The 288358-nt window shown below is 44.5% G+C and overlaps 3 protein-coding genes across 8 annotated transcripts in view; 1 reads left to right on the top strand and 2 right to left on the bottom strand.

Annotated features, from left to right (window-relative positions):
• Nucleotides 1–12523: 12523 nt before the first annotated feature.
• Nucleotides 12524–70886, top strand: LOC139049153 (uncharacterized). 2 transcript variants are annotated; one of them, XM_070524398.1, is made up of 8 exons: nt 12524–12714; nt 28730–28925; nt 29062–29252; nt 29741–29861; nt 33639–33784; nt 33864–33998; nt 44223–44417; nt 64220–70886. In XM_070524398.1, exons 1-8 carry the CDS (start codon nt 12685–12687, stop codon nt 64658–64660), a joined length of 1455 nt encoding a protein of 484 aa, XP_070380499.1. In that variant the 5' UTR covers nt 12524–12684; the 3' UTR covers nt 64661–70886. The 2 variants fall into 2 exon arrangements, with proteins under 2 accessions (XP_070380499.1, XP_070380504.1); XM_070524403.1 differs by lacking the exon at nt 12524–12714 and adding an exon at nt 28258–28414.
• LOC139049149 (histidine ammonia-lyase-like) lies at nt 64190–133925 on the bottom strand. 2 transcript variants are annotated; one of them, XM_070524391.1, is made up of 18 exons: nt 133656–133925; nt 126119–126436; nt 122622–122688; nt 120809–120836; nt 120558–120632; nt 120377–120449; nt 119635–119701; nt 119504–119541; nt 115023–115148; nt 112955–113094; nt 112323–112370; nt 112159–112210; nt 107987–108082; nt 99484–99579; nt 95213–95352; nt 94019–94494; nt 76691–76931; nt 64190–64399 (listed from the first exon to the last, which is right to left on the bottom strand). In XM_070524391.1, exons 2-17 carry the CDS (start codon nt 126357–126359, stop codon nt 76721–76723), a joined length of 1974 nt encoding a protein of 657 aa, XP_070380492.1. In that variant the 5' UTR covers nt 126360–126436; nt 133656–133925; the 3' UTR covers nt 64190–64399; nt 76691–76720. The 2 variants fall into 2 exon arrangements, with proteins under 2 accessions (XP_070380492.1, XP_070380490.1); XM_070524389.1 differs by having other exon boundaries at nt 126119–126465; nt 133656–133924.
• A 61929-nt stretch (nt 133926–195854) lies between these two features.
• garz (Sec7 domain-containing protein garz) overlaps nt 195855–288358 on the bottom strand; it is a 108398-nt gene continuing 15894 nt past the window's right edge. For 3 of the 4 annotated variants that reach the window (XM_070524406.1, XM_070524410.1, XM_070524413.1), the window contains exons 7-34: nt 284919–285120; nt 282586–282830; nt 281812–281910; nt 277828–278022; nt 277591–277732; nt 277121–277374; nt 273687–273889; nt 272229–272352; nt 265720–265845; nt 265550–265632; nt 265407–265470; nt 263381–263653; nt 259677–259853; nt 259060–259184; nt 253257–253392; nt 242063–242178; nt 235486–235645; nt 224938–225196; nt 223503–223696; nt 219748–219973; nt 212334–212515; nt 211013–211193; nt 210013–210143; nt 207795–207896; nt 199894–200007; nt 199266–199587; nt 198412–198722; nt 195855–196018 (exon numbers count right to left, since the gene is read on the bottom strand). In XM_070524406.1, the coding sequence (XP_070380507.1) occupies nt 195992–196018; nt 198412–198722; nt 199266–199587; nt 199894–200007; nt 207795–207896; nt 210013–210143; nt 211013–211193; nt 212334–212515; nt 219748–219973; nt 223503–223696; nt 224938–225196; nt 235486–235645; nt 242063–242178; nt 253257–253392; nt 259060–259184; nt 259677–259853; nt 263381–263653; nt 265407–265470; nt 265550–265632; nt 265720–265845; nt 272229–272352; nt 273687–273889; nt 277121–277374; nt 277591–277732; nt 277828–278022; nt 281812–281910; nt 282586–282830; nt 284919–285120 (4773 nt within the window). In that variant the 3' untranslated portion in view covers nt 195855–195991. The remainder of the gene's footprint in view (nt 196019–198411; nt 198723–199265; nt 199588–199893; nt 200008–207794; nt 207897–210012; nt 210144–211012; nt 211194–212333; nt 212516–219747; nt 219974–223502; nt 223697–224937; nt 225197–235485; nt 235646–242062; nt 242179–253256; nt 253393–259059; nt 259185–259676; nt 259854–263380; nt 263654–265406; nt 265471–265549; nt 265633–265719; nt 265846–272228; nt 272353–273686; nt 273890–277120; nt 277375–277590; nt 277733–277827; nt 278023–281811; nt 281911–282585; nt 282831–284918; nt 285121–288358) is intronic. The other variant, XM_070524414.1, reaches the window with a different exon arrangement.

A 288358-nucleotide genomic window follows, 5' to 3' on the forward strand; every position in this document is an offset into this window, starting at 1 on the left:
TGAGCATTCGAGGAATTCTGGCCCCAGAGTGTAGTTGCGAGGTCGACAGCTATCTAATAGACAAAAATAAGCACGACACTAAAATTATGTGTCCGTACTCCAGTTAAGTTGCTCGCGCTCGTTGTCCACATTTTCCTGTAAAAAGGAATCTAATTCATGTAACGCTTAACTACTTCATCTAACGCTTAACTAACTATAAAATTAAATGCAGCTTTTTCCCACGTACTATCGAATTCTGGAACTTAATTCCCGGAACAATTAGGTCACTGCCATTAAACGATTTCCTGTTAAAAGTTAACTACACCTGATTTTATGTATTTTCTTGTTGTTACAGTGTATTGACTCATTCTCGTTTTTGTACTGACTCTCAATGTTGCTGTTATTTTGAGTTTCATTTGTGTTATCTACCTTATTTCTTGTGAATGTTTAATATGTTATTGCTTACTTGTTTTTGTATGACTTCTTTTTGTCTAACCCACTCCTGCAATAGCCCCATAAAAAGGCTGCAGTATGTATAAATAAATAAACAAATAAATAAATAAATAAATAAATAAATAAATAAACTGACCATGCATTACACGTTCGTTTTCGCAAAACTAAAAGAAGGCGCCTAGTTCAAAGAGAACGCATAATACCCCTTCGGAAAAGTGAGCAGTCGCAACTAACGCAACATTATAAATACTTCCTGGCATATAAATTTATAGCTAAAATACTTAGAGGAGCGAAATAAGTGACGTAGTGAAAACACTCAACAAATATGTAATATTTTAACTAATAAGGTGCGTGGCCATCGAAATATTCAACGGATAACAAATCATCTGGTATACTGAATCATCTAAAGTTCTTGATGCCAGTAGCAACAACAACAAAAAAATTGTACGGCTTTGCAGAATCAGAGCGCAATTTCCAGCAGGGTTGTTTATTTGAAGCAGTTGCATTAACAACTTCAGCTTCCCCTATACCTAAAACTGCAGGCTTTAAAACCGGATACGTCGCTTTCGAGCTTGGGGAATTTTAAGCAAAGACGCTACTTCACCCTCACAACTTTAACGTCACATGCGCATCAGCCACAATGTTCGTCCATTTTCACCAATTTCAATCTTGGTGGCTCTTGTTGTTCTTCCAGTACAGCTTGCTAAATTCTACGCCGATCCTTAAAACGCACTTACAACGCTCCAGGGTTCTTGTATGCGTAATTTATTGTATACGCCATAATCTGCGCTCCTTGTGAATTGTGTGTTCCTTCCGCCTGTCCTCTTTTTTTCGCGCGCTTCTAACCTTCTTTAAATCAACCCAAACGCGTTAAATTTTTCATGCGCATCACCCGTAACGTTCCCTCTGTGTCTGCGAAATATAAAGAGGGCGACTCATATTGTTCACCGAGGACACCGCGAGCGTTTCGCATAACATATGAAAATGGGGAGAAAAGTAGGGTTCAGTAATTATTCGCAAACCTAATTTAATTAAAAATTAATTCACAAACAGTAAGGTTTCGTCACAGGGTACACTTAACATGACCCTTACTTTGGACAAATTCAAACTCAGTGTGACGTAAACTTCTTTTGTAACTCTAGTAAACAAAGCGCTTAACGTCCGCTTAGCGCTTTCGAGCACTTGCTGAAGAAATGTTTTTAGAGGAGCCAAAGTTATCCACATATAATTAACTTCGGACGCGTATAAGCCATAAATTTCTCCACATTTAGCAAAAAATTTTAGCTCGGTGGCATTTATATGCAGGGTTTCCCAGCTAACTTTACTCAGAGTTTAAACATACGCGAATCCCACGTAGCTGGAAAGAACCAAGGTAATGTTGTTTGCTGTCGCCTGGAGATATTCGAATTATTTTTTTCATCCCGCCTAATTAGGCAATTAGCCTTAAAAATAATTAATTTCTCAAGTATTATAATTATATGAAAAGTGTCAATGAGAAAATTGTGGAGTGGCATGAAAAACTCCCGATACAGCTTTCTTTTGCTCAATAGGTGCTACATAGAAGTGTTTTTCCGAGCGTGAAAGAATCCCGCAAATGCACGCAAAATTGCCGCGCGACTGGCTGCTCGATGCACTTTTTTGACGCGTCTTGTTCACTGTAGCATCTTTTATGCGAAGCATATTACTAGAGCTCAACCCAGCTCCTAAGGCGCGGCGGTGCCGCCTTCAATACCACGTGACACCGTGACGTCACGACAGAGGAGAAACGGGGCTCCAACTCGCGCCGCCGCTCGCGGTGTCGCCTTCAAGGCTGACCACGTGACACCGTGACGTCACGACAGAGGAGAAACGGGGCTCCAACTAGCGCCGTCGCTCGCGGCGTCGCGGCGGTATATAAGCAGCTGCGCTTGCCTCTGCTAGACACTCACGAGGTGAGATGCCTCCTGGAGACAGAGCTGCTCGTTGGAATGAGAAGCGAAGGTTGCGGCGTGCTACAGAGACTGATAAAGAGCGGGAAGAACGTCTGGCCAAGCAACGTGCTCAGTATGCGGCTGGGCGACAAGTGACTTACCAAGTTTAGCCACCAATATGCTTCGCATCTGACTAGGCTTAACCAAGCTAAGCCTCAGCCAATTTTTTTTTACTGTTTAGCGATAAAGTTTTCTATTTAGCAGTTGACGACTTTTTTAGCGACTTGAATGAACAATTGCCGACATTTTAGTGACTTTGAAGTTAGGAAAGTTACTTCAAAAGTAGCCTTCTAGAACGCAGTGTAAAATTCAAAAGCTATTTGTTAGCGGCCGAAACACGGCTGTACGATGCACAGGCTCCGTGACTATGATGGAGCAACGGTTGCCTTCAGATTGGTAGTCTTCGCACTGTGATAGTGCTTCCCAGCGTCATCACACACTTCACATGGTTGCGCGACAACAGGAAATGCACATGTATTTCCTGTTGTATAATGTATGTATAATAATACATTATTGTTACCTAATATATCGCCATCGTTACAAGTGTGTATCACTCCGACGAAAGCCGGTCCCGCTGCAGAAATGTCAGGAAAGTCGCGTTATTTTTTCCGCACATGCTTCTATATATGCATATATATATATATATATATATATATATATATATATATATATATATATATATATATATATATATATACACGCACACACACACACACACTTATATATATATATATATAAGTGTGTGTGTGTGTGTGTGTGTGTGTGTGTGTGTGTGTGTGTGTGTGTGTGTGTGTGTGTGTGTGTGTGTGTGTGCGTGCGCCACATGGCACCAAAACCATGTGGCAATGCCTCACCGTTCTGTCGCTGCATGTGCCCATGCACAGATCTTGAGATTCGTGTCCAAGAACACGCGGAGTGTTTTTATCCCCAAATTTTCTCTTTAGTTAATCCTTACTTTTCGAATCATCTTCTAGAATTTTCGTGTCGTAAAAAAAATAACCCGCAACCACGAGCACGCACGGACCCCGTAAATACGTCGCAGTGGCGCTACCCTTTATTCGGACAAGCTTTTTACTTTGTATAGTGCCGAACCAAAAGAAAGCATGCAACATATTTCTTCCAGATTACGTGAATTCAGGTCAATAGACTTAATTTAGGAAATTTTAAAGAAAATCGATGGCGGCCTTTTGTTTAGAAAATATGCTTAAAATAGCGCTAACTTAACGATATAGGCCTAAACTTGAGCGCTTCTCGTGAATTCTTGTGCCGACATTGGCAAAGATATTTGCCTGAAATTTTAACGACTTCCATGGCAACAGCCTGACAAAATTTTAAAACAGTGGTTTTCGCAGATGCGGGGGGAAAAATTTGAACTTTGTCCGATATTGTGCATTGTTCTGTTCTCGCGATTTCATTTTTCTTTTCATTTATAGAGGTGATACTCTAATAATTCGTTAGTATCACCGCTATTGGCCCGCATTCTATCACTAAATATCTTTGGACTGTAGCCACAACACTTTTTCTTTGGGAGCTAACCAAAATCTGTATTCACAAAAAAAAGAAAAAGGAATTATTCTGAGATTTAACGTGCCAAAACAAAGACCTGATTATGAGGCACGCCGCAGTGGGGAACTCCGGATTAATTCTGACGATCCGGGGTTCTTTAACGTGCCCCAAATTCATGATACACTTTTTGCATTTCGCCCCCATCTGAATACGGCTGCCGTGGCCGGGATTTGATCCTGTGACGTCGGGCTTAACAGTGCAACATCAAAGTCACTGTGCCAGGTCGCCGAAATTCGCAAAATGCGTTTCTGACTGACCGGGCGCTTCTATATAGTGTGTGTGTGTGTGTGTGCGTGTGTGTGTGTGTGTAGGTGTGCGCGCGCGCGTGTGTGTGTGTGTGAAGACAGATTTTTTTTTATTGCGAAACTAATATTTTTCTCGCTACTCGGACAGAAAGTTATGTATTCCGACCATAACTGGTTACAGGACATGCCCGGCCGAACACATCCTGTTCATTCATTGAGAGAAGCGTGCACGTAGTCAAGGCCTTACGCACATGCCGGCCGTGTTCACGCGTCGCACGTTTCAGAGTGCTGTAATCGCGGCGTGCGAGCGTGCATGTCACGGGTTTTCTAGTTGTTCTCGTTTTTCATATTTCGCGGACTTTCTTTAGGACGCAGAAAAGGATGATTACATCACAAGTAGAAGGTTAGAAGCTGATGAATTAGATGTTTCCCAGAACGCTCTACTGCTTGCGCATTGAAAGTTTTGCCCTGAACTTAATACTTTCGAAGTTAGTCAAGTGATCCTTAATTATATTATGTTATTAAGCAGAGGAAAAAAAAGAAGTGTGGCTCGCTTCATACAATAGCTAACAACGTGTATTTGGTCGCGTCCTCCTAAAGTGAGTCGGCATATTTTTTAAACCTTAGCTAAAGTTAGCTGGGACACCCTGTACAGCGTAAATTGGCATCGCTACTTCACACATTCTAAAGCATGCTGTGTAATTTTGCCTTCAGCCGAGACGCTGTTCCGAACAAGGATGTTTTTTTAATGCCTTACACCAGTAAAATGTGACAAAGTCATTAAAAGTGACGACAAAGAAATGGAGAGAAGCACAACGCAGCAAAGCGGAAGGAGCAGTATGATGAAAGTGCGGTGTTCGGCGGAATCAACACGACCAACAGGAGTGGGCGTAGAGGGGTTAAAGTAAGCAGGAAACCTCCACCAGACAACATCACATACAAAATCACTTAACGGAGCAAAAATAAGTGCTGTCATTGCGACAGAGGTCTCACAAGCCGAAGAAAACTGACTGGTCGTTTTCGCTATCGACTTCCTGACTTCATACTAAAGCATTGCAGCTAGGGGTCGCTATTTCAGGCTAGGGCCCGGCCCGAGTCCGAAAGTGCCATGCGCTGGCTCGCCCGAGCCCAGCCCGGTTCGGTTTGATTAATTATCCCTTGAACCTATACGAAGCTAGGTCGAGTTCTGGGTTACTGTGAAGATACTGTCATGCGATTAACGGGCGGCGGACGCTCTTCAATCTGCATGATGCAGCTTTCTGCTCTGCATCCTCTCTTCCTGGCTACTGTGTTACTTTTAGAGAAATAAACATGTCATTACTAGCCGAAACCTCACAGATTGGTATTCGATATGTAAACACACGTATAGATGTGGACAGTGAAGACAATATGGATGAGTCAGGCTGGCAACTGCCACCGAGAGTGGCACAACGCCTGCTTACTCTTTAGGAAAAATGATATATAAAAAGAGGTTGACTATTTGCAAGAAGGAAATTCCAGTGCGTCAGGCTGTCCGCTAAAGTTGCTGTGTACCCTTTAATCACCAAGCATGCTCGTGCTTTAAAGGGGATATGAACAACCATGCTAGACCTTCCAACTAAGCGTGCAGCAATATACGTATAGCAAAGGCATAGGTGAACACTCCCATGCCCGCTGCTAGCCATTTCATCTTACTTTTGAATTTCATATGATCATTGCAACGTACATTGATGGAACTCTAGCCAATAGACTTGTCTCGAATGCAAATTTATATACGCTTGTCTATTGGCTCTCAAAAATGTTATAATACACGGACACTAGACGCTTTTTGAAGCGAAGCTTTGGTGTAAATTTCTCAGCCCACAATTTAGGTATCCTTGTTTCACAATATGAGCTCATTTAGACTCTGTATACTGCTGTCTTATCACGTAGTATGTTAAGCAGAGTGCATGTACAGCGTAGGCAACGTAGTTTGTTTTTTTTCTCGTCAGATTGGGATATGATATTATTCTCTTTTTCACGTGAATTCTCAGGGAACCCGCCTAGTGCTAGAAAAACATATACAATGCTGTGAACACGAGGATTGAGCCACTTAACGCGTGGAAATAACATTTCGAAATTGCACTGAGAGAATAAAATTTTGTGCGTTCTTTTTTCTTTTTCACATCCCTCTCACCGATGTTGCAACCTTCTGCAGCATCCGCGCAGGCTTAAAGTATTTATCTAAAAACATTGAAGACTTGAAAGTGCAAATTTATTTAGTTGGACTAAGTGTGCCAATAGACAACGGCAGAATATTGAACTTGTTTGAACAGATAGCGAATAAAAATACTGGGCACCAGTATCGATTCGCACTATGAACATACAAATTATTTTGTAGATGAATATTCCAGAATTTCCTTGCTGCCCCTTTCTTTCAATACACTAAGAACTTGTTTAAAATTGATTTCATTTTTGATTTCTACTAAAATGATTAGGCACAAGGCAGTGCCAAGCGGCACATCACTGACTCCAGCCGAAAATTTACTTTTTTTTTTGTGCAGCAACAAAATATTGTAAACGACTCCACCTTAAGACACGTCTTCAGCTCTGGAAGAATGTAGCTAGCTGTACTAAAACTGCTTTATTATTTCTCTTGTGGCTGCTATACGAAGCATATTTTGGACAACTGAAGACAGTCTAGGAATGTTTATGCAATAAGTCTCCCACCATTCAAGTTGTTTTCAATATCGTGAACACCATTTCAATGCAAATATCCTTCTGATCAACGAGAAGAAAGTAAGGGATATTCGAAATTATAACATGGGAAAGATTGAGGAAGCAGCAAAAAATGGCCGCAGCATGAAATCAGTGAGAACAAAACTTGGCATAGGACAAGGTAGAATTTATGTACTGAAGGATAAACAGAGTAATGACATCAGCAATTTCGATGATACAGCAAAAACATCGGAAGGATTGTACAATACCTGTACCTGTACAATACCCAGAGCAACCACGCTACCTTCATTCGACCTAGTGATGAGCAGCATACAGAGGCTCCTTCTATAGCTAGCGATGGAGTTGGAAGGGCCTTTCAAGACATGAGCCAGGAAAAAGTGGCAGAAGATGAAATAACAGTAGATTTAATCAAATGTGGAGGAGATATCGTGCTTGAGAAGCTTGCGCCCCTTATACGCAATGCCTCACGACTACAAGTGTGCCAGAGAAATGAAAGAATGCCACTATTATACCAATCCATAAGAAAAGAGGCGTTAAATAATTGAAGAATTTGAGGTGCATTATCTTTTTTTAGTATTGTATCAAATATTCACCAAGGTGATTTCCAATAGTATCATGGCAACACTTGAATTCGATAAACAAAGAGACATGCAGGCTGGCTTTAGGAAGGGATATTCTACAATGGATGACATCCATGTCATCAATCAGCTGGTAATCGAGAAATCTGCGGAGTACAATCAACCTCTCTCTATGGCTTTCATGGATGATGAAAATGCATTTGATTCAGTAGAGATACCAGCAGTCATAAAGGCGTTGCGTAATCAAGGAGTACAGCAGGCATGCGTGAATATCTTGCGAAATATCTACAAAGATTACACAGCTATCATGGTTCTCCACAAGGAGAAAGTTACCTATCAAGAAAGGGGTCAGGCAAGACAACACAATCTCTCCAATGCTATCCAATGCATGCTTCAAAGAAGTATTCAAACTATTAGACCGAGGAGACTTAGGAGTGAGAACCAACGCCCGATATCTCAGCAACCTTCGGTTTGCAGATGACATTGTCCTATTCAGCAACACTGGGGACGAGTTACAACAAATTATTAAGGACCTTAACCGAGGAAATGTAAGAGTTGGGTTCAACATTAATGTACACAAAACAAAGATAAGGTTCAATAACCTGGCAAGAGAACAAGGCTTCAGGATCGCCATTCAATTTCAAGAGTCTGTGCAGGAGGAGCTTTACCTAGGTCAATTAGTCACAGGGGACCCTGATATAATGAGAAGGAAATTTATTGAAAAATAAAAACGGGTTGGAGTGCTTACGGCAGACATTACAAAATCCTGACTGGGAGCTTATCACTGTCGTTGAAAAAGTGTACAATCATTACATTCTACCGGTACTAACATACGGGACAGAACTTGGAGGTTACCAAAAAGCTCGAGAACAAGTTAAGGACTGCGCAAATAGCGATGGAACGACAAATTTTAGGTATAACGTACGTTAAGAGACAGAAAGAGAGTGGTGTGAATCAGAGAGCAAACGGAGATAGCCGATATTCTAATTGACATTAAAAGAAAAATAGGGGCTACAGAATGAGTGCCGAGGAAAGGGAAGCGCAGTCGAGGATGGCAGAAAACTAGATTCGGTGATCAAATTAGGAAATTTGCAGGTACAAGTTGGAATCCGCGAGCGCAAGACAGGGGTACTTGGAGATCGCAGGGAGAGCCCTTCGTCCGGCAGTGGACATAAAAAATAGGTTGAAGATGATATTTCTAGCTCTCCGTCATTTTAATGCGACTCTGTGATGCCTTGCCCCTCTTGAAATTCATCCTTTGCCGCTCCTCCCAACAATCCTACTGCGCTTCAAGTTGTTGAGAGGCGGGGCCGCTGTCAAACTCACAACGCTACCTCCATTCGGACGTCGGGATTAGAACCCGTGACAAACGTCTTTCTGGGCCGGTCGCTCTACCATATGAGCTAATCAGAAGGCTAGCAGATCGTGTAGCGAGGACGAATTAATTGATAACTCGAACCACAGGGACACTGAATATGGCAAAAGAAAAATCATTTATGCGGAATTCCACGAGGTGTAGGAAGGTTCATGAAACGAAAAATTGTCGTCCATTCCAATGTAGGACGAAGCTACGAAGTAAATCCATGCGGGTTTCTCTGAAAGAAAGCTTCGCAATTGAGGAAACATTAGTCCTCGTTCACCATACGATGCAAATAGCATACCCAGGCCTAATTCGGGCCCCACTGTTGCTCATGCCCGACCCAAGCCCGAAGCTCTTAAACCCGAGCCCGGCCCACGGGCCGTGCCCGGCCAAACTTTCGGGCCAGCTAGGGCCCGTGCAGTGCTCAACTTCATACCTGTATTTTTATCAGAGTTTCTGGCAATAATTTCGACCCTAAGAAAAAGGAAATCATCAGTCTCAACAGTTGTTATTGGAAACGAATGCCTTATCATATGTTGAACTCTCACTGCAAATAGTGATCCACATATTCCACCCACATTTCATTCTCTGGTACCCTCTCACTTAACTCTAATTAGATTGGTCTGGATACCTGACCACGAAAAACATGCTACGAATTAAATAGCGGATAGCTTGGCGAGAGTGGCCCCTGCGGTCCCATTCTGTCGATACTTCCTGTGTCAGCTTTAGGAACTTCTGCTAGCTTCAGGAGACGTGCAGTTATGCAAGACTTTTGGAACATATCATTAACAAATCTTACTAACACCTCCTATTTCCTTGGAGCAGAAATTCCGTGACTTTAAGAGAAACGGTTATACCATTACATTCATACGCCCTGCTCTCCGCCGACGGAACGAGAATGAAAGGAAGGCGGCGGCTGCCGACCTACCCCGACAGCACCGCCGTGTCTCGGTACCTTACGTTCGAGGGGTAAGGTAGCCCGTGTGCTGCGCGGGCTAGAGGTTGACGTCGCTCACAAGCCTCTCTCTACTTCGTTGTCGAAGTAGAGAGAGGCTTCTAGAGTACATTCTTCTGGAGTATATATCTCTCTACTGTCGAAAGCCTCCTTCCTCTCCCGAAAGACAACCGTCCTGTGGAAAACACGCAGGGCATTGGGAACACGGCTACTTGCACCGAATGCCCCGCGTCGTGTAGTGGCGAGACTAAAAACTACACTGAAAGAATTCGTCAATACAGGAATGACATTCGCCACCGAAAAAGAGAACGCAGTGCTGTGGCAGAACACTGCGAGCTTTTTCACCACCACATTATCCCCGGTGGCGCCATCGTCTTGAAGAGAGAAAACAATTACCGGCAGCGGCTTCTTTTGGAATCCTGGCACATCCAAGAAAACATCGGGAAACATCAATCGTTCGTCTAGAACACTTCCCGCTAAATTCATTAATTTTTCTAGAGCTCATTAAACGTTTGTCCTCCTCCTCCTCCTCCAGCTGTTTACTCTCAAGGACTGCAAAAAATCGAAGTTTCGTCCGAAAGGCGAAGAATCGATTGCGTTAGCAATTAATAGACAGCTATACGAAGTAAGGATGGTAGCTGTATCGGCCGTATAAGCTCGTAAACACTCACTTGCTAAGTAGATTAACAAGCATGGTGTCACACGAGCACAGGCAAACATAAGCACATATCACTCGATGACCATGGAGACTTGCTGTCAAAACACTGGAGTGAGGAAGCGCGGCAGCAGCAGCGAGCAAAATGAACTTCGTGCTGCATCTCACTTCAACGCAAACTAAGTGGCCAGAACATAGCACCCACGAAGCTATGAGCCCGCGGCGCACCTAGATTTTGTACTAATCGCAGATAGCTTTCTAGACGGGGCCCGCGCGGGCGTGCGCGACCGCACCATACGCAGTGGCCGCCGAAGTATTGCGCCCTCTCCTCCCCCCGGAGTTTTGCGCACGACAGAAGACGGCGTGCTTCCTCCCCGCTTTACTCACTTGGTTAAGCCGCCATCTTTGGCTCACCCTCGCACGTTTTCACTCGCAAATACATCATTGGCGCGCGGCGACGATGTTATCGCCCTCGGACTTTATGCTTAACATCACGGCGGCGCCGACGCCGACTGCAGAAATGCGCCTGGAGTGTCCATATAATTGCGTTCACAATGAAAAAAGTGTCCATGCTCCTCTCAAAGCGTTAGAAAACGTATAAGCACTGCTACGCCTCACGCCATCTTGCCCCTGAAGAAGGAGCCTAAACGTCGGGTTTGTAAAGTAAATTTTGATTGCAGTTTCTTCATTCTTTAATTCCACAGAATTGAAGTCCTGTTTACTAAATTCAGATGTCGAGTACCCATCCTAAACTATTCTCTCCATAGTTCCGGTCTGGCGCCCTTCCCCATTGTGCTCAATTTGTGGTGATGATGAAACCATAGACCACTTCTTATCCTGCCGTGATGTCTCGCCATTAAAGGGCCTCTCACCAGGCCACATGGAAAAGTTCGGTTATACACTAGAGGTTCTTACGTGCCCTGTAGAAAGCGTTCTACCGCAATAATTTTTAATTGGTTTATTAATAGCCGAAATTGAAATATTTCAGTGCCGCGAACCCATGATTTCAGGCGGCGAGCGTCACTGCCAATATAGACACTCTCTCCACTTGCACCGTCTAGCCTCCGAAAGCGAAATTCCTTCCCTGCGTTTGCACATACCGGAGTTCGAGGATCGCGTGACGCATACGTCACAGGCCCCGCCTTTAAGTAGCCCTTTAAGAAAAGAAAAACATTTTAGAAGGGGCGTTTCACTGCATTGTATTGTACCTTGCCATTTCCGATATGTTGTCTTTAGGAGCCTCCTGCCTAGGGCATATATTCATAGTGATGTCTGTGCAGCTGTTCAGAAGTTCCTAACTCGATAAGGACGACTTCCTTGTTAAATTATTAATCTTTGTCCTATTTTACTTTTCTTTTGATCTGTGCAAAAATCTCTCCTTAGTGTTTCTTTTTACACATTTGACTAATTGTTTTGCTAACTCATCCGATTCTTGGTTAATCCTTCATAGTGGGTATGATCCACTCATAAAGGCAAATAAACCAACCAATCACAGACTGTGCAACGGCATAGACACGTCCAACATTACAGAATCCCTGGCAATGCATGTGTGAACACAGGGGGCTGTAGTTTTGTCTTGGATAATTTTGCGTTGTCAGAGTACGGCCAATGCGGCTGCAACTGATTCTGTGCCTGCATGATGGGTGGCGAATACGTTCTCTTTGGTTCCGATGTCATCATTGAGACGCTATATTGCCTTCCTCTCCTTTGCTGCTATCCCAAAAAAACCGCAGAATTACAAACACTAATTACTATATGCTTCCTTGGTTCTATTGTTCGTTGACCATCCTGCTTAATTCTTTCAGCCATATAACAAGCCTCTCATTTAGCCTGATTCAGCTCGTTGCCCTCGTGTTCTTGCTTTTCATTGCCCTTTGCCATAAAGCATTGCAAGTTAAATGTTAACTCGCGCTGTACATGTCGCAAGATGACGCCTACGTTAGCGACTAGCTGAACGAGCGTCGTAAACGTGCAAAGATGTGAGCATCGGAGGTACAAACAGAGGGTACATAGCAGAGGTTAGCTGAGCGGCAGCTGTAGAGGAAAAAGACGTATCAGATAGCTCATCCATGATCGTGAGCTCATTCCCGGCCGCTAAGAGTATGAGCCATTCTGGTTGGTAAAGGATGTGCAACTGAACTTGCCAAAGACTCACTCAACACCACATCAACGGCTGCAAGTGTCCGAGTCTCAACCTATCCACTCGGGCTTTTTTTTTTTTTCATTATGCTTGGAAACAACGGCGGCGCTGCCCAGGTAATGTCCGTGCACGTGGAACGATATTGCTTGAAACGAATGCCAGTACTTCGGATACAAGACAAGACTGGCATCCGTTTTCACTCCGGCGCCGAGTAGCTGATCGTAGAGTCTCATAATACGCATTACACCAACGCAACGTTTGTGTCATGTGAGCTCACTGAAGGACTATTGCTAGGCCACCTATGTTCATCTCGTTATTTCCATGGTTACCTCGCGCCAGAAGGTAAGGGGTGAAGTTGTGACCGTCTTTTAAAGTTTTTGTCTGGAGCACTATCCCCATTCGGTTTCCAAAGCACATACTATGTTTTCTCTGCCAGCTTTGGGGGTAATCATGTATCCTTGCAGTCTTGCGGGAGATCCCCACTTAATTCAAAAGTTTTCATTGCCACAGGCTCTATTTATGTTTCTTTAAGGGGACACTAAACGAAAACATTAAGTAGCGCTACAGTGATAGATTATTCGTCTACAATTCTATAATTGTTTTTTGTGTGCCAATATATCACTTTGTTGCGTCGATAATTGCTGCACCGTAATTTTAACCGCCCTCACCAAAACGGACGAGTTGTGGTAATCGCCACGTGATCTCCCTTCATGTCGCTCTCTCTGAATCAGCCAGTGCTGAGGTCACATGATAGTTACCATGGCTTACAACAGGGGGCGCCGCTTAGATTTTCCATGTTTGTCATTTTCTTTCTTATAAAAGCTCCATTATCGCTACGAATGATGAATTCGTTATTACAGAAGCCTAGTCTATCAAATATAGCTCTACTTCATTTTTTTTTATTTAATGTCCTTATAACCCTGTTATCCACCATACGGTTCTTCGTTGCGCATTATGACTTTCTCATTGTGACCTGTGCTCGTGCGCTTAGTTCGCCTTCTTTGGGTTGTAGGTCTTAATGGAGCACTTACTAGTTATTAAATGACTGATTGTACTATTCCCAGTGAGAAATACTCCTGTTGTTGATGTTCTTCGCTATTAACGATAACAACACTTGTAAGACTTCGATGCTATCGTTTTAAACATTTGCTTTCCGGCGACATGTTAGTTTCTGCACATGCGCCATCATTGTCAAAACACAGTTATTGTCAGAACAAACCCAGTTCGTCCATCCACGTATGATTGATAGAAATCCGGTCACCAAAAGCGGCTGCCGATTATCGCAAGGTGTGTGTGTCATACCTGTACGTAACTGATTACTCGTAATTAATTAATCATAATAAATTATATTTTTCGTTATCTCGTAATTTAAGATTACTTTGTTTACTCGGTAACGCACACTGTAATTTAATTACATCCTTCAGTAACCAATTACATGTAACCAGTTACTTTGTTGTCGCGATACAAGCTGTACCACGCGACTCAGACTTGAGAACCTGAATTTGGTGGGAACTGCAGTAGAATGCCCGAGATAGGCCCACGCAGCAGCCTCGCTGCGCATGCTCAGACAAGCAAACCCGGGGACTCAGTATTCGATTCCTCGACTTGATGCTCCATTATAGATGTTCGCGGATAAACTGAGCAAGTGCTAATAGTTCTCTATTAGCGGCGAGAATTAGGAGTGGCGCCCTCTCGCGAGTGACGTCACGGCCAGGACGCCGCTCGCTCCGACTCGCTCGGCTACCGCGCGCGCTCGTTCCCTTCGTGTATGCTTGGGGTATAGGTGGCTCGAGCAGCAGAGGCGTAGCTAGGTCGCCTGGCACCCGGGGCCGCTTAGCTCTTCTGTCACCTCCCCCCCCCCCCCCCGCCCCCGGGTGTAGTCCATGCAGGAAGGCGAGGATATCGACAATTTTCGGGTGTCTTCAGACGTATATGACACACCCCCCCCCCCCTACTGGCCCCGTGCACCCGGGGCCCACGGCCCCCCGCCCCCCCCCCCCCCTGTTGCTACGCCACTGCGAGCAGTACGTATTGAAGGATACGTCGTCTTCTTTCAGCTGTCATACCTTAACCACAGTTTCTTCTTCAAAAGCGTGTGAGTCGAGAAACTTTGCGGCTTGGATATCGCAAGCTAAGTAGCGTTAAAGGGGTCTACTAGGTTTTGCAATGCATATATGTGCCGTGTCTATCGGTAAATTTTGACTAAAAAATGAATATCTGCAAATTCAACGCGCGAAGTTGTGTATGATGCTTCGCTAAACACTTGACATTCCTTCAGTATTTAGCTATGAGAGGCATTGCATTTTACGTGGAAGAAAAATTTGGTAATTGGCGTCAACATGTTATCCGATGTTAGAAAGACACTGCCCAGCGAAGCCGTCATCATGATTCCTATTACTCTGGTGTGTTCTATTCAAATATGGCCATTCATTAATGCGTAAAAAATTGTTAGGCGCGCATTTCTTATGAAAAAAGTTTGCTGCTACTTTCATCCCCCTCTGAAACAGGCCTCCAAAAAACGAATTGCTCATGGCTGTTAACACGACGGCGCGTCATGTACAGTATTTACATAGTTAATTCACAAACACCATAGTAGCAATCACCTGAGAGAAAAGTTTCGTTGTTAAGATCGAGAGCCACTCAACTGAAAGTGATGAAACGTTTCATAGTGGCCCTCAGTAGCCTTTATCGACAATATGGCACACCCCTGATCACGTAACGGTAGCAATCGACTGTCCCTATGGCGAGGCACGCTATGTTCGCAAAACCCATCAGTTCACTACAACTTCGAATTAAAACCATAAAGAATTTTTTTACAGCGCCAACTGGAATGGCTAAAGTATTCTCGAGCTACTACACCGCAGCTTAGATTGCCTACAAAAGGAAAATTCAAGAACCTTCTGTCTCACCATGTCTCAATCCAGCGTTATTTAATTATACAAATGGATAACTATTCGCTTCGTCGGTACATAAAAGAGAACCTTGCAGGCTAAATTAAGTTTGCTCCAATCCAATCGCAAACATTCATAAAGAAAGCACCACAAGCCTTGCATATACTTTCACTTGATTTCTGACCCTCCACCGGGGGAATTTCGATATCTTCAATATGTCCCATACTACTAGTCATTGACGCTTCGAATTCTTTCTGGCTATAGCTATGCGGTCCAGCAGGCATACTTCACTAAAAAAATTGGGCCGAGCAGCCTGTGTCAGTTCGCCAAACAGATTCGTCATGTATACTCCTCAAGCAACAACCACCAGTAAATTTCCCAAGTGAGTTTGATTTAATTTGCTTTATTAATTTCCATTCACACACACACATGTACAGAGGAGTGGTAAATGGAGGTGGATGAGGGAAAAAAGCCGCACAGACGCGGCTTGAGGTAACCTCACCCCGTTAGGTACAATATGGCTGCATGAAGTAACACATCAAGCGCCATATAAATTACATTTATATAGTGGCCATAAAACATTGCAGTTATACAATACATGAAAGGACAGTAAAATATTTCCACAATAACAATGCAAAACACACTGCGGCATTGAAATAAATAAATGATATACACTTGGTAACATGACAAAAAAAGAGGAACATAACATACATTATTAATCATTAACAAACGCGCTCTAAAGAGGTGAGTTGAACGTGTAGCACGGAAAAGGGAATATATATTGGTACATTCCTATTTGTACTCTGTAAATAGCTGTAAGCCTTCATTACCTTTACTTCAAATTTCCGCCGCTTAAAAAAAATAAACACGTGAAGAACCGCCTAATGTTGACAAGCAGTTAAAGAAGCAAGTGAGGCGTGTAGAATCTAAGCTCCAGTATTAGTTAAGTCCCCGTGCTACTGCCGAGCGTTTCTGTGAGGAAATGCAAAAATTCGATATTATACCATGAACTATTCGTCGTGAGCAAACCTGTTTTAGCGGAATAATATCAACGTAACTGCTGTAGAAGTCATATATAGCCAGCTTTCTGACATACTTGTTGCACCGCGGCAGGTATGGTATCATAACTGGATTCTTATAGGCTATGCTTTTGCGATTGTCTATCCGCGTATGAAAAACCCGCAATGGGCTGCTCTGCGTCGCTTCGGCTGGCACTGTAGCGTTGCCTTCTAGAGCTGCATTGTTGTCTAAGAAATTAGCTCTTTGAATAAATGTTCGCAAAGGAAGACGTCGTAAAAATATATTTGAGACGGCCACCATAAGTATACAAGCAGAGAGAACGAGGGCGAACAAACGAAAACACCGCAGAAAGCGCCCGGACAACGCCCAAACTGTAGCAGACGACAGGCGCGAGTCCGTGCCCTGACGTCACGCGAGCGGCGCTCGCAGCGCCGCTCGCGTTCGTTCTCGGGGCTAATAGAGAAGGCCACTTAGGACATAAATGCCACGAAATCACATACGGTCAATTTTTCAGCTTTCCATTGACCCAGCCGGGACCGTCTTCTCCAAGTTCCGGCTGAATTGCATCGCTGCGCTTCATAGCTAAAGGACCCAGATGCTGAGTAACCACAATTATGTGCACAAAATGAGTATGCGTTACAACATCACCCTACACCCCAGCGCGCACATCGATTGAACTGCTTAGCATTCCTGTCTTTCCCTCTCTTTTTCCTCGTCAAGCAAGTTTCCAATTTCACTGCTGATGTCTTCGCAACAAAAAATGAGGAAGGATATCAACGAAAAATTTTAGTGCAGTTTTTAGTACAATTAAGCAATGAAAGCTACGAAAGACACACTGTGTGGGCCGGGCCAGCTCCTTCAGTTTAGTGTGTCCGAAGAATGTTAATAAAAGTTCAGAAGAAGGTAACGCAGAAGTAATCGATTACTATTGAGGAATTCTTCAATTACTTTCGTGGGGCAGTAATTCATAAGTCGAATCAATTACATTTTTGAATGAAATAATTGTGATAGCTTACTTTCTAGTAACGTGTTATATATATTGTTAGAATTGGGGTCGGGCATGAAGTAAGTGCTAGCTGGCCCATGCCGTCGTCGGACTCATCCACGCCGAGGACGTTGTTGAAGGGAGGGACTTGTTCTCAACGAGAACGAGGAATATGGAATTTATCTACAATATCTGCATGAAGAGTGGACAACGTTACATTTCATCAGTCTAGCATGACTGAAAGGGAATGCACCCCGAACAGCTGACAACGGCTGCTTAAAACACTCTGTCCTCCCAAGATCCCTAGGTGAGGGAAAACTGCCGTTCAGCCTTCGACCAATGGGAGCGCCCAAAGTCATCGTAGTCGACCCGCCTTTGAGGGGGAGGATCCACACACTCACTTCCGCACTTTGGTTTCACTGAACACACCGAGGTGAGAGGGTTCTCGTAGACAGAAGTTTTGACCCAAGCAGGCGCCTCTTGATCCCAGAGCTGACCCCGCCGTCAGTAACCGCCGCGTCTGTCCGTTGACTGTGACGACTTCTGGGGCCCATGAGAAAGCACCGCAAAACATCCTTTCTCAGGAGTTATCTTCTCCAAGTAGACCGTGAAGGCGACAGCGAATCAACTAACAATACTCGGTCCGCCAAACGTGGCTCGACATGCCGGCGCCGTTGGGCTGTTGAAGAGGCGCATTGTTGTCTTTACAAAGCCAGTCGTCGCAGCAGGCTGGGAACGGTTGGGAGGTCACTTCTTCGAAGATCGCCAGCCCCCGCAGGCCGATCGTAACAATATCGTTGAAAAACGTTGGTCCATCGACCGAAACTGTTGGACAAATAAACTAAAGATAACCGCAAACACACACACACACACACACACACACACACACACACACACACACACACACACATATATATATATATATATATATATATATATATAATATCTTGACTGGATATTTCAATGGGCCATATGTATTAAGAAGGCTAGGAAGCTCAACTTCGCGTTATCTTCGGTGCGAGAATTCTTTGGGCAAATAAACCTAAGATAACCGCGTAGTTGTGCTTCTCATCCTTAAATTATGGAGTTTTACGTGCAAAAACACGATGTGATTATGAGGCACGCCGTAGTGGGGCTCTACCGAAAGTTGAAACACGTGGAGTTCTTTAACGTTGTCAGGATTGGGGGCTCAATACCATCGCTCGTGATCCGTTGTCAAGATTAAAGTCCGGCATGAATTAGAAGGTAGCTGGCCCATGCCGTCGTCCAACTTATCCACGCTGAGGACGTTGATGAAGGGAAGGACTGCTTCTCATCGAGAACGAATAATAAGGGTTTATTTACAATATTTACATGCAGTTCATCAGTCTAGCATGACTTCGAGACAAAGTACGTCAGTCTAACACGACTGCTTGAGAGAGTGTCTCAGTCCAACATGACTGCTTAAGAAGAGTGTGTCGAGCATACGCACAACAGCGGTTTCTAAACACTCGGTCCCCCCCTTGATTCCAAGGGGACGGAAACGTTCGTCCAGTCATTGTAAACACGCCGCCTCTCTCGGGGACGGCTTACACACTCACAAGCACACAAACACACACACACATACAGGTGCACGGTCCGGAGCCGACGTCAGAGGGGCTTCGTAGAACTCGGAGCTGACCCGGGTAGCGCGCCCGGGTAGCCATTGTCCTGCGTCTTGGTCGGCGCGTGGGAAGGGGTCCCCGACGACGTTCCCTCGGCAACTCCCCCGCTCGCGGCCAACTCGGTTGGTGGTGTCGTGTTGCGGCACAAAGCCTGCTTCGTCGAACCCATTCAGTCCCAATCATGACGAGGCCGTTTAGTTACAATGGCGACGAGGTGACGCCGTGGCTAGAGGTTTGCAGCGGCGCTCCAGGAAAAGATGACGCCCATTGGCGCAACTGGCAGGCAAAACTTGCACGTCATCGGGCCGTTCTTAACAACGTGCACCTAAATCTAAGTACACGGGTGTTCGCACATTTCGCCCCCATCTAAATGCATTTATATATATATATATATATATATATATATATATATATATATATATATATATATATAATTTCTGATCCAGCTTTCTGTTGCTCTGCACGTGCTACGTAATAGTAGGTTTTTTTTTCTTTGCAACCCGCCGTGGTTGCTCAGTGGCTATGCTGTTGGGCTGCTGAGCACGAGGTTGCGAGATCGAATCCCTGCCACGGCGGCCGCATTTCCATGGGGGCGAAGACACCAGATTTAGGTGCACGTTAAGGAACCCCAGGTGGTCGAAATTTCTTGAGTCCTCCGCTACGGCGTGTCTCATAATCAGAAAGTGGTTTTGGCACGTAAAACCCCATAATTTAATTTTAAGTTTTTTGTTGCAAGCCCGAAAGAAGCCCGCGAAAAGTGGCACGCGGCACTTTTTTGTGTTTTGCGGGCTGCTTGGAAAAACCTTTTATCTAAGACATTGAGCAACAGAAAGCTGGATCGGGATTTTTTGTTTCAGGTTGGTCTACAATTTTCTCATTGACACGTTTGCTCTGAATGTAATATTTAATTAGGGTGATTAATAATAACTAATTATGTAATCAGACGAAATGCAAGAAAAGATGTCTGACTTGCTCCAAGGAACGGCAAAAAACATTACCTTGTTTCTGCCCAGCTGCATGGCATTCGCATATTTTTTTTTAAATTTTCGGCACAAGTTATGTGCACCGGACACCCTGTATATTATTCTGTGGTATTACGTCCCAAAACAACAACCTGATTGTCGTGGCTGAGAATCGAATCCGCGACCTTCGCGTGCTTAGCAGCACAACTCCCTAGCCACTGGGCCACCATGACCGGAGTACCATTTCACAACTAAGGAGCCGCGTTTTGTAACGACCCACATCACTGACTCCCCTCTTTTCTTATCATGCGTTGCGCCGACTTGCCGCGATTTCTGAAATAACGGCAGCGCGGCGGCGTCCGATCGCATTACAAAAGGCGAAAAGAATAGAAAATTAAACTTTGTGGTTCTATACGTGCCATAAACCACAACCTGGTTATGAGGCACGCCGTACTGGGGGACTCCGGATTAAGTTTGACCACCTGGGCACCACCTTTAATATGCACACAATGCACGCTATGCGGGCGTTCTGATCCCATCGGAATGCAGTCACCGCGGCCGGGATCGAACCCGCGACCTCGAGCTCAGCAGCGCAACGCCATAGCCACCGGGCTAGCGCGGCGGGTTACAATCATGTGAAGAAAACAGTGAAGCCAGAAAGAACATAGAAGAAATTAATTGTCACGTTTAATTGAAGTGCATAAACAATAAGGAAAATGGGAACGCTAGCGAGCGAAAAGACAGCGTGCCCTGCTTTGGAACCGAACACACATCTTCCGCATTACGTGTGCCGTGCTTTAGTTGCCAATTAAACTACTCAGCAGCGGCCCGGCCATCCCACCGTCCACTTTCTTGGGTATCTGTGAAAAAATTACCCCTGGGAATGTTAGCCAGCGCCCTTCTCGACCATAGCGAAGGATGTGGCACACACAAACATATATATATATATATATATATATATATATATATATATATATATATATATATATATATATATATATATATATTCACATGAATGACGTACATCCACCATTTCACAACGAGTAATCGCTGTCATGCAAGCGAAATTTGCGTCACCAAGTGGTGACAGTGGCTCGGAACAAATTGGTTCGATGGTTGACTTTTTTTGGACTAATGAAAAAAGTCGCAGTTTCGCCCGAAAGGCGAAGCATCGATTGCGATAGCAAATTAGCAGACAGCCATACGAAGTAAGGATAGTACTTTTATCGGCTGTATCAACCGCTTGATAACTCAATTAACAAGCACAGTGTCAGCGCGCACAGCAAACACGAACACGCCACACTCTTTGACCGCGAGGACTCGTCAAAACGCTGGCGTGAGGAAACCCGGCAGCAGCAGCAAGCGAAGTGATCTTCGGGCTGTCTATTACTTGAAAGCAAAGTGAGAGCCGAGAACACTGCAGAGCACGCACGAAGCTATGAGCCGTCGATGCAACTATACTCGCGGACAACTATCTATGGCTATGAAGAGAAAGCTGCGGGCGCGTGGATGCTGCAAATGTGTTACGGCGCAAGTAGTCCGGCGGCGTTTGACAGTGCTTATGATTGCTATGAACAGACGCTGAATTGACGCAGCTTCCATGTGCGACGGTTTTACGTTTCCCCAGACGCGGAAAGAAAAGGCCGCAAAATAAGTAAACCTGTGGAGTCAGTGGTGTGTTATATCTTATTTAACTGATGCTAATAAGGTGTTTATATGTTTTGTCTTCCCCAGCCTAAACTAACGTGTAGTAAAACGCGGGACTCGTTTCAGAAGCACTTTCACTTGTGCGAGCTTTGCCTACGTAGCTTTCCCGTCATAGCCACATAAGGTTGTCCGCAACGCAGATCGCTCTTAAGATACGGTCGCGCGACCGCACGCAGCCGCACATGCTCAGCCGGAGTAGAACGCCACCCCCCATCCTCCCCTCCCCTCGGCGCCTCGCGCGCTATGGCGTTGTGCTGCCAAGCGCGAAGTCGCGCGTGTTCGATTCCCTGCCACGGCGGCCTCATTTCGATAGCGGTGAAATGCGAAAATTCGTGCTCGTGTGTGCAGATTTATGTGCACTTTAAAGAACCCTAGGTGGTCAAAAGTAATCCGGAGCCCCCTCTACGGCATGCCTCGTAATCATAGCACAATTGGTTTCCAGCAGAACGTTCTTACACGGACAGGAACAGGCGACGACACACGCTGGACTAGCAACTGAATGTTTATTATTGATTTCCTACACTTCTTATAGCACAAGGGAAGGTGTCCTGACCACTTTCCATGAAGCATGTCCGGATTTAAACTTCACCTTTGAAATGCCAGAAAGAAAAAGAATTACGTTTCTTGATTTGGTCATCACCTTCGAAAAGCAGCCCACATGCTGGAAGTACGAAACCCGCTCTTGCAACGGGTTCCTGCCATACGTTTCCGACCATTACAAGAATGTAAAACGAGCCATCGTGACCACAGTACTACAGGCCGCCCTAAAGAAGTCGTGTCATCACGTAATGGAAGAGAGTCTAACAGGCACGAACCCAGGATTTTTTTTCGGGGGGGGGGGGGGGCACCACCTCCACCACCACCACCACAATCATCATCATCAGCATCATCATCCTGTTTTATGTCCACTGCAGGACGAAGGCCTCTCCCTGCGATCTCCATTTACCCCTGTCCTGCGCCAACCGATTCCAACTAGCGCCCGCGAATTTCCTAATTTCATCGCTCCACTTAGTGTTTTGTCGTCCTCGATTGCGTTTTCCTTCTCTTGGTACCCATTCTGTAACCCTAATGGTCCAACGGTTATCTAACCGGCGCATTACATGACCTGCCCAGCTCCATTTTTTCCTCTTGATGTCAATTAGAATATCGTCTATACCCGTTCGCTCTCTGATCCCAACCGCTCTCTTTCTCTCTCTTAACGTTATGTCTAGCAATCTTCGTTCGATTGCTCGTTGCGCGGTCCTTAACTCATTCTCAAGTCTCTGCCCCATATGTCAGCACTGGCAAAATGCACTGATTGCACACCTTACTTTTCAATAATAATGGTAAGCTTCCAGTCAGGAGCTGGCAATGTCTGCCGTATGCGATCCAACCTATTTTTATTCTTCTGTGAATTTCCTTCGCATGATCAGGGTTCCCTGTTATTAATTGGCCTAGGTAAACATACTCCTTCACAGTCTCTAGTGGCCGACTGGCGATCCTGATCTCTTGTTCCTTTGCCCGGCTATTTATCATTATCGTCATCTTCTGCATATTAATATTCGACCCCACTCTTACACTCTCTCTGTTAAGGTCTCCAATCATTTGTTCTAACTCGTCTGCATTGTTGTTGAATAGAACAAAGTCATCGGCAAACCGAAGGTTGCTGAGATATTTGCCGTCGATCTTTACTCCTAAGCCTTCCCAGTTTAATAGCTTGAATTCTTCTAAGCACGCAGTGAATAGCTTTGGAGAAATTGTCTCCCTGTCTGACCCATTTCCCTATAGGTATCTCCTTGCTTTTCTTGTATAGAATTAAGGTAGCTGTAGAAGCTCTGTATATATTCTTACGCGAAGGACGAGCCAGTAAGACGAGAAACTATTTACAGATTATATTTACAACAACGGTTGCAGCGCTGACCGGTTAGATTCACAGCGCGAGCCCAGTTCGTTCTTCCTTCTCTTTTCTGGAGTGATGGCGCCCACGCATCTCGTTCAAACAAACAAATACCACATGCATGTAGCAATATTTTTCGAGCTTTTTACGTAAGCGTTCTGCAGTCCTTGATTACGTAGTGCCTCTAGACTGCTGGTATCTCTACTGAATCAAATGCATTTTCGTAATCTATATAAGCCACATAGAGAGGCTTATTGTACTCTGCAGATTTCGCGATAACCTGATTGATGACATGGATGTGATCCATTGTAAGGTATCTCTTCCTGAAGCCAGCCTGTTCCCTTGGTTGACAAAATCCAGTGTTGCCCTTATTCTATTGGAGATTATTTTGGTACATATATAATACTGGGAGCAAGCTGATGGTGCTATATTTTTCAATTCTTTAACGTCTCCTTTTTCGTGGATTAGTATAATGTCTGCATTCTTCCAGTTTTCTGGGACCCTTGCAGTCAATATACACTTCGTATGAAGAGCCGCCAGTTTTCCAAGCATTATGTCTCCTCCATCTTTGATTAAATGGACTGTTATTCCACCTTCTCCTCCCGCTCTTCATCGTTTCATGTCTTGCAGGGCCCTTCTGACCTCATCGCTAGTTATAGGAGAGTTTCTGTATGCTGTTCATTACTGTTTCGAAGTGAGGTATCGTGACTCCTCTGGGTACTGTATACAGGTCAGCTTAGAATTTTTCCGCTGCTTTTACTTTATCGTCGAGATTGCTTATGGTATTATCCCTCTTATCTTTTAGTGCATACATCATGGTTTGTCCTATGCCAGGTTTCTTTTTTACTGATTTCAGGCTGCGTTCATTTTTTTACGGCTTCTTCAGTCTTTCTCATATTATAGTTTCGAATATCAGTTATTTTCGCCTTGTGGATCAGTTTTTACAGTTCCGCGAATTGCGTAACGCTGTGCGGCCGCCAGTCCCATACAACCACGTAGAGCGCAGGACACTGCGATTCTAGACGTACTGCGCTCACCGAGAAAGGTTAGAAAAACACCCACATAAGCACAGCAGAGAAGTGGCTACGTGAGGCGGTTCGACCGATAGCTGTAGAAGCGTCATTCAAAGCAAGTAATTATTCTCCACTTCCGGCGGCGTTTTCTCTACTTCCTTTTTAAATAAAAAGATGTTGATCCATAAATATTCTCATAAACAACGGTTAACATTTTTATTATTCGCTTTTGCTTGCAGTTTGGTTGTTGCGTTGGCTCTCTCCCTTAGTAGATCGTTTAATTTCTCAACTCCTTGCGATTTTTGTTTCCAGTTCTCAATTTTGCACGAAACGTGCTATACAATTAAGGAAAAACAGACGAGGTAACGGGCGACAGTCATCTTGCTTATGGGTTTAAGGGTTATTGCAGGGTTTCATGATGGACGCTCTTTCACATCATTTTATTTCCCACCTTATCTAACCCATATCACGTGTATATGGTTCCGGGCATCTGCCAGCGTCGCGGCGAGCCGTAACTCAAGGAAATAATGAAGCAAAGGGAAAAGTTAAACGCAATTGGCGTTTTCTCCGGCCGCAACTTGTTCCATGAGAGTACAGACCAGCTGAGTAACAGCCGCATCCCTCTCCTGGTCCCAGGATCAGCCTAAACAAAGAAGGTTGAACTAACAAAAGCAACAGCTATGCGCGTGACGGTTGAATAGATGGTGACAACTGAACGCATCTCGAGTTAATCGCGCGGCTGCGGAATCTATGAGAAAACTGTCCTGAATTCACATTACAAGAGATGCCGATAACTACCGCCATCTAAAAGGAGTAAAAAAGGCAGCATAAGGCTGACCGATGAACAGCTGCCGAGTCTCAACATTAATCTGGCGGCGCTTTAGGAATGTGTAAGAAGGAGATTCTTGATGGGAAGGAAAGGTTGGGGTAAAGTGCAGCGCAGTAACTGTCTCTCAGCAGAGGACACCTCAACCGCGCTGCACAAGGGGAAGGGAATGAAAGTAGGGGGAGAGAAAGAGCACCAGAAACAGCACGCCGCGGATAGGAATGTGTGAGGAGTGGTGGCGTGAGTGGGGAGGGGGGGGGAGTATGCCACTTGATTGCGGGGGGGGGGGGGGGGGGGCCCTGGGTACGTGCCTGGAGTCTAATGCACCAGGTAACCAGGCTCAACAAAGCTGGCTATCCCAAAGGCCTGCTTACAGCGGTCGCCGAAGGGTTGCTAAAGAATACGAGACTCTTGAACAGCAAGGTTCAGCAAGAAGCAAACATATTCTACAGAAAAGGAGAACATTAATTAAATTATGGGGTTTTACGTGCCAAAACCACTTTCTGATTCTGAGGCACGCCGTAGTGGGGGACTCCGGAAATTTGGACCACTGGGGTTCTTTGACGTGCATTAAAATCTAAGTACATGGGTGTTTTTGCCCCCATCGAAATGCGGCCGCCGTGGCCGGGATTTGATCCCGCCACATCGTGCTTAGCAAACAGAAAAGGAAGAAGGTCGTCGTTGTTCCTTATATACATGGCCTAACCCACAAGCTAAAGAAGATATATAGCTGGAAAGGAAGCTATGCTCAGCACGAAACAAGGCATATTCAATGTGTGCACGAGTCAATAAGTGCCAGCAAAATAAGTAATGAACAATAAGCCACAGGAATAAGCACACTACCTGCAAAACAGGGGTAATTTATGATATACCCTTATCATGTGGCCGACGATATATAGGACAACCAGGCAGGTGCATCCATGGCAGAACAGTAGAGCATGCAGCACCTTTGGAAAGAATCTCCGCTAGGCATCTCGCTTTTCATTATCACCAGCACCAGTGTACCGTTCAATTTCACGACATCGAAGTTTTAGGAAAAAGTAAAGACAAGCTGACGCGCGAAATTTTAGAAGTCATGGCAATTGACAGAAGTGGGCAATCTTGCATCAGTATATGCATCAATACTTGCATCAATACTGCTAACAGAAAAAGAAAAGGGCTACTTGCGCAAAGACGACATTTCAACCTAAGGAGTCGGACAATCAGCATGACACAAAAAAGAAGGATTGGCTGTCTTGTGCTATAAGAAGTGTAGGAAATCAATAATAAACATTCATTTGCTAGTCCAGCGTATGCCGTCGTCTCTTCCTGTCCGTGTCATTCTGCTGGAAACCAACTATGCTATGTGTAACCAACGAGCTCAGGCAAACACTATTTTGCAGTCTCGTGATCATACCGTGGCTTTGGCACGTAGAACCCTAGAATTTAGTTTTTAATATTGTTGGCCGTCGGTGGAGTCGAAAGCGCTTGGCGGCAGGCGGTCACTTGCACGCCGTGAGCTTCATGGCCTAGTATCTGCGGGATGCGTACCGAACTAGGGGGCCTGGAGAGGGAAAGGAGGATGGGCGCGCGACATCCTTTCATGCGCGTTACCTAGTCGCCGTGCAGAAGGCACGAAGCAGTGGCGTAGCCTGGGGGTAGCACACCGGGCACGTGACCCCTCCGCCGCTCGAAACTTCTATGTTAGTATGTCGCCTCTGCCCCCCCCCCTTTCCTCCCCCTTCCCGGTCAAAGGAAGGTGTCCCCACCCCGAATAAATTTCTGGTTTCGCCATTGGCTCTCAATCAGGGATAATAGGAATGACGCAAATTCTACACGAAAGGAGCGGTCTCTTCCGAGTAGCACAACCAAGTTAGCGCTACGCTCCGTTCATATAAGGCTTTGTGTTATGACCGAATCCCAAAGCAGATGCTCCAACACTGTACCCATGCATGTCCGTCGACGACGGTTGGCGATCACTTACCCACGACCGGCTTTATAATAAAGTAATAAAGCCAGTCGTGCATTTACCATACAGTAGGTCGTGACATTTACGCAGGCACCGCTAGTTTCGGTTTCGCCTACCCTCGCAGTCAGGCGTGGCGGTGGCCTCACACTTGGGTCCAATGTAATTCGCATGTTTTAACACCTTTATTTCTTGGATTGGCCTTGTTATCAAATTCTTCTTTAAAATGGCAGCCTTTAGCTACCCATAAATGGGCAGTTAGCTTGCTGTAGCGTGGTCATTTAGACCAATGAGAGGGCTACTATTCCCCGTTTGTCGAACACTGGTTGATATCGTATGCATGTGTGAATTAAATAGAATTCCTGATCATCAGTAAAGGTGGCCACTGTTATACGCCAAACATTCATTCCTTAGGGAAAACAGTAAGACAGTCCACATATTAGTTTTGCCCACTGATCTCCACTATGTATTTGCCCCTCAACCTCCTTTTCCCTGAACGGAGCGCCACCCTGTTCTGTTCGCCTCACCTCATTCAAGGATATAGTTCAATTGTGTAGCGTAGTTCACTTAATTTAACCTAATAACAAAAAAAGGGGGACAACTATGCTACTTCTAATTTTTTTTTTTTTTTGCTTTCTTGCCTTGCCTTTAACTTCTTAACATGGTGCCAAGAGCATCAGACAGCTTATCTAGGCTTGGTGTCTATTGCTCTAGCAGTCACGCTAACACCTACGAATATTTTTCGTCCAATCATATTTCCCTTGACGTCGTTCTTGGGCGCAAAGAAAGGAGACGTACTTGGGGCGGGCAGGGCGGGTTTGAAGTCGTCACTACACTATGTGCATCGAATCATAATTACGTTTACAGTCTCTGGTGTCAACAGCCGCGTACAAGAAACGTGGGCAGGAACTCTTTCAAAACAAACGAATGGATACCGGAAAGCTCATTGTGAGTTTCCCCTCGTAGCATCATGAGAGATATATCTACACGTTCAGGCTTAATACGGCCAATAACCACATTTCACCAGTGCCTAATAAGCTAGCTGCTCTATTAATACTATTCAAAAAGAAAAATGTTCCGTTACCGTTTGTCCAGAACGCGCCTTGCCGCGAAATATGCGTTGACAAGCTTCGGTGATCCGCATGACATATATTACCAATATCTGTTTAAAGGAAAGCTTGTCAAACCTGTTGATGAAGATGCTTTTGTTGCATCTGGTCACGCAAAAACAGTAGATAAATTCATCGTCGGTACTTGTTTCAGGCCCACCCAAGTGTTCGAGTCAGAGGATCCGAACACAGTTTCGAACCTGTCGAATGCGCCAGCGAAAAGTGCGTGGCTCAGCCGGTGCCTCATCTGCACTGTCCGTTCTGCAGCAAGAATTCCGTATTTAAGGATGCACGTATTGTCAAAGCGCACTACAGGGTCAAGCATGTCGACAAAGGATTGTACTTTGCTGGTGAGCAATAACTTTCATTTTTGTCTTGCTTATTATAGGCAGCACTAATATGCACAGGGACCGTTACCCTGTGGATGGTCCAAATATCTTGCAGCTGAAATGCGTCCCCCCCCCTTTCTTTTTCTCCTCGCTACAGGGTTAAAAATGCTGCGGTGCTCTGCTACTTGCAGAATATCGGGGAGCATTAAGGGTGAAAAAAAATTCAGAGGGCCCCACTGGCACTGCTATAAATGCAGGAATGGTTTTTGCAGACGTGATGAAGCAATGAAGCATTTCGAGACGCATTTCAAGTTGCCACAGACAACATTTCAGATTAACATAGTTCAGGTAAGTTCAGGTTGTGCATTGTAATAAGTGAAGTCACCTGTGAAACAATGATCAGGGAATGGCACGAGAAATGCTGACACTTGCATGTGGTCAGCAGCAAAACAAAAGCGCAATATATGCACACACTAGTTTGAGCTAAATAAACTATGGGTGGTAAAGACAATAAAATGCTGTCACACTTAAGTGAGCTGAACTGATTATTTATTGTTTTTCTAAAATGACCACATACAAAGTTCTTTATCAAAGAACCCATTGTTTTGCCTTTTGTTTAAGGTGTGCTGTTCACAATCTTTGTAATCATTTTAGCAGTTATATGCCATTACAATGAAGCATTTTATTACTTATTCCTGTAGAAAATACATAGCAGACAACTGGTTCAATATGCGAGACCTTCACTGTCAGTTATGCTCCACCAGAATTTAGCTGTATGTGCAGTCGTACAAGACACTACATACTGTATTACGTTTAACAGTGGCATCATATTGCAGGATGTTAACGAAGGAATGGGACTTCAGTCACGTTTAGACACCAGTTCGGTTGAACATTCAGAATGTCAGATGTCATCTGCTTCTGATATTAGTACAGATATGGACTCAAATACAGCAGTTGGTAAGTCTACTTGCATTTTCAGTCACTCTTTACACACACATTACAGGTAGAGCAATTTTACGCATACAGGCAGCGGCGTGAACAGAAATGTAGGTTTTCTGATGTCTTACATTTTTTATGAGTGCCCCCAACGACCGATTGTGATGTCCTGAGTATTTTGAATGTGCTACAACTCAAGCAAGAGTCTTCTTAGAATGACGGAAAACTGAGCTAGTTGGTAAGGATTCGTTATGCAAAAAGGTGAGGTGTGCAGACAGGACACAAGAGAAGAGAAGTGGACAACATGAACGCCGACTATCAACTCATAGTCGACGTTCGTGTTGTCCATTTCTCTTGTGTCCTGTCTGCACGCCTCGCCTTTTTGCACAAGAGTCTTCTCATCGCGATGGTCCTGCTGTCAATTATGAAGGTGCCGCTGACTGCGTTTTTTGTTTTTTTAGCTCGTTAGTATTCTTAGGGTACTTCATGTACTTCCTGGGGGCTAGCTATCTGTCTATATGTATGCTTGTATCTAACATTGTATCTAACCATTTTTCCACCCGCCTGGGTCACTGCATAGTCTATGGTCGAATGGGTAGCGCATCGGGCTGCTGTTTTGAGGGAACAGAGTTCGAAACCAACCATTGTGAACCAGCTTGGGTCACTGAGCATGTGGCACTGCCATACATATGTGCTGCTTTTCAACAAACCTCTTTCACGCCGACATGGGTCACTTTTGGTGTAGGACTGGGGTGGTACCACTGTTCAATGAAACTTGAGGCTTTTATTTTTATTAATTTACATGCCTCAAAATAAAAAAGAATGTTCAATGAAGCTAGCCTGTTATACATAGTGGTACGGGCTGGGGTAATTTGGTTTGAATTTTTCTTTTTAACCCCAACGTAATATATGTTCAATCGAACTGACACCAACTTAGAGTATGTGTCATTCGGTCTGTGCTGGTCTTCAGTGAACCTCTTTGGTGCACACTTGGAGTACTGGGTATGTCCCACAGAGAATGTGCCACTCTACAATGACAAAAGCCTCCTTTAAATTTCTCCCAAGCTTGTCCGAATAAAATCCATGCCGAGCACAACCTTTACAGCCGCGCCACCAGATGGCACAGCATGTGCAGTGGAAAGCACCAAAGAGGAGACCAGCTGCATTTTGACCAACCAATTTCGCTTTGGGGAATATTGACCAGCGGAATGTAGGATTAGAAAACATTTAAATTTCTCCTGTGCTGGGTGGAATCTAACCCGATTCACACTGGTTACTCAAGGACAACAGCCCAGCACTTTAACATTTTAGCAAGCTGCGCCACAAATGCACTGGGTATGTGACACTTTTCAATAAACCTCTTGCCAACTTGGGTCACTGAGTATATGTCATGGGGGCACGTGGCCAGCAAGGGAACAGTTCTCAGCATTTGCAACTGCCAGTGTGCCGTGCATCTCATCTCGGAGGCCGTGCACGGGCTTCTCAACAGCACTGCTAAATGGTGCAACTTGTCCAGAAAAAAAGCGCGTAAAAGAAACCCAGCTGCCGTATAAGGCATTTCACAGCATTTACACGTACCAGCGCATTATACATTTCGGAGGCCAAGTGCAGGCATGGCAGCGACCCTGAATGGTGCTGAGTGTTCATAGGGATGTGCGATTGTAGGATCCCTCTGCAGTACATGCCTCATAGGTAACGAGTTTCATTAGTGGCAATGTGTTGTGTTGCTATATTGCTTCAATGCTAAACACATTTCTGTCGACAGTCATCGTGAGATGGGTTCTCCCGAAGTTTTTTTTTTCTAATTCTTTTAAAAGCTGTCTGAGGCAGAAAGCTCTTTTTGACCTTCAAAATAAATTTCATGAAAAGGTGGAGATTACCTGCATTAGAAATTGCAGTGTCCAGGTGGCTAATTAAAAACATTCTCTACTTAATGTATAGTTATTCATCTTGGGACACATGCTGCAATTGCACAACTGAAGCCAAACAGTTGTCAAGTCTCAGCTGCTTGATAGAAATCCTAAGGCTGGCACCATTGCTTTGGGACAATCCTAACCGGAATGTCAATGCATCATTGGCACGACAGTTTGTACCAAATAGTTAAAGGGAAGCTCTTCGGAAACTGGTAACTGGAATGCCAATGTATTTCGTAGTACATTTTATGGACAGATATTTGAAAAGAGGTGCTTTTAAAGTTTCTCCTAAGGAGACATGACTTCACTACTGCTTGGCTTCTATTCTGCGAATTCAACTCTATCCTCAAGTGAATAATTATAGACTTAATTAGTGAGTCTCATTAATCAGCTACCCAGTGGTTGTTATTTTTTGTGCAAATAATGTCTGCCTCTTCAGGTAGTCCATTCGCACAGGCTGAATTGTGTTGTAGGCTCAACGTAATTTTTTAAAGATTGTTTTGAAGCAAACTTTCGAAACCAGAGTTGCATCAGCAGTAGGAGCTATCACGACTACACACTATTGTCATGTAAAAGCTCCCTTCACAGCTTATTCTCCTCTGTTCAGTGAAAAAAAGGTTATGCTGCGGTGTCCCAAAGTATTGCACAAGTGAATAACACAAACGAGGGCGCAAAGTTTTCTTCTGGCTGTGGATAGCATAGAGGATGACATGTTCTGGCCCAGAACAGTATCAAAGATATTTCTCAAGGTTGTGATTACGACCTTCAGGGTCAAGAATATCACTCTCCTCCTGTGTAGGCAAGGTCTGCATATTTTTTCTTTTTGCAAAAAAAGAATTGCTTGTTTTGGCTCCTAGCTGCATACCCTTGACATTCTGAAAGGATTGTCAAGGGTATGACAGCCAAGTTTTTTAGAATAGCAGAACACTATAATGCAAGCATAAACCTTTACAGTGCTGTCTAGATGTAATTGTGTAAAGTTCAAGCAAATCAATCCAGTGCTGTATCCATATCACTACATGAGTGTATCACTAAATGGATTAGTGAGTGTTTTCACTTGTTGGATGCATACATTCAAAAAGGTTTGAAAAAATTAGATCCCCAAGGAGATTCATGCATCTTCAGCTGCAAGTCACGTACACATTGCATGTACAGCATCAACCACACTTTGCTTTTCTACATACTCTAAACAAAAGTTTGTACCCTGGGGAGCTTATCTTGTCCCTAAACAGTAATCGTTGTCTATCTTGCGTACCTCTTTTTTTTAACACTGGGCACCCACTACTTCCAAGTCACAAATGGCATGTACATTACCAACGTTACATAGCATTCTTGACAGGATAGTAGCAAGGGCAGCGTTTTCAAGATGACGATTATTGTTTGGGGACAAAATACACTCCAGAGGGCATAAACTTTTCTTAGAGGGCAGCCATTCCAAAGTTTGATAGCACACTAAGTGGCAATTTGCACTAGAATTTCATCAGATACACACTGGGGTGCCATCTCAGTGAAAAAATACAGAGTACCAGTAAACATATGCTGCCCCTGAAATTAATCCATAACACCAGGAGTTTTCACTAGTAATTTGCTGTAAAATCATCATGACACAAATCTAAAACATACAAGCATCAGTTATGAATGAAAAGGCCAAGCAGAGCAGGAACGATGACTCAATAAGTATGGCTCTTCCTGTGAAGAGTGGTGCCATCTTCCCCTTTACAAGGCATATCTTTTGTGCATTAACGTTGAACGCTAAACCCCAAAGTTTGCATAACCACACAAGAACCGGAGCACAACTTATGTACAGCACATTTGCATGCAGTGCTGACTCAAAAGTCCTCGCATTTGCTGCTGTACACTATACTGAAGCCTTCTGTTGTTGCAGCTGTTACAGTCGATATGACTGAAGAGCCATCAGAAAATCCAGGATCCCCAAATACTGAAGAAGAACCAACAACAGTCATGATCATTCAGGAGGATGACACCAGGTCACTATCATCAGATCCAGGCTGTATTATGAAGACCCGTGAAGTAAGACAGTGTCACTGCGCATATGTGCTACATTACTGCTTTGAATGGTCTGTCTGTACATCCTTTTTCAATTTTTCAGGAAGACCTTTCAGAAAAAAATATCTTCCTTGAAAAACTCTTGGCTGAATTTAAGCAGCAAATGGACAACCTGAAAGCAAAGTATACACGCACTGAGAACATGCTCCAGCTAGAAATCATTTCTTTACGCCGCCAGGTAACATTGTGTTTTTCATGATTTTTGTTTACCTTGTAAAATGTACAAAATGCAAGTAGTAGTAGAGTGTGCACCAGTTGATGGTCTAGTTTGTTGAACATACTAAGGCAGCGGCGCAAGAAACACAAGGGCACAAGAAATGTAAATCTGATGCCACGAGTGCTGTTTTACATTTCTTGTGCCCTTATCTTTCCTGCACTGCTGCCCTTGTAATATAGGATGTTTGTTGAGTATAAGAGAATAGTGTTCTGTTGTTGAAATATACTTTAGGCAATCCATCAGTAAATTTATTGTCAAATGTGCTGTGTGTACTGTAATTAGAAAGTGTTGGGCCGAAAATACTTTTGTTAAGTATAAGTTCATTTACATAGCTGGTTGTAGCTACCTAGGTTGTTTACACAGCTCTCATAGCATCTTACGTTCTCATCAGCTGCGAGCAGGGTTTCACCCAAATGCACATCTTCATTGCTATTGTTGAACATTATGTTTTGGCAAATCTTGCCATGCCAGAATAATTTCTCACGAGTAATACAAATTGTGGAATTTCTTTTCTTGTTTGTATATACTAATAAAAGTTTGAGACTTGTAAACTGTAATCTAGAAGGACAATACCTCAGAAACATAACACAATGTTGAATGTTTATATTTTAACTTGAGTTATTCCTAATGGAGTTGTTAGGATTTAAAGGGCCCCTGAAATGGTTAGGACAAATTTTGTAGGGTACAGCTAAAGTTAATCATTCACACCACAATTTGCGTGAAACGTCTCATATTAAGAAAGCTACGGACGGTTACAAATTACATTCCTCCACAGTCATGCATTTTCTCCTCAACTCGTTCGCCGAGTGATCAGGGCTTAGCTCCGCCTTCACTGGCTCTGCGTCATGATGGCATGTGGTGTCGTCGACTTCCGGTTCTCTAGGAGCGCGCGCGAAGCTTCTCCAAACTTTCTGCCAGCTGCTTGGCAGTCGACCCCAAGCGAGAGCTATCAAAGTAGCGTGCATTGCGAGCATTCTGTCAAAGCTCCGAACGTGTCTGGTATTCCGGTAACCACAGGCAAGCTGGGCATTTTGGAAGATGTCTGTAGGCATAAACTCAAGCTGACGAAGGAACTTTAGCGTAGACGTACGTAAGCGGCCTGATCGGTCTTCACGGTCCAGCAACTTGTTGGCGCAGAGCTTAACCAGCCAAACAAAGCGCTAATATTGCTCTAACCAAGTGTAAAACATTTTAAACATTTACAAAAACAGCGTTTTGATGATTACACTCCTGCGAAAAATTTACACCAGCACCAAAGACGAATACATTTCGTTACTGCTACTGTGTATGGTTGAGCTCTGTGCCACCAGGTGGCTGCACTGTGCAGACCATTCATATTTGCGCTTCTGCTCATCCTGTTAAACGGTACAGTCAAGCGGCTAGGCCCTGTCCCCTTGCGCTTGCGTTTGCCCTGATACCGGACTCGCGAAACGCTATTGCATTAGTAATCTTCTAGTGTAAAGTGACGGCCGCAAACACGCAAATCCTGGCGCCGATCGGATAGCGGCAGTCCGATAAGCTGCAGCCACGGCGCTCGTCTGCTGCCTAGTAAAGGGACATGATGTCGCAGCTTGACATATTGCCAGTCACTACGTTTGCAGTCCACAACGCAACAAAGTCGAATCATAGTGCTCGCGAAATGACTGAGACTGACTGACCGCGGAGCTATCGTCAAAATGTAGTATGTCGTAACACAAGCAGATGACGCTTGCTGTGTGCCGGAAGTGCTTAAGTGTAGTGAGAAATTGTTCTTGTGCGTTCTATTTCTGTTACTTTCTTTTTATAGAAACAAATGAACTAACATTCCAACTATTACAAACATCATTTGTTCACCATAAAGGTGGAAAAATTATCGATGACGCGCTGGACAGCCAATCGGATAGCTCACCCTAAGGACGTCATATGGGTGATTTACGTCATATCTGTAGGGGCGGCTGAAAATTCCGCCGAGGAGTGTGCTGCAATCGGCAGCGATGTACATTTTTAAAACCTTGTTATAAATTACACGCTTTACGCGGAGCACTTAGATGCATCAATTAATGATCAGAAGGACCTGCTCTAATGACCCATTACATTTGTACAAGATCGTAAAAATCGTTTCAGGGTCCCTTTAATGAGTGGTGAAGTGCCCTTGTGCCCATTTGAGATAAAACCCTTTAAAAGCTTTATATTCAACAATGCAGGAGAACCATGTCTCATGAAAAAGTTTACTGTGCATACTCTGCTTCTTTCTTTCTTGCAAAAATTTGACACTGCCTCAGCATAGACAAGCAACACAGTACAGTTGGGCATGCCCAGCCAGCAAGGCTAGCAGAGCACTAACAGGTGGTGCTGATACTTAGAAGAAAAGTTACTGTGCACACGCACACATTAAGCACGAACTGATGAGCAAAGCCTGAGAACACATGCTGAGATACACTGCCGGAACTGTGTAAGCACTTAGCACTGGGTAGGTTATAAAAACACGCACACAGACGCATACATAGTGACAGCATGTCCCAGTCAGTAGGCCGCATGTCTCGAAAGTGGTGCAGCTCTTACCAGACAGTATGCTGCAGATACGTGCCTGCAGAGAAAAATGGCAATGAGTCAGCATAGTGACAAATGCATGCACACACTAGTAGGCAGAAGATGAGTGACGATGATTGCTCAGCTCATGACAGACACAAGTGCATGCAGGCACAGTAAGAGGATGAATGAGCAATGATGAATTCTCTGGCAAGTGAATGCAGTACTATCGCCCTGGAAGACACATTCCTTTTTCCACATTCTTTAGTGTGTATAACACTGGCATGATGCAATCACATGTGCCTTGTGGTGGTCAAGTGTTCATTTAGCACCTGGCTGCAACCTGGCTGCAGCACCATCACCCATGATTGTTTTAACTAATTTATTAAGTGGGGTGCTGTCCATTGTTTCTTTTCATTCGTATTTCATTCCGCCATGGTAGTACACAAATAACAAAATGAGGGAAGATCTAAATAGCAGAGCAAGAGGGAAAACATTTTCTAGTTAGAGAAACTTTTTCGAATAACTTCATTCATTTCTGTTTTCTACCAATGGTCATATTCTTGTACACTGTGCAGCATGTAAAACATAGCTCTTTAATGGGAAGGGTATTTGCAAAATGTTGGCATATAAATGCTCTGCTTTGTTTTAACGCCATGGTTTGTCTAAACCTGAAGTTGTAAGAAATGATTTTGTAATTGAATGCAAGCAGGGAAATGTTTGTTGTTAACATCTTTCTAAATTAGTAAAAAATACTCTTTTCTTTGAGAAAGGTGCTCTTGAAATGTACTTGCATATATGTTCATGCACATGCACTAATGTCTAAGAGTGTGCATAAGAATGTTGATGTGAAAAGGTGTGGGTTGCAGAATAGTGCAGTTGGATAACATTTACTTTTTGGTGGCAAGTCTAGTGACATATAAACTAGGGGTCTCAAAACTTGCAGTCAGTCACATTTCAGGCCTATTGCACATTCATTGGAGGGATACACATAAATATAAACCCATATAAAATTGGAATACAACCTCCAACTCTGACACATAAATGAATATGTTGAATTTATATAGTTTGATTCTACATGGATAAATGAAAATAGAACACGCAGCCGAATATAAATCACAGTGCATAGGAATTCAGGAATTCATATACATTTGGAGGAAGAAGGCAAGCAGTATCACTAATGTGAATGAATGAATGAGGTTTTATTATTAATAGACAAGATATAATACAAGGCAATAATATACAGGAGGAGTTCCCGAGGTCAAAGACTGTAATGGGACCTCCTCCTGTGTAGTGTAGTGAAGATATAAATTTTGCATGCCCATCTTTAAAGGAAGCTGCAAGTCTGGAGAACTCTTACATAGAATGTAAGCCAAATTATGCACTTATATTTATGGGGCAGCTGTGTTAGCTAAAACTGAAAAGCACAGAAAGTGCATCATGCCATGTTTCTTTACGAATTCAGGTCTTACTGAAAAATATCAGTACTTGAGGACAATAGTGCAAAGGATAGAAGACATATTCATGTAGTTTTGCCAAATAATTATTATTTGCAATTTCACTGAAAGAAAGCAGTACAGACTCAGCATGAAACTAGGAAACATGAATGAGTGAAGCTTTAGAAGCATATTTATCTTTTTTGTAATGAAGAAGCTCCAGTTAGCCTGGCGCATCTCCAGTGTATGAAATGTAACGAAGAAGTGCAGGTCAGTCAGGCGCATCACCAGTGCTTTACGCACGGGGCTGGTTTTGACTGCTCGCAGGGTTTGACTACTGCACCAAGTTCGACCTCTCACTCCTTGCGTAAGCTGTCAATGAGCACCTTGACATTTTTATTATTGTAAATAATTGCTGACCAGGAGAAAAAGAAGTGAAACTGACGTTTTCTTTTTTTTTTCATCTAGAATAGCACTTTAGCGGCTGACTCAGAACTGACTCAGAATTATTTGAGAATGTCTGACCATATGTGCAGGTGAATTCATTAAATTGCTTGGTCAATATATATTGGTGGTTGCATATACCTCATGATTTCACCACCCCAGCCTTGCTGTCTGCACTGTTCATATTTACACACAGACATGCACAGTGATTGTCCTGTAGTAAAATGAGCCTAACAAAGGCTGACTGAAAATATTGCATATTTTAATGAAGAAATGGGGAAGTATTTATGCATACTATATTTGTCAAAAAAACATCAGTGAGAGTTCCTGTAAATGAAGCACAGATTACTTCCTGTAAATCAAGGTTTCATAGTTCAAAATTCCGTTTAATCGAACAAATCTCAAACATTTAGTTGGCCCCGTGTTTTTCATGTGTTCTGATCCCACCTAATTCAAATAAATGTTTCGTTAACTTAAAGGTGCCTTGAAACACTATTTATTGAAGTCAAGAAATGCATTTAAAGTTAAACTAGACTCAGAAATACTTTGCAGCAAGAAGTACGTCAGTGCATTCAGCAGAAGCGCACTTATTGACAGTCAAAGATAGCTCTTGATCTCCTTTGTGGTGCTCTCACTCATTCTTCAATGCCTTGCACTGCGAAAGCTATGGCAAAGCAGGGTATGCCCACAACGCTCTCTGCCTACTGAACGTCACCGTGACGCACAGTGCAAATTTGATTTTGGATGTTCATGCACATGCCACTATTTATGATTTTGGAGCCTACGATGTGCCACACACAATTGTTCCCAGCAAGTGAGCTTGTCGCAGCGACTGTGGTATCTATGCTATGTAGCAGACCGCAGCTACATGCAACTGTAGTGCATACCTGCAGCATTTACTTTGTGCACGACAGGGCTGAAGTGCACACTTGTGCTTATATGCTCCAGTCTGGTCATGCTAACATGGTGTGGACTGGCCTTGTCCTGGGACACCAGCTTGACCGACGGATAGGAGCCACATCCAACTTGCACATTTTGAAGCGCCGTCATTAGCACAATATGGAGCGAGGTCTGCCAAGAAGTCTAGCCAGGATTGGCCAGGAGTGAGTGCATGGTGGCAAGCGTACATGAGGATTGACGTTGTGTTTCCCATGGTTCAAGGCTAGTTGAATGTTCAAGACTAATCAAAATTAGCGAGAGCCAGTGGCTATGGCAGCAATAAGCGGGATGCGCCACAGTTGAATTCCTACGCGGGCGGCTGCGGCCGAGCGTGAGCAGATGATAGTTGGCTTCTTCTGGAAGTATGTTATTCTTATCAAAATTTGAAAGCAGATTTTTGCTTACTTCAGCCTGTTTATGCAACTGTGTCAATAAATATACCCAGTAACAGCAGGAAGAAGCAAACATCCTTCTTAATTGATGTCGGCTATCAGCCAATAGCAGCCCCCTCTATGGAAATCTTGCATATGATGACATATGCAAGACACCGAAAGCTTTGAAGCTAGTGAGGAGAAGGCCTCATTTGAAAAGAGAGTGTTTGAGAAATATGCGACTTCGTGCTGTGCTTGTGAGCTCAATGTGCCATGCACAACTGCAAAATTTGGCTGAGCTATAAGCTGCATTTTTTCACCAAGCTCAACGGTTGGTTCAGCACCCCTTTAAACGTCTTGGCCTACTAGGGCAAAGAAACATGGCCAAAAGTGGCTGATGGCAAAAACATCCATAAGGCATAGATAGTGAGAACATGCCCATACTAGATATTCAGGCTGCTGTGTGTGCTGATGGGTCACACTATAAGATAGCAGCGCTGACCGGTTTGCATGTTCTTGCCACCCTCATTCCCCCATTTTTTATGCACAGTTCCTATGATAATGGCAAGTTTAGGGCAGGTCTTTAAGGTGGTCTCTGTTCTATTTTGTGATGGTTTAATAAACAACTTTGTGTATAACATTGCTAAGTTCATTTCATACCATATCTTAATTAGTTCCAGGTAATTTGAACTTCATAATTCATAAATATCTGTTGTTTTGCAAGTTTGAAATGCGAGTCTACTTTTGTGACTATAGAAAGTATTTGTCTTACAGCTGATGCAAGAAAGCTCAGAATTTGCCGGAAATGAAATTCAGAAAGGGAGTGGAGGGGGAGGCTGTATGCAGCTCGTACACATTTAACTCTATTGCCAGACTATTTCTTTCTGAATACTACCAGGCTTATGGGGCACGAAAAGACCGAGACCAAGTCTTTCAAGTTGTTGTATCACTAAATATATTATATTTAGTAATATATTTATATATTATTAGTAATATATTTATATATTATTATGGGGCCCATAACACTTGTCTAGAGCATGTAAATTATGTTCTCTGGTAACATTCCCCTCATTCTTCTGGCATTATGGGTCACACTCTGTAATGACAGGAGCAACCTGCACTTTGTGTGGCAGTGCATGTTCACTTTGAAACTGATCCCACCCAATGCTGTGCCTGCCAATAACTAGGACAGGCACCCTTGTGGTGGATATGGCCAGTCTTGAGCAGGTACTAGGGCCAGACCTGATCTGGCCAGGCCATAGTTTAGCGACCCCTCGTCTAAATCATTGGGAGTGTTCAAATGACATAATAAACATGTATGTGCATTTTGGCTTGTCATACAAAGGGTCTTCAGACCTACACTCCATTTAACAATAATAAGGTACTAGAAAGGAAGCTATAGCTGTCATGACTCGATTAAAGCTGCGATCATATGAATAACACTGTGCCCCTACACAATGGACATTGTTTACCTCTGTAACTGAGTTATGTCTGCCTACAGGAAGCATAGTGTGGTTGTGCAGTGTAATCGCGAAGTATTCCATCAGGTTTACATGTGATCTGTCACGTCCCATTTGAAACTAAAAGTTGGTGAGCATAATGCATTAGTGTTACCACCTTTTTGACTTATTAATGCACCATCAGTTGTGTCAGTGCAAGGTGGATATAAATAAATATAAAGACAGTAGGAGAAAGACCTTCCTCGGTCCTTGGTAAAGCAAGTTGTAGCATTAATAGTTATGCAGTTTTTCAACTTCATGCCTGGTAACGGTGTATAATTGCATTGTTTAGGCTTCCAGTAAACACAGTCTACTGATTGCTGTTGCAGTCAACTGAGATGTAATAGCATGCAGATTTTTAGTGGTGCCAACCATTTCGGAATAGGTATCATTGCCTTTTGTTTTGATTTTTTGCCTACAGTATAACTATTACTGAAGACATGAAAGTCCTGACAAAAATAAATAATAAATTCCATTTTTCATTGTGTCAAATAAAGAAATAGGTAACAAGATATAATTTATTGCATCTTGTTGTTTTTATTATGGTGGTATTAAGGCACACAATTGACAGTCGAAGGTCTTGCTTGTTCTGGCATAATGTTTCCATCACAGCACATCCTTTTTAGAGTCATGGATGCTTGAAAGCATAACATAATCTTTAAGAACACACACACACACATTTTGATGCTGAGACTGCAACTAAAGGGAATTGGTGATGATTGTCAAGCTAGAAAAAGGTATATAAATAAGTGATCTTAGTTATTGTGATGGGCTGAGATTGCTGCACATCAATAAATTTTATGCACTGCTAAACTTCGAGTTAATGAGAAAAGTTTATATTTGCTATTTGTTTCACGCGCAGTCTCTGGCATATGAATATACCTCACAACTTATGTTCCAGTGTCTAATTATTCTGAAATGGTATACTATATGTACATTTTATCATCGCTGTACCCTTGGTGGACATGCAATTTTTTTCCTTGGGTAGTGAAATAGCTGGAGGGTGGTCTTGTACAGCTTCAACATTAATGATTACTAGCAGATATCTAGTGCTTGTAATGTCCTATTGATAAGTAGTATAAGGGCTTGCTGAATGGCTTCGCAGTTCTCATTCATCTGTCATATGTGTGAAGTTGTAGGATATTTTCAAAATTTTTTCCATCGAAGAATTCAAACTTTTTATGTGAGCATGCATGTGTTCCCACTATATTATAAGCAAATTCCTTTTGTACGAAATGTATGGACAAATGCAAAGTCGATGGGTGCCACAGTAATTTACTATTCTGGCTTTCTGTTACTGGCTTTCTGTTACTGCACATAGGAACTTATGGCGGCATGATATATAGCTAAAATATGAGTTTTGTTGACAATTTTCATGCAAAATTGTTAAACCTTTTTACAACAGTTGATATGATGTGTTGTTTCAACAAAAAGAAAGAAACAGACTACAGTCGAACGCGCTTATAACAATATTGAAGTGCCACGAAAACTCCTTTGTTAATTGGTATAACAATATTATTGTTATATAATAACATTGTTATTGTTATAATTGTTATAACCATTGTTATAACTGGGTTGCATGAAAAAAGAAATCAAAATGGAGGATGGCATAGCTGTTCTAAGAAAACTATAATTGCGGGGTGGCCAGTTCTCCTCCCCACCACCTTCCTTCATCCGGCTTCCAACTGTGTTGACTCATTTAACTGTTTAACTCTGCTTCCTGCGCGCTGCGATTGTGTGTTTTCAACAAGCCGCGGCTGTCACCATTCAAGAAGGGCACTGCTTTAACGACTGCAAACAGGGGTCACGGGCAGCAAGTGACATGTGAGCTCTGCCGAGGCATCGCTTTGGTGGCCCCAAAAAGGGCTTTTTAAAGAATGTGAGGGGATTGCCGCTGTAGCATCTCAGCTTGAGAAATCCAGAAGAAATGCTGGGACGAGATCGCCACAAGCATCTCGCCACGTACTTCCCGCTGGCTTGCACGAGAAAACCGCATGTCCGTCGGCCTTGTTTGCTTTACGCGAAGCTTGCCGACATCCCTCTCCAAGGCATCCAGGTGCTCCATGTATTTAAGTGGAAAGTTCCTCGTGAAAACAAGACCATGAGGAACTGAATCATATACCGGACCTCCCGTGGGGACAGTGTTGAGGCCGCCTGCCCTACCGCGTCAGGGCTGCTGTCGTTGTCGTCACTGTCGCTATCCGATGCAAGCATGTTCGCGATGATCGCCTTATCGGTTAAAAGCATTTCGTTTCCAAATCCATAGCAGTGCACTTTCTTTTCACTGGCAACGTCATGCATTGCCGATGATCAGCGGGCTGATCAGCCATGTTCCGTTTCGGCAGCGAGTCAAACGAGGCTGAGAAACTACGTGGTCAGGAACGACTTCGATGCAACAAAGACAAGCATGAGCGACTTAATCCATTAGTATAATTGCTCAGAATGAGGGCCCAGCGATAGGCCCAGCTAGCAATCTAGGAGCAGTGCCGGCAGCGTTGTCAGTCCAGTTGGGGCGGTCCGTTCGTGTTTCAGAGGATGGCGTGGCACAGAGCTATAAGCACAACCCATTCGTGTTCGGAGGGGTGGAAGGGCGACGGCAGAAATGGCGCGAGGCTGGCTTGCATCTGTCATGGAGAGAAGTGCGCAGCAATAATTGGGGTGGTGGGAAATCATGCAGCAGCTCGCGTTCACTTTTTCTTTTTTCTTTTCAAGGATTTTGCATTCCATTACCTTTTGGCATGGATACCCAGCAGCCAGACTTCATCATTGTTACCGATAATGCGGCATGGGTACATTGTAGTAAGCGGGTTATTTCTCATAGAAACGATACAAAAGTTGATGGTGCAGCAGCTTTTTATTGTTATAACCAAAATATATTGTTAAAACTGGTATCACTATAAGTGGGTTTGACTGTAGTAGGTTCACTGCATCTAGGCTTCCTATATTTTGATGTCATTTATGTGTACAATGATTTTATATTTATTCTAGCTGGAAAAGAAGAACGCTGAACTTGAGAATTTGAAGAAGCAGCAGACAGAATTGCTCTCTACCAAGACACCCCAGTTGAACAGCTCTCTTCAGAAGCTGCTCAAAGCCATGCAGAATCAACATTCTGAACTACTCATGCAGCATATAGCCCAAGCACGAAATGAAGCCTTTCAGAGCGCACTGAATGAGCTTCAGGTAAGTGGCGTAGTTTATGATTTTGCATTCTTGTCACTTCGTTATTTGACTAGTGTCAGTATCTTTGCGGTTTTGTGTTTTTCCGTTTTCTTTTATTTATTTAATTTGGCATACTTCTTTTTGGTGGCTATCGAAAGAGCATTTTCGGTGGCTGTATTTTCCTAATAAAAGTCTTTTTAGTGCTTTTCCTATGTTCTTTTTTACCCACTCCTCGCACAAACGCATAGATTTATTGTGCGATCATTTAAGTATTCACATTACTGCCGAATACTGCACCAGGTAGGCCAACTCCTCTCTCACCAGAACAGGAATTGGCCTCCCTGGCGCAGTATTCGGCCACCCCCTCCCTCATGATTCCTACAATTAACCCATGGGCCTCAGTCCCCAGCAGCTGCGGAACACCTGACCAACGCGGCGGTCAGACCTGTAATGCAGCAGAGGGTGCTAAGAATCTCCTGACCTGGACAGGCCGCCAGTGAAAACTGACCCTGGCAATCTTTAACATCCGAACACTATCAAGTGAGGCTAGCTTAGCAGGACTTTTTAAGGAATTATCAGGTATTGTTTGGTATATCATTGGCCTTAGCGAGATTACAAGAACTGGTGATGCTTATACAGTGCGGACTAATGGCCATGACCTCTGCTATAGAGGTCTCCCAGGTAAGAAGCAATACGGGGTAGAATTCCTAATCTATAAGGACGTAACGGGCAACATTGACGAATTCTACAGCATTAATCAGAGGGTAGCAGTAGTCGTAATTAAATTTCATCATTATTGTCATCATCAGCCTATTTTATGTTCACTGCAGGACGAAGGCCTCTCCCTGCGATCTCCAATTACCCCTCTCCTGCACCAACTGATTCCAACTAGTGCCCACGAATTTCCTAATTTGATCACTCCACCCAGTCTTCTGCCGTCCTCGACTAGATTTCCCTTCTCTTGGTACCCATTCTGTAACCATAATGGTCCTACGGTTATCTAACCGGCGCATTACATGACCTGCCCAGCTCTATTTTTTTCTCTTCGTGTCAATTAGAATATCGTCTGTACCCGTTTGCTCTCTAATCCAAGCCGCTCTCTTTCTGTCTCTTAAAGCTATGCCTAGCAATCTTCGTTCCATCGCTCTTTGCATGGTCCTTAACTTGTTCTCAAGCCTCTTTGTCAGTCTCCAAGTCTCTGCCCGAATCCCGGCCACGGCGGCCGCATTTCGATGGGGGCGAAATGCGAAAACACCCGTGTGCTTAGATTTAGGTGCACGTTAAAGAACCCCAGGTGGTCGAAATTTCCGGAGTCCTCCACTACGGCGTGCCTCATAATCAGAAAGTGGTTTTGGCACGTAAAACCCCATAATTTATTTTATTATTTTTTTAAGTCTCTGCCCATATGTCAGCACCGGTAAAATGCACTGATTGTGTACTTTCCTTTTCAATGATAACGGTAAGCTCCCAGTCAGGAGCTGACAATGACTGCCGTATGCGATCCAACCGATTTTGATTCTTCCATGAATTTCCTTCTGGTGATCACAGTTCCCTGTGATTAATTGACCTAGGCAAACCTACTCCTCCACAGACTCTAGAGGCTGACTGGCGATCCTGAACTCTTGTTCCTTTGCCTGGCTATTCATCATTATCTTTGCCTTCTACGTATTAATATTCAACCCCACTCTTATACACTCTGTGTTAAGGTCCTCAATCATTTGTTGTAACTCGTCTGCATTGTTGCTGAATAGAAGAATGCCATCGGCAAACCGAAGGTTGCTGAGGTATTCGCCATCGATCCTTGCTCCTAAACCTTCCCAGTTTAATAGCTTGAGTACTTCTTGAGCATGCAGTGAATAGCATTCAAGAGATTGTGTCTCCTTGTCTGACTTTTTTCTATATATGTATCTTCCTACTTTTCTTGTGTAGAATTAAGGTGGCTGTGGAATCTCTGTAGATATTTTCCAGGGTGTTTACGTAAGCGTTCTGTACTCCGCGATTACATAATGCCTGTGTGACTGCTGGTATCTCTACTGAATCAATTGCCTTTTTGTAATCTATGAAAGCCGTATAGAGAGGCTCATTGTACTCTGCTGATTTCTCGATTACCTGATTAATGGCATGGATGTGATCAATTTTATAGAGTATCCCTTCCTGAAGCCAGCCTGTTCCTTTAGTTGAATAAAGTCCAGTGTTGCCCTTATTCTATTCGAGACTATTTTGGTAAATATTTTATATAATACTGGGAGTAAGCTAATGGGCCTATGATTTTTCAATTCAACGTGTCCCTTTTTGTGGATTAGTATATTGTTTGCATTCTTCCAGTTTTCTGGCACCCTTGCAGTCAATAGATACTTCGTATAAAGAGCTGCCAGTTTTCCAAGCATTATGTCTCCTCCATCTTTGATTGAATTGATGGTTATTCCATCCTCTCCTGCCGCTCTTCCTCATTTCATGTCTTGCAAGCCCCTTCTGACGTCATCGCCAGTTATAGGAGGAGTTTATGTATCCTGTTCATTACTGCTTGGAATGGAGACATTCTGAGTCCTCTGGGTACTGTACAGGCCAGTACAGAATTCTTCCGCTGCTGTTACTATACCTTCGAGATTGCTGATGATATTACCCTGCTTATGTTTCAGTGCATAAATCTTGGTTTGTCCTATGCCAAGTTTCTTTCTCACTGATTTCAGGCTGTGTCCATTTCTTACGGCTTCTTCAGTCATTCTCACATTATAGTTTCGAATATCACTTATTTTCACCTTGTTGATCAGTTTTGAAAGTTCTGCGAATTGTATCTTATCTCTTGAGTTGGACACTTTCACTCTTTGTCGTTTCTTTATTGGGTCCTTTGTTAATTGGGAGAGCTTGCCTACTGGTTGCCTTGGTGCCTTGCCTCCCACTTCAATTGCTGCCTCTGAAGTCAGCCTAGTTACGGTTTCATTCGTTATCTCTCTGTCATCTTCATCTCTCTGTTCTAAGGCTGCATATTCGTTTGCAAGCACCAGCCTGAATTTGTCTGCTTTTACCCTTACTGCCTCTAGGTTGACCTGTTTTTTCTTGACCAATTTTACTCTTTCTCACTTCAAATTGAGTTGAATCCTAGCCCTCACTAACCTATGATCACTACACTTTATCCTGCCTATCAGTTCCACATCCTGCACTAGGCTGGGATCAGCAGAAAGTATGAAGTCAGTTTCATTTATTGTTTCACCATTAGGGCTTTTCCAGGTTCACTTTCTGTTGCTACGCTTCTTGAAAAAGGTGTTCAATATTCTCAGCTTATTCCTTTCTGCGAATTCTACCAGCATCTCTCCTCTAGCATTCCTAGAATTGACACCATAGTTGCCAATTGCCAGCATTGCTGGAGCACATGAAGTTTTGCACTTTAATGTGGTACTTTTTTACGTTTAGCATACAAAACTAGAAGAAAGCCTGCATGCGTCTCTATATTAGCACTTCAATTTTAATATTATGCGACGATACAACATATCTTTATTGAATTATGGTGTTCGTGTAAAGCTTTTAAGTGATCCTCTCGAACCCAGGCATGCGGTAACCATTCCTTACGCGAGGACGGGCGAAGGGAGCTTTCAGAGTACGCTTGCTTCCTCCATCAGTCCTTCGCTGTAAGGAGGCCTCACGTAAGGTTAGGAAGCGGTCAAAGGAAAAAAACATTTCATTGTTTAGGTCTAGAATCGACGCCATAGTTGCCAATTGCTTGTTCACCAGCCTGTTTTTTCCCCCACTTTTGCATTGAAGTAGCCTATCACTACACCATTCTGAGTTTGCACTTTTCTCATCGCTAATTCAACATCTTCATAAAGCTGATCTACTGCCCAATCATCGTGACTGGATGTTGGAGCGTAGGCTTTTACTACCTTTAATCTATACCTCTTATTAAATTTGATTATGACTACAGCTACCCTCTCGTTAATGCTGTAGAATTCGTCAATGGTCACCCGCTATATCCTTATGGATTCGGAATCCTACCCCATATTGCTCCTTATCTGGCAGACCTGTATGGCAGTGGACATGGCCGTTATTCAGCAATGTATAAGCCTCGCCAGTTCTAATCTCACTAAGGCCGATGATATCCCAAACAATGTCTTCTAGTTCCTCAGAGTCCTGCTAAGCTAGCCTCACTCGGCAGAGTTCGGCAATTAAAGGTTGACAGGGTCACTTTCCATTGGCGGCCTGTCTGGACCTAGAGCTCCTTAGCACCCTCTGCTGCGTTACAGGTATGACTGCTGCCTTGGTCAGATGCTCCACAGCTGCTGGGGACTGAGGGCCATGGGTTTATTGAAGGAATCATTTGGGAGGTAGTGGCCGAATACTGCACCAAGGAGACCAATTCCTGTTCTGGTGAGGGAGTCTCTTTGTTGAAGCTTAGTGGGCCTTCCTAATTTAGTTGTACCTGGATTAGTATAGCCCCACTTGCTCTCGGCATCTTTTGCCAGTGTCAGGCATCACTCCAAGCCTGCAGATGTAGTGCACTAGAGGAGGTGAATTTCAAGCTCACCATCGTCAAATTAAAAAATAATAATAATTTGGATGGTTGGATTCGAACTTCCGATTACGGCAATTCAGCATTCCACATAGCTCATTCAGATAATCCCATAGGCAGTAAGGCTACCTTATCGCCGACAAGTACAGCCCAGAAGGCCCTACGTCCCTAAAAACTTGTTTGCTGTATTTGCGATAGATGTGGTTTCCTGATCGCGATAGGTAACTCAATATAGAATGATTTCTAAACAGTTCTGGCCTCGTAGATCCGGAATCACATGTGCGTAGAGGGCTGTGAACTCAGCTAGGCAAACCCTACAGGCGTACCGACAATCCTTCACAGTTGCGAATGTATGCTCGTGATCTACAGGAGTACAAACAGAAACCCACGAAAACGAATATAAGTACAAACGTAGAAATGACTGGACACAAACTGTGACTTTTTTCTTTACTTGATGAAAATCTGTCTGTGAACTTTGCAACTGTTGTTACGTTATTTTTTTTTCTTATTGTTTACATGCTACTGCAAACCTTCTTATCACTTTTTCTCTTCCTTTAACGCTACAATTTTTGGGGGGGTCTCACAGGAAGTCGGCACGAGGAATGTCGGTATTCAGTTGAAGTCCATTTTGTAGATCTCAAATGCCTGAAAGCATTCTTGAACTATCCACGGAATATGGGTTTTGATGATCGCATCAGATGGCACAGCATAGTATTTCTCAGTGGTTCCAACATCATGGTTTCGGAGACTCCTGTACGCAAGCGGCCATGAATGTGGCTAGATACAGGATATATTCTCGGCGGAATTGAACAGCGCTTAAAGGTAGTGTGGAAAAAAAGAAAATAAGAAAATGAAAAAGCTTTCAGTGCCTACCGCGGATTCACTAGTCGTGTCTAGAGGGAGGTACACCAAACAGTTCACGGTTTCGGCTGCCTGTCTCATGCATTGGAGAAGTCTTTCCGAACAAGACGGAACTGGTACTGATGCGCCACGCAAGGCTGAGACGTTGGACGTGAGGAAGGTGCATTGACAGAGACTTTTGCTCAAAGGCAAATCCTCAGTGGTGAAACGGGCTGCCAAACAATAGTTCTCAGCCGCGCGTAAAATAGGCAACCTTGGAAGTGGCCTTGCTCTATGGTTGGAAAGCGCTTATACAACACCTCCTTTAAGCTACAGCATAAGCATCTGCCTGCAATCAGTTAGACATTGTTTGTACACTTTGCACGGGAAACCTATAGACGTCCCATTTGCTGCCAAACTTGCAATGCGTGCAATTTAGCAGTTGCGGATACATGTTCGTGGTCTACAGGAGTACAAACGGAAACCGGCGAAAACAAATATACGTGCATATATATGCGGCATATATATACGTATATATATACACATACGTATATATACGTGGAAACTTCTGCTCCTAAACGAATCGGAAGACTCTGCCACTGGGTTCTCTGCAACACAGAGCTCATACCGCTACGCATGTTTAAAATTATAATAACATGCACGATGCGCTCGCTTCAATCACAAAAAGGGGGGCATCTCAAATGTTTTTGCATTCCACATACACTAGAACCAGGTTGGTGCCGCCGAGTTGCAATACCACAAATACCAGAATCTGACAGGCACTATACTACTGTGGTGGGGGGAATACTTATGACAAATTTTGCTCTCTAACATTTAAATTAAACAAACTGCATGTACTGTTCTGATTATCATTTTGAACAAAATAGGCACACATATGTTGTGAAAAAGCAAAGAAGTGTAAGATTGCATTGGCATAATTCAATTAGGCCTTGAGTTAAAGAACTTCTGCCTTACAAAACCTGCAATTTGTTTTGTTCTCTCTATATTTGCAGTACTTAAAGGACTACTCTTTTCTCAACTTAGTAAAGTATTCTTAATAGCAGGTATAAACTAAAGGTAGTACGAGCCTACGCTCTAACATCCAGTCACGATGATGATAAAGTAGATCAGTTTTATGAAGACGTGGAATTAGCCATGAGAAAAGTGCAAACTCAGTGTACTGTAGTAATGGGTGACTTCAATGCAAAAGTGGGGGGAAAAGCAGGCTAGTGAACAAGCAATTGGCAACTATGGCATCAATTCTAGGAACGCTAGAGGAGAGATGGTGGTAGAATTCGCAGAAAGAAATAAGCTGAGAATATGGAACACCTTTCTCGAGAAGCGTAGCAACAGAAAGTGGACCTGGAAAAGCCCTAATGGTGAAACAAGAAATGAAATTGATTTCATACTTTCTGCCAATCCCAGTATAGTGCAGGATGTAGAAGTGATAGGTAGGGTAAAGTGCAGTGATCATAGGTTAGTGAGGGCTAGGATTCACCTCAATTTGAAGAGAGAAAGAGTAAAATTCGTCAAGAAGAAACAGGTCAACTTAGAGGCAGTAAGGGTAAAAGCAGACAAATTCAGGCTGGTGCTTGCAAACAAATGTGCAGCCTTAGAACAGAGAGATGAAGATGACAGAGAGGTGATGAATGAAACCGTGACTAGGCTGGCTTCAGAGGCAACAACTGAAGCAGGAGGCAAGGCACCAAGGCAACCAGTAGGCGAGCTCTCCCAAGTAACACTGGACCTAATAAAAAAAACGACAAAGAATGAAAGTGTTCAACTTGAGAGATAAGATAGAATTCGTGCAGCTATTGGTTAAACTGATCAACAAGGCGAAAATGAGTGATATTTGATATTATAACTTGAGAAAGACTGAAGAAGCCGTAAGAAATGGACGCAGCCTGAAATCAGTGTGAAGGAAACTTGGCATAGGACAAATTAAGATGTATACACTGAAAGATAAGCAAGGTAATATCAGCAATCTTGAAGGTATAATAAAAGCAGCGGAAGAATTCTATACTGACCTGTACAGTACCCAGAGGACTCGGGATAACTCCATTCGAAACAGTAATGAACAAGATACAAAAACTCCTCCTATAAATAGCAATGAGGTCAGAAGGGTGTTGCGAGACATGAAACGGGGCAGAGCGGCAGGAGAAGATGGAATAACAGTCGATTTAATCAAAGATGGAGAAGATATAATACTTGGAAATCTGGCGGCTCTGTATATGAACTGCCTCTCGACTGCAAGGGTCTAAGAAAACTGAAACAATGCCAACATTATACTAATCCACAAAAAGGGAGATGTTAAAGAATTGAAAAATAATTGGCCCATTAGCTTACTCCCAGTATTATATAAAATATTCATCAAGATAATCTCCAAGAATAAGGGCAACTTTGGACTTTAGTCAACCAAAGGAACAGGCAGGTTTCAGGAAGGGATAATTTACAATGGATCACATCCATGTCATCAATCAGATAATCGAAAAATTCGCAGAGTACAGTTTGCCTTTATATATGGCTTTCATAGATTATGAAAAGGCATTTGATTCAGTAGAGATACCAGCAGTCATAAAAGCATTACATAATCAAGGAGTACAGACCGCTTATGTAAATATCCTGGAAAATATCTACAGAGATTGCACAGCTACCCTAATTCTCCACAAGCAAAGTAGGAAGATACATATAAAGAAAGAGGTCAGACAAGGAGACACAATCTCTCCAATGATATTCACTGCGTGCTTGGAAGAAGTATTCAAGCTCTTAAACTGGGAAAGCTTAGGAGTAAGGATCAACAGTGAATACCTCAGCAACCTTCGGTTTGCCGATGACGTTGTTCTATTCAGAAACAATGCAGACGAGTTACAACAAATGATTGAAGACCTTAACAAAGAGAGTCTAAGAGTGGGGTTGAAAAATAATATACAGAAGACAAAGATCTTGATTATTAATAACAGGGCAAGGGCACAATAGTTCGGGATGGCCAGTCAGCCTCTAGAGTCTGAAGGAGTATGATTACCTAGGTCCATTAATCACAGGGAACCCTGATCATGCAAAGGAAATTCATAGAAGAATAAAAATGGGTTGGATCACATATGGCAGACATTGTCAGCTCCTTACTCGAAGCTTACCATTATAATTGAAAAGGAAGGTGTATAATCCATGCGTTATACCGGTGCTGCCATATGGGGCAGAGACTTGGAGACTGACAAAGAAGCTTGAGAACAAGTTAAGGACTGCACAAAGAGCGATGGAACAAAGAATGCTAGGCATATTCTTGAGAGAAAGAAAGAGAGTGGTTTCGATCAGAGAGCAAATGGGGATAGCCGATATTTTAATTGACATTAAGAGAAAAATACGGCACTGGGCAGGTCATGTAATGCACAGTTTAGATAACCGTTGGACCATTAGGAATACAGAATTGGTACCAAGAGAAGGGAAGTGCAGTAGAGGATGGCAGAAGACTTGGTGGTGCGATGAAATGAGGAAATTCGCAGGTGCTAGTTGGAATTGGTTGATGAAAGCGAGGGGTAATTGGAGATCGCAGGGAGAGGCCTTTGTTCTGCACTGGCCATAAGATATGATGATGTTGATGATGATGATGATGATTACTTCATTATGGGCTGCTACCTCAGCTTGTGAGGTTAAGGGGATATGTTGTAGCCTCTGTTTGTGTTCTTTACCAGTGTGTGATTGCTGTAATGGTAAATTGATACAAATGCATTATTACGTATATCAGCTGCTAGAAGCAGTGATTACACAAAAAGTGAATGTTTACAGAGTGAAAAATTAAATTTGTGGTGGGTATTTGCACTGTGTGACATAGAAAGGCTGGTGCAAGCCATTAATTTCATGTATTTCGGTTGTAGCCAACTATAGTTGTGGTAATTTTAACCTTGATATAAGAAACAGGAATATAACTTATTATCGGATGAAGTAGATCTTAAATGTTTATCGCTGATATCAGCCTGCAACAAATGTGTGTTTGTAACGAATATCGGCTATAGTGAAGGTATTTTTGGGTCAGACATTACTTTGTTATGATGAGGTCCAGCTGTAAGCAGAAATTTACTTTTTGCCACTATACATTGAAATTATAAATTTCTTTAATATAATTCTCTACTTTCCTTCTTTTTTTTGCATTTGGTCACGTTGGGGTGCTGATCTTTTTTGGTTAAAAGTTAATCTTCATAAATGACTTCACACACTATATGATAAATATATAGGATAAAATAGGATAGGGATAACTTTAATTAAGTGCCGGCAAACGACGATTTAACGTGTCGTGACGCTGACCAAGCGTCGACCTGGGGTTATACCCTACTCTGCACTAGCCCAGTTGGGCCCGTTTGTAGTGGGTCATGAGGCTTGTGCTTTTCGAGCGCACCCCGGGCCTGCTGGGCGGCCCATAGTTGTGATTCCTTGTCTGCAGACTGCAGTGCACCTTGAAGTTCTGGCGGGTAAGTCCTGGAGGTAGCTGCCGTCGGGAACCTGGCACAGTCCCACATAAAATGCCATTGGTCCGCCGGACCCGCTGCACAAACACCGCACAGTCCACTCGGATAGAGCTCTGGGTGAAGCACGTGCAGCATTGCGGGGGCGAGGAGTGACGCGATCTGTATTTGTCTTAGGATTACGGCCTCCTCCCGACTGAGTGCCGGGTGGGGAGGCGGCATTGTCCGTCGAGCTAAGCGGTAACACTTGGTTACTTCGGCATAACTAGTCAATCTGTCCTTGGTTTCGAACCACCACACGGAACGGTCACTCTTGGGGGCACGGAAAGTAAGCGCTCGTGCCGCCGAATGAGCCGTCTCGTTGTGGTTCGGTGAGGATGCACACTCGCCGGCGTGCACTTGATACAGACGGTGCTGCCGCGGTCTTGAAGTTGGAGCTTGCCGATGATGGCGGCCGCCGGCGCGCATATTCGCCCCTTGGCAAAGTTGCGCACGGCATTCCTCGAGTCGCTGAGCACGGTGCGACACTCGGCCTCGGTAATCGCCGGAGCGATGGCAACCTCCTCAGCGTCTGTGGCGTTCGTGCGCCGCACGCTCGCCGCCATTGTCTTGGTGCCGGTAGCCGCCGCAACGACCACTGCCGCGAAGCCTTCCCGCTTGTATTCCGCGGCGTCCACATACCGGGCGTGCGGGTCTTGGGCGTGTTGTTCAGTGAGGGCCTTGGCCCGCGCCTGTCGCCATTCTTGGTTGTATTCTGGGTGCATGTTCTTCGGGATGGGGTCCACGTAAATGTGGGCCCGCACCTCATCTGTGATCTCGCACGGTTGCCGGCTGGGAGCTTGGGGGCTGTAACCCAGGGACGTCAGTATACTGCGGCCCGTCTTGGTGGTAGAGAGGCGCTCGAATTGCGCGCTGAGCTGCGCCTCGGCTATTTCTTCTAGGGTGTTATGGACGCCGTCTTGTAAGCCCGTCTGATCAGCGTGTTGATCTTGGTCCTGTCAGTGACGTGCCAGTTAAGGTAGGCCGCAGCGTAGGCGATGTGACTGATCACGAATGACTGGACAAGGCGCACGAGACTGTCTTCACGCATGCCCGCCCGTCGTGCAGAGACTCGATGTATGAGCCGGATGGCGTCCATTGCCTTGGTGGTAAGCTTGTTGATGGTCCCGTCGTTGCGGCCGCTCTTGTTGAGCAGCAGGCCCAGGACCCTGATCTTGGGAACTTCGGGGATGCGTTGCCCCGATACAGTCACAATTTTGATGTGATCACACTCGCGAAGAGGAGCGCGCTTCCGTCCCGGTCGAAGCGGTGTGAGGACGAACAGCTCGGATTTGGCGGGCGAGCACATGAGGCCTGTGCCATCAAGGTGCTGCTCGATGGCGGTAACCACCGCTTGCAGCTGTTGCTCGATGCTGGCGTCGGTGCCGCCGGCCGCCCACAGGGTAATGTCGTCGGCGTAGATCGTATGCCGGACGCCGGTCCCCGCTACTGCCCTCACTACCCCGATCATGACGAGGTTGAAGAGCAACGGCGATATAACTGAACCCTGTGGAGTACCCGTACTGCCGAGCTTGTGTTCGGGGAGCTTGAGGTCTGCGGCGTGCAGTTCCACCGTGCGGTTGGTCAAGAAGTCTTGAATGTAATTGTAGCTCGTTACCCCCATGTTGAGCCTTGATACTTGTCCTAATATGGCTGAGTGTAAATATATGAAGATCGAACATATTTCTTCAGCTATTTTTTTTAGTTATTCTTTTTCATATTGTACCATGGAAAACAACTTTCAGCACACTGACCTTGCCCCTGAGTTTCCTGTGCCATGTTTCATATGACGCACTACCAATGATGAGCACAGGCTTGCAGTTTTGTTTTTCAAAACTTCATCATTGAAATTTTAGTGGAGCGAGAGAAAAGTGACAATGCTGTTCAAACATGGTTCTGGAAGTTACATGCACTTGCTTTCACTGATTGGCACTAAAAACTAACATTCATGTTGTTTGTTCATTAGGCCCGCATTGGTGTGCTGCAGTATTTTCATCTCATTTGAATAGCCGCTTACTTTCGCATCTTCTGATTAATATTTATCTCACTAAATGTATAGACTAGCAATGTTTATAGTAGTGTGACACAAACATTTTGTGTCTGTTTTTTATGTAGTAGGTAGCTACTGACTACATAGTTATGGTTCTACGGGGCCTTAATTTCTTGAACATGCAACATATAAGTAAATATATTATCTTTTATTGTGCCAGGTTTAAAATGCACACCAAGTTGAAAACACATGCCAACACAGTATGCTGTGGTGTAGGGTGTGTTGTGCAGGGCTCCTCTTTGCATCATGGAAGTCAGAGGTCGGGGTCACATTATACCACAAACCGCTGATGTGTATGTCAGTCAGCCGTGTAGTGTGGTCGCAGTCGACAGCGTGACTGGGTCACCGAAAGCTGGGCACAGCTACACTGGCCATTCGTTTCTCCTAAATGATGCAGTTCTCCACATTCTGCACAGGATAAGTTTCACCTTCTAGGGTCACACCAATGAATCGCAGAGAACACCTCTCAACCTGTCTTCCCTATTTTATTGTTGAGCTTTCGGTAAGGTTGTCAAAGTGTAGTCTATGACCACTGCATCAGGCTGACTGGCTTGCGTGCCAGTGGTTAGGGATATCGTGTGACTACCACCTGTGATTTCCATGATGTAACGAGAAAGCCTGCTCAACATGCCCAACGCCATGCTCTACATTGAACAGGTAACAGTCAAGTTTAACATAGTTAATATGTTCAAGGAATTGAGGCTCTGTACTGTGATTATGGTAGCTATATAATGGTGCAAAAAAAGGCTTTAAAAATATAGTGCGAGTATTCCTTAATGTGCATTTTATAAATTGTGTGTAATGTAACAGTGAATACAGCATTATTTTTTTCTGAGTATATTTTAAATAGTTTCTTGGGATATGTAGTTGAATTCAGCATTTTCCGATGGGTCACTTGATGAAACCGACATTACCTGTGTGGAAAGTCAGGATGTCCAATTAGCTAATCAACCAGTCTTGATTATTTTCTAACTATTTACCTAAAAGCACATTTTGCAATTGTGGAATTGAACTGATCATTACATCACACCAATTTTGCAGATATCCTGAGGCTAGCTCAAGTTTTAAGATATTTCCCAAAATGTGTTACTAAATACATATTCATCGAAAGCCTGTCAATATTTTTTCAAAAGTATCTCTTGCACAATACAGGACAAAATGTGGGACAGATGGTGGTCATTGTAGTTTTGTCCTTTTCTGTTGTGAAGTGTGAACACTATGTTCCTCTTTGCTGGTGTCACCGTACAATTTTAGTCAAATGTGCTTCAACACCCATGGTGCTGTGGTGAATGAGCAATTGGGATGTTGCTGTGCAGTCATTGGCTGCAAAAGTGCTGAAAGTGATATGACGGCTCTACTGAAAGCTAGCAAACACTGAGCTCACATGTCATTTCCTTCATTGTTTGCGACGTGGAAGAAGGATTGAGAGCACTGCAGTGGGAGCTGAAGGGCAGGCTTTACTTGCTCACATGCTGTAGATTCAAATATTTCTTGCTGCAGAAGTTGCCCTGAAAGTGGCAATTCTAAATGCCAAATCTCACTCGAAGAAGTAAAGGTAAGCAGAATAGGCAATCCTTGGGCAGTGGCATCATGCTGGTGTTGTTTGTGCACTGTATTGGCACTTTTCGCTACTTGTACTTACAAAAAGGTTTAAAAAATAATGTCGGTATTTCTTAATATGCAATTTATAAATTGTGTGTAACATAACAGTGAATACACCATTCTTTTGGATATTTTTAAGGATAGAGAGTTTGAGAATAGGGGCCCCAATAGTTTGGGGGCTCCAAAGAGCTTTGCGGCTGTTAGCGTTGGGGCACGCAGGAGTGAAGAGTTTTAGTATAGGGCTTTGCGATTGCAGATAGCGTCTTGCGCTGACAGCGCCACTACGGCATCAAAGAAAAGCTATTATAAATAATTAAATAAAATATACTATTTTTGTGATAGGAATAGTAATTTTGACTTCCATGTATTCATGTTTAATTACAATTTAGAGGTTATTCTGTAAGCAGCAAACAATTAGTTGCGCTTAGTTTTGAGCAAACCAACTTTACATGCCTTCGCCAGCCAAGCTTAGCATGTTAGGCCTACGAGCCATAAAATTCACAATTGAATTCAGAATCAGCGGCGTCTAATGAATCAATCTTCATAACACATGCTAGTTGAGAGAGAGCGATAACCGCAGGCACTTCTCCTAGCTTGCAAACTTCACGCATTACCACCAATCGAACCCGGTTTGGTGCTAGGTTAGAGCCGTCACTTCGATGGATGCCGCCATGTTTGCTGATGCAAAGCTTTTGGGGCCGCTATTTGGGCTTCCGCTAAATCGGTGAAATAGCGTTCCCAACGCAAAACCCAAACGCAGTTTGCGTCTCGCGCATGTGCAGTGGCTTTGACGCTATTTCTTTGGGGCCCCGAAACATTTGGGGCCCATATTCTAAAACTCTCTAATGACAAGGCAATTCTTAAATGTGTTGCAAGTTTTATTAACCCCTTAGCTGCCATGAAAAATTGAGAAAAAAAATGGCATGAGTGCGGATTTTTTTTTAGACCTGCATATTTTACCCCAATCTTTTTTTTTTTTTAAATATGATGTCAGGAACGCCTATTGCATTTTCGCTGGCCTTGTCAAAAAAAGTAGCAAATGTCATTTTTTATTATTTATTTGGCAAAATTACAAGAAACTGCACATATACACGTGCAAAAATTTCGAAAAGTTTACCATGCATTAACTCATTGGCACCAGAGGACACTCATTGTGGTGATGAGTTGCCTCATCATTGGCAGTGAACTCTTTTCCTATCATGGAGAAAATAAGTGTTTTTAGTAAATTACACCAGATTTCTTTTTTCTGAAGGAACTACTGCACTCAATATTGTATGTAATACATTCACTAAAAGCAGAATGAATGCACTTTTCCCGCATAAAAGTTCATTAATAAGATGTATGTCATAAAAAAGATATAAATTACCAGAATCAAGATTGTGGGATAAAATTGAACAAAGTTTGTAAAGCCACGCTTGTATCTACTAAGAAAAATATGTAATAAAAATTATGAGATACACAAAATAAATTGCCATCTAATAGACACCATTTCCAAAAAAGTCAAAATTTTTCATTGAACAGGTAGTATTCCACTAGGAAAATTTAACAGCAAGCACTACAGTTGGGCATGCTGGGCTGCGGCCGCTGATGTTCTGGGCTGGTTTGCGTCGTCGCTCTCAAAGTCAAAGTCCAACAAAAAGCCAGCATCCTCAGACTTGCTGCTGCTCATTTGATCGATAAAATCAGTCGCAGATGCAGCGAAATCATGAAATCTGTGATCTTCCGAAGCGCGCGCACTGCTTCCGGAGGTGGCCGTTTTTACTTTTTACTTTGACCATCGCAAAACTTCGTAGCGCGTTCAAAAATTACCGCCTGGCGAGAAAAAAATTAGACGGCTTAAAAAACAAAAATGTAGTTCCCCTCCTTCACGTCCGCTGGCGCAGTGTGTCCTTGACCGGTGCGGGAAGCGTTTTTAGAATTGCTAGTAGGTATAGCGGGGCGTGGCACTTTTGACGGAGCTCGACGTTTCTGCGCAGGCACGAGTAAGAGTGGGGGCGAGAGAGAAAATTTGGGGGCTTTTGCTCCTTGAATATATGACTCAGCCTAGGCACTATGCCAGAGGTTTCTTGAGCGCGTTGTATTCGTTTGTCCCCTAGACATGCCGGCATTGCGGTCGAGTTGGTTTATACGCTCCGCCGCTGGCTGCCCGCGCGGTTAAGCAGTGGGCACGGACACCGCTTCGTGATCGCTGTGTCTGAAGGGACAATGTTCTGACTGGTGCTGTATAAGTCGCGGGTCGCTTTTTTCGTCGCGACGATAGATCTGATTTTTTACAAGCACTGCTCCAGGAGGGCACATGTAACCAGCAAACGAAGGCCTAGGGAGAGCACCTGAGGTTATACTAAAGCAGGCGGCGCAGGATCTCCGGGGCACCCAAGCGGTAGCGGGGGTATTAAAGCTGGAAGCAGGGCGGCCCGTGGGTGGGGGCCTCTGCGAGCCCCAACCCACGGACCAGTCCGGCTTCTAGCTTTGATGTCCCCGTTGCTGCTTGGGTGTCCTGGAGGCGCCGCCAATAATGTGAAATAATGACACGTTGTTTTCATTAGTAAAAACATGATCCAATAAATATAATTGCGTCAAGCCGCCAACTTGCGATGCTAAGTTCAGCACTGCCACGCCCCGCGACTTCCGCCGGCACACCTAGGGACAAGCGCATACAACGCGTGCCAAGAAACTCCTCCGTAGTACCTAGGCAGAATCGTATTTTCTAGGAGCAAAACTCCCCACATTTCCTCTCTCGCACCCGCTCTTACTGGCGCATGCACGCATACGGCCGTCGTCTACGCAAGTGCCACGCCCCGCTGTACCTACAAGCAGTTGGAAATATGCGTGCGGGAAGTCTCAAATGCAGTGTTTCAAACCATTAATAGCAGGTGGCCATTTTTGCTTTTTACTTTGGCGGTCACGAAACTTCAAAGCGCATTCAAAAATTGCCGCCTGTCTGGGAAAAATCGAACTGCATAGAAAACAAAAATATAGCTCTCCTCTTTCATGTCTGACAGTGCAGTGTGTCCGTGAGCGGCATTGAAGGTATCGAAAGCAGCATTTCAAACCATCATTAGCGGGCTAACAATGCCCAATGGGCACGATATGGAAAGAGTTAAGGGGTTAGAGGGCCTCTAGTCCATCTTCATTATTTCAAATAAACATGGAATGAATGTGTGCATCATTCTGTTGTGATTGATCTTTTTTCATTAAGGCTGCAACACTATGCACAGTGGGGAGGCCACAAATTTAAAAGACACTCCTGCGCCCCCTCCTGAGTCCTTTCCAATGCCTCTCCATGCGTGATGACACCAGCACGGCCAGATGTGGCATCAAGGCGATGGGAGTTGTCAATTGGTTGACCTATGCACGACATCAGTTCCGCTGCTTTTATGCACGCTGTTTGATAGTTGTCATGAGGCCCAGCGATGCCACAGCACAGCGACTCGCCATTTGCATACACTGATGCCAATGAGGTGCAAGCACCAACTATTGTGTTTAGACCATGACGGTTTTAAATCAACTGCTCTTTGCAGTGTGGGTTGTCTCTACAAGTAGCGACAAGTGCTAGTGCGGTGCACTGTCAACACCAGCATGTTGCCATTGCCAAAGGCTGCTGATTTTGCTTGCCTTTGCTTCTCTGAGTGAAATGTTACACAGATGAGTAGGTTCGTACACATTGTTGTGTCAACGCATCATTACATTTCCAAGACACACTATTTGTCTCCCATGCCAACAGGCATTACGTCATTGCCCCTTCAATACAGCTATGAAATAACTGGCTTGCTTGGGTATCAGCAGTGTTGGTACAGGTGTTATTGTTTTCACAAGAAAACTACATGCTTTATAAATGAGCAACTATGCACACTGCTGTCTAACATCACACAACACACAAATTGTATGCATGATGACGAGTATAAAGTAAAAACTAGCTAAGTTACCGTCCATAGAGTGGTCTTTCAATTGCCACTGTATAAGGGGCCTGGTTGCTAATACTGGGGTGTTTCTGAGTGATGCAAAACTGGTTATATACATAAAATTGTGTGTTTTGTTAAATTTCAACATTAGTTCACATAAAGCAGTGCGGTGTTTATAATATGTCAAGCAAGCAACGAACAGTGGCTGTACGTGCCAATGTAAACAAAAGCACTGCTTGGAGCTACAGCCATCACGCACACCCTGTAAATTAGTATTCAAATGTAGAAAGGTGTGCTCTAAGATTTCTTGTAGCATATACTATGTCAAATGTCCTTCTGAGAATTGGCAAAACGTTAAGGAGCAAGCAGCACTGTATCAGTACCGCCAAGGGCAGAGTGAAGGACAAGCTGGAGTGTGATGAATAGGGCTATCATGTCATTGTTTGTGTGACAACAAAATTGTCAGAGTCTCCGAACGTTGTGCCACAAACAGTCATCGGCAGCCCACAGACCAAAATCTGCAGACTCTCCCCTACTGTGACTGCTCCTTTATCTTGGTGAGCATTTCGGATGGTTACACAACACATGGTCAATTGCAGCACATACTTCACAAGAGCACAAAGCTCAGCAATAATGGCAGGCAAGTGAAGATTGTGGATCCATATCAACCAAAGTAGACTGTGACATTGTGTCTGTGTATCTGTGAGAGTCAGAAGCGATGCAGAGAAGGAAACTCCAAAAGGGGAGGGCAGCGAGGGCGAGTGATTAATTGTGGCAATCGCATACAAGTTTATCAGAGATCTGTAACTTTGTTATTACAGCACTCTTGAAAAATTCTTGCGGCAGCACGCCTGTTGCAGATTAGTACCTATACCATGGCCACTATATCTCTCTCAGGTGCTGTGTGCACAACTGTGCACTTCAAGCTACTGCATCCAAAGCTATAGCCACCATGAAAATAATGATATTTAAAATGCTTTGCATACATCTGTAAACACTTCTGATTGTACCTGTTCCTAAAGTTTGAATAGTATGTGTAAAATGTTTTAGTAAAATGAGTTAGAAAGTAGACAGCTGGTTGTTTACTCTCGGTGCCACTATATGTCATGATATAATGAACGAGAAGAAAGGGGGTTAATCGAGGTGCCCGATTTTTATTAATCATATCATAAAAAGCCAACAAACAAAGATACCAAGGACAACACAGGGAAATTACTTGTACTTACTAATTGAAAATAAAGAAATTATAAATGTAATTGAAAGTGGGCGAAAAAGCAACTTGTTGCAGGTAGGAAACGATCCCACGTCTCCGCATTACACGTGCGATGCTCTACCAATTGAGCTACCGCGGCACCGTCTTCCCCTCCACTTTCTGGGGTATTTACGTGTTACTACTAGAACTAACCCTGGGAGTGTTAGCCAGGTTTGTGGTGGCGCTGGCTTTCTTTTTTTTTTCTTTCTTTTTTTTTGTCACAAAAAACAGGTGCGTGTTACAATCGAGGGCACGTTAGAATCGAGTAAACATGGTAATATGCTGGCGTGTATGCTATCTTTGTGTGTATCAGTGTGTAGCATAGGTTTGTATATGTTAAAGGGCTATCTTGGCAATGCCTAATAATAGACAGAATCTAACAATAACTGTGGCTTGACGTATATGCATGCAATTTCAGAACATTCACAAGATGTGAAATGCTAGCATTGTTCTTGTGCACCACTTTCATGAAAGAGCATGTAAACAATGGGGACATGCCTGAGACACCATTTGTCAAACAGTGAACTCCTCACCTCAAAGTGATGCTTCACCCTATAGTTCACTAGTGCAGGCTAGACTCTCAATGCTTCTTTCTCTGTGCCCTCACTGCATCTAGCCTCCATAGAAGGTGATAAAAGAGCATGTCAGAGCCCTATGTCACAAAGGTGTAAATCAACACTCCACACACCTCAACTTGTGCAAACTCCTACAGATTTTCTGCTACCATTGGAAGCTGATGCACCTTGTTTCACAGCAGTGTAGGGACATGTGCAGGTAGCAAACAGAGGGCATTGATTCTGCAGCTAAAGAAAAAATGCAGTCTGGAAGCAACTCAAACTGGCTAAACCTGTTGAGGGCCCTTTTAACCACTGCTGCTCTTTACCACATTGGGGAATATGGAACACCCTTCAAAACTTGGCTACCATGTGGTATCTGTTTGTGCACTACTTCAGTTCTGTTAACCTCTGGAGGCACATTTGCAGTGCAGTGAACAATCTGTAGCAGTTTATTGACAGCTGAATTGTATACTGTGTGCCAGGAGCTATTTGTTTCATTTTAGTGTTGCCTCCCATTTACCTGCCCTAATCACTTTTCCTCAAGATATTGTTAAGAGACGTTTTTTGCATGAACAACACAATTTCAACGCTACATTTTTTAATCATTTATTTTCTTCTAGAATGGCACCACAATATTAACAACAGTGGAGAACAGTAGCACCACCTTTCTCCAACAAGAAAACAACTCAATGGTTGCCATGGTCCTCAACAGCTCTGGTACTCTTGGAATCCCCGTGTCCCTGGCCACGAACAGCAGTCCTTCAGTTGTGTGCCCTCCAGCAAAGGCTCTGCTGCACAAACTGGGAACAACAGGAATGCCAGTAATGATTTCTGGTCAGCAAGCGTTTGTTCATCCTCAGCCTAGAACTGTTCAGCAAACAGTTGGCAGTCAGAACCTTGTGCTCACTCTAGCTGACACCAGTGAAGTGTCTCAAGATCTTATCTCCAGTGCACAGCAAGGGAGCACTGTAGTTGCTTGCACGGATCTGCAATATCAGTTGCCTGCGGTAACATCTGATAGCAAAGATGAACAAGAAGCTCCTGAAGAATGTACATCTTGATGCACAGACTGTGTGCAGCCTCCATCACTTTAGGAAGCCTGATCTGTATTTGTTTTACATGCAGCCTGCTCATTTTTGTGGTACCTAAGCTTGTACTGATGCTGTAGACACAGCTTTAGGATGTCTCATGTTTTTTTTTTTTTTTCCAAGCTTCTTGGTCTTTTACGGGGCACACATCATCAATCTTTTATGTGAACTGAACTGCCACACCTCTGAGCTGTGACTATGCAGTCTTAAATATACAGGGTGTTTCACATAACTAGATCCAACTGTTACGCAATATCTGAAGATTGCAGCTGGATGATACCGATAGCATAGTATTGGCTGCAGTTACTGAAAATGTTTAATTATTCATTAGAGGGTGCTATAATGATTGCAAAAGTTGTAGAGTACATTTAAAAATACCCGATCCAGCTGTTTTCAGCAAATTACTGGCCATGTAACTCATTTTTTCAGGCTCTAAGCAAAGCCCATAAAATGTAGGAAAAAAAATAAGAACTGCACATGTGCTCCTGCACCAAAGAAGTGCCCTCAGGCATGTCTCTAACAAATGAAAGTGGTGTATATTTATGCAGCATAACAAAATACCCAGAGATGACCTAGTTAGACCTTTTCTTGTGGGGCTGCATCAAGGATCATGTGTACAATACAAAACCAACAACACCAGGTGCTCTAAAGGCAAAGATTGCTCAGGTTTCCTGCGACATTCCAGAAATTGTGCCAAGGAAAGTGACCAAAAATGTTATTACACAGTCAGTAGTGCATAGTTGTGGATGGAGGTTTATTTGAGCATCTATTCTGAAAGGGAGGGTGTGGCCACAAGCACTTGTGGAACTTTTCCAATTCATTATTGTTTCAAGACAGAATAAAACTGTAAAAGTCACCTTTGCCATTTCAATTTTTTCGCACCATTTTTGATATTACACGGTACATTCCAGCTTTCGATCTTTGGAATGACTTTGGCAGCCCGACATGCCCTTTTCTGATAAGATATACGGGCTACCGAGCGAAAAGTGCAAGCGTCAGCTTTTCGCTTGCTTCCTACACAAAACACCAGTTTAGTTTGTTAGAAACACACCTGAGAGCACTTCAGTCCAAGTTCGCAAGTGCATGGTCTCATTGGCGTAGCCCGGGGGGGGGGGGAGGAATGGTTTGGAGGGGTTGAACCCCCCCCCCCCCCCAAAAAAAAATTTTTTTTCTGACAAAACCTTTTTTCCACGGAACCGAAAGTTTTGGGAGGTGGGCTCTGAAAAAGCGACATGAATGAAAGGGAAAGCTTGAATGTGAAAGTAAGGCGAGGGCTAGTGGCTGTCCGAAGGGGGAGGAGGGAATTGTCATGTCACCGTACCTAGAACTTAAGTTTACCCAGTTTTCCCGCTACTGGTGTCGTGTCTATAGTAGTAGCGTTTCCTTGCCTTCTCACGTCACCTTTTCCCTATCCTATTCAGAGTTTCGACGAGCTCTGCAGACAGCGTCTTGTCACGCGGCACCCCCCTGCGTCCGACGAATCCCTTGCGAGCATGACTGCGGCTCCCGAGATGGACTTCCTGCTTTACCAGATGAAAGAGTTCGTCCGTGCTGAGGTTGCTCGTCAGCGTTTACTGCTGTCCTCAGTCACACCACCACCTTCTCTTTTGCCGGCCAGCCTTCACCAGGTCATCCACGAGCAAGTTTGCGCAGCTCTCCCTTCTGCCCCCGAGACTCCACTGGTGCCGACTCCCGTTGCTTTTCCCGAGGTGACTGCACCTCTCAGCTATGCCGAGGCTCTAGCGCGGCCACCACCTCCGACTTTTGCGCCATCCCCATCAGTCGTGCCACTGCGGCCAGCTCCTCACTTCGTTCTGCCACGGTACCCACACAGCAGTGGACAATGGCACACTCCTGACAACCGGCCAATATGTTTTGCGTGTGGTCTACCAGGCCACGTTGGACGATTTTGTCGTCGCCGCGCAACATCCTACTGCCGCAGCTTTGACACCGAACCATACGTTTCCCCATACCCGTCATCCTCCACATCTCAGAACCACAGCCAGATGTCTTCCTACTCGGACCACCGCCCTCTTGTTGACTGCCGTTTGCCATCGCCTCGATGCCGCTCGCTTTCGCCAATGCGTTGTCGTCCTTCTATGCCGGAACGGGAAAACTAATCGTTGCAGTTCCAGAGGCAAGAACAGCATCACCCACGAACAGACCAAGGCCTCTCCCTTCTCCAACTAATGTTATTGATATATATGTGGACGGCGTCGCTGCACTCGCCCTCGTTGACACTAATGCCGCAGTTTCAGTTATTAGTGCCAAACTTTGTTTGCTCAGAAAAGTTACGACGCCACTGTCAAACGTGTCACTTCGTACTGCCAGCGCAGACCACATCACGCTTGCAGCTGTGTGTACTGCTCGCGTTGTGATCAACGGCCTCCTCTACATCGTTGAATTTTTGGGGCTGTATTCTTGTTCCCACGATTTTATTTTGGGCAGGAACTTCCTTTCCACTAATAAGGCTGTCACCGACTGTTCTCGTGCTGAAGTGGAATTTCAAATGCTGTGTCATGCCCCACTCCTTGACGCTCGTGAACCTGAAGCTGAAGTATTTGTTGCCGAAGACGTTACAATTCCACCACACTCATCTGCCCTTGCCACAGTGTCATGCAACATTGTTGCTGATGTCAGCGCACTTTTTACACCATCTGCAATTTTCGCTCATCGCAAATGTTCCCCGCTGCCTTTTGCTCTTTTGGACGTTCATGCCGGCGTCAGCACTCTGCTCATCGCCAACCGATTGTCCTGTCCTCTCACTTTGCTTTGTGGGGAGTGCATTGGCCGTGCCCAGTGTGTCGACCCTGCTGCCATCATTGACATGCCAAATAGTTCCATCGCCACTCATGAGGTCACCGGAGTGACCTGTAACCCCGCGCAAGAATCGACTTTGCCTAATGTTTTAAATAGCTCCATCGCCAACACATTGACTGTTTCTCAACGCGGCCAACTTCTATGCCTTCTTGACAAGTTCCGTTTGTCTTTCAACTGCCAGCATGTTCCCTTGGGCTGCACGTCAACTGTTTGTTATCGCATCGGCACGGGTACCAGTGCACCACTGCGACAAAGACCATATTGTGTATCCGCGACAGAGTGCCATTTTATCGATGACCAAGTAGCTGACACGCTCAAGCGCGGCGTCATTCAGCCTTCGGATAGCCCCTGGGCATCTCCTGTTGTCCTTGTTAAGAAGAAGGATGGATCGATTCAATTCTGTGTCGATTACTGTCGTCGTAACAAAGTGACTCGTAAAGATGTTTACCCTCTTCCGAGAATTGACGACGCCCTTGACTGTCTCCAAGGCGCGGAGTTCTTCTCTTCTATCGACTTACGCAGCGGCTATTAGCAAGTCCCCATGGCACCCGAAGACCAACCTAAAACGGCCTTTGTAACACCAGATGGCCTATATGAATTTCGTGTCATGCCTTTCAGGCATTGCAACGCCCCCGCAACATTTGAGCATATGATAGACAACCTTTTGCATGGTCCCATGCCACTTTGGCGCAAATTAGCTCACCATCCTTGGCCATGTAGTATCTAAACACTGTATTCTTCCTGATGCCGCCAAGCTCCGTGCAGTTGCTGATTTTCCCAAACCTTCCTCCATAACAAAACTTCGCAGCTTCCTTGGCCTGTGTACGTACTTTTGCTGCTTCATTCGGAATTTTGCGTCCATCACCGCTCCCTTGAATCGGCTTCTACGGAGCAACTCGAACGATTACGCCTGGTTGTCCAGTTGTGACGATGCCTTCCAAGAGTTGCGTCGTCTACTGACCTCGCTGTCTATACTGCGTCACTTCGACCCGACAGCTCCAACTGAAGTACACACCGACGCCAGCGGTGTTGGACTCGGTGCTGTGCTCGCGCAGCACGAATCTTGATCCGACGAGTACGTCGTTGCATACGCTAGCCGCACCCTCACCAAAACCGAGAAGAATTATTCCAGTGCGGAGAAGGAATGGCACTTTGTAAGTTTCAACCCTACCTCTATGGCCGCCCCTTCGACGTGATTACAGACCACCATGCACTTTGTTCGCTGTCCACGTTGAAGGACCCCTCAAGTCGATTAGCTCGCTGAGCTTTGCGGTTGCAAGATTTCAATGTGCGCATTCTCTACAGGTCTGGCTGTCAACCGTTGACCAACTACTTTCGTTCCCAGCAGGCTGCGACATGGCTTCGGAGCAACGCAAGGACGCCTGGATTAGTGCTCTTATCCGCTTCTTTTCAAATTCGTCGACTGTTCCTCCACCTTCTCGAGCTTTGCACCGTCTAGCATCTCACTTCAAAATTCGGGATGGACTTCTCTATCGCCGGAATTACGTCTGATGTCCGCAAGTGGTTGCTGGCCATACCTTGACATCTTTGTGGTGAAATATGTTCTACATTCCATACTGACCCGCAGTGTTCACATGCGGGTGTCTTCAAGACATACACCCGGTTTCGCTCCAGGTTTTATTGGCATGGCATGTACACCTTTGTGTGCAAGTGCATTCGGACGTGCCCTCAGTGCCAATGCCGCAAGGTTCCTGATCAGCATGTCTCTGGTCCACTCCAGCCCATCCCGTGTCTTGCCAGGCCCTTCGATCATATTGACATTGACCTGTATGGACCTCTTTCGAGCACGGCTTCCGGAAACCGCTGGATAGTTGTCACCATCGGCCATTTGACGCTATACCCAGAAACTGGCGCTCTGCCTGCTGCCACCACTCGTGATATAGCATCCTTCCCCCTGAAAAACTTTATTCTCTGTCACGGTGCACCTCGCAAACTTTTGAGTGATAGAGAATGTGTCTTCCTCTTTGAAGTCGTAAACATGCTCCTTGCTGAATGTCACATCATTCATTGCACCACCACTGCCTACCATCCTTAAACTAATGTCTGACGGAAAGATTTAACCACACCCTTGGTGACATGTTCTCCAAATAGGTCGCCTCTGATCACACTGATTGGGACCTCATTTTGCCATTCATCACGTTTGCCTACAACACTGCACCACAGGCGACCATAAAACTTATCCCCATTCTTCCTCTTGTATGGCCGCGAACCTTTGACTACCCTTGACACCATTCTTCCATACAGACCCGACTCATCCGAATGTACACCCATCTCTGAAGCTGCCCGCCACGCAGAGGAATGCCATCAGCTCGCCCGTTCTTTTACAGCCGTCGACCAATGGCAGCAAAAATCTCGACGTGACGATGATCCCCCGCATTGTCACTTTCTTCCAGACTCCCTTGTGTGGCTTTGGGTTCCTGCTATTCCTGCCATTCCTGCTGGACTCTCATCGAAGCTTGTCTCCAAATATCAAGTACCCTACCGTGTTGTAGCACAGACATCGCCTGTGAACTATATTGTCGAGCCTGTCACGCCACCTATGGACCAACGCTGTCGTGGTCGTGAAACCGTCCACGTACAACGCCGGAAGCCGTATTACCACCTTATGATTCTGTGTTCACCATGAGTCGCCAGGATGGCTCCTTTTCCTATGGGAGGCGATTGTAGTGAAGAGGAATGCCCGGCGCTGCAGGCCACATCGCCAGTCATCCGGGAGGCGCGAGCTCAAGCTTGACTAAGCTGCTCTAATTGAGACACGCTGCCTGCTGCTCTCTTGTACTGTATTCTTATTAGTGTGTGTGTGTGTGTGTGTGTGTGTGTGTGTGTGTGTGTGTGTGTGTGTGTGTGTGTGTGTGTGTATATATATATAGTGAGAGAGAGGCGCACACAGACAGAGAGAGAGAGAGAGGAAGGTGAAGGAGGTGGGAAGAAGTGGTAGTTGTTGGTGGAGCCCCCTCCCCCCCCCCAAATAAATTTCTGGCTATGCCACTGCATGGTATCATTATATTTTCTATTATATTTCACATGATTTTACAATCATTATAGTGCCTTTAAATTTAAAAAAACATTGTAATTGTTGTAACTAATCAAAAGACTCACTTGATAACAATTATTTTTAGCGTGTCAGGATGACCGCCATTAATGTGTAGACAGTGTTATCCATCTGCAATCTTCCCATTATTAACTTTTTTTTCTAGTTACATGAAACTCTCTATATGTGACTGCTTACTACAAGGTGTTTTCTATTTGTTACTTGCGTGCTGTAAGTTCTCTTGCGGGTCTTGCTCAGTCACCTGTGCCCATGTACCACTTCGGTGGGGTATGCACTCCATAAATAAATGCTACCATGATCACTGTACCTCTTCATCTTGCTCTGTGGGTTTTACATATGCAATTGTATATCTCAAAAGGGCCTTGAAAAAGACATTTTATGAAACCTCAGGAACATGTCATAATGAGTGCTGTGCCTCTCAAGAAATATATTTCAGAAGAAAATTTTGAAAAGCACCTAACATGAACATAAATACAGTCAAACACCTTTATATTTAAATGCTTGGGGTATGGAAAACGCTCCATTATACAGGTCACTTCATTGTAAAGATTGCGCACCATGCTGCTCACACCAGAGCAGGCTAAGCACGTTCCGCAAAAGGAAACATTTGTTTTACATAAATTCTAGAGAGACAATGAAATAAATCACTAAATTTTTATGCGCACTTCGTTGGACAAGATGTGCGACTGCAGCCGACCATATTGCACAAAGTCCACGGCCTGCTCTGTGCAGAAACGGGAAAGCGATGCAAGTTAAAGCTGTGAAATGTCAAATGCTACCATTCCATCCCTTGTCGTCCAAAGTCTTAATTTGTTTGTAGCCTCCTGTGTTACCTTTGTTGACATTTCGCATCTTTTCCACGCTATAGATGGCTTTGAAGTCATATGGCGTCTCTTACGATCACATCATTAAGTCGTCGTTATGGCGTCGTAGTCATCAGCCGTCATGCCCACTGCCGCGTTACAACAAGCAGCATACGACTTCATCACTTCCTGGTGCAGTGCAGCATGACTGTGACACTCGACGTCGGCTAGCTCATCTGCAATGGGCAGTAGCAGCATCGCTATACATCGAGTTTGTTGTAAAGCAACAAATGATCCACCAGGATGGCTAAATTCCTTCATTGTACCAGCAAATTTGTTGTAGTGGTTGTCGTAGAGGCGTTCACAATGCACATGAAAGATAGGAATTTGGCTAGGACATAAGTGGTCCTTCGTTACGAGGTCATTTTGTTGTAAAGGCATTCTGCTCAGCAAGGGTGACACTGAAAGCAACGCCCTGCATATTGCACTTTTCTTTTTTCTATTACATGGAGCTTTAGGTGGGCCTCTGACATAGCTGCCCGAGAACAACAAATGAGCAGTGACAGGACAGGTTGGCAGGTGGGATGTGTTAACAGCCAGCATTTCCCATTTTCTAGTAATCACTGGCTCAGCTGAAAGGTTGCTGCATGCACAACCTTGTGCACAAGAGTAATTCGTAGTAAAAAATTACTAATGGCTGGCATCTATCAGCTGGTATCACCAGACTTCAACTAACAGCCGGCCACCAATTCCAAAAATGGTAAGCAGGCGCCCTATCTTAAAGAGAGGGGGAAAGATGTTTATGTGTTGAATGTTGGCTGAGACTAAAACTTGGCCGAGATGTTTCCAGCTTCGTTCTCTACCTGTGAAATGTGCTTACTTGCCAAGTTTGATGCTTTGCTGTTAAACAGGCTAGTTGGTTGCTAGAATCTTTATTCATGTTACCAGTGCAGTAACAAAGGGACACAAGAGATGCAGACAGCACAAATGCTGGACTACAACTGAAGTTTACTTAACACAAGGCTACAAAAAGCCAAAACTGTAAAACACAACAAAATCGGAACCTAACTGGTTAGTATTTGAGGCTCTGAGCATCAAAAATGGTGATAACTTAATTAGCACAGCTTCTGTTGGCATCACATAGAAAGAAATGGAGTACCTCAGTCAGAGGATGAGTGGATGCATACATGGTAACAATTCTGTGTTTAGAGTTCTTGCTTTGTGTAGCCTTCTGTTAAGTAAATTTCAGTTGTAGTCCAGCATTTGTGGTGTCTGCGTGTGTTCTTTGTGTTGATTAATACTGTGCTCGTAACACAAATCAAGAAGCCTAGCTTCATGCGTGGTTCAGGACTCATTTAAGGGGCTCCTTGAAATAATTTTTGTTGCATCTTTAAGACAATTATTTAGCATAAAACCTGTCGTAGAATGCATTGTCGCAAAAATTGTATCATGGCACACTATATTGAAAGAGCTACAAGTAATGAATTTGCCCTTTTCTCAAGTCACATCACTCCCCCACAATGTAGTTAATGTGACAATGGCTGTATCCCACGTCCCTGAGCACATTATTTGGTGGCGCGAGTGTTTTCTACCTGCGATTGGTTTGAACCGAATGTGTTCCCACATCTATTTTCAATGTATTTTCTCATCACTTTGGTAGTGGTGACCTTAAAATGAAGTTTCCATCATGTACTTGCTGCAGTGCACTCCCTACACATGCCTCTAATGCAAACAGGTGAGCACTGCTTCACGCATGTATTTGAGGGGGAAAATAAAGTACCACTCTGACAAGCCACGGCACAGCAGGTGCATGCATTGACCAGCTGTGTTACTTTATCACGCCAGTAAAAAACGTCACCGCACCTAATTCTTTTCTGAAGGACCTGAGCACAAATTCGTCTGAGATGACCCCCTCCCCCCATATTCTGCTGACAGCCACCACCACTGTACTGTTTTAACATTTAAAACATTCTTTCTCACCCCTCCTTTGCTTTGTACAGTTCATAGGTCACGCAGAAAGCCCAGCTCTTTGGAATAACCACTTACTCCACTTCTTTCCTGGCATGTATTCACGGCATACATACAACAACCAATGGTCCACATTCTCAGGTGGAAGCATACCAAAAGAATTCACTCACGCGCTAGTTGGTGCATTGTTCTTGAAAACTATGATTGTTCAGCACAAATGGACTGGACATAAAGGAACACAAACAATGTAAACCCTAAAATTAGGAGAAGGAACAATTCTGGCAGACATCTGGCAGATCACTGCAATCAATGTACATTGGGTGCACACCATTAGTTAAGACTACCCTTCTAAAACAGGCAAAAACTGAAACAGAATGCGAGGTAGTTGAAGCAGCCAACATTGGGAAAGCTGGTGACCTCCACGTGAGTGCACCGAGCATAAATATTTACATTAAACAACTGCAGTTTCTAAATGGTCATCTCTGATGTGTTTTCCTTGTTTGATAACATGTCTGCTTGTACAAAAGTTGGTTTGACAATTCCGAAATAAAATAGTTGGAAATCGGCACCCATCTATAGAGTTTGTGTTTATGCCCTGTCCATTGTTGCTACACTATGCCAGTTTTCAGGAAGCATGCCATTGATGTGACTAATAGTCTATTTTTATTACATTTGTGTTTTTATTTTTTACAGCTAAACGGAGTACATATACATATACTATTAAAAAAACACAATTAGTAGAACACCATCCTTAATGTAATGATGACACCAGATGGTAAACTAATGAGATTGCTCACCTGAAAGGCATCTTGCCCATCCCCATTCTATACATAGAATGGGAATGGTTGAGAGAAAGCATTCAGAGTGGCATTGCTTTGATTGGTAGGAAATTTAAATCTCTCATGTTCATATATATATATTGTATGGTTTACATAGGGCAGGTAAAGTTGACCCTTAGTGTTCACAAGGGTCTCCCTTACAAAATGAATGTGTTCACGTGCAACTATGACAATGGTTTCAGGGTCCCTTTAAAATGTACTTTCCTGCACTATATTTTTGGCACAAAGCTGCATTTACTTTGGGAATGCTATGGCATTGTACAAACATGAAAAGCAGTATGGCCCAAGTATGAAGATTCACAACAAAAGCATCCCCCCCCCCCCCCACCTTTAGTGGGAATTTCAAATCAAACCATATAATGAGAAAATAAGTTAAATATTGTAAGAAAATGCACATTTAGCCAGAACCTTTGGCAGTTGTGCTGTGTAAAATGCTGTGCAAATTTCTTTTTGGTTATGTTGTTCAAAGTATACTTTAAAAATGTGTTGATAAAATTTCCAGTATGTAATCAGTTTTCTTGTGCACAAAGAGCTGAAGCGGCACAGCAGCCATGCAAACATTGACCAAGATGGAGTGCTCACATTGCCGAAGTGGCACCTTTGTGTGATCTAAGCAGTCTGTCTGCTATTTCTCTTGTTTTACAGCAAAGCTGTTAAGGGAGTTCAACAGCAGTTTTCGTGCAATGATGGTGAAAGTTTTGAACAACAGAAAGCCAAACCAGTTGGTAAGGATTCATACTGCAAGTAAGAGGTAAGGCGTGTAGCCGCAGACACAAGGAAGAGAAATGGACAAATTCACAATTCGTGTTGTCCACTTCTCTTCTCTTGTGTCTGTGTCTGTGCGCCTTACCCCTTCTTTGCATTAAGGATGGTGAAAGCCGACGTCGGTGAATGCTGGCGTGCGGCGGCATGGTCAGTATCAAATGTCAAAGAAAAACCAGTTGCGTATGTGCATCAGATTCCCTAATTTGCTTAGAAATGTAACTATCAATGGTCATAAGGTAAAAATCAGCTTGCGTGTACCTCACTTGAATAGAGAGCTTTTTTGTGTGGCTTATTTTAGCCACTAATTCGCAATTCTTCGCTTCTCACATCACATTTTACTGGCTCCATGTTGAAGGTCAGCTAGGAGGGGCCCAAACTGACACACACTTTGTGGGTGTTGCGTCTGGGCCTTATGATGGCTAAGATCAATCTTACAATCAGTTCTTATGAGTATGTTTTTGTACCGTATTTTTCATGATTGTAAACGGAAACGCAAGTCTCCACACAAAGCTTGAATATACAAGCACATAAAAAGCCTCAGGGATAGTGAAGGAATTGCACCAGATATAGTATAAAGCATTTGCACAGTACTTAGTAGATTTCGGACACTGGCAAAACACCCCCTAGGACTTCCAAAAAGTGAAAGAACTCCCTTATACAGCTTCGCTGTCTTATATGCGTGTTGCTCGGGGCATACATCTGCAAAGGATTACGTTTTTTTTTTACCAGAATATTTAGCATAGCATATAAAGCTCAATGCGTGTTTTCTGGTGCCAAAATGGTGATATGAGGCAGTTAGTCAGCAGGGTTACCTAGCAGAGGCAACACTGGAAATTGGCTTTTGAACTGTAGAGCACATTTAATTTATGAAATCAGAAGCCAATGTTCGGTACTATATTAAAAAGCTGGCAGGCATACGCAGCCATGTCCATTCAGTGCCAGTTTCACCTGATGAACACTAGTATCATCAGCTTGATGCCTGATACTAAGAGCAAGAACAAAGTTAGGTTGGGAGGAGGGGGTAAAATTAAGGTCTTTTTATGGCAACATATTAACTTCAAGCAGTTCCTTCGGACCCTTGCAGCTCTGAAGGCACACTTGGACATTTGTCTTTGAAAACATTCCGAGACACTATCTCTTGCTACATACAGACTAGATGATATACATCATTGACAGCCTCTCATTACCTTTTTGTTGTCAGCTGTATAGACTTCAACTTGGAGCGTAAACTTTAATACTTTCTACATAAAGAAATGCTATTCCGTGCATCATTCCATTTTTTTTTTAGAGGGCGAGGGGGGATCTCGTGTGTGAAGTATGGAAGTAAGTTACATGGCTCCAGTGCAAATTTCATAAATGAAAGGATGTAATCGTCACCATTTTACTAAGTAAGTGTTCATGGTCATTTTGGTCCAAGTGCTTGTTAACATAACCAAGTGACAATTTATTCTGTATTCATACTGCCAAAAATGGGCTTTGCTTATGTCATCTGTGGAGGCCCGATGGTTGGAAAACGGAGTTAATGAAAGGCCATGCATGCGTGGGCTAGGTGTAATCACATGTTTCTGCACTGTAACATGTTTGCAGGAACTTTTGTCATAATGCATTGTGTTCTATTATGTCATGAACTTTATTTATTACTGGCTCATACCTTCATGAAATAATTTCCTCATTTGAATACATCTGCAACCATCTCTTGTGACACTAAGTGAAAGCAACAAGATTTGCTAATTACCATAGAATTTGCCAGAATGCCTGCCTTCAGTCAGTAGTCATGGTTGTCCACCCTGCGTTTCTTGCTTGAGCTTGCCACACTGATCTCTGATGTCGTTGGTGAAGGCATTCGTGTCTCCTCCTCCTGTACTGTGAAGTAGTGGTCCATGTGTGGCTTGACAATGTCCCAAACACGCGACTGTTTCAGCAGGTCCGTGGCCGCGTCAATGTCAGGCGCCATCACTCGGTCTTTGTCCCAGGATCTTGAAACAAAGTAGCATCACTATGCAACTATTCTGGGACAAGAACTGCAGTTGTCTAATCCTGATGTGGGCACCTCTATGCAAAGCCTCTACAACTTCAGGTCTCGAGTAAACAATGATAACTGCCACGGTAGAAAAATATTTATTGATTTACAAAGTTCCCTTACAACGAATGCTGTAGTGAAAATGACAAAACTTGCCACTTGTAAGAAAGTGCAATTTTTTTCTTTGTTTATAGATTATATGCTTCTCAAACTATTGTTTCTGTCATTACCCAAGAATTGTCAAGCTTACTATTGCTCAGATCACCCACTGCCCCCAACCACCAGTCCTTCGTTTGATTTGTTCATTGATTTTCAGCAGAATGGCATATGGAGAAGGGGGGCTCACTTAAGGTCCACATAGTGTATTCTAAGAATGGGCATAATGTATTGAGCGCAATAAAAAGTCAGTTCTACAATCACTGTCTCTTTAGATTTCACATCAAGTTCTTACTCCTTGCGCCACCTGCTCATGTGTCTCATACATATATGCAACCTGGAATGCACGTAACAACACTGTTTATGCATCATCGATGGTCGCTAACACGGTGCATGTTGCTATGCAGTGGCAATATTTTGCACTGGAAGTTGTCAGACATCAGTATATATGTGTGTATTAGAGTGTGCTAGCATATGGTATATTCTAGTACACTATAGTGTGCATGTGTGCACATGCAAATACACAAATCACACCACATGTAGTTATTTAAATGTTAACAGAATTTTAAAAAATCACCTGTAGAATATAGCACAAATCTACTAATAGCTGGATTACTCAAAGAGGCAGACATTACTTGCACTGGAAATCAAAATGCATAATTGACAAAATTTCACTAATGAACTTAACTAATTACGTTAGCGCACATATAGCAACACACAGATTGTAGCCATTGATTTCAGAAGGCTCATTTACTTGGAAATTAGTTTTGAGCTAAGCGTAGTCAAATTTGAGGTAAAAATGCATGGTTCCACTTCTTTAACATATGCATTTTTATGCAATGGACCTCAAAAAATACTGGAACACCAATGTATTTTGTTGCAAATTTTGGCGATCAATATCTCGAAACTGGTGTGGCTTCGTTATATCGAAATTTCGTTGTATTGAAATTCGGCCTTTTATGCAAATAAGTACAGTCGCCAATACGGTTCTTCTTTTACGGAAAGTGACCGCAGAATTTTCGAATTATTGGACAATCGAAGAAAGCAAAATTGAAGGAGAAAATTTATTATGATGAATTTGGGAGCCGGCGACGAATGATATGGTTTCAAGCCACATCGACGACATCTTCACAATGCGGTACGAATTAAGCGAAATCAGCCACGCTTTCGCGTGCATTCCGCCCCCGTGGCTGATAGCGTAGCCCGCACTGAGATGACGCTATCATGAAAAACGGCGGCTGTGGAGAGCAAGTGCCTCGGCTGCCTCTCGCTCCAACGGGTCAGCGAAACTCGAGATTACGCAATCTGTAATACTAAATGCGCGGGAAGACAGCTTGCATGATGCCCCGCTGTCTCGGCACGCCCACTCTTTGCACACGCGGCAGATTACCTCTAAAGCAAGCTGCGCGGCTGCATATGTGCACAGCCGTGCTTAAAGGCATGCACAGCCACGGCCGAGACCAAGCGCCCCTTGCGCGCTTGATCGCGTTACCGCGAGCTCGCTCCCCTCCCCCTCTCGTGAAGCCACCATCTTTCTTGTCTCACCCTCGCACACTTTCACTCGCACCTAAAGCACAAAGCGCGCGGGGCGCGATATTATCGCACTTGGACTTAATAGGGAACATGATACGGCTCCACTTCGACGGTCGCTCTTGTCGCGCCGCGCGCCATTTCAGAGGTGCCGTTTGCAAGCAGCCGCTTGTAGTTCATTCATTTGACCGTCTGCGTCCGCGGAAGTTTCCATCTATTGTCTCGGCATTCCTTTGCGACGGAAGCGAAATTTCGTTATACTGAAATCGCATACAAACACATTTCGTTATATTGAGGTTATGTATATATATGTACAGAGAGAGGGGGGGAGGGAGAGAGAGAGAGAAATCGTACGCGAAATGCGCGAAATGCGAAATAGATGCGCACTCGCACGCCGCTACTCAAGCGCCTACAAGGTACCATTGAAAGATATACGGCTGCATTCTCTTATCGCCGCATCGTAAAAGGCTCCGCTACGCTTATCAATGCGTCAGCGGCGTGTCCTCTCGATGCCGCGACCATCACGTTGCGTGAAATATCCGTGGCTATTCCCGTGGGAGCGCTTGAGTAGCGGCGCGCGAGCGCCTATCTATTTCGTATTCTGGATGTTTCGCGCGCTTTTGGTTTTTCTCGGAAAAACCAACGAGGCAAAGCTGTGTACTATACAAATGCTCGATTCGGAGGTTATTTGAGGTGCCCTACAACTTTGTAATTGATATATTTGCGATTCAAGCAATAATTGAAAAGTTCACTAATTAAACGTAATTAAGTAATTAATCGTGATGAAAAAAATACTGGCCGTAAGTACATACGACTACGGCTACTATGCAGTCGGTACGATTTCTCTAGAGCTCTTGAATATTTTAAAAATATTGGTCCAAGTTAACTGGGACACCCTATATATATATATAGTGACGAAGAAGATCGGCACGCTATTAAGCCCTGTTGCCATCGCGTGGCTCATACCCAGTTCGCTCTCTGGCTGCGCCCTAGCTGCTGGTGCTGCGTTTGTCGCTGCTGCTCTCTGCGACCCGAATAAACCCCTTTGCAGTTGGTGGAGCTGCTGGGTGCTACAAAAATTCTGGAACTTCGCAATCGGACACTGCAGCTCGTCTTCATTATGCCGGAAGAAGGACCACCGTAACCACAACCCGCTGCCCCCGTGACTGCCGTGGTCTGCCGCCCCGGCCCGTTGCACCAACGCGACCCACCCATCTTCAGTGGTACCGAAGACCATGACGTAGAAGACTGTCTCGCTGACTACGACCAGGTGAGCATCCACAACCACTGGGACGACACCAAAAAATTCAATTACGTGTCGTTTTATTTGAGCGGTGTCGCCAGCGTGTGGCACCGCAACCACGAACGTGATCCCACGACGTGGACGGCCTTCAAAACGAACGTGACGGCGGTATTCGGGCGCCCCGCCGTTCGCAAGCTTCGCGCCGAGCAACGTTTGCGTGGTCGTGCGCAACAGTGCGGGGAGACATTTACCAGTTATATAGAAGATGTTGTCGACCTTTGTAACCGCGTTGACGTCACAATGGCTGATGCCGAGAAGGTCCGCCATATCTTAAAAGGCATTGAAGACGACGCCTTCCAGATGCTGTTGGCGAAAAATCCGGCGATAGTTTCTGAACTCGTCAGTCTCTGTCAAAGCTTCGACGAACTACGCAAGCAGCGCAAACACACCCGCCAATCTCCTCCTCAGGCGTCTTCAATGTCGAGCTTGGTTGTTGCCGCGGATAACACTTCGCTGCTACTACAGATCAAGGAGTTCGTCCGTGAAGAGGTGGTGCGTCAGCTTTCTCTCATTCCACTTACGGCCAGTCGAGTTCTCCGCTGGAGCCCGCTCTCCAATCTGTCATCAAGGAGCAGGTAGCCGACCACATTTCGCCTTCTCTCCAGCAGGCTCCGACTGCCGCTCCCCTGACGTACGCCGAAGTCGCTGCGAAGCATGCACCACATACCTACGGTCCCCTTCGCCCGCCTTTGCGCCCGCTAGTATCTCCTCCAGTCCGGCCACTGGTGCAGTATGCACGACCTCAAGACCATTGGCGCACAGAAGACAATCGTCCGATTTGTTTTTATTGTGGCCGTGCTGGACACGTGGCACGTCACTGTCGCCTCCTCACACGGAACGTCCCCAATGTGCGTCCATATGCGCCACGTTTCCAACAACGCCGTAACTATTCGGACAGCGTTGAATCCTCCTGCCGTCGAAACCGCATTCTGCGCTCGCCGTTCATCTTCTCCTCGCCGCCGCTCCCAATCCCCCACGCTCCGTCGGCGGAGCCGCCAGGAAAACTAAAAGTCGCAGTTCAGGAGACGAGAACTGCGGTGTCAGCGAAATGTACAAGGCCTCGCACTTCCCCGAAAAACGTTATTAAAGTCGCAATAGAAGGATCATTGACGCTAGCACTTGTCGATACTGGCGCTGCACTTTCAGCCATAGATGCGCGTATTTGCCGCAAGATCGGAAAAGTGACGACGCCGCTTTCTGGACCGTCTCTTCGCACTGCCAACGCGCAGCACGTCGAGCCATCCGGCGCCTGCACCGCTCGTGTCGTCATTCAGGAGGCCCTCTATATCATAGAATTCATCGTGTTGCCATCTTGTTCACATGACGTCATATTAGATTGGGACTTTCTCTCCACACATCATGCGATCATTGACTGCGCCCGCGCCGAAATCGAGCTGTTTCAGTTTTCGGGCGTTATTATCACTGACCAGAGGGACCCTTGTCACAAAATCACCGTTTCTGAAGACACCGTTATACCTGCCTGATCTTCCGCCCTTGTCAGTATCTCTTGTGACTCTGTACATGACCGAACAGCACTCTTCGCTCCATCTGAACATTTAGTTCGCCGCCGTTCACTACCACTGCCGTTCGCCATCCTCGAGTTAAAAACTGGCGCCTCTCACGTGCGTGTCAAGTCCATCGGCTGAACCAATTAGTTTACGCCGCCGTGAAAGCCTTGGCAGAGCAGAGCCACTGGCCTCATCTTCAATATTTGACACGATGGACGACTCCAATTATCTTGCCGCTCTCGAGGCATCGCCTCCTCAGTCACTGCCGCGTTCTTTTACGCCAGCTATTTCCAGTGAACTTACGACGACGCAGCGCGACGAACTTCTTCACTTGCTCCTTCTCTTCCTCTTTTGACTGCCAAGCAACATCACTCGGCCGCACAACGTCTGTTTCGCACACTATCGACACTGGGAGCCATGCACCCATTCGACAGCGTCCCTACCGAGCATCGGCGACTGAAAGAGGCGTTATCAATGACCGGGTGAACGATATGCTGAAACGCGGTGTCATCCAGCCTTCTAGTAGTCCTTGGGCATCACCAGTCGTCCTTGTTAAAAAAAAAGGACGGCACCGTACGATTTTGCGTGGATTATCGAAGGCTTAACAAGATTACCCGAAAGGATGTATACCCGTTGCCACGTATCGACGACGCCCTTGACTGTTTGCAAGGTGCGGAGTTTTTTTCCTCCTTAGATCTCCGCTCTGGCTACTGGCCGGTGCCCATGGCTGACGCTGACTGTTCTGAAACCGCGTTTGTAACACAAGACGGCTTGTATGATTTCACTGTAATGCCGTTCGGTCTGTGCAACGCGCCCGCCACCTTTGAACGCATGATGGACGGCATCCTGCGCGGCCTGAAGTGGCATATACTTGTCTCTGCTACCTCGACGAGGTTGTCGTCTTCTCCTCTGATTTTTCGACCCATCTTCGCCGTTAACATCAAGTTTTGACCTGTCTCCGGAATGCTAGTCTCTCCAGCTCAACCTAAAAAAGTGCCTATTTGCATCTCGAAAACTGACTATATTAGGCCACGTTGTCTCCCAAGAAGGCATTCTTCCTGATCCTGCTAAACTTCGCGCCGTATCCGAATTCCCGAAGCCCACTAACTTGAAAGCAATACGCAGCTTCATTGGCCTATGCTCCTATTTTCGACGTTTCGTACGAAATTTCGCTACTGTGATCGCACCACTAAACCAACTTCCCCAAGACGACAATGAACTTTCTACTTAGTCGGAAGCCTCTGAGGATGCCTTTACGACTCTTCGTCGCCTACTCACGTCTCCGCCAATATTGCGCTATTTTGATCCAAGTGCACCTACATAACTTCACACCAAGGCCGACGCCAGTGGCGTCGGCCTTGGTGCCGTGCTTGCACAACGTCAGAACAATAATGCCGAATACGTGGTCGCTTATGCCAGTCGTGCCCTGACAAAACCTGAGGCCAATTACTCAGTAACAGAAAAATAGTGCCTGGCTATCATATGGGCTCTTCAGAAATTTCGCCCATATATATCTCTACAGTCGACCCTTTGACGTGGTGACAGATCATCACACTCTTTGCTGGTTGTCTAACCTCAAAGACCCGTCGGGCCGCCTCGCTCGGTGGGCTCTCCGCATCTAGGAATATGATATCCGTGTGGTTTATCGCTCTGGACGCAGACACTCTGACGCCGATGCCCTCTCGCGCTTCCCAGTTACTTCAGACAGCAGTACTTCTACCTACAGACATATATCTCACCACTTGACATCCTGGACATGACCTCGGAGCAACGAAAAAACGCATGGATCGTCATGATATTCGAATTTTTGTCAAATCCTCCGGCAGCTTCGGCACCTCGAGCGTTACGCCGACAGGCGCAGCATTTCACCATCCGCAACGGACTTTTGACAGCGGAAACTACCACAATGACGGCCGCACATGGCTCTTAGTAGTGCCCCGCCACCTTCGACAAGATTTATGCTCCGCTTTTCACTCTGACCCGCAGTGTGGCCACGGCGGACTGTCAAAAACCTACATACGGCTTCGCCTACGATATTATTGGCGAGGAATGTACGACTTCGTCCACAAATACGTACGCTCCTGCATTGCCTGCCAACGACGCAAATGTGTCCCGCATATCTCCACCGCACCTCTCCAGCCACTTCCCCTCCCAGCTTAGCCATTTGACCGTGTCGGCATTGATTTATACGGGCCTCTTTCATCTACTGGCGCAAGCAACCGATGGATTGTTGTCGCCGTAGATCATCTGACACGATATGCTGAAACTGCCGCCTTGCCCGCCGCATCAGCAAAAGACGTCGCCTCGTTCATTCTAAACAACTCTGTTCTCCGAACTGCTGAGCGATGGGGGTCGCGTATTCCTCTCCAACGTCCTGCAGTCACTCCTGTCGGAATGCCAAATTATTCACCGCACTGCTACTGCTTATCATCCACAGACCAATGGCTTAACAGAACTCTTGGTGACATGCTATCGATGTATGTTGCGTCTGACCACTCCAACTGGGATCTTCTACTTCCATTCGTCACATACGCGTATAACACTGCCTCACAAGCCACTACCGGATTCTCACCATTCTTTCTGCTTTACGGCCGCCATCCCTCCAGCACCATTGATACGGTTCTCCCGTACCGGCCCTACCCTGCTGAATGCTTGCCTGTTTCTACGGTCGCTCAGTACGCCGAGAAATGCCGACAATTGGCCCGTTCTTTGAGGTCTGCTCAACAGTGCCGCCAAAAAGAGCGGCATGACCTCAGCCCACCCTCTTACCCTTTTCCCATCCACTCACTTGTGTGGCTTTGAGTCCCGCCTGTTGCTGCTCCTGGCCTTTCGTCCAAGCTGCTCCCGAAGTACCACGGGCCCTACCGCTTGGTTGCGCAACCATCACCAGTTAATTACGTGGTCTTACCCGCATCGCCATCTCCTGATCTGCGTCGTCGGGGGCGAGAGACTGTGCACATTGACCGGCTGAAGCAGTATTACGATCCGCTCACCTCTTCCTAGGTCGCCAGGATGGCTACTCTTCAATTCCGGGTGTGATTGTGACGAAGAAGATCGGCACGCTGAAAAGCCCCGTTGCCATATCATGGCTCGTACCCAGTTCATTCTCTGGCTGCGCCCTAGCTGCTGGTGCTGCGTTTGTCGCTGCTGCTCTGCGACCCGAATATACCCCTTTACATTATATATATATATATATATATATATATATATATATATATATATATATATATGGCGAACGGGCTCGTCGCGGAATCAACGGAGCGCATGGATGTCAATTCCGAAACTTCATGGGTACAAAGTTCTCAAACTTTTTCGTCAGTTCGTCAAGAGAGCCCTCGGGCTGCCCGTCAGAACGCATACCGAAGACCTCCTTCGGCTCGGCATACACAACACTATGGAGGAAATAGCCGAGGCTCAGGAACGGGCCCAGCTAACTCGGCTGTCCACCACGCCGGCCGGCAGGCGTATCCTCGAGGAGATCGGACTCGCACCCACTAAGAACTTGGCTGAAAACACCCAAATCCCCAAGACATAAGGGAGAAGATCGTGGTCGCCCCTTTGCCCCGCAACGTTCATCCCGTTCACAACGCAGGTCGTCGCAAGGCAAGAGCATTAAATATACTGAGGCAAATAAACAAAGACAAGATCGAAGCAAGCTTCGTGGATGCAGCTGCATATTGAGACGGCAAGGCTTTTGCGGTTTCCGTCGTGGACACGCTGGGCAAAGTCATCAACTGTGCTTCCGTCCGGACGACGAACCCCGAGGTGGCCGAGCAAGTGGCCATTGCATTCGCCATGCAAGACGGTCGGAGAGAAAGGGTGTATTGCGATTCGAAAGTGGCCGTCAGGGCATTCCAGAAAGGCCGGGTAGCCCGGCAGGCAATTCAAATTCTGAAAGGCGCCAAACACGGCGACACCTCCATACACTCCATCCTTTGGTTCCCTGCCCACGTCGGGGCGATTAAGGGGGTTCCTCTGAACCTCAACGAGTCTGCCCACGAGGCTGCGCGTGGTTTGCCGACCGCGCTTCCCTCGGATCGGGCGACTCTCTCTCCGCACGCAGAGACGCTCCTATCACGCACAATGAACTTACTAAATTCTTTTACTTAGAGAGAAGGGTTTTCCCGCCGCCTCACTCCAAGCTAAGCAGGCCGCAGGCGGTCACGCTCAGACTCTTGCAAACGAACTCCTACCCAAATCCGGCGTCCGTTAACAGCATATATCCCGATATTTATATATTTATATATTCTTGCGTGGCCTGTGGTGAGGTTGCTACTTTGCCTCATATGCTCTGGGAGCATCCGGGTCGCTAGGCCCGAAGTTCGCCAAGGAAGAGTGGGACGCGCTCCTGCGAAGTCCCGTCTTTGAGGACCAAATCCTGGCCACCCAGCGCGCCCGCGATTGGGCCGGCAGACTAGACCTGTCAGTCCCGTCGTGGGATTAGCCGGGTGCGCGTTTTATAGCGTTTTGCTGGACCCAATAAAAGTTTATTCACTCACTCATAAACTTTTTATGTGAAAGGTGCACTGACATTTCCAAAGTTGTGCTTTAGATCTTCAATTCCGGAACTTCGTGCGTTTAATGTTGTTATAAACATTTGACGCCAAAGGTGCACTGACTTCTAAAGTCGTACATCAGAACATAAAAGGAGACAAGCCAAATTGACATACTATTAGACAAGTTGACAAGGCATGCAGCGAGGTCCGATGAGACGAAGCGTTATGGTGGTTCATTTGTGCCGTCATGTCGCATAAAAAAAAATATCAACATTTTTTTTTACCTACGCTAAAGCATCCATGTCAAGACACTAAAACCAGCAAAGGTAAATACGTTCTTATTTATTTTTTTCTGTTTTGACTTTTATTCACAAGGACACATTGAGCCTCTTCAAGTTTTTTTTTTTTTTTTTCACGCTGTCTTACCCGCGGGCTGCCAGGGCCAGCCAGAGCGCATGCGTTTTTCTCGTGTTGCCCCGACCACCGCGCAGCGCACTTCGGTGCGCGTTTGGTTTTCTCTGGCCGAGTGGATTTTCGCCTGGCAGAGTTTTGGACGCTTTCTGGCGAGCAGACGAGAAAAAGAAACAATGGTCGCTCGCCGCCATCGCTGTGGGGACTCGGCGGATTACACCGCGTTCTCTTGAGCGCAACCTCTCCGGAAAGTCTTGTCTCGCCGGTGTAGGATGCAGAGCAGTATGCGTATGCTTCTCGGTGGACGAGGCGTCTCACGTTTTCATCGATATTCATTTGGTAGTCACATTAGGTGCCCAAAGTAGGCATTAGATTGTGGCCAACATGCTTTCCTTTGCGTCTTCTTTTTTTTTCATTTCGGTGCCCCCACCCCACAAAAGGAAATAAGAGAAAGACATTGTTTGGGCGCAGCGAATTGTCACATTGTAAAAGTTCGATATTGTTACTTCTTTTGTTGCGGAAAGTAATGGACCGCCAGACGCTTCAGTTGCCGGATACTCTTATTATATTATTACGATAGCAAGTATACGGCCACTCCAGGGGCATTCCTGCCGTCGCCCTCGCCCTCATGTTCCGTATAAAGTCCAAGGGCGATACAATCGTGACCGCGCGCCGCATGCTGTATGTGCGAGTGAAAGCGTAGGGGGAGTGGCATGGGTGATTCGACGATGGTGGCTCAGTCTTGTGTGCGCAAGGGAGAAAAGCGGGGAGGAAGCGCACCGCCTTCCGTAGCGCGCGATACATCGGGGGGAGTGGATGGAATGGGGGCGGGATCTAGGATTCTGTGATCTGCAAATCATTGATTGCGCAACATGTTTATCTGCCTTGTCTGACGCATTATATACATTGACTTTTTCTTAGATACGTAGATTTATTGGAGACTTATACGTATATTTATATATCTTGTTGCGAGGTTTTGTCTATACCTGCAGTGAACGTTGTTTCCAATGACACTTTCTTGCCCTTTATCAACTGTATCTTCGCATTTGTATATTCCCTTGTATCTTCGCATTTCTAACGTACGAGGGCGAGTCAAATGAAAGTGAGCCTACTCACCCCGCGCAATAATAGTTCGGTTCATTATCTGCGAGGCATGAGCATAGCACACAGGCAGCAGGTGAGGATAACTGTTCTTTAATGCTCTCATACACTGGGTTAAACATGGTTGTGTGACATAATGGACTCTCCACAAGTTTAACAGCGTGATGCCGTGAGGTTTTTGACAGCTGAAGGTGTTTCCCAAAAAAGAAATTTGTCGCCGTATGGCTGCCGTATACGTTGAACATTGGATTTCATTGGCCACTGTGAAGCGTTGGGGCAAACGGTTCAAAAAAGGCCGTGAAACTTGCAAAGACGATCCAAGACCGGGCCAAAGCCACCGTGCAATCACCCCCAACACAATTGCAAAAGGTTGATGAGCTGATTAGACAAGAACGGAGGACAAGCATCGATGAACCGGCAGAGCGTGTGAACATCTGTCACGGCTCAGTTCATGCCATACTTCATGAATATCTCGGTTATCGGCTCTTGTATGCGCATTGGATGCCCAAGATTTTGAACCATTGCCAGAAGACGGACAACTTCGGCGCTGCGTTGACTCATCTGATCCGGTATCACAATGAGGGTGACGACGTCTTGTCTGCAATTGTGATCGGGGACAAAACATGGTGCCACTATTGCGAGCCACGGCAAAGCTTGCAGTGGAAACATTCGAATTCACCACCCCCAAAGAAAGCAAAGTCCGTCATTTCCGCCAGAAAGCTGTTGACTTTTTTTTTTATCGTCAGGGGCCATTACTGATAGAATTTGCTAAATCTTGAGAGACTATCAATTGTTTCCGATATTGTGAAACGCCGGATCGGCTGCGTGTCGCAATCAAGAACAAACGTCGTGGAAAATTGACGAATGCGGTCATCTTGCTGCACGACAGTGCCCGTGTCCACGTCGCTGATGTGGTTAATGCAAAAATGGCAAAGTTCAAGTGGGAAACGCTGCAACATCCGCCATACAGCTCAGACCTGTTGCCTTGCGACTTCCACATTTTGGGGCAACCGAAAAAAAACTGTTCAAGGGAACCAGATTCGCGTCGGACGATGACGTGAAAGAGTCGGTTATATACTTTTTGAAGCAGCAACCCAAGGAGTTTTATGAGACTGGAATCACCCGACTCGTTACTCAATGGGACAAATGTCTAAATGCTGATGGAGGCTACTTTTAAATAAAGTACTCCGTTTGTCATATATTCGCATTGGCTCACTTTCATTTGACTCGCCCTCGTATATTTTGCAGAACGGCTTTATATACATGCTCTCTGTTGGGACAATAATTTCGGTGCAATTGCTCACGATACAGGACCGGTGACAGCTGCTCATGCGCAATACATTGGAACAAATGACAGCGTCATTGAGATTTTTCACTGGCCGTTGCATATGTACAAGAATGTAAACAAGGTTCTTGAATGGCAGTTTCATTAACATATTTGTCCTCAATTTGTTCATTTCGTGGCCTTTACATTCTTTGTATGAGCGGCATGCACTGCTTTGCTGGTTTCGAACTGATATAGTTCTGAAGTTCGTGTGATATTACCTTATTAAATAGACAAAAAACATGGAAGCACTGATATCAGTTATATTGGGCACAATGTTTAGGTCATATGAGTATATTCTTTTATGAAAAAATACCTATTTTACTTTTTTTGTTAGAGCGTGGCGTTCAAGAATTCGTGTATTGGATTCCTCGACAAATTGTTGAAGGAGGAGGCCGAGCTGCAACGTGAGCTCGCCCCCGAACGAAATTTCTGGCTACGCCACTGACATTATATATATATATATATATATATATATATATATATATATATATATATATATATATATATATATATATATATATATATATATATATATATATATATATATATATATATATATATATGTAGCGCGATTTGACTCCACGTGTCTTTGCAATAATAATTAGGTGCTGTCTAAAACAGCGCAGTTATGTTGTACAGTCTTTTTAATTAGGACATATTAGGACGTTTTGTCCCATTTTTATCTCCATTGCTCTTTCTGTTCTCCAATAGTAGACGGCCCACACGTATACGGAAGTCAATGGCTGTCCGAAGCTGTTATCGTCTGCACTGATTTCCGTATTGCGCACCAACTTCCTCTGCGTGTCTGCAGATGTAGAGTGACCCAGAAGTATTACGATCATTGGGAGAGTAGCCAAAAGGGCGCCCAAATACATGGACGAGCCTGATAGCGTGATGCTCCTGCTGTAAGCGGGTAATGAGCAGCCTCTAGAAGCGGTGTACCTTCCCGTTAAGACAAAGCAAGGTAAGGGCAGACCGTTATATATATTAGCGATGCCTACAACTACGTAAACACGGAACTATTGCGGAACATTGTTCAAAATAAAGATTGTGGAACATTGTTCAAAATGAAGATCTGGGCGAAGACAACAATGTTAATAAAGGAAATGCATCATAATAATAAACTGCTGACACCATGGGAAGGGAAACTCGCGGGGCGACATAACAAGAAACCTTCAGAATGGCTTGTGGGAAGGTTCCGTCATAGCCTCCTATGGTTCCGTTATCGCTATTGCCGCTGTTCACGATGTAAAGGAGGCTGGAGGCGAACAAGTTGGTGGTAGTAAGGCCGAGGGCTAGAACACATTTAGAGCCGTTTGTAAATAAAGTTGACCTCTCTCCGTTTCTGATATAAACGAGATGGTGTGGGGGTGGTGGTGGAGCAAATTCTTGTGGGTTTAATGTGTGCGAATAGTAGACAGTGGTAGATAGATATTCAACGTCTGGCAGATATACTTGTGGAAAGTAGGACGAAGCTGTTAGGTTACTGGTTCAGTGGAAAAACCTGTCTACATGGTGGGACACTAAAAATACTCGTTCAGTTTAGACTAATAAAGAAGTCCTTCAAAGCAATATTTTCGTTAATTTCACTCAATGAATTTATTATTACAAGATAAAATGAAGGTCAAAATTTCATATTTTAAATTTTGCGCCAAAACGCCAGTGTGACGTCACAGATTTCAATTCATTTCTTTCTTCCCCTATTTGGGCTGTTGTGGCTCCGTAACAGTTCTCGAAACTTCCAAAGTTCAGTCTGTGGTTCCTTTGTATTACATAGTAGTCCATCGATACTTTTCGATAAAAAAATTAACCGTGCCCAAGCAGATGCCGTCGATATTCGTGACGGCATGGCAAGCTAGTGCGCGAACTTCACGGCAGCGCCGCCTCCAGTCTTTCGTGTCTTTCCTGGCTTACCAAGCCCCTCGGTAAGAGTCGCTTTGTGGTATTGTAAAAGGATCATTTCTTGATATAACTCACATTTTCTGTTCACTGCGCCTCTAATGATTTCATTTATCAGGCAGTCGCCATACACGAAAAATAAATACCGAACGTTGAAGAATACAAATACCTAAGAATATCCAATGAAGAGGAAGAATTGCATGAGAAAAGATTATGCGGATCCCACGCACTGTGGAATCGTAAGCGAAGCTTTCTGTTCTGTTTGCTTTGATTCACCATAATTAGCGGTGGCCTTGACTTCAAATGTTTAATTTCTTTAGGATTTGGTACAATACTAGAGGAGTGAGTTGATGGTAAACATCACGTTGAGTGCACCAATGCTGTCTGTCTGAGTAGTACGCATAACACACAGCGAGACGTGTTTGCTTGAGTAGTTCTTGTCCGCCATTGTTCATAACCTCCGAGAAAGTTCGCATTATCATTACCTCACAAGGCACATTGGATAGTGTCAGGAGTGTTAAAGATTAATTGAATTATAGGGCTGTACGTGCCAAAACCACATTATGCATTATGAGGCACGCCGTAGTGGCGGACTGTGGATGAATTTTGGCCCCCTGGGGATCTTTAACGAGCACCCAAATCTAAGTACACGAGCGTTCTTGTTTTTTGGCCCCGTCTAAATGTGCCTGCCGTGGTTGGGATCGAACCCGCTACCTCGAGCAAATCCATAGCCGCAAAGCTACCACGGCAGGCACCGAAGTGTTGATTTCACGCGCGACTGCTTCCGTAGCGCCACTTAGACGCTACGGTGCTTTAATGCGATTATGCGTCTCCACGCCGTGCGTCAGTTGACCGCTTGACAAATTGTCATGGTGTTTATTTTTCAGAAATAGCAGTAAGGTACTGCACCGTACTTTAAATTTAAGTGTATCCAGCTTGTCCGCAAACGCTGTCGTATCTAGTAGTAGCGCTAATGGCGTTTCGTAGCCTTCTGACGCCGCCTTTTCCCTCTCCCGCCCTCCCCACATATATGAGAACTGCGAGCGAAGAGTAGCAATGCTGTCATTCACTCGTTTCGTGGCTGCGTTGGTTCTAACCATTATCTTCCTCCTCTTCCTACCTCGTCTCTACTATTCTAACTCCCCTCTGAACTATTGCACGTTAGTAGAAAGGTAAGCGCTGCCGTTTATGCAATTCTTTTGCGGAGTCACGGATAATTACAGCTGTCAAGATGCTATTGTGGCGACACCTAGGGAACTCCAGAGGGCATTGTGACGACCATCGATGGAAAGCTCCAAACGAGTTCCGCGCGTTGCCCTTCGTCTCTGCGATGCTCCTGCTATTTATATGCACGCTCGGAACCACCTTCCGACGTGGCGTGCAAGACAGCAGCAGCAGCATTGGAAAGGTGGAAGAAAAAGGCAAAGAAAGCTTCACTTTACAAACACACGAATAAGTGATCAAGATGAACGGAAAGAGAAATTTGGTCATAATGCAACAGCTATATGCGGATGCGATAAGTATGAGATAGTGCGAGAGGTGTGGAAGGGATGTTTCCAGACTCACTTTTGGAAACATTTTGTAGTGTAGTGTAGTAGGGTAGGAACCAGACGAACCTCCCATTGTAACAGCTAATCTTATTTTCATCTCTATCACGCATGTTACTCTAGAGTTACTTTGCACCTGCAAAAAACACCGGCCGCTCGATACCAACATATGCATACTTCAGGCGTCATCTACAATGTAGCTAAACATGATGTAATGATCATGATTCATTGTCAATGTCACGACAAGTAGCACAATGTCCTGAACCCCTATCGTCATATACGTCAAAATGGCATCCGATAACTCTGATCACGCAGCCCTCGTCAGCGAACTTGTATCTTTCGCTTTATGTGCTTTCTCACACAGTGCACACAGCGTCAAAATAGACGACTGTGTCTGCCCTCCACAAACTCTTACTCAGGGCGTCCCCCCAACGCTTTATTCTTTCCTTCTTTCTGTTCGGATACTTCCAGAGCAGCTCGATGCGATTTCCCACCTTAAACATAAAGTTTATGCGCACGGTATTACTTCATGTTGCACCCGCAGCTCACGCAAGCGTAACAGAGGTAACTTATTTAGTTTTCTCGACATAGTGCCAAGAGAGAAGTGGTGTGCAGAGTGCTGGACCAATTGGACAATCGTCCACTATCAGAACTAAAAGCTTTAGGTCAGTGCTCCCAAAGAACGTCCGCGTTGAAGGCCTTATACCCCTGACACACGGGCAAAAGTAAGGTCCTTTGCAGTGAACCCCTTTTGTTACTCTGAAGGACCCTTTACAGAAAGGAGTTGCGTTGATGACACACGGCACCGCACCAAAATAATTTAGGTGGTTCCTCAGATGAACGCTGAAAAAAAAAGTAAAAGAATATAGCGCTGCTTGTTAGAGCAGCAAGAGAGAAAACGCTTTAAAAAGCTGCGTATGTAGATTACATTTAAGGATTGTAGAACCTAAAAACATCTTTTTTCCATCGTTCATGGCTTATAATGCGCATATTCGTATATTTTCTTTATGTTTTTGCGTTCTTAGCAGCAACTTGCATTGGCCCAGGAACTATGGACATGTTTCGCTGTGCATGCTGTTTATTATCGTGCTGTCATGGTACTGCCCACGTTTCTGCCGTCCTTTTTTCATGTTTGCGTTGTGATACGAGTGACGTGATGCGAGCGTTTGAGAATACAGCTAGAGTAAATATTCACTGTTCGACAAATCGCATTACCGCTAAATATTAAAACATTTCCGCAAGGTAAAAAAAAATACTTATGGGGTACCGTAGTTTTGTGACAGGTTTCCTTCTATTGACGAGTTGTTCACGCTGTATGCGACAGTAACGCCCTTTCTGCTCGAAACGTAGATGCGCGACGAGGACTCGCAAAAAACCAGTGCCTCTCCTGACTGTGGCGCGTACTAGTCGATTGAACACGCTGTTCCATGGCCTCAGGGCAGTTAAGAGGTCCAGTGAAAAGTGAGACAGGTACGATGCCTGTGGTTTTCTTTTTCTATTTCTCTTCCGATTTGCAGTCAATCGCCACTACTGGCAAATGGGATGCATGGATTTTATATCCAAACGTCCCTAATTAATATCATGCATGTCATCAACCGAATAGCTCAGCCTCGGAATGATCTTTATAAAGGACAATCTTCGCATTATAGAATCATTAGTTCAGAGCAAGATCGTCTATCCTTATGTCAGCCTGACCTATACACGAGAGAGTTGACTTATGTAGTAGCGTATTATTTGTAAGTTCACCCAGTTAGTGACCACTCACTTAACGAACATGCGGACAAGCTTGTAGACGGCCTCCAGGGGAGCAGTGGTCTTGAGCGGCCGCAGGAACTCAATGGCCTGGCACGCGCACAGCAGCTCGATGGCGATGATGCGTTCCACGTTCTGCACCACCTGGAGCGCCTTGCGCGCCGCGAAACCACCCATGGACACGTGGTCCTCGGTGCCAGCGCTCGTTGGCACCGAGTCGACTGAAGCGGGGTGGCAAAGCGCCTTGTTCTCGGAGACCAGCGCAGCCGCCGTGCAGTGGGCGATCATGAAGCCCGAGTTGAGGCCGCCGTCCGCGACCAGGAAGGCCGGCAGCTCGCTGTACGCCGGGTTGATGAGCCGCTCGGTGCGCCGCTCGCTCATGCTGCCCAGTTCGTGCACGCCAATGGCCAGGTAGTCCAGCGCCTTGGCCGGGTACTCGCCATGAAAGTTGCCGCCGGAGATGATCTCTCCTCGCTCGCAGAACACCAGCTGACAGCGCGCAGTTCAGGATCGATATTGTTGCGTGACCGCTTTGCCGCAGCCGCCCCAGTCAAGCCGTAAATTCGGATTAGTGTATGCCAAGCGCACATGGTGTTTTTTGGCTGGGACGGTTGCGCTAGAGCAGGGGTCTCAGACACGCAGGCCGCATTAGGCCGCCCGCCGAGCTTTTGCGCGCGTCCCGCGGGGCCCTCATCCGCATTACCTCGCAACACATCTGCATTGGTTGTGCAGCCCACCCGATGCTTCATACGAGTGCTTGAGGACCTAGAAGAGTCGACAGCGATTCAGCCTTTCGGCGTACCGTTTTCAATCCTCACCACCTCGGCGAATCCTCGCCTCTCCGTTCCCCTCCCATGTCATCTTCATCCACTGTCATTTTTCTTTAAGATACAGCTACCATGCAGTGTTATAACTTGCGCGGTGCGGTCGATTTCGATGGGGGAGTGATGGAGAAGCTTCTGACGCCTATGGCTTCGAGTTCCGGTGCAGCATATTCCGTTCACCCTCCCTTTTACGCCCTTCTTTCTTGCATCCGCCGCCCCGAACCCGTACTCCTCGTCATTTCCATGATGTCTCCTGACGAGAGTGCAGAAATATTGAGATAATGTTTTTTTCTCTTTCTCTCTAACTCATGTATTGAAAACAGCAAGCAGGCTATCTAGACCCAGTTTACTCGCCACTAAGCGAGCAACCTGCAAGAGGATACGGGGTTGTCCGTGGCGCTGTTCATTTCAGTAGTGATGATGCCACGGACAAAGTCGATGGTGTCATGAACAATGCCATGTACCTGCGGACAACACCGCAGCGTGTAGGCATCCTGCACACGATGACAGAACCGGTGGCTCTCTGCAAGGCAACCACACAGGCCAGTGTACTAAGCCCGTTCACGCGTATGACGCGATCACTGCAGCGTGTAGCGCCATTAATTAAATCAGGGGCAGGTGTGGGTTTGGCGGAAGGGGGGAGATTAAAAGGACAGGAATGAAAGCAATGCAGCAGCAAGCAGCAGGAAAGGGATGGGTTACTGAGAGTGCAGCGCTTAAGCGATTTTATTTTCGCGGATATGAAGACATTGCACCTCTAGAGCCACCCATGATGGGAATGTACGGCTGTAATCCACGGTAACGGTGATGCAGCCTCAAACAGCGACAGCCTCCGCGCGCGCTGGGAGTCTGCGTTGCTCAGCTCGGACCTACAGCACCAACTCTGGGCCGTCCAGCGAGCCGAGGAAGCTGCCAAGGGCGAACAACCATTGGCTGAAACCTAGGCGGGGTCCAGGCCCACCCCAGCAAATCGCAGGGCACTGAATAAAGTTATTTGAATGAATGAATATGAAGTGTGCCAAAACAGCAAGAACTATTTTAAAGTGAAGCTCAATTTGGATTTGCTTCTTCCCCCTGCTTTGTGGGTGCTGTATTACCGAGTTGACCAACTAGGACCACTGGGTATGTGCTACCGGGTAAGTTCCCAAATTGATATCTCGGGGCTCTGCGTACCTGGCACTGGGTGTATATTTGCCCGTGCAGAACAAGAGGCAGGAAGTAAAGAAGTCGGTAATCGAAAATTGAAGTCGGCTACAGAAGCAGCTGAGAGTAAAGAAGTGAACAAAATGGGACCAGAGAATTTATTGAGCTTGGAGCGTTGAGCTACAGAGAAGTGAAAAAGTCCGCTACAAAGAAGCGAAGTATGAAGAAGTGAACAAAAGGGGGCTAAAGCTGCACTGAGCGAGGAGCGTTGAGAAACAGAACAAACAGAGAATTGAAGACATCGAGAATAGAAAATTCAAGTCGGCTATATACAGAGAACTTCGTAAAATTACATTCCATTTGTGCCATGTTGTACAAATATTTCCGTCATTAGCCTTACGTCTGTACAAGATTTGCTTTAACATTTGCAAGAACATCATATATAGCTTCGCCTAACGCCGATTCCTACATAAGTGATCCGCCGGATTTTCTGCCTGTTCGGTTGTTTTGGCTCAGCGCATGAAGACAGGACACAGGAAACGAAACACAGTGCAGTTTTATGTCAGCATTGTGTGTGCTTCGCCTCTTATGTCTCCTTGCGATGCTTAATCATGTGCTGTTACCGACTACCAAAACAGATCAAGATTGCTTTCGCTGCGCGAGCAAACATTTCGGCAATTCATTTTATATAGTCAATTTTATTGCAGGAACTCCGCCACTCTGCGTGGGTTTCAACTGTCACGGGGCAGTGTAGCAGATACTCTGTAGCAGCGATGACACGTATACCTTGCTTCTATCTATCCACATTCTGAGGGTCTGCAGTGCTATCGAAAGCCCGCGACAGGGCCCGACAACACTTGCAGTTACGCGCGAATTGTCCTTCAAAGGGGCCCAGCAACACTTTCCCCACACTTTTTTGATGCAACAGGGAACTTTGTTGCTCTAATGGTAACTTCTTTTCTCGACCTTTTCTAATACCCGCTATAGTTTTTGCTTCGGCGACATTATGGGTGACTAACGCGTATTGGCCAAATTCCTTTAGACCTCATGATCAATCAGTGCTTGCTCGCGAACAGAAGCCAATTCCAGTGCGCACAGTGCTGAAGAAAGAAAACACTGTAAAACAAAGGCGACCCACAGCAATAACGGCCGTGCTTGGATGAGCACCTGAACACGATAGATCGAGGGCGTCCTCGTGAAAAACCTGCAGCATTGCGAATGCTACGAAGCATGCTGTGGCAATCAGCAGAATGTGCAGTGAATGTCGCCGCGGATCGTTAAGAAAGAAGATTTAGGTCGGACCCAACTCCGATGCCGCTGGGCCGATTTTAATGAAACATGCCGCATTAAGATAGTTGAATTCTAGTGACTGTAGGGGTGGAGGGGGGGGGGGGAGCGGAACTTTGATTGAAGGCCTGAAATGTTTAAAGGGAATTTTCGAAAACAGGAAAGCTTGAAAAAGATAGAAACACGTAGTTTACAAATTCGTAGCCCTGCACCAAGAACAGATATTGCAGTTCTGTCAATTGAATCCGTTAGACCATCCAAAGCGGACAAGCTTATTGCATAAAATTATATCTTACGTGAATTTGTGACATTGTTTACAAGGGCTTTGCAAGCAAAAGTCCTATTCACATATTATTTGTCCACTTGAGAGCCATTTATTGTCTGCTTTACATGTACTACTATTATGTTCAATTTACAGAATCGTGATATCGTTTTTTATTCTGGAGTCGCAGGGTTGTAAACTTGATAGCTTCGTTTTCTGTAAATTTGTGATTTTCAACACTTCTTAATAAAAAATTGACGACCTAAATCGGAAATTTGCTACCAACAGCCACAAGATTTTAACCTTTTCTTTTAAATGCAACGGACCTCATCAAAGTTGGTGCAATGGTTGCCAAGAAGAACGATTTCTCATTTGCCATGTATTTAGAACCCCCGAGCTAAAGCGTAACTGTGGATGTCCAACTCACTTTTCATTACACTTTAATATAACTATTCGCGGTTTGTATGAAATTCATTCGTTCAAATAACTTTATTCAGCGCCCTGCGATTTGGTGGGGTGGGCCTGGACCCCGCCTAGGTTTGGGCCAAGGGTTGTTGGCCCTTGGCGACTTCCTCGGCTCGCTGGACGACCCAGAGTTGGTGCTGAATGTTGTGATATTATTCCAATATCGGCGAGCAGAGGACGTGGCTACAGTTGTGTACGTTTGCTACTATTCGTTAGCGCGAAATCCTTGTTACATTTCAGCGCGTCCAGCCTTAGCTTCTACAAAGGTGAGGATTTTAGCAAAAATGCGGCGGCGAAAGCGACCTGCGAAGCACGAAGGAAAAGGGCGAAATGTCTTTTCCGTGTCGCTTCGAAAAAGGCGAACAAGACAGCGAAAATGCAGCACGGCCACCTATCACTAAAATGAGCGTTGTCCTCGATGTGGGGAACCGCGTCTTTGACGCAGTTAAAGGAAACCAGGAGAAAGTTCCAACCTTTCGCTCTTCGCAGCTATGGTTGCACAAAGCGCGGCATTTACTTCGTTTTTATTTTCTTCTTTTTTTTGCGAGATGAATTTTCTGAAGCATTTCCCCTTCATGCTAAGCGTATTTTGTTTGACCTGCCGCGGTGGCTCAATGGCTACGGCGTCCCGCAGCACGAGGTTGTGGGCGCGATTTTCGGCCGCGTTCAAATATCGGAGGCGGGGGTGGGGGGTCGCAAGAACGCCCGTGTATACATGTACCCACACGGAGTGCAGGTTAGAGAACCCCAGGTGGTTAATACAGTTAATAGTTAATAATAAGTTAATACAGAGCCCCCACTACGATGTCTCTCATGTCATAACACATTTGTTGTTCGTTAGAAACTTAACGCGCCCCTTTAGATTTGACTGAGACCGGACGGCACTTACTCTTGAGCAAGCGAAACGTCTGTCCGATTCTGTCTTCGTGTAATCTACATGCTGTGTCGAAGACATGCATGAGTCGCGGCGAATAGAAGCATGGCAGGCACCGATACTTTCGAAGCAGCTGAGCTGAAACTTCTGAATGCTTGTGGCTACCGACGAGCACATGCCACTACTATGCGGTATCCATGTACGCCGTTCCAAGAAGAGTTGTAGAGTCGAAGGCACAAAATGCATTTCATATTTACTGTTGTACGACGTGTGAATTCACTGACTCGATAACGTGAAGCGGGAGGCTAGCCTCTCGTATGACTGTGTCTTAAGAGAGGTCTATAAGGCGAAAAAAATCGCTCCATTTATGCAGAGAATATCGAAGAGGATGAGAGGAGCGGTTACTGCCCGGTTATATCTCCTCTTCGATCTACCATCTTTTCCCCTGGTTGGTGTGAGGTCATGTGTTGAAAACAGTGCAGAGACGAGAGGATGGCATCACTCGACTTGAAAGCAACCTAGCATATGCCTTAGCGGGAACCATCGCACCGTAAACGGCTTCTGCTAGCATGCTAAATTGCCCAAACAATGTGCGTTTGCAAAGCTTGCAGTTATGTTCTCACCGGCAATTTCCGATGGAAAAGTGTCGGAGTGGAGAAGGGCGCGCAGCCTCTTGGCGACGAGGCCTTGGCCCCAATGTGGCCGAATCTTCTGGATGTCTGCAAGGGAAGGAAGTTTGCTCTATTAGATAAACTAGAGAAAGAGCAATAGACTGCTAGGCCTGAAAAAGACTCCTACTTCTGTTGGTGTGCGGCCACATAGGTCATGGTCTGAAGTTGATGTAACATCACATCACATGCCACATCCATGTAACAATGAAAAGTGCCAAGTGGAAGTAAACATCATGTTATATGTACAAGAGGTGCACATATTAACTACAACTATGAAGAAACAATTACGAGAATCAAATGAGCCGAGAAACAACGTTAAATGTAAAAAAAAAATGTGTTTTATGCAATTTGAACAATTAGGACGTGGGAAACAACATAAAATATTCACATAATATTGCAGTCAGAACATACAACTTCAACAATTATACCCATAGTAAACAGCTGCTAAAGAAGACATCATCCATATTCTATGTCATGTTCTATCACATGCACAGTATTCACATATTTTTCTGGTGCATTCGCTAAAGTGAGACAAGAAAATCGCTGAATTTCCGCTAAATTTTGCTTCAACGTTGTTAAAATTATCGCTAGGACTGTCGAGTAAATTATAATGTAGGCGTTTTGGAAAACTATAACATATGCTAACGTGGCATAAATCATCTACCGAAGCGTTTCACATTTGTCTAGTGTTCGTGCATGTGAGGAGTAAACAGTACATTTAATGTTAGGGTGTACAGGGCTTTTAATTTACTGATATGGCTACATAACAACGGATGAGACAAGTTGAACTTTAACTTTTACCTTCATATTGCAGGGCTACAAATCCGGGACGATTAAAAAACACTGATAACCTCATTTTCTACGACGAACATTAAGACACTTGAACTACTATATTCCTGCGAATTTTGTACTTCTCGGCGTCATAAAAGGAGAACAATATTCTTTGGCACGCGCTTGGTTGTATGTTGTTAACACGGCGATGACAACTGTGTGATCTTTATGTTAGTCAACGGCTGGTCTGGAGGGCACGTCCATACTGTTCCAGACGCCACACACGCTCCAGACCGGCCATGGTGGGTCTACCCTTCCTCCCCTTGATCCACCTGGAAGCATTGTGCAGTATTGATTTGTCCGAAAGCCGTGAGAAACATGAGCAGCGTGTTCAGATTCACGTGAACGAGCCCAGCCACTCCAATATTTAAGCTTTTCTACAGACAATTTGTCCGATTATGCACCTGCTGCGTCATAAATCTCACCATACACTTTATTGCAATAAGTTTTGATACTGTCAATGCTTGCCAACGTTCACCAGTCACAAGCATTTAGTGAAACTGCAGAACATGCAGTGTTAAGACCCATTAAAATCAGTTTTGTACAAAAATCAGAAAGAAAACACGCATTTTTTTGTTAGAAAAAAAATTGTGTTGTGTTGGAACCTCAGTGCTGACACCCGTTATTGCAATCGGACCGCTGGCGCCCGTTGTTGCAAATGGGTCGCAAGCCCCAAGGGTAGCGTTGGCCTGGCGGCCTGGGGCACACTGGAAGCATCCGAAGGTCCCGGCAAAGCATGAGTCGACTGCTAACAGAACAACTTGTTTATTCTAGCATCGCAAAGAGCGGGCGGTCAGGTCGACCGAAGTGGAGAGACCGTTACTCAACAGAAGAAATCGGAGCCTCTCTCTTGGCGTCCGGGGGCAGCTGCTCTTATACTCTCGGAGCTGAGGGCAAGAGGGAAGGTCACGGGACTACGTCACGTGACGGTGGGGCACGGACACGCTGAGAGACACGTTGGGACAAGGAGGTGACGCATCAGCCGGGCCGGCGCCGGTCAGACCTCCTCGCTTCACACTGGGGGAGCTCCTCTCCCCGGCTGCCGCGCTTTGACAAGCGTGGGCACACACACATACACACACACGCACACACAAAGACACGTGGCACTGAACATGCCGGGACGCGCTCGGCGGGGATGCGTCGCGGCCGCTCCGAACGGGCCAAAATGTCCGCCGCTTTGAACGAAGCCCCGACGTCCGTTGCATCCGCGCCGGCCATATCGCGCGTCGTAGGCGAAACGTAACAGACCGCCCCGCCGGGGGAAGGAGATCCCGATGGTCAGGGGACTGCATCCGCTGTCCGGAGGGATGTCGCTCGATGATGCTCATAACCGAAGTCGGTCGTCCCTCGGCGTTTCTTGAGCGCAGCGCACCGAGAAGGCCTCGTTCTCACGTTCAGGTTCACACAGGACACTGCAAAGTGACTTCGGGAGAGTTCTCATTTTTTTCTCGTTCCCAGCAAGCGTTAGAACTGCGCCGAAACTCAGCCGCTCAGTCAGCAAGCACGGCACAACCCTCACTAAGCCATGCCAGGCTCTTTCCCCTTTTACACTACTGCCTAGTTCCTTACAGTAGTCTAGCAGCACTCAGAACGCGTCCACAAATTGGAAAATTGCACTATAAAGCACATCATCACTTTGAAACACTACACAAAAGCAATATGTTAAAAATCCTGCCTCAGGAAGAAAAACATCAATAACAAACAATTTTGAGGCTGATTCCCATGTTAGGGGCTTCGACTTAAGCCATCGGCGTTACCGTTGAGACTCCCCTTTTTGTAACGCACCTCAAAGGAATATTGTTGCAAAGCGAGGCTCCAGCGCAGGAGGCGGCCATTTGTGAAAGAGATGGTCTGCAGCCATTGGAGAGGGCAGTGATCCGTCTCGAAGCATGCGAAGGGGAGATCGCAGCGAGCGACCGTACACTAGCTCAGCTGGCGAAAACCCTGTAGCCGCATGCGGCGCGGTCCTCAATGCAAACATCACCCCAGGCAGAAACAGCTCCCAGTCAGTTTGTTGTTCAAACCACAATGCTCTCAACACGCGCTTCATGATGGAGAGGAGCTTCTCAAGGGAATTCGACTGTGGGTGGTACACTGAGCTGTGTAACAGCTTTACCCCACACCTTTCAAGAAAACTTGTCGCCAAAGCGCTAGTAAACACTGTGCCCTGATCGGATTGGATTTCCGCAGGAAAGCCAACTCGCGCAAATATGGACAGTAGTGCATTGACTATCTCAACTGAGCTGAGTTCTTTAAGCGGCACTGCTTCAGGGAACTTTGTCGCTGGGCAGATCACAGTCAAAATGTGTCTGTACCCCGTGGCTGTTACCGGCAGAGGTCCCACTGTATCAATAACGAGCCGTCTAAAAGGCTCCGTAATGATAGGTACCAACTTCAACGGCGCCCTCGATTTGTCCCCTGGTTTGCCCACCCGCTGACAGGTGTCACATGTCTTCACAAAGTGCTCTGCGTCCCGAAAACACCCTGGCCAATAGTACTCCTGCAAGAGACGGTCCTTAGTTTTCTTAACTCCTAGGTGTCCGGGCCACGAACCCCCATGCGACAAGCGCAACAGATCCTGACGGTAGCACTGAGGCACGATCAGCTGATCGAACTCCACTCCCCTGCGGTCTATATACTTCCGGTACAGAACCACACCTCTTTCCACAAAGCGAGCATTTTTCTTGGCGATACCTTCCTTGACAATGCAGCGTATGTTTTCTAGGCTGCCATCCTTCTTTTGCTCGGCTATCAAAGCCGACCGGCTGACTTTTAGTAACCTATTAAGTCCGTCTGACGTAGGCGCGATGAGCAAATCTGCAGATAGCTCTTCTAACTTTCCCACATCGGGAATTTCCTCTCCAGTATCTGGTGCCTTTAACGCTACAGGCTCAATTTTATTCAGTTCGGGCGTGCTCTGAATATCAGCTTGCTGCGCCTCTGACCCTTTCTCATTGTTCGACAACATCGGCCCCGCAACTACCGCCTTTGCAGCGAGCTCCCGAACCTTCGATCTGGTTAAGGCCTGAACGCTAGCCTCACCAAACAAAAGCCCCTTCTCGCGCAGGAGGTGATCGGACCTGTTCGAAAATAGGTACGGGTACTGGGGGGGGGGGGGCAGCATAGATGACACTGCCGCCTCCGTCTCAAGTGCTCCGAAAGGACCTTCAATAAGCACTTTTGCTACGGGCAGACACACGCTATGAGCTTCCACGGCTTGCTTGATCCATGCGCACTCGCCCGTGAACATATCGGGTTCTACGTAAGAGGGGTGAACTACATCCATCGTAGCTGCGGAATCGCGAAGCACTCGGCACTCTTTCCCGTTCACGAGGAGGTCTCGCATGTAAGGCTCGAGAAGCTTCATGTTCTCGTCAGTGCTGCATAATGACAAAAACACGACTTTTGTTTTTGTTTCTGGACACTGCGCCAAAAAGTGACCCGGCTTCTGACACGTATAACACACGCGCACTTGCCTCGTCTCGAATCGCTTTCTGCGTTCGGCTTCGGCTGCCGCCGTCTCCTTACGTTCGGTCGGACTGCTTTCACTCGCATCCGCACTACGTGTGTCCCCCTTTGCTCTCATGGGCGTGAACTTCGGCCTCTCAAACTTGGAGCCAAATTCACCCTTTTGACCGTCCTTAGCTCCGCGAGCCCGACGCGTCACAAACTCTTCGGCTAGCTCAGCGGCTCTAGCCACCGTACTAACGTCTGGCCTATCCAAGACCCAGTACCGCACGTTCTCAGGTAACCGACTATAAAACTGTTCTAGCCCGAAACACTGCAGAACTTTCTCGTGGTCACCAAACGCTTTCTCTTCTTTGAGCCACTCCTGCATGTTTGACATTAGCCTGTAGGCAAACTCTGTATATGACTCACTTTTGCCTTTCTCATTTTCTCGAAACTTCCGACGGAACGCCTCCGCTGACAGCCTGTACTTTTTTAGCAGACTCGATTTCACTTGGTCGAAATCCTCTGCCTCCTCTCTATTCAAGCGAGCGACTACGTCGGCCGCCTCGCCGGGTAACAAAGTGAGCAAGCGCTGTGGCCACGTTTCCCGAGAGAACCCCTGCTTCTCGCACGTTCGCTCAAAGTTAACCAGGAACAAACCAATGTCCTCTCCAAGCTTAAACGGCCGCATCAGGTCAGTAATTTTAAACAATACTCGTTCTCCTGCACCGTGTGCCTGACTTCCATTACGAGCGCGTTCCATCTCCACCTCGAGACGCTTCATTTCCAAAGCGTGTTGACGGTCACGCTCTTTTTCTTTCTCTTGATGCTCTCGCTCTTTCTCTTGTTGCTCTCGCTCTTTCTGTTCTTTAAGTTCGCGCTCCTGTCTTTTTGCCCTCTCCTCAATGGTCTCAAGGCATTCCGACAGCTCGTCATCCTCAGCTTCTAACTCAAGAATAGCCCTTAGCAGTTCTGGTTTTCTGAGTTTGTCTGAGACATCCAGACCCAACTCTCTTGCAAGCTCCAGCAATTTCGGTTTGCGCAACGACTTCAAATCCATGGCTGCTCTGAATGCTGCTTTCTCTACTGCCTACTATTGTCTTGCCGCAAACTAGCCCGGCAGCAACGACAACCACAATTACCAGCTCTGTTTCTGACACTAACAAAAAGCCTGGCAAAACTCAGAAGAAGAAAGTCCCGCACTCACCAAACCTCGCAGCCAAGAATTCAGCGCAGTCGTTCCGCTGCAGGCAACCAGTCATCACACAGGGCTCGTTGCACTGCTCCCGGATGGTCGTTGTGCTGCTCAGCATACAGTCAACCACATATCTTCGCTGCTGGCCTCCGTTGTCGCGATCTCACCGCTGGCAACCAGCTGTTGGAATCCTACCGATGGCACCGGCTGTTAGAATCCCACCGCTGCCACCAGCTGTTGGAACATCAGTGCTGACACCCGTTATTGCAATCGGACCGCTGGCGCCCGTTGTTGCAAATGGGTCGCAAGCCCCAAGGGTAGCGTTGGCCTGGCGGCCTGGGGCACACTGGAAGCATCCGAAGGTCCCGGCAAAGCATGAGTCGACTGCTAACAGAACAACTTGTTTATTCTAGCATCGCAAAGAGCGGGCGGTCAGGTCGACCGAAGTGGAGAGACGGGAGAGCACGTTACTCAACAGAAGAAATCGGAGCCTCTCTCTTGGCGTCCGGGGGCAGCTGCTCTTATACTCTCGGAGTTGAGGGCAAGAGGGAAGGTCACGGGACTACGTCACGTGACGGTGGGGCACGGACACGCTGAGAGACACGTTGGGACAAGGAGGTGACGCATCAGCCGGGCCGGCGCCGGTCAGACCTCCTCGCTTCACACTGGGGGAGCTCCTCTCCCCGGCTGCCGCGCTTTGACAAGCGTGGGCACACACACATACACACACACGCACACACAAAGACACGTGGCACTGAACATGCCGGGACGCGCTCGGCGGGGATGCGTCGCGGCCGCTCCGAACGGGCCAAAATGTCCGCCGCTTTGAACGAAGCCCCGACGTCCGTTGCATCCGCGCCGGCCATATCGCGCGTCGTAGGCGAAACGTAACAGTTGTTGTAAAAGCCACCGCGCTTTGCTTGAAGCACAAGCACGGCGTGAGCACCACATATGTGGGGAAAAAACATTGTTTTATCACAGTCATAGAGATCACGGGCCGTACAGCCACTTCTGACCACTTTATTGCAGCGGTTAAATAATAACATGCGCCCTAGAATGTCGTTTTCAAAGTAAGTATGTCCTAAACTCGCGACAACTTCCTGTGGCTATGAAGGGAAAGCTGCGCGCGCGTGGCTGCTGTGTTACAGCGCCAAGTAGTCCGGCAGCGCGTGACAGTGCTTTTTGTGAATGACGCTGAATCGACGCAACTTCCACGCGACACGCGTCTGCCCAGACGAGGAAGGGAAAAGCCGCAAAATAAGTAAACTTTTACACTCAGTGGTGTGTTTAAAGAAAAAAATTAAATTATGGGGTTTTACGTGCCAAAACCACTTTCTGATTATAAGGCACTCCGTAGTGGGGGACTCCGAAATTTCGGCCACCTGGGGTTCTTTAACGTGCACCTAAATCTAAGTACACGGGTGTTTTCGCATTTCGCCCCCATCGAAATGTGGCCGCCGTGGCCGGGATTCGATCCCACGCTCAGCAGCCCAACACCATAGCCACTGAGCAACCACGGCGGGTTTCTCTTCCCAGCCTAAACTAACGTGGATTACAAAACGTGGGACTTTTTTCAGAAGCGCTCACACTTGTGCGCGCTTTGCCTCCGTAGCTTTCCCTTGATAGCCACAGCAAGTTATCCGCAAGCATAACTTATAAGTCGCTAAAATGATGCCAGTTGTTGTGTCATGGCGCTAAAATATCGCTGGTCGCTAAACAGACAAGGAAGTCGCTAATCCTAGCTACAAAATCGCTAAAATGGCAACACTGTAGGTGCATTCTAACGATTCTTCGGGAAATTTAGTCCAACCAGTTAAATTTATGCGATTTAATTGGAATTCTATAGCTTAAATGCTGTCTGCCATAAGTTCAGAAGTGGAAGTGTTGGTACTCGAACTCGTATAGTATAACATTTTAGTGCCAGAAGGAAAGAACAGGGATACGTGGACACCACGAGCGCATCGTGCATTTACGTCACCCTCTTGTCTACTGGCGCTAAAATATTATCCAGGCCGGGATAACGTTGAATTATTCCACTTTGTTTTCCAGTCTATCACGAAGGGCTAATGGCGGATTTGGAATGAAGACAGGTTAGGATAGTTTTACGTTATCCCGGCCCAAATGCCATACGTTGTCCTTGTTTTTTTTGTTTTTTTAGATTGTTGCAGTTTCTTTGCGTGGACAATAGTGAGATTTTGACTCGGATAATTTTACTGCACATTGTTAGTCATTATATGTTGCATTAACTTATAACCGTATATCCGGCTGTCATTGAGAATTATGTGTTTAATGAATAGATTATACGTTCTTAAATCTTGTGACCTACCTCTAGAGTTCTCGAAATACCTCAGGACTCTTTTTTACAGGGCTATCAGCTGTCCATAATTCTGTGAATATGTTGTAACCCACACAAGCAAGTAACATGTAAGTCGCGAATAAAATAGCGAGTAATATAGATCTTCTTTGTTAGCCAAAGTGGAATCGGATCGCTGATTTTATCGAAACATCTCGCAATTTTGCTTAGTTCATCAGACAATTTCTCCTCGTGTGTTTTCTAGGGCAGATCACCTCTAAACCAGACCCCGAAATACTTGTAAATTTCTACCTGTTCTGTTTGTGCACCTCGGAATCATATATTGTTAGCTTAAAACCCATCGGCTTGTTAATTTGCGCAAATAATATTTAGTTTTATGGAAAGGTAATTGTAACTTGTTCGTAGTTAACCAAAACGGGCGTAAAAGAGATGCACTTGAATCTTCAGTGCATTATCTACAATGTGACTTGTAAGCACAGGTGCGAAGCTGGCGCTACCTGCAACCTTAGTGGGCGTCGCTGTCCCGCATATGTTTGTCGTCAGCGCTTGACTGATCGCATACACTTGAACAGTTACGAAATACTTGACGACTCGCGGGTGTTTTTCTTGGAGGTAATCGCGCACCGTGTACTAGAACAAATGTTTCAAGCCGAGGTAACGCTTACCGCTCTCAAATGCTCGGGTGGTTCCTTTGAGGACTTCCAACGTGAGCGCCGCCACCACGTCCGCTTGCTGGCTCAATGTGATGGCGCGCTGCACGGCTGTAAGTGCGGAAGGACCAACAGAAGACAAATGACTACGATTCATATTGAACGCCACTGTACGTCATATTGAATGCCACTGTACATATGGCAGTGACTGGCGACTGCGTCTTTGAAGATGGACCTTTTATACAACAAAGCAAGACTTTCCTACCCCCATTATAACGCTGTGTAATGATGTTTACTTTTCTTCCTTTCCCAGAGAGACCACGATTGTGTCGGCAGCCCTTCAGTGGGTCTCTCTTGAAAAGAAGTTAGATATCTTTCCTCAGCATCGTAATAGGTGATAGCGTGGTGGGTGCCTGATGAGTCATCGTAATAAGTGATAAGAAAGCTTGGTCGAAACGTTTGATAAAAGAGTCATTGTATCTAAAGCCGATCTTCGAATAAATATTCAGTCGCCAACAGTCACGGTATGCACGTTTGTGTCTCTGTCCCGTTGTCGTGCGATGCAAGATATACATCATGAACCAACTAGCCCGACAGTGCGTTCTTGCGAACAAGCACACAAGGCTATTTAACCTTTTTATATCTGCTTTTCCGCAAGTGAGAGAGCTTGATATCTAATTATTGTATGTCAAAATATAAGCCGCTTTAGAGTCACGCACTAAGCAATTCAGAGCGCTGAACCGAAATATACAAGGGTTCGGTTTGGGTTCACGCGTTTCTATTCGGTTCAAATTCCGCTCTGGAGCGAAAATAGTAATGGTTAGAACCGGTTTGGCGTCATCGTGAGCAGGTTCATTCAGGTTCAAACGCGTTCGAAGAAAATAAGAAAAGAAAAGTCGCGTGCCTCCAGTTAAAAAACGTACATTGCCCTCTTAGAGAAACGTACAAGCACCTTGCGTACTAAATATGCAAAATTGCTGCAGATCGTTTTATTTTGCGCGGGCATTAACTTGAAGAAAAAAAATCACGAAAATGATGCGCCATGTATAGTTGCATCTAGGGGTCGGAATTTGTACATTCAGTAGGCGTCGTGCCTCTTTCATTGGATTCTCAAAGTTGCCCATGCTCGTTGTCCATTCTGTACAAAATACAGGAAGATATCTAATCTATTGTTAATTACCCGTGTATTATATATTCATATAGTTTTAATGAACGAAGGCACCTAGTTCTAAGAGAACATGTAAAATAGTAAAAACGGACTGCTGGGCTACTTGGAATACGCTGATAGCTAAAAACCGAGCACGCAAATAGCTAAAAACCGAGCACGAGAGAGGTGACTGGACAGGTGCTCGACTCACAACTATATGTAGTACACTCCGTACGTGCTGTGCGGGACGCACCTCTGATGGTGAGTAGGATATGGCGTTGTATGGAGGTGGATTTGGAAGCGACTGAGAGGTAGGAAATGTTGGCCACCAAACGGGTGGAGCAGATGATATAAAAGGCGCATGTCAACTGGGGATACAGAGTAGTGCATTTTGAAAACTGTGAGTGAACGGGAGCAAATAGTTTCTGCTTTCGTCGTCCGGATGTAGTTTGGATGCTCACTGAGTTTGTCATTTGAAGGTGACACCATTTGAACACACGATGGGGTTGCGAATTGGTGTGGCTATCGGGAATGTACGTAGGCAACATGACTTCCCTGTGCTGATGGTGACTTTTGCACGACGTGCCCAACCTCGGGTGCCTCGCGTGCCCTTGCTCCTAGATCCGAGCGATTGGTCGCAGAAATGACCACCACCGGCCATGTCGTCGGCGTATGCCTGTGCTGACAGTCGGAGATTTAAAAGCTTATAGACAATAATAGGGGACTTCCAATTTAAAGTGTGACTGACGCCTCGCCGGTGCTATAGAGCGGTAACTGACAGCTCGGTGTTCAGCAAAACTGGTAAAGGTCTTTAGGGCACTTATAAAATATGATCAAGGGTAATGCGATGAGATGTCGAAACGCTATATTGAAAGCTCCTTTGAAATCAAGACATGTGACTAAAACGTGTGGCTTTTTATCTTTAATTTGACAGAGTGTTTTACGGAGCGTGTATAAGGCGAAGGGCGCACTCTTCCCGTGCATGCGCATAACTAGAATATTTAGGATAAAATAAATTAGTTAGAATACAGGAAATAATATTGACGGTTGGATATAGGTCGTCCTAAATTTTTTCCGAAAATCGGATTCATTGAAATAGCTCGGTATGATAAGACTGTATTGGGCGGTCGGTTAGATGTTGCAATAAATATAATTTGAGCTTTCCGCCAACAAATATGGAAGTGCGTTAGTTTTAAACAAAAATTAATTATGAAAACAAAAAATGTCGAGTCTTTCGAAAAACAGTTTTTAACATCGGGAGAGCGAATCCCTGCCCTTAGCAGAGCGCGTGTTACCTAAGGTTATAGCATGTTCAATTTCTCGAATGGTGAAAGGCACGTCGTAAGTCAGATTGTGGCAAGGTGTACGCATCAGTTGTCGAAGCCGAGGTGATAATCATCGTCAGTGGAGAGGTTATATATATATATATATATATATATATATATATATATATATATATATATATATATATATATATATATATATATATATATATATATATATATATATATATATATATATTGGGGGGGTTAACAACACATCGGATTGTAAAACACTGGTTGTGTAACTATACCGTCCGGAATTCGAAGCGTTGATACCCAATGAGATTTGAAATGGGAGGCCTAATATTCTTCCCTTGGTAAAGATGCGCAAAGAGGATTGAAAGAGGTTGTTCTAGCAAAACCAATGCGCATTTTATAGGTGGCAAAAACGCTGTACTATTGTTAGTAGTAGAAGTCCAAGTCGGGTTTCTGTTGTTTTTAGAAATCGCTTACGTGTTGCCCAGATGCGTCTACGTTTAATCGTGAAATCTGACGTCAACCAGGAGTTGCTCCCGCCTATAGTAGCAGAACAACTGGTCGTAAATGAGCTTTACGTATACGCGTTTGAAAATTATATGGTATTAATAATCGCCAATTCTAGAGCTTCTGTTGAATGAAAAGGAAATTGTTGAACCAATTGAAGACAATTTGGTAGCGATTCCAGAATTTCTTGAGTTCCAACTTTTGTTCTCGTTCAGGCTTTTTTTTTTTTGACCGGAAAAGGATAACTTAATGTTTTGACGGCCAGAGTTTCGGAATCGCTAACCAGTTGTAGCCGTAGGAGGCGAGAGGAAGAGATGCTAACGTGCCATCAATCCAGCTGTAAGCGCCATGCCATTGAAATTCAGGTTGAGATCGAGGGTCATTGAGTACTGCGATATCACTGGCGGACGCGAATTGTGATAACAATGCGCCGCGCGCATCTCCGGCAATCGGTCCCCAAAGCGAGTGATTCGCATTGAAGTCATCGGCAGTGATTACGAATGAGTGCGTGATGTGAGGGATGCAAAATTTAGTTTAATTGAGCGATGGTGCGAGTGGAGCATGAGGCGGTGCATAAACCGCGATGATTGCAAATGTAATACCGGGAGCAGGGCAGTTCGCGGCAACTACTTATTTCGAGGTGTGAATATATAAGTATGCGTGCGCAATAGTGTGTGCTAATAGGCTTAGACAGTACGTGCAGACAATGCGTACAGTTGAGTGACCTGTGGCGAGTCATACGACTGTTCCCGAGGTAACTGACGCGAGAGACGTCGCCGGCTCAGCTGCCTGCATGGTCATAGAAATTCTGCAAGAACGACTCAGGTCTGTAGCTGTGGTCGAACTGGTCCGTAATGGTTCCTCCAAAATGTTCCGGCTCGGATTCGGCTCCAAGATGACGGAAACCATGTCGGTTCCGTTCAGTTCCGGATCGTCTGAGAATAGCGATTCAACGCGATTTTCGGTTCAGTTCCGGTTCGGTTCCGCACCCTCTTAAGTATGGTCATTGATGAAAACATACGAGTACGGTACATAGCGTTCTTGTCCTTCTTTGTATGACCTGCCTTCCGTGCGATTCTTATGTTTTTCTCGCCATTTAGTATAACGTGCAATGTATCTTGTATTGTAAAGCCGCGCTCGGAAATAACTGAGTGACTCCCATAAAGGTATTGACTAGTAATGGTTTAATTGTGAGATGCCATACCTCGCAAAGTGGAAAACCTTTGTTATCTTACCTTCAGCACCAATGGATGTAATTAGCTGTGTTCCATTCAGGAGACAAAGACCCTGCACAACGCATGTCGACGTCTTTAGCTTTCATAATATCCAGGTCATCCTATTATTATAATATCATCATCATCACAATAACTCCAACCCTCATGAAAATAGTCACACGTACCTCCTTCGGCTTTAGTGTAATGGGCTTTAGCTTGTGCGATTCTAGTACCTGCAATAAAAAATGGGGATATCGAGTATTACTGAACACTGCGAGCAATACAGAACTTTACCTACATCTCTCAACGTTGCTGTTACACGAAGAAACATTGCCTCATTATTTTGCACAATAGTGCATTTTGCGTTACAGCAAATATAGTTACAATGAAAAGGATGATTGGCCACAACCGTACATCAGACTTTAGCTATAGTAATGCACCAGAAGGGTTGAGACAAGCTACATATCATATATACTTCGATGGAAGTGCGCAGCCAGGAGGCAGTCGCATTGAGCGTAACACATGTGCGCTCCTAAAATAAAAAAAAAGTGTTTTTGATGCAATCCTTCTTGGGCGCCGCTGCAGGCGATAAAAATTCGTCAAAGAACGTTGAAACCCATTTTTAACCCCCCTCACCTCACCCCAACCCATTCCCCCCTCTCCACTGCACCACTGTACGTGTACCGTTCAGCGAGCTTTCGCGTCTTTTAACTCTGTGAACGTGTGGCCCACTATGCATGAATATCGCAAGCGCACGGAATCGATAGCCGGACACGAACAAGAGGGAAAGTGATGCTTGGGAACGCCTTATACTCACGTATTGGGCGTCGCCCCAGCCAGTCTCGGGGCTCCACATCTTGCCCTCGCCGATCAAGCCGAGCGCCAGGTGAGCTAGGGGTGCCAGGTCACCGCTGGCTCCAACGGTGCCTTGCTCCGGCACCCACGAAAGGCAAGACGCTGCAACGCACATCAACACGACCGTTACAAGCACTTCGCGGTTGGCATTGCAGTTCCAAAGTACACGCGCTGCGGTACATCTGTATTATGATTGATGTCGTCGGGTCATGCACGTTAGGGTGTGAGTTGTTCTCTCTGAATGCAGCTTTAAAAAAAGATACATAAAAAAAGCTGAATTGATGCTGAATCGGAACTGAAACGCATGTAGTCTTCAACTAAGCACTGTTAGCATCGACGTGTCTAGCATACATTATCAATTTTAACACCTGTAGGTGGCATAATAGCGCCTAAGACAAAATCGTGGTAGTTGCAAACATAAGACCATTTTACTGTGTCATCGGTCATGAGGTAAGAAGCCGCGGCGTCGTTTCCGCGACGCGCTGAATCGTTACGCTCGGAGGACTTCTTACGCTGTGGCGCTGATGTGAGGAAAGCAGGCTGACGGGCAGGGTTGCGCGCAGGTGTTGGTATGCGGCGGCACTGACGCCAACGCCGAGCGGGGTGTCGTCAAACTCGCGTCCTCGTCCAGCTCATTCACTCCTGTCTAAGCTCCAATAGCACAACGTTTTATGAAGCTGAGACGGTTTCTTCGCATCGGCTTACCGATGCTGAAAAAGCCGAAGCGCGCGGCGCCGTGCTGCTGTGATGGAACGAATGAGGGCGTATCGATGGCGCCGCTGCTGCAGCTAACCTATATAAGCACCTCGCCGAGGCCTGCCCGAGGAGTCCGTCGAGTGAGAATTTTCGTTTTATTGGGTATAAGTAGAAGTGTAATTCCTGAGGTACTATGTAATGCGTGGGGGAGGGATGGAGGTCGTACAAGAGTCGTCTAAGGCATGTGCTTGATGTGTGGGACCAAAAATTACATTGCCTGACTCAAAACCTTTTCTCGAGGTTGCCATAAGCCTGACGCTCTTTAGTTATATGTCCAACTTGACGTCACTTCTTTTCTGTGCAGTGCTTTACCTTAAAATAACAAGTACTAAATGGTCGTCTGAATAACATCTGAACGGGTCATGTTCCTGACTGCTAAGCGTTTTGTGACACTTTCCTATTTGAGGCGGGCAGATAAGTTTCTTAGGTGCATGTCGGGTTTTAGGTAGGTCAACGTACTGTGGACTGCATCCTGAACATGTTCTTCTTTCTTTCTTTCTTTCTTTCTTTCTTTCTTTCTTTCTTTCTTTCTTTCTTTCTTTCTTTCTTTCTTTCTTTCTTTCTTTCTTTCTTTCTTTCTTTCTTTCTTTCTTTCTTTCTTTCTTTCTTTCTTTCTTTAAAGATCCCACACGGGGGTATTACGTAAAGTGGGGGGTAATGCATGCTTAATGTAGCCTAATTCTTAAATGTTCTTTTGCGTCGTTTCGCGCTGTTTAACAAGATGGAACACTAACTAACCCTGTCTGATACCCTGCTGCAGTTTTTAATTGTGCCGTCAACCTCATCATTTATAAGTATTTCTTTCTCTGATAACCTTCAAGGGGCAATGACAGAATTTAAGAGGTCATATGTCGCATGCTGGTAACTGTTGCGAAAGCGAAGTTGTGCAGTAGCTTGAGCAGTTTTGAAAACCGAGCTATTGGCAAAACATTCGCTGAAATAGATCTATTCTTTGGGCTATCTTTCTGAATTTAAAAACGATAACTGCTCAATTTCAGCAACCCTTATGAAACCGTAGACGCAAGTACGCCATCGGCTCTTCGGGATCGTCAGTTTGCGGCATCAATGCGTTCACATGCGCTGGCAGAGTCTTGCAGGCGTAATTTACGCCTTCTCAATGACCGATATATTCAGGTAGATTCAAAATGTACAACCCCACATTAACATCTGCTGTGCATTTCATGACTCGTGAGTCACCGGACCCGAGGCGGCATGCCCGCGGCTGACTCGTGGACTGTACCAGATGAGGGGGAAAACAGTAAAGCTGCAGTCACCGTTAAAAGCTTCCACAAGTTGCTGCAGGCAGTCCAAGGATATGCCGCTGTAGCCCTTGGAGAGCACGTTGATGCGAAGAGCGAGCAGCATGCGCGTTTTTTCCGGAGACAAAGGGTTGCCAACTCCTGATGAAGGAAAAGAAAACTTCGTTAAAACACGTTGGCGGGCTAGTTGGTTAGAATCCATGGTAGAGTGTATAAGCGCGACTGGACGAGGACGTAGAAAGAAACAGATACACAGACACAGCGCTTCACTTTCAACTATAGATTTTGTTTTCGCACGCATCGATAAATATGTACCGTACGAGCGGAAACAAACGTAACAGTAAAAAAGAACATTGAGTGGTGCATTTTGTTGAACCGAACACGTGTGCAAGGCAAGGGAAAACATGTACTACAATGGTCACTAAGATAAACCGAGGAATCGTATCTCCTTTTCCGATAGTGACACCGAAGGCTTGCTTACGCACTTTTGCTCTAATTTTGCAATCTCGTAGGCCTCTACAATCTCCCTCGTCATCCTGCTATGAACCTTATATAGAATGGAAGTGCGTTCAAACATGGGCTTGCAGGAACAATCTCGGCAGTGAATACCCAAATGACCCGAGATTACCTTAGTGACGTTATATCGATGCCCCTTTTATTTCTCGTTGATGCATCTGCCGGTTTGACCAATATACGTTCTTCCGCATGAAAGTGAGATGGCATAGACAACGTTTTGAGTACAGGTTACAAATTGTTTGCGATGTTGGGTAGAACATGCGTGCCTTTTGTTATTCTCTGTGTTAACCTGTTTGCATAGCTTCTGTAGACGCTCAGGGGCAGAGAAAACCACGTCTACCCCCGATTTCACCGCTATTCTTCTGAGATTATGTGAAATGCAATGAATGTATGGTACCACAACAACGTTCTTTGCTCTAGCATTGGCACTGCTTCCATTCGACGCGTTTTTGCACTTCTTGCTTAAGCCCGCCGCGACAGAAGTTAGCATACGCATCGGGTAACCAGAATCTGCCAGGCGCTTGGCCTGCTCTCTGAAACTGGCTTCCATTTTGTGGTCACACGACTTCGTCAGATAATTGCTGAAACACAATGTTACTACTGCGCGTTTTACAAGTTTTGAATGAGCGGAATGAAATGAGGTTTTTAGACTTGGCATTGTATTTTTATCCACAAATTACATGCTGGAGTTATCAGCCGAGAGGCAATAAGCCAGTCCTACCATTTCATTCCGCTCATACAAAACTTGTAAAACGCGCAGTAGTAACATCATGTTTCAACAATTCTCTGACGAAGTCGTGTGAACACAAAATGGAAGCCAGTTTCAGAGAGCAGGCCAAGCGCCTGGCAGATTCTGTTTAGCCGATGCGTATGCTAACTTCTGTCGCGGAGGGCTTAAGCAAGAAGTGCAAAAACGCGTCGAATGGAAGCAGTGCCAATGCTAGAGCAAAGAAAGTTGCTGCGGTATCATACATTCGTTGCATTTCACGTAATCTCAGAGGAATAGCGGCGAAATCGGGGGTAGACGTGGTTTTCTCTGCCCCTGAGCGTCTACAGAAGCTATGCAAACAGGTTAACACAGAGAATAACAAAAGGCACGCATGTTCTACCCAACATCGCAAAAAATTTGTAACCTGTACTCATAACGTTGTCTATGCCATCCCACTTTCATGCGGAAAAACGTATATTGGTCAAACCGGCAGATGCATCAACGAGAGATAAAAAGAGCATCGATATAACGTCACTAAGGTAATCTCGGGTCATTTGGGTATTCACTGCCGAGATTGTTCCTGCAAGCCCATGTTTGAACGTACTTCCATTCTGTATAAGGCTCATAGCAGGATGACGAGGGAGATTGTAGAGGCCTACGAGATTGCAAAATTAGAGCAAAAGTGCGTAAGCAAGCCTTCGGTGTCACTATCGGAAAAGGAGATACGATTCCTTGGTTTATCTTTGTGACCATTGCAGTACATGTTTTCCCTTGCCTTGCACACGTGTTCGGTTCAACGAAATGCCCCACTCAATGTTCTTTTTTACTGTTACGTTTGTTTCCGCTCGTACGGTATATATTTATCGATGCGTGCGAAAATAAAATCTATAGTTGAAAGTGAAGCGCCGTGTCTGTGTATCTGTTTCTTTCTACGTCCTCGTCCAGTCGCGCTTATACACTCTACCATGGAAAACTTCGTGTTGCCGCTGCGGCTGGACGCACACGGGCGATGCCAGGTGCCAATCCAGACACGATGACTGCAAATCGCAGCATAACAGCACGCGACAATCCGTAGGGAGGACTCGTTTTGGATCGTATACACATGGGGATAGTCGCATCTATAGGTATAAGAGCCAAATGTTTGTAATTTATGGAGAAACTGCCAGCGTCGTTTACCTCTAGATCGATGTTCAAGACACGTTAAAGGCCTGCATTAAATGTTTAAGGGCCGCTACGCTTTTGTAATCGTCCCATACGACGTCGTCCTGGTTGTGATGGGAATACATGCCCTGACTATACTCTCTGCATCAGGCGCTATGAGTAAGGGAAGCAGCATAAGCAGTCGTATTACAGCACGAACAGTTTTCGCCTGCCATTTGGCATGCAGGATTGCTGACGACCGGAGCCGGGTTTTGGCATACGCTTTTACGCCATTTTTTACACGTTTTTAAGCGAGACGACTGCTTTTTCAGCAAACATATTGCGCTAAATGCATCCCCTTTTCAGTGCCGGCGACCTCGTCTCGCGTGCTTTTGGAAGGCGCACTGACGTTTTCAGCATGTCAGCATGCCATCAGTTTAGCTATTGTGGTGAAATCCTGAGCTCATGGCACTAGAACACATGTTAGACCTGCCTCTGTGAATTCACGGGCAGGAGGAGGCTAAACTACCAGTTGATGACAATAAGTCCGCCACGTATAGGTGAGGAGGCTTTCGCCTTTACTATTATTATTATTATTATTATTATTATTATTATTATTATTATTATTATTATTATTATTATTATTATTATTATTATTATTATTGTCACTGCCGAGTCCTTGACTCAGGTACAACAGCGAAAAGCCGATGTGAGCTGGTGCAATAGGCTCAGCCTTTCACAATATGAATTTGCTAACTTCGCGCGTGAAAAGGGCCGACGAATTTTTCCTTGAAGTGGCGGTTTGAGCTAATGTGCATTGCTAAGCATACTGAAATAGGGGAAGAAAAAGAGCAAAAAAACACATGGACTAAAAGGTTCGAACAGTGTACGTGGGAACCTTCTAGTACGTGCTTCTTTACTCGCTGTTTCTTTCCCTGTTTGAGTTTTCTGGTCTCTTGTTGTACGAGTATAGTCTGGAAAAGAAAGAAAATTGAGGACGATATGATTATGAAGCAACAACTAGTCTTAGCTACGCTCGGTGCAAGAGAGAGAGAGCACTACGTGCTGCTAAAAATATTTTCAGCTCCATACGGTATGACAGTTGATTCTTTATGCTGAAAGTTTTCCATAATTTACGCAGTATGTTAGTCTGTTTCTTATATTAGCCTATATATTAGCACACTTCGTGCTTACCCCAGCAGTAAGCTCGTTTTTCAGGTGTGCTGGACAACGATTTAAATCTTGGCCATAGTTAGAACTGCGTTGACCGCCTCGCAACTGTCCAGAGGATGACAAAAGGTCAGCTCCATCTAGACCGCCTCAACTTGCAGTACGTAGTCGCATCCCACTGCCCATCCTCATCATCACTCCTCACAGCCATCCTATTCCTCTTCTACCGTCTGAGAAGAGCAGCAAGCTAAGGAGCCTCAGGTTGACCTCTCTACATTTCAGCAAATAAATTATCCTCTCTCTCTCTCTCTCTCCAGATGCGCGAGTCAAGAGCACAGCACGCGCGCGTGTCTCCACGTGGTGCGACTACCTCCAGTATTTAATAAATGGCCGTGGCGCATACTGCGATTTGAATTGTGTAAATATATTTTGATCGACCACGGCCGTGCTGATACATGAGAACTCGTTCGGCGCAAACATCTCGCCGTCCCTGGTGCCGAGCATTGGAGGAAAACGTTGTGGGTGCTCAAGGCTCGGCGATTGCGTGCGTGCCTATGAAATTTCGTGGTGCACCCAACGCGTCATGCGAGAATATGGAGCTGGACTGCGATGATATAGTAAAGAAGAGAGTAAAAAAAAATTACAGAAATAAGCGATTGTTCATTCATGTTCATTCAGTTCTTTCTTTTTCTTTTGTTATGTTGAGTCCATTGTCTTCAGCGTAAACGTGAACGCGCCTTCCAGTCTGACTATTCACAGCTAAATTTCATCAGTATAAGGGGAGTTTGAAAGAATAGTGTAGCCAAGTAATGCAGCACGAGTGGGATTTAAAAATGTTTAATAAACCGGTCTATCTCAACTACTATTAATGTGTTCTAATAAAGCTATGGGCCTGCTTGTCCTTAACTCAGAATAATAGTGAAGCCACTTAAACTGGAATAAAGAGTTTCGATGACCTTACCTGCCGCATGCGACCGAACTAGATTTTCTTGCAGCTCCCTAGATTGGAAGAAACGGAATTGCTTGTAAGAATTTTTTATTGCGGCTCACACTTTAAGGGGCAAAGAAAACGTAATCGTGTCTCCTACTTACTTGAGCTTGTCGTCGGGAATAACTACTCGGGCAAATTTGCCAAAGCCCGTATTTATGCCGTATGCCACTGAAAAAAGAAAGAAAATTAATATCTTGAGTTTTCTGACATACACTGTTTATGCATCATGGCTTGTTCTTGCAAAATTTCGATAAACTGACGTTTTCTCAAAGCATGAAGGGCAACTTAACCGGCTTCCCTTCTCTCTCTCTTTTTAATAGTTATTAATGTTACGACTTCTTAATTTTCGGGTTTAAACAGGCGTCGCGCGATACTCATGCATGACTGTGCGCACTGCGTGAGATGGAGAAAAAAATTGCACGAACTCCAGCGTTTGAAGACATTCTCTGCAACACAGTAATTCGACCTCCATGGGCTCCTACGCAATATGACAGTTCTGTCGCTTCTGTACCAGCTGCGCTTGGATAATACGAAAGGCTTATTTTCCTCTGCAGAAAACGTAATACCGAGCGTGACTAAATGCTTTTGTTTTTTTTTAGCAATTGCATTTGGTAAACCATGAGAAGCAAACTCTTTATAACCAATGATGTACATTTCTTCTGCAATTACGCGTCATTTACGACTTTCCGCAAGCAATTCTTGTGTATTCGTGGAAATGCGCATACTATATGAGGCACGCGACGCCATATTATAGTCTAAAAAACGTGGTCAGTAATTTATTTACTACAAATGGTGCCATTTGTCGCGCATCGCACACAATATGGCAGCAGCTATCGAGCATACCTTTATTTTCCTTCAGAATTGCCTCCAGCATTTCTCTGGCCATTCTGACTCTTTCGATAGAGTCGCTGCTCAGCTGCAAGTTAAAAATGACAGCAAAATGAAAAAAAAACGACACCGTGATTTTATAAAAATACTGCGCTTCCAAGTCCACATGAATGCACAAAAACACATATGTACGCACCTGAATTTTGTAATTCCCCCTGCCTAGCTCGAGGAGGACATCCGGAGTAAGATTGTTCCCGTCTATAGTTACAATCTAAAAAGACACAAGAGGAACGCAACTTATAGAAGGTGTTAATCACAGGCACACTCAGACAGCATGGCGCTAAAATATGCACGAATTAATCCATGCGAACTTCGCTCGTTTTGCTTGTTCGCAGTTGTATACAATTGAGGAAATTGTCAGAAACTCATTTAAAATGGATCGCATACCTGTGTGGGTGGCTTGAACTTTCCTGGGCTGCGGGTGTTTGTGAAGGAATTTTAGCAGCAGTCGTCCATACGCACCGTTTCATACTGATTTATAGTATGTCTCAGCAAATGTTTAATATCGCAAGAATAATATGCACTACCTAAATACAACCTTCCTCAAAAAAGTCTCCGGACTGAGCTCATAAAAAAAAAACGCTGTTGAAACGAATGACTCTCGCTCTTGTCGAAGTAGTCCCGTCGGCTATCTACACAAAGCTGCCACCGTTTCTGGATGTCATGGGTGCAAACAAAGAAAGCTTCATCCGGGATGCTCTTCAGCACATTACGCAGAGAAATTGGGATTGCTGCAATATGCTCATGACGCTCCCCTTTCAGCGGCAGTTTCACATGGGAAAACAAACAAATCACATGGCGACAGGTTTGGTGAATATGAGGAGTTGTGTTTATAGCAGGAATATGGGCGTTTGGCCTGATATTCCTGCATTGACTCAGCTGTGTGGAACATCTCATGTATTGCAACAATAGCAAATGTCCAGATGAAAACTGATCAGGATGGCGGCGCCAAATCGCTTCTCGCAAAAGTTTTACCACGTTCGTCTATTTGTCCTTCAGGCAGGTAATTGTGGTGCATCAAGCCTCTAGCAACAAAAATCCGATCAACATTGTCCTTCTTTTCAATGATTGTCGCTTCACAGAGAGACGTAAACCGTGATCTCGACGGCGTTTTGTCGCTTCCTTTGAGGGTCATACTGGGAGCACGAACTTTATTATCCGGCAATGTTGCTTAACACATATGTGGGATCACTTCTGGCCCTTTCCCAAAGTCCAGCAGCAAAGGTTCGTCTGGTTTCTTTCTGTTCGTCTGTCAGTGTGTGGGGGACAATTTAGTATTCAGTTTCCGCTTCCCTAAATCGTTGCGTAAGACCTGGTGACACACATGCCTGTTAAATTTCCGCTGTTTTGATATCATACGCGCAGTAAACGCCAATTTTCATTCAGTATAACTGGCTCACACGTTTCATATATAACGTGGTGCGTGAGCGCTGCCTCTCTTTCCTACGATTAAAAAGGTAATAACAACCGAAAGCCAAAAACATATTACAAAACGTGACGTTGACGCCGACTTTGGTATCGTCTCGCACCGAATCTATTCCCTCCTGAAACCTTTTGTTCTATTCAAAGACACGGCTTCTCGATGCTTGGTCCCTATATATTTGCTGAATCATGTTCCATGTCTCGCTAGAGGTCCTCCCTGGCCTAACCCAAAACTTAATGTTAACTCTGCTCGGATTTTGTATCCACACGTCACTCGTGTAGCGTCCAACTAAATGAGCCAACAAGTCAGATAATGGGTTGTGAAACACAGTTCTGCCGCCGAATGAGTTTACATGGAAACCATTCCAAGGCTATGTCTTTCCACTCTGAGCACATAGGGATTCAATAACACCCATTTCTTGAGTTTGAATATCATTAAAAAGAATCACTCCAGGAACATTTCTGACAAAATGTACATATACATGCATTCAGGGCACAGAGAATTAGCCAAACGTGTCGGAGATATTAGAGCGCCGAACTGTCATGTGCGCAACGCTGTTTAACGGCTTGAAATGCCGCCAAATTAAGTTAACTATATGTTGCACTCGTTCGATAGTCAAGCGTAATTCGCTTATTCGTTGATTTAATGCGGATCGCGATTTATCACTGAAGGAAAAAAGACACCTGCAGCTACAAGTGCCCGGAAGAGCGCCAGTTGTAAGTACAACTAAACCACTTCCGGTTTTGGGGTGCGTAAATAATTTTATGTAAAGGATACACTTGCTCCGGGACGTAAGTTATTTCAGCAGGGCCGGTAACCGGTGAAGGCCGATCCGTCTCGAGAACTGCGTCGAAAGCATAAATGAAATGAGGCACCAGCTTTCACATTCAAATGTGCACCGTGTCTTCTTGCGAACAGTGTGCTACACGATGTTGCAGACGAACGCAAGACGTTTAGGGTTGCGCGAATATTCGTCATTTTCGAATATTCGATAGAACGTTATGCTATTTCATATTCACTTTGACACCAATTACAGTATTCGACGCAGTGGCGTAGCCAGGGGATAGCACACCGAGCACGTGCCCCCCCACCGAAGTACTTGTTAGTATGCGCCCTACCAACTACCCTCTCTCCTCCCCCACACACACTACCCGTCCCCTGCCAACTGGGTACACATCCGAAAAATATTTCTGGCTACGCCACTGTTTCAAAACGAATGCATATACGTATTTTTCTGCGCCACACCTGAAGTCGAAATTCGCATATAACCCGCACCCGGATTTTACTGTTACATTTTTTCCAATATCTGGTGCCTGTTATAGGCACAGAAATGTAAATTTTAAAACGTCATCGACAGCTTCGGTTTTGGTGAGCAAGTCGCATCGGATAGCTCATAGCCAAAACAAGGCGAAAAACTAATTCGTTTACAATTGCCTGTTGATTTCTGCACTTGCTCATTATGCAAACATATTATTCGCAGCTGCTGTACGGCTTCCCGAGAGCCGTGCGGCCGCTGTGAACAGACTTTGGTAGCCGACACCATGCGAAACAGCGCTGGCTATGCCTAGTGTTCCTGTATATGCACCCGCACATACAGGCACACTAGCTATGCCTAGCAACCAAAGTAGGCACGGCGTTGAACGGCACACTGTCGTGGAAAGTTTGCCGCTCATTGGTGATCGGGCCCCAGATCATTTGCGCGGCCTGGATTAAGGACCGCAAAAGCGGCGAGCGTGCCTATCAAGTTCATCTGTGCGCTTGCAGAAGCTGAACTTGCGCAACACGGCATAAACAACCAGCGTCGCGCAGTCACGGTCGCACTTCACAGCATCGCGACGACGCACGATGTAGACTGAAGCAAAACAGTGAGCAAGGGCCTGTAAACACATTTTCGGTGGTGCTGTAGTTGCAAGAAATGTTGAACTTGCATTTTTGCATGAAAATATCTGAATAACGGCATTCTTGGAAACAAGCTGACTCCAGAAATTAACCTGTTTCCTCTTTTGCAAGCAAAGAACCAACTTTTTTTAGATTTGTCAACATCTGACATTTGAGTCAAGGTTTTATGCAAATCCCACAGCTATTTGAACTATCCGCTTGGAAATTATTTGATACTAATTACTATTCGCTTGGAGTTTGCTTCGAATCAAAAATTGATATTCGCACAAGCCTAACTACATCTACACCTACAACTACATACTATATCTTTTCCACTGCATTTCAATCTAAGTTACCATTGCGTGATGTTGTCAAAGTAAAAGAAAAGACATATAGGCAACATGTACAAAGGTACCAATATCTTTTAAACGCACCTCTGATAATTAAAAAAAAAATTAGCGTAAAAGTAGATGAAATGACTGAACAGATGAAGTTGGGCAAATTTAACTTTTTTAGTGGACAACATAAACGCCCACATGAAATTAACTTGAAAGCGATGCATGCTAAGTTTTGAACTTCATCCTCAAGAAATTCAAGACTCGCTTTAGCACGTCGATACTGGGAAACAAAAAAGAAGGCACATAAAAACAGAAGTAAGGGCTTTCTTGGGAGGTTAGATGGCAAAGCCACTTAAACCCACCAGTGCTTTCATGAGGGTAGCTACAAGGGCTTACTGGTTTGGCATTTTCTACTTTGATGAAGCGCAGGCAGAGCGACAGAGACACAGAAAGGCACATTAGAGCTGTGTGTTTGTCTAATGTACCGTTCTCTGGCCCTACCGTGCTGCCTTCGCTACCACAAAGTAGAAGGTGCTTTCATTCTAATAATTATTTTCAGTCCTCGATGCCTGGGGTTCCCATTATACTTCCATGTTGAATCTGTCTCTTGCAGGAGGGGGAAGGGGAAGCGGGGCTAAATGTCATGCACCAGTAACCCCACGGCGTCATCAGTACTAGGCACTAACCCTCACAAGTCTAAGCACAACCAGTTGTTCTGATATTCTCTTGACAAAGTGGTGGCATGTTGACTGTTGCGTCGGATATTGCTGTACAATATAAACAACTCTTCTTGTTACTAGAAGTTATGATGTACCCATCACTTTCATACGTGCGCGCCCGCCATCTTCGAAGCATTTGAGGCTTTAACAACTTCCAAGGTGGCAGTCGCTTTGGAAACACACTATCAAAAAAGAAGAAAAAAGAGGGAGGGGGTTAATAGAGGTACTGGTTTGGGTTCAAGGATAGACGCCTCAGAGAAGTGAAAAAGCCATGAAGCAGCGACCACATGTATGATTGTCCGTCAGCTTACCATGTTTGTCAGCTAACCACATGTTATAAAGTTTAGCAGCAGACTGGTTAAGGTGTTTCAGACACGCGGCGCATGAGACTCGTAAAAATGGATTCCCCACACAACAAAAATTATTTTCCTATCGGAACAGAGAAGTTACACACTAGCGCGAGTGCATGCACTTTTGGGGGGATAAAATGAAGTACATATGAAAGGTAGTTCATCAATGTTGATATTGATGATACTCCGTAAATTCACACACACACACTCACGCACATTGAGGGTATGAGCGCCCCGCTTATCTCACCCTTCTTTTTGCTCTTCACTGAATCTTTGACTCTTCTTTGAATCGTGTGTAACGATGCAGTGTCAGAGCTGAGCGCTTACTGGGGAGGTATTCTGTAAGAATCCACCTAGTGGACATATTCATTTCGTTGCGTTCTGACGTTCTGATTTGCTGCGCTGGACTGCGCGTCCACAGCAGCCAGGCGTCACAACCAATCAGAACTTAAACAGCAGACCAAATGGACATGTCCACTAGCTGGACTCGTACAGAATACCTCCTATTCCCAGCGCTCAGCCATTAAGCGAGAACCCTACTGCGCGTGTGTAAGAACGATAAGCATAATGCTGCTGGCAAGTCAGTAGGACAAAACCACTTCCGCTTTCGATCAGACCAACGATTTGCGGAACGGTGACCTCTGACGTCTCTGTCCTTTCGTAGACTGAGCAAGATCATCAGGTCATCTTACACAGAGCTTCATTGCAGCTAAGCGTGTCACCTGTAAGCGTTGAAAATTCTGGGGTATTATGTGCCAAAACTAGGATCTGTAAGCGTTGCGAATTGCGACATGCATTAGGCGAAATCTCTTTATTTACACCTTTGGTTCATCGGAATTCTTGTGTGACGTCAAGTACCGTGCTCCGTGGCGTTTCCTTAATTTTTTTTTTCTTTGCAAACAGCAGATGTTCGTCAGCGAACCTTTTATCTAAGGGATCCGCTAGCGCGAGTTACGACACTCGAAGTGTGGCGTGCGCCTTGTGCTCACCCACTGAGAGGAACTCATTGTCGTCGAGGACGTTCCTGATGACGTCTTCGCCGTCAATAATAGCACCGCCGCGGGTCTTGCGGACCTGGTAGACCTTCTCGGTGCGGCCGTCCAGGAAGGAGGATGGCTTGAGCTTCATGTAGCGCCGCAGCGCCTCCTCGCCCAGCCAGCGCACAGTTTGGCGGCCGTCGCGGCAGGGCACGGCGAGCCACTCGCCGCGTACCCGCACCGACACCTTCATCGACGCCCGTGCGTGTCAGCTGGGTCGAACCAGATCCGTCAGCGCTGGCGCCTGTTCCGATCAGCTGGCGCGCACACCTACGAGCACGACGGCGCTGCGGATCACCCTGCGCCAAGGAAAGCCTCCACCGTCGATTCCCATGTATATTAAGCCAGATGGCTCATGGGACGAAAATTTGTCCGTCAGGCGCTATGGCACCAAAATTGGCGATTTAACCCTCGATCTTTGGTGCTAATTACGCCAAAGTGAACTAAAGGACAGGTAGTTACGATAGCGTTAATTAAGGCACTCGAACCCACGACCTTTGGTGGATGTCCAACCCACTTGGAGATACGAGCGAAGCGGCCATATTTCCAAGCTGCATTCCAACTGATATCGGGAAGGTCGGGAGTTGAACCCACTGCCTTTGGTGTTAATTATGCCAAAGTTTATTAAGGCACAGCTAAGATAATGTAAATTAAAGCATTCGAACCCACGATCTTTGGTATTAATTAGTGTGAAGTAAATTAAGGTAGAGTTAATTATAGCACTCGAATCCACGACATTTGGTGGGAGAAAACAGGTATTAGGAAGTAACAACGCATTCGAATGCGAACGTCAAGTAATTTAATGGATGTCTCGCGAGCGCGCAGGCTTTCGCCTTCCTCCTCTGTAGCGCATGCTAAAGTTACTGCTAACTTTTTACATGTATATTTACACTACATTATATTTACATTACTACAAGACAACGGTCTGATTGGAATTTCCTTGTCAGATGATGTGGAAGATTTGTTTTATTCCGTGCCCTAGAAAGAAATGTGCGCTCCCGTTAAGGAGTGCATAGAGTAGAATGGTGCGGCGGCATTCCAGAACTCAGTGGGTATGTCTATCGATAATTTCCTGGCATTACTGTAGTTTTATCTTCAATACACTTTTATATGTTTTGACAATGAATTGTATTTGCAAAAAAAAAAGGCATTTGTATTTGATCGCGCGTAGCCCCTGTGCTCTGCAACATTTTCCTGTCTTCTATTGTCCACGAATTACTATCTGTTTCTGACGAACGAACTTTGATGAAAGATTTCAGATATGTCGATGAATTTTTAATTATTTTATAGAAGAACTGTGTAGTTGGTCTTAATCGTTCTATTGAACACACTTTAGCCACTTTTCGGCAACATAGGAAGGGCATGCTAGTTACACATGAAACCCCTCCCCATGTTTCAATCCAGTTGTCAGACATTCTAATACCTTTCAAGCAACATAATGTTTACGGCCATATAGCCCACGGTCGCAGGTAGCTCTTTTGCCTTACGATTCTGCTCATTCAAAGCTCATTAAGAGAGGAATTTCCACCCTATGCCTAGAATCCGCGCTCATGAAATTCCTGTTCACATATGATGCAGGGCAGTTTTGAGAAACAACTGACAAAGCTTACTGCAGCAAACTATCCGTGCTCGGTGTTGAAAGCTGTTTCGGAAACTCTCCTGAAAAAGGTAAAGGGCTCCAGACGTATAGCCAGCACGTCAGCCCGAAAAAGAGTTAACGTTCGAAGTAGTCCCCTACGTGCATGAGATGTCCCAAAACATCAAGAAGGTCGCTAGTAAGTATGGTGTACCAGTGGTTTTTTTCGGCGCCGTGCAAACTAGCAGGCCTGTGCCCACGCATTCTTTGCGAACAACGAAAGCTTGATTGCAAGAAGAAGCACGCCAAGCTGTTTGTTAAATGCGCAACTGGTGTCGTCTATATGATAGCACTGTAGTGTAGGAAGGCTTACATAGGTCAAACCGGGACATGCATTAACGACCGAGCACGGAAGCCCGAACTGTCGATCATTAATAGTGGCAATGCGCATCCGCCTGTGCATCTGCCTGGCAGGCAAGTGTGAACCACGGTTGCGCAAGCTTAAGATTCTGTGCAGAAGCAAGGATACTAATCCTATAGAACTAGTGGAAACTTATCATATTAGAAAAAGAGACACTGATTGCGTGAGCGACAAGTCGATCTCCCTATTTGGTAGCGAGATACGCCTTTTTGAATTTTGTTATTCTTTGCCACGAAGAATGTATGCTCATGCGCTATACTGTGTATGTCTATTCTTTCCCATTTTTCTGGGGTCGACCCGATAAACCAGTTGTGAGATAGCGCCCGTGATGTCCTGTCCTCTTCTTTGTCCGTGTTTCTTTGCGCTACAATGGCTTCAATGCGTGTCAGCCAACTCGCCCATTGCCCGAGAAGTTTTACTATATTTAGAGCACAGGAGTACTGAAAATTTACTGTCTAGACAAAATCGCACTCCAAATTGAAGGGTGGAAAAAAGGAAGGACAAGAAGGGTTCCGTTAAAAAAAGAAAAGATGCACCGTCACAAGTAGTGTCGTGTTCATGCAAATACGATTGCCTTGATTCTCATACGCATTTGATAACTTAGTCGAAGTTTTACCCCAACACATGGAACATTAAAGTGAGTTTGTGAGCTGCGTCTCATTGAAATGGGAGAAGATTTCGGTTTCTGAATATCGGAGAGCTTGACTGATAAGCTTTTTTTTTTTTTTGTGGAGACGCCCCGAACCCTTAGTTGAGAAGGGTCGACAAGCTGACGCCAAATTTTTAGTGTGCACTCTCAAAGCTTAAGGGAAGGGCAAGACACTAAGCCCAGGATGCGTGATCACGTGAGCATGAAAAATATACGTGTCTTAAGCTTAACTAAAGAAAAGGCAAAAAGAAACACTTGGTGTTGACAATGGAGTAAGCCTCAGCTATATCTTTCGGATATAGTCAACAAACAAAATGTCAGCCAAAAGCACGTGAATGCCTCGGTGGACTCGGCCGAGCAACAAGCAAGCGCACTCGGCGGTCTCGGCCCAGCGCGTTTGGTTCCCGGCAGGTTTTAATCGATGCGCACTTGTTCGGCTGCTTTCTCAACAGCTATGTGCAAATTTTTCTCCCTCGATATGGTTGTGCAGCTTCGGTCATCGTTTATTGCGACGTTTACACTTATCGACTTCGTTGCCACGCGCGAGTGCGGCAGCCGCTTGTCGATCGCACCCGTTCTCTTTTCGGAAGAGCGTGCGCTGATGAGATGGCTTAGAGATGCGGTGGGAAACATTACCGGCGACATGATCACGCGTCGGGCTGACCATTACCGCGTCACGCTCATTCCTGCTGTTTCCTTCCGCCATGCTTGTTTTACCAAACCGCCGTCACAGCGCCACTCGCGTCGCCGCCGCATGCTGTTCGAACAGCTCGCGCAGCTGTTCGTTACCGTGTGGTGCCGTGTGGTATCTGTAAGCAGCACGGCCGCTTGCTAGTCTCAAAGAATGCGATCGTTGAAAAAATCGCTTCGGTTATGGAAACGTTGAAACATCACTTTAGAGAACATTCCGCGCAGGTATTCGCGCAAGACCGAAACCATGTGACTATTCTTTCCCTTCTAATCATTTCCTTATTCGCCGCGCCTTAGGCGCTACTTCTGTAAACAGTACGCACCATTCCTCAAGATAGATGTTTTGTGTGCATGAACCACAATCGAGCTGCCTGCCTTACGCCATTCGAAACGTGACGCCTAGGTCGATCTATCACTGCTATCACTTTCCCGGGCACTGTCACTTTCGCACGGTGTAACGTCCAGCAGGTGCAGACTGGAGCGACGAGCATCCTTCCTATCGACTCGCGAAATAGGAAAAGTCAAAATATAGTTCATCGGTGTTGTACAATTCCCTTGATAATATCCACTTCCGTTGGCTTAGCCGATCAACGCGCGCTGAAAGTGACATTCCTAAAAGTGGTTGATCGAGAACGTGGTCTCATGTCCAACTCAGTGTCGCGTCATACGGCGTATAAACTCCGCACCTGATAAGGCTCGCACCACAGATGCCAGTGAAGACCGCTCAGAGCCGAACAGGGAACTGTGAGTTGCTTGAATAGGAACCGGGGTTTCAAGTCTCGCTAAACTCTGGGGCATAGCCAGAGACACAATACTGCGCTGTGTCTTACCAAAGAAGTGTTTTCCCTGCTCTTGGGTATCTTTCTTTTGTAATGTGCGTTCAGAAAGCTTCGCAAACAGAGGCACTTCGCCTACGCTTAATACGCTCGTTCCCAAGGTTATACTCGTGACTTAGGTGATGGCCTTGACATTGAAATACCAGGATAGCTTGTCTGTAAAGCACTGGGGGCAGCTGGTCGTTTCCTCGAAAGCTGGCATGAACGCTTGAAGTAGCGCGAGACCCTCAGTGATAGTGTTTCCTTGGACATATTTTGGAGAAGCCACCGTAAAGAAACAAAGGCCCACATTTCATTCGCTAGGAAAGAGACCCTGCAACGCCCGCCATGGTCTACGCTCCGCATGCTTTCTACCATAGTGTCTATGTTTTCTTCTGCTCGATCCCACCACACGTGCTCCGACGTCGTCAAAAAGTGATTGCGTCTAGCTACCCATGGTGTCCCAATACAGACACGGCGTTTATCCGAATAGTTTACGTCCTGCGTACGCTTTTGACGACACGTGCGAGCTGATTGAGTTGAAATAAGAATTATCGGTCGTTGGCAGGGTATTAAAAAAGGAAGCGTCTTCGAGGCCTTTGATACGGCCGTTTTTCTTTTAAACACGTGACTGTCTGTACGTTATGCAGCCATGAAAGTTAAATCAGAAGTGGCGTTTTCGATGGACGATTTGGGATAGTGATTCAGGTTCCACTATCACGCCAATCGTTGGTGAAGTAGTGTGCGAAAAATGATACCGCAGAAGTCGCAGTTACTGCTGTGCTTCAACGCATAAAAATACATTTTGTTAAGAAAGTAAGTGGAACGCCAATGCATTTCTCCGCAAAGTTCGGGAATTAAGATCTTGAAACTGGTGTCATCCTGAGAATTCGTTCCGAGTGGATCCGCCTAGCGAACTCCTCAGCCAGAATTTGTAAGTTGCAATATGTGCCATAAGGTAATTAGATAAAAGTTAATTAGTGAGTTTATATTAATTAGTCGATTATGCATTTCAATTTATTGTGCAAGTAATGTCCGCCTCTTCGAGTAGACCAGCTCATGGACTAGAATTGTGCTATCTGCCACAGGCAATTTAAAAAATAAATTTGAAAATGTTCGCTGAAACACCCTGTATATACGCCTGAAAGTCCGTTCTCGTCAGATGAGAAAACCGCGAGCTTTAGATGTCGTGACCCCGGCATGGGCTTTGGCAAACTCATCTTTGTAAAACGTTATCTTTTCATTGCTACCGGGCCTTGTTGTGAGGTATCTGTATAGCGCAACAAAACAAAGACATAATTAGAAATGTCCTTATTTTGTTGCACTATACAGATACCTTTCAATGATGACGGACCAACAAGCCAGCCCATATCGCCACCCTTGTTGTGAGGATCATGTGCTGCTCCAAAGGTGCGGAGAGCGGGTATGCGAAATTTCTCCTCGCCCTCCATAACTTTGGCTCAAGCACTGGGTGCCCACCGTGAACTCGAGTACACGGTCTGCAGTCGGCTGCGCTCAATGGCTACTTTTCACAAAGCCGACACTTGCACAAAACTTATTTGCTTCAAGGCTGTGCTGTGTTGCACATATACAATATAATTTTGCATGTGCTTATCAGATAAGCTCACTGTCACATGGCTATGAGCGTAACGTCAAGAAATGAATCGGAGAGCCTGCAGAACAGCACAAGTAAAAAAAAAAATAACTCTCGCTTGAACACTACCATGATCGAATGTCTACGAGTGACTGCATACTGTGCGTTTCGTTGCAAGTTATTTCGGTATTTGATAAGTGTTCGCGCCCGTAATAGACGCTTGACTCTGCGTGTCTTGACACGCAAATACGCACGCTGCGACAACTTCTTGCGTGAATACCTGGCATTTGATACAAACTGTTGCATTTACACAGAAAGTAGTTTTAGCATAGCCCATTTAATTAGGTTCCATGGGCACCGTAAATTTGGACTGTAAGATTTTTTTTTTAATTCTTATGCCCGGCTCAGTCAGCCTAATACGTAGTACATACCTGCATAACTATTTGTGTCTACGAAACAGTCGTAATACCGCTTTTGGTTTATTCAATTGGCAAGGAAAAAAAAATAACCTGTTAACAGGTCACGATGTATGGTGGCAGTACATCACATCTTCTAAATTGTTTATATACCAGCATTTTCTTTACGTTAACACAATTTTTTTTTTGCGTGTGGCATATAGCTCAAATGTACTTACTGAACTGGATTACTCGAGCAGTTGTATATTACTTGCATAAAAAATGAAAATGTGTTATTCAATAATTAACAAGATTTCACTTCTAACTTTTCTGACTAATCACTTTAGAGCACATTGCAATTTTCGCATTGTAGCCAGTCAGTTCTCACGGCACATCCACTTGGAACAAATTTTGAAACTAGCGCCAGCTTAGAGATCAGCGCCGTCAAGCTTAGGTTAAAAAAATGTGTCGTTACTCCACTTAGTTAACGAAACGCCTTTTTCTGTACTGAAGATCAAAAATAACTGGAACACCGAAGTATTTCGTCGCACATTTTGGGAAGTCATATTTCGAAATTGGTGTCATCCTCTGGATTTGTTGCAAGTGCATATGCCTGGAGAACTCACCGGCTGCAATTCGTGAATCGCAATATGTACTGTAATTAATTTGGATGTTAATTAGCGAAATTTTTGTAAATAGCCGATTGTGCATTTCGATTTCTCGTGCAAATAATGTACACCATTTAGAGTAAACCAGATCGTGCAGTAGGATTGGGCTATACGTGCCACAGGCGATATTCAAAAATTGGAACACGGAATATATAACGGATAGCGGATCTGTAGCATACGCGGATGTACAACTCCGTCACGCACGCACTCTATCGAGCATGCGTGCTCTCCTGAGCGCACGTGCACGAAAGGCAATGTGCCCAATAGTGTTCTGTGCATGCGCACTCCAGGAGTCGCTTACACGAATAATTTTACTCGTTGGTAAATTTGCTTATAGTGTACAGAAAGCTTAACGCAAATGACATAAGTTGTCGCACATGAAGTTTTCATGTACGTAGAAATAACACTTGTGCGAAGATTCCTCGTTGCTCGACAGCTGAATGTGCCGCGGCTAGATGCACCTCCGGGTAAAATGCACGGATCGCACAATGCAGGCGGTTCTCCTAACCACACTGTACTAAAAACTGTCTGGCGAGTGTGCATCGTGAGCATAATACCGGGTTCACTGGTTCGTTAGACGCAGAAAGCTTGGGCGATCGGCGGAGGAGAAAAAAAAAAAAGGTTTGTGAAGGCGGCCTCGTCATGTCGTACGGCAAAACGAGCGCCAGTTGGTCTACGTACCTGGCCGAAGGAGCACTTGACAAGCACGCGCACAGCAGAGCACACTCCGTCCGCGTAGAGCAGCCCTGTGACGGAGGACAGCGCTGCACAGCAAGACAACCGACCCGCGCAGCCCTAGATTGGGCCAATGAGAGTTGCGGCCACGGCCAAGGTGCCGCCCATTCGTCCGATAAGCACGCGACGCCGCACGCGTCCACACAGCGTGCCGAGGGCAATCTGCCAGCAAAGGTGTTGATCGGTCGCGAAGACGTCACGGCTGCCGTAACGGCTCGCCCGACGACGGAGGTTCTCGCGTGGTCGTCTCTACTTATCTCTCGATTATTCTTGAGAGGCACTCCGAATAACGACTGGCAAGATAAACTAGCATCTATACCTATTATCATTTCGGTCTGTTCGCGCTTTCTTTCTCTTACCAGATATGGTAGGTGAGTCGGTGACGAACGGATTTAAAGGGGTGTTACAATAGGGATTGTGTGCAGACACGCCTATGAACCGAGTAAAAACAGCGCTGCATGAGCAGAAGTGGCGCCAGAGTAGCATGCCGTTGTCCGTTCGCCGATAACTTAATCGGTAAGGTGGGCGGTGAGCGCGTCTGCCAATACCATAATTGGAAATAAACAGTGCCGTCGAGTATAAAGAAATTTCCCCGGATCTAGGGAACTTGGGCATTGTTTAGGGAAACAAGGAAACTTATTCAAATCTAGGGAAATTTTGCGCTAGGGCATTGAAGTGAAAAACTGCTGATGTGGCGGCGTTATTTTTTAAAATTTCCAGCCGCCGTAAATTATCTTGGCGTTAGCATGCGAACTATGACTTGATTGTACAATAGTGTATTGAACACATATCTCGCCCAGTACACGAGAGGGTGTGGCTGCCTTGAATCCTTTAAAGAAGTACTGCTTCTGTGATTTTGCAGTTCATACCTCTAGTTGGGCTGTCGATGTCTGTGCATTCTGAATGAAAAAATTCACCGACAATTACTATAGTCCCTAATGCAAAATTTGAGCGCAGCTCTATGCGTGTTTTCATCTCGCGATATATTGGCTGGTGCAGACAATCTGTATCGTGCGGCACGTCGCAAACGGAGCGAGTGTGGCGCAACAGCAGCCGCTTCAGATAGACCTCTCAGACGATGGATGGATGTTATTAGCGTCCCCTTTAGAACGGGGCGGTGGGTAGCGCCACCGCGCTACTCTGGCGCCATCTAGTAGCCATCGTCGTGCGTGTGTGTGTGTGTGTGTGTGTGTGTGTGTGTGTGTGTGTGTGTGTGTGTGTGTGTGTGTGTGTGTGTGTGTGTGTGTGTGTGGCGTCGCAGAGCCTGTCTTGCGCGGCACTACGCTTTTTTTCGCACGATTTCGCCATACCCTTCTCACTCACTTTGCGCCTCATGGTTCGGCTGCACCCTCCTCCTCTCGCTGTCTTCGCTATCGCCGTATTTCATCTGCCACTGCGCTCCGTGCTCGCTTTCATCCTTCGCTGCGTTCGTTCGGTTACGCCGACCCCGATGCTTGCCGCAGGAACGGGCGCCTAATGGCTGCGCTCTAATATTTGTCTGTAAGGGCCGATTTACGCTCGAGCCGCCCGTCGCCGCAAGCCGCACCGCACGCTTGCGGTCGCGCGAAAAATTGCACGTATCTAGCACTTGTGCACAAATTACCATTTACACTGTATGCACAGTGTATACCTTACACATTGTAAACCGAAATTTGTGCACAAGTGTTTGATACGTGCAAGCTTTCGCGCGACCGCACGCGTGCGGTGCGGCTTGCGGCGATGGGCGGCTCGAGCGTAAATCCGCCCTAACCGGCGAAACAAACGTATGCTGCAACACTAAACGAAGCAGGACGAGCAAACCTAGTAAACAGCCGATTACGCACGCGTATACTAAAATCTGAAATTTACCGGGAATCGCCCACACACAGAGCAGCCTTGGACACAGTCCCGGTGGCCATGTGTTTGGGCGAGCTTTGCTTTGAAGGAAAGCTAAAAATTAGTCGCGCATCTTCGTGCTTGGCTGCAATGGACACATAAGAATGCCACGTACGGCAGTACGCTGCATTCAGAAAAACGTATTCACATATTTTACGTCGTTTTTGTAAAGTGGTGCACTGTTTTTGTAGAGAGATAGAGAGAGAGAGAGAGAGATGCAAATGAGGGAAAGGCATGGAGGTTAACCAGAGTTAAAACCTCCGGTATGCTACCCTGCACTAGGGGAAGGGAAAGGGGAAGTAAAGACGGAAAGAAGAGCGTGACAAAAATAAAAGCGTGAGAAAAAAATATGTAAAGGGATGCAAGGGGGTCGTTATAGCCTTTTTAATAGGCCACTGTCACGTGAAAAGGTCAACAAAGCCTTGACCGACTTTCGCTGCGACGACAGTTCATGTCGGCATTCCAAAACTGACTGTTCTGCACTGTTTTTGTACTGTTACATACTGTAAGAAAGGTCAGGCGCCGATATTCCTTACAATTTGAATATGGTTCTGTGTAATCTTGACACTTTGTTCTAGAGAAAGAGAGAGAAAAGAGGGGAAGACTTTGTTCTAGGTGCACAACAAATTATATACGGGTTGACGTGTTCTCCTGTGAATATGGCTTCAAGCAGGAGGCTATGTTAGCATAAGCCGCAAAACAACTTTGGATGGCAACAAAGTATATGCGTGCTGACGTCTTCTCCTGTACCTATGGCTTCAAGCAGATGGCTGTGTTAGCATAAGAACTTGCACAGCGACATCATTTGCACTTGAGTCCAGTGACTTCATAATGTTAATATCGTAAGACGAGCTTAGAGATAGATTTAAATTATAAAATTAGCAGTTATGACGAGGTTTATTGGACTCGTCAAGCGTCAACCAAAAACACAGCGGCAGCAACGACCACTCAGCCAGATCGGCGAACTGGCCGCGCGACACGCGATGGCGACGGAACTTTCCAGTGCTACTTTCCTTCCTTACAATCGCCCTCCGGCTGAAGAAGGAGCCATCCTGGCAACCTACGGCGACGACAAAACTGGCTCAAAATAAGGCTTGAGCCTGTCTACGTGGACAATTTCACGTCCCCTGCCACGGTGGTCACTTGGGGACGTCAGTGGCTCGACGACGTAGTTGACGGACGAAGTTTGGGCAATGACGCGATAGGGGCCATCAAATTTCGGTAGTTTTGAAGAGAGGCCAATGCTCGTATGTAGGACGCACAGCCATGCAAGGGATTCAGTCTGGAAGGTAGGAGCAGATCGGCCGTCGTTATGTCGAATCTTTTGGTGGGATTGAGCTGCGGCAGTGAGCGAGCGGGCCAGCTGCCGACATTCCTCGGCATGCTTAGCGGCGGTGGAAACCGGAGTGCATTCTGAAGCATCATAATGATATGGAAAATTTGTGTCCGTGCTAAAGGAAGGTTCACGGCCGTAGAGAAGGAAAAACGGAAAGATAATCCGGTCGTGGCTTGTTTGGTGGTGTTGTAGGTGTATGTTACGAACGGCAGAACAAGGTCCCAGTTGGAATGATCCGAGGTGGCATACATCGCCAGCATGTCGCCGAGAGTACGGTTGAACCGTTCCGTCAGTTCATTTGTCTGGGAGGAGGAGGAGACAAGGAGAGGAAAGACAGGGAGGTTAGCCAGTGTAAGTACCGGCTGGCTACCCTGTGCTGGGTTCAGCGTTTAACCATTTGTCTGGGGGTGATAGGCTGTGGTAGTGCGATGTATAATGTTGCATTGATGAAGGAGAGACTTCACTACTTCAGAAAGGAACACGCGCCCTCGGTCACTCAAGAGTTGACGAGGAGCGCCGTGGCGTAGTACGAGGTGATGAAGAATGAAGGAAGCGACGTCGTGAATTATGGCCGCTGGGAGGGCAGCGGTTTCCGTGTGTCACGTCAGGTTAGACGAACTACAAAAATTATCTGAGTATCTCCAAGCGACGGCAAACAACATTACCTTGGTTCTGTCGAGATACGTGGCATCTGCTTATTTCAAAATCTAGGTGCATGATAGTTGGGACACCCTGTATATTGTGGGATGCTATGTGTTACACAGCAAAACAAGTCGCAGCGCGGAGTTTCCTATGAAGGTCGAAAACAGTCAAGTATCTTACCTTGTAACAATCTTGCAACGCCGCGCACAAGTGCGTCTACCTTTCGGAGAGGCCCGTTATACGCACGAACATTTGCTTTCTTCAAACTCTGGCTGGCTTGAGAAGTTCTTTGTCTTTAGAAAAAAGATCTGATGCGACTCGCCGAGCTAGCCGGACTTGTGCACGCACAGCTCAAGTATTTCCGCGGTTTCGAACTGAAAAATTATAGCCCCATTAGCTTACTCCCAGTATTATATAAAGTATTTACCAAAATAATTTCCAATAGAATAAGGGCAACACTGGACTTCAGTCAACCAAGGGAACAGGCTGGCTTCAGGAAGGGATACTCTACAATGAATCACATCCATGTCATCAATCAGGTATTCGAGAAATCCGCAGAGTACAATCAGCTTCTCTATATGATTTCATAGATTACAAAAACACATTTGATTCAGTAGAGATATCAGCAGTCATAGAGTCATTACGTAATCAAGGAGTACAGGCTGCTTACGTAAATATCTTGGAAAATATCTACAGAGATTCCACAGCAACTCAACAAGAAAATTCTCCACAAGAAAAGTAGAAAGATACCTACAAAGGAAGGGGACAGACAAGGAGACAGAATCTCTCCAATGCTATTCACTTTGTGCTTGGAAGAAGTATTCAAGCTATTGAACTAGGAAGGCTTAGGAGTGAAGATCAACCGAGAATATCTCAGCAATCTTCGGTTGGCAGATGACATTGTCATGTTCAACAACACTGGGGACGAGTTGCAACAAATGATTGAGCACCTTAAAAGAGAGAGTGTAAAAGTGGAGTTGAAGATTAATATGCAGAAGACAAAGATAAGACAAAGATAATAATCAATAGCCGGGCAAGGAAACAAGATTTCTGGATCGCCAGTCAGCCTCTAGAGTCTGTGAAGGAATACGTTGACCTAGGTCAATTACTCACAGGGAACTCTGATCATGAGAAGGAAATTTCAGAAGAATAAAAACGCGTTGGAGCGCAGACGGCAGACACTGACAGCTCGTGACTGGAAGCTTACCATTATCATTGAAAAGGAATGTGTACAATCAGTGCATTTTACCGGTGCTGACATGTGGAGAAGAAACTTGGAGACTGGCAAAGAAGCTCAGAACAAGTTAAGGACCGCGCAAAGAGCGGGGGAGCGAAGAATGTTAGGTGTAACGTTAAGAAACAGAAAGAGAGCGGTGCGCATCAGAGATCAAACGCGGATAGCCGATATTCTAATTGATACTGAAACAGTTTGCGCGGAGACACACGGACAAGCCGAGAATAAGCACGGACGAGCGCTAACTCACAAATGAGGTTTATTCCAAACACATGCACGAATAAATAGAAAAACCGAAAGATAACAATTAATTAATTTAATTATAGGGTTTTACGTGCCAAAACCACTTTCTGATTATGAGGCACGCCGTAGTGGAGGACTCCGGAAATTTCGACCACATGGAGTTCTTTAACGTGCACCTAAATCTAAGTACACAGGCGTTTTCGCATTTCGCCCCCATCGAAATGCGGCCGCCGTGACCGGGATTCGATCCCGCGACCTCGTGCTCAGCAGCCCAACACCATAGCCGCTGAGCAACCACGGCGGGTATATAACAAAACAAGGCTATCTATCATCTTGAAGATCACGTGTTACCCCGTGTACCCGATTGAGTTGGACAAGAACCGAAACTCCATATCAGAGAATCGGACGGAGGACTGACTAACGCATTTATCTCCGCTGATTCGCATATGGAAGGCTTCGATGAGCTCACGTATGAGTGGATCCCTGTGCCTGAATAGAATTGTTGTTTTGTCGAAGAGCGGTTCGCATTGGATCTTTTTCTTATCGTTCTTGCCACACGTGCGGCAATGTTTGAGGAGGTTATCAAGGGAATCGCCCCAAGTAATCTTCGGTGTTCTCCTAATCTTTCATTAACGCATCGTCCGGTTTGAGCGATCAGCCACAGGATAATTACAACCTGTAGACAATTCCCTTGGTGCAAGGAACGAACGGGGCTGTGTGCTTGATGCAGCAATAATTTTTTTTTCTTTCTTTCCTTATGCCCCCTTTTTCCTTTTACCTGTGCACCTGCGAACAGATTGCTGTCAACTTCAGAGGGGCGGAAAACACTATCGGAATGTTATAACGCCCTGCTACATTCTTAAGGCCATGTGCCAATCTATGCACGTATACATGGTATATATAACGGCAACATATCGATGGTCTGTTTCCTAGAGTTTATATCGCGGCCCTGTCTTGATCCGCCTTGCCAGTCTACCACAAGCATCCACAATTACATGCTGAGTATACCCACTCCCCCTCAGCCTTTCCAACTGGGACGCAACACTTTCATTGAATGCATGAGGGCAAGACTTGGAGACGGCCGCTTTAAGACAGGAAGTGAATATCCCGTTCTTTATGATTGAGAGAAAAAAATGGAGCTTGGCAGGACCTGCAATGCGTAGGTTATAGATAAGTGATGTACCATTAGGGTTACAGAACGGGTGCCAAGCGTTTGGCCCTTGCGTCACAAAACACCACATTCATCATCGATGGAGGCCAAGAGAAGAGAAGCCCAGTCGCGGACAGCAGAAGGCTGGGTGGGGCGATGGATGGATGGATGGATGGAAAAACTTTACTTTGGTCCATTAGGTCTTTCCTAGCCCGATGCGGGCGGCTCCTACGTCGGTATCGAAAGGCCGATGGGCAGTCCAAAATTAGGAAATTTTGAGGCGCTAGTTGTAATCGGTTTGCGTAGGACAGGGATAATTGGACATCGCATTGAAAGTCCTTCGTCCTGCTGTGGGCATAAAAGATGATGATGATGATGTTTATGATAATGAGGATGATGATGAGGATGTGAGGTATAAGAAGGCAGCAAGGACTCCTTCGGCTCCAACGAAACGCCTCGATTCGACATCACAATCGAGAAACGGCAGCAAGGGAAAAAGCCACCGTGACCCTGTATATCGTAGCCATTTTTGTTTATTTGCGTAGTATAGCCAGTACAAGTCACGGATTTCGGAGTTGCGATAATAGTATGCTCTGTGCGCATGCGCCTGCCGTCGCTACTTTCGTAGATGCGCTCAGCGACGTGTCGGTCGACGCTCCCTTGAGATTATTAACCTCTAGGAGAGCTGTACATGCATTTATAGTCCTGGGAGTGTTAGCCAAAGCCACTCGCGGCCATGGCGGTGAATGTGAAATATCCTTCAAACCGCAGGCGTCATGTAAAAAAAAAAATATGGGGTTTTAGGTGCCAAAACCACTTTCTGATTATGAGGCACGCCGTAGTGAAGGTTCCCTAGGTATACTAGGAAGGACTCCGGAAATTTCGGCCACCTGGGGTTCTTTAACGTGCACCTAAATCTAAGTACACGGGTGTCTTCGCCCCCATCGAAATGCGGCCACCGGGGCCGGGATTCGATACCGCGAGCTCAGCAGCCTAACACCATAGCCACTGAGCAACCACGGCGGGTAGGCGTCATGTAGTAGGTGATCTTATGAGCAGGCAAGTGGCCCATAGACCTTCGTATACTGCTTCGTGGGGTCCATGTGTGTGGCCCACCTACGGGATCAATTAACTTTATTTGAAATTTATCTTTTCAACAAAAGGAATGCTAGGACAAGGTTGGTGTACAACTCAGTTTCAAGATAACTTTGACGGTGAGATAAACAAGCAACCAAGAATAAAGTACGTGGCAAAATGCTCGACATCTTTCCTTCAATAGATGCAACACTAGGTATGTACATTTCTTTTTTTTATTTTTATTAATATCTCCTTGATTCAGTGAATAAATAAAAGGACATGTATACATACCTAGTACTGTATTTATTGAAATTGGTAGTCGGTCGGTATCCGAAGCCCGTTTATTTTGAGTATTCGTACTCGATTTAATTCGAACATTACGCTCTTACAACACCTTACTGAATGTAAATCGGTGTCTCCTACAAAAGTAGACGACAGTCGCGACACTGTCATGACTTCCGTTCATCTATTTTGTTTTGTGTTCCTCAGTCATACTTTGAAACAGATTTTGCCCGAACTTTGAAGAACGCCCAGCCCGTGTACTCCTGCACTATATAATCTGCAGTGATGCTCGCTCACCAGTTTTCCCGCTATATTTAGCGGTTATTGTTGCGCTTAGCGGGAACAAATGTTGTTCTAAGTCCAGCGGGTTTTCTGGCGGCTTTCAGGTCACATTAGCTTCGTTTTGGCTGTAAAATAATTTGTAATTGTACTTAATGGTGCTCCGAGTGCCCTATAGTTTAGGCAAGATCGTCGGTAAGGTAAGCTTAAGTAAGATCGTAATCGTCAAACAACTTACTTCATGTTTCTTTGAATGAATGGTTTGAATGGTTTATTTCATCATCAGTTCCGCATACATATCCAGTGGTTCAGCGGGAAGGGGTGGAGAAAAGGCAACTGAATGCCTGAATTCCTGTATGTGTCCATACAATGATTGCTCCAGCAGATATACCAGTTCAGAGTACAGATTAGGAGCACTTTTACTTGCCGCCACCTTCAAAGGAACGCCATAAAGAAAATTTAGCTTCAAAAGTTGACAATGAAATGCATAAACTTCAGGAAGGGCTGGCTGAAACAACACGAGCTTCAAGACTGGTTGTTTACGTTCGAACTGATACAAGACAAGCGAAGCAGCGCTAATACAAAGCAAACCATTCTGCAGAGCAGGATTAGCATACTTCGGAAGTTTGTAATTACACACACAAAAAAGAACCGTAGCAATTTTCATCATGTATATCTTTCATTGCTTTCTTTTCAGTGCCATTTCTGCAGCTGTACGCTACACGGTCACGATACAATTTACACGCTGATGCTAAACCTTCGTTATAACGAAGTCGTCGTAGATGGACACGGACTTCGTTGCAAGTAGTATTTCCTTAAAAAAACGGAGACGATCTAAAGCAGTCGTATTAATACGGGAGGTGCGCTGTATCTGCCCGGGAGCTCGTGAAACGTATTAAAACCGCGCTTCATTCTGGTGACGTGACCGCAATTTTACTTGTAGATCGAAGGAAGACGTGAGTAGCGCCTGGTGAGCGTTGCTTTCAAGTTACCAGTGGTTCCTCTTCTAAAGCTCTTACGCACCTCATCGGGCTCTCTTCGCCGCCACTGCACTCTACATTGTTCCGAAGGAGGCGAAGAAAGCTTCGCGTCTCCGACGTCGAGGGCGCTTCACGAGCTTTCTCGTCCGCTGCAATGATCGCTTCATCTTCGCCCAAAACAACATCGACGATTTCAATGTCCTAGGCAGGAGGACACAGAGGAGCAACATCTATGTGGCATTTAAGAATGCCCGCGAAAGATTTTCGCTTCATGGAAAAGTGCCCTCCCGCCTGCCCGACCAAGATTAATAATAATATTTGGGGTTTTACGTGCCACAACCACTTTCTGATTATGAGGCACGCCGTAGTGGAGGACTCCGGAAATTTTGACCACCTGGGGTTCTTTAACGTTCACCTAAATCTAAGCACACGGGTGTTTTCGCATTTTCGCCCCCATCGAAATGCGTCCGCCGTGGCCGGGATTCGATCCCGCGACCTCGTGCTCAGCAGCCCAACACCATAGCCACTGAGCGACCACGGCGGGTTGCCCGACCAAGATTAAATTCTGCTAAACTTCGGCAGCAAGCGGTATTCTTGTCCTTCTTGTGTCCGTCATTATCACCTTGACCTCTCGGGGTACAGGCAACACTTCCCAAGAAGTCATGCGCTCTCTGCCTCTCCGGACGGATCTGGAAAGCAGAAAAGGGTCACGTTCTTTGCTTCAATTATGGGAATATTGTACATTCTGCTAAGCGGAGTCCGGCACTACTGCCTTTCGAATAATCCGGTCTAAAATACGCGCACTGTGTTGGCATCCACGAAAGGCTTCGAATGGAGCGATATAATGAATAAAAGACTTATTTACAACGAGGAATTACTGTTTCTTTAAATGCCGCCTGATTTCAGAGGTGTTTCTTTTCTTTTTTTCTCGTAGTTTTGAGAACCCCAAACAAAAGGTTTTAGTATATTTTGAAGGTTTAACTTCCGTAATGTCTGGTTTTAGATTGGCAACACCGACCTTGTAAATTTGCTATGTTCACCTAATGGCTAATCTTCGAACAGTCATTCGACTAACTTCTAGAACCGATTGCACTTGAAATTTTTAAGCACAGCAGGAAGTTACCAAGTGGAAGTTAGGGAATTATTACGCCTTTACACACAGTTCGTCCTACCAATACGTACTCGTTACAACCGCACAAGGATGCATATTTCTTTATGACCGCATTTCTTTTGCCTTACGCTTTGATTAGCGCTTCGTGTTTATGTTTCTTTCTTTTTCAAATTCCCCTTCTTGAAGCAGGCTTCCATGTATTCGTGCTCACCTATATCCTTGGCACTATATTCAAGCGAAGCTTTCTTTGCCAGCTTTCCCGGGTTTAACGTGGCTGTTCTCTGCTAGGTCGGTCAGTATCTCGGCGGATATGTTTGCGGATATATAAAGGAAGGTTACATGTGTGCCGAATGCTAGTACCAGTGAACATAAAACCTAAACAAGTGATGCCGGCACACAGGCATCACTAAAGCACACCAACCTCCAAATGAAACGGTGCATTATATTCAACAGGTTCTTTGATTTAGTTGATCTTCATTTATTTATCGATTCGGTATGTGCCACTGCGTGGGCGCCCGCCCTTGGCCAATCCTCCAGAATGTGTATGTGCCACTGTGATACAGGTAGTGCAGAACGCTTGAAAGCAGTGAGACGTGTGTCGCACTTCGTTCTCTGTGCATACACCGGCCATCACTAATCTTCCCTCGACAAGCGCCATGCATTGCCTTCGTCCTCGTGACATCGCTGCGTCACACGGCGCACCCGCCTGATTCGCTCTTTTTAGGCAAGGCTTGCAAGCCGTGTAGTGGATAAACATAAAAATTGCAGGTTATTAAAGTGATGAACTTTGTGGTGGATAAACATAAACTTTGCATGAAATTGCACGCTGCATAGGATGAAAGTTAATTGTACAATTGAAAGCAATTGTATGCGCTGCCATTAGTTGCATAGTAATTAATTAAACTCTTCACATAGCTGCCAACATGTATGTTGCATATGCATATTTTTTTCTTGCATGTGGTACCATTAAACACTACCAAAAGTGACAAGTTATATCCTATAGCTTTACTTCCTTTTCCACAAATATGTGACACATACCTGCCAGAACACGTTGAGGAGCTAGTTGGTTTGAATTCACTATACAAAGTGCAAGCGCGCGACCGGGTGAAGACAGTATATATATATATATATATATATATATATATATATATATATACAGTAAAAGCTCGTTAATTCGAACCGCAAGGGGAAGCCGCTTCAGTTCGAATTAACGAAAGTTCGAACTAACGAAAGTGAAGGAGGGCAACAGTACACTGCGATTTGGAAGCAGTAGGGCATGTCAGAAATTTGGCGTGTCAGAAAGTGATGGCGTGTGCCCACGGCACACGCCATCTTCAAGTCGAAGCTATGGGTCCGACTGTGCCACACCACCGATGTCTACCGAAACGAACGTTAGCCGAGGCTTAACACCATCCCAATGAATCGCGACGGCCGATACCTCCTAAGCTGAAAACAGAGGTGCACAACCGATGAAGACTGCCGAGACAAAGACGCTGAACATGTGAAGGTGGCTAAGGCCCTGATTCGTTGGTTCTTGATAGCAAGCGCAGGTGCGACGTACTTGATTCGCTGTGTTTTGGAGCTTGCCGTGCCATCTCCGCACAACATTAGCAGCTGTACAAGATTTGCAAAGCCTCAGAGATTCGCAACGGGCAAGAAGTCTCCGAGGTTACGTAGAACGGAGAGGCGGCAGCCGCCGCTGCCTTCTGGCTGACCCCGCGTCGGTTAGATTTTTGTCCGATTTTGCCTTCTCTCGCCGTTCTCTCCGTTTCGGAGGCAATACAGCCTTGTGTGTAGGCAGTAGGCGCGTTTCTCTGGCCGTGTGCCAGGCGAGCGTAGTTCGAATTATCCGTGAGGGAACCTTCTCGCGTTCGAATTAACGGACTTTTTTATACATAGACTTCTATGGAGCTTGGCCGGACCAAATCGTACAGTTCGAATTATCCATAAATTCGAATTATTGAAGTTCGAATTAACGAGCTTTCACTGTATATATATATATATATATATATATATATATATATATATATATATATATATATATATATATATATATATATATATATATATATATATATATTTATTTATTTATTTATTTATTTATTTATTTATTTATTGTCATATCATAAGAAGCCAACAAACACTGACACCAAGGACAACATAGGGGAAATCACTTGTGCTTAATAAATGAAATAAAGAAACGATAAATTAATGGTAATGAAAGTGGATGAAAAAACAACGTATACCCAAATGACCCGAGATCACTTTAGTGATGTTATAATGGCGCTCCTTTAGCTTCTGATTGATGCATCGGCTAGTCTTACCAATACAAGTTCTTTTGCACGACAGCGATGTGGAATAAACAACGTTAGGAATACAGGTTACAAATTGTTTGTGATGCTTTACATGCGTTCGTCTCATATTTGTCCGAAACGACCTTTTTGCAGATTTACGTGCAGGTTTATCACGTTACCTGCGAAAATAAAATCTGTAGTTGAAATAGCGTCATGTGTGCGCCTGTTTCTATATATGTTCTTGTCCGGTCGCGCTGCTCATTTTATCATGGATACCTGGTAACTTTTATTACGGTTTTATCTTAAAAGGCTTGGTTTTTATAGCTTGTTTACGATTACTCTAACGACACCAATAATTTTGCATTTACTTCGGAGGCGCTTCAACGCGTCCCCGAAGCTTGACATTACACGACCTTCAACACTAAGCGCGCGGGAAGACAGCGCACAATATGCCACCAGCCATCTCGGTCAAGCTTGTAGGCGAACTCGACCTCACACTCCGGGGGGATGTCGTAGTCGCGTCCGACAGGTACCTGAAGCGCGTTGCGCCTTATTTGGCGTCTTATTTGGGGTCTGCGGGCCTCCGACAACGCGAAAGGCAGAGTGAGCTCGCCGTGTTCGCTCCGCAGCCGCTCGCTGTGCCATCTAGTGAATCGCCCGCCAGACAGAGCCAAACCACGTACACAGGCTCGAACATATTCATCACTGTCGCCTGTTGCATCGCTGGCGCCACGCAACGCTGGCGCAGGGGGAAAAAAAAGAAACGGTGGTGCAGTTCTTAGCGCGCTCGGCTATTGAGCGGTAGCATTGGCGGTGGGGCAGATGATCGAATCCTCACTGTGGCCACTGTTTAGAGCGCAGCTCTTAGGCGCCCGTTCCTGCGGCGTGCGTCGGCGTCGGCATTGTCCCTCGTAACCGAGCGAACGAGCACAGTGAAGGATGAAAGCGAACGCGGAGATCAGCCAGAGATGAAAAACAGCGGTAGTGAAGAGAGCGCGAGGACGAAAGCGGAGGAGCAGGGTGTGGCGAAAACGCGCGAAGAAAGGCGTAGTGCCGCGCAAGACGGGCTTTGCGGTGACGGTGGCTACGAGATGGCGCCAGAGTAGCGCGCGCCGACTGTATGGAAACAAAGCGCTGCGTGAGCGAAGGTCTATTTGCGGCGGCTGCTGCGAGTCGCGCCCACGCGTCACCCACGCGCTGCCCCTTGCGATCTCCCGCTTAGCGAGGCAATCACGCCACACTTCGCTCCGTTTGCAACGTGCCGAACAAGACAGATTGTCCGTGCCAGACAATATACGCGAAATGAAAACACGTATAGAGCTGTGCTCAAATTCCGTATTAGGCAGTATCGTAACCGCAGAGGAATTTTTTTTAGTTAGATGAAGACGACGTAATTTGCGTGCCGTTTTCCTGCCACGACTCTCTGATGACAGCGGGCTCACGCAGTGAGCGAAGTAATGCTCTCGAATTAGAAAGAAAAGTTGTACTGGGCGCTCTTAGGCCTCCCGTTGTGGCACCAAAAGCGGTGTCCAGTAATGCAGTGTGCATGGCAATATAGACACTGCTCAGATATCATGTGCAGCTGCAGAAGATGCGACTCACGATTTCGCGCTCAACAATTGCGCATCTGTGAATGCGGCGTCTTCAAGGGTCGCTGTAGGAACGCTGAAGACAAGCACTTGCCTGCTCCACTTTCGCGGTTATATGGCAGAAGGTCCAACAAATTTTGAAATAATTTTTATTGCTTGAAAAAATGTAATTCGTATATCTATTTGTTTCATTTCTGCAAAAAATGGCGGCTCTGTAGCGAAAAGTGAGCTGAAGCTATGCTATTCGACCTCATCTCCTCCTCCATCCCTACGCGCCCTCCTCCCCCTTTCTACCACGCAACTGAGGTCGCCGATAGCGGTGTCACGACCACGAAAACGTCGTTAAAAGAACGAGCACAAGATAACAAATAAGTGCTGCAAATGTAATTATTGAGAGAGGAAAATTTACTTCAACAACAACAAAAAGAATTTAGAGAGGTTGACACACTACGGTGCGCACTAGAGGTTTAGACTGTATGCTCGCCGTCATGGCAACTCTATCTACTGCTGTGCACGTATTTGTGTAACAGCGCGCGTATGTGCGCAAAGCGCAAAATCATGCGAAAACACGGACGTGCGCACATTGAGGCATATATACTATTGCTATAGGGCGTCCCTTCCAGACCAAACAAGTCTGCTCTGAAGGAACCCGTGCGTTCTTATCGGTGGCACGCGCACCAGTTTATGCCCCACCTACCGCCTTGTTTGCAACGGTCCACGTCCATCTGTCTGCTTCCTGTCGCGTCTTCGCCTGCTGTTTTCGAGCTGCCGCAACATTACAGTGATGGCGACGTGAGGCTGTTGGACTCGACACACACACACACACACACACACACACACACACACACACACACACACACACACACACACAAAAGTGTAAGGGTCTTAAAGCAAAAATAACAAACAAAGGGAACAAAAGCAAAGCAGAAAAAAAATGAACTTTGAATAAATAATAGGAGGAAAGGTTTCGTGCTTTTTCCCGGTTTCATTGCATGCAGAACATGAAACCCAACATTCAAGATTTTCGATCGGTCCTACGGTTTAACAATCCGGTATATGAAATTTGGCTCTACATTGATGAAACCTTGACGGGTGAAACTTCTTTTACCCGACCGAGATATGGCAATTCTCCGTTAAAAAATAGAAAAAAAAACATATTAAGGGTTACCGTAGATATTGCAGCATAAGGGATTTGATGAAGAAAGAGAAAGTAACTGTGGAAAGGAAGAAGCGCTATCTTCTGCAGCCCTAACGCTGAACGAAATGTGTTATAAGTACCTACACATTTTCATAATGGTAATGACGGTACCAAAATAATCTGTTTTATGAGATGCAGTATTTTATGTCTACACACCACTTCAAAAAAATTTTAATGTTTTGTGCCCTTAATAACGAAAACAGTTTACACCTGCGGTAGCACAGTGTGCGGTGTCCATTTACAGTTTTTATGTCTCTAATGCAGGGGTGGGGGAGGAGGGGCTGCTTCAACATAGTTTGCGCTTGGCTGTCGCAATTCCACGATTGCGGGTTCATTTACATTTTTGGAGAAATAAATTGAGATGTTTAAGCGGCGTCCACCTGATTACCTGTACACATGAAGTTTTTTTTTTTTCTTTAAGAGTGGAATTTTCACCCAAACGTATTTAGGCTCTTTTTTTTTTACTTCAGCAATGCCGTGTACCTATCAGTGAGATGTACATTTCTGAACATTGCTGACATTTCTCAACATGCTGCTTCAGTTACGCCTCCGAGGGATATCACCAAACACGTATTCCCAATTTACCTCACCATCCCTGACATACACAAAAAGTCTGATACGCCTGCTTCAGCAATATTCGAATTGGCTCAGTCTCAGATGTTATAAATGTTTCCAGATTATCTTCAAGTATGCACATATGCATCTGTACACAGCGACGGTCAAGGCGCCTGTGGAGTTTTTTTCTGCTCTTCGACTCAAGCACGACGTATATTTCATATACCCCACACAGCATCGTAAACAACTATGGAGCTGGCACCGATTAGTGTTGCACTGAAACACGTACAAGAGGAATTAACCGCATCGAAGATTGCCGTCTTTACGGACTCCCGCGTGCTGCCCTTAGCAGATTACAACGCAATCAGATTGATTGTCCAGTTGTGCGCAGCATTACTGATTCTGCAAACAAAATTTCATCACGTGGGGTATCTCTCGTTGCTCAATGAATACCTTCACACGTAAAAATCGTCGGAAATGAAGAGGCTCATCGACTAGCTTTAACTTGCATTCATAACAACTGTGTCAGCCCTGAAATTATGGGCAAGCTTGATGACACTGGTCTGCTTATTCGTCGCCACCTACTCAAGCAGCGTCCAGACCAGCGCGTCGCAAATGGAACGTTGCCGCCACGCGGTCGCGGTCGAGGCTTGCCTCGCTGCGCCAGAGCGCAACTACTCAAGCTAAGGGTTGGCAGTGTGAACGTGTGCGAAAGTTTATACAGACAAGGACGTGCGGCAAGTCCATCCTGTATGTCTTGCGGCTGCTGCGAGTCACTTCAGCACCTGATACTGGAGTGTCCCGCTTTCAGTACGCAGCGCATGTTGCTAGTGAGGGACTATCTTCTCCTTGGCTTGCTGTGACACCCGACGAATGTTTGTGCCCCAGTGGTTGTGCGTCTCGACGCGATCAGGCTCATCGCGCTCTATTTACTTTTCTAGAATGAACTAACTTAGGTTCACGTTTGTAGCTCATACATTATTTCTTCTGTTTAACATTCTATAGTAGTCTGACCTGCAGTGACTGGTCCAACTGTGTGTGACCTGTACTATGTATTCTACTTTATTCTTTGACATTTGTCATCTTGCTCTTTCTTTCCTCTTTCCTCCCATCCTTCTTGCCTTCCATTTCTATGTTTCTGTCACCTCCTTCCTGAAGAGTAAGCAGGCGTTGTGCGCCTTCCGGTGGCAGTTGCCAACCTGCTCCCCACTTTCCCTTTCCTGTCAAATGCATGTTTTCAAAACAAATAATAATAATAACAATAAGTTTTCAGTGACTGGGGATGATATCAACCCAAGTCTAATATTTTTATTGGTACAAACAATAGGGGATGACCAATAATGTGGAAAAAAGTGAATTCTTCCCGATATCTCGGAAGAAAGCCGCTATTTTCATATACTTTAAACCAGATTTCGATGGGGGAGAAATGCAAAAACACCTGTGTACTGTGCATCGGGTACATGTTGAAAAAATCCAGGTGGTCAAAATTAATCCGGAGTTCCCACTACTCAGCGCCTCACTCATTTTGGCACGTAAAACCACAAAATTTGATTTTTAATTTTAATTTACAAACTAGAATATTTACCGCTCTAATAAGTGACTAATTACAAATACTTAGGCGTTACACTTACAAACAACATGTCCTGGGACCTCCATATAGCAACATATCCGCTTCCGCCTTCCGCAAGATGTATTTTCTGAAATATAAACTTAAAAAAGCTCTTTCTAATGCCAAGCTGACAGCCTATCTTACAGTTCGTAGGTCAAAATTAGTCCAGTTCAGGCGCGAATTATGATGGACTGTCTATGAATCTGTAAAATTTCCTCAACTTTATTCCAAGGCACTCGACACTCGATTGCAAAATAGACAACGTGGTAGGATGGTTATTTGTGCATTTTGAATTAGTTTATTATAAGTACAGAGTTAATAAATATATATCTAATGTGCAGTCAGTAATATACCATTTTCGGATGAATAGAACTGAATTGCGGGCTTCAAGTATATACACTATTTAATTGTTGACTACATCGCATTAAGACAGACAGACAGACCGACCGACCGACCGACCGACCGACCGACCGACCCACCGACCGACCGACCGACCGACCGACCGACCGACCGACCTCGACCGACCGACCGACCGACCGACCGACCGACCGACCGACCGACCGAACGAACGAACGAACGAACGAACGAACGAACGAACGAACGAACGAACGAACGAACGAACGAACGAACGAACGAACGAACGAACGACCGACCGACCGACCGAACGACCGAACGACCGAACGACCGAACGAACGAACGAACGAACGACCGACCGACCGACCGACCGACCGACCGACCGACCGACCGACCGACCGACAGACAGACAGACAGACAGACAGACAGACAGACAGACAGACAGACAGACAGACAGAGAACTTTATTTAGGTCTTGAGGTACTCTACCGCTCAAGGCGGTGGAGCAGCGGGCCGCTCCCACATCGGGACGGGTAGTACGAGCCTCACCGCCGCGTCGTGGGCCCTCAGGACTGATGTTATGAGAAAAGAAAATATTCTTCCTACGTTGCTGCTGAAACGCGGCACGTTGAACGTGGTATAGTACCTTCATCAAAGCGGCAGTGTTTAACAACATGCAGCTAACTGAAGTCAAATGACAGGTAGGTTGAATCTGCAGGGGGTTCTATTCACCCGAAGCTCAATGTCGCTCCACTGAACAGACCTGGCAAGTCGCCTCCACAAATGTGGACACGCGCCCCAAGGGCTCGCGTTGTCTGGAACCCCTATATACTCAACGCAATATCAATATTCCTTAACTAATTCAACGACAGGCTGTGCGTTTTTTATACAATAAATTCTCCATATTTGACTCACCATCAGAACTAATGAACCCTAATGACATTCCCTTATTGAATTATGGAGCAAAAGATTCACCGACAATTACGACACTCCCTAGTGCGAAATTTGAGTGCAGCTCTATACGTGTTTTCATTTCGCGATATATTGGCTGGCGCGGACAATCTATCTCGTGTAGCACATTCCAAACGGAGGGAGGTGTAGCGCGTCTGCCTCGTTAATCGGAAGATCGCGAGGGGAAGCGCTTGGGGGACGTGTGGGTGCGATTCACAGCAGCCGCTGCAGTCAGACCTCGACGCTTCACTATATGTAACGCTACTTGTAACCAGACATACACGACACAACCGCCAAACCGCACTTTGCCAAAACTAAATCATTCAAATATACTTTTTTTTTCTTGACGCAGCATTAATGACTGGAATTGTTTAGACTACGCATCATAACATGTCATTGAGTTTTGACTCTATTTCTGACATGTTACTAAGTATTTTCTGTTACAATGTATTTGTATTTTTAAGCCTTCCATGCTTGGGCCTGGAGTGTGTAGTAATAAATAAATAAATGAACTCCGATTGCTCTTTATCGTGGTAAGGAGGCGCCCCAGCCACGGTCGTACATCCAAACAGGAGAACGTAGCGCTCGCCTTCTTGAGTGGTGCAACAGGTTGAAGCGAGCAGAAGAACGTGAAGGTCGTGGGTGCCATAAGAGCCACCGCCATTGGAAGGCGCAAAACGAGAGCTGCCTGAAATGTGTAACAGCTGAAGGAGCCACTGTAATCTGCCGCAACGCCTGTCGTGCAAGGGCTTGTAGCTTACTTGAATAACTCTTATAAAGTTGCTTCAGACGAAGCTGACGTACACAGCGAAAACAGCGAGTGGCCGAGCCATTCTTTACCTGGCTGTTTCTAAAACGTATATCGTCGAGAGGATAGCCAGACGGCAGACACCATGCACACGCGGGAGACGTTCACGCAGCCGCCACTATCAGTGCCGCCAACTATAAGGAAGGTCAACACTATTGTTTAGTGCATCGACACGTACTCCAACGATAGCTGAAATTGTGTTTGCCAATTCATGCTCGCGGTCTGCTCTGTCTTCATCTGGTCCCGCATTCACAAAATTTCTTACGCTACAATTCACCATGACAGCAGATGCAAACCACTCGTGATAGTGGGCATACTATTACAGAAGGTGACCGGCCAATGGAAAACAGCACTTACGAATGTGATTTTTTTTATTCGGTTTCTGCTTTTTCTCTAGACGTCTACCTGCTACACAAGGTGGCAAAATAGTACAAACTCTAATAAAATAATGGTGTTGAGCGCAACGTCAGAAATTGAGGAAGAGCATACTGGATAGACACGACGGAGAAGACTATTGGAATATATTGTGTAGCAAAGAAAATCATTTGGAAATTTTCTATTCTGACAAATCCAGGGGTAGTGACCTACCGTTCGAAGCCAACTACTGCGTTATCATTCAGCGCAGAGGTAAGGGGAAAGGGGAACAAATGGAGAGAGAGTAAGTGAGGATGATGATGAGGATAATGATGATGATGAAGTGAAAAGGAATGAATGAGAAATATAGACAAAAAAATTACCAGAAAAGCTAATTACAGTGGTGCATCCAGTTGGTTATCTCTAAAAAGAAACACAGAATGGCTTTCATGACCTGGCCCGAGAAGTATTTTGGCCAAGAACCTGAACAAAGGCTTTCCGAAAGTGGCCTGTTGTGGATGCATGTCAAAAATCCCTCTGCTGGTTGTCTTTCTCGCAAGTGCCGCTAAGGTGGCCATAGTGTTGTGTACAAAGGCCGCGCGAAGCTCTGTGTAGAAGGCTTGCATCGCTACTCTACATGTTGCGCGGCATCCTAAATGTTGTGCAGCTCGGTATCAAATAAGTGGAGGCGGCGATGACGGTGATCTGCCTGAGACCAGTAACTTGCCTTAGCGACGCACATGATGTCTTTTAACATAGCATTAGCATCTGTCGTCGTAAATGGGACTGAAATGGAATCAGAACTACAGAGGAGCCAACTTTGGTTCTACGTCGGCGAGCTCATTTCCATTAACACCGTAGTGACCGAAAGCCCATTGAAATATTATACGGGGCTTATTCCGTAAGGCAAACTCTTAAAATTTGACCACTTCTTGAGCAAGTAAGGTAACTGAAGATGTGGTTATCCTGCCTGAGGAGGAGAATTGTGAATGAATCTGCGGCTGGATGATTATTGGCGTTAAGTTAGGGAAGACGCGAAACGAAAGGAACGTTACCTTTTAGGTCAACAAAATACTTTGAGATTCAATCATAAGTATCTTAAGGGCCGACAATAAACGTAGCAGAAACGTAAAAGTAATTAGCTTGATGGCACCAGCCACAACCTCGTTTCAAAGGACATCCTCATTCATAAGCAGTATTCATATGCCATTCATATGCAGTATATTGTATATACTACCACGCAGTCACAGCCTCCGACTCTAAAAAGACCTTTTGCAAATTGCCTAGGCGTAACAAAGAAAAAGAGAGAGAGAGATACGAGCTTTAATAATATGCAGTAAATGTTAGCTTAGCTGATGACGACAGATTATGGCTGATGACGTGCAGGCATATCTGCCTGAATCCGGACCCGTACTACTACTTTCAGCCACACCATTAGCGACACCATTTGAGAGAATGGGAGGAGCCTCCATCAGAACTGCTACGACATGAAGCGACTCTTCTGTCTTGCCTGCAGCATTGCCTCCACCAAAAAAATACTCTTCATTAGTCGGAATGGCTTACAGTGCTGGGCACGATGTCTGCGGTTCTGAAAAGAACAGTGGCCACCTATCGTGTACCTGTCATAGATTTGAGTTGCAGAGACGATCGCCAACGCAGCCAGAGTACTGGACGACCGACCAGTATCCGTTGAGAATGTACTCGAACGCACACCTCAGCGCTCGTCGGACCACAAGGTTAAGAAGGTAAAACTTTTGCTTGGGCTAGTTGGTTCATGCTTGAAATAGTAAAGGCAAGGCGCAAAAGACCAGGACTCAAGAAGAAGAACACAAACGACAGGACCGGCTAGTAAAGGCAAGGCGCAAAAGACCAGGACTCAAGAAGAAGAACACAAACGACAGGACCGGCGCCGGTCCTGTCGTTTGTATTCTTCTTGAGTCCTGGTCTTCTGCGCATTGCCTTTACTAATTCAAGTAACGAAGGTATTTGGTGTTTTTTGCCAGCGAGTGGTCCTTTGCGAACGCCTTCGACTGCGTGATGCTGCCCTTGCGCGTGCCATATGCATTGGCCGTGCGCTCTCTGACCATCTTTCTGTTGCCTTATCCCTGTCCCAGCATAGGGTAGATAACCGGACGATATTCTGGTCAACCCCCCTCTTTCATTCTCTCTCCCTCTCTCTACTTGGCACACACTTCTCTAACGTTAGTAGCGTTACCGTGGGGACCCCTTTACAGTGGGGCCATAACATGGACCCCGCTGCGCGTGCCGGTGGTGCGCGCAAGTACACAGCGACAGCAATAACAGGAGAGCGCAAACACCACGCTGAAGCAATGTTCTTTTCGTTTTTCTTTATTGTTGTTGTTGTTGTTCTTGTCCCCTGCTTGTGCTCCCAGCAGGACGTCGCAGGATGGACTTCACACTCGATGATTCCCGCATTTCAACTCAAGTAAAAACACAATGGAAAGCGCTCTGATGCTCCATCTGAGCCCAGTTAAAGCCAGGCACAGTTCACTTATATAAACCCGCATTCCTCAGACACCGAACTATTTCTTTTAGTGATTTTGCCCTGCTCCCCGAGCGAAAGCCAGCCAACGTTAACACGAGGGTGGCTGTTTTTTCGCGCGCACTCTCGTCGGCAAAGTGCGAGCCAAGAAATAGAGGAAGAAACGAGACACAAGGGCTCCAAAGCGTTGTGTCAGAAGCGTCTGGCCGTCCCAAGGCTCCGACCATAAAGATAAGTGGCGACAATTAGCGGCGTCGAGGAGCGATTATGAGGGCAATCGGTGGCGACACTCTCCCGCCGCAGACTGCCGCGTCGACGGCCACTCGGATGCGGCCATGGAAAGACATCGCGTACACCTGTTGATTCCGTAACATGACCCCGTTCCTGCTATCGTTCGGCACTTGGACCCCCATCAAGGACCCGCAGTCTTTCCGCGCTATTGGGGCGCAGACCAGACAACAAAACGTCGCGCATGCGGCGCCTTCGGGATGGTTTCGGGCGGCGGGTGTTCCATCCCGCTACTCAGCTCGCATCCATATGCCAACTGCGCGCAGATGTCTGGCGCTTGAGCGGTTTTGCGTGCGTCAAACGGTATTCCTCACGCACAAAAGAATAGGCAGGTAAATAAGGAAACAAAGACAGAAAAGAAGTCAAGCAGAAACTCCCCTGGGAGTTGTCTAAGTATATGCGTAAACATTGTGCCACTTGGTCATCTCCGCGCAGCTCCGGTGTCATTATCAATGTTATGAAATTTCATCCGACCAGTATAAGCCTTTATCAACCCTTAACGGTCGTTATCAGTCTTATCGGACTAGAACCAACCTTCATCAAACTTTATAGGTTGCTATCAACATTATCAAACTAGATCCGAACCTTATGAACCCTAATCGGTGCTTATTAGCCTTATCAGAATTGCTCCGAGCATTATAAGCCTTTATCGCTCTTTAGCACTTGATCCATCCGCGTCGAACCATTATCATCGTGATGAACACAATATAACCCCTCATCGCTCTTTATCATCCTTATCAACTCATTCAATTCTTATCTCCCTGTGTTGCACGACGTGAAGCGGATCAGCCCTCTGAGATCGATGGCATTTCGGTCGGTGAAGGAACGCCTCAACAGAACGCGCATCGTGCGACCACCAAAACGCGTCGGGGATGTGGCGTGTTTGGCATTGCCCCCAGAATTTCTCTGATGCCTACAATACTCTAAGTTGACTCTACATGTGGTCCTAGAGATGGCTTTTATTCCACCATCACCAAATCTTTCAACGAAGCATTCACAGAAACTGTTCTTTGACATTTGTTTTGTACCGCCGGTACAACAAATTCATATGGTTCAGATATATTCACCTTCTGTAAGCGTGCGTGTTTAACCCAGTGGGTAAGATACTCGGCTTCCAGAGCGTAGGATCGTAGGCTCGAAACTCACCGCCGCCAAAGTTTCTCCTTTCACATTTAATTTGTTTTATACACTAATTTCTTCATAGTGATTCGTCTTACGTGACAGACGGACGGGTTTCCTCGCTGCGTAGGCAAAAAAATGCTTACGCACCTAAAAACCGTAGTGAGTGTTGTTTTACAATGCAAACCATGTAAGAAGCGATAACGCACTGAGCATAGCTATTGTCCAGTCGTTGCCAGCACGTAAGAGTACTTCAAGCGATCAGTTCTCGTGTCTTACCTGACGTGGTGGCGTAGTGGCTTTGGCGTTGCGGCTCTAAGCCCGAAGTCACGGGATCAACTCTCGACCGCGGCGGTTGCAATTTCGATGCGGGAGAAATGCAAGAACGCCGGTGTACCATGCATTGGGGCACGTTAAAGAACCCCAGGTGGTCAACATTAATCCGGAGTCTCTGACTACGGCGTGTTACGAACGGCCTGCAAGGGTACCGACCAACAAAATATTCCTAGCCAGCCGTAGGGATGGCAGGTGGGGGTGGCGATATTCGGAGAACCAGACCTTGGACCGCGCCCGGCCCGCTGCGATGACTCGTTCTGTAAAAACAACAATACGCCGCGTCCCCAAGCGAGCGCCGCCGCTATGACTAAACGTGGTCGGCGGACCAAGTATTGTTCCTGGATTCGCCGTGGCCGCCACGGGTTGTTAGAAGCGGTGGAAATCCGGGGAGCTCCTGGAAGATATTTTCATATATACTATATGAAAATATATCATATATTTTCATTTCATATATATGCGCAGCTTAGAAGTCATGGACAGACGCGGCAGCCATTGCCTGCAGATTCAACACTGGGATGAGGAGGCGCCTGCTCGGGGAAAAGCACCATGTCTCCGAGAGCCCACTCACCTCGGCGTGGTCAGTGAAACCTGTGCGGAAGTGTGTGGGTAACCCACCCACCCCCTCAATGGCGGGTCGGCTACGATGACTTTGAACCCTCCGAATTGGTAGCAGGTTCAACGGCCGTTTTTCCCTCACCTAGGGGTCTAGGGAAGACAGAGTGTTTATAAGCAGCTGTTGTGCGGCTACTGAGAGTGCATTCCTCTTTCAGTCATGTTAGACTGATGAACTGTAACGTTGTCATGTAGATACTGTAAATAAATCCCATAATCCTCGTTCTTGGTGCGAACAAGTCACTCCCTTCAACGACGTCCTCAGCGTGTTTAAGTTGAACAACGGCATGGGTCAGCTACCATCTATTTCATGCCCGACTCCAAACATTAGAACTGGCTGACGGCGGTGAGACGGACTTTGCGACGTGGTGCTGTGTCTGCAGCGAGTGCTTGGTTCTTGCTTTTACTCTCTAGGCTTCATTTTGTGGTTGTTCAATTTAGAACAGTAGCGAAGCTAGATTGTTGATTGTTAGCTAGGTTGTGTTTTCCTATGTAGGCTTAGCGAACAGGATCAAGGCAGTAAAGCAGCAATCATGGAGTTGAGGACACTGCTGAGAGACGAATTGTTGATTGTTGGTGAGGAACTGGGCTTAGAGGTACGCAATGAAATGCTAAAATCGGAATTATTGCAGCTTATTTCCGACCAGGTAAGTGAGGGAGACATTGAAATTGGGTTACAACTTTTTAAGAAAAGAGAAGAACGGAAGAGAGAGGAACGCGAGAAAGATCGCGAATTAAGAAAAATGCAACTTGAACTTGAAAGCAAACCTTTGGAGTTGTCTCAAGGCAGTCAAGGGGCTCTGGGACGATCATATGAGGCAGACTCATACCGCATGGACAGGCTGTTAAAGCCATTTGAGGTCGGGAACGACATAGACAAAAAAGAGGTCAGGCGTGCAGACAGGACACAAGAGTACAGAAGTGGACAACACGACAAAAAGCTGAGCTACTCTTGTGTCCTGTCTGCACGCCTCATCTCTTTTTTGCATAATGAATCCTCAACAACTAGCTCTGCTTTCTGTCGTTCTAAACGACATAGACTTGTTCCTAAGAAATTTTGAAAGTACTTGCGAGAAGATGAACTTCGGACCGAGTACATGGCCACAGCGGTTGTTGTGTGTGTTACCGTGTGAGGCTGCGGAAGTAATCGCCAGACTCAGTGCGCAGGATACATATGATTATGCAAAGGTTAAGGCTAGTCTTTTGAAAAAGTACCGCCTTTCAGCCGAAGCTTTTCGGCAGAGGTTTAGAAGCACAGGCAAGAAGGATATCGAGGGATATCCGGAGTTTGCATATACCTTAAAGGCCAACCTAGTCGAGTGGTTGAAAAGCGCGGAAGCGTACGAGAGCAGAGCCAAGATTATTGACTGCATGTGTCTAGAGCAGTTTTACAAAAGCATCCTGCAACCTGTAAAGCTGTGGGTGCAAGACAGAAAAAATGTAAACACTGTGGAAAGGGCGGCTGAATTAGCCGAAGAGTACGCAGCGCGTAGAAAGCTGAACGCCGAGGACGGAAATTGGGATGGTCGAAATGGACCGCGTAAGCCATTTCCGTTCAAAAAGGGTTCGCAGACAAGACGACCGGAGCCTGTAGACGTGGTGGAAAAGCCCTCAGAAAAGAGCGAGGAGAAATCAAACGAGGAAACCGTACAAAAAGAGCAGCAAAGAAAGTTCGAATCTTTCAGACCGATCCGCTGCTATAAGTGCCACAGACTGGGACATATATCGCTGTAAACTGCGGGAAGCCTAGCGTAGTTTTCTTCTACGTGGATGAAAAAGACGAGAATATGGAACTTTTAAGCCCTTATCTTCACGACCTGCAAGTTAATGGTAAACCATGCCGGGTGCTGCGAGACAGTGCCGCCACGATGGACATTGTCCATCCGCCTTACGTGACGGTAGATGACTTCACTGGAGAAATAGCATGGATTAAACAGGTTGTAGAAGAACACAGCGTCTGTCTGCCCATGACCAAAGTCAAAATTAGTGGACCGTTCGGGGAGCTTGTGACCGAGGCTGCAGGTTCCAAATTTTTGTCGCTGCAGTACCTTTACATTTTTTCGAATCGGTCGGATCAGTTACTGCGTCACAAAGGGCTTAAACTGGGAGAAGGCGCAGTACAGGCGTTGACGCGAGGCCAAGCTAGGAAAAACGTGTCGCTTTCGGCTGAAAATGAAAAAGCTGCTCCAGCGGAAGTAGCAAATGAGGTAACTTCAGTAACCGAATCCTAGCTAGGCCCCAGGGACGAAAAAACGGTTGAAGAAAGCCTGCCAGCTGACCAGCTCAATGAGAGCGGATCACTGGGGTGTCAAAGTTTACGCCTGCAGGAAGAGCCAGCTGACGCACTCGCAAGCGAGACAGGGTTGTTACTATCACCGGCCTCAAAGAACTTCGATCGGCTTTTACGTGTGGACAAAGAGTCATTGGCAACCGAGCAAAAGAATGACGACAGCTTAGCTAAATTGCATCACACAGCTAAAGAAGGCATTGCTAGGCGCAACGTGACGATACAAGAGAGAGGAGGATTGTTGTATCGGCACTACAGAGACCGAAAGGGTAGGATTCTAGATCAGTTAGTCGTTGCTACTAAGTACAGGGAGGACCTTTTGAGTCTCTGTCATGGAAATGGGTGGTCTGGCCACAAACAAATCAAAGGAAAGGTTGCTTATGGAATACTACTGGCCTGGCTGCTCCAGAGACGTAGAAAACTTTGTAAGATCATGCGACGCCTGCCAGCGCTCGGGTAAACCAGGAGAAACAGGGAAAGCTCCACTAAAAGTAGTGCCCTTAATTTCATATACTAACTATGCTCTGAAAATACCCGGTCGCAGGAAGAAGGTGAGGATATACCACTGCAATTTGATGAAGCCGTGCGTAGAGCGGCGCGGAGTCGTTAACTATGACATCAAAGAGCAGGATGACACTAGCACCAAGTTTAAGGAGTATTAAGGCGACCTCCAACTCTGAAATCAGCCTAGAAGAAGTAGTAAAACATTCGGTAAGCTAACACGCTCTTATACCCAAGCAGCTAGATGAGCTAAAAGGGGTGTTAGGGGAATATCTCGACAGATTCAGCGGTCGGCCAGGTAGAACCGAACTAATAACGCATGAAATAGAGCTGACATCAACCGAACCCGTAAGATCAAAGCCTTACAGGCTGTCTCCACGACAGAGAGAAATTATGGAGGCAGAGATACAGCGCATGCTGGAGTTTGGAGTTATTGAGCCTGCTAAGAGTGACTACACGTCACCGCTTATACTGGTGGAAACCCCTAACAAGGACCCTCGTCCGTGTATTGATTACAGGAAGTTAAATGCCATCACTAGGGATCAGTTGTACCCGATAACCAACATTGAGGAACGAATCGAAAGAGTTAGCACTGCTAAATTTCAACTATGCTATAACACTGCACTGCAACATTTCAACTATAGATCTCGCGCGGGGATACTCGCAGGTTCCCCTTTCAAAAAGTGCCAGCCGCTATGCCGCCTTTATCTCACCTGTACACACTTTTCGCCCTCTCGCCCTCAGCTTCGGGCTGAAAAACGCGCTGTTTAGCTTCTCTAAGTTAATAGATATTGTCCTAAAATATTTGCAGGAGTTCGCCTTGCCATATCTTGATGATGTAGCAAATTTTTCGGACAGCTTGAAACAGCACGTATCGCACCTCAAACAGGTGTCCTCACGGTTGAGGGAAGCCGGCTTAACGATGACGGCGGAAAAGTGTAGATTTGGCTGTTCGCAGGTTACTTATCTGGGCCATATTGTCGGTCACGAGCCCTGCTGTCAGGGCACGAGATGGCCGGCTGAGCTGAAAATAGCTACGATTGGAGATTTTTCTCAGCCGCGCACGAAAACGGACATTCGTTCATTTTTGGGACTTGTGGGTTACTATCAACGGTATATTCCGAATTACTCGCAAATGGCAAGTCCTTTAACGGACGCCCTCTGAGAGGGAGCACCGAATAGCGTGCACTGGGATGAGGACAAAGAGAACGCTTTCCAAAGTTTGAAAACGCTATTGTTTTCTCGTCCTGTGCTTCGTGCGCCAGACTACGCAAAGAATTCATAGTTCAGTGCGACGCAAGCGACACAGGTCGCTTGCGTCAGGTCGGTTATCGGTCAGGTTATCGTCAGGTTATCAGGTTATCGGTCAGGTTATCGTCAGGTCAGGTTATCGTCGCCGACCTGTGTCGCTTGCGTCAGGTCGGCGACGATAACGAGGAACATCCTATCCTTTATGCCAGCCGTAAACTAACTGTAAGAGAGGAAGCCTACAGCGCTTTAGAGAAGGAATGTGCTTGTTTAGTTTGGGCAGCGTTGAAGTTGTCGTGGTACTCGTACGGAGCGAGGTTCATCTTCGAGACCGACCACTGTCCTCTGACGTAGCTCAATCAAATGTCACACAAAAATGACCGCTTGCTCCGATGGAGCCTCACTCTCCAAGAGTACAACTTCTCCGTTAGATATAAGAAGGGCAAGTTGCATAGCAATGCGGATGGTTTGAGCAGGCAAATCTGAATTCTGCGTTTAGGGATCCCGCCTAAATTTTGGGGTAGTTATTGTTAATTTTGTTAAGCCAAGAAGATCCCCTCTCATTTAGCAGGACTCCATCCATGATTGCTCAATTTGTCAGCACAAAATTACTTCAAAAATTGGCGTAGCGAAATGCAGCTTTTTTGTTTTGTTTTGTTTCTGCACTTTTGTTTTCTTTGAAGCCTAGCGGGTCTAAAGTGAGATCCAAGATACGTCATTTCGGCGCAGAGCTGTGTTGTGGGGTTCGTTTTCCAGTTGCCTGTCCTTGGATGTTTTGGGGCGGTGTCATCATTTCACAGCTGGACACTGCAAGCGAAGGCATCCCCCCTTCCCACCAGCCAGTCTCTTCCTGCCCAGCGGTTATCAGCACTGGCCAGTCGAGATTTTCCGGGCCATGGAGGAGCTGTTACGAACGGCCTGCAAGAGTACCGACCTACAAAATATTCATAGCCAGCCGCAGCGGTGGGGGTGGCGATATTCGGAGAACCAGACCTTGGACCGCGCCCGGCCCGCTGCGATGACTCGTTCTGTGAAAACAACAATACGCCGCGTCCCCAAGCGAGCTCCGCCGCTATGACTAAACGCGGTCGGCGGACCAAGTATTGTTCCTGGATTCGCCGTGGCCGCCACGGGTTGTTAGAAGCGGTGGAAATCCGGGGAGCTCCTGAAAGATATTTTGCGCTGCCGTCTCACGCAGCTTAGAAATCATGGACAGACGCGGCGGCCATTGTCTGTAGAGTCAACACTGGGATGAGGAGGCACTGTGTCTCCGAGAGCCCACTCACCTCGGCGTGGTCAGTGAAACCTGTGCGGAAGTGTGTGTAACCCTCCCCCTTAAAGGCGGGTCGGCTACGATTACATTGAATGCTCCGAGTTTGTAGCAGGTTGAACGGCCGTTTTTCCCTAACCTAGGGATCTAGGGAGGACAGAGTGTATATAACGAGCCGTCGGTGGCTCCTCAGAGTGCATTCCTCTTGCAGTCATGTTAGACATGAACTGTAACGTTCTCATGTAATTACTGTAAATAAACCCATATTCCTCGTTCTCGATGAGAACAAATCTCTCCCTTCAACAACGTCCTCAGCGTGGATAAGTTGGACGACGGCATGGGCCAGCTACGCCCCTACATCGAATCATGATGACCAGGAAGTCGAAAGCTTCTATGAAGACGTGGAATCGGCTATGGGTAGAGTGAAAACTAAATACACTATACTAATGGGCGACTTTAATGCCAAGGTAGGCAAGAAGCAGGCTGGAGACAAGGCAGTGGGCGAATATGGCATAAGCACTAGGAATAGCAGGGGAGAGTTATTAGTAGAGTATGCGGAACAGAATAATATGAGGATAATGAATACCTTCTTCCGCAAGCGGGATAGCCGAAAGTGGACGTGGAGGAGCCCGAACGGCGAGACTAGAAATGAAATAGACTTCATACTCTGCGCTAACCCTGGCATCATACAAGATGTGGACGTGCTCGGCAAGGTGCGCTGCAGTGACCACAGGATGGTAAGAACTCGAATTAGCCTAGACCTGAGGAGGGAACGGAAGAAACTGCTACATAAGAAGCCGATTAATGAGTTAGCGGTAAGAGGGAAAATAGAGGAATTCCAGATCAAGCTACACAACAGGTATTCAGCTTTACCTCAGGAAGAGGACCTTAGTGTTGAAGCAATGAACGACAATCTTGTGGGCATCATTAAGGAGTGTGCAATGGAAGTCGGTGGTAACTCCGTTAGGCAGGATACCAGCAAACTATCGCAGGAGACGAAAGATCTGATCAAGAAACGCCAATGTATGAAAGCATCTAACCCTACAGCTAGAATAGAACTGGCAGAACTTTCGAAGTCAATCAACAAGCGTAAGACAGCTGACATAAGGAAGTATAATATGGATAGAATTGAACATGCTCTCAGGAACGGAGGAAGCCTAAAAACAGTGAAGAAGAAACTAGGAATTGTCAAGAATCAGATGTATGCGTTAAGAGACAAAGCCGGCAATATCATTACTAATATGGATGAGATAGTTGAAGTGGCTGAGGAGTTCTATAGAGATTTATACAGTACCAGTGGCACCCACGACGATAATGGAAGAGAAAATAGTCTAGAGGAATTCGAAATCCCGAAGGTAACGCCGGAAGAAGTAAAGAAAGCCTTAGGAGGTATGCAAAGGGGGAAGGCAGCTGGGGAGGATCAGGTAACAGCAGATTTGTTGAAGGATGGTGGACAGATTGTTCTAGAGAAAGTGACCACCCTGTATACGCAATGCCTCATGACCTCGAGCGTACCGGAATCTTGGAAGAACGCTAACATAATCCTAATCCATAAGAAAGGGGACGCCAAAGACTTGAAAAATTATAGACCGATCAGCTTACTGTCCTTTGCCTACAAAGTATTTACTAAGGTAATTGCAAATAGAATCATGAACACCTTAGACTTCTGTCAACCAAAGCACCAGGCAGGATTCCGTAAAGGCTACTCAACAATAGACCATATTCACACTATCAATCAAGTGATAGAGAAATGTGCAGAATATAACCAACCCTTATATATAGCTTTCATTGATTACGAGAAAGCGTTTGATTCAGTCGAAACCTCCGCAGTCATGGAGGCATTACGGAATCAGGGTGTAGATGAGCCATATGTAAAAATACTGGAAGATATCTGTAGCGGCTCCACAGCCACCGTAGTCCTCCATAAAGCAAGCAACAAAATCCCAATAAAGAAAGGCGTCAGGCAGGGAGATACGATATCTCCAATGCTATTCACAGCGTGTTTACAGGAGGTATTCAGAGCCCTGTATTGGGAAGAATTGGGGATAAAAGTTAATGGAGAATACCTTAGTAACTTGCGATTCGCTGATGATATTGCCTTGCTTAGTAACTCAGGGGACCAACTGCAATGCATGCTCACTGACCTGGAGAGGCAAAGCAGAAGAGTGGGTCTAAAAATTAATCTGCAGAAAACTAAAGTAATGCTTAACAGTCTCGGGAAAGAACAGCAATTTACAATAGGCAGCGAGGCACTGGAAGTCGTAAGGGAATACATCTACTTAGGGCAGGTAGTGACGGCGGATCCGGATCATGAGACGGAAATAATCAGAAGAATAAGAATGGGCTGGGGTGCGTTTGGCAGGCATTCCCAAATCATGAACAGCAGGTTGCCATTATCCCTCAAGAGAAAGGTATATAATAGCTGTGTCTTACCAGTACTCACCTACGGGGCAGAAACCTGGAGGCTTACGAAAAGGGTTCTACTCAAATTGAGGACGACACAACGAGCTATGGAAAGAAGAATGAGAGGTGTAACGTTAAGGGATAAGAAAAGAGCAGATTGGGTGAGATACCAAACGCGAGTTAATGACATCTTAGTTGAAATCAAGAAAAAGAAATGGGCACGGGCAGGACATGTAATGAGGAGGGAAGATAACCGACGGTCATTAAGGGTTACGGACTGGATTCCAAGGGAAGGGAAGCGTAGCAGGGGGCGGCAGACAGTTAGGTGGGCGGATGAGATTAGGAAGTTTGCAGGCACGGCATGGCCACAATTAGTCCATGACTGGGGTTGTTGGAGAAGCATGGGAGAGGCCTTTGCCCTGCAGTGGGCGCAACCAGGCTGATGATGATGGTGATGATGATGATGATGATGATGATGATGATGATGATGATGATGATGATGATGATGATGGGCCAGCTACCATCTATTTCATGCCCGACTTCAAACATTACAGGCCTGCGTCATAATCAGATCGTGGCTTTTAGAAGCTAAAATCCCAGACTTTTTTTTCTCGTCTCTTATATGCACAGTATAAGCATTTGCACATTCCGCACAAAACAGTAGATCGTAGTCAGCTATGACACATGTTTAATAAGTAGCAAATTATTATTATTATTATTTGTCGCTATCTATCAGTGACAACATAGTAGTAGTAGTAGTAAAAAAGCATTGTGGATGGTGCACATGTTCAAGTAACGACACCTTTCTGTGCAGAGATTCTGTATGCCACGTCACACCTTCACCCACTGGCGCTATTGGTAACGCGTCTAGAGCTCTTTGCCCTTGCTGAATGAGTGACTGCGCCTCTGTTTCAGCAAGTTTACACGGACATCACTTGCCAGCACTTTCATGATGAAAGCGCTTATGGCAAATATATTGCTTACTTTGTTTATCTTCAAGAACATAAACCCATACTGTGACTTTACACTCATAAAACAGATGCTCCCTTTGGTGTGTGTATTTGTCCCACAACGATAATCGTTATCTGCCTTGCTTGCATTTCCTTTCTTGAAAACGCTGCGCACGCTACTTTCCTGTCGAGAATGCTGTCATGCTGATGTCGCGCAAGGCGTTCGTGAATTGGAAGTACCGGTCTCGCAGCGTTAAGGAAAGTAAATACGGGCAAGACAGATGACGATTGTAGGACAAGATATGACCCAAAGGATATAAACTTTTTGAAGAGTGTACAGAGGCCATAAACATAGTCAACTTTCAGAGGCACTAAGGTCACAGATAAGAACGATAACAACCCAGCCACTCTACAGCTATAGTAGCCGTTATAGCCACATCTCTTACTGCTTCCACATTTTATATCAATGTAAGTGAAACAACATGCCCCAAAATCTTTTTCTTTCGTTATTATTCTTTCTTTTTTTCTTTTTGTCAACCACGAGTCACTATAGTGCATAGCGAGCATCAGCAATGTTGCGCGGTGGGAAAAGTTATAAAAGCAGTAAGAAATCCATAAAGCAGTCTTGTTTCTCTTCTCTCTGAATGGCCAACGCTTAAGGATAACGGCCACCGAAAATAAGATGACGCGCTTGGCTCACATTTGCTACGCTTAACTCACTTCCCACTCGGAAAACTTCAAGTCAAAGACAATACATGGGCCTTTCCTCCCTCCTCCCACGTGTCCTCACGAAAGATACAAAAAATGCTGAAGGTAATAGTGGACAGACATCTCACTCCCAGCAAACATCCGTGTCGGGCTGCTTATCGGGCCAATCCCTGGCCTCCCACATAACTATAGCGGATGTTACAAGCAAAGGCGTTGTTGATCACTCGCTTTGGAGCCGAGACTGAAAAGACGAATGCGGGAAATGTGTGCAGAACAGGACATGTGCGTGTTTTGCAAGCGACTTCAGTGTTAGGCAACGAAACCTGGCACTAAATTTGCCTAATTTGGTAGGTGACGCTGTTTCTTTAAGGAAGTGAGTTCGAATTGAGTTGTCAAAAAAAATCCTGGGTAGTCAAAATCAATATGCAGCCGCCTCCCCCCCCCCTCCCCGATTAAATTACGGGGTTTTACGTGCCAAAATCACGATTTGGTTATGAGGCACACCATAGTAGGGGAACACCGGATCAATTTTGAACCCCTTGGGTTCTTTAACGTGCACCTAAATTTCCTAAGTCACCTAAGCACACGGGTGTTTTTGCATTTCATCCCCATCGAAATGCGATCGCCGGCGCCCTGACTGGATCCCGCGACCGCGTGCTTAGCAGCGCAACACCAAAGCCACTAAGTGACCACGGCGGGTCTCAGCCCTCCATAATAGTGTCTCTCATAGTCCTTGAGTTGCTTTCATGCTGTGAAACCCATACTTAAATTTAATAAAATAAAGGTGACAAGAGCCCCCCGAATCCGTGGCAGCTGCGTCGGACGTACCTCACCTTGCTTTGAGTTACTTAAGACTTACTTACCGTCGGACGTACCTCACCTTGTTTTGACTTTGACTTAAGGATGAAAAAGCGAACGCGGAGCGCAGCGTGGGATGAAAGACGCTGATAGCGAAGACAGTGCGGTGAGGAAAGCGGAGAAGCAGGGTGCAGCGGAACCATGCGACCGAAAGCGGAGGAAGAGGGTATGGCGAAAGCGCGAGAAGAAAAGCGTATATAGTGCCGCGCAAGACGGGCTCTGCTGTGACGACCGCTACGAGATGGCGCCAGAGTAGCGCGCCGTCGTGCAAATAAGAGATCGCAAAAAAAACATAGAGAAAAAAATGGAGGCTTTTCCTACAGCAGTCTGGGAATTTAAAGAACTGGCAGACGTTATGCAGCAGGAAATAAGACAGACACGACAAAAAAATCTGTTGGATTGGAAGGAGGAAACCACGTAAGTAGTGAAACAAGGAGACAAAGCAAGCTATAGAAGCGTCTAGGGATCATTGGGAAGCCAAAAAGTTGAGATTACACAAAGATGTGCTCCTTAGATGGAAAAAATACCGGGAAAAGAAAAGGGTGGCGAGTGAGCTCGTGCAAAGAAATTTAAAGACGGAAGTGAACCGTTGTGTGCATAACATTCGCAACAGAGACAAAGATGCCACAATAAGATTCTGGAACCATATAAGAGTCCTCAGAGCTCCAACTAAAAATTTGCAAACAGCTATAAGGAATGAAGACGGACATTTACTAAAGACATGATGCACTGCGGTACGTCACAGACGTTATTAGGGATAACTTCAGCACGGAAGGAAGCGTAGTTCAGACTCAAACAGATCCAGCAACAAAAGAGAAGCCTGAGAGATCAAAGCTCAACATAGAAAGCTTTTATTTGAAAAAAAAAACAGAAAATGTCCCTAATAGTATGGCAGCAAGACCCGATGAAATCCTATATATATGATACAGCTAATCGTAAACATCGGTCCAAAGAGCAAGTCACTGCTGACTGATGCCATAGAGCAAGTGATTAGAACGAAGAAAATTCCGGTTGGATGACGTGAAAGCAAGATGAACCTCATCTACAAAGGCAAATGTGATAAATATAAGACGAGCCGGTACAGGCCAGTAACATTAACGCCGGTGATATATAGAATGGCAATGTCAGCCATAAAATTGGAACTGTCAAAGCGGGTGGGGAAAAATTATGTACTAGGGGAACTGCAGAATGGGGTTCAGGTCAGGCAGACGCATAGAGGATAATATGTTTGTACTAACTCAGTGCATAGAGATTTCAGTAGCTCAGAATAGACCTTTATCGATAGCAATTCTAGATATTAAAAGAGCCTGCGACAACGTAGACAGGGAATTGTTATGGTATATTCTTAAGCAAGAAGGCATAGATGATAATTTCGTCGAGCTGCTGAGAGAGATATGGAAATAACCGAGCACAAGTTGTATGGGAAGGCTGAAAATGTAATGAAATGGTGGAAATTCACCAAAGACCGAAGCAAGGATGTCCTGTCTCCATTGTTGTTCACGCTTTATGTTAAGGGCATAGAAAAACGACTGGAAAACCGCGAATTAGGGTTTGATTTATCCTACATGCGTAACGGAAAAATGGTGCAACAGAAGCTCCCTGCACTAATGTGTGCGGACGACATAGTGCTACTAGCGGACAATAAAGAGATTTGCAGACGCTTGCGAGTATCTGTGGCAATGCAGCGACAAATCTAAGCCTCAAGTTTAACTCAGAGAAATCGAGAATTGTGATCTTTAATGAGGATACGAGTAATTACGTGGTGTCAATTCAACAGCAAGTCATACCCATAGTAAAGCAATATAGACACCTCGGCCTATACGTAAAGGAAGGAAGGACTTACTCAAGCACCCACCAAGAGAATCTCAAAATAAATGGGAAGCGGAATGCTGCAATAATGAAGCACATATCGTTGTGGGGCCACAATAAGTACGAGGTGGTGCGTGAAATCTCTAAAGGAGTAATGGCGCCAGTGCAAAGTTCGCAAATGACACTCTATGCTTAATATTGGACATCTTGTGTTGGTTGTAAGTTAACCAAAGGTCGGTAGGCCAGTTGGCTTTGGAAGCCCACGGTCAAACCACAAATGAGGCAGTTGGGCCTCTTTTGGGTTGGGCATGGGTTGGGCCTCTTTTGGAGTCAGAGAAGCACAGAGCAAAATTAGTTTTGAAGAAAGACTCAGGAACATGGATGAAAATAAATTGGCAGCTAAAGTGCACAAGTATCTGTACTTGAAAAGCGTGGACACAAAATGGAGGAAGAGCTAAAGAAAGTCGGCAACAAAGTACAAGGTAATTGAAACTGTAAACAGACAACCAGGAGTCATCAGAAAGAAATTGAGGGAAACAGAGACAGTTAATTGGATGCAAACAATGGAAACAAAAAGGACCATGGAGATTTACAAAAATCAGAAGAAAAATTACAAGGAAAAATCGATACGATAACACAAAGGGCAGTGCCTTGCTAATTGAGGCTCGAGCCGGTTGCCTAAGGAGAAAAGCATACCGGAGCAAATATTCGGAAATAGATAAGGCGTGTGTATGCTGCAGCAAAAATCCGGAGACTACTCAACACATCCTAATGGAATGGGAAGAGATTCACCCAGTGATAACCGTAGGTAACGTACACCGTCCAGAAGCGATTGGGTTTAAACTGGATGGAAGCGTCAGCCGATAAGCAGCCGAGATAAGCAAGATACGTTTAGAGTATTGGTGGGGAAAAACAGAGAAGATATTGATACGACCGGATCTCTTACAGTCATGGCTAGCGGTACAAGGTAGATCTTGAAGGAAAAAAAAAGGTCAAAGAGATGTATACAAAAATGCTAGATAAAAACATATATAGCATACCTGATTAAATCACGCAGGCTAAGTGACTTTTTCACCACCCCGTTTCAAAGCGGATGCCATTAAATCTTCATCATCATCATCATCATCATCATCATCGTCGTCGTCATCCGTTCACCGATGAAACGCCATCGATAAGGCGTGCGTCGAGCGCGTCCACATGGCGTCCACTGATACCATATTAGGGGCGAGCTCCACCACTGGAAAAGTTGGCGCCACCGTCGGCGTGAATTGGCATGAGGGTTCACGTGGACACAAAGGCCGCGTCGGCTGCTTCGGAAGCGCCGAAGCGAGCTGAAAACGAAAGTTTAATGTCCCCCCAGTGTCGCGGTTCTGATTAAGTGGTGTGGCTTTACCGCCTTGGGTGTCTGCTTGACAACATCTGAAAGTACTAATAATAGGTAGTGGCTGCCTTTGGAGGCGTGCAGCATGGTAGGCTACTGCTCGGTGCCGCAACGCCGGACGTACGCAACGGAGCCCGCTGTCAGCCTTATTCACACGTAGCCGCAAGGCAAGGAGCTGCGTGAAGCGTGGCTGGCGAAACTTAGAACCGGCAGACAGCCATCGGCTACAACTGGGATATGCAGCAAGCACCGACGCGAGGAAGATTTCTGCTACGGCGCCGGGACTGCGCGATGTTCGGTGAGTAGCAGAAAACGCGCACCGAGGCCCTCGCCCGCGCCCGCAGCCCCGCTAATGTCATGACGCTTTATTAGGCCTATGAACTTGTTGATGCTAGATTCTGGTAAGTTCACTGGAATGGAAAGGGAGCGGTAAGAAGCGCATTAAAAGAAGGCATGGCATATGGTCATGTATGTGTTGTGAATTAATGCACTGGATTGCGAAAAAGAAGCTGAGGGAAATCGCATGCTCAGAACACCGATAAACATTCAGTGCGACGCAACTTGAGAAATAATATTGAAATGTCCAAGAATTTAGAAGACAAAAAAAAGATTGAATCGTCGCGACGGCACATCACAGTCGCCGTAGGCATCGAAGTCTCCATAACGAAATTATTTTCGAACAGTTCTGATAGCGTCCACGCAAGAATGGTTGCTAGTGTGCTGTCAAATGCTCATATGCTGCGGCCTTACGCTCACGGCACGGTGCGAAAACGCGCTCACAGCGAAAACAAAACATTGTGCGCGGACATCCATGCTGACGCGCAGTCGGTCGCTGCGAACCCGTGCGATCGCTGCATTGAGGCATCACTCTGTCATGCCCCATTTGGTTATACAGACAGTCAACTATACGAACATATTTCACATAGTTTACTTTCAGCGTTGGCCTACCTTTCACGCAAGAAGCCGGTTCGGTAGACTCCATCGCGGCGACCGCGCGCAGTGGCGTTCACGTATACTGTACGTATTCGGTAAAGAGATAGCGTCTGTAAACGATTCTGTGCTTTCAGTTTGCCCAGTATTGTTATATCGACAGTCAAAAACTTCCTTCGTTTTGAGAGCACCTACATAAATGTCCAGGAGGGCTGCCGCGTGGTGTTTTTATTGAGCGCCGTAAGTGAAACCTACGAGGAGCGCGCTGCGTGATCCCTCATACTACGCAAGGCAAGTGCTTCCGACAGATGGCGACTCCGTAACTCCTCGTCCCCAATACTGCCTAATGTCCTACCTAATGTCCTACTTAGGCACTAAAGCCCCTCAATCTCCCAAAGTAGCGCCATTCACTTCCCTCCTCCTCCGCTCGGCTCGGCCTCGACGGTGGCGCCGCCGGTGGTGGGCCTGCCGTAGCAGACGACGGCTAACACGCTACGGGAGGAAATCCGCGGAAAAGTTCGTTCGAGTCCTGCGGAGCAGTTTTTTCAATCTAGATCTTGCTTTGTCAGTCGGTAACTGGCCTTAAGAATGTCGTGTCGGATTTGCGGAAGAAATAGAGAAAAGCACCATTATTCAAGGCGTATTTAAGGTATAAAGCGCGCGCACGTTGAAAGTTCGGGTTGCTGAAACACGACACAAGCACGCGGTGTGCTCAGACACGCGAGTAATTACCAGAGTTTCAGGTTTTGACAGCGCGAAAGTATGTGCACGTGGTTTCGTAGGTTAATTTACGTACCTGCAGAATGCTTTTGTTCGGCCGGCGCGCGAGAGATTCCGACTGTCTGCGGTCAGCAATGCCTGGCAGCAGGGCCGTTTCTGTTCCGCGCCTTTTACAGATTTACGTAGCTCATGCACAGTTTGTGGTGGCCATGAGCAACGTTTTCACACATAGGCGGTATGGATAATTTGAACAACGTACCAGCATATGAAATCGTTATTTATTTATTACAGTGCAAATGGTTAGAATTTGATAGAAAAAAAAGAAGGAACTTGATGGGACAACTGGAAAGAGGTTCAGAAAATAATTATCCCCCTCCCCAAATTGGCACCAGCAACACTTCTGTTGAAGTGCTAATTTTATCTCTGTATACTACGTGCGTCTGTATTCTTTTGCGTTGTAAGTTTTCACAAGGAAGCAGTGTTGCGTTAACTGGAACAGTCAAGGCACACAAGACAGAAAAAAAGTTGATTGTTGGGTTTTACATCCCAACACAGCGATCTCATAAGGCACGTCATAATGGGGGCTCCGGATTAAATTTTTTCCAGCTGGGGTTCTTTAACGCGCCCCCAATGCACTGGACACGGGCCCGTTTTGACACGGGCGTTAAAAGAAGAGGTTGGAGGAGCCGTGGCCCTTACTTCACAAACCCGCGCGTTCTTTGCCACTTGCTCGAAGTCAGCCCGCCCGATCTTGTGAATCCACACTTTTCTTCGTTTTGCGTTGCGCCCGGCGGATGGTAAAGCAAAAAGCTTTTTGCCGTCATTGGGTCTGTTGTGGCAACCGTAGGCGCAGCAGCACGGCATCGCAATTAAGCACTCGGCCCTAACACATTGTACAAAACTACCGCGCACCTTCAAACCGCCTGCCGTATTTTCGTCGCGCAGGCCCAAGAATGGGGGTCGCAGCGCGCTGGAAAGAAAAGATATACAAAAGCGCGGCGCCTGCTCTGCGCCGGAAAGAAAAAAAATATACAAAAGCGCGGGGCCTGCTTTCACGTGACACAGATTGGCCAATGGGGGGCGGAGGAGGCCGCGGCGACAGGAGGAGTGGAGGAGGAAGCGCCTGGGTGAGCGGGGTGGCGGAAAGATCTAAGAATGGCGCTACTTTTGGAAAATTGAGGGGCTTTATTAGGCACGGCAAAGCAGCGCCACCTACGAGGCGTTCTGCGAAGCGGAGAAGTCCCCTCCCCCTCCCTTCCCGCCCCCTAGTGGATTGCGCGCGATCCCTCTTACGCGCGCGAGATTGTGCCACCATCGTCCGTTCACCCCAGCACGCTTTCACTCGCACATACAGCCTACGGCGCGCGGCGACAATGTTATCGCATTTGGACTTTATACAGAACATCTCCACGACGACAGGGGCGAAAATGCGCCTGGAGTGTCCATATAATTGTCATCACAATAAAAACGATGCTTCATAGTGCACTATGTAATGACTGAAACTTGCTAACTTTAAGAATACTAGGATGTGAACATCGTTTTGTATCATTGAAATAACGACGGTTATTTATTCATAAACTATTCAAAAACTATTCGATATTCGATTCGCTGCTGGCACTATTCCATTCGTATTTGATTCGGTCTCAAAAATCACTCGCGAAATCACGAAAAATGACCTTTGGCGCCCCACGCGGCAAAAATATGAAGATGCGTAAGAAGCATATCACGTGACTTGTTAGTGCACGAGGTTCCTTATTATTATTATAATGCACTGCAGTACACTTTTTTCTCTTATGTTTTTTCTAACTTACAATGGGTGCAGATAGGCCTTCGTTTGTAGTGAGTAGAAAAGTGGCGCTGCCTTTGCCTCCGCCTTAATGCCCCTAAATAAAAGAAATTAGGGAGGCTACTAGGGACCATAGCATAACTTAGCCTTCGTTTTCGATGAGTTGTCTTGGCTCGTCTATCGACAGAATAACGACGACGGGGGCCAGCCAGCCGTGACGTAGGCGTGTACTTGGCGGAAAAGCGCCGTAAAATATAAGATAGGTCTGTACAACACGAACTTATTTTACCAGCTTTTTATTTTCAAGACTGGTAGAAAAGGTCCAAATGTAGGTGGTTAACAGCAGTTACACTCACTCCTGTGAAAGCAGAACGATGGGCGGCTTTCTGGGAAGGATTTGGAGTGAGGATCAACGGCGAATATCTCAGCAACCTTCGGTTCGTAGATGACATTGTCCTGTTCAGCAACACTGGGGACGAGTTACAACAAATGCTTGAGAACCTTAACAAAGAAAGTGTAAGAGTGGGCTTGAAGACCAATATGCAGAAGACAGTCAGTCAGTCAACCAAGAACTTTATTGAAGTCCTGCGGAGTTTCAAGCCGTTGGAGATCCCACGCGGGGAACTCCTCCGGCCGAAACAGCAGGCTCGGCCGCAAAAGACAAAGATAATGAATAATAGCCGGGCAAGAGAACGAGAGTTCAGGATCGCTAGTCAGCCTGTACAGTCTGCGAAGGAGTACGTTTACCTAGGTCAATTACTCACAGGGTACCCTGATCATGCGAAGGAAATTTACAGAATAAAAATGGGTTGGAGTGCATACGGCAGACATTTTCAGATCCCGACTGGAAGCAATTATCACTATATCATTGAAAAAAAAGGTGTACCATCAATGCATTAAGGACGCACAGTTTTAACGCGACGGCGTTAAGGAGCCCGTGTCGCAGAAAATCCGGCGTGGGACGTCGTTTCGGCAAAAAGATTTTCGAACCACGCATACCCAGGCCCTCCACGTGACCCAAGGAATATACTGAATTAAATTAATTTCTCAAGCTAAAATACGTGGAAAAAACGTGAACTACGAATTACATCCTACAGATATGATAGCTGTCGTATTGTAATTTGACTGTACGAGAAAACATAATTCTGTTATGCGAAAACTCAAAGAAACCGCTTTTCCAGCGTTTCTACAATTCACCGACCGGCCGTCATTTTTTTCCCGCGTCCGCCATTTGCGCGCGCCGGCGCGCGGATGTCTTGGGGGCCGCGGAGCGGCGCGCCCGTTTCCTTGCGATACCTCCAGCTGGCGCTCGCCTACGCCGCATCGCGGCCCACGCAAGAGGCCGCGTTTCTACCACAAAGCCCGCTTTCGTGCATATCGTTCGCGGCCTGCGTTTCCCGGCAAACATTACGGTTACATACGCTCTAGCTGCCGGGAAGCATCAGAAGCAGTCGGGAGTCTTTGAATGCTATCGCGTTCCACTCTTAAAGGCGAAGCTTGAGCGTCCTCCAAATTTTTCTCGCAAAATGTCTGTGCAGTAAAATTTTTTATGGTTTTACTTGCTTTGGTGCGCCTGCGACTCTTGTCGGCCGGTACCAATTGTAATTTTAGCCAGGTGAACTGCCATTTTTAACACTGTTTTGTAAAAGTAACACGTAACTTTTGCCACAGAAGCCGCCTATTTGCAACATGAAGCTACGGAAGAAACTTTTATTGAAATCGTGTCATTTTACGCGCACTTCTTGTTCGTGGAATATTGATCAGGGAGAATGATCAAAGATAACAATATTACAGTAAAATAAACCAGGCTTATTAACTGTGTGGCGCGAAAAGATGCATATTGCTACACGCCTGTGGTATGTTTGTTTGGACGAGGCGCGTGGGTGCCATCACTTCAGAAAAGAGGAGGAAGAACGAACTGGGCTCGCGCTGGAAATCTAACCGGTCAGCGCTGCAACCGTTGTTGTGAATATAACCTGTAAATAGTTGCTCGTCTTACTGACTCGTCCTTCGCGTAACAATATGATCAATGCACTTCTAGGTAAATCTAAGTATACATAGACATATATATCCACGACATGTATGTAAGAGAAAAATTATCAGATATTCTAAATAAACTGATTGAACAAGTGAGAACTCCCGATCGACCGTAATAAGCGTGTTTCTTTTAAAAGCTGCACCAGCCCCAGGTGAACCAATCGACTTACCGAGAAAAGGAATCAAGGCAATTAGTGGACGTTAATATGATCAACAGTGTTAAGGAAAATATATTGTTTATGTACTCAAACTGAACCGGGGAGACTCGGAAGTCTTTACCAGTGTAATCTCCGTGGATTGTCTGGCGATCTCCTTCAACGTGCAGGCGAAATGAGGTAGAAACATATAGGCTAATCGAATGGTATTTGCCATTCAGATCGTATTCGACTTCAGAATTCACTATTAAAGATTATCGAATACAGCTGTTTCCATTCGAATGTAACGCATAACAGCACTTTTGAAGTCTCGAAGGTAAGGGGCCGACGCAAGTAAGGACTCTTTATTCTGAATGATTGGCTGCTGCGCGGAGTCGTGGCTGTTGCGCGGAGGCGCACCAGTTCCTGATAGAATTAACGCACGCCGGGTGCTAATCGGTTCTGTTGAACAAGTTGCCAGCTGTCTTTCAATATAAGCACCCCGTTTTCGGGCAGCTATAAATAGCTGCTTAGTTGAGCGGACGTACAGTTGGGAACGGCATTACATTTAGACATGAAACATAAGACCTTAAAAAAATATGAGGGACGCCGCTACCTTCTTTTTTTTTTACTTTTTTTAAACGTATTCTGGTATCTTACGTCTGGCGATAAGATTATGAAGCACCCTGATCAGTTTTCACCACCTGTGGTTCTTTAGTGTGCACCTAAACATAAGTACACGCGTGTTTTTCCATATCGTTCCCATCGGATTCCGCATCCTGGTTTGACCCCGTGAGCTCGAGTTTAGCAGTGCATTGCAACGCCATATCCACTATGTAGCGACTAATTAGGCTACCGCGTCGCCTTTTTTTTCGTTGTTATTATTGAAGCTTGGGCTGAACAAAAAATTTCACACGGCTTACAGGCCAAATATTAGCATATATAATGGCAACATAAAACTTTTTTCGGCGCCCGAGGTCCGACCGCAATAAAAGAACCCGTACCAATTACTCCGAATTATGTTACGCGAGGAAGACGGAAACATGAATGGAATGTTGCACTGCAGCTTCTTTTTTCTTTCACTTTTTCTAAAGAATACTTCCCGTAAATCTGAGTACAGGGCGCCGGATGGCGCAGATATGTTTTATTTGTTTGAAACGGCGAGCAGGAAGTATGCATATGTTTTTCCGTCTGCGTTTCGCAAGACCTACTGATGGAAAACTATATGCGCAAAAATGCATACGAGAGATACACGCTGCTCGAAGAATAAAAATAATTGTTTTCCAAAGGCCGAAACAGCAGTGTCGTATACAATAACACAGTATAATGAAAACAGACACTGCGGCCGGAATGCACGCGCGATCACCAAGCGGCATTAAAAAAATAAAGTGAAATAAAGAAGAGAAAGAAATTCATCTATTCCTAAGGCATAAATGCATGTCATATCCCATTATAAACACCATTTGAGCGGTCTGAACGCATATAGCAGCGCGCGAAGTACGAATGACCCTTCTGAGAAGTATTGGCCTCGAGCTTCACCACTGGAAAAGCTGGCGCCACCGTCGGCGTGACGTGCTATGAGGGATCACGTGGACATAGCGGTCGCGTCGGTTGCTTCGGGAGCGCCGAAGCGAGCTGAAAACGAGAGTTTAAATTCCCTCGTGCGCGGCGGTCCTCATTTAGTGGCGAGATTTTCCCGCTTCGACTGTGTCCTTCACAACGCTTGAAAGCACTACAATAGGCAGTAGCTGCCTTTGAACGCGCGCAACATGGTAGGCTACTGCTCGGTGCCGCAGTGCCGGACGTCCGCAACGGAGCCCGATGTCAGCCTTATTCACACGTAGCCGCAGGACAACCTGCGTGAAGCTTGGCTCGCGAAACATAAAACCGGCGAACAGTCATCGGCTACAACTCAGGTATGCAGTAAGCACAGACGCGAGGAAGATTTCTGCTACGGCGCCGGCTCTGCGATGTTCGGAAAACGCGCACTGAGACGCTCGCCCGAGTCCGCTGCCCGACTAATGCCATGACGGTTTGGTCTATGAACTTGTCGATGCTATAGATACTGGCAAGTTCACTGGAGTGGAACGGGAGCGGTAAGAAGCACATCAAAAAAGAAGCATGGCATATGGTCATGTTTGCGTTATGAATTTATGCACTGGATTACAAAAAAGAAGCAGCGGTAAATCGCATGCTGAGAACACCGATAAATATACAGTGCGACGCAACTCGAGAAATAATATTGAAACGTCCAAGAATTTAGAAGAAAAAAAAGATGACTCGTCGCGACGGCACATCACTGCAGTCCCCATAGGCGTCGAAGTCTCTACAATGAAATTATTTTTGAACAGCTCTGATAGCGCCTACGCAACATTGGTTGCCTGTATAGCTGTCAAATGCTCATATTCTGCGGCCTAAAGCTCATGGCACGGTGCGAAAACGCGCACGCGGCGAAAGCGAAACAGTGCGCGGACAAGCATGCAGACGCGCAGTTGGTCGCTGCGAACCTGTCCGATCGCTGCATTGAGGCTTCATTCTATTACGCTCCATTTAGTTATACAAACACTATAAGAACATATTTCACATAGTTTGCTCTCAGCGTTTGCCTACCTTTCACGCAAGAAGCCGGTTCGGGCGACTCCATCGCGGCGACCGCGCGCAGTGGCGTTCACTGTACGTATTCGGTAAAGAGATAGCGTCTGTAAACGATTCTGTGCTTTCAGTTTGCCCAAGATTATTATTTAGACAGTAAAAAACTTCTCTCGTTTCGAAAGTACTTACAGAAATGTCCGGGAGAGCTCCCGCGTGGTGTTTTCAGAGAGCGCTGACAGCAAAACCTATGAGGAGCGCGCCGCGTGATCCCTCATACTACGCTAACGAGGCGCTTCCGATAGATGGCGACTCCGTAACTCCTCGCCGCCAATTGCCAGCAGTTTTCATGTGCGCAACTTTGATGTGGCTAGAGGTGTGCGCCCTGTCGGTTTGGACCAGCGGCGGCGTGGTGGTCGTTTCTAGTCGGCGGCGGCGGCGTCATCGGCGCGTTTGGCGGCGGTGACCGAAACCACAAAATTAAAAACCCGTTTCGCTACATCCTTCGTTGTTAAACTGGTTGAAATTCTAGTCTTTTCATACTAAGGGCTGAGAGGACCGAGTACAGAGGTGTTGCAAGTGAGAGATATACAAAACGTTTTGTAAGTTTTCTGCTCTTCAGCCGACATATTCTTTTTTTTAAATTGGGCACATATCTAAAAGCGACTATGTTGAGTGTGTTTGTATATTCCTTTCACCACGAATATGCAGAGCCTTGATGTTGCGTCGTAGTCGCAATAGTTTTCTTTTTTGCTATGCCTCGGTTTATAAGAGATATTTTTCACTGAGCAAAGAGTCAGTGAATTCGTCTAGAATTGCCAAGCCAGCACCGATGTCCGCGATTCTCTCTAGTTATGTTAACCTTGCTTCCACTTGTTCTGAAAGAGATTGCGTTTACACACTATGCAAAACGTAAAAAAAAAAAGAGACCTCTTCTATGACCAACTTTTGCTGGGTTCAGCCCCTAAGCTGTCAACCAATCAGCAGATGTTGTAACGCACCTTCCGGACTGGACAATAAATTAAATCACTTGCTCTGAATATTAATCACCCTTTGCTTATGTAACTTTTCTTATAACGTACGTCCATTTTCCATGAAGAAAAAATAATCAAAATACTTGTTTAGTGCAGCAGGTGAAGGCATTACTTAGATCCACAATTATTTCCGTAAAAAAAGTTATTTTTTAACCTGCACGTCGAAACTGTTTTATAGTTAATTGCAGCTATCGGTGCCAGTTGCATTCAATTTTTTTTATATGAATGCTTCAAAGAAACAGCACCATGCAGTAGACATGTAAAAATAGTTTTTACGTGTAGAAACGTAGAAAAACTTCTTCGAATGCAACGGCCACGTAAGGGAATGCGAAAACTTCCAGCCGGCATCTTAAACGCATCGGGGCCAGAAATTTCTATCTTGCCTACAAGTTGCATATAATCTCGTGTTGATGCCGTTTTCAGACATACCGCCGATTCTACCCGCAACTACAGTTCCCACGACCTTCAAGCCGTGATTCCGACGTTCCGAGGTTATTCGCGTTACGCCATATTGCGCTTTTGAAGAAGTTTCGGAATCCCACGTTGCGCTGACTTGTGACGACACGCATGCGCAGACGCGTGGAGAGCAGGGTTGTATTGCTTCATTGCTCCCCTGCTTGACATGATTCTATGCTTGAGACAGGCAAAACAATTAAGCAAGACAACACAAGATCTCAAACGAAACTGGAAATCTTCCATCATCATCATCATCATCATCATCATCATCAGCCTGGTTACGCCCACTGCAGGGCAAAGGCCTCTACCATACTCCTCCAACTACCCCGGTCATGTACTAATTGTGGTCATGTTGTCCCTGCAAACTTCTTAATCTCATCCGCCCACCTAACTTTCTGCCGCTTCCTGCTAATTACGCTTCCCTTCCCTTGGAATCCAGTCCGTAACCCTTAATGACCATCGGTTATCTTCTCTCCTCATTACATGTCCTGCCCATGCCCATTTCTCTTTCTTGATTTCAACTAAGATGTCATTAACTCGCGTTTGTTCTCTCACCCAATCTGCTCTTTTCTTATCCCTTAACGTTACACCTATCATTCTTCTTTCCATAGCTCGTCAGCTGGCGGCAAAAAAAAAAAAGAACTTGCGTGTCGCGCTCAAACGTCCACAGAATCCTATGTCGTCTACATACAGGATGTGCTGGCCCTCTGTCGCAAGGCTGATAACAACATGACCGAGGCAGACAAGATTGGTCACATATTGAAAGGTATTGCAGACGATGCCTTTAATCTCCTGATGTGCAAGGATTGTGCCACTGTGGATGCAATCGTAAAGGAGTGCCGGCGCTTCGAACAAGCGAAGGGCCGCCGCGTCGTTCAAACTTTCGACCGATTGCCCAATACCGCCGCGACATCTTCTTGCGAAGACCCGCCGCGCTTCGTTCAGCCCACAGGACCGGAAGAAATCACGCGCATCGTTCGCCGTGAGCTTGAGGCCATGGCTCCTGCTCCAGTTCGTTCTGACTGTCGGGAAAGTGTGCCCGCTATCTCCCTTATACAAGCGGTCGTTCGGGAGGAAATAGCAAGTGTGGGCATTCCATCTCTCTGCTCGGCCCGCCATACAAACACCTACCAGATTTCTCAGGCCGCTCGCTCCCAGACGCAAAGATTTCCGCCTCCTCGTCGCAACCCAGCTGACTGGCGCACAGCGGATGATAAACCTATCTGTTTTAATTGTTCCAGTATTGGACACATCGCCCGTCATTGCCGCAACGATTGGTCGTCGACTCCTCGGTGGTCGTCTCCGAGTCACTACCGCCAAGTACCAGACAATCGTACTTCCTCTCCCTATACGCCGACTAGGAACATCAACGCCGAGTGCTCCACCAAGATCCAGCCGCTCCCCGTCTCCGCAAGGTCGTAGGTCCCGTTCGCCTCTCGTTCACCGCTCTTCGTCCCCTTCTGTAACAGGTCGCTTCGCTTCGGGAAACTAGGCGGTGCAGCTCCCGGAGGTGAAGCTGCAACTCCGACCCGGCCCACAAATCCTCTGTTGACCCCACCTACATGTGGAAACCTACTGGACATTGAAGTTGATGGCCTTCCTGTTAAATCTCTCGTTGACACAGGAGCGCAGCTTTCAGTTATGAGCGCTGCTCTCCGCCGAAGGCTCTAAAAAAGTTCTGACACCCGCCGTACCGCGCACTGTGCGAGTCGCCGATGGGAGTACGTCACCGGTCCTTGGAATGTGCACAGCACGTGTGACCATTGGGGGCCATTATACCGTTGTTCTATTTATCGTCCTTGAACACTGTCCACACGACCTAATTCTCGGCCTCGACTTCCTTTCGAAACACTCTGCCCAAATTGACTGCTCCGCAGGTGTTGTACAGTTGGATCTGTCGCTTCCTGCCGACGCAACAACTGGTGCTTCACACCGTGTAGGGGTTGAGGGACGGACTTCGAGATGAAAACAAAAACTTGGGAGTATTTATTTTACATTATATACAGAGAGGTGAGAGTCATGTAACAGTCGTACAGTCATTACGGGCCGGCAGCAACTCGGACGCTGCGGCCCGCGGCAAGAAGTTCGAGAGAGGTGAATCAGGGAATCAGGGAATGCTCTGGTCTCTCTGGAATGCTTCTTTTAAACCCTTCGAGGACTGGAAGTCGCGTCATGTTTGGCCAATGGGAGAGTTCGCTCAGATGACGCCATTTTCAGCCAATGGTTGGCGCCCGTATCGCGTTGTCACACCCGGCGGCTCTCTGCGGTCTTGCCTCGCAGACTTGCAATGCGCTTCTTCAAACGAGGAGAAGGGGAGGGCTGCTCATGCTCCATTGTCCGAGGCCCACCTGCTCCCGGTGCTATGGCCCCACAGCGGTAGCAAATGCCTTCTTCAAAGGCGAAGAAGGGTGACGATTGGGCTCTATTGTCCGATGGCCCCTTCTAATCCCGTTGGCGTACGAACTTGTTTGCAAGTGTCCTGCCTCAGGAATGTGGCACCCCTGCTTCTGCATTCCTCAATTAGCTGTGCTGCGATTCGAAGTGGTTTGGGGAACTCGAAGTAGCCTCAGGAAACGGCGCCATATCTAACAACCGCTTATGTTCTGCTGAGTTTGCGAGGCTGTCTCCACAGGCGGCTACAAATGTCCTCCTGACGCCCTGTCCTCCCGTACCTGATGGCGAGGACGTCGTGTCGCCGCTTACTGACGTGGTTTTGTCGCGCAATATTACCCCTACCGAGCACCTTAATCCGGATCCGCGAGAACTGCGCTCGCGTGCCCATCCTCAATTTTGGATTTTCGTTGCATGTGCTGCCACACGGTATCGCCATAGCGCATATCACTCCTTTGGAATAATTTGAGGTTTCTTCTTTGACCTCCGAATCATTCGTCAGTACCAACGGACCTTTGTCACCCACTCCTCCGTACTCGACGCCTGCGGACGATGTTTCTAAGATGATCGCCCCTGACCTTCCTTCCGAGCAAACAACAGCTTTTCGTCACCTCCTGTCATCTTTTCGGGACATCTTTGATTTGGACGACCGTCCACTTGGCCAGACATCTGTTGTCACGCATCGCATCAACACCGGTGACGCCAGCCCCATTCATAGGCGGCCATATCGTGTCTCCGCAACAGAAAGGGCCATCATACAGAAAGAAGTATATAGGATGATGGTCAAGGACATCATTGAACCTTTCAGTAGCCCATGGGCATCACTGGTTGTCTTAGTAAAGAAAAAAGACAACTCGTGGCGCTTCTGCGTTGACTACCGTCACCTCAACAGGATAACAAAGAAGGATGTTTATCCCCTGCCGCGATGATGCTCTTGACTGCCTTCACGGATCCCAATACTTTTCAATTGACTTCCGCTCCGGCTATTGGCAGATTAGCGTCGATGAGATGGACCGCAAGAAAACCGCCTTCGTCACACCGGACGGTCTGTACCAATTTAAAGTCATGCCGTTTGGATTATGCAATGCGCCAGCTACATTCGAGCGCATGATGGACTCTCTTGCGCGGCTTGAAGTGGTCTACATGCCTCTCTTACCTCGACGATGTGATTGTGTTTTCGCCAAACTTTGAGAGCCACCTGCGGCGCCTCACAACCATACTCTCCGTGTTTCACACGGCTGGCCTTCAGCTAACCTCCTCCAAGTGCCATTTCGGTCGCCGTGAAATTAACATGCTCGGCCATCTCGTAAACTCCGCCGGAATCCAACCTGATCCACAGAAAGTTCACGCCGTGCGAAATTTTCCTGTACCTTGTTCAACAAACGATGTCCGTAGTTTTCTGGGCTTATGCTCTTATTTCCGGCGATCTGTGAAAAATGTTGCCGACATCGCTCGCCCTCTCACTGACCTTCTTAAGAAAGACGTCTCTTTCTCCTGAGGACCACTGCAGGAGAAAGCCTTCTCTACCCTGATTGAGCGACTTACAACTTCCCCGATTCTGTCACACTTTGACCCTTCTGCGCCCACTGAAGTACGAACTGACGCGAGTGGTCATGGCATAGGCGCTGTCCTTGCTCAGCGTCAACAGGGCCAAGACTGTGTCATCGCTTACGCTAGCCGCCGCCTTTCCACGCCCGAGCGAAATTACTCCATTACTGAGAGAGAATGTCTAGCGCTCGTATGGGCGGTCGCGAAATTTCGACCGTACCTTTTCGGTCGGAGCTTCTGCGTCGTAACCGTAACCGATCATCACGCCCTCTGCTGGCTCTCCTCGTTGAAGGACCCAACTAGACGTCTTGCACGTTGGGCATTGCGTCTACAAGAATATACATTTTCTATTATGTATAAGTCAGGGCGCCTGCATAAAGACGCTGACTGCCTGTCCCGCAATCCCGTGGATCAACCGGACGATACCAATGCAGACTCGGACATCAATGTTCTATCCATCTCCGGCTTCCTCCATATTGGCGACGAGCAGCGCAAAGATCCTGTTATTCGAAGACTTATGGAACGCCTAAGCTCCTCGCCCAATGACCCGTCCCTCCAGATGTTCACCTTGCGCGATGGAACTTTATACCGTCGTAGCGTTCGTCCTGACGGCCCGGAGCTTCTCCTAGTCGTTCCCAAGCACCTTCGACTAGCCGCGCTCCAGCAACTTCACGACGCTCCTTCTGCTGGACATCTGGGCATCACTCGTACATACGACCGCCTGCGGCGCCGCTTCTTCTGGCCCGACATTTATCGTTCTGTGCGCCGTTATGTCGCTTCTTGCGACCTGTGTCAGCGCCGGAAGACGCCTGCTACGCCTCCCGCTGGTTTGCTTCAACCAATTGATATCCCCACAGGGCCTTCCTTTCGTGTGGGCCTATAGACCTCCATGGCCCCTTTCCAATTTCTATCAAAGGCAACAAATGGATTGCTGTAGCAATCGATTATGCCACGAGATATGCCATCGCACGAGCGCTACCAACCAGCTGCGCTACAGATGTCGCAGACTTCTTACTATACGACGTCATCCTGCACCACAGCGCCCCTCGCCATTTGCTGACGGATCGCGGCCGCTACTTTTTATCGAAGGTCGTCGATGACCTGCTCCGCTCCTGCTCTACAGAACACCAGATTGCTACCGCGTACCATCCTCAAACGAACGGCCTACCGAGCGACTCAACCGCACGCTAACTGACATGCTGGCCATGTACGTTTCCGACGATCACCGTCACTGGGACGTTGCTTTACCATACATCACTTTCGCATACAACTCGTCCCGTCACGACACGGCCGGATTTTCACCATTTTACCTTTTGTATGGCCGCGACCCCACCTTGCCCTTTGACACGTTGCTGCCTTCCGCAGTACAATCACCCAGCACTGGTTACGCTCGCGATGCTATTGACTTAGCCGCCCAGGCCCGAGATGTCACCCGTCATCGCCTCACAGTCTCGCAAGCTTCTCAAAAGCGACGCTACGACCTTCGGCACCGAGACTACCATTTTTCACCTGGTTCCCTTGTCCTTCTCTGGACGCCTTCACGTCGCGTCGGCTTGTCGGAAAAACTACTTTCCCGGTATTCTGGTCCGTACCAGATCTTACGCCAACTGTCCGACGTGACATACGAGATCGCCCTGGTCGGTCAGCCTTCAGTGCATTGCAACGTCACCAGCGATGTTGTTCACGTCGCCAGGCTTAAGCACTATACCCCCCATTAAGTGAGGCTCTATAACTTGCACCGGGACGGAGCTACTCCACCAGGAGGGTGATGTTACGGTGAAGGGAACGAAGAAGTTGAATTGGACTAGACGAAGACGAAGTCTGGCAGTTGCCTGAACGCCCGCCAGTTGTAAATATACGTTATTTTACACTCGTGGGCCTGCTTTCTTCCTGCAACAATATTACCAGCTATATCGTTATTAATCAGGAATCCGATTCGTAGTTCTCGTCTCTACGCTAAGCCCCGGTAGCACAGGACGTGCCCGCTTTTTAGCACTGTATGTGCTTCTTTTGTCCTCCTAACCTCACTATAAGCCCTATTATATCCCATTTACTGCCCTCTAATTCCTCCAATAACACTGCTAGACTCGCCTCACTAGATAACGTTAAGCGTTGCCAGGTTCAGATTCCAATGGCGGCCTGTCCGGAGCCAGGGAATTCTTAGCACCCTCTGCTGCGTCACAGGTCTGACCGCCGCCGTGGTCAGTTGCTTCGCGGCTGCTGGGGACTGAGGGCCGGGGTTTGATTGTTGTATTCATATAGGAGGTTGTGGCCAAGTACTGCACCAGGGTGGCCAATCCTGCTCTGGTTAGAGAGAGCGTTACCGGTTCTGGTCACCGGGATCAGGCCGCACTCCAGGCCTGTTATTTTATGCATTTTATCCACACGCGGATATTTTTTTATGCGAAGCATATTACGAGGGCTCAACCCAGCTCCTCAGGCGCGGCGGTGACCATGAAATCACGTGACACCGTGACGTCACGACAGAGGAGAAGTGGCTTTGGCTCAACTCTTGCAAGACGGGCTGGGTGGGAATCGAACCAGGGTCTCCGGAGTGTGGGACGGAGACGCTACCACTGAGCCACGAGTACAACGCTTCAAAGCGGTACAAAAGCGCCTCTAGTGAATGCGGTGTTGCCTTAGAAACGCGCTGTTTCTAAGGCGTGCGTCTCTTGCTCAGGCGCACATTTCGTTGCCGCGCCGAACGCTGCTTTGCTCGACGCTCACCGCGTCCAATGCGGGGCGCGTAGTCGCTGCCCTGTAGCCCATTGTCTTACACCCCTTGGCGGGTCGACGGGAACGCTGTCGCGTTCCACTCTTGAAGGCGAAGAAGTAATGCATGAGTTGTTTCTTCGTCTAGCCGAACCAAATATAGCCAAGCAACAGCAGTTCACCAGGCTAAACAGTGGTTCAACAACTAAAATAAAGGCTAGTATGCTTCGCATCCTGGGCTTAACCTTACCTAAGCCACAGCCATTTTTTTTATCCGATGGAAAATTGCCCGGCACCGGGATTCGAACTACGGTCCTCTTGCACGCGAGGGGGATACTCTACCTCTTCGCCCACCGCAGGAAATCTTTATTCCTATTTAAATGGCGCGCCTATATCACCGACAACATGGAGGGAGGAAAAATGTTTGCTTCCTCCATGGCCAACAAGAAACATCGGCGGCGGCGGCGCAGCGAGAACAGTAGGCGGCGGAGCGCCGACCTCTCGGCGCACACATATTTATTTATTTATTTATTTATTTATTTATTTATTTATTCAAAAGAACCTTACAAGCCCTATGGCAGGGCATAAATTAAGGGGGCATTTTAAACAGTAAATATATAAAAAGTACAAATTTCCAACAGGAACACTGCAATAAAAAGATTGCCGTGTTATACAATATTGAAGGCACAGGGAATACAAAGCAACATGTGAAGGCACACGAATACTTGTTACCATTAACAGAGCAAAAGGAATATTGTTTATGAAAATAATGTACAACATTGCAAAAATGCGCGATGAAATACACTAGGCTGGGCATTCGTGAATGGTATTGAATGGGTAAAGCGTGAGTAACTGACAGCTGGACGTGTCGGGTTTAGATATGGAGGCTATGTTATCAGGGAGGTCATTCCAGAGACGAATGGTACGAGGTAGTGCAGATGAATTAAAAATGCATTTCTTTTGACGCACACCTCTAAATGCGGCCCAATAAATTCACTTCGATCGCAGCGCCGCACAGCTTACCAAACGCTGGCATAGACAGAAACACAACCGTGCCCTCAAAAGACGAATTGTAGAGCTCACCCAAAAGGCCGCGGAATATGCCTCTCACCTGGCTGACACTAACTGGGTGGACCGGTGCAACATAGCAGCTACACAAATGTCTGGTAAGAACACATGGAGATTATTCCGCCATCTGACTGACCCCTCACAATCAAGAGGAGAAACACAAAGACATTTACAACGTGCACTCCACAACTTCAAAGGCACCACAACACACCTGGCCGAGACATTACGAGACAAGTACTTGTACCAGAAACAGGACCCCAAAGGCACGGAGTATCTTTATGCAGGCAAAGATAATCCGGAGTTGGACCAACCGTTCCAACTCTACGGCCTCAAGGCGGCTCTGGCCAAGATGCGCAGGGGCACGGCGCCAGGTAGGGACAAGGTCACAGTCACACTGCTGGCCAACCTCCCTGACCAGGCATATGCAGCCCTGCTCGAATACATTAACGCAATTTAGAAACGGGAAAAACCGGTTCCCTTAGATTGGAAGAAAGCACTGGTTACATTCATTCCTAAATCAGGCAAGGCAATCAACACAGACAACTTAAGATCTATCTCGCTCACATCGTGTGTGGGCAAACTGATGGAAACGATGGTGCGCGATGGACTCACAGAATATTTGGAACACCGTAACACTTTCTCGGACACGATGTTCGGCTTTCGCCCCCACAAGTCAGCGCAGGACATCCTCCTCCAACTTAACAGAGATGTAATACAGCCTATCGAGCACCCTCATAATGACAAGGTTATCTTAGCCTTGGACTTGAAGGGCGCTTTCGATAACGTTAAACACAGCGTCATACTGAGTCACCTCAGTGAGACACACTGCGGCCGCAACACTTTCAATTACATAAAAGATTTCTTGACAGATCGGGCCGCATTGATCCGTATTCAAGACATCGAACATGGACCCTATCAAATGTGCACGCGGAGCACGCCACAAGGCGCGGTGTTGTCCCCACTGCTCTCCAATTTAGCTATGCTACACCTTCCGGCACAGTTGAATGATATTGAATGCATACGGCATGAGCTGTGTGCTTATGATATCACGATCTGGGCCACCGAAGGCAACTTAGGGCACATGGACGAGAGCCTGCAAGCAGCAGCACGGGTAGTGGATCGCTACGCGGAGTACTGCGGCCTCCAATGTGCACCAGCAAAGTCAGAATTTGTTCACTTTAGGGCTACCCCTAAGGATAATACAAGCATCCACTTATCCCTCGGCAGTGGCCCCATCCACGAGTCTAAGGAGATTAGAATTCTAGGACTCTTCGTACACCATCAGCGAAAGGTCGACACAACACTTGAAAAGCTCCGGAAGATTGGAGACCAGGTGGGTCGAATGGTCCGCCGGGTCTCCAATAAGAGAGGAGGGTTACGAAGCAAGGACGCGGTGCGGCTCGCTCACGCTTTCGTAACTAGCCGCATCCTGCATTCAGTACCCTACCTCCACTTGCGGAAGCACGATGAAGACAGGGTAGAGGTTATCCTCCGCAAAATTATGAAAATGGCTCTTGATCTCCCGGTATCCACTTCCAACGGACGACTTCTCGATCTTGGAATGGTCAACACCTTCCAGGAGCGCAAAGAAGCTCATCTAACAAATCAATACACAAGGTTAGCCCAAACACGATCGGGCCAACTACTTCTGGCTCGACTACACATCTAACACGATTTTCACATACAAGAAAGAGTCAGAGTGCCAGAACTATGGAGACGCGCCATCCGAGTTCGACCTCTTCCAACCGAGATGGATTGGACGCCGCCAAGCTAGGGCGGAAGCTTTGGAGCGTCACTATGGCGACAAACATGGAGTTTACTGTGTAGATGTCGCTGGGCCAAGCCACGGGGGATGGTATACAGCAGCAGTCATACATCAGGGAACACAGGTGGATGGGCTCACTTTTCGTGCACCAGGTACAGTACAACACAAGCAGAGGAGGTAGCGATTGCCCTAGCTGCCTCTGACTCTAATTCTAAATACATCATTACGGATTCGCGTGGCGCGTGCCGTAATTACGAGGCTGGTTGGGTCACCCTATTAGCCGAGCGAATACTGAGAAACTGCAGCAAGGTTGTCGATCCCACCCCCCGCTGTATAGTTTGGACTCCTGGCCATCAGGGCCTTCAAGGGAATGAAGCTGCTGATGCGGCAGCCCGAGCACTCGCTTACTGGGCATCCTTTTTGGCCCCTGAGGTCCTGGAACAAGAAGGCGGAATTCTCTTAACTTTAAAGACATTTCTACCTATTATAAGGATAGCCATCGCCAGTGGCGTAGCTAGGTCGTCTGGCACCCGGGGCCCATAGGTCTTCTGACACCCCCCTCTCCGGGTGTAGCCGGCGGAAAGAGGGGTGTCTTCAGAAGTATATGACACCCCCCCCCCCCCTCACTGGTCCCTTGCACCCGGGGCCCACGGCCCCCCCTGTTGCTACGCCACTGGCCATCGCCGGTACCCAGCCCCAGCTAAGGGACTGGGGAAAGCGAACGAACGCGCTCTACTTCGCTTGTACACCAACACAATGCTGTGCCCGGCAGTAATAAAACATTTTGATCTTGCGATCACTGGCAGGTGCCAACACTGTGGCGAGGTAGCTGACCCTTATCACATGGTGTGAGCCTGCCAGCAAAATTCGGCTCTCACCCCCCCCCCCCCCCCCAACCCTACCCGAGAGGACTGGGAGGCGGCCCTGCTTGGTTGCTCAGACCTTTAGGCCCAAAAGGCCTTGGTCAAGAGGGCCAGGCTGGCGGCTTCGACCAATGGGTTCCCGGCCTAGGGACTCCACCTAGTATGTAGGGCTCCTGTGCCACCGCCACAGTATTTTTTTGTCACCGCGTGCCTCATTGCAAAGCATGCGCCGCCCCAGCCGCTCGTCCCACTCAACCGTATTCTAGGACACGCTCTGTGTCGTGAGTGACGCGACATGTGCGCGGTCACATGGGAACAAGAAATTGCGTTATTTTGGCACTCCCTCCTGCTTGTTTGGTCGCCTCGTATGCCGTTATTTGTGAGGGCCGATGTAGCAGCATAGCTGTGGTGGCTAGCATAGCGGACGACCAAGCAAGCTGGAGCGAGTGTCATAATGACGCAATGACCCGCCGTGGTTGCTCTGTGGCTATGGTGTTAGGCTGCTGAGCACGAGGTCGCGGGATCGAATCTCGGCCACGGCGGCCGCATTCCGATGGGGGCGAAATGCGAAAACACCTGTGTACTTAGATTTAGGCGCACGTTAAAGAACCCCAGGTGGTCTAAATTTCCGGAGTCCTCCTCTACGGCGTGCCTCATCAGAAAGTGGTTTTGGCACGTAAAACACCATAATTTAAAACGACGCAATGTTCTGTTCCTACATACCGTAAATAGCCTTCTGGTAATAAAACCGAAACTGGGTGTGGAGAAGCTGGTTTAAATTTCATATCGACAAGTGGACTTTTCCCAAAGACCACTTGTCTTCAAGGGCGCTTTGAGGCTTGTTACCATTTATTCTAGAGTCTATATAGGGACCTATGACTTTCATTTAATGCAAGAAATTAAGTCAAAAATAGGGCCCCTCACCAGGCCTGGCCATTTTGAGCTGACAAGCGCAAAGCATACAATGCGCGCTAACGATCGTGTTTGCAAAGAATTAGATCGCTACGCGCCGCGGAAAGGTCTGAAATTTCAATCCGAACGCCGTTTTCCCTTTCCCTCGCGGCGACTGCGCTCCAAGCCGGACGGATGGTGACGTACTTGTGTCCCTACGCCTACGTACTCGCGTTCGCAGCGTGACGTCGCTCGTGATGACACGTGACTTCGAGAATTATTCAAAGCAACATCTATTATTTGTGGGATCTGTTGCTTGAACTGACGAATTTAAGTTTAAATAAGCAATAAAACACAAATGACTGCGTGTCGTTTGTGCGTGTTCTTTTGTTTTATTTCGCACCGAAGCAAGAGAGATGTACTTACGCTTCGTCTGCCTGTTCCCACGGTCGTGCAGCCAAGTTCGCAGGTACCAAAACTATGCCATTTTCTACCGTGTTCCAGCGCGTAATCATGCTTTGCGATCCGCTTGTTCTGCCCGAGTATTCGTGTAGCACTAATTACATCGCTAGTCATGCGTCCTTGTGCACAGCGCGCAAAATCGTGCGCTGCGCGAAACGAGACAATCACAACAGATCGCGCGCGACGCCGTCGGCGGAAGTGCGCAGCGCTGAAAAAAAAAACAAGCGGAGAAAAAAATGAAGGCGGGGTATGACGTATGCGTCACGGCGATCCTCGAGATCCGGTACGAGAGAGCGCAGGGAAGGAATTTCGCTTGCGGAGGCTAGACGGGGCGAATGAAGAGAGTGTCTCGCTTGGCAGTGGATCGCGCTTGCCGAAATCATGGGTTCGCGGTACTGAAATATTTCTATCTCGGCTATTAATGAGCCGATTTGAAAAATTTTTGCGGCAGAACGCTCCCTAGAGGACACGTAACAACTTCCATCGTAGAACTAAAATTTGCTATTGGGCCTGGTGAGAGGCCCTTTAAGGCACATGTAAGAGGTGCCGCAAGTGCTGGAGCAATTTAGTGATTTTAGGAGTGCCATCAATTGCTGCGATATTCGTTAACAAAAATTTGCCTTTTATCGCTTCGATTCCGAAACAGCGCTGGAAATGCTTCCCACATTATTCTCAATGCTTTCGTTACACCAGGCAACTCACTCTGATGGTCTACTGATGAACCCAATCTGTCGTCGTGCGCCATAGTCAGTCACCAACAGATGAGCTTCTTGCGGAAAGGTGCGTGCACAGGCGGTACTCGTCGACGCAAAGCCAAACGAAGCGGAAAGCACCACGTGGACAATAATACTGCCAGCTCTCTTTGTGCACCTTGTTTTGGAATCGCAGTGGGAAACGGGTGAATTTTCGTGGCTGAATAGCTTAACGAACGGAGCTTTTAAGATCACGTACATTGTTTTTGCCCCTCGTGGCGCCCTCCTGCAGTAATGGCATTGCAACATGGCCTTCGCCGTTAACCGTAATTAAAATGTTAATTAACAAAAATTAATTTAGTGAACAGTCTGAGATGGCTACTCGCCCATCTTGTGTCTACTGCCCTGAATTGAGACGAAGAGTGAAGAAAGCATCTTCACATGTCAACTCATTTCTTTATATATATATATGTTTCCATTAAGAATAATCTCCCGGTATAATTTAAAGCATGCCGCCAGAACTAAAGTAACTGGATCTCAGCTGAAACCGAATCTGGGCCCTATCTGTAGAGGCCGATGCCCAACCAGGCTCACCTAATCGCACCACTCAGAACGCCGCCATAGAATACCTTTGGTGCCACTGTGGACAGTGTCTTGCTGGTAGCACGAGAAACGACGCACAACGACCATAGAGGAAGCGACAATGTTTGGGGCCTACACCACTAAACTTGATACATGTCTTACGCGTTGTGATGCTGTCGTTCGTAGAAAACGAATGACACATGGTGTATCGACCTTACCTGGGCACTCTGAATCTTGCGACGGCCATCAGACATAGTTCAACTGTGGTGCGAACGAAAACCAATAGCACAAGCAATTTTCATGCCAGCGGTGCTCTGCTAGAGTCAGCGGATCCTCTCTGGCTGCTGGTGAGTGGCGTGTCCATGTTCATGGCTGCTGCAAAATTTGGCTGCTGCATGGATGTTTCGATGATGGCAGAGAACATGGCTGCCATAGAAAGATCGCTCCGCATCACCCGTTGTGCAGTAGTGGCATTTATCGCATTTTTAGCTTGAGCACACGGCGGTTTGCCACCTGGGGTTCCGATGATGTACAAGTTTTATTTTTAAAAAGTCACAAAAGCTACCTCTGGGCCTAATTTACTCAAACATTGTCTGAATACATAAGAGTGTAGTAGGTTCAGGCATCCCGATGGTTTTTCGGCATTGGCACAGTATGCAGAGCAGAGCAGCAATAACATGCAGAGTACAGACACTCTGGGCACACTGCTTACAACATTGTTTAACATGAGAAGAAAAAGGTTAATCAAGATGAAGCAAACATGCTCAATCATTGTTATTACAAGTAGAACAAAACTTCATTTAAGACCACCTCCACAGCTGGGAAGGCGACGTTGAAGTCGCCTTCCCAGCAGTGGACAGTCTCAATATATTGCACTACAGCAAACCTCTAGTCATAACTACCCCATGTACTAATGTACTAAGCCTCAAGCTCATTCTTTACTTATAGAACACCTCAGTTAATGCCTGCTGTAGTATTCCAGTGGCCATAGCATTGCGTTGCTGAGCTCAAGGTCGCAGGTTCGATCCCAGCAGCAGTGGCCGCATTTCGATGGGTCGAGATAGAAAAGCGCTCATATACTTAGAATTAGGTGCACATTAAAGAATCTCGGGTAGTCAAAATTAATCCGTAATCCTCCACTACGGTACAAGTCATAATCATATCGCGGTTCTGACAACAAAACCCCATAATTAAAAATTTTCTAACCTCATCTAAATGCCACATAAATCCATGAAGTTCCATGACAACTGGTGCTGTGAAACCTTTCACTAAAGAACATGCCAACACATAAGTCCAGAAGATGCCACATTCAGCCTAGTAGATTTTATTAGTATAACTATATACAACCTTTTGATTCTCCTTGAGAAACTCATTTGGAAGCAGAGCAGCAATGCAAATGTAAAAACTTCACTCAGCTGGAGAATGACCCTCACCGATCCGCTGACTTGACAGGGTTCTGGAAAAAAAAATGCAGGTGATGCTGATATACATGACAAAAGAAATTCAACAGCACACTAAAGAAATACTGAAATGCAGATGGTATCCCCTTTCACATGACCTACCAATCACAGTTATATGATTGGCTGCATATTTACAGGAACACTGCTCAAGAGTTGCCTTTACTTGACTGCCACTGTGCACTGCTCAGGAACTATTTATGCCTTGCAACAAATTCTCCCGAATAAAAAAAGAAAAAAAAAGAAACTTCTCACTTGGTTCCCCTGCAAGTGGTATCTACCAAGTGTCATTTTGAGTTATTAGTGACACGGTAAAATTTGAAAATTCCCAACGTGTCAGTTGCATAAGTCGGGAGCAAGCCCCCTTAAGATGCAAACCTCGATAATGCAACATACAGCAGGGATTGCAATGGCCCTGGCCCTTTGTCCGGAGACTTTGGCTTGAACCAAGGCATACAGCATGGGCAAATGTATGCTAAAATCTGCTGCTGGACAAGCTGGTTTGACATGGTGATATTTTCCAGCTCAAGGACGACACAATCAAATAGACAAGACAGACTTGCTGACTATAAATTGGCACTATATCCTTCAGGTATGCTGGAGGTTATGGCATGTCCATTGAAGCACCATAGGGTACTGCATAGTAAATCTCGGAGGCAATGAAAACTGGCTCACACTCTTCTGCAAACTCCCCTTGATGGTGCTTATAATCCCAAATCGTTAATGGAACTATTGAGACACACTATGAGCCATAAATCTCAGAGGCCATACTCTTCCGCTCGCACCAACTTGATGGTGCTCATAAATCAGAAGCATGGCACATTTTCTTCATTTAACAGCACTTATAAGGTTTCATTTCAATAATGAAACAAAGAATAGTGCTTTGGTGATGCTACATTTAATATGACCTGTTAAAACCATTTTGTGAACTACAACAGTTAGGTAACGAGGGAACCTACGATCCCGCACAATAGATTGCTTGCTCTATCCTGCAGTTTCCATAGCCCCCACTGTTTTTTTTTTGTCCTACGCAATGTTAGTGATGACACTACAGCAGGCACGATGACTCATAGATGCCAGCCAATGGGCAATCATTTGTGATCATGATTTACTCGCAAGCACAAGCTTGCACATGCATGCACATTCTTCCAGGTATTCTAGGAAACAGGGAAACGGTGGTCGTCAACAAGCCCTGCACTTCCTGTCAACGTTCCTTTGCCACTCTCAGACACCATTGTCAGACACCAACCTCACATGAAAGAAGAAAAATAATTAAAGATGCAATTGACAGGGCGCTGCTATCAGCACCACCCTAGCTAGGAGAAACTGATAAGTTGAGAGGTAATAAGGAAAGAAAACATTTCACTCTATCTCTATTATTATTATGTCCTTTTGAAAAATATTTTCGGGAATATATATGCCATATTTACTCTATTCTAACATGTTTTTTTCCAGAAAAGTATTTGTAAAAATTATATGCACTTTGATCCAAGTATAAAACTAAAACTACAATAGTGACAAGCTATCATGTTTGGCATCAAAAGTTTTTGTAATCTAAGCCACATGCCGAGTGCAGCTGTGGGAGCAGTGGAAGTTTGCTGCAGGCTGCTGTGGCCCACACGGTTTTTATTAAATGCGGTACTATATCTAAAGTGCCATAGACAGCAACAAATAAGATGCTCTGGAGCTGTTGATAGTGATAACGTAGCTTCTTACAGTGACGATGAGGGATGCCCACTCCACTGTAGCTTGGATGCACTAAATTTTTTTTTTCCAAGTGAAAACAAATCACCGCTAATCTCTCTCTTACTATGAAAGACTGAACAGTGAGAAAGATAAGGGCATTGCATTTTTAATTTTTTGAAGTATGAAGATCTGGTTGTGTTACAATTGAGGATGCGTTGGGATTGAGTAAATATGCTATTTCTTGAAAGGAATCACACCGTTCCAGTGTGTTGCTCAGGTTCCACAAGAAAGCATTTCACTTTCGAGAAAAGTTGCGGTGCTTTGGGATCCTTCAAAAGGTGTATACTGATCGAACTGGTTTATTAGTTGATTTCCATTTCTGCAGATGGAATTTCTAGAAGTTATTTCCCCACATTAGAGAAGAAAGAGACAACGAATCTATGGTACGCTCTTTGTGCACTGTTGTTGCAAGTATGAGCCAACTTGCTTATCTTTACACTCATGCATATTTTGCCGACCCTCCTTGTCCCGTCAAGTTCTTGTCACCAAATTTAGTCCAGTCAGCCATATGACTCAAGCCTTTCCCTTGGCTATTAATGCCTTCATTCTGTTGAAAACAAGAGCACACAAAATGCACAAAGGTCTCAATTATATTTTTGTTAAAAGCTTCAATAGATTGCATTTTTAGTAAACAAGATATGCTTACCTGGCTAGGTGCAAAGACTGAGTGATGCTGCTCAGAAAAGACAATTGGGTCAATGACCAGTGGCACAGGTGTTGCTGTCTGAGGTACGGCTGTGGGGAGCACAGGTGGCGGTGACAGTGATGGCGGATGCAGAATCACTGAGTGGGGTGGGGGCACCGGAGCTCCAGGAGCTCCAACAGGACCAACTGGTATGTCGGGAAATGCCATGCTGCTGGCTAAGCCCGCTTTGCTTGACCCCAAAGTCATGCTGCTGCCCTCGCTTCCTACGCTGGCACTGGAGGCTCTTCGTTCTGCAACGCCTGGCTCTTCCACTGCAATAAGAGAGGCCACTAATAAAAGGAGGTGCTCAACTCATCTTCGTGGCACAGCAAGGCCAGCAAAACACAAACACAAGGCATGCTTTGGTATGTGCTGCATAACAAGAGTTCTTTGGATCTACTTCAATGCAGCAGGTGGTAGCAGCATGCAGAACTTCAAGAATAAGAGAGAGACTTTGATGCAAAAAAAAAAAATTAAGTTAAACACAATGCCTGAAGAATTTGTCTGACTTGATACTTTACACGATCAGACAGGGGAAGTGACAAAATCAGGAAAGGATCGAGAAAGAAACTATAGAAACCAATGAACTACATTCAGCCACTGTTATGAAATTGATGCCATTGAAAACTGAAGCAAAATCCAAAATTGTTATTTGCCTCTTACCAATACCAGGCTATTAAGAACAAGGCACGTTAGGTAAAGTTGGGCCACATTGAAGTGTCTGACAACTATTGCAAGCTGGTCTTTACTATACAGTTTAAATGACAAAGAAATAGTATTTTCCAACTTTCTGTAAAGGAAAATCACCAACACACCCATAACAGAGACAAGCTCATAAGAGTCCTCCTCCCGAGTTGTTCGGATAGCCTGGTCAGCAGAACAGTTGCTTTCAAGCACAGCATCCTCTGGTGGAATGACTGGGAGTGAAGCAGGAGGAGTCGATGGGCGAGGTAGTGGCTTGAACACTTCCTCTTTCAGACGAGGCAGAAAGCTGTCAATGCGGTCCCATGTGACTGTCCAGAGCTGAGTGTAACCCGTGGAGGAGTTCTCAAGTTCCTCTCCAGCAGCAGCTTGGAAAACTCCTGCTGTGTCCATGACCAGCAGCATGTTCTTTAGAGACTCTGGAATAGCTTCACTCTGTCAAACGAAAAAGAAAAAAATGTCACAGAGGCAAAATAACAATGTGTGAATTAACTTGTACAACTGCAACAATAGCTATAATAGCAGATGTCACAAAAGCATTTCAACAAGATCGCTTGCCTGACAACCATGCATTGTCGGTGGTATTCCCTATCACTAAATAGCTTCCTTGTTTTGAACTGAGCTGTACTTTGTAAAATATAGAAACAGCAAGTTGCATAGTACATTTACGACTGCGTCAGACAAATATTCGTTTAGCCATAAGCCTTTGCTTTTTACAAAACCACTGATACTGATACTTACCAGAAGGTCGCTGTCCTCAGCATGCATGTACTTGTCCATAAAATCCAAGATTGTCAACCACAAGGCAGTAAAGGTGGGCAAGGACAGCAATGGGTTCAAATGTTGCAAAAATACCTGCCAACAGAGATTTAAAATAATAGTAAGTAATGTAAACTGAAGAACCACAATTAAATTATCCCTGTGAAAAAGTGCATTCTACTGAAACCAAATTTTTAACAAGGTAAATAAAGAGCACAATTATCTATGGAAACCAAAACCCAGGAACTGAGAAAAGCAATTCTCACCAGGCATGCAAAATAAGAAATAAATGCTTTCTATGTGGTTCAAGCAGTGCATTTAATACAAGTCTTAAATATTTTTAATGCACAAAGGAAAGAAAGCTCTTTTGCAAGTGACATCTATGTAGTTGCTGAGATTACAAATTACTCCCGCATGTGTGGATCCTCTACAGCAATTACCGCAGCCAATGTTTACTGCTAATGATTTAGGCAATTAGGACACTCTTGTAAAATTAAGACAGTTGGTGCAGAAGACAGTGGGCTGCCAAACAATAATTTATTTTTCAGGTTACAACCGTGCTACACAATATTAGCTTTACCCATTCAACAAAACACTCATTTTTATGGGTCATTAACAAGAATGTGTGTCAGAACCGTAACAAGAGTGCCTATGTAACAAATAAAATCATAGGCTTGCTAATTTGACCCAAAGAACAGAAAGCTCATTTTAGAAGATCCACACTCAAGTAAGCTTAGTTTGAAAATCTTAATGAATGGAAAAATGAATTTCTTACGAAGTTACAAAGAAACTGTTCCATTGAACTTTTATTCCACTAACACTTCTTTAGGTACAAATATACCTTTAGCCCCAATTGAAAAGCAAAAAATTCCACTTTAGTGCACTAGGAAGCATCACTGTTGCAATTCAGTGCATCTTAAGAAGCAATACTGCAAACATCTTTACTGTAACCCTCTCTGTGTCTTTAAGTGTGATTTCAGTGTATTAAATACAGCTCATCAATTATGATTCGGTACAACTTGCCACCCAGCTGCCCTCGCAGATCTATCACACCTCTAGTAGAGCTATTCCAGACTGCGGTCATCAAGGCACCGCTACTTGTGAAAAGTGGGGCTAGACCCCCAAGCCACCCATTTGGCTGACATCTATGGATCTATGGTCCACACCACAGATTCTTCCTGGATTTCATTAAAAAAAAAAAAAACAAGCTATACAGTAGACTTCCGTTCATTCGACTCCGGTTAACTGGATTTTTCGGTTAATTCATTTCAATCGAAGGTCCCGACCAGTGCCCATGCATTTCTATGAGCACAAACTTTTGTTATTTCGATACTAAAATTGGCCTTCACCAGATAATTCAAACTTGACCAGACAGCAAGCACGTGCCTGACCCCTATGGTAACTCCAATAGCAACCCCTTCAGTGGCAGTGTCTGTCTTGGCAGAGCTCAGGGGGAGTGAATGCATTGAACACACGTCAAAGAAATCTCCCATCAAAAACACCTATTTTCAGCCAGCTCGAGGAATATTTTCAAGCAGAAACCGTAGCTCACAATAACTGATTACAGTATATAACCAATTATAATGTGTGCCTTTTTCTTTGCTTTCAATAAAATTTGGCAGAAAGTTGCATGCGCGGTCAGTGGCATGACTAGGGCCAGCGGCACCAGGGGCGGCAGTCCACTGCAACACCTTCCCTCCACCCTTTTGTTTTAAGCAACAAAGCAAAATTTTAACCTTGTGACTTGGTTCAGAATAAAGTTTGTTCTGTAGCTAACGACTAATTATTTTAATTTCTTTTTGAAATGTACAAAGTAACGAGTGCACCACACAACTAACAAATTCAGCATGACATCACATCAAAAGTGCATATTTACGTGTTTATACAGGTGTGCAATTTTTTTTATTTAAAAAAAGAATGTTTCTAAAAAAACAAACAGAGCAAATAGTTTTCGTCAGCTGAATGTCCAGATTGACATTATAAAAGTAAACATGCACATAAAACACAAGAAATGCGAACTTTGAGAGAGAGAGAGAGATAGAGAGAGAGATACTTTGTATTAGAAAAGATATCTTTACTGGCACGTATACAACTGCTGACATGCTACTCTCTTAAGGAGGGGAAGGGAATTCAAAGATACCAGGGGTTAGCGGAAAAAAAAGAATAAATATAAATATGAAATGCGTGAATGAATCCAGATAATCATATTTACAGGTGAGATAGTGGATGAATTCAGGCTTTTATAAATCATACAGTAAATCTTTAAATCTTTCCAAGAAGACCATTTTCTGATAGGCATTAGAACAATAAATACAAGACCCGCCGCTGTTTTGGAGGTCCGGGCATTGTACCTAAGGTGCTATGTAATGTTAGTAAATTATGACAAACCCCGTCCATTTGGCAATAAAAAAAATGTCTCTCGTCACGGTATGCGGGGCATTCAATTAAAATGCACTCCGCTGTCTCGAAGCTGCCACAATTATCACAGTAGGGATCAGTGGTACACCCTATGCGATACAGATAATTGTTTGTGAATGCTACATTCAGTCGAACCCAATAGTACAATGTCTCTAAGTGGCAAGGAAGTGGTCGTGGAATTTTTTATCTTACTCCAGGGTCAATCGATAGCACAAAGTTACCTTGGTTAAGAGACAGATTCCAGAGGCAACCCTTTTCTGCATAGACATATTTTTTAGCCATGTTCGAAGCATTAGCTTTTGTAAAAAATATTATTCTAAAATTTCAGTATTCTAGTCCATTTTGGGCAGCTTCATCTGCTTTCTTATTTCCTGAAACACCAGCACGGCCAGGTATACAATGGAAAGTGATGCAACAGCCATGAATGTACGCCTTGTGGTGAAGGTAGGCAATGCCACAGGCTACCGGTTGGTTGTTACATCGCTTGTGCCTGTTCCACATACTTTGTAGAGCTGCTTTCGAATATGTGAATATCATCCAGCTCCTTGGCAGCTGCTGTCGAAGTACATGCACAAGGGCCTCTTAATGCCATATAGCTCAGCTGATGTAGATGATGTCGCTTGCTCATGACACAAAGAGAATTGCTGTTCTGTACAATGAGCGACATTGAGTTGTAGAGCTATAAGTGAATATGTGTGTTGTGGCTGCATATTCTTTCTGCATACAGGGTCCTGCATATTTCACTAAGCATGTTCTAAAAAAGATTTTCCGCTTACAGCTTCACTGTTCTTGCTAAAATATTGCAGGATCACATTTTGGAGTCCATGTTGTTCGGTGTTACACTTGCCACATTTAATTGCCTGGCTTTTAAGAAAGAAGTGCAAATTTGCCTTTGATTAAGGGGATGCGAGTTGCTACCTCAATGCCACAAGCATAAACTTGTGTTGCAACCTGCCAGCCACTGCAGAAAGCAGCGTTTCAGGGAGGGCTGCCGCAAGTTCCTGTGTGGGTAACACATGGCAACCCTCTCTGACCGGCTGCTTTCTGTAGCTGCTGGAAGGTATTGACACAAGTTTATGCTTACGCTGTTGCAGCAGCAGCTCGCATCCCCTTAATCGAAGGCAAATTTGCACTTTTTTCTTAAAAAACCAGGCAATTAACTCTGGCAAGAGTCACATTGAACGACATGGACTCCAAGTTGCAAAAATTCTGCAAAATTTCAGCAAGAACAGTGCAGCAGTAAGCACAATATCTTGTTTCGAACATGCTAAGCGAAATATGCAGGACCCTGCATTTTCCAGAGCAGTCTGATGAGTCGCTGCTTCAGACGTTTTTTTTTCTTCTTTTTTTTTCTTTTTGTGCTGATTCAAGGGATATATGGCACAATTTCCAGTGGTGACAGTGTCCAAGGTGATATGTTACGTGGCATAATTGGCAACATTTGAAAGCATGAATCTAGATCAATATTGTCATGTAGTAGTGACGGTGAAGAAAGCAGCAAAACTGGGAATGACAAAACTAACATTTTATTGGACGAACTTGTGCCCTCAAAACCAGGCTACACTCGAAAAACGGCGACAGCGGCGAACACAGTCGGCGATCTGCGAAAATCTGATCAGCGGGTCAAGAGCGTTGGCACACATCAGTCATTGAAGGTTCCAGAGTAATCGCTGGTGCCCGCGCATCTTCCAGAAAGTTCTACATCATTCCCGTGGCACATACATGAAATCAGATTACGCAATGCCTTGAAACCTTCGAAAGGATCTCGACCTTCAACAACTGGACCTCTGAGGATAAGCTACGACATTTGTACTTCTTCTTGGAAGATGCTGCGAGGACTTGGTTCGAGAACCAAAAGTCCACCTGTACAACGTGGGACCTGTTCCGCAGTAACTTCTTGAGGACGTTCACGAGTGTTGTCCGAAAAGAAAGGGCCAAAGTTCTGCTGGAAACCCAAGGGCAGCTACCCAATGAGACCATAGGCATCTGGAAGAGATAACCCGTCTTTCCGGCACGCCAACCGGGAAATGTCCGAAGAGAAAAAAGTCTGCATCTTGATGCGAGGCGTAAAGCAAGAACTTTTCACTGGACTGATCCGCAACCCACCGAAGACCGTAGCTGAGTTCTTGACAGAGGCAACGACAATTGAGAAAACTCTGGAAATGCGCACTAGGCAATATAACCACGAAGTGCTCACACCGCAGTGCGCCATCCAAGCACTAGGCTCCGGTGACCTCCAAGAGACCATCAGGGCCATTGTGTGTGAAGAACTGTGCAAGATGTCTCCTTCGTCGCAACCGCAGGTGTCCTCAGTCACTGACATCGTAAGACCGAACTTCGACGGTAATTGGGCGTTTCCGAAGTGCAGCCCGAATCGCTGCTTCCTGTGCCAGAAGCGATGACCTACGCCGCCATCGCTCGCCATCAAGGTCCCCACCTCTGCGCCTGCACCAAGGCCCTGTAACGCTGCAATTCCATCATCCACCGCCGTCACCGCCAGCACATCCACCCGTCGCCCAGCGCAGCTACATGAGGAACACAGACATTTGGCAAGCCCCCGACCACTACCTGCTCTGCTATCACTGCGGAGAAGCTGGCCTTGTGTACCGACGATGCCCATACCATGACTTGGGACTGAGAGGGTTCGCCATCACCATGCCGCGTCCACAACTCGGAGAGCGCTCTTGTGACATTGCCGACTACATCGCCGCCACTCAGTGGAGTTTGTTTGTTTGTTTGTTTATTTGTTTATTGACAAAACAACGCTCAAGAGCGGTTTGTCTTGGTGCCAAGGCAAAAGGCGGCATCAAAAGTCACCTGACTAGGCCTTTGACACCAGACAGCACGCGCAGCACACAACATGAGCGCAACATGCTTCAAAACACACTGCATAATATCAAACACATACAAATAAAAATGCATGTACAGAGTATCAAACACGATAAAGCAAGATAAGGAAGAATGACAGAATTAGTCGTCAACACATTCGTCATCAACAAGACACAGAACTATTAAGGCCAATGGACTACAATTGGATTTGAAGAGAACAAAACAAATGTACAACAAAATTACAAGTGTTGGAGGAAATACATTTTGGTTAGTTTTCTGAAAGCAAGCAAGGAGGGAGCACTCTCCATTGTTTCTAAAAACGATGGATAACAATTCAGTAGGTTCGGAATTTGCCATTTTAATAATTGCACACCGTATCTAGTTCTCGTTTTAATCTTTACAAAGTTCTTATTTCTGAAATAATATGGTGTCTCCGTATTTGTATATGTATGAAAAAACAGCTCACGATTTGCTTTTATTTTGAGAAATATCAATTCCAACAAACGCTGTTTATATAACATCTCTATGTGAAGTATCCGGTTCTCGGCAAAGTATGGGGATGTATGATCACGACTGGACAGGTTTTGAATGAATCGTATACTTTTCTTCTGCATTATGTATAGTCGTTCCAAATTATACTTTGATGTAACCCCCCAAACTAGTAGACAATATTGTATACGGGAATGTACAGTACTAAAATAAAGTTGCCGTTTTAATCTTATTGGCAACAACGTCCGAAATCTATTTAGCATTCCAATTGATTCTAATTCTTCACAACCATCCCGTTCGCTGTCACCAGGCCGCTACCTGTCGCCGCAGCGCCGTCCATACACTGGCCCAGCCCGGGGCCAGTCCGTCAGCCCATATCTGGAAAACTAAAAGCAGCAGCTGATGGAGTTGCGGTTGCTGTTCATCGAACTGACGAAGATCCTCCGCCGCCGTCGAGGACACCGAAAAGCCTGTCTCGAAGACATATCAATGAGACGCCGCCATCCCGACGAAGTCTGGAAGCAAAGAATACCCCAAAGAAAGACGCCATGATGCCACATACCAGCCACAGATCAATGCGACGCAGCCGTGATCTGATGCCAAGTCCTAATTGCAATGAAAGACAAAGAACCACCGTGTTTGACGTGCTTCTCGATGACCATGAAGTCACCGCACTTGTAGACACTGGAGCCGACTACTCCGTCATCAGTGGATTATTTGCCGCCAAGTTGAAGAAAGTCAAGACTGCATGGGGCGGCCCTCAAATCTGGACAGCTAGAGGACAATTAATAACGCCAACTGGAATCTGCACGGAAGAATTACCGTTCATGATCGGACCTACCCTGTCACGTTTGATATCCTCCAACAATGATCACGAGACCTCATTCTTGGCATGGACTTCCTGAACCAACACGGCACAATCATTGATCTGAAGTGGCAGTCAATAACGCTGTCAGAATATCAAGCGATACCGCCGGAGAGCTTTCGTAGTCACCATGCCTTGAGCGTGCTAGAAGATCAAGTGAGCAACCCAGCTCATCCAGCATTGATATTTCCGTCTGTACCGAAACACCCGCAGATGTAGAAGGCATCATCGAGGGTGATCAAAATCTGCTGCCCGATCGTGAAATTTGTGTCCCAAGAGGGATTCCTCGACTGCATGGAGGAAAAGTGAAAGTGATGCTGACAAACTTCAGCCACGAGTTCAACCACATTAAAAAGGGCACGATGATCGCACAGATAGAGGAAATTGTAGAAACCAGCAGTGTGTTTGTCCTCTCAGATTCTGCCATATCTACCTTGCCGACCATAGTTGCTGAACCAGACTTTGACATAAATCCAAGTCTCGCTGTGAGTAAGCAGCAACAGCTCAGAAATCTCTGACGATAAAAAGACTGCTTTTCGACATCATCGAGGATTCGACGAACACCAGTTGCAAAGCATCGCATAATAACCAAAGAGTATGCTCAGCCAGAGCCCTTAGCCAGTTTCAACGCGAGGACGTGAAGCTAAAAGACAAACAAGTACACATGTCAGTATGCTTGTGAAGGCCTGCCTCCCCCCCTTCCTCCCTTTTAGTGATGTCATTGTGCGCAGTGCAAACGGACACAATGCCAAAACCGCAGGTGCGAAGTTTGTATTGTGCAAAACAAGTGTGTTGCGGCAAAGCTGACGACAAAAACTGTTCAGTGAAGCTGAATTTAGGAAACCGGTCGCCACTGTTCACAACATATTTTCTTGCTAAAAAGTCGCGTGTGCATTAGATTTCAACTTTCTTTAGGAGCATTAATGTCATTTCTACCATAGTTTTCTACTTTGGGAATATATAAAATTGGTGCCCACTTGATTTGGGGGCACGTTGGAATTGGGAAAATTCTGGCAAATGAATCAGTGGTGTGTTTTGGCGTTTTTTCTGCGTCTTGTTTAATTCGACCCGCCGGGTAGTTCAACCAATTTCATCGGTGCCATCAGGGTCAAATTACTGGAAGTCGACTGTATGTATATATAATATGCTTCACCTGTTTTATGCTGCAGGGCAAAGTTTCTAATTAATAAAAAAAGACTAGCTATGATTAATTATAGCTTAGAAATTGGGTCATTATGAAGGCTGTAGCTTGTGCACAAAATGCATGCACTCTAGGACTTACTTTGCATAGAAGAGTAGCACCTCTCATCCTAGTCTCTTCCATTCCAACTGGGTCATGAGGACTTACATTCTCCATCAGCTTGGACAAGAGGGGAAAGAGAACCTAGAAAAAAGTAACACACATTTAAGAAACTCATAAGCAGTAGATGTATAGAAGATTGTAGATACTAGTAATATGCATACATATTTTGCCCCATTTTACATGTATCCGGATTAAAGCATAAAATCATGTACACATCCATTTTCTGCCTGTGTGTGGGCAGGTGCAAAAATGGAGCATTTTTATTTAACAAGAATAAGGATTTGTTGTTCGCTGCACCTGAAAATGGTAATACCCCCCAAAAATACACTATATATGAATTCTAGCAGGCAGCACAGAATTGTAGTAAAATGTAACTGTCAAACAGTCAACCAAAAATAGTTATTACAAGAGAATTTTCACACTGCAAAAAACACAATACGCTTTAACCTGCCAGCTTACAGAACCACAATTCCTTTGCATCCAATGCCTCTGGAAAATAAGTTGATTACTTAAATGTTGTTGAGAGGTAGCAATAGCGTGTTTTTTACTGCAACAACAGCTCAAAACTTGGTTTGCTGTATCCCTACGTCCATTGTTTTCGCTACACCATTTTCATCGCGCCAGGACTGTCATTGTGTGCTGTCATCACTCTCTCGGCCTCAGTTTCACCCTCACCATATAGCGAAGAAAAAAGAAAACCTACCCATTGACACTACTGGAGATCAAACTCTGAACCCTGCAGCAATGAGCAGCTGCGAGTCAGATGCATTAACCACCAAGCTGTCACATAAATTCCCCATTTAGTAATCTTGCAGGGCCTTATGTGATTTGCAGGCTCTGAGAAGTGATGGTATCTGCACATTTATTTCAAATGCCACAGCAGGAAATAATTGTAACAGACAAAGCCAATGCTGTATACATCACAACAAAGTCATTGTTCTGAAGATGACAGCGTTCTCTACAAGCGCGTGCTGTAGTCAAAGTAAATGTGTTTAGGACTGGAGAAAAAAGTCTGCATCACTTTTTCCCCCAACTTTTGTTACACTGGTAGACATGGGTGTCTATTACAATGTCTAGTACCATTGTTAGCTATATGTAAAAAATATTAAACACCAATACTGCGTGCTCAAGACAACTTCACTATTTTGAAACATAACACAATAACGTAAAGGTTCAAAACCAACAAAATGGTCAATGTTTTTGCAGTCTATGGAGTTAGCGGTAAAGTGTGTAAAACAGAAGAAAATACTAAAAGAATGCATTCAAATATAAAGGATACCCAGATAAAATGCATTTCTTCTGTGAGCAATTACAGAATGTGTCAAGGAGCTAATAAATAAAAAGGGATTGCCAGACTCGAGTGACTCTTTAATTCCCTGTTATCAATTACTCTCTATAGCTGTTATGAGCACCCTACTCCTCTATATGTTTAAAGACTACCACATGAGCTTGAAAAGAACCCATGGCACTCCACGAGAAGTTAAAGTGCCACGTAAAGAACTCCTGGAAACTTCTGAACAATATTGAGAAGCTCCCTCACAGTATGAAGAAACAGCTTGCATGCAGCAGTACATGCATGCTGTCTGCAGTGCCATTCATTTGCAAGCAGGAAATGCAAGATACACCCAGTTAGCGAGCCCTCTGCAATGTGGCCTTTGTCTTTACTTTCTTGCCATTACTTTTACCTTCACCTTTAGTTGACCTTTACTCCTAGCTCTACTTTCTTTCTTTCTTGCACATTTTCTTCACGAACCCGCAAATCTCGCAGATAGCATGTACAGCACAAAGCAAACATTGATGGAATGAAGAAAAAAAGTGTCGTATTGTACATGCAGCAACGTTGCAAGCACTACATCTCAACCGATGCTGTGATATGGTGCCTGAAATGAGTTTGACAGAACAAGCAAGATCAGCCTATTTCCTAGCTTCAGAACATGTTCTCAAGATAGCTGTTCAGGACATGTTGCATTACATCGTAAACGTCTGTTGCCGACATCATAGAAATGTGTTTCCACAAGTTAAATTGACATCTTTTCCTAGTGTGCTATAGTAGAAAGAAAAAAGTCATCTCACTTCATTCTTCACTTAGCAAGGAGAAGGGCTGACCTTCAATCTTAATTGGTAATAGTTCTTCATTTTGAGAAAATCATATCACATGGACTTTACGATGTCAATTCCACTGTGAGTAAAGACAGACCTTGTTGAAACAAGCTTCCCACTCTGCAGCTGACAACGCCTGAAGGTCGTGAACCAGCAGAGCACGCTGCAGGTAGGTCAGTGCTGATGTGCGGATGTTTCTTCGGGTATCGCAGCACAGACGTGCAATGCCTGAACAGAAGAACAGATTGTCTGTAGTTATGATGATGATGATCAAATAGCGCAAGCTTGAGTGCACCTGCTGCAGGAAATTTCGCAGAATAAACAGACCTATGAAAAACCTACAAGCACATACCAGTGCGAATCAGAAAGTCTTTGCCCCTATTTCTTATTTGCCAAAATAAGGTAGATAGAGGCAACTACAAATATGCATACTATTCTACGTACCTTGCACTATTTTCCCACATAGTCCCCACACTGGTTCAGACATTAGTTCCATTGCAGCACTAAATTTAGGTGCTCCTGTGCCATGTTGTCGTCAGTCAGCGACACATGCAGGGTCCCCAAACACTCATTGTCATGCAAGTCTTCACAGCCATTTGCAAACTCACAATGTCACCACCTTAACTTCTCAAAGCGAAACACCTTTCCCCACGCGTGGGCTGGATTTCCCTGTGGATTTTGATGGGCATTCGTCCCTTGCTCCATAGAAAATGAATCACACTTGGTTGCTCATATGCCATGGCATATGAGCAACCAGAAGATGGCGGTCATGCAGACGCCATCTTCAACAACTGATAGCAGTGCCGTGCCGTAGAGCTACGGGCAGATAAGGCCGGGCCGGTTCAAGAAAGGTCCACTGCTGGGAATGGATATGTTGACTTCGCATTTAATGCCGTAATTTGGCTAAAAAAAAAATAGGAGCAAAGAGTTTCTGATTTGCCCTCGTAAAAACAAATAAACTATTTAGACATGAAATATATTTACACATTTTTTTCTATGTTCTGAATCACATAAGCATGTTTTCGTTCATAACTTGGGCCCCCAATTTTGGAATTTGTGCACAAAAATACACACAGACGAACGAAATGATGACACACCTTGCAACAGTGGACACCAGCACAAATTCCAAAGAGTTGGGTGCTGACTGCCCCTTGCCAGCCTGCTTAGATCTCCTGAAACTGGCAGACCAGTGGATGATAAAACAAGTTCAGGAACCAGGTCCCCTGGTTGCAATATTGAGGCTGCCCTTGTGTGCAAAGTATGCATCAGGTCCAAAAGCTGCAAGAGACCAACACAACAAAGAACTGCAGCAATTCAGAGTTTTCTAAATAAGCAACCTGCAGCACAATAACCAAATCTTCACTCTGAAAAGTAAAATTGGCATTTTGTACTACCGTGCTTCAGAAATTTCATTTGAAACTATCCAAACAGATACAAAATGCAGAAATGCTTACTCCAACTAGACTAATTCTGAGCGCATTTAAACAAAATTTGTTGCACTTAAACAAAAAAGACATTATAGTGACCATAGGGAGCACAATAGTTATACCCTCAAAGTATGTAATAAAGGTGAGCAAAGCATCAAAATTTTATAATCATTATAGCAATGTGATGTAACTCAACTGACACTCTACGAACAGGCATACAAATACGACACTAATGGGACTATAGAAATTTGTTTAACTATTGAGAAAACTATAATTAACTGAAGGACACAAGAAACCTGAACGTACCATAGCTTTTTAAAAAATAATTTATGGCTGTCAGCTGCTGTTAGTGCTCAAGAACATTTTAGGTATCCTGCCATGCTGTCTGCCAGGATGTTCTAATGCCTCTTTGGCACAGGCCTCGTGGGAGAACACTGATGTGGCATAGAGTCCACGTTACACTTTGCACAGAGTAGTATTCGTCTACAATTAACTCACTGCAGCTATGCCACCCTTTGCTTTCCTTCTGTATATTTTTCTCCCCTTCCCACCAAATGCACCCTCTGTACTTCTGTGTGGGTTTGTGTCTTGCTTGAAAAGAACAGAAAAAAGAGTACAGGAACTGGTGTTGGTAAAATTTGCTGCAACCAAAAAATGTTGTTTATGTGTCTGTTGAGAATATTCACTATGTGTTGGGAGTTGAAGTTCATTCAGAGCTGAAGTTACCATAAGTCGTGGCGATACCAGGCCCGCCAAATTTCAAGACATTCCAAATCCATTAAAAGAATGTTTGACACGTGAAATGCACAGCAGTACCACCTATAGGAGTTGACTCTGCAGTGTAAACAACCTTCAGTTAATACTTCAGGATATGCACATTCAATTTTACTGTGTGCAAGAAGAACAAAAGGCAGATTCAGGAATGCAGATGCAGAAGCTGTGAGACTGAGCGTTGGTTTCTGAAGGCAGAACACAGTGTTCAAAAACCGACCTGGAGAGACACATGTTGGTACTCGGAAGATGCTCCCTCCAAGCGGTCCTCATCATCAGCTTCGTAGCCAAGGCTATGCTGCTGGCTTCTGCGATGCAGTGCCTCCTCTCTGCGCCTCGCCTGAACCTTAGTGATTCGTTTGGTTTCTCGCGGCTTCGCATTTTTCTTAACCCAGTTGTGTCCTACAAGAAAAATCGCACAGAGAAGTTTGAATAAAACACAGCATTGCATCAGTGTTGACTATTTTTTCGTAATGTACAAAGGAAGTTATGTTAATCCCTTACTGCTTGGCACATATATGATACACTTAGGACAACTTCTTCAAATTGAATTCAAGCAAGAGAAGACCTTACATATTTACCCAGACTCTGTGCCAAAATACATAGCAGCTACAACTCCATAAATCACTGTTGAGTTGTTGTTTTCTATAAGATTAGCTGACAGCACGTCACACAATGCACAAAAAAGAGCACAAAAAAACGGGATATTTTTGCAGTTCCTATAATGTCGACTTTCATTAATTTGACTCAGGTTAATATTATTTTTCAGTTAGTTCAATCCTGACCTAAGGTCCTGGCCGGCACCCATGCATTTCTATGAGCCCAAGCTTTCATTATTGCAATCCTAAAATTGGCCTTTGCCAGATAACAGGGCTGGGCAGTATCAAAGATAGATAGATCTATCTTTGCTACTATCTTAAGATGCTCTATGGCTATCTTGTATCTGTATCATGATACATTCAACAAGACATGTTCAGTATCTGTATTTTTGATACATCGAACGAAGTATTGTGTATCTTAAGATGCAAGATACAACTTTGCAAAAAAGGACATAGGAAAAATTCACAAGGAGTCACTGACAGCAGTTCAAATTTATTCTGAGCCGACACATTCATGCTAATTCACTTTTTTGTAATAAACATCTACAATTGAGAAAATCAAAAGCTGTGTGGCACTAGTATTAATAATTAATAAAGTTTTACTAATTACCTTTTTAAGCATACTCGTTAGGTAGAATGTTCCAACCGCAGAATGCAAGTCAAGCCAATGGTTATAGCATACCAATTTGTTAGGAACCTTGTGCTTAGGATCAGTTTCAAGAAATACAGACTGAACACGTGTCGTGAAATGCATTGCTTTTCTGGCTACAGTTTTGCACACAGTGTTTTACATAATGCAGAAACATATTATCAGGAACATCATTGCACATTGCTGCAGATTTTAAGTACTTTGATTGCACTTTACCAGTGCCTGATCTAGCCACTGCTAAATAGCCGCACAGACGCTCCACAACAGAATTAAAAGCTGCAAAAGGAAGCGCTAAAGAACTGTCAGTTTTACCCAAGGCGAAGCACTGAAAGCAATAGCAAGGTTTGGCATTGCACTGAAGGCGTCTCAGAACGCTGGCATGATAAGCGTGCCAGCGGCGTTGTTGAAGATGTCGCACCTCGATGTTGCACAAGATGGGATTAAAGGAAAATCGTCGGCGTTGGTAAGTGCTTAAAGAAAGGATTACATAAATTTAGCTTGCCCTTCACCACACTGTGGTATGCACACTGCTGCTCAGCAAGAACGCTAATACAGTTGAACCCGGATATATTGAATCTGAAAGGGATCACAAAAAGGTTCGATATGTAAGCAATTCAACATATAAAATAAAGTAAAAATGTTATACGAAAGTCTTCAAGAGGATTTTACAATACACAATAATTCGTTATATGTGGGTTCGATATATCGGAGTTCAACTGTATGTGTGCCAGAACGCCAGAACGCTGCTCTATAAAGGATGCAAAATGAAAGACGAGTGGCAACGCTGATGTGGAGTTCCCGCACCAGCTCCGCATGACATAATGGATTTTCACCTAGTCTACTCGGGCGTAGTTAATTTCTTCATTGCCAAAGACAGACTACATTGTGTTCTAGAGCAGCCAAAAACTGGACTTACCAAGTATAAAGACCTTTTACTGAGTTAAATGGTGCAAATACTAAAAGATACTTTGGAATCCATGACATAACATTGATGTGCTGGCGGTGGGGTTCCGGCGTGATATTAACAAAAGATAGAACTTTAACCTTCACTTTCTATTCTAATAACCAACCTATTACAGCTTAATTAGCAAGAAGACAGTTTTGAAAGAATATATTTTATCAGTCTAAATTAATTTAGGATCTTTACGTTAGTATACTGGCCCTTTAAAACCTCAAGGCATTCGACAGAGTAACTACACAATTATTCACCTCTATGCGGGTACTTTGACATTATAGCAGAACACGCTCAATAGTTTCTGCGCTATTTCTTGACACTACAGATGAGTAGTCGTCATGGGAAATTTTTTTCCTAAAGCACCACGTTCAGAGAACCATATGCCCTCATATGAGTTTGAACAGCAGTGCTGCAGAACTTTGAAGTATCAAAAAACATCTCTTCATTTCATTCTTTGGTGTTCGGTATAGTTCCATGGCTGGCTTCCTCTTTATCACCCCAATATCCGCTGTGCTGCTTCCCAGTCTTGGATTTTCTGCCGCTGTCAACGCATCCGTTTATACAACATTTGCTGGTTTAGTTTTGTGGCACATTTGTGCATTTCCTGCACTGTGCATGAATGTTTTTCCAATGTTGTAGACATTGTCCTATATTTTTTCAATGCCCCGTAATAAGAACGAGGACGATGAGTCTGTTGCCAAATGCAGGTGATCGCTAAGATCTCCAGCACCCATTTCCAAGCATATATTCTAGAAGCTTCAACCAAAAAGCTGAGCACTGCTTATGATAGTCGACATGCTATCTTATATTAGGCATTACCTGCTGCTACATGATCTACTGTTTATTCGTCTGACTGGTACAAAGTCAAATTAAGATGCATATTTGGCAAGACATGCACTGCTCCAGCTTGAGCTTCAACCTTCACGTAAAGTTATGCACACTTTGAATGTTGGTGCAAAGCGACTATGCAGTTGTGATAACTATGATGATGATGTGAGCATCCACTTTGAAACTGGGTGATGACAAATCTCACTAAGCTGCTTCTTTTAACTTTCTACTGTGTCTATGTTTTAAATACCTTCAGACCCTAGGCTACTATATTTACTGCTGTTTACTGACACCTAGAAACAAAATCTACACAACACGGTGTATTGTTTATAAGCACTGTTACCTCCATATAACATGTTCAACCGATTAATTGCGTAATACAGTCGGAATCTGCGATAACGAAATACCACAACAACGAAATTCTCGTGACAACGAAACATTTTCGTATCCCCGGTGAACGCCCATAGGATGCAATGCATTTCGTACCTCTCGGCAACGAAATGGCGCTGTACTGCAATCCCGCATCAACGAAATTTGCCCGAATGTAACTCCGCATATCGCGTAAGGCTAGCGAGCTCAAAAATGTACTCAAATGCGGTTGTTTTGCACCTAAATTGCTTGAAAAGGAGAGCTCACATGCGCCGTAACCACAGTTGAGGCAGCAGTATGGACGGCGACAATTCTGATAAGCAGGAGGAGGCTTGGAATCGACATCGGAACGAGATGAAGACGAAACGAATCGCCCAGGAAACATGATCAGTGCACCGAACGACTGGCTAAACGCCGCAACATAGCTAGACAATCAGACTAACCTGGACTTGCAATCAAGATTAACCAAGGCTAACCATGCTATGCCTTTGCTTTCATTGCGTATATCTTGGCATAGCCTAGTTAAGCCACTGCCAATTTTCCGCTTGAATGCTCTCATGCTGACAAGTATAATTTTTTTTCAGCATTGTAGATGCCGAGAGAATTTAATGAAGTGTCTGACTGCTCTCATTGCACGTAGAAACTGCGAGCACCGACCGCACCGCCGATACAGCGAGGAGCGTTTTTGCCTCCACCTCTTGCCGAGGTTACAGTGTGCTATTCTAGTACACTGTACTGAGGTTGGTGCCCTTATGCCTTGCCTAAAGTACAATTCATAGGAATCACCGTGGAAGGACAGCACGTTGGAACAACTTTGAATGTGTCGCTCGCACATTAGTCACATATTTGCGATTGTAATAGTAATTTAAAGGGAGGAAGTTAATGCAACATATCAGCAATACGGTAAAAAAAATTCTAAAAAGTACAAAACACTGATAACTTAATACGAGTTTATTGCAAATAGCATAATCAAAGCAGAGCCCCACATTTTTTACAAAACACGTGGCTTATAACCCCCTTGAGGTTCTTGCAAGTAGCCCACTGGTTTAGCCCTCAGCAAAAAGTGAACACAGGGTGCAGTAAAACCTAACCACCGATCCTGTGAGTAGTAGAATGCTTGGTGCAGCCAATCTGTGGCACGTACATTAGCTGCTAAAATAAAAAAATCCTTGAGCACTTTTGCATGTAGTCGTGTATTGCAAAATGTACGATTGAGTTTGTCCTCGAGGGTCTGAATAAGGTTGTAGAGACAGACTGATGGGTACAGAGGACCTCCAGAGGACCTCAACAGCCAAGGGGAGCTGTGACAATTGAAATGAGACAAACATCCTGATAATTCTGTGAGGTGAGCCACAATTAATGTATAATGATTGAAACATGTAGTTATGGGCTGTTTTGTGGAGGAGAGCACAGATTCGTTTCATCCCGAGAGAACAACTTGGTGGCAAAATGTACATTTTTCACACCTTGTACTGTTTCTCAGAACCATTATTGGATACCTCAAAAAATGAAAATGACAGCAATTTTCCTAATATACATAACATGGGGCCTGCAGCAACAAATAACTGTCAGAGGAAGAGGAAGAAGGCATTCCTTGTGCTTGCCCAAAAACCAAAGATCCACATAAAAGAAAGCACATTTAGAGATACTGCTCAGATACTGAAGCTATCATTCAGTCAATCAAGGATGACATCAAATTTTTAAGAAGCTCATACTAGCCAGAGCTGAGATCAAGACACTCCATTTACTACAGCAATGTTTCAAGTTAACTCAATGGCTGTGATATTTTTTTGCAGGCTTTCGAAAAATCATAGATGTTTCAGTATGTTCATAGAATATACCCATAACTGCATGGTGTATCATATATGATATGCAACAAATTCTGCTCATAATATCGCAACCATGCATTTCATTAGAAAAACAAAGTTTGGTTGGGCATATTGTGCATAAACAGAGCCTTACCTAATCTTTCACAAGAAAATGAAAATTAATGCACTTAAGGAGCCAAAATTGAGGGAAGATATAGACATTACCAAAAAGAGCACAAATGTACCCAAATAATGCCTGCCGAGTTTACTGCAAACCAACCTCATGGTAAATTTCTACACAGCTAGAAGTAAACAATATAACAACTTATTGCTTCACACATCAAGTCTAATTTAAATTGTTTCAAAGATGCATTCAAGAGTTAATGTGTAAAAAGCTGCATTAGAATAGAACTTTGCAACTTTGAGTACTCTTCATCCAATACCAAATGCTTAAATAAGTCTCAGAATTTGCTTTGAACTTTCAGCAATAATATTATGTGACGAAACTTAACAAGGACTACAGAGAACTAGGCACTACATCCCACTCCCTCAAACTTCCCACTTCAATGGGACACGACTACAGAAACAAAGGCAATAGCAGAACAAATGCATTGAATGAACAGATGTTGCTGTTGTGCAGAATAAATAAATAAATAAATAAATAAATAAATAAATATGTTTGTCACATATAAGTATACAAAGTGGAAGTTTCATCGAATCAACATTTTTAATGCCATTTTAATGCTTAGTCAGAGACATCTGAAAAGGCCCTCAAGATCATTGCATTTTCCCTCCCAGCTTTTAACGATGAGCATTGCCTTTGCAGCAATAAGGCATGCACACAAAAGAATAACACTGTGGGAGAGTATGTTTAAATGCACATGCATTTATGTTGAGTGCCACTTCCTTGCAGCACACACCCAGTGCACTCATGAAATACTGATAAGCTGAGGGATCACAACAATCGTAAAAGCAGGACGTGAAATCGTGAACCCATTAATTTGACTGTACATGTGCAGCAGTTTATGGAGACCACAGTTAGTGGTCAGACAGTGTAGCATGTAACAGATGCCAAGTGCACCACTTTTGCATTTCATTGCAGCATGATAGTAACACTCAACTAAGGTGCAGCGCATCAGGATAACCAAGTGCAGGAGTTGGGGGCAGTGGTATTGTGCAGTGTTGAGGCTACAGCAGTAAAGTTTGTGGGAGCAGTGGGAATAGTGTGCAACGACTGTCCACTCGGCAGTGCAGCTTGTTTGGCACATTGACAGGAGGCGAACAGCTCACAGGAGTTTTGAAGTGTCGCATCAGATGAGTTATTGGCAGCGTAACATGCTGCCACATTTCAGTCTAATCAGTGCAAAATTATTGGTAAATCTTGATTCAGGAATTTAAAGATTTCTCCTCCATTAAAACGATATTGTAAATGCATGGGTTTCTGAGGGAATTTTAAAGGAAATTATGATTACTGTGGAATCTTGTTGATACGATTCTGCATAATGTGTTTTTCGACCTAATATGTTTTTCTTTTTATTCCCAGCCAACATCTTTTGGAAATAATGCATTTTCATGTGTTTAATATGATCACATTTTTGCCCAAAATTGGATAATACGACCGCGAAAGTGGATCTTGACCAATACTTCTAGAAATCCTACGGTTATTCTTCGGTATACTGGCTCAAACCGCGTTCCAACAAGCCACGATCTGCACGCTAAGGCCGCGGCAGTGTCGGTTTTGTTGCGAAAAGATCGCTGCCAGGCGCAGTCACTGCTGTTTGAAGAAATGTGGCTTTTTCGGTGCTCGCGACCCACTGGCCGACCAAGAAGACGAGACTGCACTTGAAATCCCGGAATGGGACTAGTTAAACTTGGACATTTCGTCACGAGACTTTGTGTGTGCAGATGATGACCTGGCAACCTGCGAATTGCGCACGATGCAAGATATCATTGCGGAGTCCTGCAATGTGGTGGCAGTTGCGGATGATGGTGGCGATGACAATGACGCATTAGAAGCTGGAGAAACCCATGGCGACTGGTGTTCAACAGCAAGCGACGCACTTGAACACATGTATGCACCTCGTAGCTTCATCGCGAATGCAGTTGAGTGAGCAAACTGCACCTTTTTTTTTTACTTTTCAGAAGAATTTACCTGTAGACGTTGAAAAGAAGAACGTGCAGTGCAAATTGACCAGCTATTTCAATGTTGCTCAATAAAAGTGAGTTGCTGGCAGAGTACGCATTTTTCCGCCTTTTTTTAACCTCTTTGGTTAATACAATTTTTGCATAATACATTCTATTTTCCGGTTCCCGTAAAAACATATCCATGAGATTCCACTGCACTTCATTATATTTATTAGTTCATTGCAACCCATTCTGTTTTGAGACAAGGTGTGACTGTACATCAAGCAAGAAAAGAGACATACCTCCATGAAGGCTGGCCTCGACAAAGACACGTATGCACTGGATGCAGCCGTGCAGGTTGTTTGGAGTGATGTGGGCCAAATCACGGACCAGAAAGGCCAAGCACTCGCAGCACTTGGCCAATGCAAAGGGGTCATGGGGGAGCAGCTCACAGGCCAAGCTGATGGAGAACTGGTTTACGGGGGCAGCGCTGTGACTACGCTCTTCTTCGGCACCCCCACCGCTGACCTGTCATAGGACAGCAACACATCAGAGAGACCAATATGCTGACACAAAGTCTAAACAAAACAGCCACAGACATGGGAATCAGATCAGACGCTGCTGTTACTAAGCTGATAAATTTTACAAGTCTACATATTTCGGATTAGTTCAAGATAGACTTCACAATGTGAGCAAAAACATTCAAATGATTTAATATCATAAAGAGTGAGAAGACTAAAACATGTTTTTCCTATAACGTTCCATTGTGTTTGGAAAAACACAACCAATGCCACTCACTCACAAAGTTTTATAAGGTTACCTTTGCTGTGAAACACCTGTTATTCTTACTTTATTAAAGGCTTTCTTGATTAGTGACCCTGTATTGTGTGAAGGCAGGCTTGTGCAGGGCTTGCCCAGTGAGTGACAGCCAGGAAAAGGTGCAACACTTTTCCACCCTTCAGTACACAAGGAATGCCACAGCAAGTTTCTTTGGTTTTCCAACACAGAGCAGCAGAGAAGAACAATCAAATACACACAGCCACCATGCCAGGCTGACCAGGTAGTTCACCAAGCTTGAGATTTTGTGGTCCCCAGTAGTCCTATGTCCAACTCATAGCAGGCCTGTGGAGCATCTGTCAATGCAAGTGCTCATTAGTTCAGAGCTCAGGGATAAAGGGCTGCCCAACTAGTGATCATGGGGAAGCAAGTCAGACATATCCCGGTGGCATGTGCTCAGATATGCGACTCATTCCCGGGAAGGAGAAGTCCAGTTTGCATGGGAAAGTAGCGCTGATGTGCTCCTGCTAATGCAGCGGTTCTCAGAGAGCAAGCCTGGCAAATGGCCGTCAACATGCGCAAGCTGGAGTTGAGGAGAGGGAAAGAACCTATATTCAAACAACTGCAACTGTATATAACGAACACATAGAATAGGTTAAAAGTATGTTTTGACGAAGCATGAATTTATCACATGGAGGTAATTTACCAAGCTTACATTGAAGGGCCATGCAAAACTTCTTGAACATGGTAAATAAGCCTCGCTTGAACAGAGTGATGATGCCTTAGATAGTGATGTTACTGTGAGAAACTAAAGTTTTGCCAGATTAAGAAGAGGAAAACACAAGTTCAACCATAAGAAATGGGTCTCTGCATTCCTTCAGATACTGTGGCAATAATGTGGGGTGCAGAGACCATGGTTCCCTTTCACTGGAAGCACAGGCATTAACATTATGCTTGGTGATGTAAGTCCAATTGAAATTTTTTATCACTTTGCCTCATGCAACCAATAACCAATGAGGGAAATAAGTTTGCCTAGCAAGAAACTGCCAAGAGAAGCCTACCTGAAGTGTTGAAAAGGCAAAGCAGAGAGTGTGACTGCATTCGAAAAACCAAGGAAAAGGTAAAGTTACTTTTGGGTGTTTTATTTAAAGAAATTGTCCAAGAGCCAACACCAGTGTTATATTTTTCCCGAAACCCTCTTTTGGGCATGCCTATTTTCTGCAAGACATTAGTCAGTGATGACACATAGCATCAACCACCACTGTCTAAGGATGTATCACAATAAAAATGTTCAGACATCTTGTAGACATTGCCATGTCCAATAGTTATATTCTCCACAAGAAACTAGGATCCAAGTCCGACCAGCCCAAATTTTACCTTGAGCTTGCAAATGTCCTACTAGAAAGCTACAGCAGCTCAAAACCACTGCTAACAGAGAACAGTCACCCAGTCTCTCAGTCACCTACAACATGGCTTTCTGGTAGGCACTTTGCAAACAACAAGCCATCCGCCACAAAGCATGAGCATAGGAGACGTGTCATGTATGCAGCACATAAAATCAGGAAAGCCATTATTTACTTCTGCAAGCACTTAAATATAGGCCTGTGTACAGCTACATGCTTCAGGGAATGCCACACGAGGATTACTGTCGAAACACTAATGTCATGTGCCCTCAACTGGTCCAAGCAAACATCTTAAGGCACCAAATGAGATCAGTTTTAGAGTTGGAATCCAGCATTTCTCAAAGCTCCTGCATGCCCAAGATGTTGTCTATCACTTTGCGACATGAAGGGACTGCTGATGAGCAGAAGAAGTTGCGAGGTGTGGGGAGCAAAGGTTTCATTAACGTAATTACAAGAGCCAAGGTACACTCTGACAACTGCCATGATGACTTCTTTCATAGTATTGGCCTCTCCTTGGTCCTTAGGCCAGGGAGTCTAATAGGGCCAATCGAAGAGGCCATAGTTGCCAAAGAGCTCCACCTACTCTGGCATAATAATGCAAAACCAGCTTTCAAGGTGAAGAAGGAAAAGGGGGTTCGCCAAAGGAAGAGACACCTCTCTCTCTGGTCACTCTTGGATTCAGGAGAACAGCTGACAGGAGGTTACTCTTCCCAGAACAACAAGAATAGTTGGCTCTCCTTCGTATGAGTAGTGGTTATCTCATATTGCTAACTTGTGCCTCAAGCACTTAAGAAATGAGTGGCCCTATTAGGGCACCATTTTACTGGTTGAGGCTCCATAAAGCTGTTGTAGAGAATGTGGAGTCATATCCAGCCTTGTTGCAAAGGCCTGTCACTCTGCAGACAAATGTGCCCATGACGTACTGGTTCTGCCATTTGGCAGTTGCCACAAGCAGAGTCAGCAGGCAGATGACCCTGATATAGGCCTCCATACAAAACCGTTCTTAGCAATATGCATGCATAAAACATCGTCCCACTGGTCTGAGGTGATAAACTGTGTTAGTATTTATCTTCCATGAAATAAGTGCCCAAAGTGGTGGTGTTACTAGGGAAATCAACGCTGCAGTCCAGACGATCAGTACCAGACATATTCTACACTTTTTTTTAACTGGCATTGCAGGGCTTCTTAAAAACTACAACACTAAAATCTTACTTGGTTTTTGCCACAGCCTTCTTTACGCAGACAACTTCATCAAAAAATTTCAAGCGCTGGCATATAAGCATGACTGCGGCCACTGTGTAACTTTTGAATATACACAGTATTTTTGGTTTCTAAGGTAAGGCCCATTGTGTGTTGCCATTGAAGAAAGCTTTGCATTGCCTTGAGGTTTTGCAAATTGAATTAGCCTCTGCATAACCTTATCACAATATTCACAGTCACAATATTAAAAAAAAAATAGTTGGAAGCAGTAAGGAATTATAGGCGAGCACGAGCCAATGCCCTAATAATGCTTGATCTAATGACTGCCAGCACATAGAGAAAAAGTCAGAGATTATCCTGGACTATTTGAAAGGATTCAAGAGTGGACTCAAAAATTGTAAGGCCATTATTTGAAACTCAGATAATGCTGCTATTACTGTCAAATTATAAGTACCACAAGGTATTGGTATTCAAATAAGTGTGAACAGCCTCAGGGTCCACAACATGGCATCATATCTGCCAGACTAAACACAAACTATGGACAGCACTTTTTCAATCTAACTAAACAATGCAACAGGAGGCACAAATAATCAATTTTTGCATGAGTGATTGTTCATAGTTCAGACAAGAACGCAACCACATTCAAAAGGCTGAAGCACAGCTGCATATATACTCACCAATATCCAACCACCGGCCGCTGAGTCCAATGCACCCCTGGGTGAATCATCCAGGGAGACAGGTGCACGGGCAGCGTCTCCATTAGCTGACTGGTGCTGGTACAGCTCACTGTCTGATGTGTAACCCCGATCAAGAGGAGCCTCTTGACGTCCGTGAACAGCCCGTGACAGCTCACTGTCTGATTGGGCACCCACTGTAGACATTCAAAACGCAAAACGCTTTTTCCCATTTATTTCAGTGGCAATAATACACTAGCATCATGATGGTGATATATAAAGACAGAGAGAACATGCAGAGTGGAAGGCGTGGAAGTGGAAGAGTGAACCAAATTTTACTGTTGGCTACCCTACTCCAAGGATGATAAATGTCATGATCAATCTGTCACGATTCCAATATTTGTCTGTAAACAAAGGCTGGTCATCCAATTGTGTTAATGCAATGAAGAGTGATCGTCTTTTTGCATCAAGTTGAGGATAGTCACAGAAGAGGCAATCAATGCTCTCAATGCAACCTAATTATACTCTGATTTGAACCTTTCACTCATAGCATGTATCATCCAAAGGGAGCAAATGACTGATTGTGTTGCTGTTAGCTATCATCGAGTTGTGTTCAATGCCAGGTGGTACTGTGTAATTGACCTCTAAAAAGACCTATCATGCATAAATTTGTTGAGCTTCTTCTTTCATATTAATCACCATTTCAGTATCTTTAACAACATGACCATGAAACAGCTTGCAATGAGGCAAATTATTTCATCACAACAAAATTAGCAGAATATAAATTAGCTTATATGTCACACTCCATCAGCCAGGCATCAACAAATTTTTCTGATGACAGGTTCTCCAAAGCATTATGATTAACAGGGGCTCCAGAAGTGTATTTCAAGTGTGGGGGAATAAGCCGGAGCTCATTTCACTTTTTTTTTCACAAGCTTTCTTTTTTTGTCATGAAGAAACCAAGGCTTAATTTACTATTTATAAGGGGGTTGCCTTCAGGGCTGGGAGGGCAGTGCCCCTCTGCAATAGACCTCATGGGAGTGCTAACCCCCACTGGCCCCCCTCCCTCAATCCAAAAGTTACAGAGTCCCTCATCATTTATAGCATTAGCCCCACAGGAGACACCCAGCATGCAACAAGGAATGCAATATGTCTTACAAATTTGGAAAGTGTTACCAATCAAGATACATTGTAATTTCACCTCAAATACAAAGTGCTTCATTATGAGCACTTTGCATCCAAAGTAAAATTATAATACAAGCTTCTTTTAGACTTGCTCACAGTAGTAGTACAATTACAACTGCTTCAAAACATAGACATTACAGCAGTTTTCCATGTACCTACATAGCTGCAAAGTTAACATAACAACACTTGGTGCATTGACTACTCATAATAGAATGGGAGTGTGAAATATATTAAGCCAGCATGCACTGCCCACCAGAGGCAGCAGTGCTGTCGGCCACTGAAGTCATGGATCTGTGGAAGGCTGGTGGCCGGTGAAGGGTCTGTGCTGTCTGGGGCTTGAGGCCTGCACCCACACAGGCCATGAGCACAAACAGGGTAGCCCAGTCTGAGGGTGCCTGCACACATGTTGCACTCGTGCGCAGCAACTCCTGTAGGGCACATGCCACTTGGCTGCACACCTGCTGCAGTGTTGCTGGCCGAAGTAGTAGCAGTAGCTTCAGTGAGCCCAGAACCTGCAGGCACACCATTTTAACATCACTTATAGTAAGACAAGCGCTGGTATTTACAGCTCCTGCTCAGAACAGCAGTTGCAGCTCTCAGCATTACAGTCCCTATTCTGGTTTTCCCCCAAACCTGTGTTCTGGGTAAAGAAACGTACATTATCCAGCAAACCACAAATATCCATAGGACATACCGCAAAAGACCAAATATCCAAGACATTTAATGACATCTAGTTCACATCTATAATATGTTCCACTAGTACATGGCAGTTAAGGGTCATCCAAACGACGTCGAATGTCTTTGTGATTTGGACATCTCTTGCAAGTCTAAAGCTTTCGTGCACTGATCATACATTGTGAGTCGTGACTAGATTAAGGCACCATGCCACAGAAATACCAACAAATTGTCTCTAATGTCTAACAATGAGATGCTGGAAGAGGAAAAATCACGCTGTTGTCTGTTACAGCACTGCAGAGGGACATTTATTTTGTTTTTCCCCATCATGTGCATGTTCAAGATCCTACAAGAGGGAGAATGCGTTCCTGAATTGCAAAATATCCATCTATTCATTTTGAAAAGATTCAAGTTACAGTATTAAAGCCCAGAATTTCAGTAATGGACACATTTATTTTTTGTAATGTGGTTATGAGTAGCAATTTAGCACGACCTCTGCACCCACTACTTAACACCGCACATCAAAAGCCAGAACTTTCGGTTTCGGTTATGTCATTTTTTTTTTGCATACATAAACGCTTTCTTTCTTCAGTTATAGCTATTAGTACACTGTTAAAAATATATAATCTTTAACTTGCTGATATACTTGAACAGATTATAAAGAAAAAAGAAGCTTGAACTCACAATATATTTGACTTCACATCACCACGGATATCGAACCAGCACGTGCCTCGACGCAAGTGCAAGTAATTCACCATGCGTGAGCAGCATGAAGTGTGCTTCAATGTCTTCAAAAGTCTTTTCGACTTTTGTTCAGATGACCATGGCCCAGGTATGTATATACTAGGCAGAACTGTACAGTTGCATACTGAAATTTAAAGCTGCACTTCTAACTGCTATTTGTGGTATGTTTGTTCGCCTTGCGGAGCGCTTATAGAAATGTCCTGAGGGCAACATTTTGATAGTTCATTTTCAGACATGTTTGTAATTGAAATTTTGAAATTGAAATTTATTGCATATGTAATATAAGTACATTTAGGCATGAAATATATACAGAAGGAGGTCTCATAGTCAAGGACTGTAAGGGCGAGACCTCCTGTTAATATACTTACAACAGGAAAATAAGATATGTTATTACAGCAAACGGGAAATTGGTGCATAAATAATCAAAGTAAGAGCATAAATACGTAATAAACAATGAAACATAAGTATGAAAGAAAAGAAAGGGGGAAAGAAAAGCAAAACAAAGATACACAGAATATATAAAAAGTAAATTTATTCATATTGCATGAACGCACGCAACTCGAATTTATGTGAACTAATGGCAGAATATTCTTTAAGCTTAGTGGGTAAGGCATCCCATAGTGAAGTTGAGGCAAAATTTGCGGCGAATTTTCCATAATTAATTCTTGGTTTAGGCAACAAGAAGTTATTCTGTGAAGCAAATCTCGTAAAAGCACCATGGGGGAACTGATCTGGTTTAATAAAGGCTATTGGGAGTTTTCTATTGATGAATTTGTAAAATAACATGCCGAGGGAGTACTTGTTTAAGTTATCCAGTGGTAGTGTGTTGTAATCACAAAGCAACAACAAAACATTAGCTGTGGGATTGTTAAATGTCATGATACGTATAGCCTGACTTTGAATGTGCTGCAATAGGGACAAATGCAAGGGGTAAGTGTTACCCCATGTAGAGATACAGTAAATAATATGACTGTGAATAAATGTGTAATAAAGTGATATGAGGGTTCCAATATCAAAGTCTGACCTGTAGTCTGACCAGTAGTATTCTACTGCCGCATACCAATTTCTTCATTAGTGAGTTTATATGCATTGTAAATTTCAGATGCATATCTAATTTTACCCCCAGGAAGGTAGTATTGTCAGAAGCAAATATTACATCATTACTAATGAGAATAGATGGAGTGCTAGAAATGTACCTATTGTGCGAAGAAAAGATAATAAAATAAGACTTCTCAGTGTCAATGCTTAGTCCATTACTCCGGCACCAGTTCAATACACTGGCAGCGTCTCTGTTAATTTTGGATAAGAGTTAGTCTATACATTTACCTGCAGTTAATATTGTAGTGCCATCTGCATAGAGTATACAATTAGATGAGCTTAGGCATAATGGAAGCTCATTGATAGAGATTAAGAATAAGAGAGGACCAAGAACAGAGCCTTGCAGCCCACCAAATTAGTTACTTTGGGTAATGAGTAAGTACCAGATATGTATACCGATTGTTGTCGATCTTGTAACTAACTGCAAAATAAAGTTAAAGCTGGGCCGGTTATTCCAATCTATTCTAGCTTCTGAAACAATATGCAATAAACAACGAAATCGATTGCCTTTGAAAGGTCAATGAATAATGCAGCAACAAAACTACCGGCATCTGTTGCAGTTTTTATGTCTGTTAAAGATATTAATGCTAGCTCAGTAGAAAAGCCTGGCAAAAAACCAAATTGAGTTGGAGAAAGAATGTGACATTTTTTCAAATAATTAGTCAAATGAGTAACCATCATTTTTTCATGAACTTTGCTGAAGAAAGAAAGTATGGCAATGGGACGATAGTTTGAGGTGAGTAATTTGTCGCCTTTCTTAAAAACAGGAATTAGCTCGGTTTTTTTTAATGCGACCAGTAAAATGCGAGTTTCAAATATTAGGTTGATGATGTGTGGAAATGTATCACAGATTAAATGGGCTATTAATTTAATGTGAATGGAGTGAAAGTCGTCCTGTCCTGCACTCGTGTCTTTCATGTTATGGATGACAATGTATATTTCTTTGGGTGAGACAGAATAAGGAAAGGAGGTGTGAGGCAAACGAGGGCATAAGGAATTGACAGGTTTAAAAGAGTCAACTTCCTGTATAGAAAATGAATCATTGAATGCATCTGCAATGTCACAGGGGTTATCGTAAGTGTCCTCTCCTGACTGAATCTTGGGTGTAAGGGTATTAACGTAGTCCTGGCAAGAAAAGAATTGATTACATACCATTGCTGTTTCTGATTATTGCCAGTGCTCTTAATCTTGTCCTCATAATAAGTATGTTTAGCGTCCTTGAAAAGCCTCCCTAAAATGTTAGAATATTTCCTATAGCGATTACGTAAATGAATGTTGAATGGCTGACTCTGTTTTTTTATAAAGGTTACCTTCCTTTCACAGACAGTTCAACAGGATAGTGGTTATCCACAGGTTATATGCTTGGTTTCTAGTACTCCTCTTCAAGTGTCAGAGATATTTCTCATTTGCAATGCTTATCTCCAAGTCTCTGGCAGCATTATGTTTTTGGCACTTTCGTGGGGTGAGAAGCTGCCTGAGCAAGTTGCCTATCAAGATGAACATTCCATTTCGGTATTCTGCTTATGTAGATTTTTCTTTGAGTATATATTTTTAAAGATAGCTAGAAAGTACTGGCATACTATCTTGAATCTCGTGGTCCCAGAAGCAGTTGCTGGCACGCAGGCCATACCCTTTTGATCATTCATTAGTGTGTGATATTATTACCTCCTACTAATCAGTTTTAATTTTTTTAAATATAACTGTGACATAGTGACTGCTTGTCATTTTCTGAGTGTTAACACCCTTTTCCCATTACTTTTGTTTTAGTGAAGTTGAATATTCAAAAATCTGTCACTGAAGTTTTTTTTTTTTTAAGATTTGCATTGACACTGTTTGTATACAGCTAGAACTTGAAATGAATATTTTCATACGTGTGCCTTACCGGGTGCCAATCATTTTTTTCAATAAAGCTTTATCAATTGCATAAATAAAAAGTAATGTTGATATGACATTGTCAGCCTCACTTGTGTGCTTTACCTAGTGCTTACGGAGCTCACTTTTTTATGTAGCCATCCCAGGATTTGTAATAATTTATAATGATCAATATACAGATCTACGATTTTGTGAGTCCAGTTTTCACATTTTGACGAGTGCTACGATTATATATAAAAGTTGACAGTCACTTTAGCACATGCTAAAGAGGATGAAGGCAAAAGCCTGGGCATTAATTAAATTACTTGTCATTCAAATGCATTTTCTGTTACTTGTTTTCTCCCACCAAAGATCAAGGGTTTGAGTGCCATAATTAACTCTACATTAATTACCTGTGCCTTAATCAACTTTGTCATAATTAACACCAAGTGTGGGTTCAAATGACTTAATTAATGATATCTTAACTTTGCCTTAATTAACGCCAAAGATAGTGGGTTCGACTCACAACCTTCACCATATCAATTGGAATACAACTTGAAGATATGGCCAGTTTGTGCGTACCTCCATGCTGGGTCATGAGTTTCAGTGCCTTAATTCACTTCACCCTATTTAATATCAACGGTTGTGTGTTCGACTCCTGCCAAAGGTCGAGGGTTCCACTCTCAACCTTCACGATGTCAACTGAAATACTACTTGGAGATATGGCTGGTTCCTCCATATCTGCAAGTGGGTTCAACTCCCACCAAAGGTCGTGGGTTAGAGTGACTTAATTAACTCTATCTTAATGAACTGCACCTTAATTCACTTCGTCCTATATAACACCAATGGTTGAGGGTTCGACCACCAATTTCGGTGCCTTAACGTCGGACATTGGATTTTTCTATCCATGAGCCATCTAAATAAGAAAGATACCTCATGAGTGTTGCAATTTATATTTTGACATTTATACGTTAACACAACAATTCAAACAAGGTCACCAGCTGCTTGCCGACAATGGCGGTAACCGTGGCATTAGTGTGCCTCAGCAGATGTACCATCGAGGACAAATGAAATGTGAACAGCGGATCGTGTGGCCGAAGCATAACTTAAGGTACAGTGCATGTTGTCGGCCAGCCATTGTGCACATGCATGGGCATGTGGTTCTTGAGCAGAGTGCAGTGCTGCTCACCCTACTACAATAAACGTCCCCCATGTTTTGTCCAAAAGTTGTTTTCTCATCTCTGCATGGCAGTGCCATTCCCACCTTGCAGTACACTGTTATTGTGGCTAGATCCATTGCTGCATCTGTAGAATGATATAGCTGGCATGCATCAAGTTTCGTAACATCTGTCACTTTGCTTTTGTTACCACCATCAAAGCTACCAGTGTCTCATCTTAATTTGAATAGCACCAAAAATGTATTGCACTGGAGGAGCAACAACAGTGCAAGCCACCTTAACAGTAATTGCAGATAAGAATGGCACTGCAATTGTGGGGTGAGAATACAAGCTTCAAACAAAATACAGGTGACGTAATAGCACCAGGACAAGCAGCCCCGCATCCTGCATTGAAACAACATGCACGTGCATGTGTACAATGATGGCTAGCCGACACCACACAATGTACTTTCAATTGTGCTTCGGCCACACGCTCTGCTGTTCGCATTTCATTGTATTCGATAGTACATCTGCTGTGGCACTTGCAGGTATGCAGCTCATTATAGCGTGAACAGGAAAGATTCATTAGATGTTCTATGAACATCCTGTATCCCTAAAAGGAACATCTATTAGATGTTACTCTTGTTCAGCTGTGACATCCTTTCAACATTACAGCAACATGATCTGGATGGGACTTAGATTATCCATAGTACGTATTTATAATGTTGTTTGGAGAAAGATAGATATCTATAGGATGTGTGCAATGTCTAAAACATGATGTTCTATGGACATCTATGGGACACAAATGGTTCACTCAGTTATACTGTTGCAGTTTCCCAGGATGTCATACAGCTTTTCCACGTAACACTGTAGATGGCCATCCTACAGATGTGCAAAAAACACATGGCATAAGCTATGCCTTTATAGATGTGAGCTCTTCTTTGAAGCTCAGGTGCCTTCAGCAGGGAAACTTTACCTGAATGGAAGAGAACAACTACCGACAAGTCATACTATATGTGCAGCCTTGGCTGGAAAACTGACATAATTGTGAGAAATGAACATTGCCTGAGTAAGCATTATGAGCAATGTGCTCTGGACTACATTATTCAGCCACTGCAATAAGAAATTTTTACTCTACATATATTAGTACATATAGTACATATATTTGCCTGTACATCTGCTTGGTTTAATTATTGGAGATTGGATGGTGTTACTTCCAGGGGTGTACAAATATTTTAATACCATCAAATGAAATAGTGAATGTTTGAATAACTGAATTTGCGAATCGAATATCTACTATTGGATTTTGCTATATATTTGACTCACCCAGTGCCACATGTCGCATGCGCCACAAAATCCCTCATTCTCAATGCCGCCCAAGTGAGCGTTTCACTTCGTTTTCATCTAAAAGCGAGCGACGAGTGCGCCACAGGCAGGCCACTGCCCTGGATGACATGGTAGCAGACTTTGTCACTGTGAGCACTCCCCGATGTTGGCTCGATGCAAGGATCCCACATACAGCACCCAAACACCGCCATTCGCAGAAGAGTGACACATCGACCAGGACCGCCTTTGTTGGTATAAAGTTTGTCTGGGTCAGCTCGACCGATCCAAATGATAACACGATGCAGACAGTAAGAACAGTAACAAAAGACGTGCATTTCGTAAAGTGCAAAAGCACGTGCAAAGATTGGGCCGGTTAGCCGCTGAATGGCATGCAGATCATGTTGGATGCACGGCAACGAACTTAATGCCACTTAAACAGCCATGAATCTAACCTACACACGTGAGCTCAGGACCGATCACTGATGACCCATCTGTACAAACATTCCAGAATGGTGCTTGCATCTGGTTATCACATCAGCCAGCGTAAAATTTTGGTCATGGCCACACTGCCTAGAACATTGGGCCTAATTGGCGCTGCTTCATCGGGCGTCAGCTAATAAAGTTACAGTTTGATGCCAAATTGATGCGGATCTATTCGCAGCAGCCACGCGACACTCAGAAAGCTGTCAAACCACCTCACAAATGAAAGCAAGTGAACAAGAAGGCAACAAAGCTGTTCACAACCACCATCTTTGTGCCACACCGTATGGCAGCCTCCCGTTCCTGACACCGTTCGTAGATGCACATCAATCTTTTTTTGTAGCTTCGAACAACCCATTGCAAGACTAGCGTTGGATTTACTGGGCAGGCACATGAGTGTCATGACCTATTTGCATGCATTTGCATGGACGACAAATGAACAAGTGAACGTGAGCGAGCAGACGGAGTGGGGATCGAGCATCGCGTAAGTTAGCTGTGACTCTCCAAATTTCAGACTCTGATGGGTGGCAAATCATGCCATGCCTGACAATGAAATTGCATGGACGGCCCCTACTCTTTACTGTCAGTGCCAACTACGCACATAGAGCAGTGATCGAGTCACATGATGCGCGGTCCTTTCATTTGTCATGCAGATTTGGCTTACGATAACCCATCAGCTGTAAAGTTGGAATAGTCATGCTGTATTTTTGGAGAAAAACTGGAAATCAAAACATTCTGTGCAATACATAAAAAACTGCCACAAAACATAGGTCCACTATTAAACTGATGACTTCAATTTGTATACAATACAACAGAATGTCACTAATTTATAGTAATTAGTTTCAGAGAAAAAGAAGCACTTGATTCTATTCAACAGATATTCTACTGACAAAAAGAAATATTTCCAAAACTTAATAAACTAGAACTGAGCTATAATAAGTGCGGGCATACTAATTTGGTGTTCCCTTTCATAAGAGTAGACTGTACTGTACATCTTTATTTTTATGTAGCTAAGTTTCTGATAACTTGCTACATTCTTGTTATGCAATGCTAGGAAACTCCCGAGCATGTGCAGTGCCATATTTTCTTGCCCAAAATGTTAAGCATCAAATTTTGTGAAAAATGTTCTGATATTCAATATTCCATTTATATTCTTTTTTTTTCGTTGATTCAATTCGAAATCTACTGTTCAGTATTCGCACACCCCTAGTTATCTATTTTGTAAAGGGCAACACTGAAGCAGGTTCAAGCAACCCCTGCGTTGTCTACTTTTGATATTTTCACAAACAGGTTAAAGGTACACTAAAGGCAAGTACTAAGTCAGCGTGGACTGTTTACATACCATTCCAGAAACATTGCAATGCTTGTTTCGCGCCAAGAAAAGACTTAGTTTATGAGAAAATTGCTTCTGAAGGGTCCGAATACCTTTTTCAAAATCGAGATCTCCCGCCACCCAACTGGGGGAGTGGTGACGTTGCATACGCCATCACTACCCTTTGCTGCTGTCAGTGAGTAAACCAGTGGCCGACAGACGGCGGTACCGAGCCAAGAGCGGTGGATTTGCCACTGCAGCTGCTTTTTGGACAAGTGGCATGGACCGTTCGTGCATCCCGCGACATCATATGGAAGTTGAATTCTCTTCTACTTGCAGTATGTGCGAGTTTCACAAGCCAGCAAAACCAGCGCAGCACTATGCGATCAGGAAAGTAGTGAAACACTTGTGCTTGTACTGTTTTAACCCTGTGTGTGCATGCACCACCGAAATGTATATATGTATATATATGTACCTTCTCTCGCAGTAAAACCTCAGTTGATGTTTAGCGCTCATCCTGTCACTTCCTACATCTGTGTCCCTGTTATTTGCACTAGTCTTTTGGTTAATGAAACACGAAAACATAGGCGGTGCAGAGTTGAGCGAAAACGAAACCTTTCAATCGCCCGCGTCGTTGTCAATGGTCATTTCAATTAGTTCTTTTTTCTAAAAATGAAATAGAACTGGACAAGTAGCCTTTTATTTCATCTTATCAGACAATACAAGGATGTATTTTGCAACGAGTACTTGAGTACTCAAGTGACAAAATTTAACTGAGGAGTGCTTTGGTTATCGGGCAAGTGCTTGGATGTCCCAGGAGAGTCTCTAATCATGTCTTGCATTTACCTCAATTTCTCTATTAGAAAGGCTCTGTTTGTCATAATACTGATGCTTTAGAGATTCTCGAGCATTAATCAATCACTTTAGCTTGACTTGGTATTTGCCCTTAGTGTCATGTCCCTTTAACTCCAACTTTATAAAGTGTTTTCTCATTTGTGTTCCTGCCTCCTGATGATGGTGATGATGATGAATGTGTTTTATCTTGGCAATGTAGCCACAGGTATGAGGTAGACATAATGTGGCTGCATAGAGGCCTTAAAAATAGTCAAAGTGTGTAAGTGTACATGTAAGAAAAGTATGGCAATGAGTAAAGAAGTGTGCTATGAATCCACCACCTGTGTCAATATGTTATGTGGTGGTGGTCGTGGTGGTGGTGGTGGTGGTGGTGGTGGTGGTGACGACGCTGTTTCTAGGTTTAAAAAAAACTAGAAATGATGACGCTATTTCTAGGTATTCTATGACACAGCTACATGTGCACAATAGGGCTTGAGTGTGCGCTCCTGCTCATGTGCTCCACTCTGGCCGTGCTACATGGTGCGGACCAGCTTTGTCCTGTATCAGCTTGACCGACGGATAGCAGTAGCCACATCGAAATTGCACATTTTGAAGTGCCATTAATAGCTCAAAATGAAGCAATATCTGACCAGCCGTCTGGCCAGGAGTGGACAGGTGTGAGCACGTGCTGGCAAGTGTATGTAGTCTGAACTTAAGTTTCACGTGGTTCGAAGCTACTTCAGTGTTCAAAACTAATCAGAGCTAGCAAGACCTGAAGGCTACAGCACCAATAAGCAGTGCGGCCAAAGCTTAATTCCTATGTGTATGATTTCAAAGTTTGTCTGAGATGTTCACAGCAGCTTATGCTAAATGCGAACTGTTTTTTCACCAAGCTCAAGGGGTGGTTCACAACCACTTTAAGAGAGGTATCACAGTCAGAAAGCAATAGACAAGCTAAATATGGAATTGTAAAAATACAGTTGCCACTGCAGTCAGTTTTGGCACAGACAGAAGAGATGGTCATACCCATTGCTAAACACTTTTCAATCAGCTTTGGTTGCAATTCTAATGAATTCCACAAATATGAGATTAATTGTGATGCACAAGATGAACACTTTCTGAGAAACTTTCAAGTTTTATGCTAAAGGTAACCATTTAAAATGGTGTGTATAAACAGCAGTAAGTGCATGCATCGGCACTTTTTACCCACATCACTAAGCTACACCCTATGTTTCCGCACAGCCTTCGTTTGCAAGCATGCAGTTTGTCTTGAAGCATCATGGTAATGGCTATGCGTTACAGTGAAAGCAGGACCCCTGCTTGCCTGAGAGGTCATCTCCTCACGACGAATAAGCCTGATGGCCAAGCGCAAGATGCCGACGACTGCACGCTCAAGCAGGAACCGATAGTCGCTGGCACTTGCACCCATGACCAAGGTGTAAAGATGGTCTCGCACAGCAGTCCAGATGGGCCCCACACGATCCCTATAGATAGGCATATTGAAGCATGCTGTACACAATGCCTGCATACCTCCTACCTTCTTTTCCAATCTCATAAGCACATTCAGTGGCTTTCTATAACAACCACGCACAACCCTGGTGCTGGCGACAAGGCTAAACACAACCCTTAGGTGTGGTAAAGACAAATGCATCAGAGAAATTTGCCTTGGTGGAAGTAATGAAAGCAAATCCCAGCTCCTAAAATTAAAATAGTGTGAATGATAAAAATTCTGCAAATCTTGATGTGGTATGCTAACAAATAAGGAAAGAAAAAAAAAAGAATGCCAACCACAATAAATCGTAGACCAGTGTTACAGAAACACCCTAGCATGTAAACAAAATGTCATGATGCACTAAACAGAAAAATGAAAGCTGAGATACAAAAGTTTACAAATGATTGACCATGATCTGCAGTCACATACAACAGACATAAGATAGTCCTTTTCCAAATTTGGGGTAGTCCTGAACTATCAGTTATGTAAATATAGCAGAGCCTCATATGTTGATCTCAAAACTGTACAATGACACAAGGAGGATAGGCCAGTTTAGAGCTTCCAAAGGCATTTTAGAGAGGCACAGAGTAGTAACCTTATTATTCAGTTCTTGCATGTGGTTCCGTCCACATTAGCGCTGATGCAAAATCTCTACAGTGTCTTTGATCTCGAGCTTCTGCCACAGGCAAAATCATACATGGAAAGCTACTGACATGAAAATCTTGAACAAAAAGCAGAACCGCTGTCACTGATGGTGTGAGTGCAGTGACTAAAACTCCTCACTGTTAGCTCAATTTCTAGAACGCAATGAGGCCACAGCACCTGCTAGTATACCTAGTGAGTGTCTCAATCTAGAGCTAAAAGAAATTGGGGTTTTCAAGCTTCTGCTCATTCAGAACATGCGCAACAGGTCAATGTGGCCATTGTGCAACAGGTCCACCTGCCATCGCCTTTCAGTCATATTGTCATGTTTTTCTCGTCCTTTTTTTTTTTAACACTGAGCTCAAATATGTGAACGAGATGGCTACAAAAAATTTGATTTGTTATTGAGTTGTTTTTTATTTGCTATAACTTTGGCTTTATTAAAAGGTTCATTCCTGACAAACTAAATTATTGTGTGAAAACATTTTAATATATATTTGATTCAATTTGCACTGACCTATTATTATCAGTGACTTCGTGCTGTACAATTTGATATTCAAACAGTCGTAAATTGAATAGAGGAAACTAAACATATTTATCAAAACACTTGTTAGCACTGTTTCTAGCCTACAACTATGATGTGGATGACTTCACTCCAAACAACCTTCCACATCAAGGAAAATTAAAGCAACTTGTCTCCTTTATTTCTGGCTATGGAAAGTACATTTGTAAAACAGAAACAATAAAATGATGTCTGAGCTAAAAATTCATACAGTAGTACTTAATTAATTAGCGATTGGTTTGCTGAGCTATCTACAGTCGAACCCACTTATAGCAATATTCAAGTGCCAAGAAAATTCCATTGCTATAACCGATAATTGTTATAACTGGATTGCACTTAAAAAAGAAAAAAGAAAAGAAAGACCAGAGGGTACTGACATCAAACATTTTAACCAGACAGAAAGAAGTACAGTCTTATACAGACTTATAAGATTAACGGTTTTAACAATACTCGGATGTAACGATGAGCAGTTGGAACACCATGAACTTCTATGCATTCAATGGTAAAATAAATGCCTCCTACAGTCGAATGCCCCTGCAATGAAAGCCTCTACACTACAACAAAATTACTTGCATAACGAAGGAATAATTATGTCCCGGTTCTATTGTGAGTGATGCAGTGCACGACTTTTACAATGAAGTGGCTAGTATAACAAATGATTTCAGAGGCCCTAAGCACTTTATTATGAAAGCGTTCGACTGTACAATGTTCCCCTGCTGCATTGTTGGTTATAACAACTGAATCTGGCTACTGGATGACTGAGCAATATAAATGAAAAATTCTGTAGGAGAAAAGCACGAGCTGCAACATCCGCCTGCATGCTGGGCGCCTTCACCACACCCACATTGTGTGCCGTGCATGCCACCTGGCAAGCCTGCACCACATCGCAAGCCTCGTACATGTCTCTCACATCTCCCTTGCAACCCTCTGACTTGTGTTTCAAAGGTGTAAAAGGAAAATGCGTGCGAGCAGGCAATGCTCACATTTTTTCTTTTTACTCCAGGACTTTGCTTCCTTTTTCCTTTTGGCACAGATGCCCAGTAAACAGATTTGATTGTTACATAACCGATAATGAAGCATGGGAACACTGTAATAAACACTTTATTTTACCACAGAACACACACAAAAGTTCACGGCACTGCGGCTGCTCATTGTTTACAATACACTGTTAAAACTGGTATCGTCATAAGTGTATTCAACTGTACATCTGAAACCTCGCTCCAGTGTGTCAGAAACACTACTATAGGCTATGCATTAATTTTCGTATGCTTAAAATCAGAACGATGATGCATCAAAAAGCATATCAAATATGATACAACAGGAATGGTAGGGTTAAAATAGAACCCAGCTCATGATAAATATACAGTTAAACCTCAATGTAAGGAACTTCAATATAATGAAATTCTCAACCCAACATTGAGCAAAATGAGAACAAGGTGAAAGCGGGAGCCAACGTTTCGACAAGTGGACTTGTCTTTTTCAAGGCGCTTTGAAAAAGACTAGTCCATTTGTCGAAACGTTGGCTCCCGCTTTCACCTTATTTTCATTTTGCTCATCGTCTTGAATTTCCACCTCCTGCCTTCCCCCCCGTTTTTCCCTCAATACAACAATGTATTTCCTGTTTTAAACATCTTGCCCATGGAACACAATGTGTTCATGAACAAGTGAGCGCATGTCTGTTCTTCTAAAATGCACATGGCTGTAAGCACTGCTGAGCACCCATACAGACCACGTGCCCTTTTTGAAGGTAATCTGCGGAGACAGCAAACAACTTGCGAGTCAAGGTGGCTGGTGCCTTCATGTGCACTTCATGCCACGCACATAGTGCTGGAGTTCACGTAATCTTGAGTTTCTGAGACGCATTGAAGCGAGAGCCAGACAAAGCATTTGCTCTCCTCTGCCTGCTCTCTTCATCACACCAGTGTTGTGGCAGCAAATGTTCACAGTCATTGAGGGAGATCTGTTCATGTTTGCCTGTGCGTGCATGACACCATGCTTGTTAATTTAATTAATAAATGAATGTTTACAATAATTAATATGGCCGATAATACTAACAATCTTCATGTAGTAGTTCTCTAATACTTGGCTCACTATCAATGCTTTGCCTTTTGAGCAAAGCTGCGACTCTTTGCTAATAGAACCAATACTAGAAACAATGCAAAACGGCTACCGAAATTTCTGACACTGTAGCGGCTTGTTAGATTTCTCGGACATGACATGCACATGTAATGTTGCAAATTTACAACACGGCAGCCATGAACAACAGGTTGTCACCCGTCACCTTGATTTCATGTGATTTTAAAACGAAGCTTTCTATGCAGCATCCAATGGGTTTTGATGCTGCATTGGTCGAATTGTGGAGAGCAGACCACTGATAGCACTGTCCCACTGTGGGCGACACTGTCAGCTTCGGCAGTGGAGTGGACGTGAAAGCTTTGCAGGCTTCACTTTGTACCACAGATGTGAAAATATCATCGCCACGGCATGGAGCAGTAGCTTTGATCACCAACTCTAAATTTTAACAAAATGAATTTTTTTTTGTCACCGAAATTCATTTTTTCCAATTGCTCGATAATTCAGAAATTTTTAAAGCCCCTTCCATGGCAAGAAAGGTTTGTCAACAACTGCAATTAATTGCACAAAGGGTGAAATTTTAATACAACAAAATTGTGATGTAAAGACTTAAGGTGCGGATCTTACCAACTTTAACTGTAATAAATAATACACACACTGCACACTTGTTATGAACTTGTTACAACTACACTTTCTGTCCATAGGCTGGTCTAACAGGGAACATATTTGATGTGCTGCCCAACACAAAGGAATGTGAAAGCAAGGACTGGTTATACAGCACTCTTTATGAAGCAGTGAGGTGCCCACTCCATGCAGAAATTGTGCTTCAGCTAACAACTCCAGACACTTGCAAATAATGGAGAGTTGAAAAGTACCAAACAGCAAGAAGGGATCAACAAAATCACTGTGCGTATGGAAAGTAGTATTTGGCAACTTGAAAGCATGTGATAATGCTTTTACATATACATGCAGCTGAGAAGGTGCTCATTGTACAGCTGATGCATGACCAAAAGAGGACAATACAAAACAAAAATTTCAAGCTTCCCATCTAATGGTAATGCTAAGCCACACTTGTACACAAAAAGAATACATGCAAAGTGCTGTCCACTATTAAAGGGAAGACTCTAATTTGCGGCTCTCAAATTGCTGGTGCTTTAGCTTAAGTGGCAGCTTAAGCTATACCAATGCACTGCACAGGTGGGAAGAAAGGTGCCGGTGCCACCAGCCACAAGTCATGTGGTGCAGTGCCGGGAGACTGTACACTTGCTAGAAAGTAAAGTTCACATGTGCTCTATTTTCATGTGTTCCCTTTAAGAGTGGATTGCACTGTACATGCATAACATTGTGGTGCACTGATGACATCAGAGAAAGGTAAACACCCCTAAAGGCAATGCTATGACATAATACATAAAAAAATGTTTACTTAGATACAGTAAAACCTCATTAATACATAGCTGGTGGGGAACTGTGCACTAAGGGATGTACTAATTAACCGACAATAGCAGATGAGCGGCTATAGACTTACTGGCCAAGAAAACGTGTTAACTGTCGCTCAAACACCCAGGCACACAAGTTTTATTTGCAAGCAGGCAGCAAAACATCTGTGATTTTCACTTTCCACCATGGTGGCCTAGCAGCAATGACAGCATCCTCAAACTCAGCAAGGCCGCGAGCCAGTTTCTACATCAGGCCCCACTTCTCTGTGAACGCCCTCATGACAGTCAACACACTAGCCACGTTAAAAATGGAAGGGCCATCATCCACATCATCATCCATAACGACGACATGCAAGCACTAGAAGCTATGGGGGCCAGAAACACGTCATGGCTACCATGTTTTAAGGTCACTATCGGTGGCGACTGCAGCCCAGGAAAGGCCCATGTGCCACAATTTTGCTATCTATGGTCTATGCACACGACATTGTGCCAATTGCACATTTATGCGCACCAAAAAAATGAACTAAATAGTACGCACTAACCATTTGGTATGCATTAATCGGCTGTGACTTAAGCGGTTAGCCAATACATTAGGTTTGATGGTGACAGGGAGGGGAGTTCATTGCGACTATATTCTTAAAGCGGAATTACTTTATTTATCGGGTACGTCTTCCTCCGTAGCAATATTAACAAGGTTTTACTGTAGTTCAGCTTCCAGTTGCTTTTTATTTAGAGTACACAAACCTAGCCCGAAAGGTCAATTGTTGAATGGAATGTACAAAAACTTTCTCAAGCGACGATTCAGTTAGAGTGCACTGCCAGCTACAGTATGGATTTTCTCAGGTATCGTGGTATATGTTATGTACAGACTACAAGATTGAAATTAAAATTAAATTCTCGGGTTTTACGTGCTAAAACCCCAATATGATTATGAGGCATGACATAGTGGAGGACTCCGGGTTAATTTTGACTACCTGGGATTCTTTAACACACACCCAATGCATGGTACACAGACGTTTTTGCATCTCATCACTATCGAAATATGGCTGCCGTGGCTGGGATTTGATCCAGTGCTCTTGGGCTTAGCAGCACAACACCAAAGCCACTACGCAACCAAGGCAGGTCAGACTATAAGTTATGCTACTTTTACCCCAAATTATTTGTGAATGAAAAAGCACAAGAAAAAATTAATCTGGCACATATGTAATGTACTGTCCTTAATTGAACGCCAAGATGCACAGAAATTTATATGTGCAGAATGCAGACTGAAGAAAAACATTTACATCTTGCCATCAATGCCACAAAACTAAACCCAGAAAATATTGTGTATACACAAACTAAAAAAACCTTAACCCTCATACAATAAAGAACTACTGGTACAGTAAGAAAAATGGCAGAAGTTGACATCTACTTGAAGGCAGCAGTACGCACTAGATGTAGAACTAATAATTTCACACAGGCAATATTGCAGCATACCATTGAAGCAACAAGCAAGTTTCTTATAGTACAATGAATCACATGTGCATGAAACTAGCCTGCATATCATCAATTTTTGTTTCATAATAATCATAACTAAAATGCTTAGTGCAACCAGCACATACCCAAGGTAGTATTGAAAAAAAGTGCTAGTTTTCAGATATGCAAGGCCTTCCTAAACTCAGTGCACAAATATACAATAATTTTGGAGAGTACACACTTGTTTTGCAGCACAACCTTGATTAGTAGCTCCAACAGAAACACTGTTGAATGCTCATCATAGCCACCGGACATGGACGAATGGCTCTCTGGACCATGGCAGGTATATATCAGTGCCTAAGTGAAAAAAATATAGGAAACAAAAATGTGGAACCATTGTAAGGGCTTAAATTGAAGGGAGGTAGTCAAATCCACCTAAAACAATATTGAAATGTTACAGAAATAGCAGCACTGTTGCAAATTCTTATTTTCTTATTAGCAATTCTTATTAGCAATTTTCTTATTCTATTGGCCAAGATCCCTTGGCGGAAGTGAGCGAGTACAAGTATCTTGGAATTACAATTACTAACAACCTAAATTGGAATAGCCATATTGCTGCTACCGCCTCCGCTGCTTTCAGAAAGCTATGTCTACTTCGCCATAAGCTGAAACATGCATCCCATGAAGTGAAATCCTTAGCCTACACCACATTTATTCGACCCAAATTGGAATACTCGTGCGTTATTTGGGACCCGTTTACAAAAACCAACATTTATGCCCTTGAAAGGATACAGAGAAGAGCCATACGTTTTATTTTTTCCAAATACGGCCGAGAAGAGTCTGTTTCTGAATTACTGCGTACAAATGGCTTTCACACCCTTCAAACGAGGAGAAAAATAATACGCCTGCAGTTCCTCTACTCCTTGATAAACCGTAAATTTTCTTTAGATCCTAGTCCATACATAACACTCTCCGCATCCAGGAAAACCCGTCATTCTCACCCCCTCACTCTCTCCCCTTACGTTGCCAGGACAAACCTCTTTAAATTTTCATTCTTTCCTCAAACCATAGAAGAATGGAACCTCATCCCTTTCCATCATCTCAACTCACCTGAGTCAATCCAAACTCATATTATTAATATTTCCTAACTAACATTGCTGTTTCGTGTTATATTTCATTTCTTGAATTTCATATTTTTTGCAATTCTGCCTTTTATACATGTACTTTTATTTGTTACCATGCCCCTCCTGCTTGGGCCACACGGCCTGCAGTATGCTGTAAATAAAAATAAATAAATAAATAAAATAATAAATGTAACCAAACTCAGCAGGAAAATGCCATATACAAATTTTTTATTACAGTGCACACAGCGCATTACACAACCAGCTGCACCAGAGTGGAAAATTCATAATCTGTCAACTTTTCTCAAAAAGACAAAATGACTTTACAACCGACGACACAAGTTATGCAATCCCTGCAGGATGTAGCAAGAGGTTAATATATGTGGGAGAACAAGAAAAAAAAGGGACACTCCTCCTTACCCTTCTTTCTTTAGGTTATGCAGCAGTCAGTTACCACTACCGATGAGAGAAAGGGTGATGGACATACATGCATATAAGTGAGCAACATGGACACAACCATAGTCGTTCTCATGTATTGCACAGACCTTGCGTCTTCCTTTCGATCTGCTATGTCAACTGGCACACCAAGAGTCACAATGCAGTAAGTGGATTTCATTCTCTCTCTCTTTTGCTTTTCATTTAAGCCTTCAAGTCCAGTGGAAGCTGACAGAATGAACAGCACAAGCAATGTCACATCTTCACAGTACATATCAACTGCATCTTCCTCCACTTAACACTTAATTATTATCACTTATTACTTGCTTAACAAGAAAAAGTGTTCAGAGAATCCTAAGAAAATAATTTGCCAGCACAGTTTGAGCACATGTTTTTCCTTAGTGTCTCAAAAGTTGGACCTTGCTAGCCAGGTTCCACTGCTGTAGCTGATAGCATCATATGGATTTATTTTACCAGCAGAAAACATGATTGTTGTGACAGCGCTATGGTTGTTTACTGTTATGTCTAACATATATCGTTTCATAAAGTATTGTAAGGGCAATGTCATACTAAACCTACACAATGTCCATTGTCATGCTGAGCATCAACACAAACTGGTGACTAAAAGTGGACAGATTTCCGAGTCATAAACACCAACATTTTTCCTAACAGCAGCTGGCAACATGAATAAGAGCAGCAGCATTTTAATGCGTTAGCATTCTTAATGTATGTCAAGCACATTATGGGGGCCAATTTCCATCCATCCATCCGTCCGTCCAGTCCAATCCATCCGTCTATATCTATCTATCCATCTATATCCATCCATCCACCTATATCCATCCATCCACCTATATCCATCCATCCGTCCATCCATCCATCCATCTATATCCATCCATCCATCCATCCATAGAGTTTCCTACAAGAATTACTAGAGGGAACTCTGGCGCTAGTGTCTACGGGAGCTGCAATGGGAGCGGTTGTCCCAGCATGGGAATTATGGGAAGTACATGAATTTGCCTGAACTTCGTTCTTTTGGCTTCAAACGGCTTTGTGACTTTGTAAACTTGTCATTTCCAACAGTGCATTGCGTAATAAATAATAAAATAAACATCATTAATATTGCCCAACGGCAGGATTCGAACACAGGGACTCTAGCACAGAAGCCTGATATTAAAACCATTAAACCACGGACGCATGTATCGACAAGCGAATGAAACGCCCTTATGAATTTATCGCGGGCATGCCAGTGCCTTGAGACGCTTGGCGCGTTTCGATTTGGCCACCTGGACAAGATCAATCGTTGCAATTAAAAGCAATTGTACGCGTTCCCGACGTCTTCTGCACTTCAAAGAACGTAGATTGCGCTGAAATATACGGTAATAAGATTTATATAGCGTAATATACAAAGCCACAAAAACGTCTGATTTCACAAGCACGAAGATCAGACAAATCCATGTACTCCCCTTCATTCCCATGGTAGGGCAACGACTGCAGCGCCGGAGTTCCCTCTAGTAATTTTTGTACGAAACTCTATGCATCCATCTATATCCATCCATCCATCCATCTATATCCATCCATCCATCCATCTACATCCATCTACATCCATCCATCCATCCATCTACATCCATCCACGTCCGTACGTCCGTCTGTACGTCCGTCCGTCCGTCCATCCATTGTTACTAACGGCCTGCAAGGGTACCGACCTACAAATTTTCCCAGCCAGTTGCAGCTGCGGAGGTGGCGAGCTTCCCTGAAGCGACCTGGAACTCTTCCACACCTGTTGCAGTGGCTCATTTTGTAGGGTTGACGATGTGGCGCATCAACACCCCCTCGGCGCTGCTACGACTAAATGCAGTCGGCGGACCAAGTATCGTTAGTAGATTCGCCCTCACCGTCACAGCTTGTTTGAAGCGGGGGAAGTCCTGGGAGAAGATGTTTGGCAGCCGTCTTAACGGGGCTTAGAAGTTGTCGGTCAATGAACCAACGTGGCGGCCATAGTCTGCAGAGTCAACACTGGGATGAAGAGGCTCCTGCTCGGGGCAAAACCCATGTCTGCGAAAACCCTCTCACCTTGGTGTGGTCAGTGAAACCAGTGCGGAAGTGAGTGTGTAAACCCTCCCCCTCAAAGGCGGGTCAACAACGATGACTTTAAACACTCCGTTTGGTTGAACGGCCGTTTTCCCTCACCTAGGGATCTAGGGAGGACAGAGTGTATTTAAGGAGCCGTTGGCGGCTCCTCAGTGTGCATTCCTCTTTCAGTCATGTTAGACTGATGAACTGTAACGTTCTCATGTAAATACTGTAAATAAACCCATATTCTATGTTCTCAGTGAGAACAAGTCTCTCCCTTCAACAACGTCCTCAGCGTGGATAAGTTGGACGATGGCATGGGTCAGTTACAATCTATTTCATGCCCGACCCCAACCATTACACCATCCATCCAATCCATCCGTCCAATCAACCAATCAGTCCAATCAATCAATCAATCAATCAATCAATCAATCAATCAATCAATCTGTCCGTCCGTCCGTCCGTTTGTCCGTCCGTCCGTCCGTCCGTTTGTCCGTCCGTCCGTCGGTCCGTCCGTCCGTCCGTCCATCCATCCATCCATCCATCCAAAGGACATCCGTCCGTCCGTCCGTTCCGTCCTGTCCCGTCCCATCCATCCCATCCATCCATCCATCCATCCATCCATTCGCCCATCCACCCATCCATCTGTTTGTATCTAACCATTTTCTTGCCTACCTGGGTCGCTAGATAGTCCGTGGTCGAATGAGTAGCACATCGGGCTGCTGTGCTGAGGAAACAGGGTTCTAAATAAACCAATCGTCGGACCAACTTGGGTCACTGAGTATGTGGCAATGCGTACATATGTGCTGCGCTTCTACGTATCCCCCTACCAGGGGCGTAGCCAGGGGGGGGGGTCTTATGGGGCTTCAGCCCCCCCCGAAATTTTTTCGCGCTGTCCATGCACCGCCGACCAAAGCGACCCCCGGCGCCAGAAATCACTCTGGATTTTGTCTAGAATGTCTTTTTGACGCTCGAAAAGACATTTAACCGCGAAGATTGCAAACTCGGGCTGGATTTCGCGGCAACGCCCATACACCGGGAGTCACATAACGCCAAGCAGTCCCATCTGAGCACAAAGTTTCAAGGGCACTTTGATGGTGAGCGGGCTCATAGCGGCATCTCACTGAGGCCACGGAATCTACGGAGCGCATGGATATCAATTGCGAAACTTTATGGGTATAAATCTCATAAGCTCTTGATGTGAAAGGTGCATTGACATTTCCAAGGTTGTGCTTTAGATTTTCAATTGCGGAACTTTGTGGGTTTAATGTTGTTATAAACATTTGTCGCCAAAGGTCTATTGACTTTTCTAAAGTCTTACATCGGAACATACAACGAGACAAGCCAAATCAACACACTAGCAGACGAGTTCACAAAGCAGGCAGCGAGGTCCAATGAGACGAAGCGTTGGGGTGGTTCATTTGTGCCGTCAAGTCACATAAAAAAATATCAACATTTTTTTTAACCTACGCCAGAACATCCATGTCAAGACACTAAAGCCAGCCAAAGTAACTACTTTCTTATTTATTTTTTCTACTCTGACATTTATTCGCGAGGGCACATTGAGGCTCTTCAATTTTTTTTTGTTCTCGCTACCCTACCCGCGGGCTGCCAGAGCCAACCAGAGCGCATACGTTTTTCTCGTATGGCCCCGACCACCGTGCGGTGCACTTCGGTGCGCGTTCGGTTTGCTCTGGCCGAGTGGATTTTCACCGGACAGAGTTTTGGACGCTTTCTGGCTAGCAGACGAGAAAAAAATGGCTGTGGCTTAGGTAAGGTTAAGCCCAGGATGCGAAGCATACTAGCCTTTATTTTAGTTGTTGAACCACTGTTTAGCCTGGTGAACTGCTGTTGCTTGGCTATATTTGGTTCGGCTAGACGAAGAAACAACTCATGTGTTACTCTGCTTCGCCTTCAAGAGTGGAACGCGACAGCGTTCCCGTCGACCCGCCAAGAGGTGTAAGACAATGGGCTACGGCGCAGCGACTACGCGCCCCGCATTGGACGCGGTGAGCGTCGAGCAACACAGCGTGCGCCGCGGCAACGAAATGTGCGCCTGAGCAAGCGACGCACGCCTGAGCCTTAGAAACAGCTCGTTTCTAAGGCAACACCGCATTCACTAGAGGCGCTTTTGTACCACTTTGAAGCATCGTACTCGTGGCTCAGTGGTAGCATCTCCGTCTCACACTCCGGAGACCCTGGTTCGATTCCCACCCAGCCCATCTTGCAAGAGTTGAGCCAAAGCCACCTAGAAACAAGCGCAGTTGCTTATATACCGCCGCGACGCCGGGAGCGACGGCACGAGTTGGAGCCCCGTTTCTCCTCTGTCGTGACGTCACAGTGTCACGTGGTATGGCATGGGGTCAAAGGTCATTGAAGGCGACACCGCCGCGCCTGAGGAGCTGGGTTGAGCTCTCGTAATATGCTTCGCATAAAAAACACAATCATCGCTCGCCGCCATCACTGTGGGGACTCGAAGGATTGCACCGCATTCCTTGAGCGGAACCTTTCCGGAAAGTCTTGATTCGCCGCTGTAGGATACTGAGCAGTATGCATATGGTTCTCAGTGGACCAAGCGTCTCATGCTTTCTTCGGTATTCCTTCCGTAGCCCCATTAGGTGCCCGAAGTAGGCATTAGATTCTGGCCAACATACTTTCCTATGCGTTTTTTTTTTTTTTCATTGCGGTGCCTCCGCCTCACAGAAAAGAAATACATTGTTGCGGCGCAGCGAATTGTTGCATGGTGAAAGTTAGATTTTGATACTTCTTTTGCGGAAAGTAATGGGTGACAGGACGCTTCAGTTGCCGGATACGTTTATTATATTATTGCGAAAGCAATTATATGGACACTCCAGGCGCATTCCTGCCATTGCCCTCATGTTTCATATAAAGTCCAAGGGTGATAACATCGTGACCACACGCTGCATGCTGTATGTGCGAGTGAAAGCGTAGGAGGGGAGGTCGAATGGGTGAGCCAACGATGGTGGCTCAGTCTTGTGTGCGCAAAGGAGAAAAGCGGGGAGCAAGCACGCCGCCTTCCGTCGCGTCGGGGGGAGTGGATGGAATGGGGGCGGAATCTAGGATTCTGTGAATCTATGATTGTGCAACATGTTTATTTGCCTTGTTTGACGCATTATATACAGTTACTTCTTCTTACATACATAGACTCATTGGAGACTTATACGTATACTTAAATATCTTGTTGCGAGGTTTTATGTATACATGCAGTGAACTTTGTTTCCAGTGACACTTTTTTGTCCTTTATCAAGCCGTATTTTCGCATTTGCATATCCCATTGTATCTTTGCATTTCTAATGTACGAGGGCGAGTCAAATGAAAGTGAGCCTACCCTAACCGCGCAATAATGGTTCGGTTCATTGTCTGCGAGGCATGCGCGTAGGAGAACGGCATGTCTCATTTACAAAAGTGACACTCAGGTGTGAAGATAAATGTTCTTTAATGCTCTCATACACTGGGTTGAATATGGTTGCGTCACATAATGGACACTTCAAAAGTTGTGTCGCGAAGTTTTTGACAGCTGAAGGTGTTTCCAAAACAGAAATTAATCACCATATGACTGCCGCGCACGTTGAACACTGCATTTCATTGACCACTGCGAAGCGTTGGAGCGAACAGTTCAAAGGGCGTTGCAAAGACATTCCAAGACCGGGCCAAAACTATCGTGCAATCACCCCCCACACAATTTCAAAGGTTCATGAGCTGCTAAAACAAGAACGGAGGATAAGCATCGATGAACTGGCAGACCGTCTGAACATCAGTCACGGTTCGGTTCACGCCATAATTCATGAGCTTCTCGGTTATCGGCTCTTTGGTGGGCCAATGGATCCCCAAGATTTTTATCCATCGCGAGAAGACGGAGAAGTTTCGCGCTGCCTTGACTCATCTGATCGGGTATCACAATGAGCATGACGACTTCTTGTTTGCAACTGGCATCGGGGACGAACCTTGGTGCCACTACTACGAGCCTGAAACACGACGGCAAAGCTTACAGTGGAAACATTCTAATTTACCACACCCAAAGAACGTAAAGGCCATCATTTCCGCTGGAAAGGTGTTGTTGACTTTTTTTTTTCGATCGACAAGGTCCATTACTGATAGAATTTGCTAAATCTTGAGAGGCTATCAATTGTTTCCGATATTGTGAAACGCAAGAACGGCAGCGTGTCGCAATCAAGAATGAACAACGTGGAAAATTGACGAATGGGGTCATCTTGTTCCAGGACAATGCCTGTCCCCACGTCGCTTATGTGGTTAATACAAAACTGGCAAAGTTCAAGTGGTAAACGCTGCAACATCCGCCATACAGCCAAGACCTGTCACCTTGCGACTTCTACATTTTGGGGCAACTGAAAAAACAGCTCAAGGGAACCAGATACAGACTTCTTGAAGCAGCTACCCAAGGAGTTTAATAAGACGGTAATCACGCAACTCGTTAGTCAATAAGACAAATGTCTAAATTCTCATGAAGACTACTTTTAAATAAAGTACCCCGTTGTTGGCTCGTTCATTTGACTTGCCCTCATATATCTTGCAGAACTGCTTTTTATACGTGCTCTCTGTCGCGACTATAACTTCGGTGCAATTACTCACGATACACGACAAGGGACAGCTACTACTGCGTAATACATTGGAACAAACGAAAGCGTCATTGAGATTTTTCACTGGCCATTGCATATATACAAGAATGTAAGCACGGTTCTTGAATGACAAAGTTTCATTACCATATTTGTCCTCAACTTGTTCAGTTCATTGCCTTTTAATTTTTCATATCAGCGGCATGCACTGCTTTCCTGGTTTCGAACTGATTTAGTTCTAAAGTTCGTGTGATATTTTCTTTACTTAATAAATAGACAAAAAACATGGAAGCATTGACGTCAGTTATGTTGGGCACAATTTTTGGCACATATGAGTATAAAATTTTATGAAAAAATACATATTTTACTTGTATTTACAAAGCGTGGCTAATTCGTTTGCAGCATCTTTGGCAATGACAATGCAGTTATTATTCATGTATTTGATCCCTCGATAAATTGTTTAAGAGGAAGCTTTAGCTCGGGCCCAATCCGACGCGGCCTATTCAAATACTTCTAAAACGCAGAAACGCTTTTCTGAGATAATCCTGCTAATCACTTTTATTGAAATTGGTTGCATTTGAGAGAGAAAGTTAAATCCTAGTGTCTGTTGGAAACAGAACTTCGATTTAGGGCCTGTATTTTGTTTAAAATATTTTGGAAAATTCGAAAGTTTGAAAAAATAGAAGCACGACGTTTAAAAACTAATAGCTATGCATGAAGAACAGATATTGTGGTTCTGTAAACGGCATTTATTATAAGAGTCAAAGCGGACAAGTTTGCTGTGTCAATTTGTATCTTACGTGAATTGGCTACGTTGTGTACAAGGGTTCTGCAAAAGCCGTATTTCCACAATACTAATTTTTTTTGAAATTCATGTGTAACATATCTATTTTGTCCGCTGTAGATGTACTATTAGATGCAATTCACAGAATTGTGATATCATTTTTCATTGTTGAGTCATGGAGTCTTAAACTTGATAGTTTCGTGTTCTGAAAATTTTCAATTTTGGCCAATTTTTAATAAATAATTGACCACTTAAATGAAAAATTCGAAGCCAGTAGTCACTAGAATTAAACTTTTTCTTTTAAATGCAACAAACCTCCTCAAATTTGGTGAAGTGGTTGCAGGGCAAAACGAATTCCCCTTCTACATGTACTTAAATAGGAGCACCCGAGCTAAAGCTTCCTCTTAAGGAGGAGGCTGAGCTGCAACGTGCAGCTACATATATATATATATATATATTGGGCCAGTGGATTAGCCCCCCCCGAACAAAATTTCTGGCAACGCCACTGCCCCCTACCCCATGGAAATCTTCATCACAAGCAGCAACAGTTAATTTTTATGTCCACTGCAGGACGAAGGCATTTCCCAGCGATCTCCTATCTGAAATCTGGAAATTTTAGGCAGCCCCAATTACCAGCTGCATTTTGTTCTGAACATGTAGTATACTGCTGTTATTTTATCACGTAGTAGGATGCAAGGCAGTTTCCGGCAAGGTCATTATTAACCCTTTAACTGCGAAGTGGTAAGGGAATACATCTACTTAGGGCAGGTAGTGACCACGGATCCGGATCATGAGACTGAAATAACCAGAAGAATAAGAATGGGCTGGGGTGCGTTTGGCAGGCATTCTCAAATCATGAACAGCAGGTTGCCACTATCCCTCAAAAGGAAAGTGTATAACAGCTGTGTGTTACCAGTACTCACATATGGGGCAGAAACCTGGAGGCTTACGAAAACGGTTCTGCTGAAATTGAGGACGACGCAACGAGCTATGAAAAGAAGAATGATCGGTGTAACGTTAAGGGATAAGAAAAGAGCAGATTGGGTGAGGCAACAAACGCGGGTAAATGACATCTTAGTTGAAATAAAGAAAAAGAAATGGACATGGGCCGGACATGTAATGAGGAGGGGAGATAACCGATGGTCATTAAGGGTTACGGACTGGATTCCAAGGGAAGGGAAGCGTTGCAGGGGGCGGCAGAAAGTTAGGTGGGCAGATGACATTAAGACGTTTGCAGGGACAACATGGCCACAATTAGTACATGACCAGGGTAGTTGGAGAAGTATGGGAGAGGCCTTTGCCCTGCAGTGGGCGTAACTAGGCTGATGATGATGATGATGAACTGCCGATGACAAGATGACTCACCATCACAATGAGCGTCCTCTGGAGCCAATGATGAGTTAACTCATCGTGAATTTTTGACAACTTTTGCACATGTGTATGCATTCAGTTTCTTGTAATTTTGACAAGAAAATAATACGCAATGACTTTCTCCAATTTTCTATGCATTGATTCTTTTTCTCTCTCTCTCTTTTAATTTGTCACGACAGTACAGCCATCAGCAAGTCTCAGCTTCACCAAGTCTCTGTGAACTTTGCAAGAACCTGCTTAAAAATATCAAAGCCCTCTTACAATCTTTATCTGTATCTGTTAGCTCTTTTCTTTGGTGGTTATATGATATTATTACATGTTACAAGGAGATTATTTTTGTACAATGGAATCAACCACGCGTAAGTAAACTTCCAAACTTTGATCACAGCAATAACTGATTTATCTTGTGTGATGCTCTCAATGAAGCTTGGCTTCTGCACCTTTGTGTTTCACACCTGATGAGAACCGTCTTTACAAGTTCCACAGGAATCCATAGGAGGCTTAGAGAGAAGCTCAGTTCCAGTGTCCTGCCTGGTGTTGCCCAACTATTGCTTAAGAAATTTCCACAACATATTTTTTTCTTTTTGCTGAATATCCTTTTTACCAGTGTATTTTGCACATTTCAATGAAAAGTAAACATTTCCTTTGGGTATTTTTCTGCCTCGTCTTTAAAGGGTTAATGCTCAGCAACGATACTGAAGCCCTTAAGTGGTTGTTTGGAATACACAATATAAGAAGGGAAATGGGACAGGACCTACCACTGCCTCAAGCATAAAGCAACTTTATGCAAGCTGGATGTAACATCGAGCTATGAAAATAATAAGCACTTGCTTATCTTTTACTTACGAAAACAACAAGTAGCGACCAAGCATTGACAAAACAGCGAACAACTTAAATGATGACTGTAATTTACTCCTTGCCATTACAAAAAAGCAGCACAAGAAAATCTGTTTTTGTGAGATTGATTAAAATTCACATTACTAATGAGTAACTCAGGGTATCACTTCAAAGAACCTTTCTCATCTTACTCCTCTCTAAAATCATTAAATAAATGCCTACCTTGACCAGTTCTTGTAAAGCATCCTCTCGAAGAAACTTGGATTCAGACACCAAGAGTTCTGGCTGGCAGTTGGCCACACATGCAAGGGCAGCCTCTCGTGCACGCACATCCTCTGGGTTTGGTCCACGCTGGCTGCTGCAAAACAGGGACAATGCCACTGTATCCCCATTCATTTACAGCTTTACAAAAGACAACAAAGAACTATAAGCATACTGATGGATATTTAACAACTGCATAGAGCACTAAACCTGGTACAAAGAGCATGAACTATGGCAATTATTTTACTAAAGGTTTGCTGTTTTTCAGCTGCAATGGCAATGAAAGCAATTAGCACATACCTAGTCCCATGCGCTCAATTTAAATTTTAAATCCTTTATCCTGATGCTGTTCATTATCAATTCAATAAATTAAACTAATAAATAATGAGAATGAAATTAAGTTAAAATTTGCTATAGCTGCTGTGAAAAACAGTTTGAGCTGCTAAAATAAAACAAATAAGGAAGGAAATATGGCCCAAACTCACAAAAAATCTATTCGGCTAGATTGTTTCTGCTTTGGCTTGAGTGCAGGTGCCTGCCACTCATGCTATTTATTGAAATGATAGTGAGCTCATCACCACAACCATGGCTAATCACAGACAATGCACATGCAAGAGCAATTTTATAATTACAAGCCACCATACATGCCACAATGTGGCCACTTCAGTTAGAAAAAAGAGCACCGTAAATCTCCTTAAAGGGCCCTCCACCAGGCCCCATAGCAAATTTTGGTTATACGCTGGAAGTTCTTATGTGTCCTCCAGGGAGCGCTCTGCCACAAACATTTTTCAAGTCGGCTCATTAATAGACAAGATAGAAATGTTTCGGTACCCCAAACCCATGATTTCAGCAGGCGGGCTCCACTGCATAGTGAGACTCCCTCTCCGCTTGCCCCGTCTAGCCTTCGCAACCGAAATTCCTTCCCTGCGTTCTCCCATACCAGACTTTCAGGATCACGTGACACGTCACGGGCCCCGCCTTAATTTTTTTTTCTCCTCACCTTTTTTTTTTTTTTCGGCGCTACGCATTTTTACTGACGGTGTCGCACGCGTGCTGTTGTCTCGTTTGCACAGTGTGCGATTTTGCGCACTGTGCACAAGGAAACATGACTAGCGGTATAATTCAGCGCTACACGAATACTGAGGCAGAACAAGTGGATCGCAGAGCATGATCACGCACTGGAGAACGGTAGAAAATGGCATAGTTTTGGTACCTACGCACGTGACCGCACGACCATGGGAACAAGCAGGTGAAGCGGAACTACATCTTTCTTGCTTCGGTGCGAAGTAAAACAATAAACACACACAAACGACACACAGTCATTTGTGTTTTATTATTTATTTAAACTTCAATTCGTCAGTTCAAGCAACAGATCCCACAAATGACAGATTTTGCCTTGAGTAATTCTCGAAGCACGTACCATCACAAGCGACACACTGTGAACACGAGTACGTAGGCGCAGGTACATGAGTGCGTCACCGTCTGTCCGGCTTGCAGCGCGGTCACCGCGAGGGAAAGGGAAAACGGCGTTCGGATCGAAATTTCAGATCTTTCCGCGGCATGTAGCGATGTAATACTTTGCAGACACAATCTTTATCACGCAATGTATGCTCTGCGCTTGTCAGCTCAAAATGGCCAGACCTGGTGAGGGGCCCTTTAAGCAAGAGCTGTATCAGGCTCATGGAGCTAATATGCATTTGGTCAACTGCACTGCATGGCAATATTGTTTGAGTATGTATCCAGTGAATGCAGCTGAGTCCACAGTGCAGCATTCTGTAGAATGAGCAGTGCAGAAAAATTGATATTTTCCTGCATTTCAAGCTAGGTACTACACAATGGAGAAATCGCACACTAGAAACTGTTTTCCCTTTGCTAAATTATAGGGCACACAGCTTTTACCTCAACCAAATTTCCCAAAATTAATTTTTCCTGAAGAAAAAAAGAAGCAAGAAAAGAAGGGGGTGGGGGAGAGACTGCTTTCAACATGCCAAAAGCAGCCAAGATTTTTTTCTGAAATTCGAACACCCAAGTTCTGCAGGCCACTTCATGTTCAGTTCTAATAATTTTTTGCTGAAAACCACCAGCAATGAAGCTAAAAAGTCACTTTCATCAGCCAAGGTACCCTTGGTAGGTTACAACATGCAGATCACACGGACTTAAAGATAAACGAAGGTCAGCACTGAAAAATTTACGTCATCCCCTACTCCCTCCCTCCCTCTTGCTCTGTCCCTATAGGCAGAACGCTAACTTGAGCTCTATAAGTCAATGAACTTTAGACAACACCAAAAAAGCCAGTCTTACCATGACAGGAGGCTTGGTAAGCCATTAAAAACACAAGAACGAAAGACAGATGGTAACACCACTTTGAAGTTTGTGCACCAGCTTGCAGTAATGTCATGAATTTTGATGGCATCTACCAACGTCTAGCTAATTCTGTGTCAGTAAAGATTGACTACCTTGCATTCTAAAGAAGCCAAAGACTGAACTTGGCAACTTTCGAGGATTTTTATTGTGCCACAAAGGACCCAAATACAAGAAAATACTTCGAAATCTGTGATGTCACGTTGGCATATACAGTAAAATCTCGTTACAATTACCTTTGCGGGACCATCGAATTTAATTCGTTAATTTGAATTATCGTAGTACTGAAAAACAAATATTTTCATGTCAGTAATGTAACACAACGAAAATTGCATACCTTTGCAGCAGATGTGCGTGTTCGTACATAAATAATAAACGAGAACGCTGGGCACAGTTTAACTGCAATTTATTGCTTGAAGAAGTCTGTAATCTTCTTCTGGCGAGTAGACAGCAAGCGCTGCAGGATGAACGTCTCCACATCCTCGACCTTCCTCTGAACGTCATCCGGGACATCTTTGCAGCGCCCTTTCTAGAAAAACTAAAACATTCCAGCTGGAAACAGTCTCTTCATCTTCGTGTGTTGGTCCAGTATCAGCATCGTCTTCGTCACTACTGCAATCTTCTTGCTCATGCACTTTATTCACAATGTCTTTATTGGTGAGCTACGCTGATGTAGCTGCCGCGCTGTCGCTGTCAATGTAATCATCGAAGGTCACCGTCGTGTCGACGGGGAGCTTCTCGGTAAGCTCGTTCCATAGTTCTGGGTTGAACTCCTCTGTGTCCTCACAGTCTTGTGGCACAGGTGAAGCCTTTAAAAGGCCTGCCTTTCACCGGCCATTGCTGATCGTGCTTGCCTGCACATTCCACCCCGATCCTGTAAGCATTTTTACAGCTTGACAGACGTTTACCTTTGAGGGCAGCTTTAGTCGAATATTAATCAGGAGGCACTGCACAAGACGCTTCCAAAATTCGGCCATCACACATCTGATGATGCCCTGGTCCAAAGGTTGGAGCTAAGAAGTACAATTTGGGGGCATAAATTCAAGTTGCACATTGCTAAATCACACGTTCACGATATGCGCCGAGCACTTGTCAAAGATGAGGAGAATTTTTCTGTCTTTCTTCTTCATTGTGTCGTCAAGCTGCAGCAGCCACTGAGTGCACAATTCTCGCATCATTCACACTTTTTTGTTGGCTTGGTAGTCGCAAGGCAACGAGACAATGTTTTTCAAGCAGGACGGCTTATCAGACTTGTCAACAACTAGCGGATTGAGTTTTTCCATGCCCGTGGAGTTGCAGCAGAACAGAACCGATACACGGAGAAGTTATTTTTTTTCGCCCTTGCACCTGTCACCTTTGAAGTTGATTGTTTTATCAGGCAACAACCGATAAAAGAACGCCGTTTCATCGCTGTTGAAAACGGCGTCTGGAGAGAAAGACTCGACGATCTCTTGAAAGCGCTTGTTCCGCCAGGCAACCGCACGCACTCCCAGCATTTGTTGCCTTTTCTTCGCCACAAGCAACCTGCCACGCAATGCCATTCTTTTGCCAGAAGCGGTAAAGCCATCCAGCACTGGAGATGTCCAAGGCGGCCACGAACTGTAGCACCTTCTCTTGAATAATCGGGCCTGACAAGGGCACATCGTTTTGTCTGGCATCCTTAAACCACATGAGGACAGCCACGTTGACGTTCTGGTAGCTTCCAAGCTGCAAGCGTTTTCTTGAGGGAGCCAGCTGTGATTCTCGATGCAATTTCATGATCTTTTCCCAATCCTTGAGCATCGTTGCCATTGTTGACGGGGGAATATCATGCTCCCCTCACAGATCGACTTGCTTTCTTCCAGCATTCAGCTGCGTCAAAATGTCCACTTTTTCTTTGAGCGAAAACTGGCGTCACTTTCTTTTAACACGGAAGCCAGGAGAACTCATTGTCAGCAAAGCAAATGCACAACACAATTACAGCAAAGAACTTCGCAGCTCCTGTCGATCGCTATCAAAGTGGTTATTGGCCTACGACGTAGTAGGAGAGTGTGAACATGACCGTATGCGATGCTCATGCTGATGCCGATGCTGCTGGGGCTGTACCTGTATTAACTGGTTCGCCAGCGCATAGCTGCTGCTGCTGCAGTTGATGATGACAGGTGTAAGCCTCAGGGATTCGGTACCGAAAATTCAATGGAACTTTGTAATAATGAAGCATTTTGGTGATTATGGGATTAAATTACGTATGTTATTCTGAAATATTCAGTAATCTGAAATTTGTAGTACTGAAAGTTTTTTTACATTGAAAATATAAGCATTCTGACAGGGGATTTCAAAAAAATTCATAAATCTGAAAAGTTTCTTAATGTGGTGTTCATAACATAACGAGATTTTACTGTATTGGCATTTGGGTTTTGGCACGAAATATTTAAAATTGATGTTTGTCGCTCACCTTCTCTTTTAATAATTAACCTCTTACAACCAAACTAATGAAAAGTGAGTTTTTAAAGAATATTCTATCAGTTTCAACTGATCTGGTGTTTTTCTTCAATGTCCCTATAAATTTGCAGTTGCTGCTGAAAAACAATCATACACCTCACATCAGATAACAGTTTCTTTATAAAGACACACATGCTCCTGCGAAGACATAATGTGGAGTGAAGCAAGAGAATAAATGAACAAATTGACTAAGATTTACCATTGTTGACAATGTTCTAAATGAAATAAACTGTATTAATGTAAAAATTTAGAAGATAACGTTATATAACTCAGTTTTCATTTGTTTGCTTGTTTGTATTTGCTTGCTTACTTGATGTCTTGCTTGTTTGTTTTCTTTCTTTCTTTCTTTCAAGTTCCCAGTTAAATGCCTTTTCTTATGCCAGCAATTATGCAAACCAACATAGAAACAAAGATTTTTGTGTTACGCAGCCTCTATAAGCTGCCAAAATAAAATGCTGCTCAGTTACGAACAAAAGGATCCAAGCCATGATGGTGGAACCAGTTCACTGTCACAGAAAAGCAACAATGTTGCTTATGACTGACAGCACTAAAAACTTCTTAATTTTGCACTCAGTGTTACAATGCTCAGTCTATATGTTTTACTTATGTTCTGTCTGTCTGTATAATCTTGTCTCTTTCTCTCAAATAAATAGACCATTCCAAACAACTCAATACCATAAAAATAATAACAATAGCCTCTTTTACAGTGACAAAACATGTGAAAAAAAAATGTCACTGACGTTTCAAGCTTTGTTTAACAAATATATCTAACACAGGACCACTGCACACCATAAAACCCAGTCTCATCTGTAATTATAGGTCACGTAAAATTAACAAAGAGTTAACAAGATCAATATAGGGCTAGTGACCTTTCATTTGCGTGCACATTCTTGGGATGGTCACGAAAAGAAAATAGGCTCACCCTTCAGTCAGGTACGAGTAAACTGAGCTGAAGAAGTTCTGCTGCTGTTGACCTAGCCCAGTATTTTGGCCTTCTTCAGCACGAACCAAAGAAACTTCTCCAGAAGGGTCCACAAAGTCCTCTGCCTAATAGAAGACAACTTCAGGATCCACATTACCACTATCACAATATTCTTCTAAACATGCCCCGCTACTATAGTAAGCACTATAACATAGGCTATTATCAACATATCTTTGCTAAAAACGATCCGCTGCAAATAAAAACAAAGCCAACCTTAAATACACAAGTAAGCACAGCAGTGCACACCCTTGAGTGGGAAATTTCCTCATTGTTCAAAAACTCTCACTGGTGTTTACAGTGTAAAATATGACATGTGCAGCCAGACAAAAAAAAGGAAATTCAAGAAACTTCACATACCATGATAAGGTATATGTATTATAGAAGGCTTTACATAATTTTAAGTTTCCAAGAAATGGGTGTAAAACAATAAAATACATATATTTCGACTAACAAAGCATCAAGATTGAATATATAACAGCCTCAATGTACCAACACAAGAACTGCTGTCTAATGTATATGAGACAGAACGAGTTGAAAACCTGGCAGATGACACTTACAGTGACTAGTGCTTGAGGCAGTAGCTTGGCTTTGTACAGTTGCAGCAGACAGTCAACAAGGTTCTTCCAGCCATCACGGAGAATGTGGCCATGTCTTTGGGCCAGCCCAAACACCATCTTGGCCACCAGCTGTGCTTTCTGACTGTTTCCCAGTACCCCAGGCACTGTCTCAGGGCTCTGCATACCAAAAAGCACACTGTCAAGATGGGAAAAAAAATCCAGAACTGGGTCAGCACAGTCTATCAGTAAGACGAGAACATCACACTACTCAATTCATGCCAGTTCAGTTCTGTCATGATAAGTGCAACAAAATTAACTTGAAGGTTTTTATGCTGTTGTTTTTTGTCGTACCCCAACTATACAGCTGTTTGACCTCCACCGCATTCATGCCTGCTAAGTAACATTACATATCCACCATGCCAGCCCATTTAAGTAAAGGGCCCATATTTTGCTACATTTCTTATCATTTTACATTCTTTTTACCCTTCACTACTAGCTTGGCCAAAGCCGCGCCCCGACAATCGGCAGAATCAGCCACTTAGCCAGCCGTATGATCAAGAATTAAAGGAAGTTTTACAACCACCCACCCAACTTCCTGTCTCTTTCACTACCCACTCTACTTGTACAATGACTCCTTTAATTACTACGTTTTACATGGCTTGATGGTGAAATAACGCAGGTTGCACTTCATGAATTGAAGGATATGGTTCATTGCCACAGTGAACTGTTCATCAGCCAAAGCAAGCCATGGCCAGAGCATTGATTTCTCTTGCACCAAATGTACCTATTGCATGCTTTTGACACTGGTGCTCATAGCTCAATTACAACAAACAGCACATGCTACATCACTGAAAATTCTTGCCCATTGAAGATTAACGATTGCTTCTCATACAAAATTCTGGTAACTAAAACAGCCTGGCCCACATAACATAAATTATTGTTCAAGTATTATATTCCAAAGCTACATGCGTGCCATAAAGGATGCCATAAGGCATCCCTCTAAATTCAACTTCCTGAATTTCATAAATATGCACTTAAATCTTGAAACATAGAATCTTTTAAATTTACATAGCCTACTCTACATGCATCCTTTTAGCCACCAGCCTCATCAGTCTCAAATTGAACAGCAGTATTAACAACCCTTCCACAATGGGTGAGGCATTCCGGCATGATTCCTTAAAAGACTTTCTCCTCAAGTAAAAACTTATAGAAAGACAGCGAGATTACAATATTTACTACTATCAATTCCATTCTCTAAACACCTCTAAGGCAAGGATGTGCTAAACCTTCTAATAACAAATTTAATATTGTCTTATTCGACTCACTTTTTGAATTGAATATTAATTATTCGCAAGTTTGAATACATTTCCAACAATTTTTGGATAGTTCATATCATCAATTGTGCATGATTAAACATAGAACTGAAGCAGAAATGCCACAACTTTCATCCCTCCCATAGTGGACATAAATCATTAGAAGTTATAAGTTACATAAAACATACGGCGTCGCTCAGGGAGCCAGCCTATTCCAGTTATACCGCGATTATCTGCACCAACATTTAACTCTCAGCCATGACATTTGGCAGCAGGTATTATTTGGCACTCGTTACGGATGCTACATCTCTGTCTTCTCTTTAGATTAAACCTGTACATGCTTCACTGCAACATTATGTGATAGTATATAACAGTAGCACTATATTCTGCGACCATTCCAACTATGGAAAAAGTGCATTTTTTGCTCTGATGTCACCTCCAGCAACTCGTATTACCAATCTAAACAGCACACAGAGATACTAATTGACCCACAAGACTGCCTTTCCTGAACTTCATTTTGATAATTCATAACTACATATGCTATGAAGAGGGTCCAGTATGTGAACAAACTGTGTACTTGTTCTGCTTTATTTATGTAAATGATGCCAAGAAAAGCACTTCTTGCCCTGACAAAGACATGTCTCCTTGTGAAAACGTTGGCTCCAGGCTGAGGCTTCCCTTGTTCACCTACCGTTGATCACTTCATATCTCCATCTTGTCTTGCTTGTAATGCTCCATATGTTCTTTTAAAGAAAATGCTTCATAATGGCAGTGTAATAACAAATTTCCTAACATTGTGCAAACAAAATATAAGCATTGCTTCATATGAACCCTTTCAGTGCCAGGTTTTTTTCTCGGATATTATAAAACAAACACAAGTTTATTTTCGGTTATTAAGAATGCAAAAAGTTACACAGATAATAGCAAATGCTCTCTTAATATGGTCCTCTGATTCCTATTTTCCTTTTCTATCTCCTATCTAGTTTCATTCTGATGCATACATTTCCGCGATAGTGCCATTGTGTCAGGGTCAAAAAAAAAAAGAAACAACCTGCTATAAAGGTATGACAGATGGCATAAACACGCAAGAGTGGTCCTTGCGCTACGACGTGAATATTTTAATGGAGAATCGATGCAGTAGCAGTGCACAAAGTCTAGGAGCCACCCCTCCGATCAGCAGATGCATGCTCCGTGCAGCGCAACCACACCCTCGAAGGGGTGCGTTCCAGAGTGCGTCTAACTGGTGCAAAACGTGGAAAATGGAATTAAATATTAACAAATGTAAGTTCATGCGCGTTTCTCGCTGCTCTAACCCTTCTCCTTCATATTGTCTTAATGGCATTCCTCTTGATTCCGTCGCATCATATAAATGCCTAGGCAAAATATAACACAAAACTTAACATGGAATGCCCAAACTGAATATGCGACTAATAACACTAATCGCATATTAGAGTATTTACGTTGTAACTTCTCTGCTGCTCCATCGTCCTTAAAGCTACTACTTTATAAAAAACTAATACGATCTAAAATTGAATATGCATCATCTATATGGGACCTTGCGAATGAAAATCTTGTATCTTTTCTCAAACTTATCCAAAATAACTCCGTTCGCTTCATCTTTTCAAATTACAACGGTACCATAAGTATCACAGCCATGAAAACTAACCTTTCCCTCCCACCTTTAAGATCTCACCTGAAAATCAGTCGCCTAACTCTATTCCACAAGGTATATCACCACGTCACGCTACACGACGATTTTATTTCACCACCAGAACACATCTCCCGTCGCATTGATCATCAGCACAAGGTTGGCATCAAAAATGCAATACTAAAGCTTTTTTTCAGTCTTACCTTCCCCGGACATCTGTCGAATGGAACCGCCTCCCTCCCGATATTGCAGCCATTGAAGATAATCACCGATTTCGCGATGCACTAACAACCTTTGTTTATTTTGGAGAATGTTGAATTTGTCGTATAACAACATTCACTGTAATGTATTGCTTGACTTTGTATCCTATATTACCCCCTCCCCGCTGTAATGCCTTTGCCCTGAGGGTATAATAAATAAATAAATAAACAAAAGCCCAGAGAGACGATAAAATATGCTTGTAGGAATATACAACAGATTGTGGAACTACCTCGGAGCTCACCAACTTCGCATTACTGCCCACATCTGACTGCAGAGAGTGGAGAATGTACCAGTACATCAATGGCACTGAAAGGGTTAATGGTGAAAAGGTCTGTTCATCATTCAAAAACTATTTGAACCGTATTCAATTTTCTAACAGTGCTAGTCGATTCATATTCATATGAATAAAAAAAATTACTAGCGGAAGACTCCTATTCTAAGGCAGTCTTATCTGACAGCATAAAGGAAGGAGTGGCCCTTGCCTCAGCAGTGCTCAGTGCAGTGAACTTGCAGAGAGAGATGACAAGGTTGTCAAACACGTCACTCATGGCATAGTGCGCAGCCACCATAGCACACTTGCGGTATCCACCTAAGGCTCGCTGCAGCACAAGTGATTCACAGGGGGCTCGATCAAGCACAGAGGCAAGCGCAGCCACTGTAGGGCCCCAAACTAGTGTGAAGAGGTCGTGGTCGAGTAGTCCATTAGGTGCATGCATAAAGTGGCCTGCTTTACCTGCACCCCTCCGCAACAACACCTGCATGAAGAGCACAGGTGAGTTTTAGCGAGGATGAAGTGCCACCTATGCACATGCACATGACCGCATTCAAAACTTCCTACCGGTTTCGTGTTTGTTAAAGGGGAACTGCAGCACTTTTTATCATAGTAAATAAATCTGCTTATTCTCTAATTGATGATGTCACAAACATTGGTGACAAATATTCCTCTGCATGCAGAAGTGAGTCTATAGTTTTGCTCAAAGACTACCTGCTCTTTCCTTGGACATGAAATCTCTGTCACTTTTTTTTTTGTGTGTACCTATGGTTGCCTGGCCCAATTTTTTTAGGTGCCACAAATAAGCAGTGCCTCCAGCAATCTCTAAGGCCAAGCTGATGTCAAAGCTAGGTGTGATGATTGGCAGAGCACAGCAGGCCTCATTCTGTATGGGCCTGACTGCCAAGTTTCTAGCACAGCTAAAATGAAGAAAAGGAGGAAAAGGCCAGGAGGTCATGGGAGGGGCAGCATTTGGTTGCCAATAGTTGTGCTGATGCAAGGTGCACTTTGTAAAAAATTTTGTAGGAAAAAGTGTAAGAGGAAATGTCCTTGAATATGAGACATTTCATACATTTCATGAAAGGTGTTGCAGAGGCTCTTTATATGCTTCGTTTATTTCACATTTCTGGATAATTCAAACCACTCTTTAGGCTTTGCCAAGGACAAACAAACAAAAGTTGGCTGTGTAAAGACAATCTGGAATGCATGAAAGGGCCAGAAATCTTCACGTATGGCAGGCCAATTAGGTGCATTACACACAGGAGAAAGAACAACAAAGGACAGAAAGAACTGTAGACAACTGTTAGGAAAAGGTGAACTTCATGAAGGCGTGAGCGGTGAGCAAATAAAATCGAATGGCAAATTAAGTGCAAAACATTCATTGCAATGGTAATCTTTAAAGAAATTCATATTAGAGCTCCAATCTGGCTTCAATCATGCCAAAGTCGATATGTTATAGCCTCATTTATGTTAAGTGCATTGATGAAAGTGTTTATCATGCAGGACTAACTGGCTTGCAGGCAGTTTCTTGTCTTTTTTTGCTCCACTCATGAGACCATGGCACGGCTGTAACAGTTATGCAGCAATAGAATTCTAGCTTGTTCAAGTTTACTTACCAGACAGTAATATAGGACAAAAACGGCACAAACAACAGGACAACATCCCGTAAGTACTAAGTAGCATAACAGCAAACTTTAATACAGGGGTAGTTCCCCCCAATTTATCTACCACTGGTTAATTTCATCTTCCTCTTAGCTTGATTACATTCAACAGCCCCAGCAAAAGCGCTCCCAAATTGCCTTTTTAAAAGGTACTTTAACCAATACCTTGAATAACAAACTAATTTTGCACATCCCATGGGCATCAAATTATTTGAAGACAACTGTAACAGGAGGCCAAGGAGAATACCAGCATAGTGCAATGCTACATCACATCCTCATAAAATTACACACAATTTCTCTTCATTCAGGTAGAGGAAGCACAAGGGAACATAAAGGAGGAAATGGCTATAAAGCGCATTTAAGGCAAGCAAGATGGGTGGCTTATACATGGCTTATATGAAGTTCTATAGTACTCCCAATATAAAGCTATCCTGCCATCTCAGTGTCTTTGCTATAATGAAGCATTTACTGCATTGGTGCTAATTTCTGCAAATCCTATTGAAAGCATATAAACCTATGCTTTAGCCACTAAACCAGCATAGCTATTAAAAGCCAGAAAGCAACAGAATCACTCACTTTCCAGAGGTAGTTTTCTCTGACTAGTCCCGTCTGTTCTGCAGGCATCACTATCTCTTCATTTCTGCAAGAATGCCAGCATAAATCTCTCTTGTTTCCACAATTATACAGCACTTTTGACCAAAATGAAAGGGACAACTCACCTGATTGCATTGTATACTTCTTCAAGCATGTCTTTATCAAAGTCATTGCCACCATTCACACCATTTAGATTTTTCTTGAAGTCCTGAGTAATGAAGAAGGAAGAATTGGGGCCATGGCAAAGAATCAATATGAAAAGTTAGAAGAAAACCTGCCAATGAGCAGCAGTTACCTCGACAGTCATGGGGATGTTTTGCTTCTTGACATTATGATTGTGCTGGTCCATGTTCAACATAATTACAGCATAGGCCAGTGTAAATGCAGCATCACTGTTGGCAAATGGTTCATTCATACTTTTCTGTAGATGGCAGCAGCACCACCAAAAACAAGGAAAAGAAGCAATATGACTATATAAAACTCCAACGTAGTAAGGAACAAACAAAATACTAAAAAAATTTCGGAGTTTTCAGAGAATTAATAACAAAATGTGCTAAGTGCATGAAAATGTGAAAGCAGCTAAAAACAGCATTGACAATTTAAGACCTTATAAGATGAACTAACATCCTGGCCCATTTGCTAATATTCTAAAAGATAACTTTTTCACTTACTCACTCCAAGTTTCCTAAACATACATAATCAGAACCTCCCCGATACATTTCAAAAAGAAAAGAAAAATGAAGGGCAAGACATATTGTTCATAACTGCACACTGCATCAACTGCAAGAAGCATCAATGTTGCCGGATTCGAGACGCTCATTATCTAATAAACGAGAAGAAGGGGGTTAAGTTGTTTTTTCATCCACTTTAATTTCCATTAATTTATCGTTTTTTTATTTCATTTATTAAGCACAAGTAATTTCCCCTATGTTGTCCCTGGTGTCAGTGCTTGCTGGCTTCTTATGATATGGTTTGAGATTCTTTTTTACAATGATGAGTCTGAACTGAGATGTCCTGATGGAAAGGTTTTTGGAGACAGTGCACTATATCTGATTCTGTACAAGATGGACCCTAACCACAAGGACACAGAGACAACACCCAGTACCTCATTCTCCTTGACTTTGGAATGCGGCGACGCCGCAGCAGAAGATGGCACGCCAACATAATTATGATCAATGGCAACAATGTCATCTTTGTAAGACATGATTCTCGTTAAGAATGAAGGACGAAGAACGTAAACACAGCAATGGCCTGTTAGCAGACGAAGGAAAAAGCCCGCTACATTTCAAATATAATGAGAGGAGGCAAGGTTTTCATGCTGTCACGTGAGTGCCACAATGGCTCACCACCAGTTGGTGTGGCCGCTTTGCCGCAGCTGAGTTTTAATTCTGTCGTCGTGCCGCTTGCGTTTTACCACCCGTGTCTATGGGCTTTCTGCGGTGACCATCACTCCGAGATAGCGCCAGAGTAGCGCGCATTGTCTGTTCACCAATGACACCTTCAATAAGGCATGTGGCGAGCATGTCAAAACAAAGCATTGCAAGAGCGGAGGTCTGTCTGTAGCGGCTACTCTGAACTGTGCCCACACATCACCTGCGCGCTGCCTCTCGCATTCTCCCTATTAGCGAGGCAGTCTCGCCACACTTCGCTCATTTGCAACTTGCTGCACGATACAGAGTGTCTGCACCAGCCAATATATAGCGAAATGAAAACATGTTTAAAGCAGCCCTCAAATTTCGCATTAGGAAGTATCATAATCGTCAGTGAATTTTTCTACTTCCCTCGTGAAGGAGTGGAAAAATCCCTCTAGATACATTCTCATATATTCACACATATACTTCTTCAATGCCTTCATCATGGAACGTCTGTATGGCTGTTGCTTCCACTGAATATTATGCCTTTTCATGATCTATAAAGTCCGCATGTAACAGTTTGTCATATTCCATATATTTCTATCTAAGCTAATTACTGACATCAATATGGTTTACTGTTGGATATTCATTTCCAAAACAATAGAGTCCTTTGAGAGATTGAAACCAAGTGCTTCACTGATTCTATTCCAAGTAACCTAAATGAATGTCTTGCACAATTAAAAAATTAATACAGATAATAAGCTAATGGGCCTATCATTTCTCATTCCTTCAATATTCACTTTTCAGTGTAAAAAATATTAAGTATAGCATGTAGCAGATAATGCAAGGACTTCGTGTTAGCATTAGCATTACATACTACACCTCTCGTACATAAACAGCACTGCATTCCTAAGGTGCATACATTATCTTCTGGATTTAGCATTCAACATTAAAGCACGTATTAGCTTTATTGGTGGCTTTTCTGCACACAGAAGATGCAGTCCAGACAGCAGAGCATTTGACTGACGAAGGAAATTGTTGCCAGGGTGAAAGGCACGAACATTGATGAAAATGATGAGTGACGACGACACCCCCATGAAGCCCACAAAGTTATGTCATCCCAAGAGACTCTTGGTATAATTGAGTCCTTTCAAGACTTCATTTTTGCGAAGGGCCTCTCTCTTGACTGTGTGCAAAATCCAGATGCACTGCAACATGACGTAAGTTGTCTTAGTGCCAAGCAGGCAAAGTTAACGGTTAATTTTTCCACTGCAAGAAAGTAAGTAGCATAGCATGTTGGTCATGTGGCAATAAACATTTTGTGCTGCAATATTTTTCCTGGCTTTCTTCTATGCAACGCGATTATAATATAATTTTTGTGACATTTCAATATTGTTATAAGTGGACTTGACTGTATAGAGCAAAGCTTGTGAGCCCTTTTGCATTTCTTTTAGAAAGCACAGAATTCCAATTTTCATGATGCAGCAGTGCAAAAAAGAAACATATGGAAAAGAAGAGACGACAGCTTTATTTTTTTTTTTCAACTTTGCACTGCTACATTATGAACCTATTTCAACTCACAGTTTTCTTTTCTTCCAATGTTCATTAAAGATCTGTGTGCGAAAATTCTCCAGAGCAGTTTGCATAACTGCTTGGATCAACGTACAACTCACAATTCTTTATGGTAGGGAACAGTGGTCTAGAAAAAAAAATCTAGCAAGGTTTAGCATTATGCTCCTCGCACAGTGTTATAGCAACACACAGAGATGACGTGGAACAAAGCAGAACACCAGACAACTACTGCTACGCAGCAGGGACAGAGCCCTGACAGATACAAGGTGTGTCATATCACTGGCACAATGAACAATGCCAGCATTGGTGTTACAACCACTGCACCTCAATGGTGTACGAGATGAGACCAACGGAAAACCATCAGCGTTTGATAGATTTAGTTTGATATTTACTGTCAATACCACTTAGACCAGTGCATCCATTATGGTGTGGTATGCACACAGCTGCTCAGCAGGAACACTAATGTGTGCGCACACAATGCTGATGCCAGCAGTGGAAGCCAGGACGCAGCCTGTGTCAGCAAATTAACCAGACTTTGATGTCAGTGCAATGCATGTTGGATGTCATTTAAGAATTCCGAAACCAAAACATTTGAGCAACTCATCAAAGTTAATGCTATTTTGTGGGTTGAACCACATGTCTATATTGAAGTCACCACTCGACATAATATTTGTTTTTAGACACAAATGAAAGGTTCGACTTGAGAAATTCAAGAAATAAATGCCCATCTCCATTTGGTGGCCCATAAAACATTGAGAATATATATCGTTAACAATTACTGAAACAACTTTCGACATGAACAGGTGTATTGCAAAGGTCCAACATTTTGCACTTGATTTCTTAATTGACAAGTCATTTGTTTCAGCCCTGGCAGACGTGAGTTCTTAGCCCACAAACCTGTGGTAATGACTGCATTAGGTGTGTCTTGGCCTGACCATGGTTGCTTGGAACAGGGAATCACAGCATCAGTGTGAGGTTTCAAGAAAATACGCCACTCTCATGGCTGGTTTACTCCTTTCCCTCCATGAACACAACTTTCTTCTGTTAAACATACCTTTCAGTTGCATGCTTCACATGTTTATACAGTCAAATCTCGATATAAAGAATCACACGGGACCGCCGAAAATCGTTATTTTGAAATATTGTTGTAATGAAAAATTGGCAGTTATAAGCCAGTATCTGACGTATCTTGGCAGTAGACGCGTGTGCAGACAAGCATAATCTCAAATAAAAATGTTTCATTCACTTCAAAGCCGCTTTATTTGAAGAAATCGGTGATTTTCTTCTGGTGCATGCAGCACACACGACCGATTAGGAATGCATCTACATCTTCCACTTTGCACAATATCTCACTGGGTACATCATTAAACCAAGTGATTAAAGTGCAGACATTGTTCACATGCACTAAAACATCAATGTTCGACACGATCTCATCTTATGTGTTAGGTGATCCATAGTCGTCTTCCTTCGGGTCGTCATCATCACTGGAGACGTGAACGCAGTTAACAATCTCTTTGGTTGTCAGGTCCGCCGCCGTTAGTGCTGCACTGTCACTCTCCCCGTAGTCGTCGAAGGAAGAGACGGTGGGCAGCAATTCCACAACCTCGGTCCACAGGTCTCCTGGGTTGTTGTCAGTCACCTCTAGGTCATGTTCAAGCTGCCCAGGCGCTTTGACAAGCCCTGCTTTTCGCCAGCAGTTGCTAATGGTGGACACCTTCAAGTTGCACCAAGCTCCTGTGAGCATTTCCGCTGCCTGACAAATATTGATTGCAGTCGGCTGCTTTAGGCAGAGGTTGATAATCAACCGCTGCACAATGCGCTTATGAAATTCTGCTTTAACACTTTTTATAATGCCCTGGTCTAGGGGTTGCAGCAACGACGTGTTGTTTGCCTTAAGGGCTTTGTTGAAGTTTTTAAGGACATTCGAATTGTGCGACCGCCTTTGAACGTTGTAGAGCGTAGTTTCGCGTTACTGTGTGAATTTTCTTTTTTTTTCTTTTTTTTCCCCTCATCTTCTTCTTTCTCCTTTTATTCCCTTTACCCCTTTCCCCAGCACAGGGTAGCCAGCAGGTACTTACACTGGCTAACCTCCCTGTCTTTCCTCTCCTTTGTCTCCTCTCCTCTCCAAGCGAACATGCGTGAAGCGAACATTCGCAATGTGAGCAGAGCAGTTGTCGATAACCAGTAGAATTCTTCAGTCATCCCTCCTCATTTGATCGTTGAGTTTGATGAGCTACTTAGAAAAGAGTTCTCTGGTCATCCAGACTCGTTTGTTGGCGCAGTAGTCGTATAGTAACAACATGACATTTTTCATGCAGCGAGGCTTCGCATATTTGCCGATGACGAGCAGTTTAATTTTCTTCGTGTCTGTTGCATTGCAGTAGAGCAGGACTGTCACGCGAAGATGCGACTTCTTCCCTCCTTTGCCCTGCTGCCCTTTGAAGTGCATCATCCAGTCTGGCAGGAGCTGATAAAAACACGCGGTCTCATCCTCGTTAAAAATATTTTCTTCAGAGTACGATTCAGCCACCTCTAGAAAACTATCATTGCGCCAGGAATACGGGGTTTCTCTGTCAGCAGCCTTTTCCTCACCCGAGACTACCTGCCAAGTTATTCCGTTCCTTTGGCAGAAACGAAAAAACCAACCCGCACTGGCATCGACCCCAGTTACTTCAAGAACATCGGCAATTTCACAGGCTTTTCCTTGGAGCATTGGGCCAGACACAGGAATGTTTTGCAGTCTGGCATCTTTGAACCACGTGAGAACAGCTTGGTCCACATTTTGAAAGTTTCCTAGTCGCAGCCGTTTCCTCGTAGGAGCGAGCTGCGACTCCCATTGAAGCTTGACAATCTTGTCTCGGTATTTCAAAATGGTCGCAATGGTCAGTGGGGCAATGCCGCGCTGTCTGTGCATGTCAATTTTTGCTTTTTCCCAGAGTCTATTTCCGGCAATAAGTCCAATTTTTCCTGCAGCGAAAACTGTTTTCGCTTCTTCTTGATGCCGTTGCTAGCTGCATTCATCGTTGGATCTCGCATGAACATCACCAAACCTTTGTCGTGAAGCTCCTGGTGAAGTTTGTGGTGAAGCAGTTGGCACTCGATATGGTGATGCTGATAGCTACTGCACTCGCGATTCCTGTTTCACACGAGAGTTGCGTCACTGTTACTTTTAGCCGAATTCGTAATACTAAGGGTTCCTCGGTTATAAAGGGGGAAATAAACTATGAGCGTTATTGTGAAATATGCACTGTATTGAAATTCGTAGTTTTGAAATATTTTTACAATAAAAATATAGGCAATCTGGCGGGGATTTTTAAAATATTCATAAATTTGAGAAATTAATTAATGTGGGGTTCGTAGTAACGAGATTTGACTGTAATGTTCTGAAGTTCAGTTTTTTTTTTTTTTTTTTTTTTAGCAGCCAGTTGGCATGGTCAAATTTAAAACTGCACGTGTGTGTAGCAGCTTTTGCCCATAGTTTTTGACACACACTCAGCATCTGTCTCTACTGACTCACACAACGTGCCTAATAAATCATAACAGGCTACAAGTGGGGCATACCAATTGTGGAAAGTAAGAGCTTTTCTTGTTTCTCCTAATGTAAAACGAACAGTAGAGACAGTCTTAGACTTTAGTGTCAACATACAAGCTTAAACCAGCAACTATTTTTAATTTTTTATTCAAGTTTGGTTTCAGTTCAGGAAAGTTTCAAAAACACTGGTTCAGTTCAAGTTCTAGTCGAAATTCCAGTTCAGGTGAAATTTCTATTTCATATTTTATTCAACACTTAGGTTGATTGGATTTCCCATACTAAGCAATGTAAGAGCTCTGTGTGCACCAAACGCATGCAGAAAAGCATCTGGTCTGAAATACTACTCACATGCCAGTGCTCCGCAAAATGCTCCAACAGCAAGGATATGAGCGGTGCTTCCCCAGGCAGCCTGAATGTCTCAAGGTACATTCTGAGAGCTTCATCAATTCTTGTATTTGCAAAGTTGAAGGACCTACAGGCACAGCAAAGAAACCATAACATGGTTATCACCCGGGTAAGCCAAAAAGTCATAGTTTTACCCGAAAGACGAAGCATTGATAAAGATAGCAAAGTATCAGACAACTACCCGAAGTAAGATTTGTAGTTTTATCGGCCGTAGAACTTGCAATAAATATTTGCCTACTAATTCTATGAAAAAGTCAAAACAAGGATTTGGACCAGTTGGTATTCCATGATGCGAGGTGTAGCATGCAAATAAGGAGGACGAAGGACAAGCACTTGTCCTTCATCCTTCCTATTTCTGTGCTAAAACACCTTGTATCATAAATTAGCAAGCATGGTGTCACGTGTGCACAGGCAAACATAACAGACCTTATTCAGTGACCACGACCACTCGCTGTAATGACTGGCGTAATAACTGACGCTGGCGTAATGAACAAAGCAGGCAGAGGGGAGCGAACGTTTCATGCTACCTCTCTCTTCAATGCATCTCCGAAACTTGAGATTACACGACCTCTAACACTAGACGTGTGGGAAAACAGCACACACGAAGCCACCAGCCATCTCTGCTCACCCAAACTTTGCACCCACCAAAGATTACCTCCACAGTACAGCACGTGGGCCATGTATGCACTCAGCCATGTGGACAGCTAGCACAGCCATGACCAGGCTGACCGGGTCAGAGGAGGAGGTGCATACTCACCTACACCCCTTAGCCCGCACAAGTTTTATCACAATATTGTGCGCCACATCATATGGCCAAATCTCCGTATGATGGTGTTATATTTTCTGTAGAATACATTCTTAATCACGCAGTTTGTTAATTCAAGATTTCCGTGCTTCAGCCATAAAAACTGCATTGCAAGTTCCTAGGACAATCTTCAACGATACCAATATTTCAGTAAGCACATATGACAGCAAGCACATGTCCGACAGTAAACTTGAGCAATAATTACAGCATCAAGAGCACTGGTGCACGCAGTATAAATAGCACAAAAAGAACAAAGCTCCAACACAGAGTGCATCTAGTGGTAGCAGCCATTATCAGATGGCAGCATGCATACATATGTGCCATCATCATCATCACAACCCACTGACATAAGGCTGCCATTTTGATGGCTTACAATGGTGTAGTGATACATGAGGTCAAGATCCTTTGAACATCGTTTGTATCTTTGTTCATGAGAACAATGACGCTGCATGAAGACAATGAGACAATGCGTGTTCCTTTCGTCATCACTAAGGCACTCAGCAGTAAAGTCGTAGGGAATCGATGCATAATTCTTATGAATGAATGCTACATAGATGGGCACCACACATACAATAGAAATTTCACTGTTTACTCACTTGACAAAGGCATCAAGCACCTTGAGGTTTTTCCGGTTGGCTATGTATTCACCAATTTTCTTTTTATCCAACTGTGAGTTGTCCCTTAGGAATAAGGCTACTTCATTGGGATCCAAGGGATCACTTAGCAATCCATGCTCTTGGAGGAACTCAATACCCTTACTGGGACGGCCATTGAAGTGCTCTGTGCCCGATGCCAGAAGCTATTTTTAAAAGAAGCAGAACAAAAAAAAAAATACTACAGTAAACATTCTGCAAGGATGTTGCCGAATCCTTAATTGACACACTAACAAAGTGCAGAGAAGGCGGTTCAAACTTGACGAGATCACTAGCACACATTACATAATACACTAAAGAATGCATCACCTTCTTTTGCGGTTTCTGGAGAGATGTCTTGAATCATTTTCTATAGTGTATGCTTAGAAAACAGAATACCACAAATTCTGTTAATGCTATACAATGTCAACAATAATATATGAAAACCATACAATCACACATTGCCAGTAACTAATAAAGGGAAAATGAGACATCCACTCAAACGTAGGTAATTGCTACAGTAACATGCTGACAAGTGCCACAACAATATATTTTTGTTTCATGACGCAACAAAAATCACCTTTGAGAAACATTTCCAAACCTGAGCAGCTCAATTGAGAATGTAGTTTCAAAGCAACCTGCTACATGTTTATAACATAACAGATCTTTTTCTAATGCTGTATTCAAATCATCTTGTTATAAGTTGTCAATCACAAATACACATCGTGAAAGAGAAGAGTGAGAAAAACAACGGCACTCAATTTTACATGCTTAGTAAATTTACATACTACATGATGCCTAAAGTTTATGAATGTTCCACGTCCACTGCCTTGGCCATGAGTGGCACTGGCCAACACTACCAAGGCTACATTACAAATAGGGCAAATGTACATAAATACCTAACAATGTAGATTGCCCATTATACAAAGGTTGTCGGTTTGGTTACTACCAATGGCACATTGTCTTACTTTGCCACTTTCATTACCCTTTTTCTTTATCAAAAATATATTGCAAATTTAACCCTCATCCATAATTAATTGTACACTTAAATAAAAAACATTAATTCCCAATATGCATTTCTTGGTTTCATTATTAGCTTCATTTAAATGCACATTTTGTAATCAACAGTGCTACATGGTACAAGTTCTATATTTTGTGCCTGAAATGTTAAAAGACACAAATATGAAATACTATTTGCGCAACTCAGTTCTAGTGGAGGCACCACACATCCATCCTGGAAAAGCAACGCGATAATCAGTCCCTGCAGCTCAGGCAACTACAGCATTTTGAGGCATGGAAACAGGCCCTTGAGACAGTTTAGTACCACTTCTGTTTCACAGTGCAAAAGTTTAGGATAATTGAAGGAACAAACATTGGTCTGGGCAAAACAATATTGAAGAAAGTGTAAAAAAATTATGGGGTTTTATGTGCCAAAACCACTTTCTGATTATGAGGCATGCCGTAGTGGAAGACTCCGGAAATTTCGACCACCAGGGGTTCTTTAGCGTGCACCTAAATCTAATAAGCACACGGGTGTTTTCACATTTCGCCCCTATCGAAATGCGGCCGCCATGGCTGGCATTCGATCCCGCGACCTCGTGCTCAGCAGCCCAACACCACAGCCACTCAGCAACCACGGCAGGTTGAAGAAAGTTTGAAAGGTTGAGCAGCACCATGTGAAGTGTGACTCCCCAAAACATCATAAAAGCGCTTATAGATAAGCTTTTTCACATTGACCCCAAAGCCAGAAGTAACTTCCTCGTTGGTATTATTCCTGCATGCAAGAATCCCACCATCACTGTACCTCCCCCCCCCCCTCCTCCTTTCCTTTTTGCCTTTGACCAGTATCACCTGTCCTCGTATTTCTCAGGTGAGGTTAAAATGGCACCAAAATGCAAAGGAAATATTACCAGAAGCCAAGGTAGGTTTGACCTAAATTGATTTGTTCTTGATGACCACGCTATTTTAATTTTGTGAATCTGTCTTCCATCATTTCCTCTTTGTGGGAACACAACAGGAAGCATTCCATGGATGCATGCATTAACAGATTTCGTATTGGGCCACAAGTTATAAGACACTAGCATTTTACTGCTCTTTGTTTAAATGAGATTAGACTTCAGATCACCGACTGCCTCTACCAATGTCACACTTCATCTTTTGAGATTTTTACTTCATACTGAGTGGATATGCTGTAGCAACACAGGCCACATTACAAGATATGGTGCTCCTCAAGAAATGCATAACTTTCTTCAACCTGCCGCATGCATCTATTTTCGTTCTCTGTGACAATGTTTCTAACGGCACTTTCAAGTTAGCAAAGCAGCAAACTGCATTTTGAAACATATACAAGTTGATCTATTTCTAGTGTGTGAAAATAGCACATTTAAACTCTAAAGCTTTCTCATGTATGATACAACATTATTGCTTCTTTAGCTTGAGTGCACTAAGAACTTTAGAGGGGACTTTACAGGGAACTTATGAAGCCTCCTCTAGACACTTGTTGAAAACGTCCGTGAAGACACAAAGATAGAATTCCTGGATATTTAGTTAATGTCTGAACTGAGTTAGGTTCTCAATGTTCATGTGATAAGCATACTGTAGGCCTCATAGCACATGTATCACTAAATGGTTGTCTTCAAGCAATCATGTTGGGCAGGTATAATCGCAAAACTTTCTAAACTGTAATGACCACATGTACACTCTGCGAGCGTTTCCCTACATAAGAGCTGTGAAAAAAATCATTTGCACAATAATGCAGCCATCCAATATATGGTGCAATTATGTGGTTTCAGATACACCATTCAAAGTTTTTAATACCCTCTGGATAAATGTATGGGCTGATTATAGCATATTAGTATAAGAAAATGAAATCAAATTCTTCTATGCTAGCAGTTGCTGCTAAGTATGTTGTCACAGGATTGTTAGTTTTGCATGGCACAAACAACATTGTGTTTCTGGAAGTGGCAATAATGAATTGATACATGCTGGCTTTATCAATGAAGCAATAGTGAAGTGATACATGCTGGCCTGCCACTTCTTGAATCTGGCATATTTCTATGAATGCCCTTCTCCAAGTTTTTTCCTGGTTTCACAGTGAAGGTGCAAGGTGCACAACCATTTTCTTTACATCTGTATTTAAGACTTACTGCCACAACTAACAGGTGGGAGGGCAGGTTTAAGACAATGTGGAACTGCTATTCATAGTTTTGAATCACACCCAACTTCAAGTAGTTTTCTGTCAGAGAAAAACCCACAATGCTAAAGCACTGCAAAAGGCTGAACTTTCTTTCAAACAACATCTCTCAAATGTTTGCAACACTCTTGAATTATGTAGCATGCATTCAGTAGGTATAATTTATAAATATGATCACATCAATAGGCCAGTTAGGCAAGCACACCTTTTTCTTGTGCTTGATGGCCATCAGCTCTTCGTGAGATGGGATGTTTTCAGAAATGGACTTGCGATTTGGTCGCATGAAGACAGAGCTTCTAAAGTGAGGCTTCATTCCAGAAGTGAGACTCTGAGGAGCCCCATCCTGACCATGAACCAACTGCTGGCCCAGTTGGTACCCAAAGGGAGAGACGTGACACTGGTCCAATGGCACGGTTTGCTCACAGTGGTAGCCCTCACCATCACCATCAAGCAGCGACCCTGTTGGAGGTCCAAAATGCATTTTCACGCAATGTAACACTGAGCAATAATATAGTGATACTACTTCAAAGTTATGACTTGGAGCAGTTTTTGGTGCAACAAAATTCACATTTTGGAATACTCTGGAGCTCATGTGAAATTTTGCAATCAATAGAGGCATGTAGCCCAATGAAGATGCACATCATAAAATGAATGACAGTGAGAAGTTGTATTCACCTGATATCGCTCCACCACGAGCGGCCTGGCTTTCACTCAACATGCGAAAATGACACCGTGTTTCTATGCTGTCAATCACAGCAAGCAAAGCATCTAGTGAGAGGAGGTGGATAGGCTGCAGACCTGCCACAGGAAAAGCATTCTGAAAAAGTATGTGGAAAAAATAAGCAACAACACCACACGTCAAACTAGCGTACTGATAAAAAGACACTTGGTTGCATCAAGTCATGCACTGACCTTTGACAGTACTTTCGTGAGATCTTCAAACAAATTGGAGCAAAAAAGGTCACAGTCATAGTTAAGGTACAGCTCAGTGATAAGGCCTGGTATCCTCCAAAATTGCAACACAGCTTCTACAGTCAGCTCCTTTTGATCCCTTGTCACAGTAGTTGACTCACTCACAATCAGTTCCATAAGCTTGGTGAGATACATCTGAAAAGGAAGAACACACGCAAACATACACCCCTAAGACAAGTATTACTACAACATCCTTTAGCTGTGCCACCAGCTGTCTAGGGCAGCAAGAGACAGCCATGTAGACTTTACAAACACATAGCACCCACTTCTACCTAGCAACCTCTGGTAGGCAATTAGCCATTTGCACAAAATTTCTGCTGAAAGGTAAGCCATTAGACATTGGCCAAATTCTGCAGCAAAGCCAACCTGGTGCAGGGTCTATATCTGCAAGCGTGGACAACTGGACACCTTAAGGAGAAGAGGGAGGGGGGGGTGATATTTGTCGAAGTGCCATGGCATCACCACTCACCACTGAAAATGGAATGGGCGCAGGCAATGCTATGGTTTAGCTGGCGACAGAGAAGGTCACTCGCTCGTTCGGCGTGAAAAGCTTCGCTCGGCGCATGAGTGCCTCTGTGAGTGCGCACACGCCCCTTACTAGTTCACAGCGAAGCAGCTTAACAGTATGCATCGAGTAATGCTTCGAATGATGAAATAATTTGAATAAAACAATTTCGTTATAATAAAGGTTTACTGCAAGTAGGCATTAAAAACAAAAATCTCAATCTATATTCTCTATACTTTTTTGTCACATACACAGAGTAATGATGAACTGCACGATACCTCAAGCTTAAAGGGGCACCAAACAAAAAAATTATTTGAGCTGTGTTAGTAAGGTAACATTCTACAATGCCACGAAAGGCACTTCCTACCACAGGAATATGCATGGTAAGCCAGAAAAGACACAAGAACAAAATACGGGTGACATATGGGCTGCACTGCCGCCTTCGAATTCCGGCAGTAGCCTGCCATGATATTATGGATTTTGACTGCATATGCTCAGGCCTAGTTAAATTGTTATCAGTAAAAGTGACTACATCGTATTCTAAAAACAAACAAGACTGAAGTAAAGAAGTAAAGAATCTATGATGTCACTGATGTAGCAGCCCTGGCGTTTTTAGTGCGAAATTCAAAAATAAAACATTGACCGTCATTTTCTCTTCTAATAATCATGCTATTACTGCAAAATCTATGAATATAGAGTTCTGAAAGAATACTTTTGTATTCCAAAACTGATTTAGTGTTTCTCTTTAGCGTCCCTTTCGTGCTTGTGGCAGCGATACCCAGTGATACGATATGAACAAAATAAAACAGGCAGCAGCAACTACACGTGTTCATTTTTAATTCATACTTTAAGAATTAAGGTACATGTGTGCCTATATACACAAGTTGAAAATTTACGTTTTTCAAGCTTCGATTAAGCATTAAATTATTCACAATGAGAACACATTCTCCAAGCCTTTACACACACAAAACTTCAAGCCTTTGGCCCAATCAACTCTCAGTCTTGCAAACAATTATTTTTAATGGCAGGCTGGTGATTGAACGAGCAGGCACTGAAGAAAGAAAACGACCGGAAGCAAACAATGCCGGCATGACAAAGCAATAAAACAGTAGTTTTTTGGGCAGTCATGCTGTAAATGGCAGTACAACAAACACATCTCTGCTTCTAGTATATACATGAGTGTGAGCACATTACTGCTCATGGAAGTTTTGGGGACATGGAAGTCATGAAATATTTTCAGTTATCTGATGTCTTAGCACACATGTGCGTGCAATATAAGCAGTACGCTTCCCAATTCCAAGATAGTTCTCAGTTAGATTCACTTTTTTCATGGCTTTTGTATGCCAAAAATTTCTGAGTGAGTGAATGCATGTACACATGACAACCTGTCAGGCTTTCTTAATGAGGCCTTGAACAATTTCTTGAGCACACTACACAAACACCTTAAGCACATCACCACAAAAACACCAGCTGTGTATCACAATCCTACACTATGCATGAACCTCAGAAGCTGCACGTTAACTCTCTGCACGCACCACACTTTTATCACATTTTGAAGTGCTATATGCAACATCACATTACATATACTAAAAGCTATTGTTCCATCATAATATCGCAGGTAAGCAAGCATGCCTGGTGCAGTCTAGCAAACTCAGAGCGCACACTGCATGTGAGAAAAATTTTAATTCTGACTGAGATCAGAATTAGAATGAGGGAAGAAATAAAATCAAATATAGTATATGCAGTGAAGCAATGTGGTGTGGCCTTGATGGATTACTTGCCTGCACATCTAATTTAACCTTATTTATGTACGTATGTATTATGTATGTATGTATGTATGTATTAGTGTTGTCTTTTCCTGTTTGTCTTCACTGTGTCCGTGTCAGTGCGCTGCTTCACTAGCAAGGTATGATTATGTACGTATCCTCTTCAGTAACGACGCAATATACAAAGGAGTGGGTTGCAATTGATCAGCAACCAGCAACATTCAAACAAAGCACAGCAATAAATGCAGCCTTTGTACTACAGTACTGGAATCAATATTACCCATACAGAACAAATTTTTAAAAGTCAGCTATTGGTTTACAACTTGTGAGAGGTGTGCATTATGTAAGAAATCCATAATACCTCCACTCATATTTAGTGCTTCGTAACAAACAAAATCATTCATAACAAAACAGTTAAACCTCGATATAACGAAGTCGGTAAAATTGGCAATTTGTTCCATTATATTGAAATTTCGTTGTATTGAAATTCAACCTTTTATGCAAATAAGTACAACCACCGATCGATTTTTCTTACACGAAAAAGGGCTGCAAAATTTTCCGAATTATCGGGCAATCGCAAAAAAGCAAACTTGAATGACAACACGATTCATTTAGATAAATTTGGGAGTCGGCAATGAATGGTACGGTTTCATGCCACGTACGTTGGCGATATCTTCTCGGCGCTACAATTTAAGCGAAGCCAGCCACGCTTTTGCATGCACTCCACCCCCGCGGCTGATAGTGTCGCCCGCACTGGGACGACACTATCAGAAAAAGCGCCGGCAGCGGCAAGCGAATGCTTCGTCTGCCTTTCACTCCAACGGGTCACCGAAACTCGAGATTACGCAACCTCCAATACTAAACTCGAGGTAAGACAGCTTACATGGTGCCACACCGTCTTGGCACGCCCACTCTTTGCACACGCGGCAGATTACCGCTAAAGCAGGGTGCGCGGCTACGTATGCGCTCAGCTGTTCTTACAGCCATGCACAGCCATTGTTGAAATGTGCGCCACCTTACCCCAACTTTTCCCCTCCACCCCCTCGCGCACACTTGATCACGTTACCACGACCTCGCTCCCCTCCCCCTATTTCTCTTTGCTCGCATGGCAAGGCGGCACTTGTGAAGCCACCATCCTGTCTCACCCTCACACACTTTCACTAGCACCTAAAGCACACAGTGCACGAGGCGTGATAGCATCTTATCGCACTTGTACTTTATACAGAACATGATGCGGCTCCCCTTCGGCGGTTGCTCTTGTCACGTGGCGCGCGATTAGAGAGGTACGTTTGCAAGTAGTCGCTTGTGATTCAATCATTTGATCATTTTCGTCCGCGGAAGTTTCCATTTATTGTATCGGCATTCCTTTGCGGCAGCAGTGAAATTTCGTTATACTGAAATCCCATACAAACACACTTCATTATATTGTGGTTCTAAATACATGGTGTTCTATATACAAGAGGTTGTAAAAAGTTAAGTACTTCGTTATATCAATATTTTTTTACACTGAAGTTTATTATATCGAGGTTTAACTGTATTTCATCAGTGAGTGCACTACTATTTATATAGCAAAGCCTAACTTCGACAAAGAGGCGTTCCATAGGCCCTTAAACAGTAAAGAATGTCTAAAGCAGACTGCATACATTCACTTACCTCCAGTTGGAACTTGAGGTGAGTACGAAGTGCTTCAAAAAGCAAGAAGCTTACACGTAAAGAGGACACAAAAATGGAAAGACGAGATGAATTTAAGAGCTGCAACAGACAAAGATAAGTCAAACCATTAAAATTTCACACATTTCTTTTATTAGTGTTCTGCAAAGATATTGTAGCACACATTTGTGCCACATGTACTACACAGCTCGCAACGATTGCACAGCTTGAGCTTTAAAAAAAAGTTTTAGGCATCAAACTTAATGATCCTAGCATATCACTATTGTAAATGACGTTTTGATGTCGCTATACCATCAAACCTCAATATAATGAGCATGAATATAATGATTATCGGATATAACTAAGTATATCTATAATGTTTCTCGTTGATGTGAACATGTAGTGAATACTTGCTTATAACAAACATCAGATATACCAAAGGTATTTTCGTGTTCAACACAACTTTTTTATACTGAGGTTCGACTCTAAAATGACCTATGTGATGATGAGCCAACATCAGGGTGCTTGAAAATGTCTCTTCAAAAAGAATACAAAAAGACACACCCAGTCTTTCAGGAAGCAAAATACTATTGCAATCACTTAGTAAAATTTCTAAAGTACAAGTGGGATGTTAAGAATATTTAAGCATCTCCAAGAGGGATTTTAAACTAAAAAAAAAAGAAAATAACCTTTCAAGTTTAAGAGTATGTTAGTCATCCAAGGGCACAGCCATGAGATCAAGCACAGACTCTAATGAAGAAAGGAGTATATACTTACCATGAGTAGATTTCGACAGACATCATCCTTGACCAGGCTGAGCAAGGAGGGAAAGGAGCTGATGTGGTCGGCACCACTTTCCAGAGCTACAGCAAGCAGGTTGAGGCCTGAGTGGATCATCATCTCAAGGCTCTGCTGTTGCTGCTGGCTGTGGCCCACTGCCTCAGGCACATACAGCAGGCTGGCAAGGAAACGCAGCAGCTCCCACACACATGGCAGCCCATAGGGCACTACGGGACCTGCTCCTACACCAAAAGGAACCAGCATCTCAGCTACTTTTGCACATGCCAATGATAAAATGCAGAGAGAGCAAAGATTATGACTGCACATGCTACTAATCAGTGCTTGGATGAATATAAATAAAAAATAGAAATATCAACACAGAAAGTTTGATTGCTTACCATATTTTAAATGTATATTTTTGCATACTGCCCAAAATATGCTTTACAAACACCATGTGCATTTTTCAGCAGTAAACTATGTAATAATTTTTCTCCTTTGTATTAAAGTGAATACAACCACTCACATCAGTAATGTCTGTAGACAATGACCCTGCATTTTATGAACAAAGATCCATGGAGATAACATTCAGAAAACTCGCAATTACTACAAGCAGCTAGCATCAGCAGCATCAGCAGTTTAGAGTCAAGGGCACAACGAAAACATTTACTGTCACAAAAATTTATTTGCTCATGAATTAATTCCTCAAGGAAAGTGAATTCCTCATGAAATCTATCCATACTGCAAGCCTCGTGAATAGTAACAGATCATAACATCTTACCAATTACAGGAAACAACTGCAGGGACAGCATAAATGATACCTCCAATATGATCTCTCTTTTCTGTTCATAGTTATACACATCAGGTATTAAAACACATATTCGTGAAAAAAACTGATTAAACTTTCTTGCTAAGCCACATCAGCTTTACACGGGCCCCTTCTTTGCTGCACACACATTTAGAGTGTAATTTCTCTCTCTCAACACATGCCAGAACATTTCGTGCATGTTGCCGTGCAGCTGTGATCTATGCCTTACATCATGACTGGATTAAAGTGACACTGAGTAGACCTCATTTTTAATATAAAGCCTAGATCAAGATTACTAAGGCTGAGATCATGTGAGCAGTGAGGCCAAAGGAGCAGTTGCAGTCAGCTGAAGCTCACCTACCAAGAGTGGACAGGCGCCACACTCATGGGACATAGTATATATGCACTCCTTAATTCTACATGCCCACACCCACTGTCTCCTGTCATAGTACAAGCACCAAGATGCCTAATAAGTGTAGTGGCAGGCCTTCAAAGCTATTTTGGACGTGGATCTGACAATTTGAGCCCTTGAAGACAGTAAAAGGCATGCATTTGTTTTTTCAGACAGCCCGATTTTTTTAACGTTCTCGTGCTTCCTAGGGAGTTTGAAAAATGGGGACATTGACTGTACATGTCACATTTACAATCTCTTTGTACCATATGTAATAACAATGCCATCAGTAGGACTGAACAAACTGAGTCAAAATTTTCAAATTATATCTAGTGAATATACATTATTCTTGTTTTTTGCTGATTCCACGCACAAGTTGTGAATGTGGATGCTACATGTATAGTATTTGGAATTTTAAGAACTGTATTATTCAGAACTGCATTTCTTCTTTGTCCGAGCATTTCTTCATACTTTTACTAAATGGCACTTGAAAGGTTAAAGGGATAATAAAAAGAAAAATAGGTTGAGGTGTACTATTAGTCAATTACACTTTCACAATGTGAAGAAAGCCATCCTTATCATGACAGTAGGCTTGGTAAGCCAGAAAAGACATAAAAATGAAAGAAAGATGGCAACACTGCCTTGAAGTTTCTGTACCAGCTCACTGTGATGTCATGGATTTCGATGGCACCTAATTGGGCCTAGTTTACCTTTTAATCGGTAAAGATGGACTATATTGCAAGTTTTGAAAACTTTCACTGTACCACAAGGGCCAAAGTACAACAAGATACTTTGAAATTTGTGACATCACACTGATGTACCGGCACTGTGGTTTCAGCATAAAATTTAACAAATAGAAATTTAACCTTCATTTTCTCTTATAATAATCAAACTCATTCCACAAATTTAATAAAACTAGAGTCTTAAAGGAATAATTTTTTAATTTAAATTGATTTAGTGTTTCCCTTTAATGTACCTTTAAGAAATTCCAGGTGTTCAAAATTATCCAGAACCTACCACATTATACTAGTCCTTATAGCCCTTGTTTTACTTGGGGAGATTAAAGTGAATAAACCAAAAATTCATTAATCAATCAGAAGCCTAAAACAATTTTCCATTAGTTATTATATTTACCTTCACGACTACCATGCAGTGCTGTGAACCGCACACCATGTGGATTCACATAGTCATTGTCTCCAGTGCCACCCATCGTGACAACTGTTCCTGTGGTTTCCTTCTCAATGCTGGTTTCCAAACTTGATGGCTCCTGTACAACAAGGCTGTACTCACTCCCAGTCAGTTCTTGACTCATAGACAGGGCACCTTCCAAACCCTCCTGCGCACAAGACTGTAGCATCACAAAGCTGCACAGAAGTGTAACAAGCAACAAGAAACTCCCGTCATATGCCAATCCTGATTAAGTGTTGTTAGCTAGTTTTGCTCCTTGTCTAGATTTCGCAGAACACAACTTGAATTCTGTTAATAAAATTATGCAGCACTGTCTTCCCTTTTTCTTGAAAAGAGTCACTATAGACAGCAATGTTGTCCCAAGGCACGACAGCCGCATTGAAGGTCATTGCTCAGTATTTGTTGGAAAGTAGAAAAATAGATTGAGAACATTACAAGATAAGCTTAAAAGGTTCTGCAGCTCATTATAACACTTGACCACCAATAAAAACAGGCATCAGAAAAGCTGTAATGTTGTGCTTGAGGTAGGTTACATAGCAGTGAGGTTTCTTTCAAATCTCTATAAACGGAATGCTGCTTCTGAAGGAAAAAAATCAACACCACCTTTAGGTGACATACTTCAATAGAATTCTTCCATCTCTAGTGTTTTTTTATGGGTTGTGTCATTTGTGTTTTGTTTGTCTATAACCTTACATGTGGGAAGGCTCATATATGAGGAAGCTATAGAAGCTTCACTTGCAACTATGATGCACCTTGACAACCTGCTTAGCATCATTCGAGCTACCTTTACGTACACAAAAGCTCTGGTATGTAAAGGCTTCATAAAAACAACAAAACAAACTTGACATGACTAATCAGCAGAAGCAATAAACAGTATTTAGAGACACAGGCATCATTAACAATTTTAAGTACAGTCAAACCTCAACATGATAAAGATCCACTTGCAATGAAAAACTTGATTAAATCATAAATACTGTTAAATCAGGACTTCTTTCTCAGTAGCATACATTACTTCACAGGTTCCTAGAACTGTCCTGGTAAATAGCAGCTTCACACAAAGCATTTATGGGCAATATTTTGCAGCATGATCAAGCAGTAACCATGGGATCAAAAGCATTGGCTTGTGTGGGAGAGATAGTACAAGAGTAAAGCTTCCGTGCAGACAGCACCTAGTGCTAGCAATCCTGCTGCCGCATGGTGCCATACATATATATGTATCGTTATCATCATTGTCATCATCACCATCACAGCCTGCCAATGCTAGGCCATCCTGTTTGTTTACAACAGTGATTTGCAAGGCTGCTATCACCATAACATCATTCACAATAATAATGAGGACTACAGCATGACACGACAACACCAAGAAAATTTTCATAGTTGCCAAGGTGTTTTTAAGCTCACTTTTTGCTGGGACTTTTCTGTTATGATTGGCTGCTGACACATCTGGGAGCATATTCCCAATACAGTTTCTGTACTGGCATGACAGATGGTGCAGTGGTGTGTTCTGTTATCTGCTCAACCAGCAGTGTTTTTTTTTTTGCCACTTACCGGCAATGTTTACACACAAAAGGATGCATACAAATAATAAATGCTCTGCTGGGCAAATTTTTGAGCGCAGCTCTTTGGCAGCTGTTCCTGCGGCGAGCGTTGGCGCCCCTCATAATGTTGCAAATGAGAACAGCGAAGTATGAAAGAGCAAACATGAAGCACAGCAGGGGATGAAAGACGATAGCGAAGAAAGCACGAGGAGAAAAGAAAAGGAGGAGGAGGGTGCAATGGAACCATGAGGCAGAAAGCGGAGGAAGAGGGTATGATGAAAGTGTGACAAGAAAAGCAAAGTGCCACACAAGATTGGCACCGCAGCGACGATAACTACAAGATGGTGCCAGTGTAGTGTGCGTCATCTGTTAACCACTGACATCACCGATACCTCATGTGGAAACAAAGCACTGCACGAGTGGAGGTCTGTCTGTGGCGGCTGCTGTGAATCACACCCAAGCATCCTGCGCTGTCTCTCACAATCTCCTGATTAACGAGGCAGTCGTGCCACACTTCGCTCTGTTTGCAAAGTGCCACAAAAAAAACAGATTGTCCGCACCAGCCAATATATCGCAAAATGAAAACATGTATAGAGCTGCGTTCAAATTTCGCAGTAGGGAGTATCGCAATCATCAGTTGATTTTATTTTTTTTTATTATTATTCTTCTGTTAGCTCCGACTAGAACACGCATGCGATTTATGTGAACTTTATTAAATGGAAACTGCAACACAAATATACTTTGCCTAAATCTTGGAGAAAAATACATGGTTTCCAATAGAACTAAGTTCAGTAAATGAGAAAAGTTTGTAAAATCCCAGATTTGGTAAAACTGAGGTTTGTTAGATAAAGCTTCACCTGAATCTGCACTATAAGGATGAATGCAGCAATTATCCTCCACCAATATTCAAAAACACTCCTAGCACATTTTGTCAATGGGGCGTAATGATGAGAACCCTCTGAAATACTTTCCCCAGATTCTCATTGTAAGAAGAAGCATGTGCTGGTTTTCTTGACAACACCTAGCAATCAGTCTATGTCAATTTCATGTCAATCGGTGTCATCTCAGTCAATGTACAAATTGTGGAATCAGTAAAAGAAGTGATCAGAAAGAAACAAAAGCCATTACAAGAAAGTAAAACTGGTTCACGAGACACGATGAGTGGCCATATGCAAGATGGAGTTTTTTGTAGTTCCTATTCAAGCCCGTCATAGCCAAATGCTGTACTGTGTCTCCTTCAATGCTTATAGTGTGAGATCTGCAAGCTCAAGGGCTCCTCATAACAATCCATTAATTAATGAGACAGCTCCAACCTTTTTAATTAAGAGTACAGTGCCTCACGAGCAGCTTAACATGTATGTGAAACAGCAACACCAGAAAGCTACTGAGACACACAAAAGCACAATGTATGGTTACTTTTTAATTCACGTAACAGTGGTAAAACAACCCAGTTACACCTTCATACATTTAGGCACACTTCCTATTGCCATAAACCACCAGCGAAATTTAGAGAAGTTGATTTTCAGTTTTCAGAAACCAGTTCTTAGTCTGTTTTCAATAACATCACCAGCAGTGATGCCACGAGACCACCGCACTCATGTATGCTTCAATTGAGTTTACAGAAAACTCCACGTGGCATGGTATTGCCAGCCAAATCTAACCCACCAATTTCACGAAGCTTACAGCTGCTGCCATAAAAGACAGTACTGGATTCAATAAGGCCGAAGGTATTCTCACGACAGGTTTCTAGAAACATGCATTCAGTAAAAATTAAGTGGCACATTTCTGGAACTTTGAATTTGCAGTTCTCATTTCCCACCTATCCATCAAAGTTCAACCTTATAAGAA

Source organism: Dermacentor albipictus, chromosome 1, assembly GCF_038994185.2.
Source record: "Dermacentor albipictus isolate Rhodes 1998 colony chromosome 1, USDA_Dalb.pri_finalv2, whole genome shotgun sequence".
In the NCBI taxonomy this organism is placed as follows: domain Eukaryota; kingdom Metazoa; phylum Arthropoda; class Arachnida; order Ixodida; family Ixodidae; genus Dermacentor; species Dermacentor albipictus.

Bases quoted from the DNA above. Each gene is read 5' to 3' on its own strand.
- LOC139049153 (XM_070524398.1), top strand. From the start codon at position 12,685: ATGCTTGGAAACAACGGCGGCGCTGCCCAG. The intron at 29,862-33,638 runs GTAAGTCTACTT...CTGTTGTTGCAG, and splicing joins GGACTCAAATACAGCAGTTG to CTGTTACAGTCGATATGACT. The intron at 44,418-64,219 runs GTAAGTGGCGTA...ATTTTCTTCTAG, and splicing joins GCGCACTGAATGAGCTTCAG to AATGGCACCACAATATTAAC.
- LOC139049149 (XM_070524391.1), bottom strand. From the start codon at position 126,359: ATGAAGGTGTCGGTGCGGGTACGCGGCGAGTGGCTCGCCGTGCCCTGC. The intron at 120,633-120,808 runs GTATGCGATCCA...GTGTCTTTTTAG, and splicing joins AGTTCAAGCCACCCACACAG to ATTGTAACTATAGACGGGAA. The intron at 115,149-119,503 runs GTAAGGTCATCG...TTCCTTCATCAG, and splicing joins AGTTCGGTCGCATGCGGCAG to GAGTTGGCAACCCTTTGTCT.